The sequence below is a fragment of the Phascolarctos cinereus genome, unplaced genomic scaffold (assembly GCF_003287225.1).
Source record: "Phascolarctos cinereus isolate Bilbo 61053 unplaced genomic scaffold, phaCin_HiC Scaffold_3;HRSCAF=262, whole genome shotgun sequence".
NCBI lineage: Eukaryota > Metazoa > Chordata > Mammalia > Diprotodontia > Phascolarctidae > Phascolarctos > Phascolarctos cinereus.
The window spans coordinates 107,971,980-108,259,742 of NW_027555736.1; the positions used below are offsets into that span (position 1 = coordinate 107,971,980).

General features: G+C 42.8%; 7 protein-coding genes and 2 long non-coding RNA genes across 23 annotated transcripts; 3 read left to right on the forward strand and 6 right to left on the reverse strand.

Moving 5' to 3' along the window:
- Positions 1-8,709: 8,709 nt before the first annotated feature.
- Positions 8,710-17,984, reverse strand: LOC110194880 (uncharacterized). Its single transcript, XR_002320823.2, has 3 exons — positions 17,907-17,984; positions 17,281-17,426; positions 8,710-11,707 (listed from the first exon to the last, which is right to left on the reverse strand). It is a non-coding gene; the product is annotated as an uncharacterized LOC110194880 (long non-coding RNA).
- Positions 17,985-22,707: 4,723 nt separating this feature from the next.
- On the forward strand, positions 22,708-30,270 carry CUEDC2 (CUE domain containing 2). 4 transcript variants are annotated; one of them, XM_020967403.2, is made up of 11 exons: positions 22,708-22,842; positions 24,330-24,452; positions 26,757-26,782; positions 27,306-27,393; positions 27,923-28,066; positions 28,319-28,380; positions 28,496-28,638; positions 29,103-29,282; positions 29,503-29,564; positions 29,761-29,821; positions 29,907-30,270. In XM_020967403.2, the coding sequence occupies exons 2-11, from the start codon at positions 24,448-24,450 to the stop codon at positions 30,051-30,053; spliced, it is 918 nt and encodes a 305-aa protein (XP_020823062.1). In that variant the 5' UTR covers positions 22,708-22,842; positions 24,330-24,447; the 3' UTR covers positions 30,054-30,270. The 4 variants fall into 4 exon arrangements, with proteins under 4 accessions (XP_020823062.1, XP_020823065.1, XP_020823083.1 ...); XM_020967406.2 differs by having other exon boundaries at positions 22,708-22,834; XM_020967414.2 differs by lacking the exon at positions 22,708-22,842 and adding an exon at positions 23,006-23,118.
- On the reverse strand, positions 24,688-29,830 carry LOC110194860 (uncharacterized). Of its 3 annotated transcripts, XR_013485276.1 has the most exons (5): positions 29,742-29,830; positions 27,349-27,486; positions 26,517-26,633; positions 25,619-25,735; positions 24,688-25,098 (listed from the first exon to the last, which is right to left on the reverse strand). It is a non-coding gene; the product is annotated as an uncharacterized LOC110194860 (long non-coding RNA). The 3 variants fall into 3 exon arrangements; XR_002320813.2 differs by lacking the exon at positions 24,688-25,098 and having other exon boundaries at positions 25,205-25,735; XR_013485277.1 differs by lacking the exons at positions 24,688-25,098; positions 29,742-29,830 and adding an exon at positions 28,296-28,384 and having other exon boundaries at positions 25,205-25,735.
- A 411-nt stretch (positions 30,271-30,681) lies between the features above and the next one.
- Positions 30,682-32,958, reverse strand: FBXL15 (F-box and leucine rich repeat protein 15). Its single transcript, XM_020967437.2, is given in 5 exon segments — positions 30,682-31,031; positions 31,605-32,110; positions 32,352-32,505; positions 32,807-32,832; positions 32,835-32,958. Coding segments are annotated over 5 exon segments (891 nt in total). The 5' UTR covers positions 32,850-32,958; the 3' UTR covers positions 30,682-30,841.
- Positions 32,959-36,094: 3,136 nt separating this feature from the next.
- PSD (pleckstrin and Sec7 domain containing) lies at positions 36,095-55,877 on the forward strand. Of its 3 annotated transcripts, XM_020967389.2 has the most exons (18): positions 37,332-37,423; positions 37,638-37,685; positions 38,319-39,081; positions 39,314-39,416; positions 40,443-40,791; positions 41,365-41,808; positions 43,063-43,257; positions 43,574-43,654; positions 43,970-44,082; positions 44,523-44,581; positions 44,719-44,808; positions 48,645-48,688; positions 52,654-52,844; positions 53,029-53,099; positions 53,321-53,478; positions 53,660-53,804; positions 54,129-54,278; positions 54,838-55,877. In XM_020967389.2, the coding sequence occupies exons 3-18, from the start codon at positions 38,416-38,418 to the stop codon at positions 55,069-55,071; spliced, it is 3,093 nt and encodes a 1,030-aa protein (XP_020823048.1). In that variant the 5' UTR covers positions 37,332-37,423; positions 37,638-37,685; positions 38,319-38,415; the 3' UTR covers positions 55,072-55,877. The 3 variants fall into 3 exon arrangements, with proteins under 3 accessions (XP_020823026.1, XP_020823053.1, XP_020823048.1); XM_020967367.2 differs by lacking the exons at positions 37,332-37,423; positions 37,638-37,685 and adding an exon at positions 36,095-36,626; XM_020967394.2 differs by lacking the exon at positions 37,638-37,685 and having other exon boundaries at positions 37,322-37,423.
- Positions 55,878-55,983: 106 nt separating this feature from the next.
- On the reverse strand, positions 55,984-65,251 carry NFKB2 (nuclear factor kappa B subunit 2). Of its 3 annotated transcripts, none has more exons than XM_020967357.2 (23): positions 65,144-65,251; positions 63,641-63,858; positions 63,101-63,179; positions 62,847-62,887; positions 62,598-62,696; positions 62,341-62,492; positions 61,649-61,755; positions 60,999-61,157; positions 60,763-60,867; positions 60,472-60,557; positions 60,251-60,389; positions 60,033-60,158; positions 59,511-59,726; positions 59,193-59,334; positions 58,792-58,906; positions 58,492-58,699; positions 58,055-58,224; positions 57,503-57,605; positions 57,196-57,347; positions 57,035-57,104; positions 56,708-56,880; positions 56,503-56,614; positions 55,984-56,287 (listed from the first exon to the last, which is right to left on the reverse strand). In XM_020967357.2, exons 2-23 carry the CDS (start codon positions 63,659-63,661, stop codon positions 56,166-56,168), a joined length of 2,697 nt encoding a protein of 898 aa, XP_020823016.1. In that variant the 5' UTR covers positions 63,662-63,858; positions 65,144-65,251; the 3' UTR covers positions 55,984-56,165. The 3 variants fall into 3 exon arrangements, with proteins under 3 accessions (XP_020823016.1, XP_078007216.1, XP_078007217.1); XM_078151090.1 differs by having other exon boundaries at positions 62,847-62,980; XM_078151091.1 differs by lacking the exon at positions 65,144-65,251 and having other exon boundaries at positions 62,847-62,980; positions 63,641-64,218.
- A 3,683-nt stretch (positions 65,252-68,934) lies between these two features.
- GBF1 (golgi brefeldin A resistant guanine nucleotide exchange factor 1) lies at positions 68,935-199,327 on the reverse strand. 6 transcript variants are annotated; one of them, XM_078151089.1, is made up of 41 exons: positions 199,058-199,327; positions 176,506-176,611; positions 172,685-172,751; positions 102,528-102,659; positions 99,237-99,355; positions 98,535-98,643; positions 97,862-97,922; positions 95,913-95,967; positions 95,101-95,175; positions 91,196-91,334; positions 89,760-89,983; positions 88,150-88,318; positions 87,420-87,631; positions 86,990-87,088; positions 86,242-86,436; positions 85,734-85,923; positions 84,034-84,162; positions 83,399-83,487; positions 82,196-82,398; positions 81,322-81,445; positions 80,890-81,015; positions 78,269-78,351; positions 77,403-77,639; positions 76,954-77,047; positions 76,313-76,489; positions 75,956-76,020; positions 75,738-75,861; positions 75,529-75,600; positions 75,342-75,436; positions 74,874-75,027; positions 74,218-74,443; positions 73,354-73,514; positions 72,950-73,196; positions 72,641-72,846; positions 72,224-72,374; positions 72,002-72,132; positions 71,695-71,796; positions 71,317-71,430; positions 70,843-71,023; positions 70,543-70,680; positions 68,935-69,874 (listed from the first exon to the last, which is right to left on the reverse strand). In XM_078151089.1, the coding sequence occupies exons 2-41, from the start codon at positions 176,599-176,601 to the stop codon at positions 69,597-69,599; spliced, it is 5,649 nt and encodes a 1,882-aa protein (XP_078007215.1). In that variant the 5' UTR covers positions 176,602-176,611; positions 199,058-199,327; the 3' UTR covers positions 68,935-69,596. The 6 variants fall into 6 exon arrangements, with proteins under 6 accessions (XP_078007215.1, XP_078007213.1, XP_078007214.1 ...); XM_078151087.1 differs by having other exon boundaries at positions 84,022-84,162; XM_078151088.1 differs by having other exon boundaries at positions 72,653-72,846; positions 84,019-84,162.
- A 22,333-nt stretch (positions 199,328-221,660) lies between these two features.
- Positions 221,661-223,211, forward strand: PITX3 (paired like homeodomain 3). Its single transcript, XM_020963174.2, has 3 exons — positions 221,661-221,804; positions 221,978-222,183; positions 222,610-223,211. The coding sequence occupies exons 1-3, from the start codon at positions 221,687-221,689 to the stop codon at positions 223,201-223,203; spliced, it is 918 nt and encodes a 305-aa protein (XP_020818833.1). The 5' UTR covers positions 221,661-221,686; the 3' UTR covers positions 223,204-223,211.
- Positions 223,212-224,738: 1,527 nt separating this feature from the next.
- On the reverse strand, positions 224,739-228,691 carry ELOVL3 (ELOVL fatty acid elongase 3). The gene is made up of 4 exons (XM_020963169.1): positions 228,453-228,691; positions 226,718-226,849; positions 226,044-226,195; positions 224,739-225,461 (listed from the first exon to the last, which is right to left on the reverse strand). Exons 1-4 carry the CDS (start codon positions 228,551-228,553, stop codon positions 225,025-225,027), a joined length of 822 nt encoding a protein of 273 aa, XP_020818828.1. The 5' UTR covers positions 228,554-228,691; the 3' UTR covers positions 224,739-225,024.
- Positions 228,692-287,763: the final 59,072 nt, after the last annotated feature.

Genomic DNA, 287,763 nt, shown 5'->3' on the forward strand with positions numbered 1-287,763 from the left:
TCTGAATACCCCTTCTCCTAATCTGTCCTCCCTTCTATCTAAAAAAAAAAAGAATATTTAATGAAATAGAGGACTTTCCAGCATTCTAGGTGAAAAAACCACAGCTAAATAAAAAATATGACATCGGAACACTGGACTCAAGAAAAGCCCGAGAAGTGAAAAATCATAAGAGACTAAATAAAGTCAAACTGTTTACATTCTTACATGGGAAGAGGATACCTCAGAACTTTATTATCATCAGAAGTATTAGGGGGAATTTAATTGGATAGAGGGCTTGGATATTATTCTCTTCTGTTGGGATGATCTTAAAAAGCATGGAAGGTGGGGAAGAGGGGGAAAGAAAGACTGGGGGAAATTATCTCACATAAATGGGATACTCAAGGAAAAGTTTATATGATGGAAGGGATGGTGTAGGAGAGTAAAGACTTTTTTTTACCTCACTCTTACCTGAACTGGTTCAAGAAAGGAAGAATACATATGTATATACAGGTGGGTATAGAAATTTATCTTACCTAACAGGGAAGTAAAAGGGAAAGGAATTAAGAGAAAGGGAATGGGGAGGGTAGAGTAAGGGAGGCAGTGGTCAGAAGCAAAACAAAATCTTAGGGAGGGAACAGGGTCCTGAGGTGACTGATCCATATATTTATAAGAAAGGCCTTGGTAACCTGTTGAAGAAAGACCCATTCCAGTCTGATTCAGCTCATCACAAAAACTTTGTTTAGATACTCCTTTGGTTCTAGATGTATACCTTGTTACCTATGTTTCTAGAACCAAAATATCCTCTTTGTCATTCCTCAGGGATGAAGGGGATGGAGGGGGGGGTTGGAAATGAAAAAAAAATAAGTACAGGAAAATAAGATGAAGAGAAATATTCAGCAATCATAACTGTGAGTGTGAATGGGATGATCTCACCCATAAAATGGGAAAGAATAGTAGAAATGATTAGAAACCATAATCCAAAAATAAATTGTTTACAAAAAACACACTTGAAATAGAAAGATACACACAGAGTTAAAAATAAGGGGCTTCAGAGGAAATAAAAAAGGCAGAGATGACAATCATGATCTGAGACAATGCAAAAGCAAAAATAGACCTAATTAAATGAGATAAGTAAGAAAACTGCACTTTACTAAAAGGAATTATAGACAATAAATTAATATCAATACTAAACATAATATATGCCTCAAATGGCAAAGCATCCAAATTCTTTTTTTCTTTTGGTTTTGTTTTTGTTTTTTGGCAATTGGGGTTAAGTGACTTGCCCAGGGTCACACAGCTAGTGTCAAGTGTTTGGTCTGAGGCAGGATTTGAACTCATGTCCTCCTGGCTTCCTAGCTGGTGCTCTATCCACTGTACCACCTAGCTGCCCCGAAGCATCCAAATTCTTAAAGGAAAAGTTAAATGAGTTATAGAAGGAAATAGTAAAACTACATTAGAGAGGGACCTCAATTTATACCTCTCAGACCTAGATAAATCTAACAATAAACTAAACAAGAAAGAAGTTAAAGACATAGACTTTTAGAAAGGTTAGATAGGAATAATGAGGAGAATTGTGAATGGAAATAGAAAGGTGTATACCTATTTGTCAACTGTGTGTGGCACCTTTACAAAAAAAAATGACCACATTTTAGGGCATAAAGACCTCACAAACAAATGCAGTAAAGTAGAAATATATTAAATGCATCTTTTTCTGAACATAATACAATAAAAACTGTATTCAGTAAAGGGTCTTTGAAGCATAAATTAACAATTAATTAGAAACTAATCCTAAGAATTGTGAGTCAAAGAATAAATAATAGAAACAATAATTTCATTAAAAACAATGAGAACAATGAGACAATATGCCAAAAGTCGTTGGATGCGGTACTTATGGGGAAAAATTTATATCTCTAGGTGCTTACCTCAACAAAAGAAAAAAAAGAGCAGATCAATGAATTGGGCATACAACTAAAAAAAAATAATAGAAAAACAACAAATTATAAACCCTCAATTGAACAACAAAATAGATATCCTGAAAGTCAAAGTAGAAATTACCAAAATTGAAAATTCTAAAAAAAATTAGCTAATAAATAAAACTAGGAGACAGTTTTAAAAAACACACAATTAAATAGATAAACTTTTGACTAACCTGATATAAAAGAAGAAAACCAAATTACCAGTATCAAAAATGAAAAAGATGAATTTACAACCAATGAAGAGGAAATAAAAGCAATTTTGACCAACTGCAAACCAAGAAGACTGACAATTGAAATGAAAGAAATGAACATTTAGAAAAAATATAAGTGTTTAATTAACAGGAGAGGGAATGGAATACTTAAATAATCTTATTTTAGAAAATGAAATTGAACAAGTCATAAATGAGCTCCCTGAGGTAGCTGGGTAGTGAAGTGAATAGAGCACTGAGCCTGGAGTCAGGAAGACCTGAGTTCAAATGTAGAATCAGATACTAACTACGTGACCTTGGCAAGTCACTTAACCTCTTCTCAGTTTCCTCAACTGTAGCACCTACCTCAAAGTATTGTTGTGAAGATCAAATGAGATAATGTTTGTGAAGCACTCAGCACAGTGCTTGGTATATAATAGGCACTATAGAAATGCCTATATCTTTTCTTCTCTCTTCTTTTCCCATGAATTCCTCATTCTCAAAAAACTCTCACTTGATACATGCTACCATCCTTCTCTCTTCTCCCTAAGAAAAAAAAAAAGCCCAGGACCAGATGATTTACAAGCTAATTCTACAAAGCATTTAAAGAACAATTCTAATACTACATAAACTATTTGAAAAAATAAGTAAAGAAGTTCTACCAAATTCTTTCTAAGACACACAGTTTTAACACCTAAACCAGGGAGAGTCAAAACAGCTCTGCCATGTTCCACCCAGCCCTCCACCCCAATGTCCCCAGATCTCTGTGTCTTTTTAAGCTGCCCTGGGTTGGAAAAATAATTCATCATGACTTTTAATTGGCTTTCTTCTTCAGAATTTGGTTTGGTGTTTTCTGTGGTCATTTTATAGAAGAGGTTTTGGGAGAGATTGGCAGTTGTCACCTTTTACTCCACCATCTTGACTCCACCCTGAATGCAATTACAAAACATTCTTCACACAAATAAATACAGGTCTAAACATTTGCAGAAATACTAATTGCTCGTGGGTAGGCTGAGCCAATATAATAAAAATAACACTACTACCTAAATTAACTTATTTAGTGCCATAGTACTCAAACTACAAACGTATTACTTTATATAGCTAGAAAAATAATAACAAAATTCATCTAGAGAAACAAAAGGTCGAGAATATCAAAGGAATTAATGGTGGGAAATGGGAAGGAAGGGGGCCCAGTAGTACCAGATCTCAAACTATACTACAAAGCTATAATCATCAAAACAATTTGGTACTGGGTAAGAAATAGAGAGGTGAATCAGTGGAACAGATTAGGTACATAATATACAGAAACAAATTAGCACAGTAATTTAGGTTTGATAAACTCAAAGATCTTAGTTACTGGGGCAAGAACTCACTATTTGACAAAAACTGTTGGGAAAACTGAAAAGGAGTCTGGCAGAAACAAGGTGTAGACAAATAGCTCATACCATATACCAGGATAAGTTTAAAATGAGTGCATGATTTTGATACAAAGGTTTTATCATAAGCAAATTAGTGGAGCAGGGAAGAAATTACCCATTAGGTCTATGGATAGGGAAATGGTTCATGACTAAACAAGAAATAAAGAGGTTCAGAGGAGGTAAAATGGTTAATTTTGATTACATAAAATTTAAAAGGTTTTGTACAAACAAAACTGAAATAGCTAAAACTCGAGGAGAAGCAGGAAACTGAGGGGAAAAAATCTTTGCACCATATTTCTCTGGTAAAAGTCTTATTTCTAAAATATATAGGGAACTAAGTTAAATCTACAAAAATAAGTGTCATTCCCCACTTGATAAATGGTCAAAGGATATGAATAGGTAGTTTTCAAAGGAAGAAATCAAAGCAATAGCCATGTGAAAAAAATGCTCTACTTTTATCACTAGTAATTAGAGAAATGCCCATTAAAACAACTCTGAGGTACCACCGCACACAAGTCAGATTGGCTAAAGTAACAAAAATGGAAAATGACAAATGCTGGGAGGATGTGGGAAAACAGGGACACTGTGCACTATGGAACTAGTCTAACCATTCTAGAAAGAAATTTGGAACTATGCCCCCAAAGCTACAAAACTATGCATACTCTTTGAACCAGTAAAACTGTTACTAAGTCTATATCCCAAAGAGATCAAAGAAAGAGGAAAAGTACCCATATGTACAAAAATATTTATAGTATCTCTTTCTATGGTAGCAAAGAATTGGAAACTGAGGGGATGTCCATCAATTGGGGAATGGCTGAACAAGTATATGAATGTGATGGAAAACTATTGGGCCATAAGAAATGATGGAAGGGATGATTTCAGAAAATTTGGGTCAGACTGATATGAACTGATGCAAAATGAAGTGAGCAGAACCAGGAGAACAATCTACACAGTAACAGCAATATTGTAAAGATAATCAATTTTTGAAAGACTTACTAACTCTGATCAACTCAATGACTCCCACCACATTTCCACTCATGATGAAACATGTTATCCACCTCCAAAAAGAAACTGATAGACTCAGAGTGCAGATGGAAGCATATTTTTTCTTTTATTAAAAAAAAAACATGGCTAAGGAAGAAATTTGTTTCGCATACCTATACATATTGATAATGGGTTTTGCTTTTCTTGCCTTCACAATGAGTGGGAGACAGAAGAGGAACTGAAAAAAAAAAAGAATTAAAAAATCTCTATGCTTTAAAAAGGAAAGAAAGAAAGCAAAGAAGACAGAAAAAAAGGAATTCTGCTTGAGGTTGTCATCCGAACAATCCTTTGACAGTCTAATGAAATTTCTCTGAGTCCTATATGGTTCATCCCAAGCTTATGGTACAATTCCAGGAATTAGACTCCCATGGAAGGCAGACACTTTGGGGCTACTGAACAAGCAATTCTTTCCCATCAGGCCTGCACTGTTTGAATAACTCACTGTAAGAGCAGGGGTCTTGGTCTTTTGGGGTCTCCCCTATAATGATGTGCCTTTGACTCTTATTGCTTTTCTAGCTACAAGGGGGGCTCTTTCTCCAAGAAATGGGGTACTCAGGAAGCCAAATCCCCCAACTCAAACTTGATGTTACTTCCAAAGCAATTTCTATTCTTTGGCTAGAAGGCTAGATTCTAGGAACCTGCAGTCTAAGCAACTTCTCTTTTCAGGTGCGAAGACTGGATTCCAGGACTTTGGGAGTCACTCATGAGGCAAACCTGAAAGCCAGTACTGTCCGTGAAATAACCCTTCTTTGGTTAAGCCAGCTGCCTAGGAAATTGAACACTCCATCCCCCAATACCATCCTACACAGGAGGCTCTTGTTCAGGAATGTGGTCTGTTAACTCCCCTCTCAGACCAAGTGGGCAATCACATGTCTGCTTCTTGCTGTTTTTTTTGCAGACACCTGATCATTTTCCCAGCTGCTGCTACCTCCTGGTCTGGGAAAATATATTATCAGTTTTCCAGTCCCTCAACTATATTCAGAAACCTATAGGTGAGCATATAGAACCCCCATTTGCTTCTTAACCCAAGGCTACCCTTCCTCAGAGAAGACTCTATGCATGCCCAGGATTTTCTCCCTGCCCCCCAGAACATAAGTTCTCTCTGCTACTTTCTGGTCTGTCATCTGAACATGGAAAAGGTGGGGGGGGGGGAGGTAAGCAAGTCAGTCAACTCACTTTTAAAAAAAAATTATTTTATTAATTTATTTTGATATATCAACAATCACTTCCATATTCTTTTGAGTTTAAAATTTTTCTCCCCCTTCCTCCTCACCATCCTCCCCCAAGATGGCGCACAATCTGATATAGGCTATACATTTACATTCCTATTAAACATATTTTCACATTAGTAATGTTACAAGTAAAAATTAAAACCAATAGGAGGAACCATCAGAAAGAGGAAACAAAACTCAACAGAAGAGAAAAAAAGGTAGCAATCCAACTTCCATAGTTCTTTCTTTGGATGTGGATAGCATTTTCTATCACGAGGCCTCTGGAGATGTCTTCAATCCTTGTATTGCTGAGAAGGGTTCAGTTTATCAATATTAGTTATCACACAACATGGCTGTTATTGTGTACAACATTCTCTTGGTTCTGCTCATTTCACTCAGCATCAGACCATACAGGTCTTTCCAGGTTTTTCTGAAGTCAGCCTGTTCATCATTTCTTATAGCACAATAGTATTCCATTACATTCATATACCACATACATTCATATGCTCAGCCATTCCCTAATTGATGGGCATCCTCTTAATTTCCAATTCCTTGCCACCACAAAAAGAGCTGCTATGAATATTTTTGTACATGTGGGTCCTTTTCTCATTTGTATGATCTCTTTGGGATATAGCCCTAGGAGTGCTATTGCTGGGTCAAAGGGTATACACATTTTTATAGCCCTTTGGGCATAGCAACTCACTTTTAATATCTACTTTTGAATCCCCACAAGTCATCCTAGGGGCAGCACTGGCCTTCAGCTACCCTAATGGCTCAGTTTTTGTTGTTATTTAGTCATTCAGTCATGTCCAACTCTTCACCTTATCACACCAGGCCCTTCTGTCCTCCACTATCTATCGAAATCTCTCCAAGATCATGTTCATTGCCTCCATGACACTGTCTATCCATCTATCCTTTGCCGCCTCCTTTTCCTTTTGCCTTCAATCCTTCCCAGCATCAGAGTCTTTTCCAATGAATCCTGTCTTCTTATGCAGCCAAAGTGTTTAAGCTTCAGCTTCAGTATTTGACCTTCCAGTGAATAGCCTGAATTAATTTAAGTATTGATTGATTTGACCTCCTTGTTGTCCAAGGGACCCTCAAAAGTCTTGTCCAGTTTCTTGGGGCAACTAGGTGGCGCAGTGGATGGAGCATTGGCCTTGAAGTCAGGAGGACCTGAGTTCAAATCCGGACTCAGACCGAACACTTGACACTTACTAGCTGTGTGACCCTGGGCAAGTTACTTAACCCCAATTGCCTAAAAAAATAAATAAAAATTAAAAAAAGTCTTGTCCAGCTCCACAACCCTCATGAAAAGTTCATCCATCACTTCACTTGAAGACCTCCACTGACGGTGGACATACCATCTCTGAAGGCACTGGATTCCTCTTTTAGATAGCTCTAATTGTTTTCTTATGATAAATTATACCTCTCACTTCTTCCTGGTGTTCCTAGTTCTGCCTTTGGGGCCAAGCAGAACAAGCCTAGCTCCTCTTTCACCTGAGACCCCATCAAAAACTTTATGCCTTCTATCATGCCCCCCAATCCCCAAATCTTCTCTAAATGAAAAATCCTCATTAGATTGCAAATTCCTTGAGGGCAGAATGTCTTTTGCTTCTTTTTGTATCCCTACCACTTAGCACAGCACACAATAGATGCTTAATAAATGTTTATTGATATTAATAGTCTTCCAATTATGTGGCACGAATAATCCCTTTGCTATTCTTATTGCTCTCCTCTGGATACTCTCAAGTTTATTCATGTCATTAAAATGTGGCATCTAAAGTTAAATATATTACCATGGATGTGGTCTGACTCGGGCAGATTACTGTGGGCCTATCAACTCCTTCATTCCAGCTCTCTTAATGCAGCCTAAGATTGCATTAGATTTGAGGGCTACCATATCACAGTGTTGTCTCATGTTGAGCTTGAACCCTAGGGGGTTGCCAAATATTTGGAGCTAGAAATACTAATGAGTAGTTCTTTTTTTTTAATAAAATTTTTATTAGTGTCTTTTTTTAATATCACCAAACTTTCCCCCAGTATCCCTCCTCTTTCCTCTCCCAGAGGGCCATCCCATATGACATATATATTTATTCATTTTATTTTTTCTAATTACATGTAAAATTTCTTTAGCATTCATCTTTTAAATTGTTGAGTTCCAAATTCATCCTCTTCCTCTTTTCCCCCCTCATTAAGAAGGCAAGCAATGTGATATGGATTAGACATGTTCAGTCATGTGTATTCCATATTAGCCATATTGTAATAGAAAAAAAAACCAGACAAAAAAAAGCAAGAAAAGTAAAAAAAAAAAGTATGCTATGATTTGCATTCAGACTCCATCAATTCTTTCTCTGGAGGTGGATAGCATTTTTCATCATGAGTACTTCAGAATTATCTTAGATCATTGTAATACTGAAAATAACTAAGTCTTTCACAATTGATCATCCTTACAATACTGCTGCTACTGCTATGTTCTCCTGGTTCTGCCTACTACCCTTTGCATCAGTCCATACAAGTCTTCTGAAAGCATACTGCTCATCATTTCTTACAGCACAATAGCATTCCATCACAATTATATACCACAACTTGTTCAAATGATAGGCATCCCCTCAATTTCCAGTTCTTTGCCACCACAAAAGTGCTGCTGTAAATATTTTTGTATATACAGGTCCTTTTCCCTTTAAAAAAAAAAAAGAGCTGCTGCTGCTGCAACTATTACTGCTGCTATTACTGTTGCTGCTGCAGCTGCTACTGTTGCTGCTGCTACAACTACTACTGCTGCTATTACTGTTGCTGCTGCTGCAACTACTACTGCTGCTGTTACTGTTGCTGCTGCTGCTACTCTTTATCTCTTCTGGATACAGACCTAGTAATGATATTGCTGGGTCAGTTTAATAGCCTTTTGAGAATAGTTCCAAACTGCTCTCCAGGATGGTTGGATCAGTTCACAACTCCACCAATAGTGCATTAGTGTCCCATTTTGCCACATTCCCTCCAACATTTGTAATTTTCCATTTCTGTCATATTGGCAATCTGATAGGTATGAGGTGGTCTGAGGAAGGGTGGCCTTGGGTGGAATTTTTTTTGATGTTTTCAAGGCAAAAAAATAAAATGGAAAAAAAATCAGTAAACTTGATCAAAACATTAAAAAAGAAGTCTAAAAATACCTGCAATATAACATACTTATAGATCACCCACTTCTGCCAAGGGATGAAATAATGACTTTTTCTCATACTTCTTTCTTCAAGCCATGACAGCTCCAAGAACCACCAGTTTATTCCACCAGGTCCAAAGATGACTTGATCCAACCCCTTTTCTTACCTGCTCCTGCTATAATGGGAGGGGGGAAAGAGAACATGATTGAGCAAGGTTAGAAGTGGGAAGAGAGGCCCCTCTGGAGGTGAGACAAGTCCAAGTGCCTTGCATCCCTTTACCAAGACAGAAAATCTAGAGCTCAGAATCACTTAGGCAGGCATCTGGACATTCCAGCAGCACCATTTTAGCCTTGTTAGTTAGTTTACTAACCCATGAACATGGAGGACACATCTTTGCCCTTGAGATAGGGTTGCTCCTCTTTTTTTTTTCTTTTGTCACAGGCAAACGGTACTGAGAGCAGTGAATCTGCCCCATCTCCTCCTGCCTTTGGAGCTCTTTCGAGATGGAACCTGGGGTGATTTTCACAGCTGCTTTGGAGGAAGAAGAATGAAAGAAAGTCAGAGAAAAGGAGAGCCACTTTGAACTCTAAGATTCAGTGAGAGGTGTGGATGTGAGTAGGAAGATTACTAGGAACTAGGGGAGGGAGGTAGCCAACAGGAGTAGCCACTGCCAAGACAGAGTAGAAAGCAGACTTATCTGTACAGTCCGGTAAAGGACCATACCATCAAAGATACCCAGGTGATGGGAGAGATGGGGAGGTGGGGAAAACAGGTGGCATATAGAACAGCTTTACAAAGTGTGTTAGCATTCTAATCTGGGGTCATGAAAGATGGAATATAGTCTATGTATAGTTTCTTTGATTTCTGTTTTGCTATTAAATTGGATAAATGGGTTTCTTTTATAATTGCCATGTGTATGTTCATTGCGAAGCCAGTATTTGGTGAAAAAAATGGTCAAGCCTTAGATGTAAAGCTTGAGTTTCCCCCCTCCCCCAATTAATGAAATAGTAATCAGGAATTAGATTGAACCTGAAAATCACATCCCCTTGACTAACAATATTTAAGGCAGCAGATAAGTATAGCTCTAACCTAGTACCCCTTCTCTCTGAGAAAAGCAGGGTGACCATCCCTTCGTGGCCCAACTGCCTGCTTTCCTTCCTGGCAGGAATTAAATCCCGCCTTGGAAGAGTGGAGGGCAGGGTGGGAAGAAGAGGCTAGAGAAGTCTATTCTGCTTCCCTTTGAGCCATACGATGACATTCCCATGCTATCTGCGGGGGCTGGCCTCTCACTACACAGAAAGGTAGCTACTGGATTTTTTTCTTTTTTAGTATGTTAGTGAGTCCCTTCTTTATCCTTTGAACTTTGTTTTGATCATTGTAAGTCTTAGTGTTTTTAAGGGTTGTTGTTCAGTCATGTCCAACTCTTTGTGACCCCATTGGGGGTTTTCCTGGCAAAGATCATGGAGTGGTTTGCCATTTCCTTGTCCAGTTCATTGTACAGATGAGGAAACTGAGGCAAACAGGGCTAAGTGACTTGCCCAGGTTCACACAGCTAATAATTGTGTGAAACCACATTTGAACTTGGATCTTCCTGACATCAGGCCCAGCATTCTATCCACTGTGCCAGACAGTCATGTGCTTTTAAGGGAAGCTAGTGGTTCACTTTGGGGAAATGCCATATACTGAAACTTCTAGGTTATAGCTGGGTGGGGACAATAAACTAGAAAATGAGATGTCTCCAAAGTGAAGGAATCTTAGCCAGAAAGATTAAATAAACCTTGCATTTACTTTGTGTGATCATCCTTTCTACTTAATTCTCTAATAAAGTCTTATTTTATCCTCACCTTTCTTGTTTGGTTTAGGAGAAGGGAAGAACTGGGGGAAAGCTGGGTACCATGAGAGCCTAGGAGGGATTTGTGGCAGCTATAATAGTAAGAGATTATTTTTTCCTTTATATTAATAACTAATTATTAAATTAAGATTAAGGTTCCCCTTTACTATTTCCTCATTCAGAAACCAACCCCTGTAGGTTATTCAGCCAGTCTCTGAAGGTCATGGCTGATGGATGATATTACCTTACCCTACCATCATTGTTCATTGTTCATTGACTGGGGAAAGATGGATGCCTTTGTCCACTCAGCAGCTGAGTCTGCAGCAGGAGGAGCTGAAGGCTTTCAGCCCACCTCCTTATTGATTGTTAACCAATCAGAGTTGATTTCCACTCTCAGATACATCCCCTTTTCCAAAGGCTTTTTAAGCATTCAGTGTTCTTAAGGTTCGTCTTAGGTTTCTGAGAGTACCGCTGACCTCATTTTGTTAATTATTTGCTAGCCATAATTAATAAATGGATTATTAATTACCCAGAAACTAGGAACTTTGGACTTTTCATTCATCACAATACAGAAGCTGCCACCCCAGGGAATCTGGGGCTTGAGCTTATTTGAGAGTAAGGAAACCCCCAAAGAGAAGGGTTTGGGGAGTCTGATGGTGATTCCTGGTTGGGCTTATGGTTCTCTTGATTGCCTTTACCTAAGAAAGTGTTAATAATGAAGATTAAACTTAAAGTGTGTGTTTACATTTTACCCCACAGTCATTTAAAAACATACCTCAGCGGGGCAGCTAGGTGGCGTAGTAGATAGAGTACCGGCCCTGGATTCTGGACGATCTGAGTTCAAATCCGATCTCAGACACATAATACTAGCTGTTGACCCTCGGCGAGTCACTTAACGCCATTGCCTAGCCAAAAAAATCCAAAATATTTATTAGCACACTCCTGAGGATAAGACACACATTTTAGGACATGACTAATGCAAGAATTTGTTTTGCTAGGTTGCATATATTTGTTACAAGGGTATGTTTGTTTGGTGGAAAGAGAGAAAATCAAATTTTTTAGGGAAAAAAGTTTAATTAAAAAAACCCAACAGCCTTATGAAGTAGTTGTTATAAATATTCCCATTTTAGGAAACTGAGACTGAGAGAGGTTCAATAATTTGCCTATGGTCGTTGTTTGTCCTTAGTGCTGGAAGAGACCCAAAATAACATCATGATGTAAATGTCAGCAGGATTTGAACTAAGGTCTTCTTTTCGCCATGTCAACTAATCTAGCCATTATTTCACCTTGCTAACTCTTGGAGGTTGGAGTCTGTTTTTTTTTTTAAACTTCAGGTCCAGCAATCTTCCCACTATTCAGTGTCTAATGCTAGGTCCTGACATTTTGGAATTAGTCACTACATCTATATTTCAGCCCCAGGTAATAACAATAACAATAATAATAACTAATAAGTAGCTAGCATTTATATATTACCTACTATGTTCCAGTCACTATGCTAAGTGCTTTACAAATATGCCCTCATTCGATCCTCATAACAATTCTGTGAGGTAGATGCTATTATTATCCCCATTTTACATTTAAGAAAACTGAGGCAAGCAGAGGTTAAGTGGCTTTCCCAACATCCCACAGCTAGTAAGAGTCTGAGGCTGAATTTGAACTCAGGTCTTGCTGACCCTAGACCCAGAACCCTATCTACTGCACTACCTAGCTGCCCAGGTCTAGTTTATAAGATCAACAGGACTATACATTTAAATCACAAGGCTTTAACCTTTTTGGCTTTATGGATCCCTTTGGCAGTCTCTTGAAGCCTATGGACCCCTTCTCAGAATAATGTTTTTAAATGTATAAAGTAAAATATATAGGGTTACAAAGGAACCCAATTATATTGAAATAAAGATGCATTTTTTTGCCCATCTAAGTTCATAGATCCCTCAAAGCTATCTACAGGCTCCTTAGGACAGACCTTTAGGAAGTCATCCAATCTAATCCACTCATTTTACAGACACTTACTAGCTGTGTGACTATGGGCAAGTCACTTAACCCTGTTTGCCTCACTTTCCTCATCTGTAAAATGAGCTGGAGAAGGAAATGGCAAACCATTCCAATATCTTTGCCAAGAAAACCCCCAATGGGGTCATGAAGATTTAGACACAACTGAAATGACTGAACAAACCGGGCAGCTAGGTGGCACAGTAGATAGAGCACTGTGGATTCGGGAGGACCTGAGTTCAAATGTGACCTCAGACATATAATATTTACTAGCTGTGTGACCCTGGGCAAGTCACTTAACCCCAGTGCCTAACCAAAAAAAATATAAAATAAAAATAAATGACTGAACAAACATCAGTGAAGGAGCTTTCCCGTTGGGATTGAGGTAACTCAACTCAACCTAGATTGAAGGGTTTCCTGAAGTTTCTAGAGTAGCAAGCTGGGTTAGGGGCGTGAGGGAGACTGACAGTTTCTCTCATATCATCTTCTTTCCAGAGTCTTTTCCTTCCACAACCTGCAATAGGCTTAGTATTGTCCATCTTCTATCCCAAAGCTGGAAGCCAGAAGTGCCCAAAGTGATTGTGGAGTTAGAAGAGAGTCGACCTCAAGTTCGGCCCTTTTGACGGAATCCAACCGGATTCCTCAAAAGGCCACACTTGAGGACCTAGAAGGCCACGGTAGCTTCAAGGCCACAGATTCCCCACCCCTGTGACCTAGGCTACTTCCATCACCTTCCATTAAACAGTCAAAATACTTAAGCTCTTACATTAAAATCAATGCAGGTACTTCTTGCTAACTATGTGGTGGGAGAAGTGTACATCATTACATTGCTAAGTCCAAATCTAATTCTTTATCTCCTTTGCCTCCCCAGGGATTTCGGATTTTCAGTCAAACTGGTCCTTCATTCCTTCACTGCCCCACCTCCCTAGCCCAGGCCAGTTTGATAATTCTATTCTACTGGAACCTGAGGAAGAAAGCCCCCACTTGCCATATGCTAGGCATTAATGCTAAATGCTAGGAATACAAATACAAGCAGAAAGAAACATAGTCCCTGCCCTCAAGGTGTTTACATTCTAATAGGGGAATACATAAACAGAAGCCAAAAATCTGGGGGTTGGGGGGGAGGGGGAGGAGCAAAGGTACCCAAGGGGGTATGGTAGAGGAGGTCAGGAGTATACCCTTGCGAGGAATGAGGCTGGGCTGGTCTAGGCACTGTCTTTAACTGAGGGCTCTGGGAGGGTTCATCTTATTGGAGGATGGGACTGAAGGGGTTAGGATACTTTCAATGTGTGAATTCCAGGGCTGGAGTGAACTGGATGGAGATCTGGGTCATAGAATACAGAGGAATATGGCACACACTGCAAGAACTAGAGATCCCAGGCCAGATGTGAGCTGGTATAGGACTTCATTCATTCAACAAATATTTATTCAATCCTCTGTGCAGAACACTGTGCCAGGTGACAAAGGAGAAACAAAGCTTAGAAAAGACACATGCCTCTGTGCTGTTTATAATTTCAGACAAGAGATAATATTTGTGCACAGACATGGAAAGGCGGAGTACTATTTAACGAAGAGCAGAGATGGCAAACACGGATCAGGCAGTAACACTCCAGAGTGTTTGAGGCTGAACCAATTAAAATGTAATGAAAAACATTTAACAAAATAAAAATACAGCAAAGCACAGATAATGTTAATATGTGGTTTTCTAAGTCAATATGAGGCCTATAGAGTTTGACACCACTGATGTAGTGGATAGAGATCTGACCTATCCAAGAAGCCAAGAAGACCTAGGCACGTCACTAAGCAATTCTCTAAGAGTTTAATTTTCAGAGAAGGTGCTGACCTCCATTAGAAAATATATTTCAAGGCAGCTAGGTGGCACAGTGGATAGAGCACTGGCTCTGGAGTCAGGAGGACCTAAGTTCAAATCTGACCTCAGATACTTGCTAGCTGTGTGACCGTGGGCAAGTCACTTAACCCCAATATTTATGTTTCCTTACCTGGGAACTCCCAATAGGGATGAAATCACAGCCCCTACTCCCTATACTTATAATATAGTATTAATTAGAATATAAGTACATAAGAAGACTACAAAGTAGTAAGAGCTCATGAGAGAGTTCATTTCCAATTAGGGGGAGTCACAGAAGGCTCCTGAGAATGAGGAGCCCAGAATGAGTTAAGATGATCATGGAAAGCTTCCTGGAGGGAAAGGAAGAATAAGCTTTTATTGAGCACTTACTCTGTACCAAGTATACTTTACAAGTATTAGCTCATTTGATCCTCACAGTGAGGTCGTGTGCTATCATCATCCCTATTTCACAACTGAAGGAACTCAGATAGACAGAGGTTAAGTGACTTGCCCAGGGTCACACAGCTAGTAAGTGTCTAAGGCCAAATTTGAACTCAAGTCTTCCTGACTCCAGGCCTGGAGCTCTATTGACTGGACCACCTACCTGCCTCAGCTGAAAGAGGTAAAAATTGATGGGGCCTTGAAGGATGGAATAGGATATGGAAGGGGAGGATGCTGTACAAAAGGTACAAAAGGATGTGTGTTCAGGTTAGTTGTTGAAACAACCCGGGCTCCAGGAGTTGTAGAGCTGACCCAGAGCTTTCGAAATGGCTGCTAGGAGAGATTCGTGGGTGAATAGTGTACAAATAGATCACGTGTACAGTGCCTTTGCCGCTCTGGGCATCCAGGCTCCACTAGATTGAGGCTACCGGGCTCCAGAACTGATTTCCTAGGGCATCTGCATGAGCTCACAGCCTATGGAATTCAGTTCTCAGAGCCAAATGCCAGGTGTGGGCACAAGCAGGGACATCACATCTGGGCACTAAACACTGGTTAAAAAAAAAGGATGAGGATAGACACAAGCAGGAACAGGTGACACTAATCTTGGGTACTGTGCGTTGTGACAGGGATGTGCTTCCAGGCTGTCTGAAAAGATTGTTGTAACCAAGACATACTTTTAAGTTTAATCTGAACTATGAACATTTTCTTAAGTTTAGACAATCAACAAAAATACTAAAATCAAGCACTGGTTGGTATCCTTTGTGGATTTCTGTAGTGTGAATGTTCACACTGAAAAATTTTGAGCCTAGAGGCATTGGCTCCATCTAGCGTGCCCCTGGGTGTGGGTCTCAGTCCCAGGACAGGTGTGACAGGTCAGAGTCCAGTTCCAGCTTTCCCAGAGACTTGGCTGAACCTGCCACCCCACTCTAACCTTCCACCCCTAGATAAAATCCCTTCAGAGGGAGTCTAGAATGCAGTACCCTTAGGCCTGTGAGGGTGACCTCATAAGGTCATTGCTTCCATTCCTCTGCCTCCAAGCAAGACTGCTCTGAAAAAGTTCTGATTAATTTTTTTATTTTGTAGGGGGATAGTGAGGAGAAGGAGAGGATCTTTATTTGTAAAACAGGAGATTTTACAGACTAATAATAGCTTGTTTCCCTGTCTAGTAGTCAGCAGCGTTTTTGGAGGTTGAACCACTTTCTGTTTTATACCCTTTTGGTTGCTTTACCCCTCTACTCTGGAAAAGCAGAGCGTTTTTACCTGTTCACTAGTCTCTGGCCTGGATGAACTAATTTCCCTCTCCAGAGAAGATATGAGGGTATGACCTATGGTGGAAGTAGGAATATGAAACCCAGAGGGTCCCTGGCTCTGTTCCCATCCCCACTTTCCATGCTTCCCTTGATCTGCGTCTAACATCTTAGGGTTCACTCCCTCTCCTCTTAGGAGAATCTTCATTTTAGTTTAAGTGCTCTAGCTAGGGGTTTGTTTTAGACTAGGAGCTTTTAATATCTATCTATCTATGTATCTATTCATATACGTATATATATGGATTATACATGTGTATATATTATACATATGTATATATATTATATATACATATATTATATATACCTACATACATACGTGTGTGTATACATACATACATACATATATATATATATATTTGTATCATGGACCTCTCTGTAGTCTGGAGAAACCTATGGACCCCTTCTCCCATTTCTATATATTTATTTATTTTTTAGCTCTCAACATTCACTTCCACAAGATTTTGAGTTCCAAATTTTCTCCCTATTTCTCCTGTCCCCACAACCCCATGACAGTCTACATTCTGATTATTTCTTCTTCCAATCTGCCCTCCCTTCTATCAACCCCTTCCCCCTCTTCTCTTATTCCCTTCCCCTCCTACTTTCTTGTAGGGTAAGATAGAATACTATACCCCATTGCCTGTGTATCTTTGGACCCCTTCTCAGAATAATGTTTTTAAATGCATAAAATAAAACTTTAAAAATTGCAAAGAAAACCACTTCTATTGAAATACAGTTATTAAAATATCCTTAAAAACAACCAAATTCATGGACCCCAGGTTAAAAACCTTCTCTCCAGATACTGAGCAGCTGGTGGCACTAAGGAAAGAAGCCTGTAAAGGGAAAGAAATGACCTCCCTCCTGCCCCCAGAAAGATAGAGATAATGGAGTCTACCTCTGAAGTACCATGGAGAGAGCAGGGGTCTTAGGGCCAGTGGAGACTGGATGATGGTGGTGATGGTGGTGGGCAGGTCTTGGCCTGGCCGGAGTCCTAGATCACCAGGGGTTGGACCTCTTCCTCCTCTCTGTCTACTTGTAGCCCTAGAAAGGAGAGGAAGTGAGGGAGACAATGGGAGAGGAAAGAAGAAGAGGATGAGAGAGGAGCAGGGGAAGTGTAAGAGGCAACGGTGACTTGGTTCAATTCCCAGTTAGTCGTGTGACTTCCTAGCTTTGTAAACCACTTATTGTCTCTGGGACTCAGTTTCCTTAGCTATAAAAATAATTGATTGGATTAGATGATGTCTAAGGTTCCTTTCACCTCCAGTATTCTATAATTCTATTAAAAGGGATTTCCCAGAAAGATACTTTCACTTTCCAGGGCTATTTCAGGGGACCAGGCAGGGGAAGGCCCTTCATCTGGGCAAGGAGCCAATGTTGCCCAGCAGGAAATGCTGCAGCTCATTCCCTAAGAAGTTGTGGGGGCAGTGGCCTCTTCTCCCACCCCTCGAGCCCCCCGAAAGCTGAATGCAGCAGGGCATGGGGGGATGGACAAAGCATCCTGCTTCTTCCTGTGGTACTCACCCCGGCCTCCCTTGGCTCTCAGACTTCTCTCGGCCAGGCAGTGAGTCTGTCTCACCCAGAGCTTCTTAAATAGGATCCCTTACCCCACCCCCTGCCCGCCCCAGCCTGCTCTTCTGAGAAAGGAGGAAAGTGTGGGAGGCAAGGGCTTTTTGCTTGTAGAACCCTCTCTGACTGCAGACCAGGGCAAGGATACAGATTCCCACTGGGAATTCCCACCCCATCCCCACCTCCCCTCACTTGCTTGGTCACCCCCTTAGCTGGGGCCCCAGTCAGACGTGGTTCTCCTAGGGCTTAGGGTGTGTGTGTGTGTGTGTGTGTGTGTGTGTGTGTGTCTGATGAATTTTTCCAACTTCCCTCAAAGTTCAGGAAGTCTGACCCACATCTTTCTCCCTGTAATTGAAACCTCAGCTTGAGCTGGAGAGCAACTCCCCCCCTTCCCTAAAGAGGAGTCATCATTCCGTTTGGTGGAAAGCATGCTAGAATAGGGAACAAGGGACCTGGGTTTGAGTCCCAGCTCTGCCACTAACTGCAGGACCCTGGGCAAATCATGGCTCCCCTCTCTGGTCCTGTTTCATTAACTGCAAACTGAGATAATAAAAATAACTCACATACAGACAGTTTTTAGGTAGTTCCTTGCAACAGGCCCATGAAAGTACTCCCTATCTCAGAGTGTGATGCTAAGAATCAAATAAAGAAAAAAGGCTGAGAAAGTGACTACAAATTGCATGCATAGGTGAAGAACAACCATTTGGGGGGGGTTAAGTGACTTGTCCAGGGTCACACAGCTAGTAAGTGTTATGTGTCTGAATCCAGATTTGAACTCAGGTCCTCCTGAATCTATGGCTGGTGCTCTATCCACTGCACCACCTAGTTGCCCCAAGAATAACCATTCTTATCGTAAATGGAAGGTCTAGGTTGGTCCTTGGGGTGGGGTGGAGATAAGGACAGGAGCCTGGGGCTGCCCACCATCAACCAATCCCGATGCTCAGCTGGAGGGTGGGAAGGACTGATGTCCTTGAGTCCTTGCAGGAGAGGGTAAGGATGCTCTTATTCCTGTTCTTTGGAGGGAAAAACTGAGGCTGAGAGTGTTTGCAGTGATGGTCTAAGGAAAGAGTGGTTTATTAGCCAAAAAGGACTAGGATTTAGGAGTCTGGGCCGGGATGTCCGGAAGTCTGTCTTCTTGAAGCCCTTGATACTTGGGAGCAGATGGGGCTCCAGGCTCAGAGATCCCTTCTTATATCTGCGAAATCTACTTCCCCATCTGAAAGGAATAGGACAATACCCTGTTCCATCTCCTAACCCAACCAACCGGAAACTTTACCCCCCAGGGCTTGTTCAAAGAGGGTCCTTAATAAGAGGTTGACTTTAGGGTAGAGAATGGATCAGAAGGCAGGAGAGGTTATCTCTGCATTGGGATTCAAGGTGGGGGGGGGAAGAGCATCATTCCCTCCAACTTTCCTCGTAATCTAGAAGCTGGGGAGTTAATTTTTTTTTTATTATTCCTAACCTCTGTTCTTCTACTTCAGCAGTAGGGGTAGGGGTAAAGAGGTGGAGGACAGGAAGATAAAGTGGGTTGGTGGGGGTGGGAACCCACGGGACCATCTGGAGAGGAAATGGGAAAGTTCTCGGAATGTGAGAGTCCTCGTCATTAGGGATTATGCAATGAGGAGGCCACTTCAGGGACTGTGGGGGTGTGATTGGAGGGCTGGGGTAGACCTTTGGAGTCCAGGCTTTGGGGAGGAGAGGGGTAAAGGCGGTGGGAGCAGATGAAGGCTAAGATGCCTAGTCCATATCCTCTCCTCAGGGTCCTCTTCTTGGCTGCGGTTCAGAGCTGGTAGCCCCTTGTTAACCCTTGCATTGTTATTCATGGGCAGCTTCCCTGGAGCTCCCAGCTGACATAAAGAGCCCAGGAGCCAGGGACATCAACCTGAAGTCTCTAGGTGGAGGGAAGGGGAGAGGTACTAAATAGGATATGCACTAGGCGAAGAGGGGCTTAGTTTGAGGAATACCACTCTTGGGCTCAGTGGCTCCTTTTCCCACCCACGATCCTTTGTGGGACTCAGTTTATTCATCTGCAGGAGATTGGTGCTCTGGCTATCCTACCTGCCTCTGGTTGGCAAGGGATAGGGGACGGCCTCTTTTGCTTGTGGGGAGTTCCAAAAACATACTTGGCCAAGGTCACTTTTCCCCCTCTGTACGCACTACCTTTTGACTCCAACACTCTCTCATCTGTCAGTCAATAAACATTTTGTGCTAAGTATTGGGTTTAAAAAGAAAGGCAAAGCTCATATTCTAATGGACTCCAGGTCACTCTTCTGCTTTTCAGCCTTGCTTCTTAAAGGGTAATAACATCAGGGAACTGGAGTGAGGGGCCACAGGGACTTTGCAGTTCCCAGCTCACAGCCCACCGGAAAGCTGAGCCAACCAGAGGTAAAAGAGGAAACTCCTGCCATCCCCTCCCTGAGTCACTGCATTAGGGCTTCCTGACCCTCTCACTGACATCCACCAGAGTCCCAGACTCCAAATCTTCTCTAGAAAAGCTTGTGTCTATTCTTAGTTCTTGCTCTTTTCTTGGAGAGTTTACCTCCTCAGAGCCTTAGGGGTCCCCACGGCAGATTTATGCCCGGGGGTGGCTTTAAATCCTTACCCCGCCCTAGCTCTGCACAAAAATGCCAGTGCTGGGGAAGCCCCTAATTGGAGCCTAGCCCTTAGTGCCCCAAGGACGAAGAAACCCAGGCATCCCAGAGCCCAGACGTTAGAGGTGGGGAAAGGACTGATGCTTTTCCAGTAGGGGAGAGGGGAAGAGGAAACAAGCATTTTTTCTTCCCCTCCTCTATTTGGCTTTGAAGATGTTAGCCCAAGGGAAGCAAGCCTGGAAGGACTGAAAGAGGGAATGGGAATCTGATCCTGGGCCCCTTGGTAGTAAAGAACAAACCCAAAACCTAAAAATGTTTTTAGGAAGAATTTTATTAAATAGGTTTGGCAGAGAGTTTTTTGTTTATTTGTTCAATTTGTTTCGGTCACAGCGACTCTTTACGACTCTATTTGGAATTTTCTTTGGCAGAGACGCCGGAGTGGTTTGCCTTCTTCTTCTCCAGCTCATTTTACAGATGAGGAAACTGAGGCAAACAGGGTTGAGTGATTTGCCCAGGGTCACACAGAGCCAGAGAAAGGTGTGGCTGACTCCCTCACCCCCAATCTCTATAAGGCTCACATTATATATAATTCAAACAAGGGTACAATTGAGAGACCTGCACATAGGCAGTCTCCCAAAAAGTCAGTTTCCTTACATCTGTACATCAGCAGATAAATATAAACACATAATGAAATCTGAGTAGATGCCAAAACACAAGCTTTGAGTGGAGTCCCAACTATTCCTTGCAGTAATCTCTGGCTCCCCTGGAGGATCTCTGGAGTCAGCATGACCTATACACATTCTGAGTTAAACTATATCTAGCCCACAAGGCTAGATTCAAACAATTTTAATAAATAATAAAGTATAAAGTATTTTCCTTATACCTTCTGGCCTTAGACCCCGGACGCCCCAAGCGACTGCCAAACTATATTGGATAAATTTAGGATTGCAGGGGCAGCTAGGTGGTGCAGTGGACAGAGCACCAGCCCTGGATTCAGGAGGACCTGAGTTCATATTAAGGCCTCAGACACATAACACTTACTAGCTGTGTGACCCTGGGCAAGTCACTTAACCCCATTGCCCAGCCAAAAAAAAAAAAGATTTAGAATTGCAGAATTTGGAAGCTTACTCCAAGAAATAATCTACTGCAAAATGAGGCTCAGAGAGGTCATAGAGGATTACCGACAAGGAAGAGAATTCAAGAGACCATAGAGTTCAACCTTCTTACTCTTCACAGAAAAAGAAACTGAGTCCCAAGGAGATTAAGTGACTTGATCTAGGTCACACAGGTGACATATTAGTAATAAGATTTAGGTTTTAGAAGATAGGATTTGAACCCAGGTTTTCTGGCTCCAAAGCCAGTGCTTTTCCCACTGTACTAAGCAAAACTTACCCAAATTCATAGAGCTAATAAGCAACTGAGTCAGGCTATGGACCTCAGGTTTAGGCTCAGTTTCCTTATTTGTAAAATGAGAGACTGAAAGCACAGTGTTTTGTACAAAACAGAGGCCAGCTAATCAATATTTGTTGAATTGGATTTGATTAGGTGGTCTGTGAAGTGCCTTCAAGGGCAGGGACGTAGGTGGGGCAGTGCACAGAGTGCTGGGCCTGGAGTCATGGAGACTCATCTTCCTAAGTTCAGATCTGGCCTCAAACACTTACTAGCTGGGTGACCCTGGGCAAGTCGCTCAACCCTGTTTGCCTCAGTTTCCTCATCTGTCAAATGAGCTGGAGAAGGAAATGGCAAAGCACTCATAGTATCTTTGCCCAAAAAATCCCCAGTGGGATCACGAAGAGTCAACACGCCGAAAAACAAAAGATGCCTTCAAGCTCTAATGACTCCTTTAGGTAGAAAGAAGGGTAGAGATGGAGGAGAGGAGCACAGGGCCAGGGATAGGGCAGGCTGGACCAACTAAGCAGGCACAGCCCTGGATCTGGAGCCCGAAAACCTGGCTTCTGATCTCCGACCTTCTCTTAACTTCCCGTTTGACCTGGAGTCACTTAACTGCTCCTTGGGTCTCAGTTTCCCTATCTGTAAAATGGGAAGATCGACCTCTGGTAACCCTTCTTGCTCCAGCGGAACCTCAGCTTCCCCATGTTAAAGGGACGGGGTTGCACCAGGTGACCAACTCTGACACCATGACGTCAGACGCAGGGAAGCCCCCACACTCCCCCTTTCCCTTAACAAAGATGGCCGACACGGGGTCGCTCTAGGCCTCGCTACCGTTCTCTCGGTGGTGCGGGCGGGAACTGCGCTAGGACGAGCGGCCGCCTGCGCCAGCGCCAGCGCCGAGTGAGCAGGTGACCCTCCCTCCTCTTTCCCCCCCTTCCCGTCCCCTTCCCTTTCCCCCCTCCTCTTCCCTTCACTCTCTCCCCTTCCCTTTCCTCCCCTCCCCGACCCGTTCCCGCCCCCGCCCCCCGCAAGGCCAAGCCCGGCCCCGCGGGAAGTGGCGAGAGCCCAGCCCTGACCCCGCAGCCCCACCGCCGCGCCTGGGCCCAGGCAGGCCTGAGGCTCGGTGGGCGCTGAGCCCAGGACCCCCATCCGGCCTGGAGCTAGCACGGCCCTGCATCGCCCAGGTCTTTCCTCGTCTGCCCCCCGCAAGGCACCGGGCACCCCCCCTGACCCCCAACCCCCAGCTGCGCCGGTCCCCACCTCTCCTAGCCCCCATCCTCCAGCCTCCCTGTCTCCATTCTCCATTCTCGTCCCTTAATCTCCTTTAGCTTCAGTTACTTCATCTGTAAAATGGGGGTAGATAAAAGCAACAACCTCACAAGGTTGTTGTGAGTCAAATGAGATAACACATAGAAAGCAGTTTGCAAACCTTAAATTGCTATTATTATTATTATCCCGGTCTCCATCACTTAATCTATCAGCCTCAGTTTCCTTATCTGCAAAATAGGGATGATAATAGCACCTACCTCATAAGGTTGTTGTATCAAATGAGATCACTTGTATAAAACAGTCTGCAAACCTTAAAAATGCTATATGAATTCTAGCAATTACATATTATATAAATAGTATCATTCTTGTTTCCATGGTCATCCTCACCCCGTCCCCATTTATCTCCATTGTCTTCCCCGTCTCCATTCCCATCAGCTTGTTGTATCAAATGAGACAACTTGTACAGAGCGATTTGCAAACTTTAAAGTGTTATGTGAATTCTAGCTTATTATATTATATATTCTATGACTATCATTATCTTTATCATTATCCCCATCTCCATCTTCATCCCTATTCCCACTTACCTCCATCCTCATCCCTTTCTCCATTGTCCATCCATCCTTATCCCCATCTCTGTTCCCTTCCCAATCTTCATCTGCATCCCCATCTCCATCTCTCCCCATTAGTCTCCATCCTCATTCCCACCTCTGTGTCCTATCTATCCCTGTCCTATCCATCATCACTGGTCCCCATCCATTCTCATCCAGCCAGCAGACTTGGTGTGCCGGTTTGCTGTGTGGGAAGGCCTGGGGCTTGGCTCTGGGGAATTATCTGGCTGAGGAGATGAGCATCAGCTCCCAGGGTGAATCAGGAAGATCACACAGTGTGTGATCTAGAGCTGGAGTGTGGGGCCCAAAGTCTGCCCTGGGGCATGATGATTATGGACAGGGGAGTCAATAGTGTGGGTTGTCATTATCAGGACAGACTTTCTGGGAGGGTCTGGCTGAGCTGGAGCCTGGATGAGAAAAGGAGAAAGGGGAGAAATTTTGACAGATTTTTGAAGATGTTACCTATTTTATAATAAATTTACATTAAGCAAACTTTTTTCTTTTCTTCTTTTTCCCAGGACGGACTCTTTTTTAGGCCCTCTGCTGGGTAATTTGGGGAAAATCTCCGAGCTGACAAGTTATAAGACAATATTTGACTTCTTATGTGTTTTATATACATTTGATCCTCACAACTCTATGAAGTAAGTATTACAGCTATTATTAGTTCCTTTTTACAGATGATGAAACTGAGGCTTAGAAAGATTTACTTGACTTATTTATAGGCTTACAGCTAATAAATATGGAAGTCAAAGTTTGAGCCTAAGTCTCTCCCTATTTCAAGTCATTCTCTCTTTCCACTACACTGTACTAACATAGTTTCTATAGAGCAGTCTATGGTATACTGGAGTGGTTTCTAACCTTTTGAGGCTACAAGGAGCCATTTTTAATGTGAAAACATTTTGAGGACCCCCACACACATATAAAAATAGTTATATCTATTTCTTGGGAAAGTACATGAAGACGGATGAGAAAATACTACAAATTCAGTAAGAACTTTTTTAGATTAACACTGTATTTTATTATTCCTAACTGCATTGATGTATACTTGAAAAACATATTATTATATATTCAGTATGTAGAATTTTTTGCTTATTTATGTATTCACAGACCACTTGTAATAAATTCCCACAACTTCCAAAGTTCCTTGGCCTATGGGTTGAGAACCAGTGGGTTCTCAATGGGTCTTCCTTCCTTCCTTTCTCTTTCTTTCTTTTTCTTCCTCCTTTCCTCTCTCTGTCTCTGGCCTTTTATCTTCAGCAAGGAGGGTCCTGTCTTCCTATCCTAAACCTATTTTAGAGTTGAAGAAAAGCAGAAAAATGAATAAAAAGAGAGGAGAAGAAAGCCACTTTCTATTCCAATCTCATTTTACAAATGAGGAAACTGAGGCCCAAGGGAAATACATTTCCTTTTATTTTTTTAAAGAAGCAACTTTTCAAAGATCACAATAAATTAGATGCAGTTCTAGAACCCAGGTCTCCTGATCCCTGCCTGCTGCTCTTTCCATTGATAACATGCTATTTTTCAGGGCTTCAGAGGCAGGGAAGAGAAAAACCATTTCCCTCCCCCAAAATGACATCATTTATGCCTATTTATGGTTTTATAGCATAGACAAGAGTTTTTTCCCTAGCAGAGATTCCTAGGCAAATGACAACAATCAGAATTTGGGAGTGATCCTGCCCTAGGGTCATGTGTCATTTCATTCCTAGAAGCTTCCCAGTAAGCAGGCTAAGGGTAGGAGCTTTGAATGCTAGGAAAGAAGCTCCTTTAGCTTTGATGGAGCTGTGTTAAGAGAATCTTCAGACTCTACCTCCAACCAAAAGCCTGGAATCCAGAAGCAGGTGGACCTCTCACTGTTCAGGGGCCTGAGCTCGGTTCCAGGGTGGCACCATAGCCAGCCTTTCTTGCACTGAGCCATTTTCCTGAACTGTAAAACAAGGGGGTGGGACTGAGTGACCTCCATTGTTCTAGTTCTAACATTTATGAGAATCTGTTGTTCTCAGAGCTCCTCTCCTTAACTTCAGGCTCACCCTGATGCCTCATCATTGCATGGCAGTGACCCCAGGTCCTTCAGAGAACACAGAGCCCAAGTTTGGGCAAGTCCTGCCAAGTTAGAAATGCTTTGAGTTTACTTGGGTTGTCTGATAACCGGCTGGAATTCAGAGCCATCATCTGTTGGCCTGGTGATGGGGTTGATGAATTTTTTGACTAGAGCAACTCTTGAAGAAAACCCATTGTCATTCAGCCTGTAGTGGTGGAGGGGGTATATGCTCTGACAAGGCTGCTGATTCTTGGATATGACCTTATGACCACAAGGGGCTTTAGTGCTCATCTGGCCCAACCTTCTCATTTTACAGTTGAGGAAACTGAGGCCCAGGAAGTGATGTGTCCAAGGTCACAGAAGGAATGTCACAGGCAGGATTTGAACCCAGATCCTGATTCCATAGCTAGCATTCTTTCTGCTGTATCACATTGCCTCATGTTTTCATTGCTCTGCAATGTATGTGCAGATTGATTATGTCTCCCCAACCAGACTGTGAGATCTAGAACTGTGATTTTTTTTTCTGTCTCAGAAAACTATAGCTGATCACCTAAAGAGGTGCCTTAGTGAAGGCTTTGTCATTGATAAAACTGTTGTTAATTACCTGCCTCAGAGACCAGGGTAGTAGTGATCGAGTGACCCTAACACTTGACTGTTGGCCACTCACCACAGATTTGTTGAGAATGGACGCCCTGATAATCTTCTCTTAGCTTCTCCTTAGACTAGGACTAGGTCTAGGCAAAGGGTGTTAGGCTTAATCCCAGGCCTCAGTTGAGGGATCCCTCTGGAATAAAGAGAATCCAAAGTCAGAGGCCTGGACTGGTGGGATGGGAGAGGGGTACTATGATGGTGAAGGAGAGAATTTATGAAATAACTTTTCCAACACATCCTATCCTCTCCCTTCCAGAAAAGCCCCTTTGTCTGGATGGACAGGTGGGTGGCTCTGGGATTCTGTTGTGGGTGGGTCTGTGACTCTGAGCCTTTCCCCCACTGAAGGCCAGACAATGGGGACACTTGTGACCAGGCTCTCAGCCAGAGGGGTTTTGAAGGGCTGGGATTCCACCAGCTCAGAAGCATCTGACCCCAGGGGCCTCTAGGATTCTAGCCAGGGGGGGTCCCTCTTGAAGGCTGGTCTGGGGGAGGGGCCCACTGCCCCTCAGACCTCTTTTCCCCCAGAGACTGGGCCTCCTCCATTATTCATCCCTGAGGAAAAGGAGAAAGGTGGGAGAACTTTAGGGATCCTGTACAGAGCTAGGGACCCAGTCTCCAAGGGAGCAGGGACTGGAGGTCTGAGACCCTGGGTAGAGCAAGACTTGGCAAAGTCATCTCGCTGACAGATAGTTTAAAGATAAAGGCTTGGGAAAAGGCTGGCAGTGTCCCCCAATCCCAGTGAGGTTAGTGAGCAGAAGCAAGAATGGAGACCAATGAGGGCTTCCTATCTTCTCTGCCCCTTTAGGAAAGGAAAGAGCAATGGAACTTGAGAGCATCATTCGAGATACCTTAATCAGCTTTGCCCAAACCCATGTCCCAGGCGCTGATCTCAGGTATGTGCTGGCTCCTTGACCACCTCTGGCGGGAGGGTGGCTTCTCCTGTGGTTAGTGCTGCTTCTGCAAGCTCGGCAGTGGCCTCTCTCTCCCTGAAAAGGCATTTGGGGATTGGAGAAAGGGCAAGCTTGACTTGCCCTCTGTAGGGTACCTCCCCAGGTCCTCCTAAGGAGATCTCCTCTGAGGGGAAGGATCACTTTGCTGTGGAATTTTCTACCTGAATGCTTGCCTTCCAGTTCACTGTAAAGATGAATAGACTGAGGCTCCATGTGGATAATCTGCCTAAAATGTCATGAGATGTGTAAGGCAGAATGGGGACTAGAAACTTGGAGTGGAAGGAGAACCCTGTGCTGCTCTGCTCTCCACACTTACTATCTTGGGGTAAATGAGATTCAGCCTCAATCTAACTGCTCCTTCCCTTTTTTAAAAAGAGAATAAGTCTCAGGAGTTAGGGACCAAAGCTGGGGGCAAGTGTGTGGAGCTGTTCTTCCACAAAATGCTCCACCTCTCCCTATCTGTCCCTTCCAGTGGCTTGGATGAAGTTGTCTTCTCCTACATAACTGGGGTCCTGGAGGACCTGGGTTCTCCAGGGGCATCGGATGAGAACTTTGACATGGAAGCATTTGCAGAGATGATGGATGCTTATGTGCCTGGCTTTGCCAAGATCCCCAGGTGTGACTGGGGGTTCTTATATCCTCTCTTCCCAGTCCTTGACCCAGCCCTTTCCGTTCCAATTCCAGATGTCCCCTGGGCATGCTGGGGCTATCATGCCCACTTATCTTGGGATGGGAGTGGGTAGGATTGGGGGAACCAGGCTGGGAAGACAAAAGAGGGAAGTCAGATGACAACTCCAGGGTTCACTGGAGTGGGGTCTGAGTGGAGGACAGAGTGGCTCCCTCACCCCCGTTCCTGATTCCCTCTCAGTGGGACAGTTTGCGACATGATGTTCGACCTCTCAGGCCAGCTGAGTGATGCACGGAACAAGGGTGAGTTCTGGATTGGGACAGAATCAAGGGAATGGGTTTTAGAGCTCTTATCTGGGACTTGGGCCCCCCTCCAGTCCTGTGACTGATTGAAAATCATGTATTCTGTGCCTTTAAGAGAATGTGTGTCCCAAGAACCAGGAAGACAATGCTCCTACATCTCCAGAACATCTCCAGAGTCTGGAGGAAGGTACCCAAGAGATAAGGAAGTCTCGAGCACACACCTCTACCCCACTCCTAGGGGAAGACACAAAGGCTGAGGTATGGGATGGGTGGGAGTGGGGAGAGGGCTGTGGAAATTAGACCTGAATGGTGGGGAAAGGAGAGGGCTTTTGAGAGGGCAGTCAAGGGCAGCCTAAAGAGGGATGTGGATGCAGGAAAGACCTAGATTCAAATCCCACCTGTGACACATACTGATTGTGAGACCTTGGGCAAGGGACTTAACCTTCCTGAGCCTTAGATTCCTCTTCTGTACAACAGATATAATACTTGTAACTCCTTCCACATATTTGAGTTATTGCTCTTATGAGTAGACAGCAACCTATCATATTGGTACTGAGGACCTACTGTGTGTGGTGTTCTCTGCATATTAATGGGGGGGTGTGGGTGGAACAAGTGCCCCCAGTCTTCTGCCTTTTGGAGTCATGTGCTTGTATGTGTATGTGGTATTGAGGAGAGATTATGTGACCAGCTTCTGGGCCTCATCATCTGGTCCTGACTTGCAGGAGGTCTCTGAAACTGATGAGCTCCAGGCTGGGATACAAGTGCTTCTGGAAATGTTCCCTTCTTGCACAGTGGGGAGGGCACAGCGGGCACTGTCCATGGCTCGGGGAGACCTGGAAGAGGCTGTTCACATCATGGTAGAGGAGAAAGTGGAGCCCCAAGCCTTAGGCAGCAGCTCAAAGGTATATGCCACAGACATTCCCCACTCCTGGTTCCCTGGACCACTGATCAGGGCTTCCTTCCTCATGGCCAGAGATGGAAGGGGTACAAGGATGTAGGGTGGAAGGGGAGAGATGGGTATAGACCCAACCCAGGGCTGAGTGTGGGGAACTCCAAAGGGAACCTTTAGGTAAATGGAGAAATGGGCCCAGATCTGCTATCTCATTGTGCCTTTCCTTCTAGGATACATCAAGGTTACAGGGAGCTCCCAGGAAGGAAGAACTGAAATCCTTCATTCTACAAAAGTGAGTTTGGAGGAGAAGGGAGATGGTTTGATTGAGTAAGGTAGCCCTACTGGCTTATCTAAGCAGTCAGTGAGAACCTCATCCCCAGAAGGTCTGTATTGGGGCTCCTGGTTTATCCCAAGTACCTCTGACCTTTCCCCTAGTCTATGGGGAGGATGTCTGAAGAGACATACTAACCAGGGCTCCATCATGGCAGGTACATGATGGTGGACAGTGAAGAAGATCAGAAAACTCATAGGCCTGTGGCTCCAAAGGAGGTGAGTAGGTTGAGGGTGACGGATAACGAGGACTCCCTTTTCTGGGTCAAAGCCTCTTGTTTACCCCGACTTGTATTCTTAACAGGCCCCTAAGAAGCTGATCCGATACATTGACAACCAAGTGGTGAGTACCAAGGGTGAGCGTTACAAGGACATTCGGAAACCAGAACCTGAAGGGATGAAGTCCACTTACATCAGTCTCAAACCAGCCCGGAAGTACAAGTTCCACTGAGTGTCCCCACCCTGGGGGAAGTTGAGGACTGTGGGCCAGAGGAGTCTGAAGGAGTTGGGGATAATGGCCCCAAAGCCAAAATAAGACAGCTGGGCTACTCCTGCCACCAGGGTCTTCTTGGCTAGGCATTTATGAAGCCTGTTTTTCCCAAGCCAAGCTTAGCTTCAAAGTCTCTCCCGAAGCTTCTTTATTTGAGTAAAGTGGCAGGAGTGAGGCATGAGAACTGGTTATTTGTCTCCAAGGAGGTGGGCATGGAATATAGTAGCTTATGAAAGAAGTGGATTTATCTTTCCTTAGCCCAGATCAGGTGTGATTGCTACTACTCTCATGGACCTCTTATTCCTTATCAGTTGAGAAGACCCTTATCTGATTTCCCTCACCCTTCCCAACCCTCCAGGTGTGGGGAGCACATAATGGGACTGTCCTGTTCCTCCATGTCCTCTCTACCCAACAGCAGCAGAATTGCGCCAGGTTCAAGGAGAGTCTTTTATTTCTTTCCCCAGAGAGAGCTGCTTACCCTCCCCCCAGTCTCAGTCCAGCATACACTCTCTCTCTCTCTCTCTCTCTCTCTCTCTCTCTCTCTCTCTCTCTCTCTTCTCTCTCTCTCTCTCTCTCTCTCTCTCCTCTCCCTCTCTCCCCCTTCCTCCCCAAGCTGGTGACACTATCCAGGCTCCATCCCAGTTGGGGGTAAGGAGACAAAGGTGGAGCTCCCCAGCACAGTGGTGTTCCCAGATTCACAGTCCAGCTGTGTTCACCAGTCCCCCAATCCTCCACCCTTCACTGATTGGTCAGATTTGCAGGTTGACAAAGGGAGCAAAGCCCACAACATCCTGTAACAGGACAAGGGCCCGCTGCAGGGGTGGTTCCACGTCAATGTCCACACCACGTTTCCTCAGGGCACTCAGGCTGGACTCAGCCACATCATGACAGTGACGTACCCGAAGTGAGCGCAGCCGTGGGCAATACTCTGCCAGGGTCCTGGGGGGGGAGGGGCAGGTAAAAGAGCGTCTGTGAGGGACAGAAGCTGTGCCCTCTCCCAACAGGCAGGAGGGGGCCTTAGTGGTCCTCAAGCCCAGCCACCTTGTTTAACAGAGACCCAGAGAGGGACAGTGATTTCCCTAAGGTTACAGAGGTCAGTAGCCAGAGTAAGACTAGGGAGCCCCCAAAAGACAGTGGGAACTGTTGCTGAACTGGAACACCAGGACTTTGGTTCTACTTCTGGCACCTAAAACTCACTGTGTGACCATGGTCAAACCATATACCTCTGAACATTAATTTACTCCTCTGTACATATAGAGAACTGACTCGGAATCATAGAATCTCAGATCTAGAGGTGCTCACAGATTGTATGACACTATCACCTTGCCGGGAGGAATCCCCTCTAGAATGCCCCCAGAGAGTCACCCAGCCTCAACTACAACATCCACTGACAAGATCACTCCCAGGAGGTGGCCTGTATCATTTGTGGACAGCTCTAATTGTTAGGAAGGCCTTCCTTTCATGAAGCTCCCTCTCGTGCCCACCTGAAGCCCCAGCCCCTGGGCCCAGCACCTGATGGCGTCACTCCGCACTCGGAGACAGCCAGTGAGGTCCAGATGTTCGAGCTGCGGGCAGCATCGGGCTAGCTCTTGCACAGTGGCATCCCCCACATTCGCATTGACAGCCAGGGAGAGGGATCGCAGCTGTGCCCCTCGGCGCTGGGCCAGGTAAGCCACGGCCGTGTCCCGGAGCTGTCGGCACGCCGTGAGGTCCAGGGCCTCTAGGCAAGGGCAGCGGTCGGCGAGGCCCCGCAGGGCCAGCCCATCCACCCAGTCGCAATGGGCGAGCGAGAGGCAGCGCAGCTGCGCACAGCTCAAGGACAGCGTTACCAGGGCTCGGCGGCTGAGCCGCCCGCAGCCCGCCAGCCCCACGCGCCGCAGCCCGGGGTTCCGGCTCAGCACCGGCTCCAGGTCCTCATCGGACAGCCAGTCACGACACGACTCCAGACACAGCTCCTGGAGCCCCTCTGAGTCACGCAACAGCCGGCCCAGGGCTGCCCTCGGGACCTGGGGGCCCACCTGGGGAGGTGCCCACAGGGCTCACACCTGAGTCCCGGCTGGACACCCGGCCCCCATGGCCAGCCCGCCCACCTACCTTCTCTCCCCATACCCCCCAACACCCCAGCCCAGAGTCTCACTAGGGGAGGTCCTCCTCCAAGGATCCAGGATCCACACCCACCTGGGGCAGGTTCCCTCACGCCCCGCCCCTCCAGACCCCGCCCGAGGCCCCGCCCCGAGGCCTGGGGAGGGGCGGAGTCACCTGTGCCGAGTCGAAGCTGCGCAGGCGCGCCAGGTGCAGTTGCACTAGCGCCTGGAAAGCTTTGCTGACGCGCTGCAGGTGGAGCAGCTGCCGCAGGGGGACGCGGCTGAGGATGTGCGGGAGCAGGACGTCCTCCCACGGCAGGTCCAGGAGCCTGGGGCGGGGTCATGAGGAGTCCATGCCCTGACCACTCCCACCCCACGCAGTCCCCCAGATTTGGGCGGAGTCCCCCAAACCCTCACCCCACGCGTGACCCCATGGGTCTCACCCTCCCCTGTTCATGTCCCCATGAGTGTCCCTCGGTGGTCCCCTCCAGGTTCCTATGGTGCGGGGCTATAAGACTCTCTCCCTGGGAAACCCTTCCTTTCATCATCCCTCCATCCCTTACCCAGCCTGACCCGGTGGTGGGACGGAGGGGGGGTTCCCTTTTCCTGGGCCCCTCCCATCCTCGGTACCTGACGGCCCCCGGCTCTTGCTCTCCCCGCCGGACGGCTCCATCTGTAGCCCCGATGTCGCTGCCAGTCTTCGTTGCGCTTGCGCAATCTTCTCCTCCAGCGGCTACGAAGGCTAAGGAGCGGCCTAGCAGAGCCGCCAGACCTGTTCAATCGATCGCAGCCTCCCAGAGCGTCCTGTACTTAAAGTCTTCCGGCCGAACCCTGAGCCCGAGGTAGAGAGGGCCGGATCCCATGGCTTTAGGAAGGGATCGAGAGTTGCTGTGGTTTTTGAGCTTGGCGGGTGCGAGTACGAGAATGAATGTTCCCCGGCTTGTGGGCCAAAGAGATTCAAAGCTGGAACTATTGTTGGATCTGGGACCCTACTTAGCTCCTGAACTTTCTGTGGGACTAGGAGCACAGCCCTTACAGGGACTGGGCCCCAGTGTCCCCACCCCACGCCCTAGCAGGAGTAATTGGGAGAGGAAGAAGGTCTTAAACACAATCGAATGGGTCTTGTGCACTCCTCATCTCCTTGCCTACTTCTGCTCTCTCTATCTAGCTGACCTTGGACAAGTTATTCCCTTCTTAGAGCCTCAGTTTTCCAGACTATACAGTAGGTGTGAATCGATAAGGACCCTTATAGCTCCAAAATTGTATAGTATGAATTAGTAGTGGCTAAATAGGCAAGTCCAGCTGTAAGCACAGTGAATGGTAGTATACTGCTCCCCCAGCCCCCAATCTCTGTCCCTGTCTATGAGGTAGCAAGCAAGGGAGGAGGTGGCTCATATTGAAATGGTGAGATTATGAATTCCCCTGTACACATTCCCCAAGGCAAAGACTTCTTTTTCCAGTACCTTTCTACCACACAATTTCTGAGTTGGAAGGGAATTTGCTGGTCAAGTAGCTTCTAAGCAGATAAACGAGTTCCAGAGAATCCTACAAATATTGTGTCCCCCAATTGGAATATAAGCTCCTTTAGGTTAAGGACTGCCTTGCTTTTGTATTTGTATTCCTAGCCTTTAACACAATGCCTGAAACTAGTAAGGACTTAATAAATGCTTTTCGTTGGTTTGAAGTGACTCTCAGAATCGTGCAGCAAGTTTGCATCACAGCTGAGATGAGAACTAGGATGTAATGACTCACATTTAGGATCTTTTTGCTACTCCACATTACCTCTCTTCTCCCTGTCTCCATTAGTGTAGCCACAGAACGTATTACTGGGCACACAAGAGGGCACTATTAGGACAGATCAAATGCTCTTGCATCTATCTGCCTTCTCTAAAATATGGAAATCACATTTTAATAACTCTTTTTGTCCTTACGGAACTGCCCCCCCCATGAGATGAGGACATTTCACAAAAGTGTCCACTTTGAATGCATCAGTGGAAAAAAACCAACACAGCTCTCCTAATGCACAGCCCTGGGTCTCTGTCCTCATGGGGTCACACTGCTTTCTCAAGGGGATGTTCCAGTTCTATACCACAGTGCTTTTTACTGTACCACTTTACTTTTAGATAACAATGTTGGGAGGCAGGAGGCATCCATCCACAGTTTTTTCCACTATCACTTGGTGTCCATGCTGAGAAACTTGTGAAATGAGCAGAACCAAAACCTTCTTTTTCATCTTCTGCCTATTCTGATTTCTCCTAGGACTAAAGGGCAACCTGGTCCTATTCTGTCACAGAGTTATGTTAGGAGAGTGATAAGGATGGACAAACTGCAGCAAATCCATCTGGGAGCTGGATGAAGTCTGCAAGTCAGTGTTCCTCCTAACAGATCCCACCCTTTTATATTCTGTTACGCGCGCGCACACACACACACACCCCTTGCTCAAACAGAGCTGATAACCAGGGGCTGATCTAGGGTTTGCAGAGCCTTCCCAACTATCTATAGGTTAGGGAATGCAGTGCAGGAATTCATAATGTGGAATGAACAGCATATTTTGAACTTCATTAGAGTATAGGGCCTTGAAAGTCACCAGATTCTTCTGCCATTAAAATGCAGTGGTGTAAAGAAAAAAGTACATATCATCAGATGGCCATGGTTTGAGACCCAGCTGGGACACATGCCTATGTGTTTCATTGGTTTAGGATGATACTTGTGCCACACAATTCATAGGGCTGTTGTAAAGATAATACATTGAAAAGTGCTAAATAATGATGATTGTGTTAATAGTTTATGGAAATTACTGAGCATTTCCTGGGTTTTTGTAGGACTTTATTCCACTCTTCCCCCATGAGTTCCCTGAGGGGTAGGACCCCATCTCCTCCTGTGTCTTATTTCACATTACTCCCCTTTAGGCACTCATGTTCCAGCTTAACTAACCTACTTCTTTGAATTCAGCATTCCATGCTTTTGCATGGGTTGCCCTGCTTGCCTGGAATATACTCCCTCTATACCTCTGCTTCTTAGAATCCTTAGCTTCCTTTAAGGATCAACTCAAGATGCAGCTCCTATATATTGTATTTCTCACTTTAAATATTGTAGTCCCCCCCTTCCAATTAAAAGTAAGTTTCTTGAGGGGAGTGACTGTTTTTCATTTTGTCTTTCTATTCTGAGTGCCTAGCATAGTGTCTTCCACATAGTAGGTACTTAATAAAGGTTGGTTGAAGAATAAAATAAATGTGTCTCCTCTTCAGGGTCTAGCTTGGAATGAGGCTTTGCAAACATTGATCCCAAAAAGCCATGTGGATTGCAAATACACTTTCACATGTGATCTCATTAGATACAATAGTCCTAAGAAGTTCTCGATGCTGGACTGGTGCTGCCCCCATTGTCCAGATGAGGAAACTTTGAGCCAAAGCAGGTTGATGACTTGGCCAGTTCTCGTGTTCCTCAGTAGAACCTGGCCTTGAACCATAGAATATCAAGACTGGAAGGGATCTGGAAGTAAAACACAGCAGTTTAATTTCATTTTACAGGCAAAGAAACATCTATAAAAGGGAAATGACTTCCAGGATCACACAGCATGCCACGTGGAACTAGAACCCAGGTGTTTCTTTTCCTTGCTTGGTCTGCACGGTGCCTGGCACCTAGTAGGTGCTTAATAAATGCTTGTTGAGTTGGGGTTTTTTTGGGGTTGGAGTCCTGCAGAAGGGCAGAGGAAAGTTAGAGGGGTGAGAGGTTACACCTGACTGGAAGGAGTCTGGGAACCTGGGACTGCAGGGAGGCAAGGGGTTGGCACAAGGATTCCGTCCTTCATGTGGCCCCGCCCCCCGCGCAATCCCCCCTCCTCCCCGCCCCCCTTTTGTTCAGGGCAGTCAAGGCGCCTGCGCAGTGAGGCCCCCGCCGGGCGCTGTCCCCTTCAGCACCACGCGGAACCCGCGCAGCCCCCTCCCCTTCCCGCGGTGAGCCCCGAGCGCCCCCATAGCACCCTTCCCCTCAGCTCACCACCTTGGTCTCCTCTACTACCCTTTGCCCCGTGCTCTGCAGCCCCTGCCCCGGCGCGTTACTATGGCAACCCTGGGCCGCCCGCCCCTAAAATAGACCCCGCCCCTGCCCAGCCAAGGTCACCCCCTGGGGTCACCCTGTCCTGTCCCCTGCCTCCGAGCTTAAGGCCTCGTTTCCTCATTCCACCCTGACACTCCGGATCCCTTTGGGGCCTCTGGGAAGTTCCTCCCGCAGTCTAGTCTCTGCCCCTCTGTGCCTTCAGGGGCTTAGGTGTGGGGGCCGTCCTGTATTCCCTTGTGATCCTGGACTCCTGGGTTCCAGTCTCGGTTCTACAGTTTGGGGAGGGGGTTATCCCAGCCTCAATTGCCCCTTCATTCCCGGAGGGAATTCACCTCCTGCTCATTGGAAAAGTGGCCTCACAGAGCAAATCCAGGGTGCACACATGTGCTGTGTAAGTAGGACATGTATGTGTTGTGTAGATTGACCCAGTGCACAGTATGTAAACATATACGTGTACAGCATGTAGTTCTATGCGTGGACACTGAGGTGTGTGATGGTGCATGTATCGAATGTGTAACGACATGCATGGGACATATAACATGTTGTGTGTGACAAGGCACATGTGTGATGTATGACAGGGATTGGATAGCATATAGCAAAACCCCTGCGTTGTATGTAACAGGACGTCTGTTAACATCTGGCATATGTGGCATGCAATGGAAAATGTGTGGCATATAGCAATGCATGAAGGACTGCAACATGTAATATGCACAACATACATACACATACCACTTTGGGGTGCAGCCTACATGAGTAACATATGAGAACATATGTGACATGTGGTAGGACGTATATGTGTTGTTAGGACCTGTGTAGCATGTAAAAGAATTGTGTGGTGTGTGGTCAGGTCCATATGGGTTGCAGAAGCTTGATCCCCTCTCCTTCCCTAAGAACATGGTCGCAGGCACAGCAGAAGCCACCCCAGACCCTCAGAACTCCCTGTGTGTGGAGGGGGTGGGGTTCAATCTCCTCCTCCTGGGGCTTTGGAGGGTGTGTGTGTGTGTGTGTGTGTGTGTGTGTGTGTGTGTGTGTGTGTGTAGGGGGGATTAGCTGAGCCTGAGGCTGAGCTGGAGGAAGGAGGGAAGGGAGGCGGGACCAGCTCAGGGTGGAGGGAGATGCTGGAGCAGCACGGTTGCAGGAAGCCTCATCCCGCTCCGGTTTGCTCTGGTTGCTTGGCCTGCAGCAGCGGTGAGTGTATGGTGTGGTGTATGTTTGGGGTATGTGTCTGGGTGGGTGGTAGCCTCACCTCAGGGGAATAAAAGATGAGAAGGGGAAGGAGGAGGGGGAGGGGATATGGCAAAGTGGAAGCAGGAGCACATCAGCCCCCACCCCAACACACACACTCACCAGTGAGGAACTCAAGGTCCACCCTGACCTTTGCCCCATTCTCTGGGCCATCTAGATGCCTGGACCAGAATCAGGTGCTCAGCCTAGTCTTGTCTGTGTTAAGGTACATTCAACCCAAAGCTATTCAAGGGGTTGGGGAGGTGGGGAGCAGTGGTGGCAGAGATGTGTGTGCCTGTGTGCTAATCTATATGTATGCTTCTTTATTCAGACCCCTCCTCCCCTTACCACCCAAGTTCTTTTCCTTCTGCCTGTCCTTGGGTAACCTCCTCCCTTCCCACCCCCACTGCCATTACTAGGTATCCTCCTCAGCAGGACACAGAAGGGACTCAGTTCAGGGGACTTAGGCCCTGAATTACTCCCCTTCCTAGACCTTCCCAGTCCCCCCCTACCCCACTGAGTTGCTCCTAGTTGCCATGGGGACACCTAGAGCTCAGGCCCACATGCCTCCTTAAATAGCTTCTACTTCCCCCCCCATCTTACCTCCCCATCCAGACCAATTGTTTATGGGGGGACTTTGCATGGGGCAGAAGACTAGATTGGAGCCCAGGACTCCTTGGGTTTCTCCCAGGCTTGTAGAGCTATTTGGGATGGGTGGGTCCCCATCTTACTTGTGGGGGAAGGTAGAAGGGAGAGATTCAAATGGGTATTTAGTGAACCTTAACCAGAAAAGATTATTGACTATCTTCTCTTAGGTTCCTCCTTTCAACTCACCCTTGTCTTCTCCATCTCCCTCTAGGCCTGTTTGAGGAGCATGCCTTCCCCCAACCCCACTGCTGGCCTCACCCTCCTGGCCTCCCCTGCCTGACCAGTTCAATCCCTGGCCTCCCTCCAGCATGGCCCAGGGAACCATGCGCTTCTGCTCTGAGGGAGACTGTGCCATCTCACCCCCTCGATGCCCTCGAAGATGGCTTCCAGGAGGCCCTATGCCCGAGAGCCCCCCAGGGGGTGGGAGGGCCCAACTGGGCATATATGGCAGTATGGGCTCCCTAGTTCGACGAGTGGTGGGGCCTGGTGGTGGGAGCAGGGAGCTTGGGCGGGTGACAGCACCCTGTACACCGCTGCGGTGTACACCTGCTCCCCAGAGCCCTCCCTCACCTGCTGGGCCACCACAAAGCTCAGTGGTCATCTTCCGCTTTGTGGAAAAGGCCAATGTGAGGACAGTGAATGGGGGCCTCAGTAGAAGCCTAGACCTTGGCTCTCCCTCTCCTGGTACCTCATCCCCACCCCAGCGACTTGCCCCTACCCTAGCCACTGGTTCTGGTTCCAGTTCTGGCTTGGGCCGGAAGCTCCGGCTGGAGGCTTCCACCTCAGACCCACTACCTGCTGGGGGCAATTCAGTTCTCCTCACTGTCCGATGCTGCCCCCTGCCTGGGTCCCCAGCCCAGCCATCCACAGGTGGAGACAGCCTGTATTCCTCCCTCCCGAATGGTCTGGGTGGGCCTCCAGAGGACCTGACCACTCTACTCCGAGGGCCCTCGGCCATTAACTGTCAGAAGCAGGTATGTGACCCCTGCTCCTTCCTTATCCCCACCCCTGAACCCTTACATGAGCAACACTTACATGAGAGTAAGTTTGGACTTACTCTCATGAGCAATCTCATTGTACTTGTGTCCCTGCTGAATCTCTCTTTTCTTTCTGAATCTCTCCATGGGTCTGTCTCTGTATGTTTGATTATCTCTGCCACCACCTTTTGCTCTGTGTGTATACGTCTGTCTCATCTCCTTGTCTCAGGGGGAATGCTGCTCCTCTCCCCGGGAAGTGTCTGCTCATGCCCAGCGGATTGCCCGGGCCAAGTGGGAATTCTTCTTTGGCTCTCTGGACCCCCCCAGCTCAGGTAAGGAAGGGGACTGGGCTGCAACAGAAGGGAAACAGTGAAAAGAGCTGCTCTGAATAGGGTGCTGGGGGCTGATCATAGATTTAGAAGAAGAAAGCATCTTACAGGTCATCTAGTGCAACTTCTTTTTACAGCTGAGGAAACTGAGGCCCAGAGAAGTTTAAATAACTTCCCCAAAGTCCCAGTTTTAGAAGATGGCAGAGCCAGAATCTCTGAATCCAAGTCATAGTTAGTTGGTTAATAAGCATTTATCAGGCACCTACTTTGTTGCCAGGATCATAGTTTTAGAGCTAGAATGAAAACTCTGAGACCATATAGCCTAGACCCTTATTTTATAGTTGAAACTGAGGAAGTTAAGTGACTTGCTCAAGGCCACACCGGTAGTCAGTGACACAGGTAGGAGATGACACAGGAACCCAGGCTCTCTGCCTTCTGAACCGCTATTGTTTCTGCTCTATCATATTGCTTCCAGGACATAGAGGCCTCAGGAGAGACTGTTCTTATCCATTCATAATGGGGGTCCCTGAGCAGTCTGATACTTCTTCAGCCCTCATTCTTCCCATGTGTTATGTCTTAGGGATGAACTCAGCACCTAGAGGACAGGCAGCAGTATAAAGGAGGACCCATGGTCCCTCCGGGAGGCAGGGGGCTGGCAGGAAGAAATACACCCTTCCTCCTTTTGCACCAGCCTGCTCAGTCTAAGGCTGAACAGGTTAAGAGTGTGGAGATCATAAAGCCCAGAGAATGGAAGGCTGGTTCTGTTTGGGTCTCAGAACTGTCTGACTGAGAAGGCTGAGTTGAACTTGGAGCAGAGATGAAATTCAGATGTTGGAAAAAAAAAACCCCAAAACCTCAAACTTCTAGCCCATGATGGTAGTAGGAAGCTGACTCTGACTCCAGTAACCTAAGGTGTTGGCAAGACAAGAGGATGGAGGGGTGAAGGGACGAGTTGCCTTCCTTGGAGGCAGGGAGATAGCCTGAATGACCTTCCCTGACACCCCTCTCTTCCTTTGATCTGTGCTGCAGGTTCCCATCCTCAGAACCGAGAGTGGGAGCAAGCATCAGCTAGAATCCCCAGGGAGGGGCTGGGTCATAGCTCAGAGGTGACCATGGCACGAGTGACTAAATATTCAGAAACCGACCTGGACACAGTGCCCCTTCGGTGCTACCGGGAGACAGACATTGATGAGGTTCTGGCCGAGCGAGAGGAGGCTGACTCAGCTATTGAGAGCCAACCCAGCTCAGAGCCCCTGGGTATGGCCAGGGTCCCCCAACCAGCCTCTCGGCCAGTCCCCAGCCTGGACAGTGCCAGCGAGGAGGAAGAAGCTGAGGAGGAGGTGGACGACGAGGTGTTCGAGGCCTCAGAAGGGGCCCAGTGAGCAGGCCAGGGCTGGTGGCCAAGGGCAGAGGACTGGGTCTGCGGGGTGGGGTGGGGTGGGGCTGAGGGAGAATGCAGTGGTGATTGTCCTGTTGTAGAAGAAAGTCAGAAGAGGCTGGACTGGGGGCTGAGGGAGCCAGGAAAAGATCATGGGAAGGGTAGGATAACAAATGCAGATGGGTGGGGACCCCTTTTCCCTGGCCCCAGGGTCCTTTCTGAAAGCCTCATCTCCTTTCCTAAGATGATGACAAAAATAGAATGGAGAGGGGAGGGGAGAGGATCATGGAGAGTGAGATTAGCAGGGAAGGGAGAAGAGGAGGGGGAGGGGAATGAATATGAGCAGGGCAGGATGAGACTAGGTTGGGAACCTGGTTTGGGAGAAAAGGAGATTTTTTTTTTTTTAGGGATAACCATGGCCTGTGCCTGTGTGACCTGGGCTAATTTAAGAGGAACAATGGGAGAGAAACTTGTCTTTATTCTTTGGGTTGGGGAGGGGGGGGGAGGGCAGAGCCCTGGGGTCACTGGGCCAGCTCTGACTTCTCATTCTCCCTGGATTCATTCACCACCTAGGCCAGTGGCCATGATGAGTCCCCGTGGGCCCCTCAAGTCCCCACTGCCCTTCCTGCCAGGCTCCAGCCCATCTGCAGATGGTCCAGACTCCTTCAGCTGCATCTTTGAAGCCATCCTAGAGTCACATAGGGCCAAAGGCACATCCTACACCAGCCTGGCCTCCCTGGAGGCTCTAGCCTCGCCAGGCCCCACCCAGAGTCCTTTTTTCACCTTTGAACTGCCCCCCAATCATCTGGTTCCCCAGCTTGATCCCCAGCTGCCAGCCCCATTAGCTCCACTGGAAGCTGACTCAGGGACCAACTCAGCTGCTGATGGGCCCTGGACAGAACGTGAGGAAGAGGAGGAGGAGGCTGGAAGGGGGACCAATTCAACTCAAGACAGGGCTCCACCTAGCCCTTGTCATTCTGAAGACAGCTTTGGTTTAGGACCTCTACCTGTGGGCAGGTGAGTGACTACATTGATCCTCAGTCCCTGCCTTAGCCTCAAATGACCCTGAGAAACCACCCTGGGCAGGGGTAGTGGAGAAAAGATGGATGGGGATGGCAGAAAAGGGACATGGAGAAGTTTGGAAAGACTTAGGTTTCTCCATTTTCCCCTCCTCACTTTGGGGTGTAGTGTGTGTTTTGGTTTCTTAGGACAAGAAGTTCTGCTTTTGGGAGTGGGTGTTAACAAAAGCATCTTTATCCTACTTTATCCCCTAACTTTTCCCTCCCCTCCTTAGTTCTCATGGAATCAGCAAAACCCATTACTATACTTGGGTCCCCTGGGAGGATGGAGACTGACTGGAGGAACAGATATAGCCATAGATGTGTGTGTGTGTGTGTGTGTGTATGTGTGTGTGTGTGTGTGTGTGTTTTCTTTAGGAAGCCCTATTCACTAGAATATCATTCCCTAACCAGGATGAAACTGCCACCCAAACCCTTCTGTTTTCATGGTTACATCCTAGCCCCTCATGACCCTTACCACCAGAAGTCTTTCTTCCTGGCTAGTCTAATCCCTACTCTGCTTGTCTAAGAGGGACATTTCTCCTAGGAATTGGGTGTGCAAATCTCTGGTGGCTTCACATATCTTTGTCCCCTTCTCCAAGTGCTTAGTAGATCCTCCTTTTGGTAGGGAGGTGAAGGGAAGGGGGGAAGTTGCTCTCTGCTGAAAAAGACTTCTGCCCCGCCCCCAGCTACCCTTGAAGTGTGGTTTCTATGGCAACAGGAGGGGGTGGCCTGGGAGACAAAGTTGCTTAGCAACCAGGAGTTTCCAGCTTCTGTCTTTGGGGCCAGGTGGCCCAGGGAGGTGGAATGGATGGGAGGGAGGAGGAAGAAGAGGAAGGGAAGGCTAGGAGAGTACCATTTTTCCAAACCCTCTAACCCTAGAACAAGAGAAAGGATAGATAAAATCAAAGGCCTAGAAAAGCACATTTTCTCTTCCTTGCTGTCCTGCCTCTCACAGCCTACCCCAGCCCCAAGACCCCTGAGAGGTTAGAAGATGGAGCCAGCCCTTACACTACAGCAAGAAAGATGTGGGGTAGATTTAAGAAAGGACTCCCAGGGAAGACATTGGATGCCAATGAATAAAATAGACAGCCCCTTCCCTCCCCAGATTTGCAGGCAGGGGGATGGCCATGATGGTTTTTGGAGGACTCAAAGAGACTCAGGACTCCTCCCTCCTCAACCCACTCTGAGCCTCATTGCCACTCCCCTGCAGTGACCCCCCTCTGAGCCAGCTGGTGTCGGATTCTGACTCGGAGTTGGACAGCACCGAGCAGCTGGCCCTGGGTAGCACTGATACCCTGTCCAACGGGCAGAAGGCTGACCTGGAAGCTGCCCAGAGGCTAGCCAAGCGTCTCTACAACCTGGATGGCTTTAAGAAGGCTGATGTGGCCCGGCATTTGGGGAAGAAGTATGGAGATGAGGAGGGAGGGCTGAGCTGTGAGGATGTCCTGGCCCTGGGGGTGTCATGGTTCCTGAGGGTCCATTTACCTTCCCTAGCCCTGAAAAGGTCCCTGCCTTGCAGACTGTCTTGGTTCCAGGGTTGTTCCCAGACCTAACCTCTTCCTGTCTTCTTGGTTGACCAAGCACCTATCCTGCTGACTGAATTTGAGCACTTGGGGAATCTGTTTGGGTGTGGGGCAGCATGAGTGGCTCCGAAGTCCCCCAGGGCCATCTGCTTCTCACCGACCCCCAGCATAACCTCCACTCCTGCCTTGTCCCCCCAGCAATGACTTCAGTAAGCTGGTGGCTGGAGAGTACCTCAAATTCTTTGTCTTCACTGGAATGAGTCTGGATCAGGCACTCAGGTGGGTTCTTTCCCTCTTCAAAGCATCTGCTGGATCCAGGAGAGGATAGCCCATCCTAATACATACATCATGTGCCAGCTGGACCCAGCCCCAAGAAGCCAGACAAAACCAGACTGTGAACAGTGTTTAAGTGCCAGGTCTCAGCTCTACCTCCACCCAGGACAGTGTGTAACACTCTGTCTCCCCCTCCCCAGGGTCTTCCTGTGCCATTCAAGGTAGCATGGGGGCTCAGGTATGGGCTGGAAACCAGAGGGCTGCAGTGAGGTTCCATGCTGGTGATGATGTCCATCTCTTCCTGGGTCTCCTTCTCCCCAGGGTGTTTCTGAAGGAGCTGGCTCTGATGGGGGAAACCCAGGAGCGAGAGAGGGTCCTGGCTCATTTCTCCCAGCGCTACCATCAATGTAACCCTGGGGCCCTGTCTTCTGAGGGTGAGGGGATTGGAGCTTGGGGGTAAGGGAGTGGGGAATGGGCCCTCTTCTCACAGACACACACCCAGAGACTGTTCGGAAGGGTGCAGTCACTTAGGCATCTGGGTATGCCTAAGTGTGAATGGACACATAAGTAGAAACATGAACTTGTGTGCATGAATACAAGTTTTTACGTATCTTTGGGGGTGATGTGGAACTTCATTTGCAAACATTCATGCTTTTGTAATGTTGAAAGCTTATCTGCACATTTAGCCATCTTGCTGTTGTAGTCATTTAGCTGGGTGTTCTTTGAGTCAGGCTTCTGCTCTTCTATATGGACTTTGTGGACAGAGCCCTGGGGTACAGGAGAACCACCACAGGGGGAATAGAAAGCCATAAGTGGGGCTGGGAAGTGGAGGAGACAGAGAGGGGCCTCTACTGACTAGCTCCCCCCTCCCCAGATGGAGCCCACACTCTAACTTGTGCTCTCATGCTGCTGAACACGGATCTTCACGGCCACGTGAGTGGAGAGGCTTGGGGGTTCGGTAGCTGCCAGGCCCAGGGTATTGCAGGCATAGGGAGGGGCAGAGGGAAGAGGACTGGACGGATTTACTCACAAGCTCATGGGCTTCTCTATGTCCCCCATCTATTTTTTAGAACATTGGGAAGCGAATGACATGTGGGGACTTCATTGGGAACCTAGAGGGCCTCAACCAGGGGGGTGATTTCCCGAGGGAGTTGCTCAAGGTAGGGGCAGAGTTGGGCTACCATCTGGAGAGGAAATGGGGCCACACTTTGTGGGAGGAGGCTGGATCACATCTGGGGAGGGAGCTGGTTCACATCTGAAACTAGCCTGAAGACTCTAACCACAACCTCCCCCCCCCACACACACAGGGAGTGGGGTGGGACGAATGACTTTGTTTCTGACTCTACGTGAAGTCTATGCTCTTGTGACTCAGACCCTGAGCTCCTCCCCCTCCCTACTAGTCACGTAAATGCTAAGCCCTACGCCCCAGAGTCTGTTAGAGGTTTGTGCTAATGTGTCCTAACCATGCAGTCTGTGCAAAGCTCTCAAGTCACTAGTGAAGAGGAGGGGGAGGGAAGTGGCATCTTGCAGAAATGCACCCCCTCCCCAAAGCTCTCATATATATTGTCACACACCCCTTCCCACTTTACTGTTTTCCCTTCCCTGGTTTCAATCATTGTATTCCTGGGGAAGGGGGGGAGGGAGTACATACGCATATCATTGGGTCCCTAGAGTGACCCTGTCTGTAGAACCATAGGATGTCAGAACTGGAAAAGGGACCTGAGAAATCACCTAGTGAAATCCCCTTATTTTGCAGGTGAGGAAACTGAGGTCCAGAGAAAGGAAGTGATCTGTCCAAAGGCCATAAAGTGAGACAGTGATAGAGCCAGGACTAAATCCCATTTCTCCTGACTCCCCAGCACTGAGTTTTGTCATCTATATCATATTTTACTTTGAGCAGAACAAGAGGAAATAGCAGCAGGGTTAAATGTGAGAAAGAGCCAAGAGACTCTATATCAGGTCTCCTGTCTTTCAGATTAGTGTTTGTGGTTGTTTTTTTTCACTATGGCACAGTTTTTACAGGCATACAAACCTAGACCAGCATAGGACCCTGGGCAGAGCAGAACAGGGGAGGAGGAGAGAGAGACTGCCTTGAGTAGAGGTTTTTAAGGGAGAGTGGAGCATCCTTCCCACCCCCCATCCCCATCCCCAGGACTCTGCTTTGTACCCTTGGCTTTGGTTGGAGGGGCTAAGTAGGAGCTCAAGGCTGATAGCCTCCAAGTGTGGGAGTAGGGTGGGAAGGCATCTTTATGCCTTAAACTCAGACCCCACATCCTAGATCCTGACACTTGTAGCCTGACCTACATCCTCCTCTCCCACACTGACACACACCGCACACCTGCAACAGGGGCATGATTGTGAGACTGTGTGAGCAGGGGGTGTGTCTGTGAGTTGAGCAAATCTGTCTTCCAGCTCATGTGAGGTGTGAGTTGGGCGTGTCTTGTGTTGTTTATGGTCTGGGTTGAGGTTGGGTATACCTGGGTTCCTTCTAGTCCACTTCTTGGGTGGGATTATTTTGGTCATCAGATCCATTCTCTTCCTTCCCATCATCCTATTTCCAGCTATGGAGCTTAGAATATGGAAGGGTGGGAAAGCCTGACATCAAAATTAGAATAAGGGTTGTGGTTAATATTTGCTGCCCTTCCCATCTCCTGGTAGGATCCCTAGAAATTATCCCCTCTCCAGGCTTTCTCCATTTTCCTCCCCCAGCCCCATCCGGTTCAGGAGCCCCCGCCCAGTTCCCCTCTCCCCTCCCCTCCTCTCACCCTCTTAGCTTTGTCCCTCCCCCACACCCTACCCAAGCCCCTCTTCTCTCACTGTTCTCTCCTATCCCCCATATTTCCTTGTCCTCCTGTCGTAGCCCCCCCCCCCCGCCCTCAGCGCTCCCTGCCTGGGACTCTCCTCCTCTCTCCTTCCCCCCTCCTCCTTCCATTCCCCCTCCCTCTACTCTCCCCCTCCCCGCCGCCTCCCTCTTCGTTTGCTGCAGAGCTGAGAGCACCAGCGCCGCCGCCACCACCGCCGTGGTCCATTCCTTTCTGAGTCTCTCCCCCAACCCTCCGCAGGTCTCCTGCTGTCTCTCCAGCTCCCTTGGGTCCATTTCAGGGCCAGAAGGGTCTGGGGGCGTGCCGGAGAGGGGAGGGGGGGTACTGAACATCTGCGGCCCCGGCCCCAGCCTGGGTCCCTGCGCCGTTCGTACGGTGGGGGTGGAAGGAGGGCTGGGGGCGCAGGGCCCGGGATGGCGGCAGCGACAGGAGGGACTCAGGGTCGCTGAGGGCCGGGGCCGGGGCCGGGCTGGCCGGGGCGCAGCATGATCGGCGTCAACAGCATTCACAGCAGCGCCGGGCGGCTACGCTCCCGCTCGCTCTGTTCCGTGCGCTACGGGCGCAATTACCGCGGAGGCGAGACCTTCTGCTATGGCTGGCCCCAGCGCTCGCGCAGCCTCAAGCCCGTGCTCTACACTGACCTGGTGGTCAGCCGCCTGCAGAGCCGCAAGAAGAAGAAGACGGTAAGGGCGGGTGGGAGCGGGGCGGGGGGGGGGCATGGACCCGTCATCTTGCGCTGCTGGGCACCTCGGCGCCGGCCGCTGCCACCGCTGGACTGAACTGACGCACCCCCGCAGGGACAGAGGGACGGAGCGAGCAGCAGCCAGCCAGGCAGACTTTGAGAATAGAGGAGGCGGCTGGGGACGGCTCAGGGCAAACCACCCCTTCCTAACCTCTGGGATGAGGGAGGGGACCGGGATGATGAATGGGGGTGGGGATAGGGGTATCCAAGAGGGACTCTGCTCGTGGCTGCGTTGGAGGCTGGGGCCCGATTGTGTCTGGAGCTGGGGCTTTTTGGGTGGTGGGGAGGCTGGAATAGTGTCTGTGGAGGGGGATAGCCAGTGATGGAGCTGTGGTTGTGTGGCGGTTTGTTGTGATGAGAGTGTTAGGATTGCCTGTGAGGGTGGCTGTGGGGGTGTCAAGTTGTGAGTATGTATCTAAGATGTGTGTTGTGTGTGTTGGGGATGAGAACTGGGTGTTGCATATATGAGAACTGGGTCCTGTGCTTGAGTGCGTGTTGTGTATATGAAGGTCGTGTGCCTGAGTGCATGTGTAGGAGACATCAGTGTTTGTTTCATCACACAATATGCTCAGACATCAGGGCACCCGAAGCCACCAGGACCCCCCACACCCTTCCCTACATTACCTGTGCACTTGCATCTGTCCGTCACATCTGTACACAACTCACATGTACACAGCATCACACACATAATTCACATGCTCACATTACAAACCACCATTCCTCCACAAGGCAAATTGACAGAAGAAACACCCCCACAGTCACACTAACACAGGCAAGGAAGGCACACACTCATGCAGAGACACCCCCACAGACAGACACATACTCACACCCTCCATTAATGAGTGCAGGGGTCCCAGCTCCAGAGTCTCTTCTTTCCTTCCCTAAGCCTGCAATTCTGGCTGGTGCCATTTCCTTTGGAGGAGGGATGATGGAAATTGGAAGGAGAGGAGAGACTCCCCCTCCTCACCTTCCCAGCCACCAAATATCCTGATCATTTCTCCCCTCAAAAGGTCTGTCCAATTTAGCCAATATTAATTAAACATCTACTGTGTGCAGAATGCTGTTCTAGGCACTGGAGGAGATGCAAAAGTCAATCCCAGGCTTGTGTGTTTTGAGATTCTCTCTTTCTTGACTTTGGTAGCAAAGGGGAGCGACTGGGAAGCAACGCTCTGGAGTTCTTCCCAGGATGTTGTCCCCGAGCCGAGCCTCTATTCAGTTTCTATATCAGTTAATAGGAGTGTCTGGAAATCAGTGAAAGACATAGCTATTCTGTCTAGCTTCCCCCATATCCACCAGTAGCTCTGAGGCCTGGGGTGCTGAAGGTGGTGGTGGTGGGAGGGTCTGGTTGTACTCCTGGGGGAGTAGGCACTGCAGTTAGTAGCCTTGGTCTGTGCCTGTCTCTGAACCATGTCTCTTCCCCTCCTCCCCCTAGGCTCTGTACAGTTCCATCAAGAATGAGAAGCTTCAGTGGGCCATGTGAGTTACTGGGGAGATGGGGTTGGGAAGGACTAGATTGGCCCCTTCACCCTCTTCAGCTCCTTCTTCCTTCTTTGGTGCTAACCAGGCTAGGCTCTGCCTCTCATCTCCAGTCTGTTATGACAGCCTCAGTGGAGGTTTCCTGGAGGAAGGAGGGGGGTACATTCCCAATCCAAGAATGGGAAATCTTAAGGGAGACAGAATAGGGGAAAGTTGAGGTCATGTGAAGGGATTAGAGAGGACAGAGACCCACAAGGGGTGCTGAGATAAGTCCAAGGAGCAGGGTTGGGGCAATTGGGCAATGAATTTAGTGTGCCCTCGCACATATGTAAAGGCTCCCTTCCTCGATCTTGGGAGGAAGGGGGGGTATGACTGAGGAAGGAGATGTGGTCCCCAACATTAGAGAAGGAACTGGATTTGCTCAGTCCTCTCAGTTGGATAACCTGTTAGTCTTTACTGATACCCAGCTCTATGTTACAATGTGGAGAAGGAAGTGTGTTCCCCGACAGCTTAGCTGGGAAAGCAAGGTTCATGCACGAACTCTCTCAACTTCCTTCTTCCACACCTCAAAACTCCAACCTCAGAGGAATAGGATTCCTTCTTTCTCTGCAAGTGCCCTTGATCCCACTCCCCTCATTCCTCTTGGGATTTTGCAACATTATCTATCTTCTTTAGAATCACTGAATCTTAGTTGAAAGGTATCTCAGAGGCCAAGGCCATCTAATCCAAGCTTTGCTTGCACAGGAATTCCCCGCAAACATCCCCAACAAAACAGTCATCCAGCTTTCTTCACTTGAAATCCTCTAAAAGCTTTGGGGGGACAAGCTACTTTCTCTGGAGGCAACCGATTCTGCTTTTGAACAGCTTTAGTCGTTAGGAAATAAACCTGTCTGCCTCTCTGCCACTTTCAATAACTATTGCTCTTTTATCTTCAGTCTTATCAAGTAATAAGCTTCTCAGGGGGCACAGACTGTTTTCGTTTTTGTCTTTGTAATACCCATTGACTAGCACAGTACCTGGAACACAGTAGGTGCTTAATAAATGCTTATTGAATGAATGAATCTCTTCTGCTTTACTTCCTTGCCTTCTGCCTACAATATGTTCAGGTCTCCTCTATTCTAAAACAAAACTAAACATTTCCCCTGACACTACTACATCCTCAATTTATCATCTCCTCCTTCTCTTCTCCTTTTGCTGTCAAATTTCTAAAAGGAATGGTCTGTATTTGCTGATCTCACTTCCTATCCACTCCACAATTTAACACTGCAATTTGTCCTCCATTTCCACTAGTCAACCGAAAGTGCCTTTTCCTACCCCCTCATTGCTTAATCCAATGACTTCTTTTCCCTTGACCTCTATGTGTGTGTGTCTGTGTGTGTTTGTGCCATTGACACTATTGACCATCCTATTGTGTATATTTTCTTTTCCTTTGGCTTCAGTGATCCCATATGGCTTGCTTCTCTCCCTGCCTCTCTGATCATTCCTTTGCTACCTTCACTGGCTGCTGCTCCTCCTCCTCCTCTTCCTCTTCCAGGATCTCAAGACTCTGTCCTCGGTCCTCCCCTCTTCTCTCTCTATACTCTAATCCCTGGTGATCTCATATATTCCTATGGCTTCAGTTTGTTAATTCCCAAATATATATCTCCAGCCTCAACCTCCCAGCTCAGCTTGAGCTTTGCATTTCCGACTGCTGGTAGCTGGGGATTCCAATAATGAAATGAAATATAATTCCTGTCTTCAGCAGTTTACAGTCAAGCAGAGGGCATGATATACAGGTCCCACAAGTAGCTAAAGTTCAGTAGATCCAAAACCAAACTGAACATCTTCCACCCAAAAAAGCAGCTCCTGCTTCTGACCGAACTTCCTTATTTCTGTTATTTCTGTTAATGGCATCACTATTCTCTCAGTCACTCAGGCTCAAAACCTCAGTCATCTTTGACTCCTCCCTCTTCCTTGATACTTTATCCAAACAGATATCAACATCTCTTAGGTCTGTTTGGTCTCTCTTTTAATTTCTACTGCCATCACCCTAGTAATTCACAGATCTCTCACCGAGATTTTTGTAACGTTTGCTGACGCTTCTTCCTGAAATTCAACTCACAGATCCCTGCCAAAGTAATTAATTGTTCTAAAGCATAGCTCATCTGGTCATATGCTCACATTCCTATATTCAAAAACCTTCAATGTTTCCCCACTGGCCATAGGATGAAGCCTAGACTATTTAGCATGGCATTCAAAGCTCTCCCTAATCTGACCCTAATCTGTCTTTCCAATTTTGTCTCCCACCTTCATTGTAGGCAAATTATCTCCCAACACAATCTATGGTTTCTCAGTTCTATACTTATCCTCATGGTCTGGAGTGCTATCCCTCCCATCTCTGCTTGCTTAAAAAAAATTCTACCATCCTTCAAGTTCCACCTAAAATGACACTTCTTCCATGAGGTCTTCCCTGATTTGGCCCAGATGGAAACAATCTCTTTCTTTTTATTGCTTTAAGTACTATATTCTTATTTGCTTGCTATTAATCTTGCTAGGACTGTCCCTTCTACTTCTGTGAACTGCCTTAGCCTCTACATAATTACTACACAGTAAACATTTGTTGAGGGAAAGAATGAACATGGATCCAGTAAAGAATAAACTAGTTGAGCTTGCTCAATTGTGTGATGAAGTCAGTACCTGTGAGCTCAGGGGAATAAAAGCTCACCATAAGCCAGGGTGACCATGAGTTTTCCCAGTGTTCCTAGAGGGGAGTTTCGAGCTTTGTCTTGAAGGATGTTACTTTTGGATACCTGGAGGAGGAGGGCTGGCATTCAGAGAGACAAGAAAAGGGAGAGGCAAGAAAAAGGTGTAAAAAGAGACAAGGAAAGGGACCCAAATGGAAGAATTTTGTACTAATGGGACCAACAAGCAGTTATGGGTCCTTAAATAAGAGGCGTCTAAAGTACATATTCTCATCTAAAGGGGCCAGAGACCACTACTCTCCTTTCTTCTTCCTGTCCCCAACGTCTCTTGCTGGTTGCTCTGGACCCCAGATGGAAATTGCCATATGTCAGATTGTTCCTTCCTTCTTCCTTAACTGCCTCCTTCTCTGATAGGAAGAAAGAGAATAGGAGGAAGAGGAGGAGGAGGAAGCCCTGGCTAGAATCTGTTAGTCTTCCTGTGTTGTCATTGGTTGGCAGAGCTGTAGATTTAATCATTTTAATTGGTGTTGCTGACTGAACTAATGCTCACTGACAGCTTGGCCAGGCAGTCATAGGAGATACAAGGATGCTGCGCCCATCCCTTCTGCTCCTTCATCATTAAAAAAGGTCTCCAGCAGTAGTGATGATGCACAGTATCTGAAAACACTGAACCCTCAGTGGACACAACTGAATCCTTAGACTGTTGCTAAATGTTTCCCTTACCATCTTGGTAAAGGATGAGTAGGAGACTTGGTGGCTGTTCCCAGATTCTTCAGTATGGTTCCCAGGGAGATGGTAATTGATATGGTGGATATGAACTGGGTTGGTCTGCTTGAAGAGGGCTTCAAATGTCAGAGAAGTTTGGACTTGATGTAATAAGCATCAGGGAGCCATTGAACAGTCTTGAGGAGAAGAGTGAAAAACTGTTTTAAGATGACTCAATTTGTGCAGGACCATTTGGAGAGGGGAAGACTGAAGCTAGGGAATCCACAATTAAGCTCTTGTAATAGTCCAGCCGTTGATTTACTCGACAGAGATTCCTTGAGCACAGTTTCTATGTGTGAGGCCTTGTTCTACAAGTAGTAAGGTTTTAAGGTTTCAGGTTTAATGAGGGAGGCTCATCCCCTGCCCTCAGACAGTCTCTGGTTTAAGGGAGAAGCCTTGGCTAAGGATGGTTCTAGGGGGAGAAAGCTCATAGCTGGAGCTGGCAGGAACCCAGGGAGGCTGGAAGGTGGTGGGGTGTTCCAGAGAGATACTTCCCAGACTGAGACAACTGTCCTGCAGTGATGAAGAGGAACTCCGTCGCTCCCTGTCTGAACTGGCTGACCCAAACCCCAAGGTCATCAAGAGGGTCAGTGGTGGTAGTGGTGGTGGCTCCAGCCCTTTCCTGGACCTGTCCCCAGAGCCTGGTGCTGCCATTTACAAACATGGCCCCCTGGTGCGCAAGGTGCACGCGGATCCTGACTGCAGGAAGAGTACGTGGGGAGGGGGGAGAGGAACACTGGGATGAGGGTGGGGATACCCAGGTCCCCCTCAGGGTCCTTTTTCTGGATTTCAGCCAGTCGAGCTGAATGAGGTGGGAACAAGATTGGGGGGGCGTGTCACTCTCCTCTTCCATGGCCGTGTCTGTGAATCTGTTTCTCCTAACCCTCCCCCCAGCACCCCGAGGGAAGCGTGGCTGGAAGGCTTTCCATGGCATTCTGAAGGGGATGATCCTCTACCTACAGAAGGTGCCAGGGAATGGGGTGGAACCAGGGGAGGGGAGGGCAGGGGAAGAGCTGGGCCTGGTTGGGGTTTCTCAGTGTATCCAGATCCCTGACCCTTGCCCTGGAGGATATGTGTGTACTCAAAACATAGAGTGAGAAAGCCAGATCGCTGGGGGATGATGGGGCAGGGCCTGGGGCAGGCCTGAGCTGTGTCTGTGCCTGGGTATGGCTGTCTGCATTGACAGGAGGAGTACCAGCCAGGCACAGCTCTGGTGGAAGAAGAACTGAAAAACGCCATCAGCATCCACCACGCCCTGGCCACTCGCGCCAGTGACTACAGCAAGAGGCCTCACGTGTTCTACTTGCGCACGGCAGACTGGCGGGTTTTCCTTTTCCAGGCACAGTGAGTCACAGCCCTAGACCTAGTCACGTCCAGTCTAGAGCCCCCAGACCCAAGAGACCTGACCCTGGCCAGGCTCAGAGTCCTTCTCGGGGCTGAGTCAGCACAGCCCCCAGCTTGGAAAGAAGTGGTTAGGGGGGGCCTCCTACACGGGCCTTAGAGACCTGTTCCCACCCCACCCTAGGAGCTTGGAGCAGATGCATTCCTGGATCACCCGCATCAATGTGGTGGCGGCCATGTTCTCTGCCCCCCCCTTTCCAGCTGCCATCAGTTCTCAGAAGAAATTCAGTCGTCCTCTTCTGCCCAGTTCTGCCACCCGCCTCTCCCAGGTAATGCCCTCTCCTCCCCTGACTTCCTCCCCTCAGAGAAGAGAGAACTAGATCTGGAGTCCGAGGACCCCAAGGTTTGAAGCCTGCCTGTATCATGACCCGTCCCTTGGGTGGAGGTCTCTTCCTCTCCCCAGGTCTCAGTTCCTAAAACAAGGGGGTTTTGGACTTGACCTCAACACCCCATCTGGCTCTAAATTCTGTAGTCTTCTAGGAAGTACCCCGATCTTTCCATCTAGGAATGCCCTCTCTGCCCTGAGGGATGTGGGACGGTGGGAGGATGTGGAGGCCCCACTGATACCAGTGGTCCTTCCTGTCCCCGGGCAGGAGGAGCAGGTGAGGACGCACGAAGCCAAACTAAGGGCCATGGTGTCCGAGCTTCGGGAGCACAGGGCTCACCAGCAGCAGCCAGACAGGAAAGGGAAGAGCAAGGAGGCCGAAGAGCAGCGGCAGAAGGAAGCCTACCTGGAATTTGAGGTGCGGGGAGACTGGACACCTCAGTGATCCTCATCGCCCCTGAAGGAGCCCCTCAGACCCAGAGTCACACAGGAGCTAACCCTAGCCCACCCCCTCCACCCCAACCCCTCTCAGATCAGTTTGGCGAGGAGTTATTGAGCATTTGCTGCGTGCAGAGAGAGAGCCCTGTGTGCAGGGAACTATGTGAACGCAGGCAGATGTGAACTCTGCGCCTCAGTTTCCTCATGGGCAAGATGAGGGGATTGGGCTTGATGGCTTCTAAGGGACATTCTGTGAGACTGTTAGCCCAGCCCCCAGCTCCCTACAAATGGCTCTTGCCCTTTAGATGTGGCCCTCAACGTGGCCAGTCACTCGGGCTTGAGCCCCTGAGATGGCTGTGAGGTCTCCTGAACGGCCTCAGTTCTGGGCCCTCAGCTACCACCCAGAGCTAGCTTTGGTGAAGTGCCAGAGAACCAGTCATGAGCAGCGATGGGCCCCAGGCTCTGACATCCTCCTGGGGCTGGGGAACTGAGGGGTGGTTCTCACATGCCCATCTCCCCGTTCTCTATCTCTCTCTCAGAAATCTCGCTATGGCACCTACGCGGCACTGCTCCGAGCCAAGCTGAAGGCGGGCAGTGAGGAGATGGAGGCCGTGGAGGCTGTGCTGTGCCAGGCTGTGCCAGGGGTCACTGAAGATGGGCTCCCTGCATCCTGCTCCAGCCCCACTCTGCAGCCCGAGCCACCTCCACACGTCAGGCCACACCGCTCTGGTCCTGAACCCCGGGTAGGGGGCAGTGGGCGGCAGAAACCCTGACCCGTGGGTAGGGGCCAGCGACCGCCAGCCGGCCACCTGCATGACCTCTGACCCTGCCCCAGCCAGGGCCTGACTGCGCCGGACGCGGGGCCCCGAAGGCACCGTGGACGCTGCCCAAGCTAAGCCCCAGGGGCTGGGGCCATCCACCAGGCTCCCCATTTTGTGATACCATTTTGCACTTTTTCTTATTCAGTGGTGGGAGGGTTGAGGGAGGGACCTTTCAATGACATTTTTTTTGGGGGGAGGGCACATGCTGGGGGGCCCCACTTTCCTGCTTTTCTATTTGGGCCCCCTGGACCCCTCTCCCAGACACCAGCAATCCCCCCTGTCTCGGGCCTTGTCCTGGGGGGATGGTGGGCATCCCCAGGGGTATGGGAGGCCTGAATCTCTCAGGCTTTCCTGTCTCTCTGGGCCCTCAGCTGTAGGCCGAGCTGGTTTTCTCTCCTCTTCTCCTCTCTTCCTTTCTTCTCTTCTCTCCTTTCCTCTCTTCTCCTCTCTTTCTCTCTCTGTCTCCTCTCCTCTTCTCTCTCCTCTCCTCTCCTCCCCTTCTCTCTCTCTCTCTCTCTCACCCACAAGGGCTTTCTCTCATCCTGGAGCTGGAATGGGGTGGGGTGGACACAGGGCCCCCAGATGATAATGCAGTTTCTGGCAGGGCCTCAACGCCCCCTGTACATAAGACTTGTGGCAGGGGTGCTGGGGGAGGGGCAGTGACCCCAAAGCCCCTCTTCTGGTACTTTTGCCACTCCCAAGCCCACCTTCTGTATAGTCCCTGACACAATTAAAATCTGCTCTGGAGCCCCCGGCTACGTCCTGCCTCTTTCCTGTGTCCATATGGCAGTGCCTCCATGGAGCTGCTACAGACATGTCATGTGATGCATGGGGTGGGGGATGAGAACAGAGAATTCAAGCCTGTGTCCTAGGGTGGGGCGGTTGGGTCCCCAGCCCTCACATACCTTTATTCATCAGAACCGAAGGACCAATTAGGGCATTAAATAAGGGCGCGGGCACAGGTGGGGGTATCTGTACAGCAGGCGCCTCCAGGGGCAGGCACGGGGCTGGACAAAGCATTGCCCGTGCTGTGGGCGTGGTTGGTATCAGTGCACCTGCTCCTCGGGGTGCCTGTGGGTGAGCTCCCCAGGAGGCGTGGGTACCATGCTCATCTTCTCCTGTTCCTCCTCCACTGACTGGCTGCCGTAGGCACTGTCCTCCTTCACCTCTGGGGAGGGAAAGAGGAAGAAGGTGAGGGTCCAGTGTCTCCCCCAAAGCCAGCCCAGACCACAGAACCTAGAACCCCCCTAAGACCATCACAGTGCTTGCTGCCCTGGGGTCCCATCTGTAAGTAGACCTCACACAAGTGTAGAGCCACTGACCCCCAAGTAACTCCTCGAATCTCCCCCAAAGCTCCCCAGCTTTGACTCCTTTGCTTCTTACCTGTGCTTGGAAGCTTGTCTCTGGGCTCTGTTCCCTGTAGTAGCCGCACACCCTCATCCAGTCCCATGGCGGCCAGAGCATCTAATAAGCCTGCCAAGTCTCCTCCGGCCAGCTATGGATAGAGGAAAAGGGAAAGAGAATTTGGGGTGGGATCACTGAGGGTATGGCAGGGCAGGTGTCGGGGTAGTGGAGCCCAGACTCTGACCTGGTAGCTCCGAATCAGGCTGCCGCTCGGGGAGGCCGTGCTGCGATACGTGTCCACCAGGCTGCGCAGCCCCAGCCTCTCTGCTAGTTCAGCCCAGTCTCCCCCACCACCTGGTCCGTCCAACAGCCGCTCCAGGCCCTGCAAGGTTGTGGTCCCCAGGGACAGTCCAGGGCCTGCGGTAGATAGACACACTTCCAGTGACCCAGTCATGTGGCTGTCAGGGCAGAGGAGGTAGGGAGGGAAGGCCTGGCCTGGGTGGGCCCTTACACCCCTTCCCATCCTTGGGGTGAAGAGAAAGGTCGGGAAGATGGGGAGCATAGGTCTTACCTGTGGGGCTTGGGGGAGTCAGAGGAGGCTCTGTGGTCTCCTGAGCAGCCTTCAGCAGCAGGGTCCTGACCTAGAGTTGGGGGTATCTCAGAAATGCAACTGTGCATCCCAAACCCACCTGCCTGCCCCTCAAACATCCCTGCCCTTGCAGGTTGTTGTACCTTAGCACTGCGGGTCAGGTCTAGGGGTGTGTGACCACGATATTTCCTTCCGTTTCCTTCCTCAGCCCCATCTGACTCTGAGTCGCTGCCCGAGTTTGGAGGTGAGGGAAGTGGGCAGAGGGGCTCTTCATTCTCAGCCTGTACATCGGCTCCTGGCAGAGAGGGCGTAGTCAGAAGGGGCACAGGAGGAGCCCTGTGGCCCCCAAGGCCAGGAAATACATCCGTCCCCACCAGGGGAGGTCAGGATTAAAAAGGGAGCCCAGGGAGAAACTGGCCAGGAGCAGTTTTGGGGGTCAAGGGCACTCACCAGCTTTGAGTAGCAGACGGGTTAGGGTTGGGGAGCCCAGCCCAGCTGCCAGGTGCAAGGGTGTGTTTCCAGCAAAAGTCTGGGCATTCACATTGGCACCAAGCTGGCGAGAGGAAGGACAGTTGAGGCTTACACTATCTACCCCCTTCCTATCTGTCCAGTTTTCTTACGACTTACTGGCCTCTACACACCACTGGTCTGCTTGCCATTCCTCCCTCGAGACACTCTATGTCCCAACTCTGGGCGTTTTGTCTGGCCGTCCCCCATGCCTAGAAAGCTGGCCCTCTTCATCTCTACCTTCTGGCTTCCCTTCCCTGGCTTCCTGCAAATCCCACTTTCTACAGGAAGTCTTCCCCTGGCCCACTTAATGCTGGTGCTGCCCCTCTGAGGTCACCTCCAGTTTGCACGTGGCCACCCCCTCCCCGGTAGAATGGAGCTCCTTGAAGGCAGGGACCTTTCTGTGTGTCTACACACAGAGCACTACACAGTGCTTAGTGAAATGCTGGGCACAAAGTCCTTCATCAATGCTTGGTAACAGACTGACTGACTGACCTTGGTGATGAGGTGGCTAACCAGCCCCAGCTCCTCGGACTCTGTTGCCAGGTGTAAGGCAGTGCGCCCACCTTGCCGTTCCGCCAGCTCCACATCGGCCCCACTGCCCACCAGCAGGTCCAGGCACTCTGGGCTGTGGGCGCGCACTGCCAGGTGCACTGGGTAGAGGCCTGTGGGATGGCCATGACTCAGGATCTGAATCCTGGGATGGACACCAGCCAAGCACAGGGAGCACCTGCTTCTGGCCCCAGGAGGCACAGAGGTCTGTTCCCTTCCAGCCTGGCATGGTGAGCCCTGGCCCCTATCCTCAAATGACATACAGAACCCTTCTCCCCTGTCATGGTTCTCTTTTTCCCACCAGCTGGGGTGAAGGATCCCCTTGATGCCATCCCAACGTTCCAGGGATGCCTCCACAGGGTTAGGGGTGGGGTACTTACCCTCATAATCAGGCATGAGTAGCAATTGGGGAAGGGCGGGCCCTGCATGGCAAAGGAGGGCCTGCAGGAGACCAGGATTGGCTGCCCGCAGTGCCAGGTGGAGGGCGGAATCTCCATGCCGGTCCAGCAGGGTCGGGTCAGCACCCATGTCCAATAAGAAGCTGACCACTTGGCTCTGCCCTGTGATCACAGCCAGGTGAAGAGGTGTCTAGGAGCATAAAAGTAAGTTAGGGCACACCTCCAGTTGTAGGGAGGATTGCCCTCGTCACACCACTCTTCCCTGCCCAGCGCTGGGTATACCTGGTTCAAGTGGTTGGTGAGGTTGACGATGCCAAGGTGGGGGACTCGGAAGATGACATGAGCCATCTGCTCGATGACACTTGTCTGTCCGTGAATGATGGCCAAGTGTAGAGGCCTGGTGGACAGAGCCAGGGAGCTGGAGAATCTGCTTCTGCAGCCCAGGCCAACCACAATCTTGTCCTGAATTAGACTGAGCCACCAACCACCCGCCCGCCTGCCCACCTGACTCCTGCTCAGTCCCAATACCATTCGCAGTCTGCTAACCTCCTGCCTAAAACCCAATCTCCAGCTTCCCAACCTTGTCCTAATCTGTCCCTGCTCCAACCCCACCTCTAACATTTCCCTGGCCCAACATCAACAACGTATGCATTCCCATCCCCCTGGCTGCCCTGGCTTCATACGTGTCTCCATTCTCATCCTGGGCCCTCAGCAGGTGACACTGCCCAGCCAGAAGGGTTCGGGCATCAGCTGTAACCCCATAGTCCAGCAAGGCCCGGGCACTGCGCTGGGCAAGCCCAAACATGCGTAGGTTGTATTGCCGGGCTGGTTGGGAAGGGGAGGAAAGCGGGATAAGGTCATGGAAATGGAGGGTGGGCATCGTGCCCATCCACCCCTCCGCAATGTGCTATCCGACTCCCTGGTCCTCCACACCCCCTCCTCCTCTAATGTGTGTGTGTGTGGGGGCAGGGGGAGGGTGGTGTGGGGAGGGGGAGTCATACCTTCCTGTAGCATCTTTAACGCCTGAGGTCCGTGGGGTGGGGGACGGCCAGGGGAATCCGGGTGTGTCTGTTTTTCCCCCTCACCATCAGTTGTGCCCTCACTCTCTCCAGACATCTGGACTCCTGCCCCCCCAGAATAACTGCCCACTGGGGCAGCCCCAGGAGAGTACAGGCTGTAGTTCAGGGAGGAGGTGGAAAAGAAGCTGAGACCCCCACCTGGAGGGGGAGAAGGCAGATTGTCAGTGTGCGTCAGTGAGGGGGTGATGGGCAATCAGAGGGGATGGACAGTGGAGGGAGAGTCTGGGCAGGGACTTTGAAAGGAATGGTCAACAGGGGAATGGATGGTCTCAGGGATAGTTATTATGAGCCCTGAGAAAATGGCCACAGGATGGTCCCCTCCCCAAACTTCCCTTTCCCACGCCTGATACCAGGAGCCTACCCCTTCTCGGCCCTGTATATGGACTCATCTGCCTCCTCCCTTATAGGACATCCTAGTCCCCAGAATCCTCAGGACCTTCTCACCTCCTCCTCCATTTCCATAGCCTCCAGCTGAACCCCCTCCAGCCCCACCCATGTGGGAGCCATCTCCAAAATGCTGGGAAAAGGCAGGTAGGGCCTTCCTCCGCTTCCGCTGAACCTCCTCTTTGTCTGGGGTGAAGGGGGAGGTCAAGGTCACTGTGACGCTCTTCAACCCTAACCCCAAAGCAGCCTGTGCTCCTTGAGTCCCTCCTGGGTCCTACCTTCTACCATGGGGTAGTAGGTAAATTGTTTGGAGTCAGAAACATCCCCTCCTCGCTTCCTCTTTAGCTGCAAGAAGACGGTCACTGGACGCTCAATCTTCATCTTATGATAAGGCGGTGTCCGGAACACAATAGCATACTGGGGGAGGGAGACGCAGGCTCTCAGCACGGCCTGCAAACCCCCGCCTAGCCAATGCCACCCCCTTTCTAGGTGAAGATACCTGTTTGTGAACATCTGTGGGAGAGAAATCTCCAAAGGCCTGCCAGCCATTCTCATCATCCTCATAGAACCGGACTTCAATGTCATCTGGGGGGGGGAGGGGGAGGGGTGGTGGTGAGAAGGAAGAATCCTGCTCCCTACAAACCAGGCCTTGCTCCCTTTGTCCCTCTTTGCTTACAGCCCTGTCCAAAGCCTCCTGCAAAGAGCAGCCCCCTGGCATCCCTGGGGCCCAGCTGAGGCCCACGGTGTCCTCCTTTTTGCTGGGTGTCCCAGTCCCTGGCTCTGATCTCACCTTTCTGCACCTTGTCACAGAGAAGATAAACTTCATCCCCACCCCGAACAGATCCTGCTGTCTTGTCCATTCGTGAGATCTTCAGGTTTGAGGCCCCAGGGGATTCTATGGGGAAACAAATGATCATCTCAACAGAACGCCCAGCTCAGGCATCATGCCCTCCAAACTCCCCCCTTGGCCCCTGGTCTCTGCTGCCCATCCCCCTTCCCCCCTTTAACTTTGCTCTGGTCACTCACTGCTATCATGGATGGGCTGGGAGATGACAGGTGGGAGGGGGAGGGAGAAGGAGCCATCACTGGCCCTGAGGAAGGCAGAGAAGCGGAGCCGGACGATGCTTAGGTCCATCACTTTTTTCAGTTCTTTGGCTTCTTGCTCTAGCTCCCGGCGTTCGGCCTCTGTGGTGAGCAGAGTTGCACGTGTATTCAGTTGATCCCAACCCTTTATCTGACCCCTCCATCCTCAGGTCACTATATGTGCCCTGCCAGTGCCCTTGATCTTTTTTATCTTCTCTCTTTCTATCTCTCCCTCCCTCTCTCTATCTCCCCCCCTTTCTCTTTCTATCTCTCCCTCTCTCTCTATCTCTTCCCCTCCTCTCTCCCTCTCCCTCTTTCTCTCTCTCTCTCCCCCCTCTCTTTCTCTTTCTATCCCTCCCTTTCTCTATCTCCCCCTCCCCTTCTCTCTCCCCCTCCCTCTCCCCCTCCCTCCCTCTCTCTTTCTCTCTCTTCCTCTCCCCCTCCTTCTCTCTCTCTCTCTCTCTCTCTCTCTCTCTCTCTCTCCTCTCTCTCTCTCTCTTTCTCTCTCTCTTTCCCTGTCTCCTTCTCCCCTCCCCCTCTCTCTACCTTCCTATAGCCCCAGACATACATTCCCCTTTCCATGGTGCTTATACCTGTGAGGCCCTGGGGCCTAGAGCGGAGTCGCTGCCTCTGAAGCTTCTGCATCATGATCTCCATCATGTTCTTTTTCGTCACATGCAGGACCCCCAGGTTGTTAAACCTGCAAGAGGTCAGGGGTGAGAAGTCAGATACAGAGAAGAAAAAGAGTGGAGGGCTCAAGCTGCTCCCTGGGCAGGAAACGTCTTCCCCCTTCTTTTCTACTTGTCCAAATCCTTTGCATCCTTAAATGAAGAGCTCACCACCTACCTCCACCAGGCAGGCTTCCTTGATTCCTCCAACCCACTGGGATCTCTGCCTCTTCTGAAATCCTAGAGCCCTGAGTGCAAGCAGCTTGCTCTAACCCACAGAGCACTCATTGCTCTGTTTCATTATATTCCTAAGGTGAATCTCATCTCTTTGGTTAGGGCCAAGTCTTCCCCTTGTCCCTGCCCCCTCAGACGGTTCTTAGTGTCGGGTTTAAGTGTGCTCCTTCTCTTACTCCTACCAAGGTGCTGATCTCCCTAAATCAAAGCCTGAGTCTACCTTGTTGTTCCCTGATCCCTCACTCCAGTACAGCCAAGCGTGGGAATTAAGCATATGAAGAAGAAGGTTCAATAACCATGGGACTGGAGGTGGGGAGCAGAAGTATTGCCAGTCTCAGAGAAGTTCAGGGGTGGGGAAAAGGATGGGAATGGGGACATCATACTGAGCCGTCATGTCCTTGGGTCCCACAGACACCACGCAAACACCCAACTCTGTGCACTGTTTCCCAACCAGGCTGTGGGCATGGGCACGGGGTGGATCGCTGTGTGTGACAAGGTCCACTTCAATCTTGGCTGGTCCCACGTAGTTACAGATCTGGGGAGGATGAGTGAAGGGATATTTGCCACAGATGGACAGTCACCTCCCTTCCAGGCTCCCTGCCCCTCTTCTCCAGTCCCCCTGGCCTTCTCTTCTGCTTACCTTAACTGTAGGATATGTCTTACGACCCTTTTCACTGGAGGCTCCAGGCAGCCCCCCGTGGGAGGGGCCCTCACAGCCATAGCGAAAGCGGAAGCCACGCTGAGGATCAGAAAATAGCCATGATTATACCCGATCTGCACTGACCCCCCCCCCCAGTGATCACCTCTAGCCACTCCCTAAACACTCCTGCCCCGAAACTGGAGAAAGGCAAAGCCCCTTAGCCATCCTGGTGCCCCTTCCTGCCCTCACCTGCTTGGGCTGCTCCACGATGACCAGATAGGGGCCCTCACCTGGGGATGGAGGGGGGATGTCTGAGCCAGGGGTCTGAAGATCTCTTTTCAGACCCACCCCAACTCTGGCAGAAGGTCCTATATTTCTACTGCCTGGGGAACAAACAACTGGATGGCAGGGGTGGGAACTGGCGTGGTGGGAGATAAAGGGGACTAGGAGTCCTTGGGAAGTTCAGGAGGAAAAGGGGGAGGGACTAGTGGAGACATACAGACCTGTCTCCTCTGGGGGTTCTCTTCGATCCACTACTGGAGAGTTGAATTGGAAATCATCATAATCAATGCCATCCAGACCCTGGATTTGGATAGAAATAGTGGGAGGTGACCACTCCCACAAAATCACCTATTCCCTCCCCCCACTTAGAGTGATCACACAAACTCTGAGAGAGAAACAGAAGTGGTCAGACAAACCAAGAAAGAGAGGCATGGGACTAGCCAGAGCTGGAGACAGGGGGAGTAAGGGACCGCAGCTCACATCAGCAAGAACCTGGAAAGCAACAGGTTTGGGTAGAGAGATGACCAGGAATCCAGCGGGTCGACATGGATAGGGCTTGGCAGGGCTGTTATACAGACAAGACTGAGTGAAGTGGGGATGAAGCGGAGGAGGCCGCGCTGAAAGACCGAGTCTGGGGGATTAGCCAAACAGAGAGGACTCCAGATGGTCAGACGGACAGATAGACAGAGGCCTACAGGGTCAGAAAGAAAGGGTTGGCAATAAGGAAGGTTACAAAGATAGACACTCGGGCTAGCACTCACTGGGCCATAGCAATCGTCCATAGTTTACTGCTGGGCTCTGTCCAGCTTCTGCTGCCGCTGTACCGCCAAGGCTCCTACCTGTGCTTGTGGGTGTGGAGGGGCACCCCTCAGGCCAGGTCTTTAGGTAGTAGCCAGGAGCCTGAGGGTGGGGGGCAGAGGGTCCCTCCTCCTGCCAGGCTGGAATGGGCGACAGCCAGAGAGCTGTGGGCAGGCGGGGGCTGGGAGGGCAGGAAAGTTAGAACAGCTCAGGAAAGTCCCGAAAATACCAGAGAGAGGAGGGGCGAAGGGAGGGGGTGGGCCTGGAAATGACGTGATTTGTCCAGCCCAGAGAGGGAGGGCCCAGTTAGGAGTTCTAGGGGGCCCTTCCTTCTCTCCTTTTTCTTCCCCACTCCCAGAACAGAACCTTGCTCCATGGGGAACTGTGGAGTCGGAATCTCTTGCCCCCTATCAGAGGAACACTTCTTTCCCTGCTCCCAAGTCTGAAGGGCTGATCGCTGGGGATGAAGGGGGGAAAGCATAGAGCAAGAGAAGGCAGAGGTTTTCAGTAGGAGAGAGGGGCATATTAATTGGGGACCTGGGGGCACTGGTCTAGAGCTCACCTTTCAAGGCCAGTGGTGAAATCTGGAAGCACAGAGATTCCCGTCTTCACCCCTACCCCCTCCTAGGTTTCAAACCTGCCCTTCCTTTTACCCCATCTAGCCTTCCTTCTCTTTCTCTCCCCTCCCACGGCCTGGGGCTCCCCTGGGATTTTCCGCAGGTCATCTGTTGGGGCCTGGAAGGGAGGGAGGGAGACTGCTGATTCAGCCTTTGGGACTTTTGGGGGAGATTCCTCTGGTAGGGAGCCCCATCTCCTCTGGGGGACCTCCTGCTCTAAGTCCCTGGGGATATAGTGCCCTTCACTCTTCCCATGGACTCTGGACAGCTAGGGGGAGGGGAGCCTGTGGCTGCATCCACCCAGCTCTAGCTCTGGGCCTAGGAGTCTCCTTCCCTACTCTTCTCTATTTATGGGGATGCTTAAAGGAACAGAGAAAGATGTCTTTCTTCTCTCCAGTTGTCTCTATATAACTATTTGTGTGTGTCAGCACGCATGTGTGTCTACGTAATCGTGCTAAAATTATATGGTTATGTGTATCAGCATACTTGTGTCGGTGTGGGTGGATGTGTATACACAATTGTGTATCCGTGTATCAGTGTATTTTTCTGTGGATCCGCATCTGTGGAAGTGTGTACACGCCACTGTGTCTGTATACTTGAACATGTCCGATGTGCGGTGGACACGTATGTGTGCCTACGACTGTGACTCTTACATTCTGTGACTCTAGTGTGTGTCAATATCTATGTGGAAATGCATATGTGTGTAAGACGTGTGCATGTGATCGCGCCCATGTGTGGATCTGTGTTCTTTTAGTCTGAAGGCTGAGTGTGGGTCCCGCCCCCGCCCCTGCCCCTCTACCCGTGCTCTGAGAACTGAGGGAACCCAGGTGCACGACCCCGGCCACTCACTGCGGCTGCAGCTCCGGCTCCGACTCCGCTACCGGTTAGTTCTGCCTCTGCTAGTCTTCCGACCCCTGTGTTACTCGGGCCACCTGCAGCCCAACCGGGAAAGCCCCTTTTCCGGCCCCCCTCCCGGGGGGGGAATTCCCATAACGTCAGGGCGCATCACGCCCTGGCCTCTTTATCATTGGCTCAAAGTTTTAGTCTGCGGCAGGCCCAGCCAGTGAGGAGTGAGCTTAGAGCACTACCCCCTCTCATTCTATCTCCGCCTCCCAGCCAGGGAAGAGAACCCCACCCCTTCCCCTCGGCGGAATCCGGGAAAGGTGGGCATTAGGTGGTTTGCTTCGCGCCCTCGCGCCTTGTGCTGTCTGGGGGCCTGGGCTGAGGGCCTCCTCTCTGTCCCTGGTGGCCAGCCCCGCGAAGTGGAGATGAAGCTTCTTGGGAACCAAAGGCCCTCTTCTCCCCAGGGGGCCCTGGACCCCGCCCCAGCCCGGGGTCCTGAGCCCTACGGGCTCGGAAGAGCCTGGGAGCGGAGGGGAAGTGAGTTTCGCCGTATTTTGGCTTTAGCACCATCTATCGGGGAGCGGGATCGTGGAGTGCGACCCTAATTTGCTTCGTTTACTGGGCACCGTCCAGATCAGGTCCGCGCTGCCCAGGCTACAGAGCCCATAGCCAGAGCGTCGTCTCCGTGGAGGAGGCGGGGCAAGGCGATCGTCTGAATAAGTGTTGGAACGGAGTTTGTTCTCCATTCTCTTGTTCTCCCCCGCCACTCCCACCTCTCACCACTGTAAACTGGAGGTCAAGGATTATTTCACTTTTGTCTTCGGGGCCCCGATTCTAGCGCGTGTAATAGGCCCTTAAAAGAAATGCTTCATTGTTGGGGGAGGGGGCAAGAGCCCTGCTGGCGGTGGACACCCATCGTCCAAGAGAGGACTCTCATCTCGGTATCTAAGGGCAGCTTCTTCTGGTCGGACGAAGCTATCCAGTTAGTGTGTTGGAGAACTGGACTTGGATTCAGGAAGACCCGAGTTCAAACGCCACCGGACACTGATAGCATGACCCTAATCTTTTAGAATGGGAATAATGCCTGTGGTACTTTTCTCACAGGGTGGTGAGGCTCAAGTTCAATAATGTAAGTAAAACAGAGAGTCTACACATCAGATACCTTCTCTAACTTCTAGGGTTCGATCTTTGCAATCTGCCAGCTAGGGATCAAAAGAGCAGTAGCCACAGAAAGACCCAGCGTATTGGGCTGGAGCAGGAAGTCACCCAGTACAAGGACCACTAATTCAAGTTGCTAGGCCTGGCTAGCAACACAGCTCTGGCCATTCCTTAGTCTCTTTTGCTGGGTATCCCATAAGGCTGCCCTGGGTTTTCTTCTTTCTATGCTATATTGCTTATTAACCTCAGATCCAATGGGTTTAACTATCATCTCTATGCAAATGATTCCCAGATTTATGTGTGCAACCCTAATCTTTCTCCTGAGCTCTAGTTCCACATCATCAACTGATTTTTGGACATCCTGAATTGGATATCCCATAGACATTTCAAACTCATCCAAAAACTCTTGCTCTCAAACCTTCACCTCTCCCCAACTTTCCTACTTTTGAGGGTACCACCACCCTTTCAGTCACTCAGGCTTGAAACCTCAGTGTCATTCCTTGACAACTCACTTGTCTTCACCCAGTATTTCATTTCTCATGTCATTTACTCATAACTACATCCTTCTATAGGTCTATATCACTTCTTGCTTAGACATTACTATAGCCTTATGACTGGTCTACCTGCTTCATCTCTCCTTACTTCAATCCATCTTCCATTAAGCTGCCAAAGTGATTTTCCTAGGGTGGGGGGGAGGAAAAGGGAGAAAAATTTTCAACTCAAAAGCATATGGAAAAAATAAAAAATAAAAAAAATTAAAACCAAAGTGATTTTCCTGAAGTAGGTTTGACCAGGTCCCTTCCTCCCATCCCATGAATTCCAGTGATTACTATTTGCTGGATCAAATATAAAAACCATTTGGCATCAAAAGCCCTTTACAACCTAGCCTTCCTCTTTCTAATCTTTTTATGCTTTACTCCCCTCTATTCACTCTATAATCCAACTACACCCAGTCTGTTTGCTATTCCTCATACATAATAATCCATCTCCTGGGCCTAGACTTTTACACTGGCTGTCCCCTATGGCTGGTGTACTCTCCCTCTTAACTTCCAACTTCTAGTTTCCTTGGCTCCTTTGAAGGGTGAGCTCAAATTGCATCTTTTGCAAGCCTTTTGGGCTCTGCCTCCACCTCATTCCTTGTATATGCAGTTATTTGCATGTTGTTTCGCCCATTAGAATGTGACCTCTTTTAGGTAAGGGACAGAGTTTTTGTCTGTCTTTGTATCCTCAGTGCTTAGCAGTGCCTGGCATATAGTAAGCACTTAATAAATGCTTGTTGATTGAATGCTGGGCAAGAAATCAGCCAGACTCTACAGCTACTCAGTTCCTATTCTTGTAGAACTCCTTAGAATGTGAGTTCTAAGATTCTTATCACCATCTCCTTGAGGCAGCTCCACATTTTCCCCTTGGCAGCCACACAGCCTATGTCCTTGTTTTCTCTCCCTATGGTTGATTAAAGCACGAGTGGTCAGAGGACCCTTAAGGCAAAGGAGGGGCACTGGGCCTAGGATGAGCATAGCTAAAATTTTCGTAGGTGAGACGCTAGCATCTCAAAGTTCTAGCTCTGTCCTGCCACCTATGTTTTGACAGTCACCCTCCCAAAGGAGGATATTCTAGGCATTCAGTGCTGCTGTTTCTTAGAAGTGGCAATCATAGGGAGGCAGTGTCCCCATCACAATACAGCCATAACTGTGGGCATATGGTTTCCCGCACAGGGATGCTGACTTCTGTGCTCCTTGAGGGGGGTGGGCAATAACGAGGGAAAATGGCAGAAAATAGCAAGAATGTGGAAGTACCCAGAGGTACTTGACTGCTCTTTCTTCTCTGGAGGCATTGAGAGGTAAGTATCAGGAATAGACTTTAGCAGTTTAGAAGTGAGTCATTAATCTATGGCAGTGGATATGATGATTTGAAACCCAGGCTCCACAAGCATGAGGCTAGGACTTGAAGGGGTGAGAAAAATCTTCAGGCACCTTTATCTGTATACCATTTTGCCCTCTGCAAGGAGATAAGTCATAGGGTTGGCAAGTCACTGAACCTTTCTGGGCCTCAGTTTTCTGCCCCTGTAGAAGGAGGTGGGATATAGGTCCTAAAGTTTCTTCATACTTGACATCTTATGATGCTATGACTTGGTTCCTAGGCTTAAGCTTTTGGAGCCCTAGTGATGGTAGACTGCAAGGATTAAGGCCTAATTCTGTCTGATAATGCCTGTGCAACACAAGCCCTAGTTTCAGTTCACCCATTGTCTCATTTCTTCTTAGAACAGAGAGACTGTAGAGGAAGGTAACCTGTGGGAGCTGCAATTACTCATGAACGCTGCTCCAGCCTTGTCTCTCATCAGTTTTGGAGTGTACAACTGCCCTTAGTGGTGCTCCTCCCCAGGTAGGAGGGCAGTCAGGCAAAGTGACTGGTGGCTACAGAGTAGCCACAAAAAAGACTTGTCTTTGCATCCAATTCCTTCCCAAACAGGGGTCACAATGCTGCAGCGTCCCCTTTTATTTCCTCTCTCCCCCTCAGCCATCCCTGTGGATCCCATGGGTTAGGACTAGTCCCTTCTCTGTCAAGTCAGGCCACAGGCTCAGAAAAGGAAGTGTTGGGGAGGGGAGGAGGTGAAGTACAAGGGGAAAGGGAGGCTGTGGTGTGGGCTTTATTACATTTATTACACTGTAAAAAGTCAATTGTTAGCTTCTTCATATGTACATGCTCCTGTAGGCAACTCCCCTTGTTACCTCTGTCCCCTGGCCCTAATTAACTCCCCAAATTAACCCAACTCATGGATAAAGGAGGAAGAACTGGAGGAGGTAGCTCAGGGCTGATGGGGAGGGAGGAGAGGTCTGAGGAAAGGGAAGCAAAGTGCAATGTGGTTGGAGTATAGCTCTCAGAGCTAGGACCGAAGGATAAGGGCAAAGAAGGGGACCCTAATGCCAAGAAGCAACATGGACAGGGCTGGTTGGCACTAATGCCCAGAAGTCTCTCCTTTAGGGTTAGCCCAGGACTCGTAAGAGACTAGAGCTAGCCTGGGGTGGGCTCTGGGTGAGCCCCGAGTCTGATTTCTCAGCCGTCAGTGAGGTTTCCCAGAAATGATGACCAGAAGAAGTCCCTTCTCTCTGGATGATGTCTCTAGGAAGTGCTGCCCTCATTCCCTTCAGCAATTTCCCAGTGGCTCCAATGAGAGCAGCAGCAGTGGCTGGGCTGGGCCCAGGGGTGGCATCAACATAGTGTGCAACCAGAAGAGGGAGAGGGTGAGAAGCCCTCAGTGGTGTGACAGGAGGGATAGGCCCAATCTTCCCAACCACCTGTCTTAGTTGACTTCAGAAGTGGGCATAGGGTCAGTGGGGCGAGGAGCAGTTAGCAGAGGCACAGGTGAAGTAGCCTCAATTAGGGCTGGATTTAGAATGATAGGCAATGTCATGGGTGGCACGCCCACCTGCAGTGGGGAAGCCAGGGGCTGCAGGATCAAGGGGGGCTGGGCCAATGGGACAGGCCCGTCTGCGCCAGGACTCAGCTTGCTGGGTGTCAAAACTGTAGAAGAACCAGAACCACTGGCAGCTGCTCCAGAGACCTCAGGCTTCTCTGGGTCTGTGGGGGAAAATGTAGCAATATTCAGATCCCACGTTGGCACATTCCTCAAACTTTCCCCCCCTGCATCTGGACCAGGTTGCTGTGCTTCAGCCTAGACAAGTGAGAATCTACCTTGCTGAAGTGCTGAACCTCCTTCAATCATTTCTTCCTGGGTCTAACCAACCAGGCAGTTCATTTTACATCTAGGCTTAATCCCTACTCTTCCACTCTGAGTTCTATAACCATTAAAAAAGAAAAGCCCAAATTACATAGTCCTCATATTTTGCTGGTGCCTCCCACTCCTCATGGGTAAAGAAGGTCAGCACTACTCTCTGGACAGGGCCTCTTCCCCTCACTAACACTTCATTCTGGATAGCACTACTATACTGTTGGCTGATGCAGTATATAGTTTTCTAATTCCCTGGGGGTAGCTGGGCGGATACTGTGGAAGTGAAGTGGACAGAGTGCTGGGCTTGGAGTCATTAAGACCAGATTTCAAATCTAGCCCCAGACACTAATCCTAGGCAAGTCACTTAACCTCCGTCTCCCTCAGTTTCCTCAAATGTAAAATGGGGAATAATAAAAGCACCTACCTCCCAGGGTTGTTGTGAGGATCAAATAAGAGTAGCACAGCTTAACAAATGCTTGTTCTCTTCCCCTTACTCCCCCAGAAAAAGGGGACTCACCATATGCTCCCAGCTCTGAGGGTATCTCTGGAGTATATGTGTGGCCGGGCATCCTTGTGTCACTGGCAGCAGGAGTCACATGGGCAGAGGTCAAGGATTTCTGGGGATGTGGTTCAGTAGGCACCGGTGGCAGAGGATCTGGGAAAGTTATAATTCAGATGGTATCTCTTAGCTCCCAGTGGCTACCAACCCAGGACACTGGGCCCCCATCCATTTTTAGGCTCTCTGGGAGCTCTAGGGGTCCTCTGTGCTGAAGCCAGGGAGAAGTTGCTCAGTAGGGCCTTCCCCCAAGTTCCATACCAGGGATGACTGTCTGCTTGAAGAGTTCATCTCGTAGGCGGGGCAGGAAACAGTCAATACGCTCCCAGGTGATCTCCCAGAGGGCAGAGGAACCACTTCCCCTTGTGTCTGCATTGTGGAAGATCTCTGCGGTATCCATCACTAGCAGCATGTTCTTCAATGACTCAGGGATGGCTTCAGACTGAGAGGTTGTGGGGAGGGATGAAACAGAACAGATGGGAAAGAGGCAAGAAAGAGCAGCCCTCAGACAAGGAAACTGGATAACACTTCCCAAATGTGTGAGGAAGTCGGGAATTTACAGCCCAGAAGGGTAGGGGCAAAGTGACTAGGCTTGGGGGTGGGGGAGGTGGAAGGAGCACAGATTAAAGAGGCCACACTGAGGATATGCTAGGGATGAGGCTCAGTGGATAGAGGCCAAGTTTAATGGGGAGGGAGCACGGCTTGGGGAGCTTGGGGAGCTGTAGGGGACCATACCAGTAAGTCGCTGGAACCTGCATGCATATACTTGTCCATGAAATCCAGGATAGTCAGCCAGAGTGCAGCAAATGTTGGAAGTGACAGCAGAGGGGACAGGTGCTGCAGGAATACCTGTGGCCCACCAGTGGCTTATCAGATGATCGAAGATACCATCCTCATCCCTGGTTCCAGGGATGGGAAGAATCCATGTCTAGCCTGTTTCCCTTATAGGCCTTTGACTTGGGTAACTCCTGTGAGGCTCAGGATTCTTCTGGGCCCTCAGGTTACATATGGCACTGAGAGATACTGTTTTCCCTGCCTTCCCTATCTGCCAGGGAGTGCTGTTTGAGCAGTGGTTGGAAGTGTGGGGAGAGGGCCTGGTGCAGGTGATCATACCTTGGAGAGCAATGTGGAAGCCCGCATCCGAGTCTCCTCCATTCCACCCACATCTGCTGGGCTGATGTTCTCCAGAAGTTTGGTCAGCAGAGGAAACAGCACCTGGTGGTCAATCAACCCACATCCCACCCCCCCAAGTAAGGTCAGTGGTAAGCTTGGCTCCTAAAGAGCCAGGACAATGGGTAGGGGAAGGGAGTGGGAGGGAAACATGTCATGAGGGTAGGCTGGGGCATATAAGATAAGTATTGGTATAGAAGGCTCTTATCTCTACCTCAAGCTGCCCAGGCTTTCTTCTCCACTCCGTTACCTTATTAAAACAGGACTCCCATTCCAGGGCATCTAGTTTTTGCAGGTCATGTACCAACAGTGCCCTCTGTAGATAGGTGAGCGCCTGCATCCGTACCTGACGCCGGGCATCACAGCAGAGCCAGGCAATACCTGAGCCGGGAGGTACAGGGGGAGCGTTAGGGTCACTGCTGGCATCCCAATCAGCCTCCTCAGCCCCCCCCCCATTTTCCTTGGGGATTACCCTGAAGCAATGGGCACCAGCAATGAGCCCAGAGGGTCCGGGAATCAGCCTCAATCTTCTTGCCCCCTGTCTCCAAGTGACGCTGCTCCTCAGCCCATGAGCTGTAAATACTTGCTGCCCGTGTGTGCAAGGTGTGCATCAAGTCCAGCAGCTGGCATCACAGAGAAAGGAGTTGTGACTAGGATCCAGGAGACCTAGGCTACTTCATCTTCACCGCCCCAGACCTGGTCCCCTCAGGGACAATGTCTACCCCATCAATCATCCTATTCCTAGGACAACTCCAATATCCATTTCTTTTGCTTTAAAGTCTGTCCCTCAGGCTCCCTTCTCAGCCCAAGCTTGCCTACCCTGGCCCCCCGCTGGGTTCCCCAACAGCCAGGCACAGGGAGAAGAGGAGATAAATGGCGCCATACTTACGTCCTGACTGACCTGTAAAGACACCGTGTGGTAGCTAGCAGGCACTCCTTCATCATCTTCGTCATCACTGTGTCCGCTACGAGTTGTGTGCTGGCTAGATGCCCGGGGTCGACGAAGCGCTGAGCCATCCTTAGACTTCTTCTTGAAGCGGTTCCCTTTGCTGTCATATTTGTGGCATTTGCTCCGTTTTTCCTGAGATTTGCATCCTGCGGAGACCCAGGCCATATTTCTATATTCACATAAATCCTCACTCCCCGCCCCCCTCTCCTTTTCAGGCAGCTCCCTTTTCTCCCTCCTCCACCCACTTACCACCATTCAGACTGGCCTCCACAAAAATTCGGATGGTCTTGACACAGAGCTCAAAATTGTCTGGGGTAATATGAGCAGCATCCCGCACAATGAAAGACAGTGACTCCACACATTTGAGGAGGGACTTTGTGTCATGAGGTCCCAGGTCCAACCCCACAGTAAGGCTGTACTGATTCACCAGAGGAGAAGGGCCAAGCCGGTTTGGTCCTGGTCCTGGCTTGGAGCTATCTATGTCATCTTTCCCCACCTGTCCAGAATATGAATGTGGGTAGGAAGTCTGATGATTGCCTGGCATGGAGCCTGATTTGGCTCTACTTATCCCCTTCACTGTGGCCCAAGAAAACCGGGAAGCCACTGAGACCAGGATGGGGAATCCTACAGCCCACAGTCCCTTGTTTTCTTACCATTAGCCAACCACTGTTGACCACGTCAGCATCAGTAGTTGAGCGATGCATCTTGCCTGGTCTACCATGGTCAGTATAGACCTCTGAGTCTGAGGTGTAGCCTCGGTCCAAGCTGGCATCACTGGGGTGGTAGGAGGAGAGTTCACTGTCTGACTGAGCACCTGAGAATGTAGGCAGAGTCAGGTGGGTTATGAGGGTATGGATGGAGATGTTGGAACAAAATACTAAAGGACATCATGGGCTTTTCTCCCATGGGAAAGGATTTTTCTCTGTCTGGGTTAGCTCAGGTAGTCCTGCCACCAGAAGACAAAAGTATAGACTAGACAACCTTTATTCTAGTCATTTTGGGGCCAATGCGACTCAGGCTCCTGTTGACAAGGGTTACCACTGGAGGGATTGAAGAATAGTTGGTCTCCAGAAAGTCTTATCATTCCTGTGGCACATTCTATGTGGCAGCCAAGTGATGTAGTAGGTAGATAACTAGACTTGGAGTCAGGAAAACTTGAGCTCAGATCTTGCTTCAGACAATTACTAGCTATGTGACCATGGGCAAGACCCTTAACCTCTCTGAGCCTCAGTTTCCTCATCTGTAATTCGATGGCCTCCAAGGTTACCCTTCCAGCTCTAAATCTGTGATGATCTTTCCATTATTGTCTGCGACCCCACTGGGGCTTAACCCAAGGGCAGCATTGGGGAGTTGACAGCAGTGTTGGAGGCTAGCAAATGTAAGTATCTAATTTGCTTAATGCAATCTCTGAACTTTCTTTCTTTAGAGTTTTTCTTTCTCTAACCCATGGAAGACTGCAAGAATGGAAAGACAGCTGCTTATCTGGGAGATGTCAGATTTCCTTAGGAAAGGCTCACCAGTGTCAGTGGTATCTGTCCTGGTTGTGGCCTGCAGGGAGGGGGGAGGCTTCACCCCTGAGCCGATGCACTCCAGCAGGGTAAAGAGTGTGGCCCAGTCATCCCCAGAGTGGATGTTAGCTGCATTGGTCTTGAGCAACTCATGGAGCCCATAGGCAACCTGGTGGCTGACACGAGACAGCACACTAGGTTTCATCAGTAGTAGGATACGAAGGGACAGCAGCACCTGGAATGGTAGGAAGTGAGCACAGGGCTCACTACTCACCCTCTACTTTCCTGTTTGCCCTGACTATCCTGGGAATAGAGTATGATAATGGTTTGCCTTTAGGGTACCCTGCTACTTCCTCTGGCCTTTTGTGGTCAGAGAAAGCAAAGACTCTAGGATTCCCAAGGGGCACAGTGGGTGGTTTGGATGCCAGCCCCATGACTGAGGCCATTCCAGACATCTCCTCCTTTCCCCCCACCATTCCTAGCTGGGAATTCTTGCTAGGGGTCTTCTCATAACATTTAGGAAGCAATTTATGCTTCCATCATTTCCAAGCCCCTTGAAGTATAGCACTCGGTGTAGTCTCTGCTACAGACAGTCCCATGGATGACACTTGGCCTTTGGTCCACCTCCTTTAGTCCTGTCTTCCAGATGGCTAAGATCCCTTCACCTGGCTACTGATTTCCTCTCTCCTTAGCAACCGGATGGCCAGGCGCAGCAGCCCCACCACAGCCCGCTCCACCAGGAAGCAGAAATCCAGCGCCTGGACACATAGGTGATAAAGATGATCACGCACTGTCTGCCACACACAGCCCACACGGTCCCTATGTGGCGAGAAGGGAAGAGGGAAGAGAGTTAATAATGCAAGGAGCAGAGGCCAGTTTGGGCACTAGGTATCCCTCCAATGCCCTAGTACCATACTAATCCCTTTAGGGTCCCTTGGTATTGATGTTGAACATAGGGGTGCTGTGAGTCCTGTTGCTCTGGTACAGCTAGGAAAGCAATAGGCCCTCCTACTTGCATAGGCACTGCTATTCTCTCGGTACTAGCTCCAAGCACAGTGGGTTTGTACAAAGGACCTCAGTATGGTGCAGGATCCAGGCCTACAGCCATGATTCAAATCTTCTCCTGGTCTCACCTGTTCTCTAGCACAATCCGCAAAAGCATTTCCAGGCAGAATGCAGCATCTTCCTCGTCATAAGTCTCCTCATCTGGTGTCACTGATATCAGAGCCTAGAGGGGAAGAGACAACATACTGCTACCACCCCACCACCACTGGCCAACCCCTGTCTAGTTCTTCCCACTGTCCGTCTTCTGCTTCATACCTTCATTAACTCTTGTAAGGACTCCAGCTGAAGGAACTTGCTTTCTGTGATCATCTTCTCAGGGTCACATTGCTACAATGGCAGGAGGAGGGAATCAGTGGCCTGAGTTGGAGTGAGGAAAAAAATCCCACAAAGCCAGAGTCCTACCCTGCAGGAAGTTGAGACCTAATCACTGGAGAAAACAGTGAGAAGACAGTTGGGATAGGTACCTTGATACAATCCAGGGCCATGCGCTTGGCTTCTTGGTTCTCAGTGGATGGACCTCGCGTGCTGGATTGCTCAGGACCACTCAGTGTCAACCAGCTCACAAAGCTCAGCACAGTTGATTCTCCTCTGAAGAAGGATGGAGAGATGAGACATATTCAGGTTAATCCCAAATTCTTGGATGTTCCCTTCCCATGGCCCAGAGCTTCTGGCCTACCCTCACCGGTTAGATGGTGTTTCTTCCCGCTGCAGAGAGATCTTGCCATTGGGATCCACAAAGTCTTCCACCTAGGAAAGGCAGCCTTTCTTAACGTGAACCTTACTTATTACCCAGTCCCAACCCTAGTTCTCTAGTTTCATTCCTGACAGCCTCATTCTACTGAACAATTGAGTTCCAATGCCTCTGCCAGTTGTCCTCCTGGGGAATATCATATACTGATGGTCCCCTGATACTGAAGCCAACTAAACAAGCATCAGGCCAATGAAAGGCACTGTCCTAAGCTCTGCCTCCCCCCAGGTTAATTTTCCTCCAAAATTGCAGTTAGTGCTCAACTTCTGTCCCCTAACCCTCTATTGTTACCTCTACCATGGCCTTGGGCAGTAGCTGGGCTCGGAACAGCTGCAGCATGGCCTCCATGATGTTCTTCCAGCCCTCTCGAAGGATGTCACCATGGCGATGGGCCAAATGGAAAACTGTCTTGGCTGCAATGTGAGCTTTAGGATTGCTCCCAAACACACTGGGTAGGTTCTCAATGGACTGAAGAGGTAGAGAAGATGAAGTCTAGGGCCTAGCTAAAGTCTAGGGAGTGTCTTAGGTGCTTACTTGCTAACTTCTCCTTTGGGTCCTCCCATTAGTTCTGAGTTGATCCCTTCTTCCCATAATACCTGGGAGCCCACAGGGTATTCAAAGTCCTCAGATGTACTCCTTTTCTCTTCCTCCAATCTTCATTTAAGCAATAGTGATTCAAACCTCCCTCCCAGAAAATGCTGGACGTGGAGGTCCAGAGCCCCCAGAAGACCTTGCAGTGAACAGTGAAGGACAGGGATACTATGGGGACAATTCTGAGTGAAGTACATAACTACTGGAGAACGTTAAGCCTTCAATAACCCCAGTTATTGTTTGGGTGTCTATGGTGCCTGCCTCCATGGGGCATCAGGTTCAGGTAGTTTCCTGCTTTCCTATGCTGTGCCCCTCAATGTCTTCCTGCTACCCTTACCTACCTCACTACTGAGGGCTGTAAATTTGCACAAAGAGATGATGAGATTGTCAAACACGTCACTCAGGCCATAATGGGCGGAGATCATGGCACATTTCCTGCAAAGCCACATCCCCCACCCCAGGAACAGGGTCACTGGAAGGGCCAAGTGCCTTTCCAAGTACCATGGAAGATCTTTCTCAGGGTTCTCCCCTGATGACACCCTTCCCACATTGGTGCCACCTGCAAGGTGGGTTCCCCCAAGCCTTAACTTCCCCCCAAAGGAAGAAGCTCTGGGAAGATGTAACTGACTTTCTAGTAGAGTAAGACAGGTCAGAGGTTCCCAGGCATGGGCTCAGAAGTAGCTTAAAGTGACCTACCCCAGGGAAACTCAAGGTGAGGACAGTTGGGGAATGGGTGTTATCAAGAGAGTGGGAAGGATTTCAGGGCCAAGACAAAAGACAAGGTGGATACCTGAAGCCTGAAATGGCCTTCTGGATGATTGTTTCTTCCAGGCTCTTGTCAAAGACATAGGAGAGGGCAGCAATGGTAGGACCCCAGGTCATGGTGAAAAGGTCATGATCATAGCTGCCAGCAGGTACCAGCAAGAATATACCTTCAGGGGTTGCACCTCGATGCAGTAGGACATTCCACACATAGTTCTCTCTCACCAGACCAGTCTGTTCTTCAGGCATTACAATCTCATCATTCCTATAATCCAGTGGGGGATGAGTATAATGACAAGGTCAAGATGGCACACCTGCCCAAGGATCCAGCATCTCCAGTTGATTCAAGGGATTCTTCCCCTCCCAGTTCTACCTCACACCAGCACATTCATTATATTGCAGCTTGTCTGATTACTCACTGCTGAGACATTAGATAGGAAGGAAAAGAAGGTCCTCTCCCCCACAATCTCTTTTATTTCATGACTTTGAATCTCTTTCCCCCCTGGGTCTCGGGCCTAATAGTTTCTAGACTTTACCATTATACCAGAAACCTTTCTAGGAAGCCAGAAGAAATCTGACTATTAGAGAAGAGCTCTCTGGATCAAGAGGTCATTAATTAGGCCTAATTCTGACCGGGGTCCCCACGCTGGGCTTGCTGGCTGTCTCTCTGTAGGCCATCTAAGGATTATCAGGAGATCCCTTTAAGAGGAATAGTTACTATCCTTCAGCCTTTGGGGTCCTAGAAGGTTTCACCCAAGAAAGGAAGTATTGGCAGAGAACTAATTCTCATCTGGAAGGTGAGTCACATACTGTACAAGAGACCATTGGGAAGAGATGGGGATGGGTTCTCTCAATTCAAAAGGCTTAACCCCTCACTCCTCATTAAAAACTCACTTGATAGCATGGTACATGTCCTCTAGGATGTCCTGCTCAAAATCTTTTCCTCCATTCACACCCTTCAGGTTTTTTCGGAACTCCTAGGAACAGTTCAATGAGCTTTCTGTCCCCTTGCTCCCAAGAAGAGGGCCTCCTCCTCCCTCTGCCCCAGGTACTTTTAGGCCCTAGCAGGGCTGCTCAGTACAGAAAGAGCTTGGAAAACAGCTCCCTCTTTCCACCCTCCTCACACTCTAAACTTTCTCAACTCCAATGACTTCCTTCTTCATCCCACTTCAGTCACATATCAGCATAGGATTACACAATTTCTTTAGAATTGCAAATCAGAACCTTGGAACTCCACTTTCAGATGAGTCTCCTTTCCTCTCGCCAACCCTTATTGTGACCTCTGGTCCCTTCTTCCTATTCTCCAAGTCCATTTTCTTTATTTTGGCTTCACTTTTTCACCTACATACCCAGCCCTGACACTCCATGGTTAGTCACTTAAATGTGCCATTAACCAGGATCCTAGAATCCCTTACTATGGTGTGACCTTCTACTGTTGCTGACCTATCATCACCATCATTGCCATTGCTAGCACTTATATAGCACTTTAAGGTTTGCAAAACTCTTTACAAATATTTTATTTTATCCTTCTAACAATCCTGAGAAGTAGGTGCAAATATTATCCTCATTTTACAAATGAGGAAACTGAGGCTTAAAGAGGTTAAGTTACTTGCCCAGGGTCACGTAACTAGTAAGTATCTGACTCTGGATTTGAACTTAGACCCAGGGCTCTATCCACTGCACTATCAGCTGCCTGAACTATCATCCCTGGGATAGCACCACCATTTGATTTTCTCTGCTTAAGCTCCAAGGATACTCAATCCTGCTGAAGACAAATCACACATCTGAGCTGTAAAAATCATGAAACTGAGCTCCTTCACTCCCAAATTTGTGTTATATATCTCAGCCGGGCCATCGCTGCTGACTGACAATTTTTCTACTTTACCCATATCAACTTCCTATTATATTCTCCACAGCATTCTCAATCCTAAAAAATATTTCTTGTGACCCTCATAGCCAATTCTGGTACTATCCTATCTCTCTCCTACCACATTTCTACACTACCACATTTCTCAAAGTTATCTAGTTCTGCTCCCACCATTCTACCAGAACTCATTTCTCAAAGACTACCAAGTGACTAATGACTGCTAATTGCAATGGTATTTTTAAAGTTCTCATTCTCCTTGACCTCCCTCTAGCTTCTGATACTGTTGCCATTTTCAACTACCTGCAAACCACCACCACCCCTTCCCCGCTGCTCCCTGGCTTCAGACACATCTCCCTCTCCTAGCTTTACTCCACTTTGATAACTGCTCCTCTCTCTCCTTTACTGGCTCTCTGTCTTTTACCCAACCCCTTTATGTGGATGTTCTTTCAGGGTCTATTCCTGTCTTTCTAGACTCTTCCCTTAACAATCTCGTTCACTAAGGTTCAATCATTACTTTTATGCAGATGACTTCCAACACTACATCTTCAATCCTGACATCTCTTATTAATTCTAGTCCTTTATCTCCAACTACCTACCTTTATCTGGACATCTCATTAGCACTTCAAATTCATCATATAAAAAACTAAGCTTAAACTCTTGCCCTAAATCTGTTCCTCCATCTGACTTCACTGTTTCTGGGCATGACACCACAATTCACTCTGTTTCCCATGTTTGTAGCCTTAAGGCCACATTTGATTCTTTTTTCTCTACTTCTCATATCCCATCATGATCAAATCTTGCTAAATGCATTTCTGAAAACGTCTCCTATCTGTTCCCTAATCTTTATTCTCGCTCCCAAAGGCCCTAATTAACACAAGCCTGGATAACTAATAACTTCCTAATAGAACTTCCTGATCCTACTCTTTCCCACTCCAATCTTTCCTTCCTACTGTCAGAATAATCTTTCTTATTCACAGACCTGGTCATTTCCTATGCTAAGCATCTGGTGCTTACACAGAATTCAAGGTCCTCTATAATCCAGCACCAGCCTACCTTTCTTTATGTCAAGATTCTTCCCAATATATACTCTATGCTCCAGTCAAAAGGGACTATTCTCTGCCTCTTGCATACTATGCCCTCCTATCTCTATGACCATGCTTACATCGTTTCCTATGCCTATAATGTTCTTCTTCCCTACTCTCACTCCTTGAACTGAATTTTACCCATTCTTTAAAACCTAACTTAAACGGTCCATCCTTCTGATCCCTCCAGGTCAGTTATTATGAACCTCACAAAACAATTTGCTAACACACTTATCAAGTATTGTGCATTATACTATTTACATTTGGGTCGCAATCCCCTACTAATAGAATATAAAAGTAAAGACTTTAGCTAAACACAATAACTTTCAGATTCTTGCAGAGTGCTCTGCATATAATACTTAATAAATGCTTGTTGAATGAAAGAAAAGCTAGAGCACTTTTTATCTAACCCATTCAGGGCAGGAATTACTATGTTAGTGACCTCTGATTTAGCTTGACCTCAATAGGCTCTCAGTCACTACCCCTTTCTGGATCAGGACCTCCATGCTTTCCCTCCTGTAATCTAATGCTGGGCTAGTCCTACCTAGGTAAGGATACATACTCACCTCCAGGGTCATGGGTACATTCTGTTTGCGGACATTGTGATTGTGCTGGTCAGTATTGAGCATGATAACAGCATAGGCCAGGGCAAAGCAGGCATCACTATTTGCAAATGGGGAGCCATTACACTTCTGAAAAGTAGAAACCCCACAACTATCAGTGTCAAGTCTCTGCCCTTTCTTCAGTTAACCTCTGTCTAATCCATTGACTGGTACTTACACAGAAGCCAGCAAGTGCCCAGGCAAGACACAAAATCCCTGCCAACCCCTGGGTGAAGCCTATGTCCCCTTTTCCCTGGGGATTGTTAGCCATTGCTACCAGACTCTTAGCTTGTCCAGGAGATAGCAGTGGGGGCCAATGGTTTCTCAGTTACACTTGAAATTACAACTCTGTTTCCCCAAATCTTCCCTCCTCCACCCCCCAATAAACAAACCTACCATCCAGTGCTCAGTAAAGGCCTCCAGTAGCCTCTGAATGACTGGAGCTTCTCCTGGCAAGCGAAAGGCCTCCAGGTAGAGGCGTAGAGCTTCATCTAGTCGTAAGCCCTGGAAACTGAAGGTGCTGAATGGGGGAGGAAAGGTGATGAAGTTAGTAAGCAGCTACTGTAGAGCAAAAAGTCTGCCTTTCCATGTGCCACATGCCTTCTCATCTACTCTCCCCCAAGGGCAGGCAGGGAAACCTTTCAGTTCTCCCCACCGTATTAATAACACTGAATACTTCTAGCCCCCAAATCCTGTTACTTTGCATCCATAGCCTTTCACCTCTAGAGTATAGGTTCTTAACTTGGAGTCAGTACACTTCATCCCCCCACCCCCTCCATATTTTGATAACTGTATTTCAACATAATTGCTCTCCTTTGCAATCCTATGTATTTTATTTTATGCATTCAAAAACACTATTCTGAGGAGTTCAGAGGCTTAACCAGACTGCCAAAGGGGCCCAGACACAAAAAGGTAGAGAATCTCTGATCTACTGCTTTAATACCACTTCTATCAAATTTGAAGCCAAGAAACCCTCATCTTTCCACTTCCAAGTGAGGCCTCAACAGAAATAGCAACTAAGTGTATCTGGCCCATTTTGCAACCTTGAAGGGCCCCACATGACACTGTAAGGAGTGTTAGAAATGCAGAGAACGCTATCTGGACCTCTAACCAAAAAACAAACCACTTCCCCAAATGAAAAAGCTTCAAGTGAGGACCTGACACTCATCTCTGTGAGCTGAAGAGAGAGGTGGGAGAAGTCAGCAACCTGCCTCATCCTAGGCCAGATTACTACTCTCTGCCTAGGAAGCTGTGCCCACTATTCACTCACCCCACAAAGCTCTCCAGCAGGTCAAGGTTCTTTCGGTCACTCACAAACTCGCCAATCATCTTTTTGTCCAGTCGGGGATTCTCTCGAAGCCACTGGGCAACTTCACTGTTGTCCATGGGGATGGTCAGAAGACCCTTTTCCTGTAGGAACTGAATCCCTTTCTTTGGTTTCTGGTTGAACTGTTCTGTGCCTGTGATCAGTAGCTGTGAGAAAAAGCTTAAGGCATTAGATCCCTTCTGCATGCAGACTGGATAGACTTTAAACCTAGGTCAGGCTCTCTTCTTATTTCCACATGGCTTCTGTATCCCCTCAGCTGGGTAGTACCTCATCTTCACAGGACAGAAAGCTCCAAAATCAAAGCCTTAGACATCTTCTAATCTCTAACCTCAGCGACCTTCTCTAAAGGGAGTGGGATGAACATCCCATTTACTAAATAAATGTCCATGATATAGTGGGTGTGACCCTTGACGCAGTTGAAAGAGGGGCCCAAAAAAAATTTCTTCGGCTCTCTATTATCTCTTTTCCTTGGGATTTCTTAGCAGTATGACAGCCTGTAGCCCAGTCTGTTTACATCTCTCCTAACTGGGTGCTGCTTGTATTGTGCCCTCCTGTTGAGGGCCGGGAAGGGATGGCCATGGGGATGAGTCAGTTCTACATTAACCCAAGTATAGGTAGGGACAGACAAATCAAATGTACCCAGTCTGCCACTGGGTACAAGACGGTGATAGAAAGAGGATGGCAGAAGTATTTTAAAAAAAGGTTTCCATTTCATTAAGAAATTCAAAAGCACAAACATCTACATGAACTTTACTAAAGCACCAGAATAAATGTCAATTCCCTGTAGCTCCTACAATCATAGACATGACCTACTGAACCTTCTTTGGGACCAAGATAATACCAGCAACCTTGGTTCCTATTTTTACCAACTCCCATTCTTCCAACTCAGTCTATCCCTTGCCTGAAGACATAGGTGAAGGGCTAGGGTTTGGCAAATAAATCTAGCCCTAGTTCTTGTGCCCACCCACAGGTGTTTCAGGAAATGGGAAGGCCCAAAGGGAACTCAGAGCTCCTGAAGTCCTAACTAACTAATAATCTGAAGGTTTCCTTCAATGATTTGGATGAGCTGCCAAATCCTCTGTGAACTATTAGGGCAAGAGTCACTCAAGGAACAAAGTGGGAACAAAACGTAACTGATTTTTATACCTTTTTCTTGCTTTTAATCTCAATCAGTTCCTGAGGATTTGGAAGGAGGCAGGAAAACCGAGGTGGCTTCCGGGGAATTTTTTTGTCAACTAAGAAGAAAAAGAATATGGGAACACAGTGAGCCATCTCCTTCACTTTCCTTGGGAGAGCTTAAGATGCCTGCAGGACTCCCTGGTTCCCTCCAGTCTTCCTGCTTCAATTTCTTCTATTTCTCTTCTAGGATCCAAATACAACTTTTCATCATCCTACTTACATAAACACCCTTTTCTACAATCCTAAAATTTCCCACTTAACTTCTCTAAAGCACAGCAAACCAATCACTTTTTCCTTCTCCCAGTTCTCACAAGTAGGCTAGACTGCTTTTCTCCCCAGTAATGCCTTCCTTATAGAAAATGTAAAGGAGTCTTACAGCAGCCCTCAGAATCACAGACAGCAACTCTTTACGGTCCTGGGCTCTCTTTCTTCATGAGTCTGAAGGGATAATGAGTAGCCAAGTCCCACTAAGATAATTCCCAAGTTTTCTTTCTTTCAATCAGTGAAAAAACATTTTTTCCCCCCTCTCTCTGCCTTTTCCTGAGAAGTCTTCTACCCAAATAAGCCCTGTGGGACCCAACACCAACCACCTGCATCACCACCTTCCTCCAGGTCACTGCAGCCCAATTTTCCCTGCTCAGCCAGCAACTGCCCTCCCCCAGGTGGATGCAGCCCTGGGTGATCTGGGTTTGTCCCTGGGTGTTTTCCATCATTGGCTGCTTGTTCACTGCCTGTAGGTGAGAGAAAAAGTGTGAAGAATCAGAGTTCTAGGTGAATTTTTGGATGGACTGTTCTCTTTTGGTTGATGGAAAATTGTCTGCATGAATATGAATATAATGTTCCTTTACCTCTTCCCACACGCTGGGTGAAGGAAAGACTGGTAAAGCATGTCTGAGTAAATGCCCAAATGAAGGAAAGCTCAGTTAGTGGTAGTCAATCCATATTTGTTAAAATACTACCAATGGGCAAAATATAAGGAGCCAGAAGTTGGGGTGGGGAGGAGGAAGATAGGGTTGTGGGGAGAGAAACATCAAGCACAGCAATTATTGGGGAGAGCCTTCATCATTCTAGCCCGAGGCTAAAAGAATTCAGTCTTGGGTTGTGACTTTCCTTGAATCCAAGGTAGTGTCACAACTCATGTCAAGTCAACAAGCATTTATTAAGTGCCTACTATGTGCTGAGCAATAATAATAAAAGTGATGATGATAATAATAATAATAACTAACATTTATGTAGTAGAAGCATGGTATAGTGGACAGAGAGTCAGAATGGAAGCCAGGAAGACCTGAATTTAAGTCCCAACTCTGACACATCCTGACTGCATGACCTTGGACAAATCATGTAACCTTTCAGGAAACTACAGAGAAGGTATAGTATAGATAGACTTACAGAAGGAGGGATTTTCCTTGCTTGGGAGTTCTCTATACCAATGAAATCCCAGGTCCAATTCCTATCCCTACTTATACTATAGTTTATGGTTTGCAAAGTGATTTATATATATTATCTCATTCAGCAACTTCAGTTAGAGATGACATATTCTATTTTTGTTTCTATGAGCAAGTTTAATGCCAGCCAACTCAATTCTGGTCAGATCACCTGTTATACAGTTTGATCTGTTATGCCTTTTGTATTATCTTTTAATTATCTATCTTGTAACAAAGAATTTCCGACCCGGAGATTAGGATGAGGGAAGAAAAATGTTGTCTGATGGTCTGCAGGTGTCAGTAGCACACTGGGGTTCAGTAAAGTATACCAGTGATGAGAGAACCAGAGCTCCAATTGGCTGTGTAGCTAAATAATCACAACTAAAGAGAGTTGACCCTGGAACCAGGTTTCTTCCTTGGAATGGACTTAAGTTTGATTTCATACCTTAGGAAAACCATGGGGTATGGCAGAGTCCTTAGGAGTTTTCTTTAAAAGTGGTTAAGAAAAATTCAGCAAAGGGGGAAGGACAGTAGAGCAGAGCTGCAGGAGGAAAGCAAAGAGGAAGGGAGGATTCCACTAGACTCCAATGCCAAGGAGCCTACAATGATCCCTAATGGGGAAGCATCTCAGAGAAGCAGAAACCTAAGTTCACAATAGATACAAATTGCCTCACATCAGCCGAGTCAAAGAATACCAAAGGCACAAAGTCAGAGATCTCTAGGAGAAGGGGAGATGAATACTACAGCACAAACATTCTGCCTGAGGAGGTGACTCAGAGCTTCAAACCCTGAAAATATAATACTAGGTAAAGTAGGATGGGGGCAAGGAGCTCATGCTACTGGGGCCTAGGGCTCTAAGAAAGAAAAAGGCCTCTCACTGCTGCTGACTTCTTTAGTGCCATCCACCATCTCAGGACTGGGTTTAGCTGCCTCTTTCTTCTCCTGCTGGATGAGGTTGTTCAAGACTTTGGCCTGGCAATGGGCCTCAGTACTGTCAATCACTGTCAACAGTGCATCAAGAGAGAGCAGGTGTGTTGTATAAAGCTGCCCAGAGACAGGGAAGGCATTCTGGGAAACAAATAGTGAAAGCTAAGAAACCAATCCAACATACTTTCCAAGGTTCTTACCTTATGTGGAGAAACATCCTCTATATTTTAACCTAAGCTTAATTGCCATTTTGTACACATGAGTGCACACCCACACCCAGCCCAAGAGTACATAAACTTTTCTCTAACCCTGAAATCTACCATATTGCCCTAGCAAACCCTCCTTCCGCCTTTTGTTACCTGTCCCTCCCTATCTGTGCTATTCCCAACAGACAAATTTCCCTTCCTCAATATTTTCCTTCTAGAGGCCCATGCAAGCCACTTCAGAAACCCTTGGCACCTTGGACAGCAGCTTTGTGAGATCCTCAAAGAGGTTGGAGCAGTAGTAGTCACAGTCATAGTTTATGTAGAGCTCAGTAACAAAGCTGGGGATTCGCCAGAGCTGGACGATAGCCTCTAGTGCCATCTCCTTCATTTCATAAGGCATCTTAGGATTCTCCACAGTGATTATCTCCATGAGTTTTTTGATGTACATCTGGCAGCAGTCACAGATTCCCAATAGGATAGAACAAAGGAAAAAGACACAGTAGGACTATGGAAACTCAGCTAAGAGAATCTTACCTCCTGCTTCCAAACCCCAGGCATATACTATGGCCACTCTACTCAGGAATGAAACTTGACTTTCTACCTCTGGTTTTATATAGCCCAAAGCTGCCTGATTTCTTTTCAAATGAGCTAAGTATCTTATCAAATGAGCTGATGATATGATCGAGTCTTGCTTTCAGTTCCTTCCTGCAACCTGCTTGGGCTTGAAAGGGACTACCAGGAAGACAAGCTAGTCCCAAAGTTGGGGGCCCCCCATCCCACCACTGCAGTCCCCATTTTACAATAGCAGTCCCTTGATTCTTTTTTGGAAATGTGTCCTCACCAAAGGAAATGACAGCTCCAAGGGAAATGACAGCTATCCTACAATGAGTTCTTTCTTAGGGGGGTCAATGACTCACCTACAAATTCCTGAATCCCACCCCAGAAGGAGAAAAGCCTCCATGCCTTGTGTTCCTCACCTCCATTTGGACCAGATGACTCACCTCCATTTGGAATTTGAGATGTTCTCGCATGCTCTCAAAGAGCAGGAAGCACACCCGGAGGGAGGCTGCATATAAACTTAGTCGCTCCACACTTAGCAGCTGGAGGAAAAAACAGGAAAAGCTATGAAGTTTCTGGTATTTGCCACTGCTTAGTCAGAATAAGACTTTACTTCAGATTCAGAGCTCTGAGAGTTACCTACACTTGGCAACTCTCATACCTCACTCCTTGTGCCAGCATTACTGACAAAGACTAGGGAACCCTTACTCTGGGTTGGCTGGGCAATGGGCAGGAAGCCTCACTCATCCTTCTCATAGAAAATCCAAACTTTCCTTTCCCAGCGCTCCCTACCTCATCACCACTGTCATGAGGTAGTAAATGTGATAGTAAAACTTCAGTTTCCCACACCCTTTCAATTATTCCCATTTTCACCTGGAATAAATGGCGGCACATCTCATCCTTGATGAGGCCTAGCAAGGTCTGGCACTGGGCCACAGGTGCAGACTCAAGGGCCACAGTCAACAGTTGCAAGCCCATGTGGATCATGACTTCTGAGTTATGTCGGTCATGAGGGTTGGTAAGAGAGATAAGGAAACGGAAGAGCTCACGGATACAGGGGAGGCCATAGGGGACCAATGCTGTACCTGGAGAAAGCAAGGAGAGAAAATTTCTTAAAATAAATAACTAGTCCTTTAGAGAGTTTCTAATAATGCAAGACAAATCCAGTCAAACAATTACCTCCAAAGAACTTATACCTAAGAGTTCCAAAAGTTTCAAAAGAAAAAAAAAGTTCCAAAGAACTTTTTTCTCTTTCTTTTTAAATTTTTGTTTCAAGGGGTAGGGGAAGGGAAAGAATACATGAAGGAATGGATATGACATTAAAAACAAGGCATCAATAAGAAGTATTCTCTCTCTCTCTCTTTTTTTTTAACAGAAAAAAAGCTGCTTTTTCCTTTGATCCCCCCAGTTCTACAGACTGCTAAACAACTCCCTAACAATTTCAAATCCCTGACAATTATAGCAAAGGAAGGCAGAGAATTTAGCTTAGCAAGTAGAAATCCCCTGAAATTCTTGAGCTTCCTGGGCAGCTTCATGGATAAGAGTTTGGGGAGGTGGGAAGAGGAGAAAGAGGAAGAAGAACCACCAGCCTGGCAACACTCACCTTCTTTCTGGGAGGACTGTGTGAAGCGAACACCACGGGGGTTGACATAGTCCATGTCATGGACAGAGGCTGAATCTGAATGGTCAGCTAGAGAAGTACACTCTTCTAACACCTCAGGGATGGACTCCACAGATGCTGACTGGACCTTTTCCACCTGAGATACTTCATGCTATAGCACAGGATTATAGAATTTGTAAGAGTTGGAATGGAAGTGAAAGCTCATCCTGGACAACCCCTTCACTTTACAATAGGCTGAAGAGGTACAGAGGAAGTACGGAGATCCAGTGAAGGCAGAAAGCTTAATCTTGAAAGGCTGAGTTCTAAAAATTTCCCCTTTTGGAACATACATAGGAGGTATTAGACTCTTCTCATTCTTTTCTAATGAAATTGTGTATGAGGGACCCCGATCTTTTGGCTTTAAAACACGAGTAGATAGCAAAAGACAGCACAGGGTAGTAGAAAAGGTACTGGACTAGGAATCAAAAGAGTTCTAGTCCCAGTTCTGCCACTAAGAGGCTGGGTGACCATGGGCAGTTCATTTCACATTTCTGAGCCTGTCTCCTCATTTGTTAAAGAGGTAGATTTGGAGACATGACCTTTTATGTCCCTTAAACCTTCTAGGTTTTTATTGATTTTATAAGTTTATATGACAATATGATTTTTAAACATTTTCAAGTCAACATTTATTGAGTGCTGACTATGCCAAGACCCCATTTTAACTTCTGAGGGATGAAAGGGCAACATAAATTTCTCATGAAGTGTAGTAAACAGTATGCCTGGAAAGATGGAAGTAGTAAGAACTTTCACTGGATCTGGGTTCAGAACCTTCCCTTAAATACTAGGGAAACTGCCAGGGACTTCCCTGGCTCCCTCACTCCCACTACCTTGGAACATACAGTAATTGCTCTACTCCTCTCCTTTACAAGAAAGCCATGCCTTTCAGGAAATATCACTGGAACAGAGAGAAAATAAGAGTGGACATTTATATAGCTCCTAGGGCAGCTAGGTGCGCAGTGCACAGAATGCTGGGGAGTTCTGGAATCCTGGAATCAGGAAGACTCATCTTCCTGGGTTCACATCTAACCTCAGACACTTACTAGCTGTGTGACCCTGGGCAAGTCACTTAATCCTGTTTGCCTCAGTTTCCCCATCTGCAAAATGAGTTGGAGAAGGAAATGGCCAATCACTCAAGTATCTTAGACAAGAAAACCCCAAATGGGGTCACAAAGAGTTGGACATAACTGAAATGACTGAACAACAAATATACCTCTTCTTATGTGCCAGGCACTGTGCTAAACTCTTTACAATTACCATCTCATTTCATCTCATCGACCTTGGGAGATAGGTGTTATAATTATTCCCATTTTGCAGATAAGGAAACAGAGGTTAAGTGACTTGCCCAGGGTCACATAGCTAGTATCTGAGGATGGATTTGAACTTAGATCAGGTCTTCCTGACTCTGGGACTGGTGCTCTATCTACTGTGCCACCAGAAGGGAGACAGCTTCCTGAGTCCTTTTCTACCAGCCATGGTTTAGGAAAGAATGCAAAGAGCCAAAGAAAGCAGCCAGTTCTCAAAGAGAAAACTGGAGACCTCGAGAGATTCTATACCTGGGAATCAGACTGTTCAGGAGAGCCCAATTCGCTGTTTACAGGCACCAAGGCTGCGCTGGGTCCCAGGGAGCCAGCCTGCTCCAGGTCAGTGAGATCTTCCTTGGATGTGGTTTGGGAGGAGAGGTCAAGGCCACTGTCAGTTGAGGGGCTCACAGCTGTGGAGGTGGCTTCAGAACTTGTGGAGGAGATAGGCATGGAGGCATCAATGAAGGGCACAGCACCTGCCAAGAGAGTCCCTTGGAAAATGAGCATATGCTTGAAGGGAAGAAATGCTACAATTCCAGAAGCTGTAAGAAAACCACAGCTTCTTCATATCCCAGTCTGTGTGTTGATCTCAATACTCTTTTTTTTTTAATTTTCATTTGATTATTTTTTTTCCTACTTAACGGTATTTCATTTTTTCCAATTACATGTAAACATAGTTTTCAACATTCACTTTTATAAGATTTTTGAGTTCCAAATTTTTTCATCCCTCCCTTCCTCCCCTCCCCAAGACAGCAAACAATCTGACACAGGTTATACATGTATACTCATATTAAACACATTTCCACATTAGTCATGTTGTGAAAGAAGAATCAGAACAAAAGGGAAAAACCATGAGAAAGAAAAAACAAAAAGAGAAAGAGAAAGAAAATAGTATGCTTTGATTTACATTCAGACTCCATAGTTCTTTCTTTGGATGTGGATAGCATTTTCCATCATGATTCTTTTGGAGCTATCTTAGATTCTTGCATTGCTGAGAAGAGCCAAATCTATTAAAGTCGGTCATTGCACAATGTGCCTGTTACTGTGTACAAAGTTCTCTTGGTTCTGCTCGTTGCACTCTGCATCAGTTCATGCAAGTCTTTCCCAGTTTTTCTGAAGTCTGCCTGCTCATCATTTCTTATAGCACAATATTATTCCATTACATTCATATACCACAACTTGTTTAGCCATTCCCCAATTGATGGGCATCCCCTCAATTTCCAACTCTTAGCCACCACAAAAAGAGCTGCTAGAAATATTTTTGTACATGTAGGCCCTTTTCCATTTTTTATGATCTCTTTGAGATACAGACCTAGTAGTGGCACTGCTGTGATCTCAACATTCTTTGAAAACTTATTGTCTTAGCAGAACAGGTATTCAGGGTTTCTCTTGGAACAAAAAAACTCAAAAGCTACTGTAGAATTGCTGAAGAGTCATAGAATACTAGAGTTCACTGTTCAAACTGTACAGCCTACAAGAGCTCAGAGATTTTACGCCCCATTTGATTAAAATGAAAGCACCTGTTCCCAGCACATACATACATCATAGTTATAATCATGTCTCTAAGCCCCCCGTCCATCAAAGAGAAGAATGTCTTCTTTGTAGGAGCCATCACCCTATGCTATCCTGTTCAAGAGAAATTCAGAAACCTGGGACCAAGGTATAGTTTTAGCCAGAAGGAAACTTACCTGTAAAGTTGGAGGATAGGGTAGCTCCATTAGTAGTGGGTGACTCTGTGACTTTGGTGACATGTCGTGGGGGCCGTGGAGACCTCTTCTGCTTTTTCCACTTGGATGAGTCACTCATGCCTCCTGCTCTCATTTTTAGCTGCAAATATCACACCCCATTGAATTGTCATCTGAGCTAGGATTGAGTTGCTAGAGCCCTCCCTCCCCTCAAAGTTCAGTCAGGAGCAGCCCCATTTGACCACAGGAAGCAGCCTAAAGCATCCTTTCCCCGGTACCATCCACCCATGGCCAAATGAAAACCACTTAACACAATGGATCACACTCTCATCCTTCCAATCTGACTATTCTTCCAAATATATTTACTCACACCCAATAGGCTAGCTTAGCGTTGACTCCTGGAAGGAGGCGGCCTGGTCTCAGCAACCACTCTTAAATCTGAAGAACTCTGGAGTCAGAAGAATAAGGGCCTCCAACTCCCCATCCCAAACATTTTTTGGACCACAGCTTGAGACTATAGAATTAGGTATCAGAAGTTTCATTAGCACCTGGGTATTCCCATGCTCCACTCCCAAACCTCTCTGTCCAGTCAAACAAGTCTACTAGAACCAGTGATGGGCTTTGGTAGAGCAGTGCAGATACTTCTTATGCAGTCTCCTAAGGATGACTAGCTTTGATAACAACAGAACCAAGGTTTTCTAGCAGAAGTTTGTTTCAGGCCATACAATGCATGGAGTGGGCATGCAGAAGGGATCAGGAAATCATTAGCAATGACCACCTTGCCAGGAGTCATTCTCCAGGCCCAATGGCCCAGAACTTCCAAGAACTTTTCCCCTGAATTGTCCTGCTGAATCTAACCCTGGGGAGATTTCTGAGGTGGAAAGTTCTTGTACAAATGATGTGAACTCACTCTTCCCACTTGAGCTTCTTTCAGAGTTTTCTATCTCTGGTCCTAGGCAACTGTTCCTCCTTATTCCCTGGATTTTTGCATGAGATTGGCTAGTGAATCTCCTCTTTGTAAAAAGAGACCAGCAGTTGCCCCATGACTACTCAGCAATTTTCCCAATCCCAATGCAGTTGCTATTTGCTGAATAAATGTACCAGTCCACCATTCCTGTCTTACCCTATCTTGCCTCTTTCAGTGCAGTTTTGCATTCCCCAAAATCAAATCCATCTATTTCCCTACATCTCATTCCATCCTGTTAGCTATCCAGTGTGTTAGACTGCTGTTCTCATAGCTTCTTTTTAGTCACAGTGGACTTCCAATTTTACTGCCTGTTGACTGTCAGGGGGTCCTTAGTATTGAACTGTCTAGATCTAATGATCTTTTCTTTACTATGAACTCATTTATTCCATCTAGGCCCATTTCTTCCCCAACCCAGATGCTTTCATCATTTTAAACTGTACCCACTCTGAAAATGCAGCCCCAAACTGATTTACTCCCTGATTGACCTTTCTCAGATTGGCCCTCCAGTTCCTTTCCCTCAGAGCCTATCAATATGACCCTTAATTTGTTGTGTTTTTTTTTAGGCAATTGGGGTTAAGTGACTTGCCTAGGGTCACACAGCTAGTAAGTGTCAAGTGTTTTGGTCTGAGGCCGGATTTGAACTCAGGTACTCCTGACTTCAGGGCTGGTGCTCTATCCACTGCACCACCTAGCTGCCCCCTATGATCCTTAATTTGGAGAGAAAACTTTTTCCTATTTCCCAAGGACTGAGCATACAGGATGATGCTATCCTTGCCTTGGTCCCTTCCTTACTCTTACCAGATTTCATTTCTCTCCTTTCCCTAAGCCTCTGAACACTTCAGAGGCAGCAGCATGGAAGAGTGGAAAGAACATTAGATTTGGAGTCAGAGTGCGTGTATCATTTGCGTGATCTTAGGTAAATCACTAAACCTCACTGGTACTCAGTTTTCTTATGTATAAAATGAGATGGGTGAATCTGATGATGTCTAAGGTCTCTTTTAGCTTTCAATCTATGATCCTATCACCTGACTTGGGCAAGGCAACTGATCCTTCTCCACAGGTATACATAATTCCTTTTTTTAGGAGGGTTGTGAAGCAGCTGACTAAAGGTTCCTTAATGTGCCTGACCGAGAAACAACAGATTATCCAATTCCCTACCCATAGCTCTCCAAGGTGAGAGGACCTCAGGAAATGGCCCCCAGTTCTCTAGAACATGATAGTGAGACCCCTAAAGCCCCCCTGCCTATATCAGAGACACCTTCAGGGTTTTGAACATCTCAGTAAGGAAGGAAGATTTCTCTCCCAGGAAGTTGTTCACCAGAACTGATATTAATACCCAAATTAGAAGAGACTTCCCCATGGGGGCAAGAGGACCCTATAGAAAAGTCATCAAAACTTCTACAGTAAGGGGTCCAAGGATCATTGGAAGAGTCAAAGTACTGTAAGCTGCATTGACAAGTTGCCAACTATGCAGTTTGCTGAGAGATAACTAATAATCTATTTGTCATTGATCTCTAAAAAGTACCAGGGTCTTGGCCTAATCTTTTTTGGCCTATCTCCTTTCTCTTCAGTAAACTGCCATCTTGCCAGGGGCCCAAGGCAGTTTAATTCCCACTGCACTGACACATTCCCAGTGAGATCAGTTACACTGCACTACCTTCTTCTGGGTTCTCTACGATTACAGCTCCACCTGCTTCTCTAGGCCCATCTGATTTCCAGCTGGGGTAGGTGCTGAGAGGTAGTGTTATAATTACAACATCTAACTGATGAAATAAACACCTGGTCTAAGGGAAGATTCTAGGAATCTAGGAACAAAAGTGTGATAAGGCTCATTCTTAGCAAAGGGAGGTATTCCTCTCACCAGATTGCTTTGGGTCAGGAAAAAAAAGGAAATCCTCTAGTGGCAGAAGGCGAAGGTCCTAAGATAGTGGTGATGATACTATGATGAAGGAGCTGGGGAATCTCAAATCAGCATACCTGCTTATCTCTGTGTTTCCAGAAGTCAGTGTGATATTTGAGAAAAAGGGCAGGGCCCAAGGTTAATAACTATGGCTACATACCAAGTCTGGCCAGTTGAGGGAGATGGAACTCAAGACTGGACAAGCATACCAGTTGGCATTCAAGAGACAACAACATGCTGAGAAAATAGGTTTGTTGCTCAGGCTAACCCCACCAAAGTCACACAGTTCCTCACTGCTTCAAATACCTCACCTCTAGTGGGAAAATTCTTAGTCAAGAGATAGAGACATTATCCCTCTGGCTCAAGGAAACAGGAGAAAAGTAAGGCATGAGACAAGGTTTCTCAAACTTGGACCCTATTCTCCCTGGTTTCATCAAACTCTATGCCTTGAGTGATAGAGTGAATATCCAAAGACATAAGGTATACTAGGTGGCCTGGGGCACTCAGTATACCTTGGCACTACCCTATTACTTCCCAGAAGCCTGCATTTCAGAATAGCTGTTCTTGATGGCACCCCAGGTGCCTCAAAGTCTGATAACTCTCCCACCTCCTCCAAACCCAACCTAATCAATCAGGGAACAATGCCTGGGATTCCTTTGTTAGCTATGACAGTGAACAGGAAAGGCAGAGAGAAAGGGAGGAGAGGAGAGGTTTCTGTCTTGAGGTCTTTCTTACTTCCCTAGTGATGCTGGTGCTTGACTCCTTGGAAGATGAGATGACATGGCAAGGCTAGCTCTCTTTCTCCAGGTCTGTGCATAATTCCACTCCCTTCTCTACTAGCTCTCCTCCTGCCCCAGGCAGAATCCCAACACTGCAAAGCAACAATTGCATGCATCTTCCCCAAGCCGTGCTGTGTTACCAGGGAAAGGGAAGTTTTGCTTCACACAAAAGGGCTGGGACCCAGGTGGTGCTTGCAAAAAAAGAAGAGGAAGGGGATGGAAAGGGAGAGAGAGAGACCTTGAGGTTCTTAAAGAGCAGTACCCTCTCTAACTGGTTCAGGGCTTTGGGCTGTTCCCCACTACTTAGTTCCAGTTTGTTGAGGAGACATGGAGAAATCTGTGAAAGACAGGCAAATGCACGGTTTTAACAAAGTGAAATCAACCCAGAGACACAGCAACAGGACCCAAGGCAGTACTGCGGGCGGGGAGAGGCATGCACCAAACAGATGGGCATTGCTGTCCAGGCCTGACAAGCAGGGCTTCACGAGGCTGAGAGCTGCCATTATTCTTGTGTACCCTTTTGAGACCTGGGATTAAGTTCTGGGAAGTCCAGTGTCTCAGGTCTAAGCAGCAGAAACTCAGATATCTGATGACCTGCCCACTCCTGACAGGCCAGGCACTTCTGAACTTTCCAGAGGGGAGGGCATAAATCCAGCAACATAGCAGGGTCCATCTTCATCCGACATGAAGCACTCAGCCTTATGGAGAACCAGTGATTTTCATTTCTGCCCAAATACCATTCCAGCATGGCCTTTAAAAACCTTCAAAAAGATTCTGAAGGGATCACCTTTATGGAAGGAGAGCTCCAGGTCTTAAGCCTTGCCAGTACTGGGAATAAAAATGGGTCAGAAAGGAAGAGCAGGGAAGGGAGAAGCCTCTGGGGTAGCAAAGTGTTTCCAGTGGCATTCAGAGCCCGAATATGTGTGATGGCTATTCTTAGACTCTAAGCAGATATTCCCAAACAAAAGCATTTCTCTACAGAATAAAGTTGTTCCAAGAAAATACCTGATGCACTGATGAGGGGAAAGGAAAGCTAGGCAGAGGTAAAGGCATGAGTCAAGTCCCAGGCCTTACCTTCTTCATGTTTGTCCCTATATAGTTCTTCGGTTCTTCTTTAAACTGAGGTAACCTGTAAGATAGAAAGCCCCAAGGAATACAAAGATTACTAGGGTGACCTCCTGCAGGCTGGCTTGCACCCAGTGTTGTACTGAGTCATAGCCTGTCCTGCTCCCCAGACAAGAATAAGAGGAAAAGCAGACTGGAGGTTTCACAGGCCTCTGCTCCACTCAACCTAGCCACAAATAGATGTGTGTCTTATTATCATCAATGAAGGTTGTATGGTACAGTGGGAAAAAGACTATACACTGGAAGTTTGAGCTAGAATTTAATCTGGGTCTCTAGTCACTAATTCATTGTATGTCTTCAATCAAGTTATTTCACTTCTCTGGGGCATTTCTTAGTGCCCTCATCTGTAAAATGAGGGGTTGGACTAAATGAACTCACTCCATTTTAAATATCATATGCTTCTACGGTTGTGAGGACAATAACCACCCCCTCTCCCTTCCCACAATGGCACAGCTCAGACCTTCTTAGGGGTTGGGATGTGCTTGTTACAGACACTTCCAGAAAGAAATAATGAAGTCATGCAGTCAAGGAGATTCAATGTTCTGAAAGCTCAGGAGCTCTTCTCTCCCCAAACTAATTTATTCAGTCATTCACTCAATAAGTGTTTATTAAGTGTCTACTATGTGCCTGGCACTGCGCTGGGTACTGGGGCTACAAAGACAAAAACAAAATGGCACCCTGGAGTACGGTAGGGAAACAACACAGACATAAATACTTAAATACAAAATACTATACATACAAAGTAAGTACACAGTGTTCTCTTGGGGTGGAGGGAGGTGTGGTGTCACTAACAACTGTAAGGTAAGGAAAGACCATCAACTGGAGGGATAAGGAAAGGTTTTATGTAGGAAAGGGCACCTGAGCTGAGCCTTGAGGGAAGCTTGGGATTCTAAGAGGCAGAGGTGAGGAGGGAGAACCTTTTGGACATGGGGAACAGGCTTTGAAAAGGCTCCAGAAGCCAGAAATGGAACGCTGTGTGTGGGGAACAACAGAAGGCCATTCTGGCTGAAATGTACAGTGCTTGTGGCATAATGATATGACCCAGTCTAGAAAGATAGGCTGAAGGGCTTTAAAGGCTAAACAGAAGAGTTCAGATTTTATTCGAGAGTAATGGGTGGCCACCGAAGTTTCTTCAGCACAAGAGTGACGCTTTTAGAGCTCAAAAGTCCTTTCCTGACCTAATTTATGCTAGTATCCACCTGGCTGAGGCTGGTATTATGTGGGAGATGACACGAGAGTCATATATCACATCCCAATGAGATGCCAGGGTCCTAAGAACACAATGGGGAGAAAAAGGGGAATACTCAAGTTAGAAATCAATAAATGGTCCTAGGTCAGATATAAGGAGCCTTTTCTTCACAGCAGGTCTAGAGCTATGCCCCATCATTATTACCCACTGAGTCAGGAAAGCCAAGAGTATACTGAACAAGGGCAACCTCCTTAGTTCCCCCAAAGAGCTGTAGGAAGGAGACTGCGCTTTCTACTTCAGCAGGGATTCCTGGGCCACGACCAGGGACCTGGAGAGGCCTGGAGATCAATGTCTTGTCCCTCTCCCTTAGGAAACAGGCCAAAGTCTGGGAGCCCATCTCCTCTCCTGCTCAGTTCCCTAGGTGGACTGCCTTTCCCAGCTGTTACCTGTATAGAAACAGACCTTGGCCTGGGAAGCAGAATCATCGCCATCTGTCCAGATCAAACAAACCCTCCCTTCCCTTGTAAGTCAGGCCAGTTCTTTACTCCCTTTTTTCTGTAACCCCACAATCAGAGAACTGCCCCCACATCGATTCAAGTGGCATCTGATGTGGCTGTAAGGCTAGCTGGGTCCCTTAAGTGGCTGTAGAAAAGCAGGCAGGCTCAGGGGGCCAGGGCAGCCCAGCCGAGGCAAACATGAGCAGGTTTACCTTGTGAAGAGCAGCTGCACCATGTCGACGAGAGTGTGCTCTGCGGATTTTCTCAATAACTCTGCACAGACAAAAACAAATAACACAGGTGTCATTACTTGCTGTGCTATTATCAGGAGGCTTCTCTGAGCAGACTCCCCTCCAAACCTTGTTTACCAAGGATTACGCCAAACTTATTAAAACCAGCTCCAGCGAAGGCCTTGCAGTTATGCCAGCAGTCAGCCACAAGGTGGCAGCACTGAGTCATGGGGAAAAAAAAAAAGGTTGGGAAGACATGGCTAACCTCTACTCCACCTTGAACCATACCCCTCCATTCCACAGCAGACCTGAGGGGCAAGGAACAGCCCAAGAAACCTTGAGGGTGACCAGTGGCCTGGCAAAAGACAGCGTGGGATCCATCCAGACTCCCTTCTCTGTTTACCCAAAAAAACCTGAGGCCTTTAGCCAAGTCTCAGGACAAATGACTAATACAGGAGGCCTCTGACTGACCTCAGCTATACCAAATATGAAATGGGAAAGCCTTGAGTCTTCGTTTGCGTAGACAATCTGACATATGTAAAATACTGTGTAAAAACCATAAAGTGCTACATAAATGTTAGCTATTATTAATTAGTCTCAGTGGAACTGACCAGAGGTCCTAGCCAGATATTAAGGTCAGCTGATGTGCACCTACCACTGAGCCTCATCTCAAAGCAGATCCGGAAGCAAGACTGCATAATCTCACACACAGATTCGTTGGTCAGATGGGCACCCACTGGGGTTAGCAGCAGAGTCCGAAGAACCTGAAAGGAGAACGGATATTCAAAGCAGATAGTAGTAAGCTGTGCTGGGAAGGGCAGGGCCTGATGGCTCAGAAGCTGCTTTCACACAACTTGTCTCTGAGGTCACAGGAATGTATGGCCTAAGAGATTATAGGATCATCGCTCTAGAACTGGAAGGGACCTTAGAGGCATGTAGTCCAACCATCATTTTATGGATGAGGAAAGTGAGGTCTAAAGAGCCCTGGTTTCATTTTGTTAGAATCCCATGGACCTAACACAGGAATAATTTCTCTGTTTTGTGAGCTAATAAATCCATGAGGCAGTCGAGTCTCCTTTGTGGACCTCTCCAGGGCTCAGCAGATGGGCAGCATAGATCTGACTTGTCAGATCTACAATGTATCAAGGATTTCTGGCACCCAAAATCAATTTATTAAAAGCTTTCCTTCCAAAAAGCTTTTACTTTGGGTACCTGAGCTGCCTATTTGAAAATAAAGTGGCTCACTAAGCTCTTACAGAGTCAAAACACAGCCCTCTCCCACCCACAGTCCTGAGTAATTGGATCTGGTAGCACTAGCTCCTGGCCATTAGCCTAATTACTCTCTCCCTCCACTTACCTGAAGGATTTTCATCAGGACAACCTCATCACTGGCAGGGTCTGTGCCCACAAACCGAGCATGAGTGACAGCATCTGCCATGTTCTCCATTCCTTCTGCTGTGCCCTCATGAGTGGGATCTGCTCCACGAACAAAGGAGAGACTGAATGAAGCAGAGGACAAAAGTATGGCCAGCTATGCTAGGGGCTTCATCCCTCTAGGATTCCGACTTTGTTTTTCTTGTCTGGATTCCTCTGGGAATTTCTGCCTATGACTGGCTCCATGAATTAGGTGCCCTGGACGAACAAACTTCAATATGTAGAACTATTCCTTTTAGCCAGGAAAGGCTGAACGAGGAGAAGCTCAGAACTCCGGTTTGGGGTCTCTCCCAGGAAAAGAAATGAGTTAAGGATGCCAAGTCTGTAGCCTTTTCCTTTACATCTTTCAACACAGCTTTTTCTCAGGCTCATTCTGGAGCTTCAAGCCCAGGCACAGCTGAGGCTGGGAAGGTTGGAGGGTGGCCTGGGATGAAAATGCTGCCAGGAATCATATCTGGTGCCACATAGCAGCTCTGAGAACCCTTCCTCTGGCTTTGGCTTCAGCCTCCTTTAGTACAATACTGCACTGACTGTGAGTCCTATCGCCACATTAACTAAACAGGTATCAGAAGGGAACAAGGACAAAACAAGGTTAAGGTGTAGTTAATTAGTGGGATGCTGGAGAGGAGGATCCCTTAGCTCTGTTCAGAGTAAGAAGTTAAAGTAGCTAGACCAAGACCCGGGATAGTTAGTTCTATGACACTTCCTTCAGCTCCTCTTTCATTTACATGCTAAACATAGGGAAATTGCCACTATTAAGGCAAAGTGTTGCCCTGGTGCCAAGTTCCTGCCCTAAGTTCCCTTATGAAGACTTGGCTCTTGGTCCTGAAAGGGGAAAGGAAGGCCTGAGAGAGGTCGGGAGATGATAAGCATTAAGGGGGGGGTGGGGGTAGAGGGGTCAGTGGGAGAAGCGAGGTTGGACATGGTAAGAATGAATAGAGGGCAGGAAAAACTCAGCAATTCAGATCATTATGTTTATGAAGCACCTAGTGTTTGTGCGAGGCCCTGGTCTAAGAAAAACAGTACAGGAGGCCCTAGAGTGCAGAGACTTTGTAGGAAAAGTTGCTTCTCTACTTTTTTGCTACCTAGAACTAAAATGCATACTCTGAACCATGGGAGAGAATGGTTTCTAACAGGCATCTGGGGAAACGACCTTTGTCAGAAATCTTCTTTCCTCTATGCCCTGGGATCCTTCCCAGCAAAACTCTCTGAAGGCTATTTATTCCCTGTACAACAGCCCTCTCCCTAGGCCCGGGGAATGGCCAAGTTACAGGCCAGAAAAGGATGTATCTTTCATGCCAACATGTGGGCTGCTGGAATTATGATCTTCACAGGTCACCTCAACTCTTCATGCCCTAGCCCTGAATTACTACTGAGCATCCTTTTGCCCAACTCCCTTAGAACCTGCAGCCAGATCTCATTCTCCCATTGGGATCTTGGTTTCATTTCAGCTACATATGATACTCAAGATTAATAATAACAATAATAGTGATAGCTAACATTTATATAATGTTTATTTTGTGACAGGTACTGTAGTAAGTGCTTTACAATTATTATCTCATTTGATTTTTACAACAACTACAGGAGGTAGGTGCTATTATTATTCCATTTTATAGATGAAGAAACTGAGGAAACACTAAACGACTTGTCCAAGGTCACACAGCTAGTCTAAGGTAACAGTTGAACTCAAGTCTTCCTGACTCCTAAACTGGTGCTCTTGCTTCCCATCTTCAGATTTCTGAGGGGAGGGAGAGGGGATTGATAAGGGCTGAAGGGGATAGATTTGAGGGGACAATTGATTTCCCTTATAGGTCATCTTGGCAAAACTCCCCTGTTAAGGACTTCTTTAGCTCTGCTTGTCACTCTGAAACATGTGACACCCAAGCCTGAATAAAATATTAATTTTCCCAAAAGCCATGTAAGAGTGAAAAGGCTTCAGCATTACAGCAAGAGGTCCACTAAGCTGGCATACAATCACCAGTATAAATCTTGGCCTGGGGGATATGTGGAGCCAAACACAAGGCTGATCCTGTAACTGGGATCCAGGGCCATTCTAGAAACTGTTATATCAGGGATATCTTACAGAATTGCAGGCCAAATGAAAGTCCTTTTGAGTTCCCACACGAGCAGGTAGAGAGGACTGTTCTGCCATTTGGGGCTTCCCTTAGTCTTCTCAAGTCATTTCTGCATTTTTACTTCACATTGCCCTCAACCCACAAAGGGCTAGAATGGCAGAGGGATGAAATTCAGGTTGGAACCCAAGGAAAATCTGTTGTTTCTTCATGTCTACTGCCATTCTTGTCCTCACTCATCACTCTGTATTCCCACCCACTCTTATCCCCATCATAACCATATTTAGCAAAATCCTTCTTTTGCATAACTAGAAACCACCTCTACGGCCCTAGAGGCTAGATTGGGCTCTCTTTCCTGACAAATCCTTAGATAGCTTGCTGACCAAAGAAGCTTGGAGGGTAGAGAGATCATTAAAAAACAGTGAGAGATGGTCCAAACAGGCAGTCAGAGGCTGTGCTGAAGAATTGCCTGCAGGTGGTGCTGAGGGCAAAGAAGGAGCCGCCTGGGCTCGATTTGCTGTGGAGAAGGGATCCAAGTGTGAGGCAGGGCTAGAGCACTCAGGGGAAGTTAATGCTTCTGGAGCACGCCTTAGGAGGTGCCCAGCAACTTTACTCAGGAAGCTGGGTGTTTGGGGGTAATTTTAGCCTCAGGGAAGGTTCAGAAAGCCAATTTTGGGGGAGCAGGGTCCTTTATCTCAATCTTATTCTCCTCCTCCTTAGAGCATTTTCCTTTCTAGTTGGCTGAGGTACGAGCTGTACCCTTTTCCTGTAGTTTGTCTATATGGAAACAAAGGAAGACATTCTTTTTTTTTTCCTAGATGCTTAATACTCGAGCATGGAATATGACAGAAAGAAGCTGACAACTTGAGAAAAGAGACCCACTAACAAAGGCTTACACAAGTTCAATAAACACGAATAAATGACAGGACCTTGCATTTTTAACTCTTATTGAGGTAAAAGCAAAGGGCCAAGTGTCTGAGTGTTCTAGCCCCTCCACTTCTCCCATTACTCTGTAAGCAATCAGTACTGAACAATGATAACTTAACGTGGGGGGATGGCTGGAGGGGAAGAGGAAGGGAGAGGGCACAGCAGGGTGCTTCTCATGCTAGTCCTTGAGTCATCGAGTTTGGTTAGGATCTTACCTATGAGTGAGTATGACAGAAACTTGTTGACAGAGGTGAGTGCTAGTCCAGTGATGGGACCAGTAGTGTCTTCAGAACGAATAACTTCCAGGAATGGTCGAAGGAACACATTGGGCTCAATCTCAGAAAGATCTGTAAAGAAGTGAGTCCATTTAGAGACACTACTTGATAGGCAGTTCCTTCCCCCACATAAAGAGACCCTTCTTGCTACTGTATATGCCCAAAGACCATAGTTGCTGGGTCAATGAAAGATCAGATCCCTGGCTTCTCTGGTGACCTTGATCTTTCATTTCTTCCCCCACTCCCACATCCCTTACAGATCTTGGCAATCTGGACAAGAGGAGCCAACTGTTGCCTAGTAAAGGAGCCTTAAGGCTGGGATGCTAACCAGAACCATCCCTATAACTGTGTCTTCAGCCTTTCTGGTCAAAGTAGTCTGTCTCTGACCAAAGCATGCCTGTCCTCTGGGACTTGCAGCTCTTTAATGAGGAAGGAAAGAATGGATGGAAAGGGTAGGGCTACTTGCATTTCCTACTTATTATATCTCGGATTATAATCTGTGAAGGCCTTGACTTGAGAATCAAATAATCACAGAATCTCCAAGTTAGAGGGATGACTCTCAGAAGTCATCCAGTTTATCATGTACTCACTCAGCTGAACAAGAATTTCCTGTACAAACAAATGGTTATTCAGCCTTTATTTGAAAACCTCTACTAAGGGGAGACTTACTAACTGCTTTGGTACTCAATTTCACTTTTAGAAACCTCAGTTAGGAAGTTTTTCCTTATGCTGAATCTAAATCTGCCTCTTTGCAGCTTCTACCCACTATTCCTAGTTTCTGGAACCAAGAACAAATCTAATCCTTTTTCTATAAAATAACAATTCAAATGCCTAAAAGTAGTTATGTCTCCTATGTCCTCCCTTTTCCAGGCTAAACAATATTTCTAATTCTTTCAATTAATATTCATATGGTTGGTCTTCAGTTTCCTCACTGTCCTGGGTGCCCTCGTCAATGTTCTCTCCATTGTTAATGCTCCCTCCAAAAATGTGGCCTCTAAAATCGAACACAATATTCCAGATAAGGGCAGAGTATAGTGGGGCTATCACCTCCCTTTTCCTGCACACTGTCTCTTGTATTTTATGTTTGTAAAATGTATTTTTATTGATATTTTTGTTTTTTCATCACCTAGATTTCCCTTTGTATCCTTCTCTATCTTCTTCCCCAGAAAGCCATCCTTTATAACAATTTTTTTAAAAGAATGAGAAAAAAATTCAGCAATATTGATCAATACATCAAAAAAAAATCTGACACATATGCAATGTTCACTATGCTTCTATTAATTCAGCCTATGATCAATTTGGCTTTTTTAACTGTCACACTGTTTAGCTTGTACTCCATTAAAACCTGAGATTTTTTTTAAAAAGTTATCTTATTTTTATTGATTTCTTTTTGTTTTTCTATCACATTTGTTTCCAAATAAATCCCTTGTCCTTACCCTATTCAGTAACAATCTCTTGTAACAAAGATTGAAAAAGAAAATGGGAAGAAAAATTAGTTCAAGAAAATTAACACAACTGACAGTATATACAGTCTTTCATATCCATAGTCTCTACCTCTAACAATGAAAGACCAAGTTTGGTAATTATAATTTCACAGTGTTCAGAGATTTTTTTCCCTAGGAATTACTGTCTAGCCATTGAACTACCCCCAATCTTCTCCATTTTGTACTTGGCACAGTTGATTTTTGAAATCAAAGTGTAGGATTTTACATTTATCCTTATTACATTTTATCTTATTAGATTTGGCTCAAGAGTCTCCAAGATCTTTTTTGATCCTGACTTTGTCTCACAAAGTGACAGTACTATCCTTCTTAGCTTCAAGTCTTCTGCAAAAGACAGGATGAATCATGGGGTTATTTTCTCAGTAGGCCATTGAGAAAAGAAGACTATGCAGTTCTACTTAGTCTCTCTCTTACCTGTAAAAAAGGAAAAGACTTCAAGACTGAAGAGGGTTTTACCACTGACCCAAGGACCTGACTCAACCTGACAGAGCCCTTCCACATCTATGTCCAAGGTGTTAAAACTCTGGCCTGTTTTGATTTTTCAGACCACTTCCCAAACAAGTCTCAAACAAGTCTGAAGATCTGGAAGTTATCTGAAAGGGCAGCTCCACAACTGCTACAGGCCAAAGGAAGCTGGAGTTCTTGGCTATAATTGATCCCATGCAGAAGATCTTTATCTGCTCCCTGATCCCACCCTTTTGCCTCCTTCATTGTATAAACATTCCTGGGTTCTGCTGTTCCTCAGACTAAAGCTTTAGTTAACAGGCAGCTTCCAAAGTATTTCCAAGGTTGACTCTACAGTGATTTCACCAGCTGTCTGAAATTTGTTTCTTTTTCCCATAGCCTCCACTTAAATTTTGAAGCCTTGATGAAAACTCTTTTTGGTGGGGGAAAATGGATTTTTGGAGTGTAACAAATACACAGAATATGATAATTTAAAAACATATTATGTATAACTTAATTTGTTCATAAACATTGAAAACAGAGATAGGAAGGCCAGATGAGGAAAAACCCAGAAAAGTTAGGAGTAAAATGTTACTTATCCTGCTTTGTTATTTTTTTTTCCAGGAAAACTCAAGGAAATCATCAGAAAAAGAAACAAAGAACACTGTCAAAACTTTCAAATTCACATCTCTAATAGAGACCTCTCTTTGCACTTTGATCTATCCTGAAACATTAACACCTATATCTCTACCCAGAGTATTCCCCTCACTGGGAAGGTATAGTTGGAAGGAACAGCTTCAGGCAGATTGACTTCTCTTAAGAAGGGCTAAACTCAAGTGGGAAGTAAGAGACCTTGGAGGGAAAGAGTAAGGCGCTCAACAACGAGCCTAGACAAAGACTGCAGGAAGAGCCCAAGGAGGTTCTAGAAGTGCCAGAATGAGTATTACGTGACATACTTCCAGACTCATTCATTTGGAATCTCTGGGCTTACACTCAGGTAGCTCCTAAATAAAGTCCTAATAAATTATCTGTCAAATGAGGGGGTTGGCCCAGATTACTTCTCTTTTAGCTCTAATAGTCCTACATGACCATAGCATGCCAGGCCCTTTTATCTTCCACTATCTCTCAAAGTCCATCCAAGTTCATGTTTGTTGTTTCTACGATAACTATCTATCCATCTTATCCTCTGCCATCCCCTTCCCTCCTCCTTTTTTTTTTTTATGTGAGGCAATTGGGGTTAAGTGACTTGCCCAGGTCACGCTGCTAATACCTCTTTTCCTTTTGCCTTCAATCTTTCCCAACATCAGGGGCTTTTCCAATGAGTCCTGTCTTCTTGTTACATGACCAAAGTTTTTAAGCTTCAGCTTCACTATTTGACCTTCCAGTGAACAGCCTGAATTAATTTTTTAAGTATTGACCAATCTGACCTTCTTCCTGTCTAAGGAACCCTCAAAAGTCTTCTCCAGCACTACAATTCAAAAGCATTGACTTTGGGGCAACTAGGTGGCGCAATGGATAGAGCTCCGGCCTTGAAGTCAGGAGGACCTGAGTTCAAATCTGGTCTCAGACACACAACACATACTAGCTGTGGGACCCTGGGCAAGTCACTTAACCCCAATTGCCTAGCAAAAAAAGCAAAAACCACAAAAACAAAACCACTGATTTTGGGGCACTCAGCTTTTTCTTATAGTCCACCTCTCACAGCCATACATTGCTACTGGAAAAACCATAGCGTTGACTTTTTCCTTCCCAAATCCAATGGTGGGCAGATTTGAGGAGCTGTTCCCTAGTCTAACTCTTGGTAAAGGTGCTCTGTTTCTACAAACATAAATGAGTTAGAGGAGGTAGATCCTGTACTTGTTAGGTTGTTCAAAAATACACTTATTGAGTGCTTACTAAATGCTACCAAGGAATATAAGACATGGTGGGGTGGGGTGGATTATTTAATAGACCTGTGAAGGAAGGGGCCCCTATGGTACGTGGGAGAGGCAAAATGAAGGAGAGAGGAAATCTCCTTAAAAAGTCTGATTTGAGAGTTTGGTAGTTAAACTTATATTCCTTGTTGGGGTATGGGTTCAGAGTCTGTAAAAAGGGCTACCTAAAACAATTAGCATATAATTCATGGCTGATCATCCACCTCAGAAATATTACATTATAGAATGTTAGAGCTGAAAGAGGCCTTAAGAGATGTTTCTTATACTACAGAGTAAAATGAGGCCAAGAATGACTAAGTACACAAGGTCACAAAGGGAGTTAGTATCAAAGCTAGGATTAGAATTCAAGGTCTACCGACACCCAGTTCAATATTCTCTACCCAATACCAGCCTCACTTCTTTTTTTTTTAATCACCCCCATTTATGAAGATTAGAGTAAACATTAAAAAAATGCAAGGTTAATTCTTGGATCATTGATTATTCAACCGGCAAAGGAATAGATGTCAGAGATGAAGCCCCTGAAAACTATTTCTTATATCTGGGGCAGCTTTAAGTGACCTCCTTGACCTCTAGAGGCCTACTTTCTCCAAAGCGAGCAGAACATGAGTGTTAAAGACAAAGGGTTTTCTTTCTTCTTTTTTTTAAACTAAGGTTGGAAGAATATTTTACTATGTCTGTTTTTAGAAGATATACCCTATAAGGGCAGGATGAGTAGGAATTAGATTGATAATCCTTGGCTTCATCTGTCTAGGAACTATAAGATTCAGTGTCAACGGTGAGGAAGAAGACTGCTTGGGTTCTGTAAGCCAGAAGTACATTGGTGCCTCTCACGTGGACCAGGCAGAGGTATTTTACAACTGAGAAGATATATAATACCCTCAACTAGGAAGACACAAGTCTGTTTTGGAGAGCTGTGAACCTCAGGGCATAAAGAGTCCAGTAAACAGAGCACAGGTTGGTGAAGGGTTGTTCTGCAGGCAACTGGTTCATATTCTTGGGGTGAGAGAAGAAAAGAAAAAGAGCAAAGAAGAAATTTAAACTACTACTAGGGTAGGAATGCACAGGATCTCTTTACTACTGGGTCTCTGCTTCTAGGGCCCACTATAGATTCACCCCTCAGTCAGTGAATAGCTGAGGAGACTGGAGAAGTCCACAATGCAGTACTGCCTATGTAAAAGGCAGTATTGTACTTTAGAATTATTCTCACTCACTAAGCACTGCCCCCTTCCCCTCTTACTAAGGACAGTGAGTGGTATTCAACTTTCCCCATATTATGGGTAAAGATAATGAGGTAGAGAAATTCTAAATCAGGTAGATGGTCACCTTGATAATCACAAATAACATATGAATCCTAAGATAGGTAGAGCCACGTCCAAATGAGGCAGGTAGATGGCACAGTGGACAGCATGCCAGGCTTGGAGTCAGGAAGACATGAGTTCAAATTTGACCTCAAATACAAACTGTGTGACTCTGGGCAAGTCACTTAACCCTATTTCCCTCAGTTTCCTTGTCTGTAAAATGAGCTGGAGAAGGAAATGGCAAACCATTCCAGTATCTATACCAAAAAAAACCCCAAAGTGGTCACAAAGAGTAGGACATGACTGAAAACAGTTAAAGAATAACAATGGCCAAATGGAAATCCTTGGAATATTTCAATCCTTTCCTTGTTCTCTGTAGCTTCCTGCTCCCCCCAACCCCTTTCTGCACATACACCATGTGATGCTTTCTACTATCATGACAGCTTGCAGGTTTCATTGTTCTAGGTCAAGCAAAAGTCTCCTTGCTTATAGAGGAGTAGTTCCCACCTTTCCAGGGGGGGGTTGTGTGCTTTCCTGCCTGCGGTAGCCCCTTCTCTCTTGACCGGCACCCAGCTGGCACATTCCTGAGCCAAAATGCTCACATAAGCTACTTTCCCTGGTAGTAAAAGCTCTTCACTCCTGAGTGACTCTTATCAGGGGCGGTTAGGCGTTCTCAATTGGATTACATAGACTAGGAAAAAGGCGTGTGACATGTTATTTCAACACCATTTTGCCCTAGTAATGCCTACCTCATTCCTTTCACACACCAAGGAACCAAGTATCCTTTCACCTACCCCCATCCCCTCACTGTCCCAAGAAAGGCATACCATCCCTTTTCAAGCCTCTTTTTAGACTCTTCACTCTGAAAATCCAGGCTAAGGTTTGCTGGGGTAAAACTAGGTGTCTATCACTGGCTACCTTACTCTACAAAAATGTAATGTTATCCTTGCTAGCACTAAATCTCAGATCCCTTTCACAAATTCTTTTATTTGATGTTTAGAGTTACCTTGTACAGTCTACTTTCTGTAGAGAAGGAAAGTGAGGTCCAAAGACAGTGACTTGTCCAATGTCCCACAGCTAATATGTGGCAGAGGATGGACTAAAAGTCCTCTGACTTACAGTCCAGCGATAGATGAATCAGTCAGTCAATCAGTAAATATTTATTAATCATCTACTGCATGGAAATCTGAAGGTACTAAGAATTCTGGCTTTACTGACTTTTCCACAAAGTTCTATAAGCATGCCCAATCTTAGTTTTTAAGCAGTATTATACAAGATGAAACTTTTTTTTTTGCTTACTTCAAACACTTTACATTTTATGTGAAAGTATAAGTCCCCACTTCCTGGGTTTTTGAACACTTTATTTCTTGCCCACGAGGAGGTTCACTGCCAAAGAAAAGCACAATCATTCCTTCTGATCAGATTTATGTAGAGTATCCAGGAATCCCTTACCCTGTGGCTATCACAATAACTTCTTTCATATCAGTGTCAGAGAAAAAGACAAGGTCAAAGGGATGAATAAAACTAAGTTTGAGGAAAGTCTGGCCTGGCTAGCTCCACCTGGGGTCACTTGGGGACATCTGTTACACCTGCTATAGGCTCTGTTTCACAGCTTCCAAATCTTCCAGACCTGTGAGTGGTGAGCAAGGAAACTAATTCCAAATAAGGGTCCTGAGATGTGGCTGCGCCCAGGCAGATTCATTCTCTAGTCCAGGTGGAAAGGTTCAGTAACCCTCCCCCAGAAAAGCTACTTCCTCAGGCATTTGCTCCGGTTTTCTGAGGCATTACCACACCCATGAGAAGTGATACAGACTGGATAGAAGTCAGGAGACCCAAGGTATGCTGTCTGCCACTAACTTGGGATAGGACTTTCTGCAAGTTAATTCATTGCATTATAAAATGAAAATTGATGAATTGGATGAACCCAGAGGTTTGCTCCTTAGTCAACCTGCCACTTGGGAGTGAGCCTATTTCAACACAGATGACTGCAAAAGTTAACTTGAAGGGAAACCTCAGGAAAGGCTACTCCTGTACATCTGCCTAAGTCTCTAAAAATAACTCTTCTGTTTTCAGCTATTATCCAGCAGATTCCCCCAACAACTACTTTACTGGCTACAGATCTAAAGAGGTTCTAGGACTCTGGCCCTATTAAAGTCAAGGTTTGTCGGTAGATCAAATACAGTCCACAGCATCTAGGTCTATCTGGAAAAAGCGGTCAAAGATAATTCTGCTATTCACTTACACAAGTAATCTATTTATACAACTAAGCTTTTCAAAATTCTTTGGAGACTTTTAATTTTACTTTTTTTTTTCATTTCACTTCTCCCCCTCAAGAAACAAAAGAACTTGCTTTTCATGAATTGGAACACCAAACCCTGACTACTTACCTATATGACCAAACATAAGATACTCCTGACCTAAAAATGCTTTGCATTTTCTAGAAACCTGAGAACACTAGGAATTAAGAATGACAAACCTCAGAATTTCCTTTAAACTGTCACTGACAAGTAATTATCAAAGGGTCATGCCCAGAAGGGCCCAACTTAGACTGGAGGTAACATGAGAGTCCAACTGCCTAAATAGTTGGTGTGAAAAGGGTCAAAGGTCACCTGGGGAGAGCTTTCCAATGGATTTAGGCATCCAGGTACCCCTGGACTAAAACTCTCACCACTGAGTGAAGCAGGCACTTCTTGGAGAAAGGAAGAAAAGGAGTCTTTTTGCCTGGCTCTCAGAGTACTTGGCAGTAGAATAAGAGAAGCACCTTAACACTGGAAAAAGGCAGGTTTTGTCTCAAATTTTCAAAATAAGGATGAGAACAGAGTTTGCAAAGTATAGGTCAGCAAGTGTAAACTTAATAAAACATCACAGAATTCTGCTAGTGACTGAAGAGGTAGTTAGTGAATATCTAGAAAATGTAGCAATGCTTACCAAAAGCTAGCAGAGCTTCAGCAAGAACAGGTCATGCCAGACTGGGCTTATTTCCTTTTTCGGACAGGGCTATTAAATTGGTAGATCATGGGGACATTACAGATACAACTTATCTAATAACTTATCTATATTTTAGTAAAGACTTTGATTTAAAAAAAAAACCAAACCACATGCTGTTTTGTGGAAAAGATGGAGAGATATGGACTAGACAGAAGTAAAACTAGGTAGATTAAGAACTAGTTGCATGGCCAGACTCAAAGAATAGTCATTAATGGTCTGATGTCAGTCTGGTAGGAGGGATCCAGGAGTCTCCCAGGAATCTGTACTTGGTCCTGTGCTGGGCAACACAACATTTTGATCAATGATGTGGATACAAGAATGGGCTATATATCTTTATCAGGTTTACTGAAGACACAAAGTAGAGGGAACCAATTAATACAGTGGATGAGGGGAAAGATCCAGAAAGAGCTCAACAAAATAGAATCTAACAGAGTAAAATTTAACAGGGATAAATATTAAGTCTTATACTTGGTTTCAAGAAATCAACTTCAAAAATACAAGATGGAGTTAGATAGCATGGTTAGATTATAGTTTATCTGGGGAAAAAAACACTAGGTTTTAGAGGACAGCAAGCTCAATGTCAATACTGAGATATGGCAGCCGAAAAAAAAAATCTAATTTAATCTTGGTATGTATGCATTAAGGGAGGCCTAGTTTCCAGGGAAAGGAAAGTCTTACTCCTCTGTGCTGTGGTTATGCCACTTCTCAAATATTATGTCCAGAAAATAACAGAAATAGAGCCAAAAGGACTTTGAGTCCAATCTGTTCATTTTACAGATGAGGAAACTGAGGCCCAGGAGAGATTAGGTAACTTGGCTAGGCCACACAACTAGGAAGTTATGAGAGGCAGGATTTGAACTCAGGACTTTCAGGTGCAAAGTTCAGCACTCTGTCCACTATGTTACTCACAAATTAAATTGGAAAAAAAAGAGAGAGAAAAGGATGGAAGAACAAAATGGACAAAGGGCTTAGATATAGAAATAAATGGCAAGGACTTTAGCCATCAACAATCTTCTTTGAAAATTAGTAAAGATAATTTTTACTTCATTCAGAGGCATACATAATCAGATAATGTTCACAACCAAAATGGTAAAGGGTTTTAAGATCATGCAACATGAAAATATGTTGAATGAATTGAGGATATTTAGCCTGGAAAAAAGAAGACTGGGCCTGGGGAAGTGTGAAAGAGGAGCATGATAGCTGTCTTCATATATCTGAAAGCTTGTTATGGAAAGGAGAGATTAGACTTGTTCTTTTTGGCCCTGGAGGGCAAAACTAGGGGTATTGGGTGAAAATAGCAAAAATTTGATATCAATAAAATCTAACAATCACAGGCACCCGATAGTGAAATGGCCTGTCTCAGAAGGTAGCAGGCTCCTTTTCTTTGAAGGTCTTCAAGCAAAGGTGGGATGACCACTTGGTTAGGTGTTGTCCTTCATTATTGAAGAGGACCAAAATGACATCACTATGCTTAGAGTCAAGTTACAGCATGTCCACCTGTGGCTGATCAGACTAATACAAGCTCAGAATCTTCTACCACAAGTTAGACACAAATAGTCCATGTGAACATTTGGGGTGGTTTCTCTAAATTTACACATTTTGCATTTCTTTTGAACCATTTCAATTCTGCTTTGCTCACAGAGCACAGCACCTTCTCTGATGTGGGCACCTCATGCTGAGAGGTCCTGTGCCAGTGTCTCCATGTCACACAATCAGTTCCAAAGTTCTTGAGAGACCTTGAGAGTGTCCTTGTATCTCTTCTTCTGATCCCATGTGAACACTTGTCCTATATGAATTCTCCATAAAGTGGCCTTTTCGGCAAGCATATGTTTTTCATTTGAACAATGTGGCAGAATGTTGTAGAGGGAAATATTTTTCAGGTATCAGTTGGATTAGAGGGTGGGGAATCTGTCTTCAAGTGCAGCCCTTTGACTGAATCCAAACTTCACAGAACAAATTCTTGTTCTTGAGGACCTAGAGGGCCATACGTGGCCTCAAGGCCGCAAGTTCCCCACTCCTAGAATAAGGAGGGCTCTTTCGGCCTTGAATTTCTGTGATCTCATGTACAGGGCAAGAAGCAAGCTTCCTTTGGTCAATCTCCTAAAATTCTTATTTCTATGTCATAGATCAAGTTAGACAACATAAAGATAGCATATACAAAAGTGACAGGTTGCTGAATCTGATCTGAAGGATACACCTTGTTTGGAGAAAGGAGTTTCCAATTTGAGGTGTTCCTGCTTTCTATAACAGCTAGGTGGCATAGTGGATAAGGTACAGCAATTAGACTCACCAAGACCTAAGTTCAGATCCTTCCTCAGACACTAGCTGTGTGTTTCTGGGCAAATCACTTAACCTTGCTCAGCTTCAGTTTCCCCATCTGTAAAATGGGGATAATAATAGCACCTATCTTGCAAGGTTGTTGTGTTGATCAAATTGGGTAACATTTAAACTTTAAAGTTTTTCAAATGCTAGATGTTGTTGTTGTAATTATTATTTCTATAACAAGCAAAACAAACAAACAAACAAACAAAATCCAACCCCAAAACCTGTTAGGAGCAGCCTCCCTATCTTCAGCTAGGAAGAGTATATACAGATGGCAATCACTCTGACTTGCCTCAGTGGTCAGTTCCAGGGTCATATAGTTTTCCAAAATTCAGAAGGCAAATTAAATTATTAAGTCCAAATAACCTAGAACAAAACAACCTTAGGCCGATGCCCCAGCCAGGCCCGAGCCTCCTCCCCTTTCACTGAACCCTGACTGATAGTTACTGATTTCAGTGCTACTACAAATTAGAGTCAGTTTTGGGTTTGCCCATGTTCCCTCCTAATCCGAGGTGGGGGAGAAAGGCCTCTCTAACAAGGCCTGCTGGGCTAAATGAAGCCCTTAGGGATTGGTTTAGAAAATATCACAGAGGACTGAGGACAGACTGATCCATCAGTCTTACTGACAACCCATGTTTGATGCATGTCAACTCTAAGCACTAGTTCTCTTCCTTCTAAAGGAAATTGGCACACTGAAGGGAGAGCAATTAGGCTGTAACTTGCTGCCAAAGCTGAGGCGGTTGTGGTCCTCCCTGCACCGCAGCATTTCCTGCATGTCCTGGACAAGGCTGGGTACAAAATGAAGTAGGCAATCTTCAGAAAGCCCGGGAGAAATGAACACTTCAGCTGTTATACTTTTAAGCAAAACTATTCTTTTCAGATTTACATGGCTGCTCTACTTGGAATAGCTTTCTCATAGAAAATTCCTTACGTAGCCTAAAGAAAATCTCCACTTTTAATGCAGCTGTAGAAAAGAGGAATTACAATTTTACAATTAATTACTTCCCTACCTATTTCCCTCTTTGGTCTCCCCACCCCTCTAGGAATCCAAGAAAGCAAGGAAAGTAAAGGAAAAGATGAAACACTGAACAAGATTCTAACTTTGCACTGAAAAAAGGTCCACAAATTACAAAAGACACTCAAAGGGTCAATTCAATGCCAAAGAAACCCCCAAGAATGCCAAGCAGTGATTGAAGATGAGCCTGATATGTGGTGGTCATCAAATATCACCTCCCTTGTCTATAGTGTCCCTTGGTTGGCATCCTGTCAACTCACCTTTATCTGAGAGGTAAAAACAGTACAGAGCAGGAAAAAAAGCTGGTAAGGGCAGAAGCCTAAAAAATATATTGGAGATTTAGAAAGATCCAATTTTTACCCATTCATTTACTAACAGGCTCAGTGTTTTCCACTGGAAGGGAAAGGCAAATAAAATTCTTCAATTTTGTTGCTAGCCAACAGAATGTAAACTTGTTAAGGGCATAGGACTCTTTTTCCTTTTGCCTTTTTGTCCCTAGCCCCTGGCACAGTGATTTGCACATAATAGTTGCTTAACACATTTTTAAAAAATGGAATTATCTAGGGAAACCATGGCACCAAACTTTAGCTAAGAAAGCATGGACACTCTATAATCACTAGACATTTTTGCTCCTAAAGGAGGTTTTCCAAAATAAAGGACAAAAAGAAGAATTCTCCTAGGAACACTATAATGCTCTGAAAAAAAAATTCCACATTTATTTTGAAAGATATGAAGAATCACAGTGAGAGGGGTTGGTCACCAGAGAATTTTTAAGACAGCTGATTCTAACGGTGCTAGATCTAACTAACTCAGGAACAACCTCTCAAGCCCTAGCCCAACCAGCACCTGTTTCCCTGAATAGTCACTCTCCTTTTTCCTCTACTCTCCTGCATACTTTACACAGACAGTACATTATCCTAGTAACTGCATTCCAGCCCAGGGTGCAGGGTTAATGTTTTTCACAGCCCACATGCCTCCTTGTGATGGATGGCCACTTTATAATTAAATACTTTATGCTCAATCAACTTACAAATAATGGGTGTTTCATCACAGGACACTAAAATCTACTCCAAATTCAAAAGACCCAGAGAGGAATAGTGAACAACAGCTATGATCATTCTTGGAAAGAGGGAAGAGCATTAGAAGAAGTGAACTCCCTTAAACTCCTTCACACCCTGACCAGGGCCCCAAAGGATGAATTAGTATCTGAGAAGCCAATCAGTTCCAGCCCCACTCTTACATGATGACTGAATCCACCTGAAACCAGAACTGGAATTTCCAAGGAAAGTGTCTGAAGACATATATAGATTGTGTTTAATAGGAACAACCAGATTGTGAAACTGGACCTACTCTCTGAGATATCCATGCTTTTCACCACTCGAGTGAAACTGCTCAATCCAAAGTTATTAATGATCTTCTCCCCACCCCCAAATTCTCTGCCTTTCTATACATAAAGAACAGAAAAGGATTACATACGAAATCGTGAACTTCCATTACTATACCTTGGTATTTAAAAATAAAGTATTTATTAAATTTACCACAAGGGGCTTATTTTCCTTATTTTTTAATCAGGAGAATTTGGAGTGAGAAGAAATAGATTTTTGTTGATTGAAAAAAATTTAATTTAAAAAAAAGAGGCAGGGGACTACATATGGAATGCTGCATGTACTGGTCAGATATGGTCAATGTGTTCACTCCATTTTGTATCTGCTGCCATGCTTGGTTTCAACTCAACTTCAAGTTTATCATATCTAAACTCACCACACTGCTAACTTAAGCCTTGACTGCTACCAGCTCCCTCAGCCTCCTCTTTTCTGTGATTAGAGGGCCGAGTACCAAATTCCTCCCAATGCCTTCCTTTATAGGGGGCTGAAACTGGACTCAGCTTACTCCACTGAGCACCACTGCACCCCCACCCCCAACCCCATTCCAATGCTTTGTGTGTCTCCCCCTTTAAATTGTAAGCTTCTTGAGGGCAGCGGCTGTCTTCTTCTTCTTCTTCTTCTTCTTCTTCTTCTTATTATTATTATTATTATTATTATTATTATTATCTGCATCCCAAGCAATTAGCACAGTGTCTGGCACATAAGAAGTGCTTAACAAATATTGACTGGATTGGATTGTTCACCAATTTTGCTAAATTTTCTAAAAGTTTTACAAGGGAAGACTCAATGGACAAGGTGGGTGGGAGAAGTATACTGAAAAATCAATATGAGTTAAGAATAAAACTTAAAATTAAATAAAATCTATGATTCTTTAAAAAACAGTATTACCAACACTGACCTGCTTGTCTCTGTGTCCTTCTGAATTTCCTTCTTTTTGTAATTTTAAAATGTGTCTATTCTTTTCTTTTTAATTTTTTTTTGTCTATCATTATCTCCCTACCTTCTTCACAACTCTCCCTCCAAAACCAGTGATCTCTTAATTGCCAAAGGTGATGGCTTTTTCTCAGTCCTAATCCTTTTTGACCTCTCTGCAACATGACACTCTTGGCCTCTCTCTCTTTCAGGGTATTTTCACTTTTCTGGGTTGTTATAACACTGCTCTCTGTTGGTTGTCCTCTTACCTGCCAGCTCCTTCTCTGTCTTCTTTCTTGGATCATCAATATAACAATACCCTCACTGTGGGTGGACCCTACGGCTTGGTAGAAGGCATTCTTTTTGGTCTCCACTCTTTATCTTGGTAACTGCATTAATTCCCAAGGCTTTCATTATCATTCTTTTGGAGATGACTCCCTTATCTATATATCCAGTTTTAGTTGCTCTCCTGAGCAACTAAAGTCTTAGATGTTTTTGAATGTTATGTTGCATAGGCATCCCCATGTTCTAAACAGAACTCATTACCTCTCATCCCATATTTCTTCCATATTTTCCCATCACTGTCATGGCAAACCCATCTTTTAAGGCAGTGAGGTTTGCAACCTGTGTCATCCTTGACTTCATCCCTTACATCCAATTAGTTACCAAATCTTGTTCCTACCTTCATGATATCTCACACCATTTATCCTCTTCTCTCTATTCACAAAGCTACCACCCTAGCTCAGGCACTCATCGCCTCTTGTTTGGGCTATTACAGTGGCCTCCTAATTCACCTCCGTGCCTCACATTTCTCCTCACTCTAATCCACTCTCCATATAGCTGCCAAAGTGAATTTCCTAAAGTACAAGTCTGACCATATCAGTCTCTTAACTCAATAAGCTCCAGTGGCTGCTTATTATTTCTAGGATCAAATATAACTTCTCTACTTGGCATTTAAAGACCTTCACAACCTACACTGCTGCCCTTTGCATACTCTATGGTCTGACCAAACTGGCCTTCTTACTATTCTTCATACCTAACACTCTTTCTCCTATCTCTATGCCTTTGCACTGTCTGTCCCCTAAAATGCTTACCTTTTTTTCTTAGGATTTCTAGTTTCCTTAAAAACTCAGCCTAAGTGCCATCTTTACATGAAGCTTTTCTTGATTCCCCAGCTGCAAGTGCTTCTCCCATTACTTGGTATTTAATTTGTATAATTTTCTGTATTATATTTCTATATGCTGTCTCCTATGGGGGGAAAAATGTAATCTTTAAAGAATGGACTGTTTCACTTTTGTTTTTGTATTCCCAGACCTTAGCACTGTCCAGGGGTGGGGAGTCTTTAGCCTCAAGGGCATATTCGGCCCTCTAGGTCCTCAAGTGCAGACTTTTGACTAAAACCAAACTTCACAGAACAAATCCCCTTAATAAAAAGATTTGTTCTGTAAAACTTGGACTCAGTCAAAAGGTTGTTCCCAAGGGTCTAGAAGGTCACATGTGGCCTCGAGGCCACAGACTCCCCATGCCTAGGAAATAATGAATTCTTACTGATTGATTGACCTCTTGTTCTCATACTTCAGAAATGTGTGCAGAGGCTGGCCTGATTATACAGTAAGCTATCTCTCTTCCATTCTATTTTCCTGCAATTTGGAACTTCAACAGTATATTCTGAGCAACAAAATATTCTCCTGGGAGTACTCTTCTGAAAGTAAAGTTGGGGCTTCTACCACATTCAACTCAATGCCCACAAATCAAGGGGGTGACCAATGCCAATGACAGAGAGGTCAATGACTTGGACTTTTTGGCCATTTGGCTTTACAGAACTAAAGACTTATAATTCAGTCTTTTAATTTAAACTCTTAAAAAACAGAGATTGACTGGCAAGAGATGCAGACAATGGAAGCACGAGGAAGCAGGGGTCACTTTTATCCTCATATCATTCACCACATAGGATTGAAAATCCTGGTTAACCAAAGCCACTAAGCCACTCTTCATTCACCAGGCAAAGGGGGACAACTGGATGCACCTGCCCAAAACTTTAAGGGTTAAAATAGGGTGGAAGGAGGGGAAGCTGTTAGTCTATATAGCCTAATTATACCTTGTTCAAGAAGGTTCAGGGCTACCAAATTCAGCCAATTACACCCTAACAAACTATGCCTAATAAACAATCCATTTCTTTGTTCCAAAGGCAACACATTACCCTATGTACATATTACAATGGGGCAAGCAAGGACTCTGTCTTGAAAACGTCCTGAATCCACCATCCATTAAACTAACCCCAAATCCTGCTGGCCAAGCCTCTCAAGAGTGTTGGCACAAAGAAAGGAGGATGGAGTAGGATTTCCACCACCTGCTCCAGCTTTTCAAGTATGTAACATAGGCCACTACAGTCTGACAGCAGAGAACCTGGTGATGTGGATTTCCTTCCTTGCCAAAGTTTCAGGCTGAAGAACCTAGGCCCACAGAGGATCAAAATGGAGTGGGCTAAGGGAGAAGACTTCATGACTCCATCTATGGGAGCCAACATGGCCTGCATTCCATGGAAGCTTAATTTCCTAATTCATCCTACTGGCAGGCAAGGTTGGCAGACTATTCCATTCCCAGGGCAGTTAAAGTATCAAGCCAAGCTACTTATTATCTTAGGTTGGCTTTTGCCCATGGGACAATTCTCAAGGAGGGAAGGGTCCTTTTTTAGCACACTTAATATATAGTAATAGTGGGTCCTTGTAACTCCCCAAAGGAAAGTCAGTCAGTGGCTGGTAGTCTTTTGCTATTTTCACCTTGGTGGGTATTAAGTCCAGAGCATCAATTAAAGAGAACCATTTATAACTGACATAACATGAGGCTAATTGTGCCCATGAGTTCAACTAGTTCCCTGACATATATGAGGGAAAGCAACCATTGAAACTCCTCCCTCTTCCCCCACCAATACCCATGGAAGTTAATAAAGAACTCACAAATGGTCTATTCATATTAGCACTAAATCCTATACTATCCCTCCTAGATATACAGGTACTGTTAGTTTCAGAGGAAGAAAACCTCAGCAAATTTGAGAAGTGAATGTCTAACCATGTTATAACTCCGGAGAAGCTTAAGGGGAAAAATATTAGCAGTCTCTACAGCAGGCTAGAAATGAAACAAAGAGCTCTTAGCTCCCAAAGTGGGATCAGGGAAATGCCAATATCCATCTCACAACTCATTTCAGACTGCTCAGGCAGTTATGGGAAATTCTATGACAGTTATAGGAGAGGGAAGGCATATGAAAGAAGGGGTTAAGCACACTTTGAGCAGGGGAAGAGTCCTTGAAAAATTATAACACATGCTGTGGCTCTGACTAAATTTCACACCCATTCTGTTGAGCAACATCCAGAGTATAAGTGAAAAGCTTCCCCACCCCCCCCTTCCCACATCCTTTATGTATTCCCATCACCTGCTGCTTTCCTTCATACCCAGGCATCTAGGCTCTAGGGAGAGGGAAGGGAAGAGATGCAGACAATACTTCTTTGCTTGTTGTACACTTGAAGCCAGAGACTAGCAAAAGCTGGTATGGGCATGAACACGTAGAGAGACAGGAAAAAAAAGTAGCAACTTTCCTCTTTACCTTCAGATCTAATGATATAAGTCACTGATTTAGGCAAGTTATGCTAAAAGAACTACTCTGTTTGGACTTCCATCATGAAGCAGAAATGATAATTCTGGGGCAGGAAGAATTAGGATAATGAGACTAGAACCAACTACATATTCTTTTTTTTTGAGGGTCATAAGTCGGCATTTATTATTTAAGTTGAAGAACAGGTTATGAAGGGGGTGGAAAGCATATTCAGAACAGAGAGTCCAAGGTAGAGCCCTAGGGGAAAGGAAAGATGTGAGGAGACAGGGAGACTAGAGACTCTCCTCTGCGTCTGCTCTAGACGAGGTTGAGCCTGCTTTCTGGGCCTTGGTCCATGGCACACAATGAAGCACCTGATAAGATGAGGTTCCAGGGGCTACAGGTTTTAGGAAACATCAAGGAGTAGCCAGAGTTACACGTTCAACCGGAGGCAGGGGCTGGGATTCTCCTTGGATGAGCAGCACTGCTTTCTTTTAGGAATTGAAGCACAGTGATAAGTTCTATCCCACTTATTTCAGCTCTTACGAAACATTTTTGTAGTTAAAGTCGGTGCTAAAGAATTCTTTCAGCACCTCTCTAACATCTTGTATTTTGCTTCCAGTTTCTTTGAATATTCATCCAACGTGTAGGCTGCTTGCTCAAGAGCTGCTACTTGCTCCTCAATTAAAGTGACCTGATCCAGAGAAGGCTGAAGTGCTGCAGATTTCTGGTTTAAGTCCTTTAGGTTTCTACTTATGTTTACTGCAATGTCTTTCATTTCTAGATACTTCAAGCTAGTCAGTTGGTTCACATTTTCTAGAACTTTACAGTCTTCACTGGTGGCTGTCAGCTTGCCTGTCATGTGTGTGGCCATTTTAGAGAACATGTCCTGGCACAGCCCCATGATGTCTGCCTTGGCGGGATCCATGGCCTCCTTGGCCGTCTCTACCATGGCATCGTCTAGGCTGGGAATGGGAGAAAGGAGAAAGGATGGAGGGAAGGATGGGGATGGGGGAAGAGGTGAGGAGGAAGGGTAAGGGAAAGGGAAGAGGAGGAGAGGGAGGGGAGGGGAGAGGGAAGTGTAGAAAAAGGGAAGGGTGAAGAGTCAGAGCCAACTACACATTCTTAAAATCCCTAGCTTCCTTCAAAGCTCAGGTCGAATAATATCTCCTACATGAGGCTTTTGCTTCAGACATTAGTGCCTCCTTCCAAATTACTTCGCATGTATTTTGAATACTTATATATCTACATATTGTTTCCCCACCAGAAACGTAAGCTCCTTGAGGCCAGGGACTATTTCAATTTTGTCTTGGTATCCTTGGTGTTCTAGCTTATTACCCACTACACTGTGGCTGCTATTAATAAATAGTTGCTGACTGACAAACAAGTGAACTCCAAATATTGTTCAAGAGAAGACTAATACTATACTTCAACCAACAGGCAGGTGCTTGGGCAGGATCAAGGGAAGAGGAGAGAAGAATATACAGAGAAAATGAGAAGATGGAAAACTCTCAGAGCTGCTCACCACTGGCTGCTTCTACACCTAGGATCCTTTTTTTAAAATTTTATTAATTAATACTCACTTCCATATGCTTTTGAGTTTAAAATCTTTCCCCTCCTTCCTCCCCACGACCCTCCCCAAGACAGCGCACAATCTGATATAAGCTATTATATTCCTATTAAACATATTTTCACATTAGTGGTATTGTAAGTTAAAATTAAAACCAATAGGAGGAACCATCAGAAAGAGGAAACAAAACTCAACAGAAGAGAAAAAAAATAGCAATTCAACTTTCACAGCTCTTTCTTTGGATGTGGATAACATTTTCCATCATGAGGCCTTTGGAGATGTCTTAGATCCTTGTATTGCTGGGAAGGGTTAAGTTTATCAATATTAGTCATCACACAACATGGCTGTTATTGTGTATAAAGTTCTCTTGGTTCTGCTCACTTCACTCAGCATCAGACCACACAAGTCTTTCCAGGTTTTTCTGAAGTCAGCCTGTTCATCATTTCTTATAGCACAATAGTATTCCACTACATTCACATACCACAACTTGCTCAGCCCTTCCCCAATTGATGGGCATCCTCTCAATTTCCAATTTTTTGCCACCACAAAAAGAGCTGCTATGAATATTTTTGTACATGTGCGTCCTTTTCCCATTTGTATGATCTCTTTGGGATATAGCCCTAGAAGTGCTATTGCTAGGTCAAAGGGTATGCACATTTTTATAGCCCTTTGGGCATAGTTCCAAATTGCTCTCCAAAATAGCTGAATCATTTCACAACTCCACCAACAATGTATTGGTGTTCCAATTTTCCCACATCTTCTCCAACATTTATCATTTTCCTGTTTTGTCATGTTGGCCAATCTGATAGGTGTGATGTGGTACCTCAGAGTTGTTTTGATTTGCATTTCTCTAATCAATAATGATTTAGAGCATTTTTTCATATGACTATAGATGGCTTTAATTTCTTCATCTGAGAACTGTCTGTTCATATCCTTTGACCATTTATCAATTGGGGAATGGCTTGTATTCTTATAAATTTGTTGTAATTCTCTATATATTTTAGAAATGAGGCCTTTATCAGAGAGACTGGTTGTAAAAATTCTTTCCCAATTTTCTACCTTCCTTCCTTAGCATTGGCTTTGTTTGTGCAAAAACTTTTCAATTTAATGTAATCAAAATTATCCATTTTGCTTTTCATAATGTTCTCTATCTCCTGTTTGGTCATGAATTCTTCTGTTCTCCATAGATCTGATAGGTAAACTATTCCTTGTTCTCCCAGTTTACTTATAGTATCAGCCTTTATATCTAAGTCATGAACCCATTTTGACTTTATTTTGGTATATGGTGTGAGATTTGGGTCTATGCCTAGTTTCTGCCATACTCTTTTCCAGTTTTCCAGCAGTTTTTTTCAAAGAGTGGGTTCTTATCCCAGAAGCTGGGGTCTTTGGGTTTATCAAATAATAGATTACTATAGTCATTGACTACTGTGTCTTGCATATTTAACCTATTCCACTGATCCACCTTCCTATTTCTTAGCCAGTACCAAGCAGTTTTGATGATTGCTGCTTTATAATACAATTTAAGATCTGGAATTGCTAGGCCACCTTCCCCTGCATTTCTTTTCATTAGTTCCTTTGATATTCTGGACCTTTTGTTTTCCAAATGAATCTTGTTATTATTTTTTCTAACTCTATAAAATAATTTTTTGGTAGTTTGATTGGTATGGCACTGAATAAGTAAATTAGCTTAGGTAGGATTGTCATTTTTATTATATTAGCTCGGCCTACCCATGAGCAACTGATGTTTTTCCAATTATTTAGATCTGATTTTATTTGTGTGAAAAGTGTTTTGTAATTGTGTTCATAGAGTTCCTGGGTTTGTTTCGGAGGTAGACTCCTAAATATTTTATAATGTCTACAGTAAGTTTAAATGGATTTCTCTTTCTATCTCTTGCTGTTGGGCTTTGTTGGTAATATATAAAATGCTGATGATTTATGTGGGTTTATTTTATAGCCTGCAACTTTGCTAAAGTTGTTTATTATTTCAAGTAGTTTTTTACTTGATTCTCTAGGATTCTCTAAGTATATCATCATGTCATCTGCAAAGAGTGATAGCTTTGTTTCTTCTTTGCCTATTCTAATACCTTCAATTTCTTTTTCTTCTCTTATTGCTAAAGCTAAGTTTCCAGTACAATATTGAATAACAGTGGTGATAATGGACATCCTTGTTTCACCCCTGATCTTATTGGAAATGCTTCTAGCTGTCCCCATTTATAATGCTTGCTGAAGGTTTTAGATAGATGCTATTTATTATTTTAAGGAAGACTCCATTTATACCTATGCTTTCTAGTGTTTTTAATAGGAATGGGTGTTGTATTTTCAAAAGCTTTTTCTGCATCTATTGAGATGATCATGTGGTTTCTGTCGGTTTTGGTGTTGATATGCTGAATTACACTGATAGTTTTCCTAATATTGAACCAGCCCTGCATTCCTGGTATAAATCCTACCTGGTCATAGTGTATTATTCTCGTGATAAGTTGCTGTAATCTATTTTGTTTAAAATTTTTGCATCTACATTCATTAGAGAAATTGGTCTACAATTTTCTTTCTCTGTTTTGACTCTTCCTGGTTTAGGTATCAGCACCATATTTGTATCATAAAAAGAATTTGGTAAGACTCCTTCTTCATGTCTTTTCCTAAATGGTCTGTATAGTATTGGAATTAATTGTTCTTTAAATGTTTGATAGAATTCGCATGTAAATCCATATGGCCCTGGAGATTTTTTCTTAGAGAGTTCATCAACGGCTTGTTCAATTTCTTTTTCTGAGATGGGGTTATTTAAGTATTTTACTTCCTCTTCTGTTAATCTGGGCAATATATATTTTTGTCACACCTAGAATCTTTCACTATGGTTGTTTAATACTAGAGGAAAAAATGTTTTTAGGAGGACTGGTAACATCAGAGTGAAAAGGAGTGTGAGATACACATATATACATACATATATATACATATATGTGTACATACACACATACAATGAATCTAGAAAGATAAGTTAAAGTCAGATTCTAAACTAGAGCGCTTCAAATGACAAGCTGGAGGAGCTTGTATTTAACTTCGTGAGGGAAAGACAGTCACCAAAGATTTTTCAGGAGGGGAGTGAATGGAGAGACTTAGGAAATTTATTCTCAAGAAACTTATTCTATACAGAGGATGGATAGGGAGAGACTGGAAACAGGGAGACCAATTAGAGGCTACTCCAATAGTCCATGTGAGGGGAAATGAGGGCCTGAACTAGGGAAGTGGTCATTTGAGTGGAGTGAAAAGGATGGATGTAAGAGATGTTGTGAAATTAGAACTGATAAGACTTGGAAACTCACTGGATGTAGGGAAGGGGTGGCTCAGGAGGGAAGATAATGAATTCTGTTTCGGACATATTGTGTTTGAGACGGCTGATAAATAATCAGGTAAAGTCCAAAAAATAGCTGGTGACACAGGACTGGAGTTCAGAAGACAAATTAAGGCTGGATATAGAGACCTTGAAATCACCTAGACAAAGATGATAATTGAACTCAGCTGATAAGCTGATGAATCACAAGAGTGAGAATGCAGAGAGGGAAGAAAAAAGGCTGCAGGACAGAGTCTTGCGGAAAACATACTCTTACAGGTAAGCAATTAATGATGATCCAGTAAGAGAGAATGAGAATGTTTTTGACTAAATAGGAGAATTAGAAGAGTACAAATTTATTAAAAGCTAAAGGAGAAAAGAGAAGAAAATGGGTAGCTGATGGTGTCAAAAGCTTCAAGAAGGACAAAGGCTAAGAAAAAGGTATTGATTCTTGCAGGTAAGAAATCATTGCTACCCCATATTTCATAAACTATCCTAAAAAACTGAGAAAGCACCATACCAGATTCTTTTTATGAGATCAATATAATCCTAATACCTAAGCCAGGGAAGGATAAATCACAGAAAAACCATAGACCAATATGATTTAAGAATATCAATTTGAAATTTTTAAATAAAAATCCTGTCAAACAGACTTGGATACAGATGTATCCAAGAAATAATTCATTATGGCCAAGTTGGATTTATTTGAGGGATACAAGGATAGTTCAACATTAGGAAAATAATTGACATAACCATATTAAAAACAAAAACCTCTAAAATTAAATGATTATATTGATTATATAAATAGAGGTGGAAAAAGCCTTTGACAATGTACAACACTCATTTATGCTTAAAAACCTGTCAAAGCATAGGCTAAAGGAATCTTCTAAAAACTATCATAAAAAGCAATGCAACAAGGATACACTAGAACCTTTTCTCAATAAAAATGGAAGTAAAGCAAGGAAGCTCACTCTTTCCATATCTGATACAGTTCTGGGTTGCTAGTAATAAGAATAAAACAAGAGAAAGAAATTAAAGGTTTAAAGACAGGAAAAGAAGACATAAAACAATCCCTGTTTGCTGATGTTATGAGGGTTTACTTGGAAAATCCTAGGGAATCAGCAAAGGCATTAATCAAATCAACAGCTTCAGCAAAGTTTCAGCCTACAAAATAAACTCTCAAAAATCAACTGTATTTCTATATAATAATAACAAAATCTAAAATGCAATAATAGAGAAATTCCATTCTAAATAACTACAAAGTGCATAAAGTATCTAAGGATCAATCTACCAAAGCACATAAAGGACCTGTACAGATTCAATTACGAAGTCCTTCTTAAAGAAATAAAGAACAGGGGTGGACAGGTGGAGGAGAGAGAATTTGATACTCAAAATTTTAAAAAAAAGAATACTAAAAATCTTTTACATGTAATTGGGAAATATTTAATGAAATAAATAAAAACCTATTTTTTTAAAATAAAGAACAGTGCTCATGGCTGCTTGTGCCAATGTAATAATAATGACAAAGTTAATTTATGCTTTTAATGCTATACCAATCAAACTATCAAAGGAATATTTTATAGAACTTGAAAAAATTATAAAATTCTTTTGGGAAAACAAAAGAACTAGAATATCAAGGTAAATTATTAAAAGAGGTGGAAGATGAGGGACAAATAGCACTTCCAGACCTTAAACTTAAAGTAGCAGTCATCAAAAACCATTTGGTACTAGTTAAAAAAAAGAAAGTTACATTAAAGGAACAGACCAGATAAGGGAGAATCAAAAACAATGGAGTACAATGACCCAGGGGTTGAAAAACTGAAAAACAAAAATTACTTAAGAAGAAATTCCCAATTTGATAAAAACTACAGGGAAAACAGGAAAGCAATTTGGCAGAAATTAGGATTAGACTAATACCTTATACCAGGGGCTGACAAACTATAGCCTGTGGACCAAATCCATCAGGTGCTTGTTTTTGTACTGCCTGTAAGTCAAGAATGGTTTTTACATTTTTAAGTAAAGTTTTATTGAATTTAAAAATATAAAAACCATTTGTTGTTCTTGTTCAGTCATTGCAGTAGCATCCAACTCATTGTGACCCCATTTGGAGTTTTCCTGGCAAAGATACTAGAATGGTTTGCCATTTCCTTCTCCAGCTCATTCTACAGATGAGAAAATAGAAACAAACAAATTGCCCAGGGTCACACAGCTAGTAAGTGTCTGAGACCAGATCTGAACTCACGAAAATGAGTCTTTCTGACTCCAGGCCTGGCACTCTATTCACTGTGCCACCTAGCTGCCCTTACCACTGGGCTGTACAAAAATAAAAGGTAAGCCATATTTGGCCCTTGGCCTATACTGTGCCAAACCCTGTCTTATACCATAGTCACAATACATTCTAAGTTGACATTAACATTAAAGATCATACTATAAAGTAATTAAAAGACAAGCATACTGTATACTTCTTATAGCTATGGGTAAGAAATGTATTCTTAACTGAATAAGAGATAGAAGCAATTACAAAAAACAAAACAGATAAATTTGATTATACAAAGCTGAAAACCTGACAGACAAAATTAATAATGCATCTAAGATAGGAAGGGAAATGGTCAAATGGGAAAAAATCTTAGTTTCAATTAATCTGACAAGGGTTTAATATTCAAGATATATAAACAATGAACAGACATATAAGACCTCAATAATAAAGTGGTCAAAAGATATGGACAAACAGTTCTCAAAAGAACTGCAAACAATTAACAACCACAAGAAAGAATGCTCCAAATAAATTCTTTTTGTTTGTTTTGTTTTTGGGTTGGTTTTTTTTTTTTGGTTGGGCAAGGGGGGGTTAAGTGACTTGTCCAGGGTCACACAGCTAGTAAGTGTTATGTGTCTGAGGCAGGATTTGAATTCAGGTCCTCCTGAATCCAGGGCCGGTGCTGTATACACTGCGCCACCTAGCTGCCCCCCACATAATTAATAAGATAAATGCAAATCAAAACAGTTGTGAGAGTTTATCTCACATCTAGCAACTGGGCAAAGATGATAAAAAATGGAAATACTCAATTTTAGAAAGGCAGAATATAACAGGCATATGAATATTCCACAGTTGGTGGAAATATAAGTGATCCAATTCTGAAAAGCAATTTGGAATTCTGCTAAAAAATCATTAAAATGTCTATACCATTTGATCTAGGATCCCATTGCTAGGTATATATATACAACCCAAGTAAATCAAAGACAGAAAGAGAGGTTGCATATATACCAACATATTCATAGCAGTTTTTTGTGGTATCAAGGAACTAGAAACAAAGTAGCTGCCCACTGACTGAGGAATGGCTAAACAAATTGTGGTGCATGAATGTAATGGAATATCACTATGACATAAGAAATGACAAATATGAAGCATTCAGAAAAACATGAGAAGACTTATATGAACTGATCCAGAATGAATCCAGGAAAACAATATCTATAATGACTATAACAATCAATACTGAAAAAACAACAAAACCCAACAAAATTGAAGACTGTGTAATTATAATGACCAAGCTTACTTAGAAGAGTTGAGAAAATGTAGCTCCCTCCCTCCCTCCACTGCAAAGGTGAAGGTCTATAGTGTGCAGTATTGCACATACTACCAGACATAATGGATGGGTTGATTGGTTATGCTTAACTGTTTTTAAAAAATCTTTGCTACAAAAGATGGCTTTATGGGCAAGCAGTGTGACTAGGGAATAGGATGACTCTAGAAAGAAAATTGACATTCTCCTCAATTCCACATATTCAATAGTTGTTGGCCAGAACTGGCCATTAAGAAAGAAACAGCATCTCTAAGAATAATGCCAGCTTACCAAAGGTGAGGAGAAGTGGTATAAACCTTGAGTTAGCTGTTCTCAGGAAAAAAAGCAGAGGCTCCAATGTGTGTTGGGGGAAAATATTGATTGAGGTTTCCCAAATGTCACCCAGTTAATTAAATTACTTCAATATGGTTGAAGTTTTTCATATTAATGCCATCCCTCTTTTGCTGAAAGAGTAGACTGAGGGAAGTGGTGGAGAGTTTGAAGAGGAAAGAATGAGAAAGAAAATTTGGTATTTATGAATGACAGCAAGTCTACTAGTTGGGGGTAGGATATTAGTAAAAGAAAGCTATTACCATTCCATCTAAGTCTCCAGCAGGCCTAGCTATGGCTATTTCCCTTCTCTCTCCACAGAAAACAAGATCCCCATGATTAGGGGGGAATAAGGGCATGTATTAACTAATTCTACCTCTTAGTCTGACAGATTGGGGGAAGGGATTTCCAGATAAAGAACTTTAAGTAGCCTGCCGAAGTTAGGTTCTTAAAAATATATATACTGTTTGGGGGGCAGTGGAGTAGTTTTTCTTAGAGAAGTAAAACTACCAAAGGATAACTACATTTGAAAGACTATCTTCCTTCTTACTTTGAATCAAATATTTCTGAATCCAGAGTACCCAAATACTCATGCAACTTCAATACCACTTACTCGAAGGATTTTAAAAAATAAAAACATAAGCCTCTTTTCACCCCTATTTCTCCCCAATTCAGCCTGCAATTGTTTCCCAATCGACCAGCATTAACACAGATACACAGAGGTATTTATTTGCCGCTGATTCTGTCTGGCTGCATTCAGACTCAATCCTCCATGTGTATTTAATAAATCACACTAGTTAGGTGGGCAGGATTAGTTCCAAGTCACCTAATGACTATATCATGAGCTACAGTATTAAAGGGATTAATATTAATCTAGGCTGTTGCAGTTCAGTGGGAAAGGCCAGTGTCTGTTCCAACAGGAGCCAAAGCCAGTGAGAAATCCTAAGTAAGAACAAGAAGATTAATGAGGACTTCCACATTCTGCTTGCACATCTTCACCTAGCATGGGCCAGGGAAGTGAATCCCAGACAGACTCATAAATAACCTACAATATTACAAGCATTTGGGGCAGCTGAGCCTCAGTAAGAGCAAGTTTGCCCTTCTTATTTTCTTTAACACATACCACCACCAAGATGGCACAGGAATTTTACAGGTCTCCATTATCAACTGGTTTTGTTTCCTTTCACATAAGGGCACACATCTCATAAATCATTTTCTTACTTCAATAAGAGGGGAGTATTAACTGCCATGTTGATAGTGTGTGTTCAAAGCAGTACAGGACTCCTTGATTCAATATAAGGGCAGTGGACTCACTACTTTAAAGTTAGAAAGATGGTCAAGCTGCACCAACTTATACTCAAAACAGGAAACTTTCCTTCACTCATTAGTTCAATACTTAATTCCTATTCAACTGGCAACCAGAGCATGCTAGATCTCTACAGAATACAGATATTCAGGTGTTACTCTCCAGAGTTCATTCCTCTATGAGTATACACTGGGAAGGATTGGTGGTTATAACTAAATAAAGAGATGGAGGGACAAACATTTCCCATGGCCTCTGAGCCCCAATTTTCCAAGTAAAGTGTCCAGTTGAACATAGCCTTCCTTCGCTGAGATTTTTAGCAGACAGAGAACACAGCTTTGGTTCTTTAGAGCCGTATCCAGAAAAAAGATCACAACCAGAATTTCTTGGGAAGAAATGGTTTTGCTAGAGAGACTTCTGTGAAGAAATGAGTATCAGACTTAAAGCAGCCCTTTCCACTTGACAAGATCACAGAGTTTTTGAGAATGTAAAATATAAGTTTGTCCTAACTAATAAATAAGCAAACATTAAGTGTTCTTGATAACTATCCTTAAGAAAAAGTCATAATCAGGAAGATCAAATGCCTAGAACCTTTGCCAAAGGACAAGGTTCCTCAACTAAAAAAACCAAAGCAATGATCAAATGCTTCAAGTTAATGGCCACTGCATAAAAAGCTAAATTTCAAGAACCAGAAAATTTAAGTAAGCTGAGGGCTTGGTGCTATGTTAGCTGAAGTACATAAGCTAAGATTCAGTGAGTATTTTGAGTGTGGAGCAGCAGCCTGAGTGTGGAGTTACCATGGCCGTAATGCAGCAGGTGGGAAGAGATCTATCAGTTAATAAGTATTTTTATGCCAGGTACTGTACTAGGCACCAAGGATACAAAGACAAAAGGGAAACACTTCATGCCCTCAAGCCACTCACATTCTCTCAGGAGAGAACAACTTCACACATTGAGACATATACAAAATGCATAGAAGGTAATTGGTGGAGGGAGTTGAGGGGAAAGCAACCTCAGCTGAGGGAGAGATGTCAGGAAAGATTTTATGCAGAAGGTGATGCTTGAGTGAGTCTTGTTTGGTTGGTTTTTGGCTAGGCAATGGGGTTAAGTGACTTGCCCAGGGTCACACAGCTAGTAACTGTTATGTGTCTGAGGCCGGATTTGAACTCAGGTCCTCCTGAAACCAGGGCCTGTGCTCTATCCACTGTGCCACCTAGCTGCCCCTTTGAGTGAGTCTTGAAAGAGATTAGGGATTCTAAGAAGCAGAGGTGAAAAGGAAGTGCATTTCAGCAATGAGAAATACCAGTGCAAAAGCACAGAGACAGGAGATGAAGTTGCATATGAGGAATGTATGAATGAAAAAGCCATTATTAAGTCCCTACTAGGTGCCAGGTACCTTCCGAAGTGCTAAGATACAAATTCAAGCAAGCAAGACAGCCTTAGACCTCAAGAAGCTCACATTCTAATAGGGAAAAACAAACCAGAAAGGAAAGCTGGAAAATGGGAGGGGTACATATACAGTGGCATACTTTGGAAAAGGCAGATAAGAGATATAAAGCCCTGGTTCTGAGAATGACAAGGTGAAAGTTTATCCATGGGAGCCCAGCGTCCCAGGGCAAAATTCAGTTTCCACAAAGAGGACAGAAGAAGAAGCTAGCCAGAATTTGGGTAGTATGGTCTGGAACAGTAAGAAGGCCAATTCTGCTAGATTGCAGAGTGTGTGAAGGGGAGTAATGTATAAGGCTGGAAAGGTAGGTTAGGAGGAAATTGTGAAAGGCTTAAATGCCAAATGGAATAGTTTATATTTGGTTCTAGAGGTCATAGGAAGTCACTGGTCTTTATTGAATAGGGGAATGACACAGTCAGATTTGTGCTTTAGGAAAATCACTTTGACATCTGTGTAGAAAAAGACTTGAAGATATGAGACAAGTTTTCCCTTTGGAAAAAAAAATTTCAAACAAACAGACAAAACCATTCATTTTGAGGCACACAGTCACAACTTCAGGAGGTTGCCAGCACCCAGAAATGATTCTGATCCCAGGAGGTTCTGAAGTCAACTTCCACTTAAGTGTCAATGGAGGAACTCACAATCAGACTGTAAGCTAGTTGGCAAAGCAAAGGAAAATTCTCAGTTGAAGGCAGTTGTGTGGTCTTTGGAGTGAGTAGTAGCCAATGAGTAGTCTATGGATCAACAGGAAGAAAAGAAGCACATTTCCCCAACCATTAGACTAACTTAAATGGAAAATCCAGGGAATCAAAGCCAAATCAGCTATTTAAGATCGGTAAGGTATTTTTAGTTTTGTTTTCTAATGTTCCATAGCCTTTTTAGTCATTCTTGACAACTAAGCCCCCAAGTTGGGCACTCCCCTCTGTTTTCTCACTGGACACACCTAAGGACAACAGAATGAGATTATCTTGGCCAGAAAAGGGAATGTGGAGCTCTACATCTGACACAGTTCCAAAAGTCTTCAAACTCTCTGGAATCCTTTAGTACAAAGGATGTTAGTCATCTCCTGAACGTAGCATCCAAAGCTTTCTCTATAAAAATGTAAATACACTAATTTGAATCACAAGTGACAAACAGTAGCATGGCTGCAGGCATTAATCAATGATCAGATTATATGTATATACAAGAGTCTACTTAAAGCTTCAGCTCCAGTGTAGATTGAGTGGGAGTATTTTTAGTACTTAGGAGGTAGGCTGTTACTTGCCAGACATTCTTGTATTACAAACTACTAATAGTCTACAAACTAACGGAAGAAAGATGCTCTCTGAACATGGAGAACTAATGTCACATAGATCTGTGGGAAGGGGCTTTTGTTAAAGGGAACACATTTTTCTTCCCCTTAAAGTGCTCTCTAAAGGAAAAAATCCTGCACACTGTTGTATCCCCAGGCCATCAAACACACTAGGCCAGGCCCATCTAGTGGGATGCATCAGGCTCCTGGAATGCTGAAGTCCACATATTTGCCATTCAACACCAAAATGGCTTTTCAAGTTCAATCAGCTATAAATGTTGCTTTGTTTTAATTTTCCACTGAACTTCCTGGAACCTATTATCCAACTGTCAGGGATGTATATTTAGCAATAGCAACACAGCCTCTTTGCCGATGCCCCACTGCTCATGTCACCTCTAATAAATAGAAAACAATCAACCCCCTGTCCACCCCCTGCAGCAATTGGGAAACTCCACCCCCACCCCCCAATACACACACAGACACATACACACTCTTTAATGGAGGATTGAGACTGGCAAGTCAAAAGGAAGCATGGAAGGGAAGACATCAGAGTGCACCCCCATCAATTAATTACCCAAGGCTCCTGTAATCCCTCAGTCACCTTCCAATTGGTGCTACAGCCAGCTCTTTGGATAGACGCAAAAAAATAAGCATCAGCAACCACCCTGCATGGCACCATCTCTGTACTATGGGACACAGATTACAGAAACTACCCAATTTAGTCCAGAAATCCAATATAGAACAGCAAGAGAGTACCTCAACAAAAACAAGTGTGGTAGATGGAGTCTGAAATGTTTAATTTGGTACATATTTAGAATGGGAAATTTTGAAAAATCAAGGTCAAGGCTAAGAAAAATCCCCAGAAGGGCAGGAGTATGACATTAATTTTTTTTAGAAAACTATCTAAGCAGGGTTATTTCATTTTTGTGTTTATATCACCAGCACTTGGTATGGTGCCTGCTTAATGTTTGCTGAATTGAAAATAAAGTCCACGCTTAGCCATCAGGATGCATTGGGTACAAGTTTTCTCACCCTCATTGAATTCTCTTGCCTTTTACTGGTCACAGAGACACTGCAATCTGACATCAAACAGATTAGGTTAAAGTAGAATCAGGTTTCTCAATTCATCACTTTCATCACTATGAATCAACCCAAATACCACTATGGTCTAAGCAGTCTTCTTGCTGCTCCACTATACCCTCTAGGCCAAGAGGTCAATTTACAACTGAAGTCCAGTTGGTCAAATTCTCCTTCGATTGTTGCAGCCTAAAATCAGAAACTAAACACAATTCAATTAAGCTGTGTGGAGAATTTTCATATAAAAGCCCAATGAGTTTCTCAACATTGCAGGATCCTAAACTAATAATAACCCAATGAGAAGTAGTAGGCCTGATCAAAGCTAGGGCTGGGTCACAATGTACCGTCCACTCAGTCTCACTTATCTCTCCAGGATGACTACTACAGCACAATTGGCTTTGACTTTGACATCAAGAAGGAGCAAAGTGGGTCTCTGGAAGGAAAGCAGCAAACTGTACTTTGTAAAATCTGAATTTGAGATGACTCAAGTAATCAAATAGACACGTTCCACATACAAAATATCACCATTAGTAAGAGAAGAAAAAAATTCTTCTTCCCATCATCCTTTCTGTTGCTCCATCCTTCATACTCCCCAAGGTCTTAATTACTAACTGGTACTGAGGATTAAAGTATCTTCATCTCTTCTCTACTGCTCCTCTTGATAAAACTCACCACCAAGTGAGCTCTTCTACCAAGCAGTTCCAGACTCCTTTTAGGGTCCTCAGCTATACTGTCTTTAAAAATAATAGGGTAAGGGGCAACTAGGTGGTGCAGTGGATAGAGCACTGGCCCTGGAGTCAGGAGGACCTGAGTTCAAATCTGGCCTCAGACACTTGACACATACTAGCTGTGTGACCCTGGGCAAGTCACTTAACCCCACTGCCTAGCCAAAAAAAAAAAAGAAAATTTGGGGGCAGCTAGGTGGTGCAGTGGATAGAGCACCGGCCCTGAAGTCAGGAGGACCTGAGTTCAAATTCGGCCTCAGACCAAACACTTGATACTTACTAGCTGTGTGACCCTGGGCAAGTCACTTAACCCCAATTGCCTAAAAAGCAAAAATAATAATAATAATAATAATAATAATAATAATAATTATAGGGTAGTCTGTATCCCAAAGAGATCAAAGAAAAAGGAAAAGGACTTATACGTACAAAAAATATTTATAGCACTTCTTTTTGTGGCGGCAAAGAATGGGAAATTGAGGGGTTGTCCATCAATTGGGGAATGGCTGAACAAGTTGTGGTATATGATTGTGATGGAATACTATTATGCTATAAGAAATGGATGAGGAAGATGGTTAAAAAGAAACAAGCCTGAGAAGACTTATATGAGCTGATGCAAACTGAGCAAAACTAGGAGAATATCGTGCACGGTAACAGTAATGTTGTAACAACGATCAACTACAAAAGATTTAGCTACTCTGATCAATATAATGATCCACAATTCCAAATGGCTCATGATGAAAAACGATATCTTCCTCCACAGACAGAAATGGAAAACTATAAGGGCAGAATGAAGTATATTTTTTCACTTTATTTTTTCTTGCTTTTTTTTTCCCTGAGCAACATGGCTAATGTGAAAATATGTTATGCATAACTTCATATGTATGGTGAGGGAGGCAGTAGATGAAGGGAGAAAATTTGGAACTGAAAATTAAAATTAAAACCAAAACCTAAAAAATAAGTAAACATAAGAATAGCAAGATGCATTAAAATGTTGGGCTCCCCATAAAATATGAAAATCAGAGACAAAAAGGAAGACAAAGGAAAGGAAAGGTGGTAATAAGATTCTAGGGCACATAGGTCTCTACAACACAAGTAGTTAGATGCTTCATTTGTAAATGGAAATTCTAGGTGAACTTTGAATATTCTCTACCGTTCAAATAATCAACTAAGCTTGGTATTCCCATTTGTCCATGGCAAGGAGACTCTTGGCTGGCCCTCCATCATAATTACTGGCATTCTTGTCAATCTCAGAAATGTGGCACAGTCAATCAAAATATCAGCACTTACCTGCTGACCATATCCTATACACGTGGCCCAGGACATTAATCAGTGACTGATAAAGTGCAGAAATGAAAGGGAGTCCTTTAATTCCTATATTTGACTTGAGTGCAAGCTGAGGATCCGGCAGGTACCATGGTTTCAAAAAGATATCCTACCGTTAGCAAAGGGTGGCCTCATAATTTGGCCATAGGAAAAACTGCAACAATCTCTCTCTGAACAGCAGCATGAGACTAGAAGAGTCAGGCTTGCACTTAAGCTAATATCTAACATTCATTTCTCAACTTCAATTTAGTCATCTACAAAATGGGAGTAATGGTACTACGACTTCACAGAGTTTTTGTAAGGGAAGTACTTTGTAAACATCAAAGTGCTATATAAATGTGAGTTATTATTACTAGAAATAATAATAATAGTAGTAATATCTTAAACAATAGCCTTCATCCTGGCTAGAAGAAATTATCTCTCAAGGTTTGGTGGCTATATCACTGTGACTCCCAACTATAAAGTACTGCCTAGGAAATCTTGACAAAGTTGGTAATTCACTGTCATCTTATACATGAAAAAGGCATTTGGTGGGGCAAACATTTTTAGTCATAGTTGGGTAATGTTCTGTCAAAGACTAGAAAAACACTTTCCCATTCCATCCGGTAAGGCCTGAGACCCTGATCTAAATCACATGAAAACAAACAAATTAAACGACGGATGGGGTAAGATAAGACTAGATCTGTGAATTAATTGGTAGAGGGAATTTCTGGATGAGGAAACTTTTGTGATTTGTCGATTCGGGTTGGCACCTTCTCTGTAATTTATAATCTTAGAGAGATGCCTAAATCACTAAGAGGTTAAGTACCCTGGGTCACATAGCCAGATGTATCTGAGGTAAGACATGAACTCAGATCTTCTTGGCTTTGGGGTTGGCTGTCTATCCACTATAGCACACTACTCTGAAAATAAAGCATGAAAATGTGAAAAATAGAAAATGTTCAGGGTATGGAAGTACTGCTTTTAAAGTAACTCCCAATTCAACTTTAATTTCCCTATTGGATAAGTGTTTCACTGGAGGTTTGCTACAGTTTTGTCCATGTTCTATGTCCATCTATGTGATTGACTATTTTAGATCAATAAGAAACAGTGAACATAAATATAAAAACAAAACAATTGCCATTGTAAATCAGCAATTGGACCCATCCAATTCAGGATTCTGTTTATGTGAGTGGCACCCACAGGACGGTTTGAGACATCTTTGTTGTCCTCTATAACATCGACTTAAAAATCGATCCCAAATATCTTTGCTTTTGTTTAATAACCTATTATAAATCTATCACCTGTGAATATTTTAAGCCTTCTTAAACCCACTAATATTTTGAGTTTGTTCTACTCATTTGTTATATTGAGTTTCATAAGGTTACTAGTCAGGTCAGCAAGCATTTATTGAGTGCCTACTATGTGTCAGGCACTGGGTTAATAACTGAGGATACAAAAAAAGGGTAAAAACACTCCCTGCTTTCAAGGAGCTCACAACCTAATGCGGAAAGACAATATACAGACTACAGACAATTATGTACAAAAAAGACACATACAGGATGAACTGGAGATGATCTCAGAGGGAAGACACTAACATTAAGGAGGACTGGGACAAGATTCTTACAGGTGAGGTTCTAGGTACTTGAAGGAAGCCAGAAGCCAGGAGGTGGAAGTAAGGACTTCCTTTTATTACAACTTTGAATTCTTTAGGTTATTTTGGGCTAATCAGGCTTAGAATATTTGTAGTATATGCAACTGTTTCTCATGTAAATTCTGCTTCGAAAGCATTCTTTATTTCAGCTTGATTTCTGCACAACACAATATGTACTAACAAATATTACTCTGATTTATACTGTATAGCTTTAGTAATAGCATATATCATGTAAGTTAGCCAAATTACCCTAAATTACTGAAAACAAGAAGACTTCCTAGATTTTACTGTTGATACCTAGAAACCTTTTTTTTTCTTTTGGCTAGGCAATGAGGTTAAGTGACTTGTCCAGGGTCACACAGCTAGTAAGTGTTATGTGTCTGAGGCCACATTTGAACTCAGGTCCTCCTGACTCCAGGGCCAGTGCTCTATCCACTGCGCCACCTAGCTGCCCAAAACTTCTTACTATATCAATAAACAAACTTCGAGATTGTGTGCCGTCTTGGGGAGGGTGGTGGGGAGGAAGGGGGAGAAAAATTTTAAACTCAAAAGTATATGGAAGTGATTGTTGATAAATCAAAATAAATTAATAAAATTTTTAAAAATTAAAAAAAAATAAACTCTTCGAGAACCATAAGGATGAATGCTAAGTGTCTGCTGAATATATGACTGGATTCAGGTACTCTAAAACCATTAAAGATGTTTTCTCATCCTGTCGGCCAAGATGCCAAAAGAGAAAAAGGCTAAGGAGAAGAAGGTAGTCCAAACTCCTGCTGTTGTGAAGTAAAAGGAAGCAATAAAAGTGGTCAATCTTTTGTCTAAGTAATTGCCCAAGAACATTGGCATCAGTCTTAATATCAGTTCTGGTATCAAACCTAAAAAGCACCCCACCTACTTTGCCAAATGGCTCCAATACATAAAGACTTCAGGTCAAAGATCTATCCTTTATCAATATTTAAAGGTGCCAATAGCAATTTACCAGTTCATTCAAGCTTTATCATAAGACAACTATACAAGAAAATGGACTGGCCTACAAGTACTAACCTGAAACAAAGCAAGAGAAGGAATAAAAGTTGCTTTGCTTAGGCTGAGCAGAAAGCTTCAGGCAAAGCATCTATTGCTGCTAGCCCTTTGAAAACTTTGATGTACTATATAAATGTTAGCTATTCTTATTCTTCCTAAGAGACTACCTGTCTACAGAGCAGGTTTTAACACTATACTGGTAGAAAACAAAGAAAATTCAGTTACTGAAACTTACTCAAAGTGGGACTCCACGGCATATGATGTGGATCCTATTTATCTAGGAGTCTTCCTACCTGTCTTGTGTTAAAGAATGGAAATTTCCTATTACATTATCAAGATAAATCCAGGATAGCGTCACTTGATCCATAGAAATACATGAATAAACAATGCCTTTACAAAAATTAACTGATGACAGATATGATGAACTCTGTCATTAATGTAGTTGGCACAGTCATCAAGATCAAACAAACAACAAGCATTTACTAAGTGCTATTCTAAATAATGTAAAGATAAATGCAAAAAGGAAATAGTTCCTGCCATCAAGGAGCTTACATTCTAATGAGAGAACACATACATATATATACACAAAATATATACTGAATGAAAAAATGTAGTTTGGGGAGGGTAGGGACTAGCAGCTGGGGGGAGGAATTAAGGAAAAGTATGGATCAGGAAAGACTACATATAGATATTGACACTTGAGCTGGTTCTTGAAGGAAACCAAAAATTCCAAGGCTACTTTTATGCCATGGTGAGGCAGCAAAGTAGGACTTTAGTGAAGGAGATATATTAATAAGGAATGAAAAAGAAATTAAAGTTCAAAAAATGGAAATAAAAAGTTAAAATGCATTAAATGTTTGGGCATTAACTAACCAAGACGCACAAGCTCTACATCAGAGATGTCAAATTTGCAGGGCCAGTGCTACCCAAACTAGATTAAAATGTAATAGGGAGGTGTAGCTAGATGGCGCAGTGTACAGAGCCCTGGACCTGGATTAAGGAAGACCTGAATTTAAATCTGACCTCAGACACTTGACACTTACTAGCTATGTGACCCTGGGCAAGTCACTTAAACCCACTGCCTTGCCCAAAAAAAAAAAAGTAAAAGGGAAATGTTTAACAAAATAAATAAAAATACAATAAAAAGAGAGATAATGTTTATTTGTGGTTTTCTAAGTCAATATGTAGCCTGCATTCTTTTCTATTTGAGTCTGACACCACTGCTCAACATCAAGATAACTTTAAAATAATATTGATGGAAATAAAATAAGAACTTCAGCAGAGAGATATCTCTTGAATTGGTCAAGCTAATGCAATAAAATGTTAATATTTTCCAAATTAAAACACAGATTTAATCCTATACAGTTCACACTACAAATGAGTCACTTAAAATTTTTTTCCAATTAATATGTTTTACTTATTCCTTTTTAAACATTGTTTCTCAATCTATTCACTTCCTTTCCGTCCTGAACGTTCCCTTGTCACAAAGAAAAATATGACCAAAAGCCGATCAAAAAAGCAACTATGCCTGGAAGTCAAGATTTCACTCCTGCACCTCCTATTTTCTATCAAGATGAGGGAAGTATATGTTTCTTCCTTTTTCTCTGGGATCTATTATTGATTCAACTAGTCTGAATTTAACAGCATTTTAGAGATGTTTTCATTTATATCACTGTAGTCATCATGTGTGTTGTCATCTTGGTTCTTCTCTCCTTACTTTTCATCAATGCATGTAAGTCTTTTCATGTTTCTCTTAATTCCTCATATTTTCCATTTCTTACATTTCTATCATATTTGATTTGTTTAGTCATTTCCATATCTATAGGTACCCACTTTGTTTTCAGGTTTTTCATTACCACAAAAAGTACCACTGTGACTATTTTATTATCAATCAATCAGTCAACGAACATTTAACCTCTATGCCAGGCAACAGAAATACAAAGAAAAATATGAAGCAGTCCTTATTGTCAAGGAACTTACACTCTAATGATGGAGACAATAGGCACATAAAGCAAGGTATACAAAAGAGAGACAAGGTAACTTTGGTGAAGAAGGCACTAGCAACTAGTGGTCCAGGCAAGACCTCATGCAGAATATGTCACTTAATTGAGTCTTGAAGGAAACTAAGGATTCTAAGACACAGAAGTGGGGAGGAAGCACATTCTAAGCATGGAGGACAGCTAGGACAAAAGTAAAGAGATGGAGTATTGTTTGTAAGGAATGTCAAAAGAATTAGTTTGACTGACCGGCAGAGTATGGAAGGGAGGAGTGTGTTATCAGGCTAAGCTCTAAGAGTACAAATGTAAGCAAACAAGACAGTTTCCGCCCTCAAGGAGCTTACATTCTAATGAGAGAAGAACACAGAAAGGGTAGTTAGAAAGCTGGGGATGGATGGGAGGAGGGATTACATTACTGGTGGAAATGGCTGAGAAGTGACATGGTTCTTTACAAGGTAAGTTGAAAGCTCTACTATCAAAAGCCCAAGGGGCAGCTAGATGGTGCAGTGGATAGAGCACCAGCCCTGGATTCAGGAGGACCTCAGTTCAAATCTGGCCTCAGACACTAACACTTACTAGCTGTGTGACCCTGGGCAAGTCACTTAACCCCACTGCCTAACCAAAAAAGAAAAAAAAGTCCAGATGGTTCCAGTGGCAGAAGATTGAGGAGGCAATAGTCTAGGAAAGAGGAGGTGTGGACCTGACCCAAGGTAGTGGTTGTGTGAATGAAAAGCAAGGAAAGTACGTAATATGGAAGAACAAGATCTGAGAACTGACTGAATATGTAGGGTTGTACTGAAAAGTCTCTCACCAGAAACAGAAAAGTTCAGAAGAGGTTTTGGACAAAAGATAACAAATTCTGTTTTGAACAGTTCTAATTTCATGCCTACACAATCAACTGGAAATGTCCAAAAGGCAACTGGAGATGTGGGACTGGAGCTCAGGGTAAAAAACTAAGACTGATTGTACAGAAATGGCAATCATCTACATAGAGATCACAATTAAACCTATAGTAGCACAGGAGGCCAACCAAGTTAGAGAATATAAAGAAAAGGAGCAAAGACAGAGACACTGATGCACCCGGAGCATGACAAAGCCAATGTTCCAGCAAAGGAGACTAAGAAATAGTGGGAATGAATGGTCAAAAAGAAGAATTTCAAGTAGAAAAGAGTAAGCTGATTGGCCAGCTTAGCTTCCCTCTTACCATTAGGTTTCCATCAGACTGGGACCTCCACAAGGGCAGACACTATCTTTTGCCTCTCTATGAAACCTCCATACTTAGCCTAGCATATAGTATATGCTTAATAAATGTTTATTAGCTGACTATTTGACAAAAACTGTCAGGAAAACTAGAAAGCAGTCTGGCAAAAGTTAGGTATAGAATAACATCTCATCATGTACCAAGATAAACTCTAAATGAATATATGATTTAGTTATAAAAGGTCACATCATAAACAAATTAGAGGAGCAAAAAAGAAAGATCTTTCATATCTTTGAACAGAGGAGGAGTTCATAACCAAATGGGAAGAGAAATGATCAGAAAAGATAAAATGAACAGCTTTTATTACATAAAAATAAAAACATTTTGCACAAATAAAACAAATACAGCTAAAATTAGAAGGTAAACAGTTAACTGGGGGGGAATTGATTCCAATTTATGAAAATAAGAGTGAATCCATAATCAACAAATGGTCAAAGAATATGAATAGACAACATTTTTTTATATCTAAGCTATGTTTTATTAGTCAGTCAGTCAACAAGCATTCATTAAGAATGGCACATATTACTATGGATACAAATAAAGTCAAAAACTACTCCTTGTTCTCAAAGAGCTCACAGTCTAATGAGAGAGACAACACAAAACAACTCTACACAAACAAGCTATTGAATAGGCAATTTTCAAAAGAAGAAATCTACGCAATCAACAAGCACATGAAAAAAATGCTCCAGATCACTAATTATCAGAGAAATGAAAATTAAAATAACTCTGAGGTTACCTCATACTCATCTGAATGGCATTAGCTATAATCTATCATTATGGGGCAGCTAGGTGGCGCAGTGAATAGAACTCCAGCCTTGGAATCAGGAGGACCCGAGTTCAAATCTGGCCTCAGACACTTGACATTTACTGGCTGTGTGACCCTGGGCAAGTCACTTAACCCCGATTGCCTTACCAAAAAAAGAGGCCAAAAAAAAGGCAAAAAAAAATTTATACACACACACACATATAAATAAATAAATATATATATATATAAAATCTATCATTATTCTGAGAAGGGGTTCATAGGTACGACTATACAGCCAAAGGGATCCATGACACAAAAATGGTTATGGACTTCTGGTGTAGATATTTAAAGACAATAAAATCCAACACTGACTACAACTATATAAAAACAGGAAACAAAATAAGTATACAGTAAATACATTCATGGTAAGCAACTGGAAGCAAGTATCAAATAAAAAAGTATTATTTTGCCTTTGGATTGGACTTGTGTTTCCATCTTTCCCACAAGAACAGAATGAAATACTTTATCAAAAGGCTTGCTAAAATCTAGGTAAACTATATCCACAGCATTCACCTCATCAATAAGTTAAGTAATTCTGTCAGAAGGAAAATAAATTTAGTCTAGCATGACCTGTTTTTAACAAAGTTATGCTGAAATGGATAACTTTCATTACATTAAATTGAAAAGTTTTTGCACAAACAAAGCCAACACAACTAAGATTAGAAGGAAGGTAGAAAATTGGGAAAGAACTTTTACAACCAGTCTCTCTGATAAAGGCCTCATTTCTAAAATATATAGAGAATTAAGTCAAATTTATAAGAATACAAGTCATTTTCCAATTGATGAATGGTCAAAGGATAGGAATACACAGTTCTCAGATGAAGAAATTAAAGCCATCTATAGTCATATGAAAAAATGCTCTGAATCACTATTGATTAGAGAAATGCAAAGCAAAACAACTCTGAGGTACCACATCACATCTATCAGATTGGCCAACATGACAAAACAAGAAAATGATAAATGTTGGAGAAGATGTGGGAAAATTGGAACACTAATGCATTGTTGGTGGAGTTGTGAAATGATCCAACCATTTTGGAGAGCAATTTGGAACTATGTCCAAAGGGCTATGAAAATGTGCATACCCTTTGACCCAGCAACAGCACTTCTAGGGCTATATCCAAAGAGATCATACAAATGGGAAAAAGACTCATACGTACAAAAATATTTATAGCAGTTCTTTCTGTGGTGGCAAAGAATTGGAAATTGAGAGGATACCCATCAATTGGGGAATGGCTGAACAAGTTGTGGTATATGATTGTAATGGAATATTATTGTGCTATAAAAAATGATGAACAGGCTTACTTCAGAAAAACCTGGAAAGACTTATATGGTCTGATGCTGAGTGAAGTGAGCAGAAGCAAGACAACATTGTACACAATAACAACCATGTTGTGTGATGACTAATATTGATAAACTTAACCCCTCCCAGCAATACAAGGATCTAAGATACCTCCAAAGGCTTCACGATGGAAAACGCTATGAAAGAACTATGGAGTTTGAATGCAGATTGAAGCATACTATTTGCTATTTTTTTTTCTTCTGTTGAGTTTTGTTTCCTCTTCCTAGTGGTTCCTCCTATTGGTTCTAATTCTTACTCACAACATCACTAATGTGAAAATATGTTTAATAGGAATGTACATGTATAGCCTATATCAGATTGTGCGCCATCTTGAAGAGGGTGGTGGGGAGGAAGGGGGAGAAAAATTTTAAACTCAAAAGAATATGGAAGTGATTGTTGATAAATCAAAATAAATTAATAAAAAAAAGTTATGCTGGATCTCTGTAATTACTGCTATTCTTATAGATGTTCACCAACCACCTTTTAATGATCTGTTCTAGAATTTCCAAGGAATTAAAATCAATCTCATAGGTCTATAATTTTCAGACTTTCTCCTTTTTTTGGAAAATTAGAACATTTGCCCTTCTCCAATCTTGCGAAACTTCTCCTATTTTCCATGATCTTTCAAATATCATGACAGTTGTTCAGCAATCACACTAGCCAGTTCTTCCTGGACCTAAAGAAGTAGTTCATCTGGGCTAAGTGACTTGGATTCATCAAGAAAAGTTACATGCTCTCTTACTTATCTTAGGTATCAATCCTATTTATCATTTTTTGTTCTATCATTTCCAGTGGAAAGGTCATTCTTCAAGGCAGACAAAACAGCAACATAGGAACTGAATAGCCCTGTGTTCTCCCTGTTGCCTGCTGAATAAAAGATGGTGCCCACCATCATGGAGTTTAACTATGGTAAAATAAAGTAGGAAAGACAAGTACAGCCACAACTACAATATAAATGGCCTATTTCAAAGTACAATTAAACCTTGGGTTATTTATAAGTTTAGTGTCACCCTTGTCTGCATATCCCCTCCTTATGCCTTGGTTTACCTATTCTCCAAACAGTGGCCTATTTCAAAACACAATTAAACCTTGGGTTATTTATAAGTCTGTTGTCAATCATGTCTGCATATCCCCCTCCTTATACCTTGGCTTACCTATTCTCCAAATAGAGTGCATGCACACACACACACACACACACACACACACACACACACACAGAGTCAAGGGCTCACTGCAGCTCTCATTTCCAAAAGCCTCCCTTTTATAAACAAACTCTCTATGTAAAAATCAAAGCGTAACCTGTTGTTCTTTTCCAACCTCTTGCCTTAAAATGGATGTTCTGGGAAGGAATAGGTTAGGAAATGAATGTGATATAAAAACAAATAAATACAACAATAAAAATAAAAATAATAAAATGATACCTTCAGCACAAACTTACACCCAAAACATAGCAAGTGAATTTACCGCGGTGACTTCTAGCTCAGTCAAGGATGCCAGCAACTAGAAGACAGAGTTCTCATCACAACTTCAGCCTATTCCCCAAGTGATGGGAAAAGTCATGGCGTTTTGAGAGTAGTCTATGCCTATCATTTTAACCCTGAATGCTCAACACATTTAAGTCCATAACAAAAACGTCTCCTATTTTGAATAGGAGTAGGGAGACATGAGGTCTCTGTATAGCACAACCAGGATGGTCATTAAGCATTGAGATGGAACAGGATGAGATAGGATAGACTCATTAGCTGCCACTCTAGGGTCCATTTGTCCTTGGCTAGTTAGGACAGTTAGCGCCTTCCTACTTATATTAGGAAGGTGATGATTAACAAATTAGTCCAAATGACTCTTGGTTCAGTGTATCCCACCACTTATCCTGGGCCTTCATCTGGCTAGTACAAAAAGAACAGTTTCAATCTGTAAATTGGAATCAGTTCAATTCATCAAGCATTACCTATTTTAGATAATAATTTCTACTTCAGAACCCTAAGATGGAAAGAAGAGAAACATGTTGGCATCCAAGGAGTAAGAAACTCACATCTACTATTTACAGAATATCCAAAGTAGCTTCATGACTCTCACCATTGAATCACTTAAAAGGCTAATTCCGTAGCTGAAGAAAGAAATACATTGCCTGAATCCAGAAGAGAGAAAATTGTGAGGAATCAATGTGGCCAGTCCCAGCGGAAGCCAGAGCCAAAAAGAAGGTATTACTCTATTTTTTTTTAAATGTAGAGCAACCACTATATTTTCCATTGAAGTATTCAAGGGTTTTGATAGACAGATAGGTAGAAGTGTTTGGTCTTTTTGTGCTTCATAGTATCGATTCCTCATTTGTTCAGTCGTTTAGTTGTGTCCAACTTTTCAAGACCTCATGGATCACATCACACCAATACTGTTCACTGGGTTTTCTTGGCAAAGATGCTGAAGTGGTTTGCCATTTTCTTCTGTAGTGGATTAAGGCAAACAGAAGTTAAGTGACTCGTCCAGGTTCACACAACTAATCAATATCTGAGGCTGGATTTGAACTCAAGTCCTCCTGACTCCAGGCCCAGCACTCTATCCACTGAGCCACCTAGCTGCCTCTGATTCCTCACTACCTTGCTGTGATAGTTCACACAGCTCACACAGCAATGTAATTTTACATACAGCTTGGGCAGTATATACGAGTCAAAGATGCTGACTTCAGAGTTGTCCCTGAGGCCCAAGCTTCCACAATGTTAGGGATGACAAACTTCTTGATGACTTTGTCCTTGGGTAAGAAGCATGAGTAGTTGGTATAGGAGAGGGGTTGTATTTGGCTGGGGTCCTCCTTGGTTTGCTTACTGTTTTTCTTTTTGGTCATCTCATGAGCAAGGAGCCAAAAGAGGGTTCAGAAACACTTCAGTATGCTTTAGAAACAAGAGGGACTTAAAGAAGTGCTTCGAGCTTAGGTGAGAGTCAAAGTAGGTTAGGTAGTACCTGATACTGCTAGCTAAAAGTATATTCTCTATATCACAAAAAAAATGAATAAATCTCCACACAGACTGACGTAGTGTTAGACTTGTAGTCAGAAAGACCTGGGTAAAAATCGAGTCTCAGACATTCAATAAATGTGTAACCCAAGACAGTTCACTTAACACCTCTAGGTCTTAATTTCTTTAACTGTAAAATAGAGATAATAATAGCACCAAACTCACAGAGTTATTATTAGGGTCAAATGAAATAACATATGTAAACCACTTTGTAATCATTAAAGTGTAACACAGATGTGAATTATTGTTATTATCCCTCTGGAAAACTTCAGAGACACAAAAGTCAGTGGGAGAGGGAAGAAAACAGATAAGTGCTTCAGATAAGTGAACATCTAAAATGTTTTGTTTTGTTTCTTCAGACGCAAGAAACAAACATCATGCGTGATGAAATAATATCCAATTTAACAAGTATCTTCAGGGATCTGTGCCATATAGTACATATTTCCATTTACTAGGGTAAGGAAATAATTACTTTTAGAAGTAGAATGATCAATAGACTAAGATAATGTCCTGAGGTTAAAGCAGCTCTTTTAGAAAGGATGAACCATAAAACGTTTCTGACTCTAATCTTAGTATTTTTTTCATCCAGAGACCCCAATGCAAGAACTTAACACCATGACAACTGCCCCCCCCATTATCCAGTATTAAGCCATCAGACCAGGAAATGTGTATATGAATATTGGGGCTGGACTGCACGATAGGACAGATGCATTGGGCACGTTCCCCAAACCAGGAAAGACAAGGGTTAAAGTTGGGTTAGCAAACTTAACTCCAGGGATATGCGTGGGGCACTAAGCTGAGATTCACAAGGCTCTCCCTGAGTTCTCTTTGCCTCTCAGTGCTGGGACAACCAATGTTCACTGAATGCCGATATTTGTATGAATAAAAATGAAGGGATTTAGCAAATCTTGTTCTTGCACACAGTTGTCAAAAAAAATCTGACCTTTACAACAGGAAAAAGAAGGGGGATTTAAAGCTTTAAAGAAGAGGCAGTCACTGTCTGATGTATAACAAACCTTTGAAAAATTATGGAGCAGTGAAAATCCCCTACAGGTCTGAGCAAAATGGGTCCAATTTGCATTTGAGCAAAGCTTTCCAGACATACTCCTCGGCTCCTCTGTGTACTGCCACGCAAATAAATCCTGAAGAATAATCCACTGGGGACCTGAGCCTGATCTCCCATATATTACTGCTGTACAGCTCGAGCACAGGCTCCACGAACTGCCTTTTGGGGTCCAGATAACTAAATCAGAGCAGTCCTGATAAGCTTCTGAAAACAGGGAATGTGAGGAGTAGTTTAATGAATGTTACAACTCAACCTGTTACAAACTGTACAGTGTTATTGAAGGAAAGAAGAAAAAGAGAAAACCTGTATGGTTTTATTGTACATGCAGAAGTATCTCGCAGTCAAATCCAGATGTACCCTTCATCTCTCCCTTCTGGCTATAAAGTTATCCAAAGCCTAACACTGAGCATTTGAAAGGCCAGTTCTAGTTCAAGAAGTACAGAAGAGATTACTAATAACTCTGTATTCACTTAGAGCTCTGGTTCAAATTTGGGTAAGAAAGGACGACCAAATGCCAACACAGTGAGAAATAGCAGGGATAAGTCCTAAGATGGAAATCCTCAGAGAGAAATTAAAAATGCTTCCCTAATTTTCAAAGAAATTCTGATGAAATAGCCTTGAATTTCAGTCTTATCTCTGTTATTTGCTCACTTACCCATTCACTTAAAAAAAGAGGAGGTGGGAAAAATCAGATAAATTGCTTAGGTAATATTAAGTACAAACCTTGTCAATTATTACTACAAAGAACTAATTAGAACAATGATAACACAAGAAGATTCAGCTCTAAATACTGAAAACTGATGAAACAAGGAAGAGAAAAAAGACAAGGAAAAAACTCTTAAAAAGTCAACAGTGGTGAGAATATATTAAAGAAGTGAATAATGCCAGATTTCAAAGGGATAGGAATGGTAACCTACGAATAATTAAAGTAGTTAAAGGAGTTTTATTTTTAACATCTGTATATAAGGTCATTTTCTACAGGTAGGAGGCTAATCTGGCAATCTGGAATCAAAATAAGACTTCTGATTCAAGATATAGGTTATTGGTTGGTTTGATATTTTGCTAGCATATTAAAAGAGACTTCCCAATCTACACCCAAATCCAAACTGAAGTGAGTTCTTTTCTATAATCAGAATAGATTTCAACCCTGACTAGGAAATCTGGGTCTGTTGTGATTATTGTAGATTGTGAAAGGAAGTCATTCTCTAGCATGAGCTTACTCCCCAATAACTTAGTTGGTACAGAAAAACTCTAAAAATATGTCAGGGCAAAGAAAAGAATGAAGTTTTATCATCAAAGCCCTGCCCTTCTTCAAAAGCCTTAAACAATGAAAGTGAAGGGAGATTCTCTTATCTTCAATTTTATTTAATATTTTTCAAGTTCTCTAACAGGATGTGATTTTCCCTTCTAAGAAATCATAACAAAGCTAACAAGTCAAGCTTTAGCTGTGTCTATCTAGCCTCTTCTATGGTTTCTGCAGAGATCCTCATCTCTGCAGTTTCTTCATTTCAGTTTTCTAGGAGAGTGCCTTGGATTCCTACAAACTAGCTAGCTCTCCGGAACCAGCTGATGTTAAAAGGACACAAAACAGATGTCAAGCAACTATTTTTATTTGGCTTCTTGCCTTCTTCCCCAATCTAGGCCTGAACAGCCTGAGCTCTTCAGAGGTGTTATAACCTTCTCCTTTCACATATAAGCCTTTGTTGAGATGACATGAAAATTTTCCATTATGTGTCCCCAAAAAAGGAATGTCCCTCTTTGTCATCTTCTGAAAACAAAACCGCTTCAAGACACACATATTTCATTTTTCTACTCTTGGAGAGAAATCTTGAAGTTCCCTCCCATTTATCTCTCAGGAGAGTCCTGATCTTTCAGTTACACAAACTTATTTTGACCAGGGGAAAGGATAAGGATTTGTTTGTATTAGCATATTGGATTACTATCATTCCTCTATCACTAACTCTGTCCTTCTGAGGCTAACCAATGGGCCTCAAAAGCATCTGTGAGTTAGAGGGATGTCTACCCTAAGAATGTGAAGACTTCCCTTGGCAGGATGGGTGGATGAGAACACTTTGTTCCAATGGCCATGAAGATGGCTGAAGCATGCGCTGTGGAGTGTTTAGAGCTTAGTCAGACATTGAAGATACCAAGGTCAACCACTGAATCCAGGCCATCACCAATCATCCTAACTTTTGTCTTGCCAGTAGACTTCAAAGACTGTGAAAGAGAGTGTGAGGCTGATAACTGTGCAACTCTACCTTACTTAAATCCAACTCACACACAAGTCAAGGTATCACCTCATGATGTCATTGCTTCTCTTTGAAAATGAAGGACAAACAACTCCGTCTTTTACATAAAAAAACTGTTTTTCCTTTTACTGACATGTTTGAATTACTGAGGCAGAACTGACATTTTGAGTTAACTTTTTTCAGTTAACACTTTCTCCCTCCAGCCCAGGAAAAGCCATCAACATTTCTCACTCCTTTTTCTTAGCGAGCTTCTTGTGGTTTATGGCTTGTAATTTCTTCCTCCTTCTCTCCCCAACCCATTAATAAGCTGCATGAAACTCTTTGTGATTCTAAAGCCTAAGTAGTGACCATTCCCTGCTTCAGTGTTGCTTTCTGGAGAACTAGCTTTCCTCACTCTCAGAGTTAAAGGAAGGGGGCAACAAGCATCATATGCCAAGAGCCCCCACAATGGCCTTAGGAACATTGCCATGTTATCATAAGAATCTGAGTTTAAAACTATCTTCTCCCAAAAGAATTTATATTTTAGCTTAAAGGGAATAGAAAGCCACTAGAGTTAATTGAGAAATGATAAACAGAGGGGACAACAGTAGTTATGTCAATAGAGTAGAGGAGGCCTGAACATCTAGCTCCCAGAGACAACCCAGCTGTTCTCTGCCAGCTGATGCTTCAGGTTGGACTTTCAACAGAGTTGAATTTTCTTCAAAAAATAATTTTTCCCTCTTGTCCTGTCTGTCCCACTCTATGAGAGAGCAGTTACTTTTAAAAATAAGCTTAAATAAGTATGTGCTGTAATTTAAGACATTGGAGAGTGGGCTGCAAGACACGGAAAGGGTTATCTATCAGCTCTCTTTCTAACAGGCTGAAACAGATCTGATTTCTGCTTCCAACCCCAAATGCAAGATCAGGCAGACCCAGAGAGATAGAACACAGCAAGTGTACCCAGTTGCTGCCAACTCCTGTACTGCTCTGAAAAAAAAGAAGAAAGCAAGAGTCCCAGAAGTGCAGGAAATTGTTTCTCAGACGAAAGACAACACTTCCTTTCCCAGAACAATCCATCTCCCACTCTGACATCCTGCTCCTGCTATATTTACCCAACCCAAATTTGCCAATGATATACTTCCAGCTGCACTCCTGCCACATGGCCCTGTCACTCAGCTCAGGCACATAAGGAGGAACCCAACCAGAGAGCAGAGCCTAGAAATCACTACAAATTAATACATGCTCCCTCTATTGCTTACCTGCAGAGGTAAAATGAGACAAAATGAGGGAATATTTATTCCCTGTTTATTCTGCAAGTGGCTGGGGCAATAAGAGGTATTTTATAACACAGACACTAATTTCAACTTTGATCATGGTGGCCATCACTGGGGACACCTAAACAATGAAGGATTTGAAATAGACAGTTAAAAATAACTCTGTCAATGATAGCTGACCAAAAGCAACTTGCAAACCCAGTCTGCTAGGATCAGACCATTAAATCACCCTATCCCAGGGTAACCCTTTTCTCCAAAGGAGAAAGAAATCTGATGAGCCAGGGATAGAGCCTTTTACTGGCATGTTTGAATTTACCCCCATTTAGCCCCAACTCAACCTCTCCAGCAGCACATTTGAGGGAAAGATAAAAAGCACAAGTATTGCCAATAAGTACAAGATCTGTTGGATGTAATGCCCATCTTTCCCATCCTCAAAAGTTAACTACTTTTGGTTCCTTCCCATTCACACCTCCTACTCTGCTTTCTCTATATATATGTACTCCTCCCAAGTGGCCTCACACTCCTTTTCTTTTCTAGTTTTTACCCATTTCTTATAAGTAGTGTGGCTCAACTACCTAGAAGTTACATCTAATAAAGTAATTGGCAATAGCTGCATCATTTAGCTTCTTCACCATAGCAAAAGGCTCAAGACTCAGAAAGCAAGAGTGGTCTCACTCTCTCCTTTTGTTTGCAAAGACCTTTGGCCATACATAGCAGGATACTGCAAAAGAAGGAAAAGAAAGCTAAGGCAAAAGAATGATATAGGAAAATAAGGAGAGGAAAAATAAACAAAAAATAGACCAAAACACAAGGAATGAAGATGCTCTTTTTTTTAAAATAAATTTTTACTGATTATCTTTTACTTTTATATTACCTATACTTTCCATTGTATTTTCTCACACCACCTCCCAGACAGCTACCCCTATTTAAAAAAAAGTAGGAAGGAAGAAGAAAAAAAGTTCTGCAAAATTAAACAAACAAACAAAAAAGCCTGATGTTGTATGTAGGATCCCTCACCCATAGTATACTGATCTTGCAAAGAAAGAAGGAGAAGTGTTTCCTCATATCTCTTTTTGGGGCCAAGCTAAATCATTGTAATTTCATAGCACGCAGTCTTGACTGTTTTGTTGCTCTATTCATTCACACTGTTGCAGTCATTGTGTATGTATGGGTATATAAATATTACCAGCCTCAATGTGAAATCATTCGAAAAGTGTGTGCTGACCTAATTAAAGGAGCCAAAGGAAAGAACATGAAAGTGAAGGGACCTGTTTGAATGCCCACTAAGACACTTCAAATCACAACTAGAAAACGCCTTGTGGTGAAGGTTCAAAGACTTGGGCTAGGTTCCAGATGAGAATCTACAAATCCCTCACTGATTTACACAGTCCTTCTGAAACTGTTAAACAGATCACTTCTATCATCATTGAACCAGGTATAGAAGTTGAAGTCAAATCAATCATCTCTTTTAATATATTGATTGCAACTATTTTTAAAAATGTATATATACATATGTATGTGTATATACACATTTCTAAATCATACATATGCACACATGTATACATAGGTATATATGTTTCATGTGTATGTACAGATAAGTATATCACACGTGTGTGTGTGTGTGTGTGTGTGTGTGTGTGTGTGTGTATATGGAGAGAGAGAAAGATTTCCTGGTTTTGCTGGCTTCATACTTTATATCATCAGTTCATATGTATCTTTACATGTTTTTCTGTTTTTATCATGTTCATTGCTTCTTACAGCACAGTAATATTACATTACATTCATGAACCATAATTTGTTCAGCCATTCTCCAGTCAATGGGCATCAACTTTGTTGCCAGTTTTTTGCTACCACAAAATTGTTGCTACAAATATTTCCTTATATTTTTCATATGGCACACATAAGAACTTTCTTTTTGTCACTGACCTAAGTGTATATGCCTAGCAGTGGAATCTCTGACTCAAAGGGTATTTCACTTTCTTTGCATAATTCCAAATTGTTTTCCAAAATGGTTGTACCAGTGCATAACTCTACTAACAATGCATTAGTGTTCCCTGTTTTTCCACAACTCCTCCAATACTTATTATTGCCATCCTCAGAAGATGTTTTTCAAAAAAAAGTTCTTGATATCCTTTGATGCCACTCGTCAATGTGTACTTTCAATCCTTTCAGATTTTATTTAAGATATCTAAGTGAAAACTCTCAAAGTATACAGCTATTTTTTAAATACACATTTGAATAAATATGATTACAAATTCATAGTAAATTCCACCTCATTAAGATCAAGCAAAAAGAAAACCGGACTTCAGTTGGCTGTCAGGCCCAGGTCAGACAGAAAGCATTTCTGCTACCAGTTCCCTGAGTGAAGGGCAAACACCACTGCTCAAAAATTTTCAGCAGCTCCCTACTTAATAAAATCCAAAACCCTTTCCTGGTATTAAAGGCTTTCCACAGTCTGGCCCCAAGCTATCTCTGCAGCCTCATCACATACTACATTTCAACCAAACAAAACTATCTGCTTTTACCAAACCATGCCCTGCCCTTGAGACAGTACTGAAAGAGCAATGGATTTGGGGTAGGAGGACCTGTACTCCAGGGCCAGCTCAGCCACTTCCACTAGCTGGGGGCCTCAGGTGAGTCACTTAGCCTTTGTGACCCTCAGGATTCTAATCTTCTAAATGGGAGTGATAATACTTCTACCACTTATTTCACTGCGCTAGTGTGAAGGTCAAATGTATATAAAGTGAGGGGGTTATACTGAATGATCTCTGAGGTCCCTTTTAGCTGTAACTTTTAAGACATCATGTTAAGTACTATGTAAACCACAAAATACTATATAAATATGAACTATTATAATTATTATTATCTCCCAAGTCCATATCTGCTTACTGTTAGCCACACCCAGAGGTCATTTGCTGATCTCTACTTATTGAAATCATACCCCATTTTCTAAGTTCAGCTCAAATGCCACAAAGTCAGGGGAGCCTAATTTCCCTCACCAGAAGTGGTTTCTTCCTACCCTGAGAATCTTGTTTATGCTTTTCTTAAACTCAAACATATCTGTGATCTCATTAATGTGGGTATGCACTCTAATACTGACTGCAATCTAGCTAACATCACTATGTATTACAGTTATTTATGTACACATTTTGTTATTTCTCCTACTAGATTATAAATTCTGTGATAGCAGGGATTATATGTGACATTATTATCTCTCCTTCAGAATTCAACATTGTATTAAACATATAGCAGGTAATTAATAAACATTGTTTTTTTCTAATAATGTCACCTTCTAGAAAACTGGAAAGCCCTCAGATAAAGCTTGAAACTAAACTTTTTTCAATCATAAGACACTTTGTAGCAAGCCACATTCTTAAAGTCTCTAGAACACAGACCCTCACAACTTGTAACTAGTTCAAAAGCAAGTCTCATTCTACTGTTGAAGCATACTATGAAGATAGTTTGTATTTATATCTGAGGACAGAGGTATTAAACAACCTTACAAAATTCACCATCTATTGATTTGATTAAATGGACAGCACACGAATTAGATATAGTGAGAATAAGAACAGCAGGCATTTATAGCTCTTTAGGGTTTGCAAAGCACTTAAATATTACCTCATTTGATAAATATTATCTCATTTGATCCTTACAACAACATGGTAAAGTAGGTGCTATTATTATTCCCATTTTACAGATGAGGAAACTAAGACGGAGAGGGTAAGTGATTTGCCCTGGGACATCATACAACTAGTAAAGATCTGAGAAGTCTTCCTGACACAAAGGCAAAGTGCTCTAACTACAATGCCACCTACCAGCAACCTGCACTCCACAGGGAATGGAGGTGATATTCTAGTTGTCAGTAAGAGACTATTTTAGAAGGATCAGCTTTCTCTTTCCCTTCAAAACTTTATAAAGACAATTATAGATACTATACAAACATTACTCAAAGCCTGGTTATGTCTCCATTAGTGAGGAAGCCCAGTTTGGATAGCTGCTAAGTATTTTAGCTTATTTAAGATAGGAGAAACTCCTTCAGATCTCTATATACCAGTAGTTCTACTGAAAGTGTTTTTTTTTTCACTGAACCTAGAGAGAACAACAGAACAAGTCTTTAAAGCCCCTTAAATTAGGCTAATTAAGATGCTAATCTCAGGCCAACTCTGGAAGACTAATGAGCCATATTTAGATTCTGACAATATAAATTCATTTTCCCCTCTATTACTTTTCCCAAAATGCTTCTGTTCACATGAGTTAAAAACCAACTTATCCCTTCTCAGCCCAGAGAGGTACCAGGGTTCTCTGCCAGAGTCATCCAGGTTTCATAGTGAAACATAATTACATGCTATGAGAGCAATGCTGTGACTTTAATACAGAATCTTACTAGAGAAAAGCAAGAAAGGAAGAACTTTAATTCATCTTTAATTCAGAACACAATAAGCCATAAAGCAAATGACAGTTCACTGTATAACTTGTTCTCCTGGTTCTACTCACTTCACTCTGCAGCAATTTATACAAGTCTTCCCAGGTTTCTCTGAAATTGCCCTTTTATCATTTCTTATAGCACAACAGTATTCCATTACATTTATATACCGTAATTCATTCAGCCATTCCCCAGGTGATTGATATTCTCTTCATGTCCACTTCTTTGCCACTAGAAAAAGAGCTACTATAAATATTTTTGGTACATATGGATCCTTTTCCTTTTTCTTTGGAGGTCATAAGGCTTAGTAATGGTATTGCTGGCAAACGACAGGCCATGGATCTTTTTAAAAGTAAATATTTATTCATATCAATTCCAAGTTCCAATCTGGAAAGCTCTTACCTACTGCCCTAGTTCAAGAGTTCTTAACTTTTTTGTGTCATATATACCTCTGGCAGCCTAGTGAAGCCTATTGATATCTTCTTAGAATAATGTTTTTAAATATATAAAACACATAGGGATTACAAGGGAAATCAATAATACTAAAATAGTTATCAAAATTTTTTTTAAAAAAAGTAATCAACTCCAAGTAAAGAACTACTGTCTCCAGTTCTCTCTTACCTCAAAATTCTCCCAATATCTTTCCACGTGGTAGGTAACCCTCACATCTAGTCCCATACTTTTGCCACATTTATTTCCACAGATTAAATGTATGAATTTGAAGCTGTCTTTCTTGGGGCAAACTCCTGATTATCAAACTAAATTGCTTAACATCCATGGTTTTAACTATTAGATCTTGGATTAAAAGGAAGTTGCTCCTGATTGTTGCAGGCAACTGACAACAGGTACAGAAAATTTCCTGTGTAACCCTAGCCTTAAAAATCCTAACAACTATGTCAAAGAATTAAACAAACAGAAACTAAACCATAATACTAGGAGGACTCAAATGTAAGGCTAAATATAATTGAAAATGACAATTAGCCAGTCATGTTTTCTCCTATGGTACCTTTCAACCAGTTCAGTTCTGATAGGTTGAGGAAGTAATAAATCAGAGGCCAATACAAACTGACTAATCTAACTCTAAAGAATTTCCAAATTCCTAAGTAGTACTTAGGAAGCTGCTATGTAAATGATGTTTTCAAAATTGTTGCCTGGCAGCCAACATAAAAAGAAACCAAAGATCAATTAATAAGTATTTATTAAAAACCTACTATGCATCACTCTGAGAGGCACAGGCACTATGCTAAGCACTGGAGATACAAAGAAAGGCAAAAGACAATCTCTATCCTTCAGAAGCTCACAATCTAATGGGGAAGACAATGTGCAATTAACTACGTACAAAAAAGCTTTGTACAGGAGAAGTAAGAAATAATCAACAGAAGGAAGACACTAGAATTAAGATGGATTGTGAAAGGCTTTCTATAGAAGAATTTTAGGTGTGACTTGAAGGAAGTCAAGGAAGCCTGGAGGTAAAGATGAGGAAGGAGCAATCCATACATGATGAGGGACAGTCCTCAACAGCATCCATTTTGCCTGTCCTTCTGTTCTTCAAAAGGTCAGTTCTAGGATCCTGGAGGACAGTAACCCTGTTTCTTTGCAACTTTAGCCCTTATCACAATGCTTGGCACAAAATAAACACTTAATAAATGTTTGATGATGGACTGAATTAGAATGAATACATTTTTAAAAAATCATTTAAGTTATATGTGAGGCACTATGCTAAGCAATGAAGATACAAACTGAAAAAGCCGGACAGTCCTTGCTCTCAAAGGTATCACACTCTAACTGGGGATCATAGCACATTGGTCAGAATGTATTATGGAATACTGTGTTCTGTTTTTGGTATCACATTTTAGGAAGGATACTGATAAACTGGATAATGTCCCAATAAGTACAACAAGCACGTTGAAAGGCTTTTGAGTTCATATCATTTGAGGAATGGTTGAAAAACTAGGAAATTTAGCCTACAGAAGGGAAGACAATAGAAAATATAGGTTATCTTCAAAGTATTTGAAGGTACTACTAACAAAACCCACTAGGAAGAGAGAGAAAGAACTTCTATTTAAATAAAAACAGAATGTATAAAATACTTGGGAGTCTATCTGCCAAGACACAACAGGAATTATATGGATACAACTATGAAACTTTTTATGGAGATAAAGACAGAATAATAATTGGAGAAAAATAATTGTTTATGGGTAGGCCAAGCCAATACAATAAAGAAGACCATACTACCTAAACTGATTGAATTATTCAGGCCAATCAGACTACCAAAGAGATACTTTATAAAGAGCTAGAAAAAAAAATAATGAAATTCATTTGGAGCAACAAAAAAAGAATCTCAAGGGAAATAATGAAAAAAGTAAAGGAAATAGGGGCCTGACAGTACCAGATATATTAGTAGTTAAACTCTACTACAAAATAGCAATCATCAAAACTATTTGGTAATGGTTAAAAAATAGAAGATGATTGGTGGTTCAAATAAATTAAGTACATACAGAAGAAAACATATCAGGCCTAGTGTTTAATTCAAAGACCTCAGTTCCTGGGATAAAGACTCACTATTCATCTTAATCTGTTGGGAAAACTGGAAAACAGTCTGACAGACATTAGGTTCACACCAACACTTTACACCATGCCCCATATACAACCAAGATAAGCTCTAAACAGATATATAATTTAGATATAAAAGGTCACATCATAAACAAACTAAGAATAAGGAAGAAATTACTTTTCAGATCTATGGATAAGAGAAGAATTCATGACCAAAAAAGGGATAAAAATCACAGAAGATAAAAGGAGCAATTTTGATTACATAAAATGAAAAAGGTTTTGCACAGACAAAACCAATACAGCTATAATTAGAGGGGAAACTGTAAACTGGGAAAAAAATTATGCAGGCAGTTTCTCTGATAAAGGACTTATTTCTAAGATATATAAGGAACTGACTGATAAATGATACAAGGATATGAAGAGGCAATTTTCTTTTCTTTTTTCTTTAAATAATGTTTATTTTTAGTTTTCAACATTCACTTTCATAAGATTTTGAGTTTTAAATTTTCTCTCCCTCTTCTCTTCCCTCCCCAAGACGGTGTGTAATCTGATATAGGCTCTACTTATACATTCATATTAAGCATATTTTTCACATTAGTCATGATGTATAAAAGAATTAGAACGAATAGGAGGAACCACAAGAAAGAAGAAACAAAACAAAACAGCAAAAGAAAAGGAGAGTAAATAGTATGCTTTCATCTGCACTCAGACTCCACAGTTCTTTTTCTGGATGTGGACAGCATTTTCCATCATGAGTCTTTTGGAGCTGTCTTAGATACTTGCATTGCTGAGAAGAGTTAAGTCTATCAAAGTCAGTTATCACACAACGTGGCTGTTACTGTGCACAATGTTCTCCTGGTTCTGCTCATTTCACTCAGCATCAGTTCATATAAGTCTTTCCAGGTTTTTCTAAGTCCACCTGCTCATCATTTCTTATACTACAATAGTATTCCACTACATTCATACACCACAACTTGTTCAGCCATTCCCTAATTGATAGGCATCCCAAGAGGCAATTTTCAAAGGCATAATTCCATGCTATCAACAAGCATATGAAAAATATGCCAAAACACTGAGAGGGAAATTAAAATGAAAGCAACCCTGAGGTTCTACCTCATACCCCAGATTGTCAACGTTGACAAAAAAAAGAGAAAAATTACAATTGCTGAAGGAGCTACAGGAAAACGAGCATATTAATGAAGTGCTGGTAGAGCTATGGGTTCTAAAAAAACAATCTGAAGCTATAATTATAATGAGCATTATTTCTGACCCAATAATACCACTATTAGATCTCTATCTCAGAAATTAAAAGAGGGAAAAGGCCCAAATGTTCAAAATATTTACAGTAGCAATTTTTATTATGGCAAAAAACTAGAATTAACAAGGTGCACATCAATAGTCAAACGGGTGAATAAATTATAGTATATGAAAATTGTAACTGTGCCATAAGAAATAACAAAAGAGATAGTTTCAAAAAAATCTGGGAAGACTTATCTGAAGTGAAGTGAGAAGAACCAGGAGAACAGTTTATAGGATAACACCAACAATACTAAAAGACAAACATCTTTGAAAGGCTTAAGAATTTTGATCAATGCAATGACCAATCAAAGAACTGACATGAAGCACACTATCCACTTCCTGACAGAAAGGTGATGAAGGCACAGAAAAAGATAAATTTTCAGACAAGGCTAATGTGGGAGTCTGTACTGCTTGACTATGCATATTTTTATAAGGGATTTGTTAGTGGTTTTTTGTTTGTTTTTGTTTTGTTTTGTTTTCAAGGGAAGAAGAACTGGAAGGACAGAAAAGATTAGGGTGCAAGTTGCAGAAAAAAAAAAGATTCATTCCAGTATTTTTTAAATGCACAGAAGAGGGGCAGTTAGGTGGCAAAGTGGATAGAGCACTAGCCCTGAAGTCAGGAGGACCTGAGTTCAAATCCGGCCTCAGACCAAATACTTGCCACTTACTAGCTATGTGACCCTGGGCAAGTCACTTAACCCCAACTGCCTAAAAATTTAAAAAATTAAATGCACAGAAGAGAATATAAAGGAGGTAAGAAAGAATCACAGATGAGCTGAACAGCTTTCAAAATTACATGTTGAATTGATTGTATATTTAAAAAGAAAAGCAAGCCATACATAAAAGTGATACACTGTATCATACAGAATCTTTTTTGTTCTAGTATGCATGTGGAAATATTCATTTTATTTAAATTCAGAATAAAAAATATTTTAATGAACACATTATACAAAGGGGGTGGGGAAGAAGCAACAACAGTGGGAAGAGACATTTAAACAGGAACTAAAGCACTACCTATTAAAAATGGACAGAAGCCAGTAATGACCTTTTGAGCCCTATGTATGACAACTACACCTAAATATCTAAATTCTCAGATATAATCAATTTGCTTTTTTCAATTATGCATTTATGAAATAACTATTATGTGTAAGGCTTATGCTGGGCACTGAAGATATAAAGATGAAAAACAACCCAGTCTCTGCTCCTCAATAACATTACATAGCTACATATCTACTAGTAGTAACAGAACACCTACCCAAACAAGTATGATACTATGCTAAGGATAATAGAATGTAAAGATGGAATAGGTAGCAAAAATTATTTTGTCCAATCCTCTAATTTTACATAAGGAAACAGATAGTAAAATCAAAATCCAATGACTTGTCCAGTCATTACCAGTCACTAGACAGGTAATAATAGAACTAGAACTCAAACCTAGATTTTCTGACCTTTTGCCTTAGTCCAGTGCTGAGAATGGAGGTAACACAAAAACAAAAGATATCAATATTTTTTTCTTAAATTAAAATAAAATTAAGATGCACTGTTTGTACAAAGAGGAGAATGTTTTGAGGTTGGGTTTGTTCTGGGGTTTGTTTTTTTTTTGAGAAAGTTTAGAATGTACTCTACATGAGTAAGATTTTCCTACTCTACACATGACCTCCCCCTTAGGAAACCCCTCATTTTTATCTTCCTAACATCTAAGATGTACTCAGTGGAAAATATCCTCCGGAGTAATTTGTATTATATCTCTTCTTTCACAGGTATAAGTTTTGGACCCAGTCCAGATAATAGAGACAGCTAAGGTGGTGTACTAGATATCATGGTAGACTGGGAGATAGACCCAAGTCACATTCCTGTTTCAGATACTGTATGGCTCTAGACAAGTCACTTAACCTTTCCCCTCCTCAGTTTTTCTATCTGAAAAATGGGGATAATAGCATCTCCCTCACAGTATTGTTGTGAAATTCAAATAAGATAACATATTGTAAAGCATTCTGAAAATCTTAACGTAGTATATAAAAGTTGTTGTTGTTGTTATCATCTCTTTGATGTTCTTTCTCTCCATTACCCACTCAACCATAAGTATCCCATCTAACCTCCAGTTCCCAAGCTGAAATCAGCACACAAACACCTGGGAGCAAGCTGCTATGACTGACTACAGAAGAACCTTTGCTCCCACAGTGCATCTGGCTCTGCCTTTCCACCAAATCAAATGCCAATTTACTGCCGTCTGATGTACAGTCCATCAGGCCCCACTTCACACAGGCAGAAATCCAAGGAAATAATGGTATACCCCACAAGTGGGCAAGTAATTGCTAAACAAGCATGGAACAAGAGAGGGTCAGTTGTGATCTCTGCACATGTGGCAGCTCTTCACAGCCCAACCCTCAAGTAGTAACAGAGGGCTGGTGTTACAGTACAAGTATGCAGTGGGAACCTAGCCAACAAAGAGCCAGGAGTGCTTGTCCATCTAAATCTTTGGGATCCCCAAGGAATAGAAAGCAGGAAACAAAAGCCCCACAACTGGTGCCACAAAATCTTCTCCCCACCTCCCTGGAGCATTGCATAGCACCAAAAGTAGTCATTCCTTTCTCTCTGCCCTTATTTAATAAGGTGACCTAAGCCCAGATCATCATTCCCCATTTGTGATCTAACTCTAGTTCTACTTTCTGGTTATAAAGACTGTATATAGAAGATAAAGGGTAAAATCCAGAGAATGTACTCTTTCTCATAAAAACATCAAAAGTCATTCCAGAAATTAAGGAGAACTGGTAAGCAACTATGTGCCAAGAGGAGGTCACAGGATGGTGGATATGGAACCAAGACATCCTTATCATTCACTGTCTCTCCCAGCCCTTCATTCCCAACCCCAATTTCACATGGAATTTGCAACAGTTGGTTTCTTCTGAGACCCTCTTGGCACATCCCCCCCCAGGCTTAAGTGGGTGGAACAGGAGAAAGGGATCCTCCGCCCTGCCTAGCCTTTTTGTTGAAAACAAAGCAGCAGCTGGCTTTTCCCCCTCCTTACTCATTTGACTGCTGCCACTGCAAGTTTGGCACACTCCCAAAGACAGAAGTTTCAGGTCTCAGGAGATTTCCCTGCCAAAGAGGGCACTGAAAATGCCAAAAGGAGGCAGTCACTTCTGTGCCTTCCACAAATGGCACTGTCATATACTCCCCTGACTTTGCTTCTACGGACAAAATTAGTCAGTAGTCCTTCAAACAAAAAAAATCACCTCACATTAAACTTTTAGATATCTATGGATCTGGTATCTAAAGATATATAGTGTTGAAGAAAAAGCAGAAAGAACTAGGTCCAGGAGAAAACAAATTGTTCTGTGCTCCCTCTTCTCAGGAGAGCTTTCATTTGGCACTCTCAAGGAAAAATACATGGCAAAAAAGCCTTTCCCCTTAGAAACTGTCAAGTCAAGAAAAATCAGTGAATCATCTGAGAGGAAAGGCCAATGGAAAGTGACAAAGTCATCAAATGCAAATTTCTGGAAGCCATGTAGCAAATAAAAGTTTTCCTGGAGGAAAATCATTCTACTCTCACTTTTTCTAAAATTACTGAGTTTCTCCCATTGCTGCTAAGAATCCTGGTAGAAAGAATGACTACTTGCCTCAAACACTACAAAATAATTTCCAAAAAATTTTTTTAATAAGAAAGCTTTAAAGTTTTAAAACAAGAAGCAAGAGTAGACACGTGATTTAGTTTGTCTTTCCTCACACCTCTCAATACTCAAATACTCAACACTCAAGGAACTCTCTTAATTTTTACATTACTTAGGTTTCCATTGTTTATTTATGCTGTTAGAACAGCTTATCTTCTACTGAAAAAGCTACCTCCTCTCTTAATGTCTCTCTCCTCTGGTTCATAATGGCATAGCAAATGTTGTACTAGCCCCTGTTTTATACCTACACTGATCAAAAGTGAAAACATCTATATGATTCCTATTTAGGCTGAGGGCAATACCACTAGTCAGCCTGCATTGAAGTACAAACAAAAGTAAAAGAAAGCCCCTTCTCTGAAGAAGCTTATATTCTAATGGGGGAGACAATGTGAAAACAGCTATGTGCAAACAAGATACATATATATATATATATGTGTGTGTGTGTGTGTGTGTGTTGTGTGTATATATACATATATATATATATATGTGTGTGTGTGTGTGTGTGTGTGTGTGTATATATATACATATATATATATGTATATATACATATATATGACAAAAATCAACAGTGGAAAAACTAGTATTAAGAGAGAACATGAAATGCTTCTTGCAGAAGGTGGGATTTTGAGACTTGAAGGGTGCCAGAAGGCAGAAATGAAAAGGGAGAGAGTTTCAGGCACAGGAAACAGCCAGTGAAAATGCTCATCAAAGAGTTCAAAGAACAGCAAGAAGGTCAATGTTACTGGATTACTGAGTATGTGACAGTGGAGGTAGGGAGAGGGTAAAGTGTAACACTGGAAAGGTAGGAAGGGGTCACGTTATGGAGGACTTTATAAGCCAAATAGAGGATTTTGTATTTGATCCTAGAGGCAATGGAGAGCCATTAGAAATGCCTGAATGGGGAGGTGGGGGGGAGGGGTGACAGTCAGATTTGCACTTCAGGAAGATTAATTTGATAGCTCAGTGGAGGATTGACTCCAGTCAACTTGAGGCAAGGAGACCAAGAGAAAGGCTATTTTAACAGTCCAGGCATGAGGTGATGAAGGCTTTTACCAGGTTGGTGGTAGTAGGAGTGTCAGAGAAGAAAAAAATATATGAGAGATGTTACAAAGGTAGAAACAACAGGACTTGACAACTGATTGGATATGGGGTGTGAGGAAGAGTAAGAAGTTGAGGATGACACCTAGGTGGTGAGGCTAGTGATCTGAAGGATAGGGGTACCCTTCCACAGTAATAAAGAAGGAAGAGGAGAGGTTTGGGGGTGGAAATTAAGTGCAGTTTTAAGTAGTCTACGCAAGATGGCCAATAGGCAGTTGGAAACTGGTGATCAAGTGAAAGGTTAGAGCTGGACCAATAAAACTGAGAATCATCTTCACAGGATGATAGTTGAATCCACAGGAGCTAATGAGATCACCAAGTGAAATAGTGAAGGTCCAGGACAGAGACTTGGGGGATATGTTAGTCCAGGTATGACTTGAATTAAGATCCACCAAAGAAATCTTAGAGGGAATGGTCAGACAGGTAGGAAGAGAACAGTTTCATTAAAACCTAGAGAGAAGAGAGAAAATCAAAGAGAAGATGATGAATGACAACTTCAAAGGTTGCAAAGAGTTCAAGAGAAAAGGTCATTAGACTTGAAAATTAAGACATCATTGATAACTTTGGAAAGAGTATTTTCAATTAAATTATGACAAAAGAAGCTAGATTGCAGAGAGATAAGGAGAGAGTGAGAAGAAAGGAAGTAGAGCAATTATATACAGCCTTCTTGAGGAATTTAACCACAAAAGGGAGGGGAGATGAAGGACAACAGCTAGTGAGAATAGATGGATCAAATGAAGATTTTTTTTGAGGATGGTGGACACATGTTTGTAGACAAGAGGAAAATAGTCAGTAAACAAGGAGTAATTGAAGATTAATGAGAAAGTAGGAATGACAGAGGAGGCAATTTGCTGGAGAAAAAGTGGTATGGAATGAGGTCACTTGTGTATGTAGCAATGTTTGTCTTGACAAGAAGGGCCACCTCTTCGTGTGAGACAAGGGTGAAGGAGGAGAAAGTGGGAGAAGGCATTTTAGTGATGTGAGAGGAGGAGGAGAAGAGAGGCAGCTCTCAGTGAATGGCTTCAGTTTTTTCAGTGAAATAAATTGGAGGCAAGGTTTTCACCTGAGATGGTAGAGGCAGGGGAGCCATGAAAGGCTTGAAGAAGGATGAAAACATTTGGAAAATAGCTATAAGCAGCTGGTTAATGGGATAATGAGTCAGTTAAGAAGGTATAAAGTATTGGCTTGCATTGGTGAGGGCCTGGTTGAGATTATATAACATGAATTTATAGTGGACTCGATCCACACAGATTTGCAACTTTTCCAACTTCTTTCAGCAACAAGAAAGTAAAATTGAAGGCAGCAGATGATGGGTATGATCCAAGGCTGAAGCATGACAGGCCAAGATCTTCACTGTGACAAGGGAGTAAGAAATTTAGGAGAAGAAAAGAGTATAAAATGGAACTAGTTCACCAAGAAGTCAAGATGGGGAAGGGAAGAGACAGTTGCCAGTGGAGGGGCAATGGCCTGTGAAAGAACTGATGAGTGGAGGGATTGAAGAGCATGATCAGGGTAACAAAAACGTTTTAAAGCTTTGTGGCAGAGTGGGAAGTAGAATGACAACAGACTGTGATTAGATAAAGGAATTTCAGAGTTTATAAACATAGAAGTGGTGCATTTGTAGGTGATCACAAGATCAAAGGTATGACCATTTCCATATGCAGATGGAGTGGGGTGGAAGAGTAGATCATGCAAGATGGTCTACTTCTACACCATTCAAATAAATACACAAAGTCTCTTGACAATGACCATTGAAATCTCTTTTTTCCAATTCCTTGCCTCCCAGGAGGAACAAAACAAACATCAGATAGGATATATACTCCCAAAGTTTCATTTCAACCCTGAAGCTTGAATTTAAGAGGCTTAGGCCAGGTGCTAAATTATATAAATTACATAATCCTCCCCAACCTGATTTTCAGATTCTATTTAAACACATTCTACTAACCTCTAGAGGTTAGACAGACTTAAACCTCCTGGTTCTGCATCCACAAACTCAGAATTGACACTGACACACAGGTGTGTTTGCCCAGGATAAATCATATTTAAATAAACTACTGACACATATACGTTCTTGAGGCACCTGTTTTTCCCGCCTGCACTAAAATACAGAGTCCTGCTATGCAGGTGACTTGGGTAAGAAAATTGCTTATTTCCTCAAATTATTCTGCACACCATCAAATGGCTTTAGGAAAAACTGAGTTCTGGTCAGAGCTGCTTTGCTTGGAAAAGTCAAAACAAATAATCTGTATAAATACGAGGAGGAAGCAGATCTCTGTCATTCATGGACTATCTTCTATAACGTGATGTCCTGGGAAAAAGGGTCCCACTCCCTGAAAGGTGGGCCTGAATGCATTTTGGGGTGACTCCAGACTATATCTCTGAAGTGGGAAGAACCCTAGGAATCAGAGTGACCCAGGCAAACCTCTTGAAAAGTGAATACACTCAAGCATTAGATTAGTTCCAGGATTGAAATAGGGATTTGATCAGGGATCCAAACAATAATTTTATTCAGAAGCAGGCACAAGATCCACAATAGGCCTTCAAACCACCCTAGTCTCCCATAAATCATCTGGGGTAACAGGAGAACAGGTGACCCTAGGTCATACTACATTCCTGGAGCTGAGCCAACACCAAGTAAAGGGTAGAAGGGTGAAAGAGAAAGAAAAAACATCCATGCAGTTCCCCTTCTGTGGGTCTTTCCTCCCTAGATATTGCTTTGAAGGGCCAGAACACCCTATTCTCAATTGCAATCTATGCCCTGTTATACTCCAAAAGTATCATCATGGAGGCTCTTGCCTCAGCCCTGGGACTACAGCCTTATATACATCGGCACCAATGACAACCAGGAGGCACATAGAATATCATGCTTCCCTATTCTTTAGACCAGAAAACATCTGAGCTTCTAACTCCAAAAGCAGACTGACTAGCTCGCTAACAAAAGAATCCCTGTTTAGTGATCTAGGTCAAAGGTCAGTGAAAGAGTTCTTCCAGAGGGCAGAATCAAAGTATCAGGAATCAAATACTAGCAGGTATATTGAACATATTCAAATACCAGAAATCACAGCTGCCCTCCCCATGCCCATGGATTCTGAGCCCTACACAGATTCAGAAAGCCTGGGAATTAAAAAAAATTATAATAATCAAAGACCACAGATCATATAGATTGGCAGTTTCCCTTCTAGTCTGTCTACATGTGCCAGACAGGTCTGAAACCCAGGAAAGGATCAGACATCCTACTTTCTCCAAACCACAGATTCTATGCATGGCCTCGACGTGACAGGGGGCAACTTCAACAAGAGGAGCTCGAAAGGACACAATAGGCCACCTAGTGGGATGAGAATAACTTCTTGAAATTTGTACCCATGACTGGACTTAAGGGGAAGGAAGCTGGAAGCAGTGACCCTTCTCCTTCCCAAGCCCCACCCCAGTTAGGGCACCCTAGCACTGCAGGCACAACAGAGTTAATGGTCCACCCGCCCTGAGGAGCCCAAAGGTACTTCACTGCAACATGCCTAACATTTACATTGCCTCTCTCTGCTCATTAAACAGGTTTTGGTTAAATAATGAACAAACTGTATTACAGACTCCGATGAGAATTCCAAAATTATAAATCAACTGGGAAAGCCCAAAGGGCCAGGCAGACAGGGAGGGGGGGAGAAGGATAATATTGACTAATATAAAGGGCGCAGCTTGACAGTGGATATTCCTGCCACACCTGATCAAACATACTCTGTAGGGGGAGGGGAAGGAGAGCAGAAGAGGGGAGACAGGACAAGACGGCATAAAATTTGCATCCGGAAAAGATTAAAACAGATTCTTTGGGGATGGAGAAAATACATAATATATATTACTATAAATGCAAAACTGTACTAAAAGCTAACTCAAATGTCAAAGATTACAGCTTGAATAAATTTAAATATAAAAGCCATGTGCTTCCTTGTGTTAATGAGAGAGACATAAAAAGACAAACTGGGCCAAGAGGCTAAGCTGAGCCTCATGCTGCCTGAAACAGGCAATGGGTTCAGAGTACAGTGGGAAAATCCAGCCAGAGGTTACCCACTATAGCCCCAGGATCTGCAGACAAACATCATGAATTCATTCCAGCTTCTGGCCCACAACATTAATTTCTTCAGGACAACTATCTGACAAGGCTAATGGGAAGATGATGTGGATGAAGAGAGACTTTTAAGGACAAGTCATGAATAAGAACTCAGCCAGTCCCTTTGCTTGTGCATGAATTAAGGCACCATCTAGGCCAGGAGTACTCAGATAGGGTTCCCAGATCATATATGGCTTCTTTCATGTTAAACCTTCAGTAGTCAAAGCCTTCTAACTTCTGCATTACAATATTCTAATTTATTAGACTCCGCAGGTTATACAATAACCAAACAGTTCTTTTCATTAATAGTGACTGCTAAAGTCACTTTAACAATACTTTAACAATCGGTTCTTCCCTTTCCATAAGACTGGGGAAGCAAAAGATGCCAATGTACCCCAAACTCTCTCCCATTCAACTACTCTGAACATTTATAAGGGAAAAAAAAAGCAGTAACTTGCTTTGGTTTATTGATAATATAGGATGAATTAATTGATTCTTATGATAAATGTCTTACTCTCTTGCTCAACTTTGCTCAACTTCAGAAAGCAAGAGAACAAGCGTTTATAGCCCAGAACCAGATCCAGACATTCAGGGATTTTGTATTGAAGGCTGAAGTACAGGTTATCTTAGTGTGCTAAACTTTGGAATGAAAGTACTAGAATTGCCCTTATTGCCTCAAACTAAGCAGAACACTTTTCCTGGATGTGTAAAAAGTCTTGAGTCCCTTTAATTGCCTTTCTCCAAGTTCAGAGCTCTCTCCCAGACCCTTTTATTAGCAAGCTTCCAGGGAGGCAACCCTCCTGACACTGCCAGTCAGAAAAAATCGGTTTGTTTCAGCGGAAGAAACAAAAAATTTGTCATGGCTTGAAGAATCCAAGACCACAGGGGCAGCTGACCCATAAACCTGCTTCTGTGAGCCAGCAGTGTGTGGGGTCACCAACAGAACCAATTCTACTTTCTAAAAGACCACGTAAATGAACTATTTTGGCTGCAATCTATCATTCATTCAAGCAGGTAACATATTCTAGAAGCCCCAAACAACAAGGAAGCCTTGGCATAAATCAGAGTCAACAACTGTCACATCTGCTAGCCACTGGAAGATGCTGCTACCTCCTTCCCCACTGTAATAGCCTGGCAACTCCAGCAGTATTCTTATCACCATCTGACAGAGCTGGCTCCCCAAAACATTTTGGTTTTCATTAGTTTCTAGTAGCAGGTAAATAGCTCTCTAATTCAAGGATGAAAAAGAAATTAGGCAGCAGACTTACAAGCTCTACATCAGACATATTAAACCACCGAGTTATACCATGTAGTGTGTGATGGTCCATGACCTGAAGCTCAAGTAAGAAAGAGAAGAAATATGAACAAGATCTGGAACATATGTTGGTAATCAGACTACAAGTAGGTAGACCAAAGTAGGGAGTATTGCTACAGGTGGACAAGATTCTCAAAATACCAAAAAGATAAACAGTGTTGGTTCCCTAGCTTGATCATTCTGCTGCTAGAGTACTCCATCCAAATATGTACAAGCTTGGCCCCATTCATGTAGACGTAGTCTTTGTTCATGGCACATTCATGTTCATTCTAAGAATGAAATTTGTTCTTTTTTCCTAGGATTATGCCCATAATTCAACTCCAACTTTCTAAAACAGCTGGATTACATACGTATGGTATTATCTATTAGACAGAAGTACAATATAGTTTATGCATTGACATTGCAAATTAATTATTGTCAGGACTGTCTTTACTTGATCCTTTTTGGCTAAAATTTTCCAATAACTATAGGTCCAAAGGAACTTCTTCTGGAAAAAATGCTAAGACAGAGCTGCCTTCAGATAGCTTCTGTCCGTCTACAACCCCTTATCAGCTGGTAACAAAATACAGATCAGAACCCTTCTCCTTTAGACTACAGGCAGGAGTGGGTATGTCAGGTGAATGTACTTGGGCTAAATGGACAAAAATAATATATTCTAGTGAAAAGCGAATTTCAAAAGGGGTCAGAAGACTTGAGTTTTAGTCCTGCTTCTGTCATTCACTGGCTATGTAATGTTGGGAAAGTCACTGAAACTTAGCTTTAGCTTCTTCATCTGTGAAATAGGGATAATATTTGCCCTAATGACAGAATTCAAGAGTTGGAAGGGATCTCAGATCTGACCAAGAATACCTTTTTTCCCCAAACAAACCATTTTAACAACTAAAAAGTATAACGTACGTAAGTGTAGGTATATAAATAAGACTGTAATAAATTTATATAAACATGTTCCACAGAACCATCCAACCCTAAAGTTGGAAAGGACCTCAGAAGCTGTTTTGTACAACTCTCCTGCATGAAGCCCTTCTATATGATCCACAACACTTGTTCATCTAGCCTTCAGTTGAACACCTACTGGGACAGGAATGGATAACTTCAAAAGGCAGCCCATCCAATTGTTAATCAGCCCCAATTGCTAAAAATGTCTCTTTTTAATTTAAAAGTCTAATTTCTCTTTTGTGTGACAAACCTTCAAATATTTGAAGACAGTATTGCAAATCCCTCTCCAAATCTCTCTTTTCCAGGCTAAACAATTCTAGTTCCTTCTATCAGTCTTCATAAGGTTCCCCATGGTCTTCAGGTCATTAATCATACTGAACAATCTCTTCTGGATGCTTTCCAGCTAATCAATATTCTTCCTAAAATAAAGTATCTGAACTGCACATGGTAATCCAGACATGACCTGATCAGGGCAGAGTATGTCAGAATTACTACTTTCTTCAACCTGGATACTATGCCTTTCTTACTGCAGCCTAAAAGAGCTTTAGCTTTTATTGGCTACCATGAATGACTCAGGATCATAGATCTAGAGTTAAAAGGGACCTTAGGGGTCATTTAGTCCAACCTCCTCATTACAGATGAGGAAACTGAAGCCCAAAGATGCTAAATGATTTGCTAAGGTGATATGGGTAGTGAATGGAGCCAGAATCAACTTTGGGTCCTGTGACTTTATGCTCAGAGCTCTTTCTCTTGTAGAGTTCCTTCCCTTAGAATCTCCTCAAGATCATATTCATGACTCATATTGAGTTTGCAAAACATTTAAAACCCAGATCTTTTTCACATCCTATACTTGGATTAAAATAATTAACTTCACAAGCATAGAAATTTAATTTATCTTTGTTAAATTTCATCTTATTCAATCAGGCCCACGATTCTAGCCCACCCCAATGTTTTTGAATCCTGACTCCATAATCCAACATGTTAGTTAGTCCTCTCACTTTTTCATTATCTGAAAATTAAATAAGCCTTCATCCAAATTACTGGTAAAAACACTGAGCAGCATAGTCATAGACAAATGAAACTGCATTACAAATAGTTAAGACTTTACCTTCAATAAGACTTGACAGTAGTTTGTCTAGGGCAGGGGTTCTGAACCTTTTTGTGTGTGTCTCTTTCTGTGCCCCTTTGGCAGGCTGGTGAAGCCCATGGACCCTTTCTCAGAATCATGTCTTCAAATTTATAAAATAAAACATAGGATTTCAAAGGAAACCAACTATTTTATCAAAATATATTTTTTAAAAAGTTCAAAGAACCCAAATTTTAAAAAATCCTGCTCTAGGAGGAAAAAAATGGCAGAGTTTCCAAAAAAAGATACATACTGCATAGGTGTCCATCCAAAGCCTATTTGTGTTTGTATCAAACAATAAGTACCCAACTTCTACTGGCAATTTCTGGTCTTTGGTGCATGCTAACATGTAGATGGGAGAAAGGGGTGTGTGTGTGTGTGTTTGCTGTTATTGTTGTTGTTGTTTTTTAAACAGTACAAGTAAACATATCAAAGCAGGGAAAAGAATGGAATGAATGAACAATCAATGTTCATTAGGAGTGTGGTACTATAGTCAATGCTTTAGGAGAGATATTACACATTAGGAAGTAAATCATATACACCAAAGTGTACATATGTATTTTCTGTCTCAGGTAAGTAGTTCTCTTTATATAATGGGAAGCTTACCTGTTATATTATTTAATACCTCCTTTAGTTGACTGAAACTATGTAGCAAGGGATCTCGTTCTTCATCCTGTAGATCACATGGAAACAGAAGTTATTATTGGGCCAAAAGGGAATTACGATGAAAAATTCATCAAGAAGGACAAGAACTAGATCTCTTTTTCTGATACCAACTAGAATTCCTAGTTGGAGGTTTGCTTCTTTTCATAAAAGGGAAGTTAGTCACCTTTTACAGCACCTCACTTGTCCTGAATAAAGAGATAGCCAACAGATGTGTGAGAGCAGGAAGGAAAAGGCTGCAAGATAGTTCTAAGAAACAGGACATTGGGTTAAGGCCAACTAAGGAATTTTACACTGCCTTCTCTATTAATAACTCTTCCATTTTTAGTAAATATTTTATGAAAAGATAAATGGTTCCTGAACCCCAAAACCCAATATAATTTCTCTCCTAGCTAAACTTCTAAAGAATTGTTAAAAGGAATTAAAGAGCTATTAATAATGGCTAAGTACTTTATTTTTAACTTCAAAACTAGGGTTATTCACAGTTCTTCAATTGCTCTTACCAGGCCTTCAGAGGGGGCTCTTACTGCTTCTGATATGGAGTTATATGGGGAAAACATATATTTTTCTTCAAAATCAAGACTGAGAAACTATGTAAGTCAACGGAAAGAGCAAAGAGAGAGTCAAGTTCTATGATTTCATTCATGTAAATAACTACCAGTAGGGAAACTGTCTTTGATGATGCAGATCAACATCTCCTCTGCAAGTCTTAGAGTTGCCTGAGGGGACTACAACACTTAATAACATTGTCAGACAGTTGGTCCATGTCAGCAGTAGGACATACACCCAGGTATTCCTGACTCCAAAGCTAACTCTCTATTTACTACATTGTGCTGCCTCTCATATAGTGAAAGTCAATATGGTATTTATTGGTTGAAGTTTTCTCCTCACAGACACTATGCTATCAGGTCTTAGAACATCCAGACATATGTTTTAACAAAAATAAAACAACAAAAATAATTGAGCAGTGCAATTATAGAACTCCTGGCTCAAATCTACATAAATGAGTAAAACATCCTGGGCTATATGCTGGATATTAAGCATGAGGAACTAAGTCTTTCAAGTCAAAAAGAAGCCATTTAAGGCCTTAAAAACTTAATTAGAATGCTGGCACAGTACTTCTTAACCAACAAATGAAGACACATCAGTATTTTCTTTTTTTTCTTTTTAAATTCTTTTTAATTTTTAGGCAATTGGGGTTAAGTGACTTGCCCAGGGTCACACAGCTAGTAAGTATGAAATGTTTGGTCTGAGACCACATCTGAACTCAGGTCCTCCTGAAACAAGGGCGGTGCTCTATCCACTGCGCCACCTAGCTGCCCCCAGTATTTTCTTAATAATTATGACTGTCATCCCTTACCTTTGAGTGTGCTTTATAGCTTACACAACAATTTCACTTATTATTATCTCATTTGAATCTCACAATAGCACTGTGAGATAGGTAGAGCAGGTATCCTCATTTCACACATGAGGAAACTGAGGCTCAAAGATTTTAAGTGACTTCTCTAGGGTGACAAATCTAGTAAGTGCAAGAGCCAAGATTGAAATACAAGTCTTCTCACTCCAAGTCCAGTACTCCTTTCACTATATAACACATTACGTCTTCTAAAACAAAATGTGACTATTACCAATCACCATGACTCAGATGCAAACCAAGGCTTCTGAGGTCATGATGCATAATACCAACCAAACTACTACAGGATCACCATGCATGACAATGGCTCTTTCTGCACCACAGAAATCTGGATTACAGCTCAAACTCTTTTCCTTTATAATCTATAGGGTTGCTATTGCCCATTATGTCTTATGCCTCTTGACCCTCTCCTCTTCAATATATGTGCCTATTCCCATCCTCCTAACCTGGAACCCAGTGCAGTACTTGACCAAGGTATAATAAATCTGTGGCTCTTAATCTGAGCTCTGCTCTTGGCAAAAGAGTCATTACCGTTACTGATTCCTATATATTTGTCCTATTCTATCTGCTTTCTTTTTTCTCTTTCATTACAGTGGGTCGAGTATATTCATTACAATAATTTCTGTGCATGCAAGCACCGTCCTTTTTTGCCACTATGGTCTCTGAGGGATGCTACAGCAAGTTTAGAAACCTCCAAATGTGCCATGGAATGAAAATAGTTTCTCTGAATAAATGAATGCCATAAGAAGGTCCACTTTCAACTCAAGCAAAAGCTTATTCATCAGTGACTGGAACTGGCCTATTTTCTTTGTAGGGTCGAATTACAGATGGTCAAGATTTTATCTTTAATGGGGCTTGACAGTGGGTTTCAATAGAGGAAAAAATCTGCAAACAAAAGGTTTCACAGCAAAGACACACACTACATAAATAAGCATTTATAAACTATTTTCTTTTCCAGACATATCACCAGGCACTTACTCAGAGTCAAGCTCATTTAGGTGAATTTGGCATCTAGATACAGTTAACAGGAATAACAAAATAAGTCAGGTCTTCCTTGACTTCTCATGAGTGCCACAAACAGCTCCCAAGTAACAGTCTGATCTGTGCCTAAATACAAAACTTTTTGAAGCATGTGAAAAAATATGCTTTGGGAAAGTAAGGTCTGTAAGAAGAAAAAACACCTTCCATAGCTTGGCAGGGTTCTGACTAATGTTGTGAAAAGCACAAGTAATATAGGTATGTTTTACTTTATGTAACACATGTATATTTGGAAAAGTTTGTGCAATTCAAATTTGCATTAGGTCAACCTATTTAAAGGAATCCTATGACAAATCCGTATCACAAAATGAAAAATTTTTCCATGATGTAAATATTCACCCCCTAGTTTATCCATTTTGTAATATTTTTACACTAACAGGTATTCTTAAAACAATGTATATACCACTCCTCAAAGAAAATTAATTGTTCAGTAAGCCTTGTCTCTTAAATAAAACTTTCCAAAATGATTCCAGTGTAAAGTAGAGAGTCAAAAGGAGTCTTTCCCAGGCTCTGGCCTACATAATCCAGAGCACTGGGATGACCTACTCAGAAAGCATTTGAAACTAACAGGTCAAATCTAAAGGTAGACTCTACTAAAGCTATCCACAAAATTCAAGGAAGAGTTCAGAATGCTTTCTTGGGCTTGCCACCTACAGATCTGTCAGAGACAATAAGGTTAGAGACCACAGAAAAGTAGAAAGAGTGTAGATTTAAAGTGAGAGAGTCTGAGTTGAAATCCTTATTCAGCACCACTTACTAGTACATATACCTGGTAGAAGTGTGATTATCTGAATGTTGAAAAACAACCAGAAAAAGCAATAGAATGAGGAAATCTTTTATACCATGAGTTAAAGAAGAACATGTGTTATTGGTTAACGTGAAACTGAAAGATTCCTGAGGCAATGCTAAAGGAAATCCCGAATTCTGGAAAGAGCATTTGGTTAGAAACCAAGAGGCCTAAATTCTAATGCTGGCTCTGCCACATACTAACCAACTTGGACAATACACTTAAACTCTCTAAGCCTGAATCTCTTCACCTGCAGAATGTTGAAATAATGCTTGCCTACTTCATGTGGCTGTTGAGAGGAACAAATGAGATAAGAATATGAAAGTACCTTGAAAAATGTACACTATACAAATATAATGGAGTATTATTTTCTCTATTATTGGAAATCCTACTAGAAGAAACTTGTAACCCTAATTCAATTCATCAAACATTTATTTAGTGACAGAAAATGCCTGATGAATCCCCTAAGGCAAATCAGCAGTTAAACCATCAGAGTCTAGAATTCTACCCATTCCCCTAACTTACCACAGGGGTGTGAGTGCTCCATCTGGCATTCCGTTTGATGGCCCCTACCACAATGTTAATCTCTCCTTGGATGATGTAAATACTCTTATCCACCATCCTGGCAAACCTACCAAAAAAGTGAAGAGGGAAATCTGATTAATGCATGGCCACCCATAGCCTGTCCGTTGAGCAACCTATCATGTGAGGAAAGTATCAATTGATGCCCATGGGGGGAAACAGGGATTAATATTATTAAAATTGGGATAAATATTCATTCCATTCACCAAATATTTATTTAACATCTTATTAAATGCCTTTTAAAATTGAAATCAATTGCTTCTAATGACCACAATCATTTTGTTTCCTTCCTGAAAATCCCAGAAGCTGAGATTAAGCCAATAGATTTTTCTGTTGTTTTTTGAAATTGGGTCTCAATATCTTGCCAGGCTAGAAGTGTAGCAGTGGCCCCTCACAGGCTGGATCACCCTCCTGATCAGCACAGGGAAAAGCATGGATGTGCTCCATTTTCTTACCTGGGCTAGTTTACCCCCTCTTTAGGCAGCTCCCAAAGGCTTTTCATATTGGTACTAGACTTAGAGCAGGCACCAGATCATCTTTAGCCCTATTGCAGCTCAGAACTCCCCAGCTCAAGTGATTCACCATAAGCCAACAGGTATTAACAGAAAATGTTTCCCATAGGGCATCTATATATCTAAAGCCAATTTCCAGTAGATATATTTGTTTCTGGAATTAAAGTAAGGAGTCTCAACAAACAACCTGGTGAAGCCTTTGTGTTTGTGGGTAGACAGGTAATGTTGGTTTGTTAAAAACAATGGTAATGCTGGTTAAAGACAATGTTCCAACCTTCTCACTATGCCTCTTTGTCCACTCCTCGAGTAATAATAGGTCAAATAAGTCCAGTGAGACTATTCGAAGAGTGAGTAGTCTACATGATAAAACTGCATTTATTATTTCCATTTTTTTAAAAGTATCTATACTGCCATGACATGTAGTAGAAAGAACACTTACCTTAGAGCCAAGAGACCTGAGTCCTAGTCCCAGCTCTGCTACTAACCACCTGGCCTTGAGGTAAGTAGCTTAACCTGCCTGGCCCTTTGTTTACTCGTCTGTCCAATGGAGAGGTTGAACTACAACACGATCTCTAAGATACCTCCTAGCTCTAATATACTGGTATTCTGTGATTACAGGTATTTAGTAACACAGCTGTCTTAAAATTCTAAAATCTACTATGCCTACAGCAAGGAGAAAGGAACTGAGGGCTGCCCTGAATGAACTGAAAGGAAGCCTCATTTGCAAGCTGTATTAGCAAGTACCTCCAGAGCTAAATCTGTACTTGGATAGAAAACTTTGGGATCACATGGTAACCAATTTTAAGACATTTAATTTTTTTTTAATGAGGCAATTGAGATTAAGTGACTTGCCTTGGGTCACACAGCTAGTAAGTGTCAATTGTCTGGTCTGAGACTGGATTTGAACTCGGGTCCCTGACTCCAGGGTTAGTGCTCCATCCACTAAGCCACCTAGCTGCCCCCATTTAAATTTCTATTAAAAAATAATAATAGCATTTAACACTTGTATACTTAAGGTTTGCAAAGCACTTCCTATATATCATTTGATCCTCACAACAACCTTGAGGGGTAAATGCTAAAACTACTATGATCCCCATCTTATAAAGGAGAAACTGAGGCTGAGAGAAGTGATGTCCCTAATTGGACACTAAGGAAACCCAGGTCTTCTTACAGCCTGATTTATATATGGTATTCTCAATGGTATGGAAGTATTCTACATGCCATCATGCTTGCACCCTTAGCTCAGGTACCAGTTCCTATTCAAAACCTTTCCTGATCCTCAATAATTGTGTTTTCTCTGTTCTTAAATTATATTGGACTGACTTACCTATTGATTCCCTCTCTCCCAGTAAAATAGAAATCCCTTGAGGGCAAAATGGTTTTTATTTTGATTTCCTCTTGGTATCCCCAGCACCTTGAACAATGACTTCCATGTAACAAGGATTTAACAAATTTTTTTTAATTGGACTAAAAATAAAATACACATTCCTTAGTCTGGCCATTTAAGACCTACCATAATCTGGTTCTAAACTACCTTTCCAGCCTTATTTAATATTACTCTCCACTTCATATAAACTATGGTAATCTTTCATAGGTTTTGTTAATAGTTTGCAATTCTTTTGAGAATTATTTGTTCATATCCTTTGACCACTCCACTGGGGCATGGTTTTTAGTGTTATATACTTATGCTAATTCTCTGTTAATCTTACATATAATGCTATTATCAAAAATATTTGGGAACAGGTACCAGCAGGCCTGCTAGCCCCCTGGGGGCTACCCCTTCTTTTTTTCTAATCTCCACCAAGCCCTCAGCTAGCACGGTCTTAGCAAAACCCATTCAAGGACCTGGGGAGGGAAATGAATGTGGAGGCCTGAGGAGCAGCTACCTACCTGAAGTGTGTCATTTGTGACAATGGGCCCCTCTGGCAACAGAAGGGCTAGTGGAAGAAGCCACACTCTCTGGGCCAGAAGCAGCGTACAGTCACCTTCTCAACTAGAATTGATGGAGTTGCCAAATGCCCATAAAGGTCAATGGCTGCTCCTACCTAGACGCTGACATCTCCACTGATGACCCTATGCCTCAGAGTACATAATACTAGACTATACCGCATTCCTCCTTAATGCTAGGAATCTGAAATGACTGCTGGAAGCCCAGAGATGAGTAAGGGGATCAGTATCCTTGGACTTCAACCTGTTGAATCCAAGAACAGAGACTTTGACCAGGGCCTTCCCTGATTAGCCTTCACCAGATCCCTGCAATCCTCACGTCTGTTTGAAAGTAGTTGGTGTTTAGAGTCTTATCTAACCTCCTCTCTGCTAGGTGAGGACAGATAAAACCCGTCTCCTGTATTACACACACACACACACACACACATATACACAACTCTCTCTCTCTCTCTCTCTCTCTCTCTCTCTCTCAATAAAGAACAGAGACACTTCCTGATCAGCCCTCACCAGATCCCCGAAATCTCTATGATGTCTGAAAGTAATGAGCATCTGGACTCTTGCTCAAACTCCTTTCCTCTACCAGGTGAGAACAGAGGGAACCCAGTATCTTGGATCCTTCCCCTCTTTTCAATGAAGGACAAAGACTCTAACTTGTCCCTAGCCTTGACTGCCACTGTCAAATGTCTGCTGTCCTCATACTGTCTCATTCCAAGGAGGAAAGGTGTGAACAGCTGCAAGGAGAATGATTCCTTCAATGCCTGCCCCTTTTAAGAAAGAAAATAGGATTTGGGTCTTCCCTTGGCAGCCACCACTATATCTTTGCCTTCTTCCCATTTCCATGCCTACTACACTCTCACTTCGGGACTAAGAGACTAACTTAATAGATTGCTCCTCCTGTTGACAGGAGCAGGTCCAGAGACTCCTGGATCTTCTTGAGAAGCCTTTGGAAGGGTGCCAAAAGAATTAACCTGATGATGAGAGGCAAGGTTCCCTCCAACACAGCCAAAGCCTATGTTTCCTTCTAGGGAGATGATGCTAGACTGCCCCTCCCCTCTCCATCCCCTACACATTGACCATGGCCTGGACCCCAGAACCCACGAAGAGGATATAGCTCTTGACTTTTAATGACAAGTATGAGAGGTTTGCCTCCTCTCCTTTGCTGTTCTCACAGCACAGACACCATGATGTTGAGCTTTGAGGGACGTTTCAAGGGAGGCTACTGCTGAACTCCTGGGCTCTGGGGATTAAGGACATCTTGGCCCTCTGAGGGGAAGACTAAAGAAAGACTAAAATCTCCAGTCCCTCCCTCTCCAAGCCTATTCCTACCACCTCTTTGGATAGATTGCTTCTCAGAAGCACAAATCAGGCTTTCTTACAGCGCCCACTGAACCCAGGTCAGGGCAAGTGGGCTCCAGTGAAAGACAGGAGGCCTCTGGATAGTCTACCATCAGGCTCCAACACCAGGCGAAGATGCCCGAGGCTCATGTGGGTAGCAGGATGCCCTTGGAAACACTCGTGTCAGGGGAATCCTTATAAGGAATGCCTCTTATGAAGAATGTATTAAAATGAACCATTTAAATAAAGAATTCTTCTCTTAAGAAAAGAGAGGAAGGAAGGAAGGAAGGACGGGAGGGAGGGGGGGAGGGAGGAAGGAAGGAATACTTGGAAATTCAACTCAACACCACTACCACCAATACCAGTAATACAGTCCTTCCTCATTTCTTTCTAAAGTAAGAGGGTTAGTTAGACCAGTCCTTTCCTGTTCTAAATCTATGATCCTATAAGTACTTATCTCCATTCAAGGTCTAGCTCAGGTACCACCTCCTTTGTAAAGCTTCTCCGACTTTCCCAAAATGAAAATGTTTTCCTGCATCAACTTTTACTAGATCACTTTGCTTTTATCACTCCTACCTTTTATTAAGTTTGTTTGTGTATTTGTTACATCTCTATTTCCACCTATAGAATATAAGCTCCATAAGGGCAGAGCATTTTTATGTCTTTTTATCTTCAGCTCCTTACATACAATAGGTATTTAATAAATCTTTGAAGTGAATTGAATATAACCAGCAACAGAGTGTGAGTGTGAGTGTGTGTGTATTACCCAAGGACCAGCCTAACTAATTTTGTAGAGGCTAAACACTCCATGATTGAACACTAGATAATAACTTTGGGGGAGTAAAATATGTGCTAATGGAAGGATTACACATATTTATGAAATTATGAATCTTTAAAATAATGGATCCCTCCCAAAGATGAATCAAATCAATTAATCAATAAGCATTTATTAAGTGCCTATTATTAAACAGGAACTAGAAATACAAAAACAAAAATAAAACGGTCTATGCCCTCAAGGAGCTTACATTCTATTGGGGCAGACAACTTGTACCTATAAAAGCATACATAAAATAAATACAAGTAATTTTGTTGGAGAGGGCAATGTTAGCTGGTGGGGCAGGGATGAGGAAGGTGGAGATCAGGAAAGGCTTCATGTAAAAGGTAGCTTGAGTTGAGTTTTGAGAAAAACAAAGACTTCTAAGAGGTGAAGGTGAGGAAGGAGTATGTGTCAGACACTGAGGACAGTCTGTGCAAAAGCACAGAGATGACAGACAGAGTATCTTATGTGAGAAACAGTAAGAAAGATTCCCTTGCTGGGCATACATACCCCAAGGAAGTCAAAGACAAAAAGAAGTGTTTATAGCAGAACTTTTTTGGTAGTAAAGCAGTGGAAACAAAGTGGATATGCATTAATTAAGAACAAATTGGCACAGGAATGTAATGGAATATTATTGCACCAAAAGTAATGATTGAATATGAAGAATAAGAATTGGATGATTAAGATCTATGGGCTGATGCAAAAATAAGTAGAACTTGGAAAACAATATACATGATGGCTACAACCATGTAAATGAAAGAACACAAAGAACAACAATTAAAGCCTCCATGAAGCTGAACACTATTTAATTATAATGGCCATGCGTGGTCCCCAAAGAAGAGGTGAGAAGATGCACCACTTCCCTTCAACGGAGGACTGCAGATACTCTCAGACTAAGTTGATGTGTTGGTTAGTTTTGCTAAATTGCTTCTTTTTTTTCTTCCTGTGCTATTAAAAGGGATTGCTCAATTGGTAGGATAGTTATTCAGAAATGAAAGTAATATAAAAACAAATCAATAAAAATTCAAACTTAAAGAAATAAAAATTATAATAGTTCTCTGAATCCCAGTGATTATTTTGTATAAGGACAGAAAGTATGTCCTGTTACCCAACAGAAAAGAAGAGGAAAAAAGAGACCAAATAGGAGCAAGAAAATTTATGCCTTTCTCCACCTCACCAAGCCATGCTTTGTATTTGAGATCTGTTTAAAAAGAAATTTTTCAGAGAAAATCTTCACTAACAAATCTTTATAGACCAATCATTCTCATACCTCTACTGCATTTTATGCATACTGTTCTTCTCACCTAAGAAGTAGGCACAAATCTTAGTTACAATAACTGAAAAATTGTCCCTCCACCTTCTCTTTGATCAGCTAATCTCTAGTCACCTATCTTTCCTCACTCACTTTATATAGCATTTCCATGTTCTACAGAGTATTTCTTCTATAGATGATTTTCTTCTTCCATAGGTTATTTCTTCAAGCACTTAGCACAGTCCTTGGCACACAGGAAATGCTTAACAAAATCTTGTTGACTGATTTCATGTCATCAATTTTCAATTATTTATTTGTGCCTGTATCTTCTTCCCCCATGGTTGTATATTGTTTTTTTGGTCATTTCTTGTAAAATGTTTATTTTGTATGTACTTCCCCACTAGAGTCTAATTATTTGAAAACAGTGTCATCACTTCCTTTTGTATCTCTCCCCAATTCTTTGTACAAAGCTGGTCTCAAAGATACAGCTCAAGCTGGAGTTTTGACTGATGAAATGGTGGTACAAAGCAAGATGGTTTTTTGTTCTGGAAAAGTGTACTCACTTTGAGAGTACTAAAGCTCACAGGTCCCCAGCCTGAGCTATCCTTGAGATCACAGAATAACAAGACATTCAATACACCAAAAAAGACACACAAGAACCCATAAGGGGGAAAAAACTTAGCTGTGTACTTCACAGAAGTACACAGAGCCTGGCACCAACATAAAGTCCAAAGTCAGGAAATATGCTGAGCAAACAAAAAAAGGTTCTCTCCATAAAGAACTATTAGGGTAACAGAAGCACTCAAGACACAAGCCCAAAAGAGGAGAATGATTCCAAAATATCTATAAGCAAAACCTCAAAGAAAAATATAGCTTGGGCAAAAGTCCAACCAGAATTCCTAGAAGAGATAGAGAGGTTTTTTTTTTAAAAAAGCAGCTAAAAATGATCTTAAAAACCAAGTAAAAGATGTGAGAACATCAGGAAGAAGTATAGCAATCTCCCTCTCCCTCAAAAGTCCTCCAAAGAGATCTAGAAAACATACCAGATTGAATCTTTATGGGAAAATCCAAAACAAAGTCATAGAGAGTCAATTTTCTAACCCAGGTTGGCCTGGGGAAAGAGAGGTCTATGGACAATCAGAGATACAGTCTAGCCAGAAGCATACCATGTGTGGAACATTCCAGTAACAATGGAGAATTTGTGTATCAGAGCAAGAGGAGGCTCCGGACCCACACTGGGGCACCCTCAAACCCATACCAAGGTACCGTGACCAGAACCAGTGCCAACTGAAAGCTTTATCACCTACTACCAAGTTCCAGGTCATTGTTCCAGATGAACAAAGAAAGATGCCTGCACCTAGGGGTGGCATTTTATAGTCCCTAATAGGTACACAGAGAAAAAGGAAGATTCAGAAGCAAGCAACAAAAGTGTGGCTTAGATCCTAGAAGCAGAGCAGGGTCTCAGTTCCAGCTTCTAGCCCAGTCTGAATCCTACAGAGGAATAACCAGGGCAGGAATCCCAGACCAAAGGGGAACCTACAATTGTGTCATTCTGTGTCTTCTTTATCAAGCTGTTGACTCGTTTTTCATGATTTTTTTTTTGCATCACTCTCATTTCTCTTCCCAATTTTTCCTCTACCTCTCTTACTTGATTTTCAAAATCCTTTTTGAGCTCTTCCATGGTCTGAGACTAACTCATATTTTTCTTGGAGGCTTTGGACATAGGAGCTTTGACTTTGTTATCTTCTTCTGAGTTTGTGTTTTGATCTTCCTTGTCACCATAGTAATTTTCAATAGTTTTTTTTCCCGTTGTTTGCTCATTTCCCCAGCCTATTAAGTGACTTTTAACTCTTTGTTAAAGTAGGGATCTGCTTCCAGGGTGGAGGGCACACTGTCCCAAGCTTCAGAGGTTTTGTGTACCTGTTTTCAGAGATACTTCTAGAGACTTATAAATTTTCAGTTCTTCCAAGGTGGTATTATCTAAGGACAGGTGCATTTACTACTCCTCTGGCTTTTGCTCTGGTCTGTGAGTGACCACAAGCACTCTTTTCTGCCCTGGAACTGTGAGGAGGGTCCCCTCTGCACTACTGCCATAAGCTCTACTATGCTAGTGCTCTTCCTCACCCTGGGACTGCAACCCAGGACTGCGACTAGGATCGAAGTATAGGAAAAGCAACAGAGTCCTGCCTCACTGCTAGCAAACAGACCCCTGTTATCTCTTTCTGACCAGCTGTTCAACCCCCTTACCATCTGTGGGCTGAGAGCTCCAAAAGCAACTGCTGCCACTGCTGCCACTGCTGCTGTTAATTCAGTCACTCCTAAAGCCTGCTCCTGGTTTGCTGGGATGCTAGACTATGCTCCACTCTCACCCAAGTGCAACAGACCTTTTCTGCTTACCTTCTAAGCTGTCTTTGGCACCTATAAGCTGAGAGGTCTGGAAACTACCACTGCTGCCAGTGATTCATTGGCCCTGAGGCCTATTCAGGGTTTGTTGAGGCCCAGTTTGCACTGGCACAGCCTGAATTGGAATGCACTCCTCTCTCACCCTGGTGCAACAGACCTTTCCTATCAACCTTCCAAGTTGTTTTGGTCTATGGACCAAGTGAAACTTGTTTCACTCAGTCTTTTTACAGGTTCTGCTACTCTATAATTTGTTTTTGTTTTGTTTTGTTTTTTGTTTTATAGAATTTGTTTAGAGTCATTTTAAAAGGTGTTTGGAGGGGTTTGGGGGAAAGCTCAGGTGAGTCCCTACCTTTACTCTGCCATCTTGGCTCTGCCTCCTCAACTGTGTCATTCTGAAGCAGCAATATTTTCCAGCTGGTTGATAATGACTGAATCCAGCAGTAGTCTACTTCGTGGGAATTAATGAAAAGAAATGCAAGGGAAGGCATTCCAGGGTGTAAAACTGTATTATAAAGCAAGAATCATCAAAACTATTTGGTACTGGCTAAGAAATAAAGTGGTGTATCAGGTTAGGTCCACAAGACAAAGTAGTCAATGACTACAGTAATCTACTGTTTGATAAATCCAAAGACTTCAGCTTCTGGGATAAGAACTCAATATCTGACAAAAACTGCTGGGAAAAGTGGAAAAGAGTATGGCAGAAACTAGGCATAGACCAACATCTTACATTGTATACCAAGATAAGATCCAAATGGGTACATAATTTAAACATAAAGGGTGATACCATAAGCAAATTTGGAGAGAAAGGAATAGTTTACCTGTCAGATCTATGGAGAAGGGAAGAATTTATGACCAAACAAGAGATAGAGAACATTATGAAATGCAAAATGGATAATTTTGATTACATTTAATTTAAAAGTTTTTGCACAAACAAGGCCAATGCAACCAAGATTGGAAGGGAAGCAGAAAGCTGGGAAACAATTTTTACAGCCAGTATCTCTGATAAAGGCCTCATTTCTAAAATATAGAGAGAGCTGAGTCAAATTTATGAGAAATTTAAGTCATTCCCCAATTGATGAATGGCCAAAGGATATGAACAGGCAGTTTTCAGATGAAGAAATTAAAGCCATCTATAATCATATGAAAAAAATGTTCCAAATCACTACTGATTAGAAAAATGCAAATTAAAACAACTCTGAGGTACCACTTCATACCTATCAAATTGGCTAATGTGACAAAACAGGAAAATGATAAATGTTGGAGATGTGGGAAAATTGGAACACTAATGCATTGTTGGTGGAGTCGTGAAATGATTCAACCATTCTGGAGAGCAATTTGGAACTATGCCCAAAGGGCTATAAAAATGTGCATACCCTTTGACCCAGCACTACCACTACTAGGTCTGTATCCCAAAGAGATCATAAAAAGGGAAAAGGACCCACATGTATGAAAATATTTATAGCAGCTCTTTTTGCGGTGGCAAAGAATTAGAAATTGAGGGGATGCCCATTAATTGGGGAATGGCTGAACAAGTTGTGGTATATGAATGTAATGGAATACTATTGTGCTTTAGGAAATGATGAGCAGACAGATTTCAGAAAAACCTGGAAAGACTTGTATGGTCTAATGCTGAGTGAAGTAAGCAGAAGCAAGAGAACATTGTACACAATAACAGCCACGTTGTGCGATGACTAATATTGATAAACTTAACCCTTCCCAGCAATACAAGGATCTAAGACATCTCCAAAGGCCTCATGATGGAAAATGCTATCCACATCCAAAGAAAGAACTATGGAGTTTGAATGCAGATCGAAGCATACTATTTGCTATTTTTTTCCTTCTCTTGTGTTTTGTTTCCTCTTTCCTCCTATTGGTTCTAATTCTTACTTACAACATCACTAATGTGAAATATGTTTAATAGGAATGTATATGTATAGCCTATATCAGATTGTGCACCATTTTGGGGAAGGAGGTGAGGAGGGAGGGGGAGAAAAATTTAAAATTCAAAAGCTTATGGAAGTGATTGTTGATAAACCAAAATAAATTAATTTTAAAAAAATAAGAAATGATGAGCAGGCAGATTTCAGAAAAACCTGGAAAGACTTACATGAATTGATGCTGAGTGAAGTGAGCAGAGCCAGAAGAACACTGTACACAGTAACAGCAACACTGTACAACGACCAACTTTGATAGACTTAGCTCTTCCCAGCAATACAATGATCTAAGACAATTCCAAAAGATGCATGATGGAAAATGCTATCCACATCCAAAGAAAAAACTATATAGCCTGAAGGCAGACTGAAGTATATTACTGAAGCTTACTTTTTTGTTTTTTTCTTTCTCACAGATTTTCCCTTTTATTCTGATTCTTCTTTCACAACATGACTAATATGGAAATACGGTTTTTCAAAAAATAGTCTACTGTTGTTCAGATCCAAACCCAGGTCAGGAACCTGCAGAAGTCAGATCAGGGTACAACAATCAGACTTTGCCCTGGAAAAGAGCACTTGGAGAGCACTGAAAATTTGTGGATTGCCAGTCTGTGCTGTAAGTGAAATCTTGGAATAACACAACATTCAATAGCCCAAGAAAGTAGCAACATGACCAGCCCAGACTTTCCATCTAGAAGTACAGGGTCCAGCCCTAACAATGAGTCCAAAGTCAGGAAGTAGGCTGGAAGAATGAATAAATGAAAAAGAAACCCACATTAAAAGGCATTATTGTGACAGGGAAGTTTAAGACATAAACCCAGAAAAAGAGGAAGGCTCCAAAATATTTACAACAAAGTCTGAAAGAAAAACATAGCTTACCCTAGAATTCCTAGAAGCGACGAAACAAGAGTTTTAGAATGTTTTTTTTGTGGATGTAATGATCGAGTATGGGAGGGAAAATCTGAGAAAAAAATGAGAGTTATGGAAGAAAGAATTAGAAAGGGAATTTACAGCTTGCAGAAGAGGTACAAAACCTTGCCCAAGTAACAAACTCCCTGAAAATTGGGCTGAACCACATAGAAGTCAATGACTATATGAGACAACAAGAAATATTAAAACAAAGTCAAAAGACTGAAGAAAGAAAAAAAAAAGGAAAACATAGGATATCTCTTAGCCAAAACAACTAACCTAGAAAACAGATCTAAGAGATAATTTAGGAATCAATAGACTACCTGAAAGCCATGACCAAAAAAAAAATAGCCTAGAAATCATATTTCAGGAAATCTTAAAAGAAAATTGTTTAGATCCCTTAGAACCAGAAGGCAAACTGGAAATAGAAAGAATCCACTGGTCATTTCCAAAAAGAAACCCCAAAATGAAAACTCCTAGGAATATTGTAGCCAAAATCCAGAGTGTCCATGTCAAAGGGAAAATATTGCAAGCAGCCAGAAAGAAAGAACTAAATGCTGAAGAACCAAAGTCAGTATTATACAAGATTATACAAGGAATGAAGAGTTGAGAATATGATATTCCAGAAGGCAAAAAAATATATAGGTTTACAACCAAGAATGACTTATCCAGGAAACTGAGTACAATCTTACAGGAGAAAAAAAAGGGTGTGGGGGGGAAACTTTAATTAAATAAATGACTTTTAAGCATTCTTTATTGAAAAAAACCCAACAGAACTGAAAAGAAACTCTTTAAGTACAAACATGGGAGTCAAGAGAAAAATTAAAAAGGTAAACATGAATGAACAATCATCACAACAGAATAAACAAAACTAATATGCTGACATTCTAATACGGTCAGATGATACATGTGTCCCCTCTGAACCCTATTATCATTGAGAGAGATGGAGGGAATCTATTAGAACTGAGACTAATTCTGTTGTCTTGATGATTTTAAAAGATGAGTGGAAAGGGAAGAGAAGAGGAAGAAAGAGAGAGTAAGGCTGGGGAAAATTATCACCTATAATTGGGGTGCAGAAGTAGAAGTCTTCTTCTAAAACAAGGGAATGAGTGGGCAACACTTAAATCTCACTTTAATCTGAACTGGTCAAAGGAAGGAAGAATACATACAGCTGGGTACAGAAATATATTTAACTCAACAGGGAAACAGGAGGGAAAAGGGAAAAGGGGAAATAAGGGGGAGGCTAGATTAAGAGAGGGTTTAATACTAAACAAAACAAACTCTCTCTAGGGTGGATTTTGAAGAGGCATTTAAAAGAAAAGAATAAAGAACCTGTTATTAGGCTCTGGATGAGGGAAAGAGAAGAGAGGCAGGGGAACATAAGCAGATTATACCAAACCTAGGGAACTAGTGCTATACTCACTCCTCTCACATGACCCATTTCTTTAGAAGTAGGAAATGGGAAAGAAAAAGAAGGAAAAGAATAAGAGAATACAGTGAAGACAAATACGCAGTTAGCAATCATAACTATAGAGGTGAATGGGATGAACTCACCCACAAAAAAAAGAAGACAGCAGAATGGATTAGAAAGCAGAAACAGACAATATGCTGCTCACAAGAAACACAGTTGAAATAGAAAGATACTCTAGAACAAGAGCTCTATCTACCTCACCACCAGAAAATAAAACAAAAAAGAAGTGAAGGACCTGAATAAAATTTTAGAAAAGTTAGATATGATACTTCTAGAGATTACTGAAAAAGAACAAATAAAAAGGGGCATCCATATTTCTCAGCTATATGTGACACCTTAACAAAAACTGACCATGTATTAGGGAATAAAAAAACTTACAAATGCAAAAAAGTAGAAATATTAAGTTCAACTTTTACAGACCACAATAAAAAGCATATTCAACAAAAGGCCACTGAAGAACCAATTAAAAACTAACTGGTGAGAAATAAAAATTCTAAAGAATGGGTGGATCAAAGAACAAATCATAGAACCAATCCATAATTTTATTAAAGAAAATATGAACAATGGGACAACACACCAAAATTTTGGATATGCTGCTAAAGCAGTCTTTATATGAAAACATATATCTTTAAACACTTTCATCAATAAAAGAGAAAAAGAGCAGATAAAAAAAGCTGGAAAGCCAACAAATTAAAAACCTCTAATTAAGCATCAAACACAAATCCTGAAAATCAAAGAAGAGATGAAAAGAATTAAAAAAAAAAACCCAATAAATTCATAAGTAAAACTTGGGGCTGGTATTTAGAAAACAAAAAAATAGAAAAGATCAACCATTAGCTAACTTGATTTTTTAAAAAAATCAAATCAAATTACCAGTATCAAAAATGAAAAAGGTGAATTCACAATCAATGAAGGAGAAATAAAAGAAGTTATTAGAAATTATTTTGCCCAATTATATCCCAATAAACCAGTGACCTAAATTAAATAGATATTTACAAAAATATAAAATGCCCAAATTAAATGACTGACAGACTGGCAAGAGGGAAAGTGGCTAGTACTAGAGAACTGAATAGACAGGATGTGGCTCAGTAGCTTTTCCTTTCTCTAGACTGCCCAAGCTCTGAAGACCCAAGACTTAAAAAGTTCCCAGATTTTACCATATATCACAGTAAGTTTAAAATGGATAAGTAACCTAAATATTAAAAATATGCCATAAAAAAATATTAGAAGAAAACCAGATAAGGTACTTTTTACAACTATGTCTAAGGGGAAATATTAACCAAACACTAGATGGAGGCTATCATATGTGTATGTGTATTATTTCTCCTTCACTGATTGTGAATTCACCTTTTTCATTTTTTATACTGGTAATTTGATTTGATTTTTTTAAAAAATCAAGTTAGCTAATGGTTGATCTTTTTTCTATTTTTTTGTTTTCTAAATACCAGCTCCCAGTTTTACTTATGAATTTATTGGGGGGTTTTTGTTTTTAATTCTTTTCATCTCTTCTTTGATTTTCAGGAGTTGTGTTTTGATGCTTAATTAGAGATTTTTAATTTGTTGGCTTTCCAGTTTTTTTATCTGCTCTTTTTCTCTTTTATTGACAAAAGTGTTTAAAGATATGTTTTCAGCTGTGTGACCCTGGGCAAGTCACTTAACCCCAATTGCCTAAAAAACAAAAACAAAAACAAGATATATGTTTTCATATAATACATATATGATAATATTTGTATTTTTGATTACAAAAAAATTTAAAAGCTTCTGCACAGACAAATTCAATGCAACTAGAACGGGAAAGGCAACACTTTGGAAAAATCTTTATAAATATCTCCAATAGTGATTTGTACTTATACAAAATAAATAAGGCACTAACACAAATATATACGATGTTCCAAAAGTTTTAGTGAGGTTTTAAGTGCCCCAATGAATGGATAAGTGGTTAAAGGATATGAACAAACAATTATAAGAATTGCAAACTATGCCAGTTTCTAGTTGGGTCCTGCCCCAGGACCATGGATATGGGGAAAAGATGGTCTAGTCTTTGTCACCTCCCTAACTTCAGTGGGATACTGCCCCAAGACCATCTCTAGTACTAAGCTGCCCTCTAGGGACAAGACCTCTTCTATTTCATGCCCCATAGGACCTTCTACCATGAAAGAAAGGCAAATCCATCTTCCTGACCAGGCTCTCATATGTCTGCCTGCTCAGATCTTCTGTGAGAAAGGTCTCCTGGGGCCTCACAAGACATAACATTACTACCTGCCAAGAGCTTAAACCTCAAGGAAGGACCTCAAATAGTCTAATCATATGTTTCTCCTCGGTGGACCTATATCTAGTGACTGATACTCTGCCTGGACTCACTCCTCAGTGGTTAGTATATTACCATGTTGTAATACTCCCTGCTCCGTATTTCTACTTCCAGACACTCCCTCTCCCACTTTCAATAAACAACCTCTCTTCCTTTGAGTTTTACAACATCCAAATATATTACCCAATCTACATTCTGATAGTTATTATCTATCAACCCCCAAAACATTCCATTTCCTAAAACAATGAATTCTGTGCTTGGCTCACAATCTCTCTCTCTCTCTCTCTCTCTCTCTCTCTCTCTCTCTCTCTCTCTTTCTCTCTCTCCCTTCCTCCCTAATTTTAGCCTTAATAAAAATGACTTCCACATACATATCAATGTTCTTTCAAATACTCTAAATTCCTAGTTCCTCAATCTACTCAATTCCCATGACCTACTCTTCCATTCCACCTTAGAAACACAGAGATGGTCATACCCTTGATGTTGCACATTCCCCACAAATATTCTATTCCTAGCTCATGAACTCCAAAATTCCTCTATCTGATCATAATCTTTTATCAGCTTTGCAACTCCGAACCCTGATCTTGATTATCACTCCATTCTCTCCACTCCCCAGTTCTTTCCCAGGCCATAATCTTGTACTTACAACACTGTCCTTCCTTCATTATCTTAATCCCTTGGTTGAGCTAACCAACTCAACTCTACACTAGAATTTCTGGCCTCCTGGACCTATTGTCTATTATGTCTTGCCAATACCCAACCTTGAATTACTCCCACCATCCACCACCTAGGCAGCTAGGTGGCCCAGTGGATAGAGCGCTGCACTTGGGGGTCAGAAAGATCTAAATGCAAATCCTGCCTCACTAGCTGTGTGACCAAGGGCATGTCACTTAACCCTCTCAGCCACAGTTTCCTCATCTCTAAAATGAAGGTAATAATAGCACCTATCTAAAAGGTTTATTGTGAGGATCAAATGATCCTCACAATAAGTACTTTGCAAATCTTAAGACTCTGCATAAATGCTAGCTACTATTATTACTGCTCCCATTCATGTGCTACAGAGCAAAGTTGGAGGAAATCACAAAACTATGATAACTAAGTCCAATATTATCTAATCTCAAGTGGGACCTCAATGTAAATGTTCTATTCATCTTAATTGGTTCACTATACCACTTTCCACAAAGACTATTCTAAAACTCATATCTCCTCAAACCTCCTGTGGTAATTCTTTCTGCCACTCTCTCAACTGAGGCCCTCTCCTCACATTTCACTGAAAAAAAAAAAGAGACCATTTGCCTAAAGCTTCCCTATATTCCCTCCTCATTGCACATCACTGATGCACCTTTCCCCATTCTCTCCTTCTTCACTCTGTCTAAAATTAAGAGAATGCCCCTCTGGGCCAAAGCCAATTCCTCTACATATATCCCTGATCTTATCCCCTCCCAACTTCTCCAGCAAACTGTCCCCATTATCATCCCCAAGCCCTTTCTTACATCCAATCTCTCCCCAACTACTGGCTCCTTCTGCCTATAAACAAGCCTATGTTCCCCTTATGCTTAAAAAAAAAAAAAACCTTACTTACTTTTCACTCCTGCTGGCTATCCTATAATTCTTCTCCCCTTCATAGCTATGCTCCTTGAGAGAGTGGCTCCACTTCCTCTCCTCCCATTCATTTCTAAACTCTCTGCAATATAGACACAACTCTCTTCAAAGTTACCAATGTCCTCTTAATTGCCAAATCTAGTGGCCTCAGTCTTCATACTTTTTGACTTCTCTGCAACATGTAACATTGCCAGTCATCTCCTACTAGATACTCTCTCCTCTCTAGGTTGTTCTGACAGTGATCTCTCCTGGTTCTCTTCCTATTTGTCCAGCCACTCCTTCCCAGTCTTCTTTGCAGCTCTTCATCTACCTTATGCCCACTTGGGTGTCCCCTAAGATTCCATTATGGGCCTTCCACTGTGTCCCACTATTCAAAGGTAAATCTGTCTACAAGCTGGGCATTTAAGAACATCAACTTCAACCTAGAACTGAACACACTATCTATCCTCAGCCAACATTTCAAAGGTCTTAGAGGAGAGTCAAGCTTTCTGTTTTAAAGGACAGAACCTTTCTCATTTGAACCTTTTCCACAAAGAAAAGGAAAACCTTCTATAGCTTCAACGGATGCTGCCCAGGCCCAGCTGGCATGCTATTATCCAAAAGTTACATTTATTAGCCTTGCCCATTCAATAATCTAGATAGCCTACTATGAAATAGATGCCAATTTAACCAAGTCAATATCCTACAGAAGTGAGGAAAACTCATTAAACTAATGGACTAAATAGACTGCTATTTCATTTTCCAGTTTAGTTAAATACCTCTCTAGAAAACAGCCAAACTCAGGCCGATCAATTAGAATCTAAGTATTTGTTCCTACAACCATTTTCCTCCCACTTATTTTAAATTAATAGATTTTATGCTCCCTATTTTAGAATAACTAGCTGGGCTTAGTTGCTGGGCATTGCTGGACAAGATGATGATGATTATATAGATTTCTGGACCACAACTTAAAATACAGAACTCTAAGGAGGTACAAAAATATTTATAGCTCCTTTTTAGCAGTGGCAAAGAATTAGAAATTGAAGAGGTACCCATCAGTTAGGGAACGGTTGAACAAGTTATAATACATAAATATAATGAATACTATTTTGCTGTAAGAAATGATGGAGACAATTTCAGGGAAACCTGGAAAGACTTGTATGAACTGATTAAAAGTGATATGAGCAATAACAGAACAATTTATACAATGGCAACAATATGATAAAGATAAACAACTTGGAAAGAATCAGGAACTCTGATAAGCATGATGACCAATTGTAATTTCAGAGGACTCAATGATGAAACATACTCCCAACCTCCTAACAGAGAGGTGAAAGACTCAAAGTATAAAACGAAACAATTTTTTTTGACATGGCCAAATGTTAATTTGTTTTGCTTGGATATACATGTTTGTAATAGTTTTGTTTTTCTTTCTTCTCATTTGGAGTTTGGGGAAATGACATGGTAGGGAGAGAAGGCAGATTTTTGCTGAATGAAAAAAATTTTAATTAAAAAAACCAATGGAGGTCTCATACAGAGTGAAGTAAGCAGAGCCAAGAAAACAATATACACAATGACTACAACAGTGTAAATAAAGAACCATAAAAAAATCAAAAGTGAATGTTGCAAAATTACAAAGAACAAGCATGACTCAAAAGAAGAGATATGAGAAGAAACCCTTATTCTATCCCTTTGCAGAGATGGGAGGTCTGCATATAGCACGTATTTTCACTTTTTTTTGAAAATATGGATCAGCTATGCTGATTTATTCTTTTTCTTTTGTTTTAAAAAAATACTGCTTGTTCTAAGAGGGCAAGAGGGAGAGATATTAGGGGAAATTATGGTGATAAAAAGACATGAATAAAAATTTATTTTAAAAAAATTATTGGAGGTAGAAACAGAATGGATATTGTTCTCAGAATGTATAGAGCACCTGGTCAGAAAGAAACAGACAAGCTCAGGAAACAGATTACAGGCTTGGCATTAAGAAATGATGCACTGTTGAAGGGGCCTTCAGTTTTATAGGCTAGTGGTGTTGAACTCCAATAGAAACAGATCCCTACAGGCTACATATTGACTTGGAAAACCATAAATTAACATTATATTTTATTTTTATTTTTTCAAACATTTTCCAATTATATTTTAATTTGGTTCCAACCATACTAGGGAGTTTCATGGGCCATTCAGAGGCCAAGAATTTGACACTTCTGGTACCAGAAGCAAAGCAGCTAATAATTTTTTGGCTTGACTTAATGATTTTGTCTTTCAAAATGTAGAAAAACCAAAAACGGGAAATGTTATATTGAACTTAATATTCAATGACACAAAAACTGACTACTGGGGTAGAAATGATAGGAACTTTTTTGGTGAAGTAACTGCTCTATTTTCAAACTGATTTGATAATGAGAGTAAAAACAAATGCACCCTGGATTTTGAGAGAGAGATTTCAAAATGTTCAGAGAAAGGATACCTAAGATCCCATAAACTAAAATTCTACAGATGAAGTCTGCCCAGGAAAGATGGGAGGATCATAGGGATTAAGTTTTAAAGATACAAAGAGAAAGAATTCCAATGGCAGGGGAAAGGAAGGAGAGTTTAAAAAAAAAAGACACGGAAACCTAGGGAACATACTTAAATTTTTTTTAAAAGACATATATAAAAGATGAAAGATAAGGTAAGTAAAGGAAAATGAGTTCAAAAGTATATAATAAGAGTATGAGGAGTGCTAAAAGTCAAAATGAGCTGATACTGGTGAGGAAAGCTGGACTGCTGCTCAGGGTAGATGGAATGATGACAACAGATGACAGAAAGGAGAACTCTTCAACTTTTAATTTATTTTTGTTTTCTCTACCAAGCATAATGATCTTCAAACTGGAAAGGACAGGACAAAAATTACTACTAGGGAGTTGAAATTCAAGATCAGTAGGACAGTGAGAGCCTAGTTGTTCTTGATAAGTTCAATTCACCTGGCCCAGATAAACTGCAACGCAGGGTTGTCCTGAAAAAATTTATGAGACTGTGATTTCTGAGCCACTCTCTGTGATCTCTGAAAAATCAGAGAAGACTTTTTGGCAAAGAGGTGCCAAAAGAGACATACATTTTCAGACATGGCCAATGGCTTATTTGACTATAGTTATTTGTTACAAGGGAGGGCTTTGGAGTTGGGGTGAGGTGTAGAATTAGTGGATAGTGGCAGAATTAGTGAATAGTGACATAAAAGAGCACAGAAAAGCATTTAAAACACACTGTAAACAAAAGTTTAGAAAGTGACACAAATAGGGCAATTTTGTTAATAATAGGTTACATGTAATGTATACTTTAAAACGAGAAAGATCAATGGAGAACAGAAAAGGTGCCAAACATGATGTTCCAATTTTCAAAAAGAAAACAGTGGCATCTGCAAACCATAGACTGGTGACCTTGACTTCAATTCCTAGCAAAGTTCTAAAACACATAAGGGATGGGGAGTAAACATCTAGAAAAAGAAGTGGTAATTACAGTGAACCAGCACACCTTCATCAAGAACAGGTCATGCCAGACTAACCTCATTTCCTGCACTGATAGGGTTGCCATGCAGGTAGATCAAACACTATATAGTTCATCTACATTTTAGCAAAGCATTTTTCAAAGTCTCTCATTCTACTCTTGTGGACAACATGTAGAGATACGGAATTGATAATAGTACAGTATGAGAGAGTCTACACTAGTTGAATGGATAAACAAAAAAATTAGTCATCAATGGTTTGATGTCACCTTGGAAGGAGCTAGCTAGTGATGTACCACAGGAATCTATGCTTTGCCCTGTGCTGTTTAATACTCTTCTTCTTCTTCTTCTTCTTCTTCTTTTAATCAATAATGACTTAGAGAAAGGCATACTAAAGGTATGTCATTATCAAATATGAAGATGACACAAAACTCAGGATAGAGAACATGAAGGATGGACATGATGAACAGAATTAGAATCCAAAAAGAATATGATAGGCTATAACATGAAACTGTTTAATAAAATGAAATTAAATGTAGATTCATTTGGGTTCAAAAATCAACTTCACAAATACAAGATGAGGGAGGTATGGCTAGATAGTTTTTCCTTAGAAAGATTCAACAGTTTTAGCAGTGTGAGTGCAATAACTTAAAATGGCATCCAAAAAAGGTAACAACCTTTGGCTACAATATAATAAGTATGGTGGCTAGGTCCAAGAAAGTGATAGCTCCATTCTATCTTGCCATAATTGGTCCATAAGTTGAATATTATGTTCAGTAGTGTATGCCACATTTTAGGAAGGCCATTGATAAACAAGGATAATGAAGAGTCTCAAGGTTCTCCTATTTGAAGGGCTGCTGAAGAAGCTAAGAATGTTTAATTTGGAGAAGAGAAGATTTGTGGTGGGAGTAGGTGGATATGCTAGATGTCTTCAAGCATTTAAAGAGCTGTCCCATGTAAGTGGGATGAAGTTTGCTCTGTTTGGCCCCAGACGGCAGAAATAGGAGCAAAAGATAGAAGCTACAGAAAAGCAAATAAAAACTTTCTAATAGGCCTATCCAAAGTGGAATGGGCTTTCTAAGGATCAAGTGGGTCTTTGAGGTTTTCAAGCATATGTTGTCAGGTAATATGCAGAGCTTCTTGTTTAGGTTAACAGTTGGACTAGATGGTTTCTAAGGCACTTGCCAATTATGTGATCCTGTCATTCTATGAATGCAATCACTTCAAAACCTCAAGCACCATTCCCTTTAGCCTTCAGTATATAGTCTATCTTCATTACAGTGCAGTGCTTCTAATGGCCAAAGCTGCAATTCTTAATCACACCCAAATCCTGCTATATTACTTCAGGCTTTCCAAGTTTTGTACTGCTCTTATAAAGAAGAACTATAAACTGATCACAATGACAACCAAGAAAGAGAAATACTGAAATATCTGTAATTCCCACAGAAACTAGCTCACTACCTTCCAGTTTCTGAATAAATGCAAATTTCTGCATGACCTGTTCAAAGATTTCTGTAGAATACTAGACTACTGAATCCACATTTTCAAGATCAGCTATAAATTCTATAGCTTCTAAATAAACCTCAACCCATCAGTCTAAAATATTACCACAACCTGAACTGTATCTGTCCTCAGTGCCTGGTACAAAGCTTTAGGCCCAGTTCTATCAATTGCCCTGTGCCCTGGCCCCAACATTGGTGAACTCTCTAAATCTTGCTTTCACTCACTAAAAAAAAGAGATTCAGCAGCTACAAACACCAGAATTCAAAGCCTTCTCTCTCTCTTTCTCAGACATGCTACTACTCTTGAGGCTGTCTTAAGTTAAAACTTCTTCACTACCTAGACAACCATGTGGCAAGAAGGAATGTGGTGAATTATTGTAAGGAAACTAAAAAAAACAAAGGAAATTATCCACATAGAAGAAGGAAAAGCAAAATAATCTTCTCTAAGTCCATTTAAAAACAAAATCTAGGCCCATGGTTTACATTCTATACCTGGTGGCAGGGGGGGCAATATAAACGATCATCTCCCTAGCCCAAACCCCTTGCCTGGCAAGGCTCTATCCTCCCTTGCTTCTTCTGGAGAAGTCACACCAGGATGGGTAGTGCACAGACTCTACCCTCTGAATGCTGAAGCCTTGTCAGAAGAAACCCCTCTCTGAGGATTTGGGTTCAGTTTGTTTTAAGTTGGTGAGGAGCCAGGGGACTGGTAGGCCCTAACTCGGCCTCTCTTTCTGGAGACAAAGCTTTAGCGAAGAGCGGACAGCATCTGGGACTGAGTGGAAATACTGAGGGGGGATTTAAGCACCTTTCAGGGGGTCTGGGCAAGTGGCCAGGGGGCTCAGAAAGCAGAGTTGAAATAGGCCCTCCCGGGGCGGTCTGGCTAACCTTTGCCCCCAAGATCGCCTTCCAAATTCCTTCCCACAATTCCCCCTCTTTCCCCCCCTATCACCCAAACAGAGGTTCCTGCCTCCCTCGCTCTCAGGCGCAACAGAGCCCCGGCCCTGAAGACCCTGGGGCTTTTCCCGGGAAAAGCTCTCGCTGACCTGTCACCGGATCCAAAATGGCGAGGCCTAGTCCCAGGGCCGGCGGCCACAATTCATGTCCGGCCCGGGAGCCGGCGGAGGCCCCGAACAGTTCCCCAGACCCTGCGACGGGGAGGGAAAAGGAATGGGAATCGGTGCCCAGAGATAAGACTCAGTGAGCCCAGGATGGGATGGAGCCAGCAACAGGAGCAGCAGTGACGACTCAGGCCCTGAGACGGGCGGAGGAACCGGCTCCCTTCCCTGTCACTTCACTGACGTGGTAACCAGGCGCAACCTACGTCGCTGCCTGGTAACTGCGCGAGCCCAGTGGCACATGCAACCAATCCCCGCTAGGTCCGGCGCCGATCGTCCAATCGAATTGGCCTCAGGAACGGAAACCTTTCCGGGAAAGGCGGGATTAGAAGGACTGGAAAAGGATAGGTAAGAGACACCCAATGGGAATGATAGGCTACGAAGTAGCAGGGAGAAACACCAATAGAAAATGAGAAATTGTGCTTGGGAGGTTGGTACGGAGGAGGAGTTAGCTCACGTTCGGTTGCAGTGCGCCGGGACGGCTGCGACCGCGGGGTATTGTGGGGAGAGGGACCTAGGCTAGAACTAGTGGCACGGATTGAGGGGGGTGGTGTTCCGCCCGCGACCCGAATTTCTGGATGTACAATCCTTCCCGTCTCAGCACCACACCCAATCAGAGGTACCTGAGCCAGGACCACGCCCCCACGGGGTACACCTAATCGAGATTGAGAAAGCCATTCCTCCTGCAGCTGCGGGTCCTGCTTCGGACTTGCGTACAGCGAGGCTGTCAGCCAGCGTGTCCATTCAATTCAACGATCACGTGCAACGTACTGTCCTGGCTGCTGGGGATACATAAATAAAACAAGATAGCCTCGGATCCCTCATGGAGTTTATAGTCTAGTAGGCTGACAAAGATGGCTTCACAAAGAACTACGTTAGAACGTAATTGCACGGGGAAGGTCAAACAGTGGCATGTCCTGCTGTCCAGGTGTGTCTGTACACCTGTCTGTGTTTACCTGTCTGGACGTTATTTCCACTATCTATTTGTGTATCTGGCCATAAGTATCCAGCTTGGACTAGTGGATAGATAATAGTCATAGGTATATAATTTGTAATAATGTAAGTCTACAATAAAATTAAAATATAGTAAATGCTTACTGTTTGATGGATAGAGGTCCAGATAGACCCTGGGTTCGTGACTTAATAGTTGTGTAACCATGGGCAAATTCGCTGATTCTCAGTGTCCTCATCTATAAAACAGAGATAAGGATGACTGTACTTCCTACGTCACAACCTTGTGAGGTTTAAATGAGTTAACATATGTAAAGTGTTTTACAAACTTTAAAGGGCTGTATTAATGTCAGCTTATCTTATTGTCTCAAGGCAGAAAGACTAGGGCCCTAAAGTCTGCATGCCTGTGTATCTACTCTCATATCTGCCTGCCTGTCCCTAGGTCTGTATGCCCATATATCTACTGTTTTTATATGCACTGTGTTTGCCTGGGCCTGTCTAACCATTACACATATGTGTGTGTGTGTGTGTGTGTGTGTGTATGTACACTATAAATAGAGAGGCATCATGGCTTTGAAACCAGAAGACCTATGTTCTGACATATGGTTTAAATATTAGTTTTTCATATTTAAATGTTTCACTTCTTTTCTAGTTGTTTAGATGTGGACATGTCTCTCAAATTCTCTTAGCTTCAGTTTCCTCACCTGCAAAGGGGATGTTACCTGCAGTGACTACTTCAAAGTGCTAAAGTGTAGGGAACTCTAAGACTTAACAGAGAAGGTACCACCCTGCATTGGTAAAGAGGGTTTCCTTATCTGGGATTTCTCTTTGCTAGTGAAATCACAGGTTTAATCCCTATCCCCTAGTCACTAAATAATTATAAAATTCTGAGCAGGTCACTTAATTGTCTTAGTGCCCCAGGCAGCTATTTTAGACTATAAATTGCATATTCTACAATGAGCAGCTGTGAATGACTTAGCTATTCTCAGCTATGCAATGATCCCACAATTCCAAAAGACTTATGATTAAAGGTTCTATCCATCTCCAGAGAAAAAACTGTTTTGAGTCTGAATGTAGTTTGAAGCACATTTTTTTTAAACTCACTTTATTTTTCTTGGACTTTTTTGGTTGTTTTATTTCAAAACACGACTAATATAGAAATTTGTTTTCCATGATTGCACCTGTATAGCCTCTATCAAATTGCTGTCCTCCTAAATGAGACAAGAGGGGAGGGAGAGAATTTGGAATTCACATGTTTTAAAAAATGAATTACAAATTGTTTTTACATGTAATTGGGGGGAAATATTAAATAGATTTTTTTGAAAAGACTATAAATTGCAAGAAAGATATCAATCTTCATTCAAAAAGGAAGTCTCACTGGAAGCTCCCAACACCTATAAAACACCTATATAACAGGCTGGTTAACAACTGTTGACCATCTCCTCCTAGATACTTTCTCCTCTCTGGGTTTTTGTGACTCTGCTCTCTCTAGGTTGTTGTCCTGTCTGTCTGACTGCCCTTCAGTCTCCTTTGCTGGATCCTTATTCATGTCATGACCACTAACTATGAATGTATCCCAAGGTTCTGTCTTGGGCTGTCTTCTGTTTTCCCTACACCTTTTCTCTGTTGAACTCATCAACTCCCATGGGTTCACTTATCTTCCCTTTTTTAGAAGATTCCCAGATCTATATATCCAACACCAGTCTCTCTCCTGAGCTCCAGTTCCTTAACTACCTATTGGATATTTCAAGCTGGATTTCACATAGAAATCTCAAACTTAGCATGTCCAACATAGAATTCTCTTTCTCCCAAAACACTTCTCTCTTTCCAACTTCCTGTTACTGTTGAGGGATCACCACCCTCCCAGACACTCAGGCTTACTTACAACTTCAATGTCATTCTCAGTTCCTTACTCTCAACCCATTTTTCCACTAAGTCAACCTTGTGTCACTTTTATCTCTAAAACATCTCTCATATGTGTGTCCTTCTCTCACAAAACCACCACTCTCATTCAAGCCCTCATCACCTCTTACCTGAACTATTAAAATAATCTTCTAATTGGCTATTCTGCTGCAAGTCTCTTCTCACTTCAATCTAGCCTCTCAGGGGTAAGGAACCTACAGCCTTGAGGCCACATGTGGCCCTCTAGGTCCTCAAGTGCAGCCCTTTGACTGAATCCAAACTTCACAGAACAAATCCTCTTAATAAAAGGATTTGTTCTATAAAACTTGGACTCAGTCAAAAGGCCACCTCCGAGGACCTAGAAGGCCACATGCGTCCTCAAGGGCGCAAGTTCCCCACCCCTGCTCCATACAGACCCAAAGGAATTTTCCTAAAACATAGATTTGAATGTATCAGCCCCCTGCTCTGTGAATGAATGAGTGAATGTAAAAGCATTTATTAGGCACTTACCAAATGCCAGGCACTATGCTAACCTTAGGAGATATAAATAAAGGTAAGCAAAATAACCACTGCCCTCAAGGAGCATCTACTCTATTAAGTCAAAATATGTAGCAGATTGGTGGCCAGGGTAGAATAGCTTCCCATTAACCTCTAAAATCAAATCAAACCTCTGTTTGGCATTAAAGACTCTTCATATCTTTCCCTTCCTATCCTTCCAGTCTTCTTACACATTACTCCCCTCCACACACATTCCATTCCACCTTCTGTCTTTATCCTTCAAAATGAATGTTCCCCCCCACTCCCCTCATATCTGGAATTCTCTTCTTTCTTACCTCTTCCTCTAAGAATCCTTAGCTTCCTTTGAGACAGCTCAAATACCTTCGCTGTAGGTAGGCCTTTCCTAGTTCCTCCCCCATCCCTATCCCCAGCTGCTAGTTCCTTCCCCTCTAAAGTTATCTTTCATGTACTCTGTATTTATTTTGTATGTATCTATTTATGTACATTAGAATGTAATCACCTTGGGGTAAGGGCTGGTCTTGTTTTATCTTTATGTCCCGGCACAAAGTAAGTACTAATAAATGCTATTGATTGATTGATCTCATTTCTAACTTACAGATTTCTCTCCTAACTTGTAGATCATAATCCATCCATGCCTGCCCATTCTCTGGAACTTTTTTTTTTGCTTTTTGGTGAGGGAACTTTTTTCTTTTTTGTGTGTTTTTTGGTGAGGCAAGCAGGGTTAAGTGACTTGCCCAGGGTCACACAGCTACTAAGTGTCAAGTGTCTGAGGACAGATTTGAACTCAGGTTCTCCTGACTCCAAGGCCAGAGCTCTATCCACTGTGCTACCTAGCTTCCCCTCCTGTGGAACTTTTGTCCATATCCTCCCAAAAGTTCAACACAAGGGGTACATCCAACCAAGTGACCTCCCTTAATGTCCTTCTCCTTGATAAAGTCCGTTCTTCAGAGCTCCTTGCTGGTTATAGATCATAAGTAGCTCACATCTACCATGTGGCTTTCCATTGCCTTCTGTGTGAAACTCAATTTTAGTTTTTAAGAGGCAGTTTTGTTCTACTGTTTCCCTGCCATACGGCAACACTGGTGGAATGTTAGAATTGAAAAGATGGGCCCTTCTAATATGGACATTTGTTTTTGTTTGACTGTGCTTTTTTGTTACAAGGATTATGTTTTTGTTTCTCTTTTTGGGGGGGAGGGGGAAAGTTATAAGGGAAAAAAATAAATGCTTGATAACTGAAAAAGTAAACTTTAATTAACAAAAGAAAGGTTGGGTGTTTGCTTTGATTGGAAGCTTGGAAAGTGTGTGGAAGTATACATATGATTGGACACAAATATATTCACATATATAATGATTCTTAGATCAGGGACTACATTTATTCTATAGTTGTTCCTGGAAGAGAGCTTCCTCCACTAGACATTGTTGTTGTTTTAATCATTTTCATTCGTGTCTGATTCTTTGTGACCCCTTTTGGGGTTTTCTTGGCAAAGATACTGGCTAGAGTGGTTTGCCATTTCCTTCTTTGGCTCATTTTACAGATGAGGCAACTGAAGGAAACAGGGTTAAATGACTTGCCCAAGGTCACACAGCTGGTAAGTATTTGAGGTCAGATTTGAACTCAGGTCGTCCTGAATCCAGGCCTGGCCCTCTATTCACTGTGCCACCTAGCTGCCCTCCCTCTACCAATGCAGGTGGGCAATTTATAGTCTTGAAGATACTTACCCAGAGTCACACAGCCAGTGTATATGATGTGTCATAGGCAGGTCTTGAACCTAGACTTTTTTAACTTCACAGCCAGCAGCATTCTACTTACTACACTAGGCTGTCTCATATATAAGTGTGTGTGCATATATGTACACAAGTATGTACATATATGTATAAGCATATGCATATTATGCATACATGAATGTACACTGTGTACATGTGTTTTATTTGTGTGTGTATATTGGTGTGTCTTTCTGTGTGTTTGTCCTTTACATTTGCCTAAGCTGGTGTAGTAGATAAAGTGCTGAACTTGGGACCAGGTAGACCTGGTTGAAATATCATCATTGACACTTGCTATTTGAGTGTCTATGGGAAAGTCACTTAATTTCTCTGAGTCTCAGTTTTCTCATCTCTGTCTATCTCAGGTGGTACAGTAGGTAGCTAGATGACACAGTGAAGCTCCTAGGGGCAGAAAGAGCTGAGTTCAAATCCAGCCTTAGACTCCTGAAGTACCTAACTCCTGGTACTTACTCCTTTTACAAATGTATATTAGCATATACATGTGTGTGTTCTGACTTCTCTGTATGCCTATCCATCAGTGTATATATCTTCATGTTTCTTTTATATGATGATTCATCTCTATATTTATCTATTTGTGTATCTCTCCACTCACAGCTACATATGCCTATCTGTAATTCACAGAGTCATCTGTTCCCTTTCTGGAAGGCATCATCTGTCATGGCCACCTGACAGGGAGACACCTAAAACAATGGAATTTTGGTGTTGGAAAGTTCTTTAGTTTCAGCTAGTCCAATCCTCTCTTTTTACAGATGAGGAAACCGAAGCCCAGGTCACACATCAAATTAGTAGTAAGGTCAGGATTAGAACCCAGCTCTGACTCCCAAACCAGTGCTCTTTTGAGCACTGCACTATTTGGTGGAAAGGAATAAGAGCCCATCAAAGTGCACTAGTATCCCTCTCACTCAGGACTGCCCACCTCTCCTGCTGCCAAGCTAGTGCCCAGACTAGAAGTATGCAAGGCAAGCAGCTACCCAGGATGTAACCCACAGGGCAGAGGTGTGCTAGTAAGCGTTTAACTAATGGCTTGGGGTGGGAGTAGAGAAGAAATGTATGCATGACACCTTTTCAATTTGAATGTGCATCATTTATATTTTCTCCATCACTTTCTTAAGACTAGACAATTAACCAAACAATAAATCAAACCCTGATCTGTAGTATTTACCTATTTCTCAGGTGCTCACACTGAAGATCTGGTCCCAACATACCCCTGTCACAAAGATGTGCAATGAAAAGTACTTTTGACTGTAATGTTTTTTATAACACATTTTTAATATTTGGAAATTCTATTCTCCATGGCATGTATTTATTTTGTAGTAAATCATTGCATGTATTCTGTTACAGTAAAATCTGAAACACCAAGCTTTCCTTGCTCATGGGAAGCAGGTCTAAATAAATGCTTGTTGATTGGAATTGAATTATATCCCAAAGCCTCCCACAGACACATGGAAAGCAGTGTTCAAGCCTTCCTTAGGATGCACCTATGGCTGTGCTCTAAGAGGGAGGGAAGGGGTATCCTGGACCTTCCTTCCCAAGACAATCCAAAGGGCATTAACCTCTGGCCCTAGCCCTGGCTGGAATTCCAAGGGTTAATGGGAATTGCAGACACCAGGCTGAGTCTGAACCCAGCCACAGAGGGCAGCTGCCTGTTTTCTGTCTGGCTAAGTTGGGTGGGGGCCTGAACTTATTTCTTTTGCAATCTATCTTAGCCCATTCCCCTTGCAAGAGGAGAACAGAGCAGTGTTGGGCTTCTTAATACCTTAAAGTGAGTGGGGAATGAAATGAGAAGAGTGGGGAAGCCAGAGTCTGACCAGAGTAACTACCAAAAAGGGACAACAACAGGGAGAAATAGCTAACCTTTCTCCATGTCTTCTTACCGCTATACCCAGGGATATCGGGAGGAGCCTCCCGTCTTGAAAAAGAGCCCTTCCACTCAGTTCTACCTGGACTCCAGCCTGGCCTTCTGAGTTCTCAGACCTGCTGGGAAATCCTGTGGCTTTTGCTAGAAGACATTGAGGTCAAAGAAAGAGAACACAGTGTAATGAGGGACTAAGAGTAGCTCTGGATAGTGTGACCCCTCTCCCGATTGTCCGTATGTACTCTTCCTTCTCCTTCAGGCCTATGCTGCTCCCCAAACCCAGTAAACTGAGTGAGCTTCATCAGTTACTTAATGTTCAGAGCTCTCTTCGGTTTGCCCCAAAAAGACAGGGTGGCTAAGATCCTGGAAGAAACTAGTCTACACCAAGTGGACATAATAATCGCTGAAATTTACACAGCAAATTAAAGTTTGCAAAACACTTTCATTCATTATCTCATTTGAGCCTGGAAAGAATTCTGTGGAAGAATTATTATATTTGTTCCCATTTTACAGATGAGGAAAACAGGGCCTATGGAAACTGTGACATGCCTGTGGCCACATGGTAAGTATGAGGTGAAGGAATCTAATTCTTAATACTTAGATCCTATGGTCCAGGTTAGTAAAGTAGAAAGAGTATTTGGATATGAAATTAGAGGTCCTAGGTTCAAATCCTGGCTCTGCTTGTGTGACCTTAGGCTAGTCATTTAACATTTCTTGGCCTAGATGTCTTTATTTGTAAAATGTGATCCCTTCTAGCTTTTAAGCTCTGTATGTTCTTGTGACTTGAGAGCTATGGCCAGCCTTGGAGCAAAAAGCCAAAGTCTTTGCTGATCCTGGCTCCAGAACTCCCAATTTCTGAAGCTGTGGAATCATAAGATTATAGCTTTAGAGCTGGAAGAGACCTTCGAGGCCACTCAGTCCAATCCCCTCATTTTATAGATAAAAAATTACAGACCAAAAAGGTTAAATTACTTTCTCATCACTTAGAGCAAAGTGCTCCACTCCCAGCAGGGAAAGCTCAAACTCTGAGTTCAGGGTCCACCTCCTGGTTTCTCCTTTAATCCTTAATTAGGCACAGTGGAGAGGGTTGGGCCTGGGGCCCCGGGAACTTGAGTTCAATCACACCTCAGACACAGTTAGTAAACTGTGTCACTTAGCCCGTTTGCCTAAAAATGGGGATAATAATAGCACCTACCTCCAACGAATCATATGAGAGTGCCTGGCCCAGAGTGAACGCTATATAAATGTTAGCGATTGTTATTAATCCCACTCCCCATTCCAGCGGTTCCACTAATCTTTGAAGATAGACCATTGAATGGTGATGGGGTTATTCTAAGAAAGAAGGAGAGAGGGGAAAAGTGGAGTTGTAGAGAGAAAAAAAGGAAAGAAGAAAGAGGAGAGAAAAGGGAAAGAGGAAAAGAGATAAAGAAGAGAAAGAAGAAAAAAACTCAGGGAAGGGAGGAGGAGTTGGCTAGGGAAGAATGAGAGAAAAGAGAAAGAAAGGAGACAAAATGGCCAAGAGAGAAGAGATTAGAAGAGAAACAAACGAAGGCAATCTGAAAAATGTGAGAACCGAAGAAAAATTGGAGGCCTGTGCTACTCCGTTTGCCCAATTCCATCTGGAATCAGTATCTTCCCAGTTGCCTATCCCTCGTGCTCTCCCGGCTCCTACCAAAGGGCCCCGTATCTTTGTCCCCGACCCCTGAATCCCCACTGCCTCTATCTAGCCCTGGCTTCTCTTCACTTCTTTTTCTCTGAAAGCCCCCCACGCCCTTCACTCTCCAGACCTGCTCCTCAGTCCGCCAGACCTTCCTGTTCCTCCACCCAACTGCAGTGTCATCCCCAGGCTCTCCTCTTCTCTCCGCTTGTACCCCTAGACCCCCAGAACCCCGGTCTCCCAATCTCCAGCCTGCAACGCCACCCACAGCTCCTTCAAAGTGAGCCGTAGCTCTTTTCTCCATCAGGTTTGGGCAGGGCCACGTGGGCAGAAGGCAAGGCTAAGTGGCTCAGGGCTGCCTTCCATTGGTCAGGGGGTGGTGCTCTATGTCACCCAGGAACTGTCAGGGGAAGGCTGACCCCACCCCAAGAGGGCGGGACCCGAAGAATCACAGCTGGAAGGGGGCAGGACCTTGGGTGCGCAGCTGGAAGGGGGCGTGGCGGCAAGGCGCTTCTGCTGCGGGCGGGCTGGGGGCGCCCCGGACTTGCCATAAAGTGAATGGGCGTGGGCGGGGGGGAGTCAGTCGGCTCTGGGTCTCTCTAACTCCCTGCGCGAGTCCCAGACCGCTCCAGAGGAGCTGTGGCCCTGACGCTGGGGGGAGCCCCCCCACTCCGTTGCCTGTCCCCCGGGACAGCCGGGAATCCGCTCGCCGCTGGACACGCTGTGAGTGCCCGCGCTGCTTTGCTGCTGCCGGGGCTGAGAGACAAGGCATGGGGGCCAGGGCTGGGCAGAGGGGAACCGGGGACTGGAAGAGGAGCAAACGGGCCCCGGGATGTGGGAGAGTGGGGAGCTGAGATAGGAGCGAGCACCCGGGCCGCAGTGGAGTGACAGATGTATCTGGGGTAAAGTGACCGTGGCTTAAGAGAAAGGAACGGAAGGGGTCATCGGGAGTGGAGAAACGGGCAGATGAGAAGGGGAAACTGTGGAGAGAGTTAGAGGAAGAGTTAGGAGTGGAGGAGCTGGGCAATACGGTCGTCCCCCGTGGGGCGGGCGGCGCTGGTTGCCCTAGGGGTAGGTAGCCTCAGATTCCCTTGACATGTTTCCTCCTGGGCTTACTCCCCCAGGTGTCCAGGTCTGCTTATCGCTGTAACCGCGTCAGCAGATATCCCAGGAGGGCAAAATCTCCAGAGCAATGTCTCCGGGACTGGTGGGTAGAGGTTCAGGGACAAGGGGTGTCCAGAACTCTGGGCTGTAAATGGGATTGTATATCCAGGGAGGTGTGTCCCGAGCTTAGTAGACTGTGAGTTGTGTGACGGGGCCCGGAGTTCCGGGGGGCCAGGCTGGTCAGGTCGCTTGGTATCGGGAGCTCGGAAAAAGAACAGGGCGCTGTATTTAGAATTAGGACTGTGAACACCGTTCCCCAGGTCCCGGGCCAGGCTTTAGGTCTTGGATGGTGGGCTCTAGGTTGAGATCCGGCTGCGTGCCCGGGGCTCTTCGTCCTGGGCCGGGCTGTGCATCCTGGTTGGTGTAGTGCGTTTGTAGCAGACGCGGTAAGGCATCCAGGACAGGATCGAACTTAACACTTCCGTACACTGAGCACTTTGCACGGGTTTCGGAGAGGATAGAACTTCATTCAAGGGCAAAGAGAGAGGCTCACTAGCTGAGGACTGGCGGGGTCCTGAGAACCTAGACAATCAGGCACACTTGCTTCTGCGGGGTCCTGAGAACCTAGACAATCAGGCACACTTGCTTCTGCTTTTCTGAGCTTTCCCTTGTCCAACTTCCACTCAGTAAGAGGATCCCTACCCCAACCCCTCACCTAGAGATGCTAACATTTTCTGCCATGGGGAAAATGAAGATAATCCTTAACCCATCTCCAAATAACAGTCATCCAGAGATAGGGTGAGAAGAGAAGCAGAAAGAGAACATTTAACGGGAGACTGGAGAAAGGACTGCCAAAAAGCTGGAAGGAAGGAAGGAAGGAAAGAAAGAAGGAAGGAAGGAAGGAAGGGAGGAAGGAAGGAAGGAAGAAAGGAAGGAAGGAAGGAAGGAAGGCAGGAAGGAAGGAAGGAAGGAAGGAAAGGAAGGAAGGAAGGAAGGAAGGAAGGAAGGAAGGAAGGAAAGGAGGGAGGGAGGGAGGGAAGGAAGGAGGGAGGGAAGGAAGGATAGAGGAAGAGAGAGTGGGATTCTAGCTGTTGAAGACACTCAATTGGCCCTGACCTTGAGAGAGACTCCCATTTTCCTGATGTCTACACACACACTCACTCCACAGCACAACTGGCCTAGAGACTCCTGAGCCCTCTTGCTTCTCATTTTTATACTTATTTAGGGGAAAAGGAACTGAATTTTAGAAGAGACAAGGACCCACATAGATAGTTGACCAGGTAAGAGGGTTTACTCCCTCCCTGAAAAATGGACAGAGCATAGGAATCCTGAATTTTTCTTGACTCCTGAGCCCACTCCTACTCCCAGCCCCCTGAACCTGAGTGTTAGAAGGAAGGAGAATAATCTTTGGGTTCAAATATCTGTTTGGGTATATGTGAGGCTCAGGCTCTTAGCTCTGAAGCAGCTGTCTGTAGGATATAAGATTCTATTTTACCTCCTACATTCTCATTACTTACCCCTGCCCTACCTTCCCCAGAATTGCAGAAATGTCCTGGAGCTCCAAACCCACTGTGTATTCTCTGATTCCCCTGCCCTGCTCTTTCTTCACTCTCCTGGACACAGGCTCTGTAAGGACTCACATGCTGGGGAGAGAAGAGTAAGACTCAAGTAGAGAGAGAGGTGATTGAAAAGGTCTGTGGGCAAAGTGGAAAAGTAGTAGGTAAGTGATATAGGGTCATAGATATAGCATCTTCATGTGGTCAAGAACAAACTAGGAGTCCATTTAGGGGATTAAAAATTCCAAACTCTAAATGCAGGTCTCAGAACTCTCAGCTACACTCAGGAATCACTCATTGAAAATCGTAAAGAATGGACAGTACATCAGCCCCAGGCTCTGCTTTGGCCATAAAGACCAACATAGGAATTCTCTTTGCCTATCTACAGACAGTAGTGTTTTCTGTGTGCAGTTCTGGCCTCTGCTCCTCAAGAAAGATGAAATGGAACTAGTAAAGGCCCAGAGATGGCAACTAGGATTATTTGAGGAATAGGGGACAGGCAAGGACTGCTTGCTGTCTAAGGATAAATTGAAAAAGACTAGAAACCTTCAGTCTGGAAAAACAGACTGAGAGAGGATAGAATCAAAGTTTATAACAGCAGGATTATTATGGATAAGAGGAACACTTTCACCAAATCCTAAAACTAGTTAAGATTCCCTTGAAGCTTAAGTGATTTAAATTTAAGGCAAATTAAAGAAAGCCCTATAATTACACAGGTAAAAATTTTAAGGAGCTCATGTTTCCCTACCACAAGAGGTGGCCTCAGGAAGGAAATATAAGTGGAATGAAATGGGTTGGAAGAAACTGATGAATGGCAGGGCCAATGGATGACCATTAAGAGAAGTGGAATATGCCTGAACTTGAAGGCTTATGTCAGTGAAGACATACCTGTACTCCATGACATGTTGTTCAGAGCTGCAGTTGACAGCAGAATTTTGATCTAAATGGATCACGGGCCTAACCCTGGGGGGAAGTCATACGTATCTTTGCTTGCTATTGTTTGTGTTTTCCCAGAACCTAGCCCGATGCTTGGCACATTAATAAATGCTTAATTGATTGTTCCTCAGCAAGATGTCACAGACACCCTTGAATAGACCCCCATCCTATGTTCCCTTGTCTTCCCCTAGGAGAGATTTGGGTTGGTTATCCCAAAGTGTACAGCCCCCTCTCTCACACTAAAAAACCTCTCCTGGTCAGTCTTTTTCTCTCCCCTCTAACCCACCTCCAGCCCTGACCCCTGTGGAATAAAAGCAAGGGCAGCAGGCCAAAAGCTCAGAGGAAAATAGAGGTGGGGGAGGGGGTCAGGAGCTGGGTTTGTTTGTTTGTTTTTAATTTTACCACCATTACTTGCCCTCCCCTTCACACTAGGTGGCATCTTCTGTGCCATAGCTGACAATGTAGGCTAGGCAGGGACTAAGATTAAGCCCAGGATTAACCTGTGAGGAACTCCTAGTAATCTGAAGATGACACAGTTCCCATAGCCAAGGTTAGAGCCCTTGAACTCATGACACCTTCTTTCTCCTAGTCCTTCTTGGCATTGCACCCATTCAGTCCTAGGATAGTAAGGGTAGGTGGTAGAAAATGAGCTAAAAGACAGCAGGGAAAATGGCGAAGGCCAGAGAATGTGTCTTTCACATCTGTCCCACTTTGCCATTGCTATGCCCCTGCCCTAATTCTCATCACTTCACACCTGGACTATTTCAACATACTACTACCTTTCTTGGGGGAGAGAGGGAATGGCAATTGGGGTTAAGTGACTTGCCCAGGGTCACAGAGGTAGTAAGCATATGAGGCCAGATTTGAAGTCAGGTTCTCCTGACTCCAGGGCTGGTACTTTATCCACTGTGCCACCTACCTTGCCCCACTCCTTTTTTTGAGAAATGATCAATTTCACTTTTTTATTCACAAGTCTTGCCTACCTTTGTTCTTATTATCTACCATGGTCTTTATTACCATTCAAAACATCCCAAACATGCTTACGGGAAGTCTAAAACATTTATTTCAAGCATTTTGGTGAAATTAACATTTTTAGCTAACAAAAGATTAAAAATCAATATATTACAAATGTGTAGAAGTTTTAATATCATATACCCTCTAAGACTATCATGGGATGTTTTTGTGAGCTAAAATTTCCTCACCAAATCTACAGATTTAGTTTTCAGAATCCCACTTATTTCAGAGAAACATCGAAAGAGTACAGCCAACTGAGAATTGGCTCAAAGCTTTTTAATTAAGTTGAATAAATTTCAAATGAAGTATGACTATTGTTACTGAAATAGTATTATTAAAAATAATTGGCCAGTAAATTTGATTTTCTCCCCTCAAGAAGTTTACAAAACCAAACTTTTTACTCAACAGAAAAAAAAATCCCTCAAGAGTTTGCAAAGGTTTTTGTTTATATATATGAGGTAGGGTGGTCTTCTCTGGAAGTGTGGTTGTTGAAAGCTGAGTTTCACCAAACAGCATTCTGAAGAATAAAGATTTTTTTCTTTACTCTTTTCCCCCTGAAAGTCACAGTTCAGTCTCTCATGCCATTCTGACTTCCCATTTTAATCCAATTGCAGCAGTTCTTTGGGGGAGCCATCAGCAACATCATGAAGAAAAGGGAACAAAACAAAGTGAGAACAAAGATATCATCTAGTTTTTCCTTAAAAATGCTTAATATACATTGAGAGTTAACCTGAAAGAACAGGGAGCAATACAATCATCCACACATTCAACTTCTAATAACCTTCCTAGAAAGGGCCACACACTGGAATGAGGAGTCAGGTCTATTTAGTCAACCCACAATTCCCATTAAGATGGATGCCTTAAACCCCTCTCCTTTTGCTCACAATCCCATATAGCTGAGCTTCAATTTTCGTTACCATTCTGCATATTAGCAGCGTCTGGATGAGTTCTGCACGGCAAAGGGAAGCCAAATAATCTGGGAGCTCAGTCACTATAAGTTAAGTTAGATGTTTGATCCTAAAAAGTGTTGCTTTTCTTACTTTCTTAGATTTCCCACTATCTGCCAAATTACAACACTCTGCATCTCCCCCAAGCACTGCTGACCACATTCTTTCTCTGAGACAAAAGCAATGAATCGCTATCAATAAAAAGTAACAACAGAACCACGGCTAAGTTAGGTTATCATTACTACAGAATTCACCTGTCACTCATCCTGAGGCAGCCCTAGCTTCCTGAGCAAGACCTTGGTATGCTGAGGTTCTTTCCAACCTCTGATCTCTCTCTCTCTCTCTCTCTCTCTCTCTCTCTCTCTCTCTCTCTCTCTCTCTCTCTCTCTCTCTCTCTCTTCTCTCTCTCTCTCTCTCTCTTTCCCTTTCTCTTTCTCTCTCCCTCTCTTCTCTTTCTTCTCCCTCTCCTTCTTTCCCTCCTCCACTCCTCTCTCCTCCTCCCAGATGCCAATCTCTCTCTGACTCTGTCTCTTCTCTCTCTCTCTCTCTCTCTCTCTCTCTCTCTCTCTCTCTCTCTCTCTCTCTCTCTCTCTCTCTCTCTCTCTCTCTCTCTCTTTCCTTCTCTCTCTCTCCATTTCATTGTATTTAGGTTGCCAGATTAATCTTCCTCTATCATTATTCTCCTGCTCATAAATCTTTAATGGCTCCCCCATTTCCTATAAAATAAGGTTCAACATCTTAGCCTGGACTGGTCCCCAGTCACCCTGCCAGTTCACACACATCTCTTTATCATGTATACTGTACCTCAGCCAGGTTAGTACCCTCCCTATCTTTCAGACAGGCCATGTTCATTCCCAACTTTACATCTTCATTCACTCTGCTTTCTTTTTTTGGAAGGCTCTCCACTTTTCTCTCAGTCTATATCTAAATCCTGGGCAGTTAGTATGGTACAATCAATAGAGCCCTGGATTTGGAGCCAGGAAGGTGTTAAGTTCAAATTGGGCCTCAGACACTTACTAGGTGTGTGACCCTGGGCAAGTCACTTAATCCCTATTTGCCTTAGTACCTCACCTGTAAAATGGGGACACAATGGAAAAGAAAATGGCAAGCCACTCTAGTAAATTTGCCGAGAAAACCCAATAGACAAAAGTCCATGAGGTCACATAGAGCTGGACACAACTGAATGACTCAGTAACAACAAAACTAAATCCCATGTGGCCTTTTTGGGCTCAGTTCAGGTCTTACCTCTTCCATCAAGTTTCAAACCACATCAGATAGCAGCAGACCATAGCAAGTTTTTCAGTTTTTGGACTCTATAGTACTAGATGCAGGAGTGGGGAACCTTCAGCCTCGAGGTCACATATGGCCCTCTAGGTCCTCAGGTGCAGCCCTTTGACTGAATCCAAATTTGTTAGAGTCTTATGTGGCTCATTCAGGAATTTAATTACATGATGTCTTTTATCGTGATTGACCTAAATCTTGTCTTTTCAGCTATGCTAGAATCGCCTAGAAGTCAGGGCAGGAATTATCTTACTTTCTTGTTTCCTCCTCAGCAGCTAGTACAGAGCTGGGCACATAGGATGTTTAAGTAAGGGCACCTGTCATAAATGTTATTATACATAAAAGATGTGATGAAATAGTGGACCTAATTACCTGCCACTTTTTATTCTCACTCTTTTGTAAGTGAAGTTCCCCAGTTTCATGCTGCTACCACCTAAGGACATGGGGTTCTTGTCTGAGCTCAGACTTTCAGGTCCACCCTCTTCTCTGATAACTCCTACCTGGGTCAGTTCAGTCCAGATGGTTTCAGGACGCAGCAGGTCATGGATTTCAAATGTTTTTGTAGCCTCTGGGATGAAAGACACTGTATCAGTCCTGCCTCCCGGGATAGTAGAGCTTCAATCTCACAGTACTGACCAGGTCTTTTCTGAGCCCCTTGCTTTAATGTCCTTCTCAGTACTTCTTTGCCATGCTGTGCAACAGAACAGTATGAATCAAGTACCTCTTCCCTTCTTCCTTTGTACCTGCCTACAGGCCCAGCTTGAGCTCCTCCCATTTGGTTTCTGAAAGAGGAAGTCTCCCTACAATCTAGACTTCAGGATTTGAGTCAAAATGACAATGGCTTTGTACCTCTATAATTGGCCTTCTTTATGATCACTCTGTTTGAGGCTTCAGGGAAAGAAAGGTTATTTTCTTTTGGAAATAAGCCCAGGTTCAAATCTTCTCTGTCCTACCAGCTTGGGAGCAAAACTTCACTGACCTTAGACCTACTGCTTTGACAGGATCGAGCAGCGACCTCATTATGCCCCCCAGATATTTTGTCTTCTTTCTCTTCTCTCTCGATGACTAGTAGCACAGTCTGGATCAGGAGTGGGGAACCTGGGGCCTCAAGGCCACCAAAAGATTCAGTCAAAGGGCTGAATTTGAGGACCTAGAGGTTCACAGGCCTCCCCACCCCTGGTCTGGATCCTCTCCTTAAAGAGTCTTATTTTGATCTTCCCTCTCTGTTCAGAACTTTCCTGCAATCCTAGCTCCAGGCAGGATCTCTACCCCCTACAGGCCTCCAACTACTTCTGGCTCTGGTTTCCTCCTGTACAGACCCATAGAACTCGAAAATACCCACACCAACCAAAAGTATAAAAAGGAAAGAGTAAAGACCCTGTTCTAGGCTTGAGTTTGTGGTGGTATCTTGAGTCACATCAAGACTTGTTTGTTGTGTCTTACCCCTACTAACTCACAAACATCAAGATTTTATTTTCTCTGCTAAATTCTGCTTGCTCCCTGATTTCTGTCCTCTGTGCCTCACTGCCCAGAATCCTGGTGTGTCCTGACTTCTGTCAAATGCAGGGTCTTTCACATTCAGCCTGTGTCTAGCCCAGACCAATGTTAAACTGTCCCCCTCCCTACCCCCCCCAATTGATCAGTTCTGCCTAATTACACCTGCCTCCCTGCTCTCCTTGCTTTTTGATGGTGTGGCCTGTTCTAGGGAGCCCTGGTTTCTACCCTGTCCTCTAGCTTGGGAGCTGTTCTTTCCTTTACAAGGTGCCCACTTTCTAGGATTCTCTGTCCTTTTTCATAGCTTCACTTTTATTCCAAACATAAGGATCTTCTCTGTCTTTTCCTGTTGTTATCCTCCTTCTGCATGATAAGATCACAGGTGACTGTCTTCCTCAGGGCTCCACTTCTGACCCATCCTTGGTTCAAGAGGTAGTTCTCAGCTCACTTCTTATCTCCAGGTTCAACTGTTTGCTACAATTCACATATTCACTGCTGATCTCAGACTAAGTGTATCCTCCCAAAACCCATAATTGTCCTCATTAAAGGAGTAAGAGGCTGTGCCTCCACAGGAAACTATGGGGACAGAGATGTAGCTGTAATATCTAAGAGAACAGGGGACATGAGGGGAAATGGGTCTTGAGAAGTGGAGTCACTTCCCATCTTCTTTCCACTTGCCAAAAGTACTCTGCCTTCATGGGGTTCCTTGGTGAGGCCTGAGTCCTGTCTCTTCTCCCAAACCGCCTATCGGGCTTTCTCGAGATCAGCAGCCAAACCATCCATGTTCCCCTTTCCCTCAGGGAGAGTCGTTAGCTCCTGGAGCCTGCCTGCTGAAGGGTTGGGGGATGGGGTGGAAAGGGGCCCAAGTGGGGAGAGCCATAGACTCCAAAACATGCAAAGCAGCTGTCACTGTCACAGAGCAAGGGTGAGAAGGCTGTGTCTCCATGTGGGTATGTCTGTCTGAGTTCGAGTGTCTGAGTGAGTATTTCTGTGCATGAATGATAGCATGTAATAGTAGATGTGTATGACATTGTTTCTGTGTGTGAGCACCTTTTTCTTTGAGTTGTGTGTATTTATATCCATGAAGAAGATTGTGTATAAGCAGTTGTGTGTACAAATGTCGCTATGTCTGTCTCCATGTAAGTATATGAATAGCTACTGTAGTGAACATGAACCCTGTGAGTTCTATGAGAGTTAGCCTCTGTATCCCTTGTCTTCTTTTTTTTTTTCTCCTCTGGTTGCTAGTTTCCTACATGTTCACCACTTCCACCCCAAATATAGGAAGAAACTAAGGCACAGAGATTGCAAGATTGTTTGGGGGGTAGAGGTGGGTATTTTCCAAGACAAACAAAATGCTAGGATTCCAGGCCCAAAGACCTATGGTAATATGTGAGATCCAGAAGTGTGAAGACCCATTTAATAATAATAGCTAGCATTTAGAAAGTACTTTAAGCTATATGAGCTTTTTAAAAACTTTTTAAAATTTTTAAATTAATTAATTTATTTCTAGTTTTCAACATTCACTTCCATAAGCTTTTGAGTTTTAAATTTTCTCCACCTCCCTACCCCCTCCCCAAGACAGCATGCAATCTGTTATAGGCCCTACACATACATTCTTATTAAACATATTTTCACATTAGTTATGTTGTAAAGAAGAATTAGAACAAATGGGAGGAACCACAAGAAAGAAGAAACGAAGCAAAAAGAGAGAGAGAGAAAGAGAGAGAGAGAGAGAGAGAGAGAGAGAGAGAGAGAGAGAGAGAGAGAAAGAGAGAGAGAGAGAGAGCGAGAGCAAATAGTATGCTTCAATCTGCATTCAGACTCCATTGTTCTTTATCTGGATGTGGATAGCATTTTCTATCATGAGTCTTTTGGAATTGTCTTAGATCCTTGTACTGCTGAGAAGAGCTAAGTCCATCAAAGTCATCACACAATGTAGCTCTTACTGTGTACAATGTTCTGGTTCTGCTCACTTTGCTCTATATGAGCTTTTAAAATGTTAACTCATTTGATTCTCATAACAATCCTGTGGGATATGATGCTATTATTATCCCCATTTTACTGATGGGAAACTAAGGCACAGAGAGGTTGAGTGACTTACCCAGGGTCATACAGCTAGTAAAGGTCCGAGGAAGGATTCAAATTCAAGTCCTGTACTCTATCCACTATGCCATCTAAGTGCCTACTATACTACCTGAGATGAGACTTGGGCATCCCTGGACCCCTCTCCCTTGCTCTTTTTGGGTACAGCAGTACCCTGAGGGGGGTTACTAACCACTCATAGCACCCAGGGAAGAAAGGTCTAGATTCTAGGATATATCAAGAAGTCAAGGAGTAGGGAAGAAACAGATGGACTCCTAGGTTTTGTCTATTTTACTCTTTTCTCCTCATACTAAGGTAATAAATGGGCAGGGGGAAAGGATTCTAAGTTGGTAGGGAAATAAGGGATGTATGATCCTTCTGCCCTACACATCCTCACCCTCAGAGAACTAAACAGTACCCAGGCAAGAAAACTTTCAACCTATTCTAAAGAATGAGGTTCTTTTTGCTGGCTAACATTCAAACCTAGAGATTTGGGAGAGATGGGTGAGTATGTAGGAATTGCCAGGAAAGTTGAAATGATAGGGAAAGTGTAAAAGATGGTGAATCTGCTTCTTGAAGGCTCATCTCTGGTTTCTCTTTACTATCTAAAGGTTTCTCTTTATACTTTCTGGGTGACCTGACCTGCCTAGAAGAGGGTCTTGAGGGCCATCATGCTGCCTGACCTCTCCCCTTCCCTGACCTCCACAGCTCTCCCATGTTTTCTCTCTTTCCTTCTAGTCTCAAAGACTCACTTCTCTAGACACAGAAAAAGATATTTTGAAGGTGAGGATGGAGTGAAGTCAACTTTTTTTAGCTTCTTTTTTTAAAATTTTATTAATTTATTTTGATTTATTAACAATCACTTCCATATGCTTTGGAGTTGAAAATTTTTCTCCCCCTTCCTCCCCCCCCCAAGACAGAGCACAATCTGATATTGGCTTTACATTTACATACCCATTAAACATATTTTCACATTAGTGAAGTTGTAAGTAAAAATTAAAACCAATAGGAGGAACCATCAGAAAGATGAAACAAAACTCAACAGAAGATAAAAATAAGTGATAGCGATTCGACTTCCATAGTTCTTTCTTTGGATATGGACAGCATTTTCCATCCCAAGGCCTCTGGAGATGTCTTAGATCCTTGTAATGCTGAGAAGGGTTCAGTTTAACAATATTAGTCATTGCATAATGTGGCTGTTATTGTGTACAAAGTCCTCTTGGTTTTGCTCACTTCACTCAGCATCAGACCATATAAGTCTTGGTGAAGTCAAGTTTTCTCTGGCTACAGGAAAAACTGGGAGCCATTCCTGGTTTTGGCTCTGGCCCCCAATTCCTGTCTTGGAGGGATGAGTTAAATGGATAGACAAGGGAGAGATTTTTGATGAAATAAGATAGGTAATGATTGGAGAGAGTGATTGGTAGCTGGCACTAGGGGCTGAAAGGATTGTTGGGCAGGCATGCCCAGAGAATGATGGGAGGAGGAGGTAACTGTGTTGGGGACAGGGGCAGCTGGGATCTTTTACAGTTGGGTAGGGAAAGGGGGGGATTACTATCTGCACATAAGTATCCATCTGTTCCTTCCCAGGAAAGACTTAGAACAAATTCAGAGGAAGCAAAGTGAGGTATGACTCAATTGGGGCTTGTCTATTATATTAATGCTATGATATAGAGTTTTGCATAGAACTCCACCCAACTACTACTTTGGGCTGACATGGCAGGTTGACACTTCCCCACTGCCTGCCAGGACAGTATCATCTCAGAATGCCCTACTCCTTTCCCCATAAAGAGATGTTGTAATCCCTATACCCTTTTGGGGATCCCCTCCTCCCACCAGAGTAAGTTCTTCAAGGCCCTTAAGAAGTCAGAGTTTAAGGGGTCACCTTCCGGGACAGTATAAAATAGGGGAGCTCAATATGGATGTGGGGGTCTGTCCTGGGGTTAGAAATACCTTAGGAGCTGAATTCCTAGGGCCTTCCCATCTGATAAAATGTAAGTTCCTTGAGGGCAGGATATTTTCTTTTTATGTTTTTCATGTCTTCCAGTCTCTAGGGTAGCAATGTATGTAATCAATACTTATAAATGTTTGTTAAATTAAATTGAATGGAGCTAGGCTGAACCCAACAATGGTTTCTCCAAGAAAGCCTATAGGAGACAGAAAGGGGTCATACATGGAGGGGTTGTGTATAGACTATATATGTGAATGTTTGTGGTAGCTTGTGTACCTATGATATGTATTTATGAGATCACTGGGGAGAGAGTGCAGTATGTTACTTACAGGGTACTTTGTTCTGTATTAGATGTAAAATCAGACCAGGGTATCCAGACAACAGGGGGTGAGAGTTGTGTGTGGTAGGGTTCTAAGTGTGGATATAGGAGGGAGACCATTTGTGTAGTGTCTATATGTGCATCTAGTTATTTATATAGGGAGAAGAGAACGTCAACAGATGTCTGTCTGACTGTGTGTGTGTGTGTTCAAATAGAGCCCTCTGAGATTAAACGTTTCTTTCTAGGATTTAGATACTGGTATAGATGGAATTAACTATAGCCACTGCCTCCCAAGGCCATCAGTTTTTATCTCACTTGACCAGTAAGGAATACTGATGCATCCCACTTTGGAACAACCCATAAATTAGCAGGCATTTATTAAAGTGCTCACTAAGTATGATGCTCAGCATCAGATACAAAAATGAGACAGTTCCTGCCCTCAAGCAGTTTACGTTCCATAGAGTATCTGTGTGAATACAACCATGTTCTCAGAGAAGTAAATACAAGATCTATATAGAATAAATACACAGCAATTTGGAGGAAGCTGATAACAACTGGGGGAATCTGAAAGAGCCCTTGAAGGATATAGTACTTGAGCTGAGCTCTAAAGGGAACTAGAAATTCCAAGAGATAGAGATGAGAAGGAAGAGCATTCCAGTCATTGCTGGGGGGGGGGGCTATTCAAAGGCACAGAGGCAGAAGATGGCACAATTTGGCTGTAGCATAGAGTGTGTGAGTGGAGGGAAGACGTAATCAGCCCAGAAAGATAGTTTGGAGTGAGATTATATTTTATCCTAATGGTAGTAGGGAGTAACTAAAGTCTCTCAAGCAGAGGAGTGACATGGTCAGACCTATGCTTTAGGAATATCAATTTGGCAGTTGCATGGAGGATGTTGGACAGGGAAGAGTCTAAAGGGCCAATATGTTGACTATTGCAATAGTGGAGGTGAGAAGTGATGAGGGCTTGAACTAGAGTGATTATGATAAGAGTAGAGAGAAGGGAACAGATGCATGAGATATTGTAAAGGTGGAATCAATAAGATTTAGCAACTGTTTCCATATGGGACTGAGAATGAAGAGTCAAGCATGATTCCTAGGTTGTAGAGCCTAGGTACTGGTGGGGGTGGGGGTAGGGCCTAGGTTGCCAATTTAAGGTTTCCTGCTGACCACCCTTCCTCCTTGCCTCCAGAGCCACCCTGCTCTGGGCCCCATGGAGTTTGCCCTGCTGAGTGAGGCTGAGGCCAGGAGCCCTGCACTGTCTCTGTCTGATGCCGGCACTCCCCACCCCCCTCACCCGGAGCACAGCTGCAAGGGCCAGGAACATAGCGGTGAGTGAGAGGGTCTTGGCTCAGAGGCCTAGAATAGAAGGTGGGCCCTGGTGAGGGGCTAGCTGGGGCCTAGGGTGATCCTTGCAGTGATTGGAGGAGCACACAGTGGCCTAGACATAGTGAAGGACCTGGGTCCAGCCAGGGTGACTCTGCTTTTCCTCACTCCCATCTAGATACTGAGAAGGCACCACCTCAATTGCCCGGAGGGTCCCCAACTGAGGATGGTTCCCTAAAGAAGAAGCAGCGACGGCAGCGAACGCATTTCACCAGCCAGCAACTGCAGGAGCTGGAAGCGACCTTCCAGAGAAACCGCTACCCGGACATGAGCACCCGAGAAGAGATTGCAGTGTGGACAAACCTCACCGAGGCTCGAGTTCGGGTACGGGGGCTACCTCTTCCCATCCTCAGCAATTCCCTTCCCCCCTATCCTACACTACCCTATCTAACCCTCTCCTGCCCTCCCCGACCCTCCTCCTATTCGTCCTTACCAATAAATACTTCCCTACACTCATACCTGGACCCACCTAGCCTCGGATGGCCAGCTTCGCCCCGCCTCCCGTGGCTCCACCCTACCTGGTCCAGCCAATCGTCTTCCTGCTCCCTAACCCTGCCCCACCTTCAGCTAGCTCCTCGCCTCACCTGAGCCAGATCCAGTGCCTCCTTCCATCCTTTTGTCTGCCCTTAGAAACAATGCCCAGCTCATTTTCCATATCCCCTCGACCCTGAATTCCTTTGACCCCTCCTGTTTCTCGGTAGCCCCGTGCTACCTGACCTTTATGACCCCCGGGTCCCCTCATGTCCTCAGGTATGGTTCAAGAATCGCCGGGCCAAGTGGCGGAAGCGGGAGAGGAGCCAGCAAGCCGAGCTGTGCAAAGGCGGCTTCGGGGCGTCGCTGGGCGGGCTGGTGCCTCCCTACGAGGAGCTGTACCCCGGGTACTCCTACGGGAACTGGCCGCCCAAGGCGTTGGCCCCGCCGCTTGCAGCCAAGACCTTTCCATTCGCCTTCAACTCGGTCAATGTGGGCCCGCTGGCCTCGCAGCCTGTGTTCTCTCCTCCCGGTTCTATCGCCACCGCTGCCTCCATGGTCCCCACAGCTGCTGCGGGCGCTGCGGGCGCCGTGGCTGGCCCAGGAGGCCTGCAGGGATTGGGCGGGGGGCCTGCGGGGCTGGCCCCGGCTGCCGTGTCTTCGGGGGCAGTGTCTTGCCCCTACGCTTCAGCAGCTGCTGCAGCCGCCGCTGCCTCCTCCCCTTACGTATATCGGGACCCGTGCAACTCAAGCCTGGCCAGTCTGCGGCTCAAAGCCAAACAGCACGCCTCCTTCAGTTATCCCGCAGTGCCCGGACCGGCCCCTGCCGCCAACCTCAGCCCGTGCCAATACGCCGTGGAGCGGCCAGTATGAGCAGCCGGTCACCCCTCCCCCCAGCCAATCCCACCCGCCCACCAGGAGCAGGGCAGGGGACAGATCAGCCCGGCCTTAGACTGCAATTCCCCAGGGCTTGTTCAGCCTCACCTCCTCAGCCCTTCCAGAGCCTGGACTAGAGCCCCACTTCTTCTCTGGGAAGAACTGGGGCGGGGGGCAGTCCCCATTCCACCCCCTGGTCTCTACGGTACCCTGAGTGACAAACCGTAGGTACAGAAACATTGGCTCCAAGCCTGAGACCGGGGAGGGTGGCTAGGTTACTGTGAGCCTCCCTGGGGGATATATGTAGGGGACAAACGTTCCGCGTTCACCTGCCAGCTCGTCTTGGACCCTTCCAGGTATCTCCGACTCCCTCTCCCTCTCGGTTTAAAAAGAAAAGAAAAGAAATCAAATAAACCGGAGACTCCCCTGCCACCTGCTGATTCAGTCTGGGATTCAGCCTCCTTGGGAATAATCTAATCCTCTCATCTTCCCTCCCCCAAATAGGACTCCTAATCCTACCTCGATAGGTGGAGGTATTCAACCCCCACTCCCCTGTCCCAGCTTCCAAGCCTCAGTTTGCCCTTATGTAGAATGGGAAGAGAAACCTATGGCTTAGCGGAAGAAAAGACCAAGGCCAGGGAGTGTTAGCGCAGAGGTGAAGAGATGCGAGGACCAGCCTACTCCGCCTGCCACAATCAATGCGGACGCGGCTCCACCTCGTGGCCGCAAGGGGAACTGCCACCTGATCTGGCCCGATCACTTCAGAGATTGAGACAAGGGGATGGCGGAAATAAGAAGATAGAGGGTGTGTGCATTTGTGTGACGATGGGAGTATGTGTGTCACCTCATCATAAACCGAAGGAGTGTGGTGCAGTGGAAAGAGGCTGAAGGACCAGGAAGCAGAAGATCTAGGTCCCCAGTTCTGGATTGGTCACTAATTTGATGAATTACTTTATCCAAGGGTCACTCCCTTCTCTGGACTCATTTTCTCATCTAGAACCGCTCTCTCATTTTACCTTCTACTCCTAATATTCTATGAGTCTATAAAGAACATTTCTTAAGTGACTGTTATCTATTTCTGTTCTCTGTGTGTGTATGTCCCTAGCAGTGTTTATGTTTGCCTGTATATATGTACATGTGGGCTCCCTGTTCTTACCGCCAGTGCTTTCTCTGATAGGTTCCATCTCAGCCACTGCGTCTATGTTGTCCACAGTCATCGTTGGTGCTAAGGGCCATCTGTGTCTGTAGATTTGTCTGTGTTTCTATGTATATTATTGTTCATACAATTGCGTGTGGATATTTCCACATCTCCTAGGCTGACTTGCACATATCTCTCTTACCCCCAACCATTGATGCCAAACTCTCATGCCAAATTTTTCCATATGGGCAAAACAGATCCCACTCCAAGGAGCACTTCTAGTAGAGGAGAGAAGGCACATTTTAAAAATGTTTAATTTTTTAAAATATAGCAAGAAGAATTAAGATTTCTCAATAGAAATATAAATAACCTCAGAAGGCCATGGATACTTCTCTATGACAGGACCAGCTCTAGCCTCCATCTTACCCAAGGGCCTTCACATTAAAAACATAAATATCAAATTATGGGGCTTTTTTCTGTGTGTATGCGTAGGAGGGAGCACATCTTGGTAAAATTTCCCTTACCTCCCCAGGAACACAGTGGAGTAGCAGGGGATCACACAATTATCCCCAGAGCCTGACCCTGTTCTTCATTCCCTCCCTCAGGACTTTCCCCTCACTGAAAGGTCCCCTTCCAAAGGAGAGGGGTAATTGGCTCTCTTACTCCTTAAATCTCTGACTTCACTGGCTCTTGGCCTTGACCTTAGCCTTGGCTTGAACAGTTCTGAAGTAGGCCTGGTAAAAGAAGTTCAGGAAAAGGGCAAAGTAGGTTATGTACATTGCAAAAGTCCAGAAGAAGTATTGCTTAAAGTTGTAGCTGCCACAATCCTTCTCCCAGAGGAAGCTCAGGATGCTAATAGAAGCCCCAACAAACATCTGTGTGATCTGCAGAGTAGTGATGATCATGGGCAAAATGCGGGGTGGTTTCAGACCCAGGGCCTTCACTGTATAGTAAGAATACATGAGAGCATGTATGCCATAGTTCATGGTCATGAACCAGAAACCACCTGCCCCACCATTCTTGTAGGCAAACCATGTGTACACTAGCACCGTGCTATGGTGGAACCAATGTAAGAATAGGAGCTGCTGCTTCCGAAGTATGATGAATGCCGTGTCCCCTAGGGGATGGGAAGAGAGGGAGGGTGAGAGTCATGACTGGGAAGCCTCTTCTGCACTGAACATTAGGAACACCTCCCCACTTCCCCACATAGCACTGGGTTCCATTTGTTCCTGCACAACACCTGAGAAGTGGGAACAGCAGGAAAGGGTAAGTCCCAGAATGAGAAAAGTGGTTTGGGGGCAAGGATCCCAAGGTAAGAAGAATGTCTATTATTATTATTACTTCTACTCTTAATAATAACACTGATGTAGCACTTCATTTACAAAGCACTTTCCTCACAACAGCCATGTGAGATAGGTAATACAGGTACTATTATCCCCATTTTGTAGATGGATTACCTGGAGCTTACAGAGATTAAGTTCAGGGACATGTAGCTTCTGTGTAACACAACTGAACTTGAACCCAGATCTTCTTGAAAGCGAGACCAATGTTCTTTTCACTACAGTAAACTGTATCTCAGGGTAGGGGCTTCCTGAGAGTGCAGAGAACATTTCTGGAAAGTGGGCAAGGGATTCCTAGGGGACTCCTAGGTGGGAAGGTGGCTTCTTCAGGAATTTGGCTGGAGGAAATTGTAACTTACCGAACTCCACAATTTTGCTGAGTACAAAAAGCATGGCCCAGAAGCGCACAGTGCTGTTAGTGATGCAGCCAGGGTGGCACAAGGAACTCTTCAGCCCCCCCCACATCAATAGAGCTCCTAGATATTTCCATGTCCTCACAGATCCCAGGATGCTGAAATAGCCCAAAGCCAATAAGCCCTTTTTCCTTGACTGTCCCTGACCCCACCTCCCACTTAAAAGGGGTTGTCCATTTACAGGGGTGAAAGATCTTATAGGCCAGGGGATTCAGAGGCCTGAAAGGTATGAGAGCCCCAAGGGATTCTGAGAGTGTCAGGGACCATGAGAATATAGATGTAGGGATTCCAGGGGTGGCAAACTCCTCAGAAAGCATTGAAGGCCTAGGAAATTAGGGACTTAAAGGGTGGGGAGGGTTGGAGGTAAGTGGGAAATGGATTGTGGGATACTGGGGGAGAGGACAAAGAATCCTGATAAGGAAGGTGGTGGGCATTGGTGGCCCAGAAAGTGGGAGAATTTGAGATTTGTTGTGATCTGAGAAATGGGGGGAAATGGTTAGGGGCCACTAGTGATGAAAGGAAATTGGGGGTCCAAGGGATAAAGGTGGTGAACCTTAGGTAAGTCTAGAACCCTTGGGATATGGAAGAATGTTAGGAAGAATGAGACTGGAAGTCAATACCTGAAAATGGCAAGGGTGAATGACCAAATCGCCAGGGGCAATCGTAGATTGAAGCCTTTTCGGTCCTTCATATATCTCTGCCCCATAAAAATGAACATTAGGTAGATAAGGGTCAAGAGGAAGGATATTGTCCTGGAAGGGTAAGAGAGATGGATTACTAAGGGACTGTGGGAAATCTTTTTGGGGTTGGAAAGGACATGTCCCCAAAAAATGCCATACAAGGTTTGGGAAACATGGACAATTAAATATCCTGGTCCTGGTAGCACAGTGATTTGGCAGGGAAGGCAGTTGATGCTAAAGGAGTCGAGGTTTATTTATACCTTTCCGAATGTTGAGGGTACCTTCCTCAGCTGTCCCCTTCCTCATTAACACACTCACTAATATCCTGCTGTTTGTCTCCAGCAAGCTTCTTGTTTACCTCCCCCACTCTATGTTGGGGCAAGAAAACCACCCCATATGCATAGTTTGACTCCTTCCCTTCCCTCCTTGCCAGGGCCAGGACCAGCCTCCCATCTGCATCAGAGATTTTGATCGGTAATGGCATGTCTCTCCTGCTGCCCAGTCTAGGCACTGATGTGTATGGGTGGAGATCAATGGGAACAGGAAAGCTGAGGGAAAACTAGTGAGCAGAGCAGACATCTCCTCCTTTCCCAGTTCCCCAGACAATGGGGTATTCAGGGTACAAAAATGCCAATTGTGAAGGGTGGCTGCTCACTCAGAGGGACCAACCCCACCCTGAGCCCCTGGTTTCTAGCAGCCCCATGTTCATCTCCACACAGAGAGATTCACAGACAGTTGTATATACATATATGCTGACATATACAGATACACCTGCATTTATACAGACAGAAAAACATACACAAACTCATACAGTAACTCCTAGTCCTCCAGGATAAAGTTCTGGAAAGCCAAGGAGAGACGTATACATAGAGGGAAGAAAAGGTACCCTCATCAGGACTGGTACTGAGCCTGGCTCATAATCATCGCCTGAGAGCCAGAGACACCTACAATCCTCATTGGACACATCTACTATATGGCTTTCCCAGGACATAAGGTGAGAGGAAGAGAGTATGGAGTGGGATAGAGTATGGGAATAGAGGAAGAGCTAGCCCAGGTGGGAGATGTGGGAAGGGAAAGCAGGTCAATACAATCTGACTCCCCACTGGCTCTTGCTGTCCCTGTCTTCTCTCTCTCTCTCTCTCTCTCTCTCTCTCTCTCTCTCTCTCTCTCTCTCTCTCTCTCTCTCTCTCTCTCTCTCTCTCTCTCCTCTTCATCTTTCATCCCATTTAAGTGTCAGATAGTCTTTTCACCTGGACCTCTCTACTCTTTTGAGGGTAGGTAGGATTTCTGCCCAGTCAGCCCTTGGAGGAGAGCTGCAAGAGAACTTGAGAACTTCCCTCTCTCCCCACACACTCTGTGGAACTTGGCCTCCCAAGTAGGTTATAAAGTCTTTTTCCACTTCTACTTACTACCTTCCACCTTTCCTTTCTGTTCGTCCTCTCTCTCTGACTCTTCTCCCCTGCCCCTGCCCTTCTGAGTAGGGAATCGCTTCTGAGTGGGGAAGAGAAGCAGGAGAGCAGTTCGTTTGGAAAGGAGTCCCATTCCCCAGCCTTCTCTCCTAAGCCCCATGATCTGTCTCCCCAGCATCCACGCAAAACCTAAGAGTGTAAGTCCTGGCTCGGTTTTGGCTGTCCAAAGAGTGTCCCCATGGCAGGGGCAAGGGGATTTTACTCACCAATATTCACACAGCAAGGGTCGAAAGTCCGCTAGCTTTTCGAATTCGTAGGTATGGATAAGCATCTCTTCTAAGGAGTCGTTGTTTTCTATTTGCTGCATGACCTGAGGGAGCAAAGAAAGGCAGTAGATACGCAGAGAGGATAGAAATCTCTACAATGCTTAATGTGCCCTAGACGGAATGACGCCGGGAACTGTGGGGCGATGTTAGCACGAGACCCGCAACAGCTAAGCACTTAAAAGCAGCAAAAACCCCGCCACAGGCGCCTCTTCACTGAGGTATATATGCCCACATTGCCAAGAAACTGGACAGCGGCCCCGAGGCCGGCTTCCCACCCTGCCTCCGGCTGTTGCCCAATCCCGGAGCGTGGGCCGGAGTCCTGCCCCGGCCCCGGTCCTGCCTCCAGCTCTTCGATTGGCTGCCCCCAGTAGGGTATCACTTGGACTCCGCCCCCCTTGGCGCAGTCGGAGGCCCCAGCCTCTTACTTCGCCCCGCCTCACCCTGCCTCTCCCAGAAGTTCCCAGGCCCTGTTCCTGAATACTGACCGCGTCTGTGTCCTGGTCTTCACAGTCTACGCGTGCGTTCTCCTCCCACCCCCATACCTCCTGGCCAAGCCTGCCCCTTTCATCCAAACCCCTGACGTTAATTACTGCCTCTCTGGCCCCTTTAGTGTGTTTGAGGAATTAACCCTTTCCTGTCTGACAAGAAGTGAGAGTGGAGGCAATGCGTTCGCTCTGTGGCTGGACCAGATTGCTTTCCGGCGATGGGGAGGACTATGCTTGGGAAGGATAAGAGGTGGGAAGTGAAAAGCAGAATGAGCAAAATCTCTAATTAGGACTGGCTGGGCCCACCCACAGAATGAGAGTATGTGCCTGAAATTTGGAGAGTCTATTAGAAAACCCCCCAAAAATCCTTGGGATTTTAGGATTTAGATTTGGAAGAGACCTTACAGATCATTTAGCCCAACCCCCTCATCATACTTACTTCACCTCTCCCTTTGTACCTGCTGCTGGCCACTGAGGATATTTTTCTTTTGAGGGATTCAAGGAGGGTTAGGAAGAAGCATCTAATAGCCGGGTTGTTGTCAGTGTTGTTGTTTGGGCAGTTGTTGATGAAGCTTCCATATTTATTTGATCATTTCTGAAGCTTCCTCTTCTCCTTGGAGGGAGACAGTGGAGAGGAAGATAATCAGAGTCACTTGTTGGCCTCCCTCCTTACCTCCTGTCCTTGCCAGCCTAGTCCCACAGAGAACCGGGTGTCCCTACCTCACCTCTCCTAGGCTCAGTGAGCTCATAACCAGCAAATCCAATTCAATCTAATCTAATCCCCATGGTAGTTCTGAACTAGGTTTTGGGTCCTGAAGAAGGTGCTAAGGAAGCAGGTGAAAAGTTACACGACTTTACTACTTAACTTTTCTATCTAGCTTAGCTCATATCTATTATTTTAAGTGCGTAATCACAATGGCCCTGTGAGGGAGGAAGGGCAGAGTTTATTATCCTCATTTTACAGAGGAAAAAGCTAAAGAGGGAAAATGAAATACCCAAGGTCACACAACTAACTAATCAGTCAATATTTCAAACTGAAGCTCAGTCTAGATATTCTACCTCCTAGTTCAGGGTTTCTTCTACCATAAGATGGGGCCTCTTGACTTGGTGATATTTAAATAATAATTCATGATAACGCAGAAGATAGATAGTGGAGTAGCAGAGGGTAGTATAGTGGAAAGGATGATAAACTAGGAATTGGTAGCCTCAAGTTCTAGCCTAGACTCTACCTTTTCAGGACCTCTAGCCTAGTTCTCTGTTACCAACCTGCAGTGTAGCTCTTGATAAATGACTTCTCTGTTTGTTTTATGGTTGTTGTTTTTGTGAGGCAATTGGGGATTAAATGATTTGCCCAGAGTCACACAGCTAGCGAGTGTTATGTGTCAGAGGCCAAATTTGAACTTGGGTCCTCCTGACTCCAAGGCCGGTGCTCTAGCCACTGTGCCCCCTAGCTGCCCCTGTTACTTCCCTTTTAGGAACCTCAGTTATTTCCATTGGTAAAATGGGAGGATTGAACTAGACAATCTACTCAATTCCCTGGCTGTCTTAAGAAACTTAATCAGATGAATAAGGAATCAGATGTCCCAAGACTTGTAGTGATTAATTGCCAAATAGATAATCCTGTCCCACCCCAGCAGAGCTTGGGCACTGGGGCAAAAAGAGATTTATTGTGTACACTGACTGTCCCACCACAGAGAATATTGTACCCTTCTCTTCTTCCTAGAGGGAAATTCCAGGGTAATGTTGAATCAATCAATGAACAAACATTTAGGAAGCACATATGTGCTAAACTCTAGGGATACAGTGAAAAAACAAAAATAGCCCCTTCTCTCAAAGAGTTTCCTTTTAATAGGAGAGACAACATACTTATAAACAGGTACATGCAAGATACATAATGATACTAATAGCTAGTCTTTATAGAGTCCCTTTGGGTTTACGTAGTGTTTTTACAATTATCTCATTTTATGCTCTCAACAGCCTTGGGAAGTACATGCTATTATTATCCTCATTTCACAGATGAGGAAACCGAGACAGATGAAGTGACTTGTTCAGGGTCATAGAACTAGTAAATGTAAGATGTGAACTTAGTTCTTGCTGATTTGAGGTCTGGCGTCCTATCTACTGCACCACCTAGCTGCCTGTACATATAGAATAGATGGAAGTAACCTTGGCACCAGCAATTGGGGGAAGCTGGGGCGGGGGAGGGGGGAAGAGAGGGAAAGACCCCTTGAAGAAGGTGGACTTTGGAGAGAATTCCAGATATTGGAGATACTGAGATAGGAGATGGAGGTTGTATGTGAAGAGCAACAGATAAAAGAGTATGGTTGGATCATAGCATTTGTAGAGGTGAGTAATGTATGAGAAGACTGAAAAGGTAGGAAGAAGCCAGCTTTAAATCACAAAGCAGTTGATATTTCATTCTAGAGGGAATTGGGAGCCACTGGAGTTTATTGCCTGAGGTAGAGGAGTTGAGATGGTCAGACCTATACTTAAGGAAAATCACCTTGGCAGATGTGTGTAGCAAGGATTGGAGTGGAGAAAAGCTTGAGGCAGGCTAGTTAATTAGAAGGCTATTGCAGGGGCACCTAGGTGGCGCAGTGGATAGAGCACTGGCCCTGGAGTCAGGAGGACCTGAGTTCAAATTCAATCTCAGACACATGATACTTACTAGCTGTGTGACCCTAGTCAAGTCACTTAACCCCGATTGCCGCGCGCCCCCCCCCACACATATAAGAAGGCTATTGCAATAATCCAGGTGAGAGGTGGTGAGCACCTGACCTAGGGTGGTGGCAGTGAGAATAAAAAGAAGAGAACATATGGAAAGAAGTTACATAGGTAAACAGGACACTATTTGGATAGATGACAAAAATCCATTTAGATAATGGATGTGAAAGGAATGAAAAGAAAGATACCAAGGCTATGAACTTGGGTGACTATGAGGCTGGTGGTGCCCTTGACAGTAATAGAGAAAGTTAAGTTTTGGGGAAAATATTATAAGTTCTATTTTAGACTCACTGAAGGTGTTTCAGATGTGACAATGGCCATGGGCTAAGTTCAGGAGTGATTTAAGCCTGACCCCATAGATGGGGGCTTTTAAAATATGTACAGATATGTATAACCTATGTTAAATTGTTTACTGGGGCAGGGAGGAGGGAGGGAGAAAATTTGGAACTCATTTTTTATAAAAAGAATGTCAAAAATTGTTTTTACATGTAATTGGGAAAAATAAAATATTCAAAAAATATGGGCAGAATATTTAGAGTCTTCAACTATTCTTAACTGAAAGCATTTTTAAACATATATTTTTAACATTCTTTTCTTTTTAAATTTTGAGTTCCAAATTCTTTCCCTCCCTTCCACCCCTCCCCTACCCACTGAGAATACAAGCAATATATCAATTATACGTGTGAAATCATGCAAAACATATTTCTATATTAGCAATATTTCAAAAAAGGCAAGGAAAATCAAGAAAGTAAGAAAATTCTATTTCCATTTGCACTCAAGAGTTCATCAGCTCTCTCTCTGGAGGTAGATAGTATTTTTTCACCATGAATCCTTTGGAATTTTCTTAGATCATTGCATTAATCAGAGTAGACAATCTTTCACAGTTGATCATTATTGAAACATTGCTGTTATTGTGTACAATGATCTCCTAGTTCTTCTCACTTCACTTTGTATCAGTTCATATCGGTCTTGCCATGTTTTTCTGAAACCACACCCCTTGTCATTTCTTACAGCACAATAGTACTCCATCACAATAATATACCACAATTTGTTCAGTCATTCCTCAATTGATGAGCTTTTCCTTGATTTCCAATTCTTTGCCACCGCAAAAGGAGCTGCTATAAATATTTTTGTACATATAGGCCATTTTCCTTTTTCTTTAATGTCTTTGGGATATAAATCTAAGTGGTATTGCTGAGTCAAAAGGTATGCATATTTTTATAAACCTTTTATAGAACTTTGCATAGTTACAAATAGTTTTCTAGAATGGTTAGACCAATTCACTAAGCTACCTGGTGAGCAATTCATTAGAGTACCTATTTTTCCCGCATCCCCTCCAGCATTTGTCATTTCTGATAGGTGTGAGAGCTTTGTTGTTTTTTTTTCTGATTTTTTTCCAATTTTTTCAGAATTGTTTTAATTTACATTTCTCTAATTAATAGTAATTTAGAGCATTTATTCATATGACTACAGATAACTTTGACTTCTTCTAGAAACTGCCTGCTTGTATCCTTTGACCATTTATCAATTGGGGAACAACTTTTATTTTTATGAATTTGACTCACTTCTATACTCAGTATAGATTTGAGAAATGAGGTCTTTATTAGATAAACTTGTAAAAAAAATTTGTATTACTTCATTGTCTATGGTATCTTTTAGCATAATGTAGTTTCCCTGATTATCTCTTCATTGGGTCTATTTTTACTTTTGCTTTGTCTGAAATCATGATTGCTACCCCTTCCTTTTTTACTTCAGCTGAAACATAATATATTCTGCACCATTTTAAGTCTGTGTGTATGTTTTGTTTCAAGTGTAAACAACATATTGTCGGATTCTGGTTTCTAATCCATTCCGCTGCTTCTGTTTTATGGGTGAGCTCATCCAATTCACATTCACAGTTATGATTACTAACTGTGTATTTTCCTCCATCTCATTTTCTTCTGTTTCTTCTTTTTTCTCTCTTTTTATCCTATCCCTCCTCAAAAGTCTATTATGCTTCTAACCACTGCCTCCCTTAATCTACCCTCCTTTTATCATTCCGCCCTTCTCTTATCTATTCTCTTCCCCTCATATTTACCTATTGAGTAAATTGCTTTTTTTTTTTTGGTGAGGCAATTGGGATTAAGTGACTTGCCTAGAGTCTCACAGCTAGTGAGTGTTATGTGTGTGAGATCAGATTTGAACTCAGGTCCTCCTGACTCCAGGGCCAGTGCTCCATCCACTGCACCATCTAGCTGCCCCATAAGTGGCATTTCTATATGCAACTGAGTCTATATAGTCTTCCCTCTTTGAACCAATTCCTGTGAGAGTGAGATTCAAGCTTTGCCCATTCCCCCTTTTCCCCTCCACTGCGACAGTTCTTTCTTGCACACATCTTTTATGTCAGAAAATTTTCCCCATTCTACCTCTCCCTTCCCCCTTCTCCCAGTGCATCCTTCTTTCTCATCCCTCCATTCTTTTTTAGATCATTTCAACATAATCAGCTCACGTTCATGCTCTCTGTCCATGTAAAACCCTTTTAACTTGCCCTGATAATAATAAAGGTCTTAGGAGTTACATATATCATCTTCTCATAGGAATGTAAATGATTTAATTTTTTAAGTCCCTTTTGATCACTCTTTCATGTTTGCCTTTTATGTTTCTCTTGAGTCTTTTTTTTAAATGTCAGATTTTCAATTCAGCTCTGCTCTTTTCATCAGGAATGCTGGAAAGTCCTCTATTTCATTGAATGACCATTTTTTTCTCCTAAAGGATTATATTTAGTTTTGCTTGATAGGTTGTTCTTGGTTATAATCCTACCTCCTTTGCATTCCAGAATATCATATACCAAGCCCTCCTCTCCTTTAATATGGAAGCTTCTAAATCTTATGTGATCATGACTGTGGCTCCACAATATTTGAATTGTTTCTTTCTGGTTGCTTGAAGTATTTTCTCTTTGACTTGGGAGCTCTGGAATTTGGCTATAATATTCCTAGGAATTTTCATTTGGGGATTTCTTTCAGGAAGTGATAAGTGAGTTCTTTCAATTTCTATTTTACCCTATGGATCTAGGATATCAGGGCAATTTTCCTTGATAATTTCTTGAAGTATCATGTGTAGGCTTTTTTTCATCATGACTTTCAAGTAGTTCAATAATTCTCAAATTATTTCTCCTTGATTTATTTTGCAGATCTGATGAGATAGTTCACATTTTCTTCTATTTTTCATGCTTTTGACTTTGTTTTATTGTTTCTTGATATCTCATAAAGTCATTAGCTTCCACTCACCCAATTCTAATTCTTAAGGAATTATTTTATTCAATGAGATATTTTCTGTCCTTTTCCACTTGGCCAATTTTGCTTTTTAAGAAGTACTTCTCTTCAGCGGATTTTTGTGCCTCTTTTATCATTTGGTCAATTCTTTTTTTTTTTAAGACTTTATTTTCTTCAGTATTTTTGGTACCTCTTTTTACCAAGCTGTTGACTCTGTTTTCATAATTTTCTTGTATCATTCTCATTTGTTTTCCCAATTTTTCTTCTATGACTCTTATCTCTTTCCTTAATTCTCCCAGGAATTCTTGTTGGGTTTGGGTCCAATTAGCATTTTCCTTTGTGGCTTTTTTGTAGCCATGTTCACATTGTTGTCTTCTTCTGATTTTATGTCTTGGTCTTCTCTACCACCGTTGTTGTTTTTCATGGTCAAATTCTTTTTTGGTTGTTGGCTGATCTTTTCAGCCTATTTCTTGACTTTGAACTTCATGTTAAAGTTGGGATTTGTTTACCTAGGGATGGGGAGGCACTGTTCCAAGCTTCAAGCTTTTTTGTGTTGTTGTTTTCAGAGCTAGCCCTATGGATCTGTGAGTTTTAGGTGTTTCTAAGGTGATGTGATCCTGGAAGAGGTGTGGTCACTGCTCTTCTGGTCTGTACTCTGGTCTTTACTCAGAAAGGGTCCCTGGTCCCCTGTAGCCACATGCCCCAGCACTCCGACTGTGACCAGAGTCCCTGCTCCCTTGTGACTGACCACCAATGCTCCCCTTTGCTCTAGAACTTTGACCCAGAACTGTGTACGGGCAATAAAGTTGTCAATCAATGTCAGCTGTACCCAGAGCTAGTGAAGGATCCACTGTATTCTCTTTCTGAGCAGTTGTCTGACCAATTTACATTCTCTGGACTGAGAGCTCTTAAAGCTGCTGCTGCTACTGTGGCTGCTGTAGCTGCTGCCACCTGTGTGGGCTCTGGACAGGCCTCCACCTTGGTACCACAGACTTCTGCCAACCTCTTAAATTTTCATAGGCTGGAAGAAATTTGACCCCAAACTTTTGTTGGCTCTGCCACTGCAAAATTTGATTTGAGGCATTATTTTAAGGTTGTTTGGAGAGTAATGTTAGGAGAATTCAGTGGGGCAGTTGCCTCTAGTCCACCATCTAGAACACCTTCTCTCCCAACTGGAAGTTTTTTAAATGATCACTATGTAGGGATTAAGTGTTATGTATGAGATAGCAGAAGGTGTCTGAATAAGGTCAGACCCTCTATCTTCCAAGGATAAAGGTACCCTCCTGCTACTCTCACTGCATAACCAGCTCACCTTCCTTTCTATTCATGCATGTCCTTAACACCACTTTTTTTTAAAGTTCATTTTGGCCTGGACCTGTGATTTCCTTCATTTAGACCAACTTCACCTCATTTTAGACATCTTGCTTTCATGTTTCCCCCATCTTCTGACTCTCACAGAAATCTGGCTACTCTTAGATGATATAATATCCCAGGTCTTTCTTTCCAGTAGGAAAGTATCCTCTGACTCATTGGTCCCAGAGGGGGAGTCAGAATACTCCTTTCTCTCCATGCTGCTTACCTTTCTGCCTACTTAGAGAACAGGCTCTCCCACTACTGCCATCACTCAACAACTTCCCCTTCAAGGTTCTCTATCCAAATTTATCACCCAGTAATGATCCTGGTGACTGTTATCTACTAGCCTCCTAGGTATAGTCCTCCTTTTTCAATGGATTCAGTACCTGGCTCACAACCCCCCATTAAAATCTGAACTCCTACCTTCCTTCTAGGAGAATTCAGCATACATATTCATATTTTCTCAAATGCCTTAGCTTCCAAGTTCTTCAGTCTGCTCAATTCCCATGACCTACTTCCATACTCCATTTCATCTACACCCTGAGAGTGTCACATCCTTCATCTTACCTTCACCTATAAGTGTTCTACTTTCATATCAAGATTTCTTAAATCCCTTCCTCTTACTCCTTCCAAACCTATTCTTTGACTTTACCATGATGTACAATCTTTCCACTCTTTACTACTTTGCCAAGTCATCATCCTTGCTATGGCTATACTCTCTTCCGTTTTCATTCTCAACCCTTCATCAAACCGGTTCAACTTTATGCTGTGTACTTCAAAATTTCTTGTTTCCTTGTTCTATCACCACTAAAAACTCCAACCCTGGGTTACTCCCATCATTCACCTCTTCCCCTCCTATTCATGTGCCATTGCATGGACCTGGAAGTCAAACAGCAGTGCTGATGGCATTCACTACTGATTTTGTCCTATATCAACTGGGCTCTTACTACAGCAAGACAATCCTTTTACTTTTCCCTAATAGATTCTCTATCACACTCTCGATAATAGCTTCTCCAAATCTTTCTTATTTCCTCAGGCCTCCCACACCCTTTTCAGCTGACATCCTTGCTTCATACTTTACCTAAAAACTCCCCTTTTCCCCATCTTTATCTGACAACTTCTAGACCTCAGCCCCCATCATTTCCTCTTTTATTTTAGTCACTGAGGAGTAGGAGGGTCTTATCTTCACCAAGATCAACTGCTCTATATGCATCTTTGATCCCATCTTCTACAGGGGATATCCCAACTATCATCCCCTATGGTAGGAACAATATCCCAACTCCTTGTCACATGAAAGAGCCTAGTTTTTCCTTAAAACATATTAAGACCATCCTCCAGACTTAGCTCAAGAGACTAAAAGTTCAGACTGTTGACATTATTTCCTTGCTACCTGAGTAGCAAACAGCCACAAGGAGCTCCAAGCTGGCTCTCTTATGCTTGACTGGTGGATCACATTGAGTAACTCAAGTTGAATCAACTCAAGGTGTCCTCAATGCCTATTCTTCTTGAATGACCACTCAATATGGCTAAGAAAATCCCTTTGTTAGCTGTCCAATGACTTATAATTGTGCTCCAATTACTTGAGTTATAAACTCTCTGTTAAGGTAGGGGACCGTTTCCAGTGTGGAGAATGTACCGTCCCAAGCTTCAGGGGTTTTGTGCAGCTCTTTTCAGAGATACTTCTAGGGACCTGTAAATTTTCAGCTCTTCCAAGGTGCTATGATCAAGCGCAAGGTGTTTATTCTTTTCCTGGCTTGTGCTCTGGTCCTGAGCAAACACAAGCACTCTCTTCTGTCTTGGTTCTGTGAGGAGGATTTTCTCCTCTACTGCCACTACAAGCTCCTCCTTGCCCCGGGACTGCCACCCAGAACTGTGACCCAGATTCAAGCACAGGCAAAGCAAGAGAATCCTGCACCAGCAAAGAGATCCCTGCGATCCCCCTCTGATCAGCCACTCAATTCCGCCTCAGTCTGTGGGCCAGAAGCTCAGGAGGCAGCCACTCCCCAGGGCTGTGCTCGGGGACTGGGGTTGGAACCCCACCAAGCTTCTCTCTCACCACCGCAGAAACAGACTTTTCCCACTGACCTTCTAAGTTGTCTTTGGCAGTTGTGGGATGAGAGTTCTGGAAACAGCCCATGATTCAGTCCTCTGAGGCCTGCTCCAGGTTTGCTGTGGCCTGCGCACCCACGCCAAACTGTGTTCCTCTCCCAGCCTGGCATGATATACCTTTCCAATCAACCATCCAGGTTGTCTTGGGCTGCAAATTTGTTTCACTTTGTGTTTTTGTAGGTTCTGCTGCTTTAGAATTTGTTTAGAGCCATTTTTTTATAGGTATTTGGAGGGGTTTGGGGGAGAGCTCAAGCAAGTCACTGCTTTTACTCTGCCATCTTGTAAAATTTTAAGATCTTTATAAAACTGCTAAGAACAAAACAAAAAACAACTGTTGGAGTCTTGTATGTTTGCTTTTAAATTTGGAATATGAGAGGTCAACTGGAATTTTACTTCATGGATTTTATTGTACTTCTCTGTCATAAGCCAGAAGTATCAAATAGGAGCAATTCTCCCTAATAAAGCCTGAAGCAAATTAAAATTTAATTGGGAAATATTTAACAAAATAAGTAAAAATACAGTAGAACATAGATAATGTTAATATGTGATTTTCTAAGTCAACATGTGACTCATAGGGATCCTCATAGGCAGTCTATTGTTGTTTCTATTTGAGTTTGACACCACTAGTGTAAGCCGTTGGTAGAGTCACTTGAAAGGACAGATCTAAATTCTCTCCAGGAATCGAGGGAGGTTTCTAGAATTGGGGATATGGACAGGTGTGCCAATTACATCCCATTTCATTAATTAAGACAAGCAGAGATGCTGCATCAACTTATAAAATTTCTATCCAAACTGTAAACTATGAGAATTGTAACTCTCGCTTTTGAATTTCCAGTTAATGAGTCCCTGAAGAATAAAGAACTCAGGCCCCAGCTACATTTTCCCAATCCTAGCAGAAATGGCTACTGCATGTACATGGCAGATTGACTGCATATTCTGGCCTTGAGCTATCTCTGGCTTTGTTGCTTTATGCCCTTTACCCAGCACAGGAAGACCGGAGTGTTCCTGACAAATATAGATGGGTGGTGACAGTGCACGCCTGCTGCAACCTGCTGCATGGGGGGACAGAGTCATGCCTACCATGGAGGTGGGGGAAGTCAAACCCTAGCAGGATCAGCACAGTAGCTCTCAGGCCTACAGCACTACTCAGGACCAGCATGGGACAGAAGAGCTCAGGCACTGGTAGTGGCAGCTTTATTGCCCCAGCACAGTGCCTGGTATATAGTAGGCACTTAATAAATGTTTATTGGATTGGATTATTGGAACCTGGTAGAATGGGAAGGAGGCATAGATTATGGTACCAGAAGTGCCTTCCAGAGGACAATGAGCACAGATGTGGGCCCTAAAAGGAAAAGGAATGGGCCTAAGCAGTAGTGGACAGTGGATCAATTCCCATCAGCAATACAGTGACAGAAGAGTGCTCCTGGACATATGCAGTGACAAAAAGTAGGTTTACTCTAGCTCATTGCCTACTGAAATAATAGCCAGAATTTATACAGCAGCTTGAAGTTTGCAAATATAAATGGGTTATGTGTTATATCATTTGATCCTCATAATAACTCTGGGAGGTAGGTGCTATTATTATTCTGTTTTACAGATAAGGAAACTGAGGCAAATGGAGGTTAAATGACTTGCCCAGGGTCAAACAGCTAGAAAGTGTGTGAAATAGGATTTGAACTCAGGTCTTCCTGATTCCAAGTCTGGCCCTCTATCTACCCAGCTGTATTCAGCAGCTAATGTTTACATCAGATAATGTAAAATTGATTGACCCCTCCACAGTGATGCCAGCGTAATATCCAGTGATCTTTGTACAACTCCTTCCCAGTGAGGGCTTAGAGAAACAAGCAGTGACTGTTGTTGGGAAGAGATTTGTATTCTAGCAACAAGGGAAAGGTGAAAATATTTAACACAGAGAAGAAAGGGGCCGTCCCTCAAAGGCTTCTTATAGGGCAAAGATTTTATATTTTCCTCGAAGGGGGTGAAATGAATGAAAAATCCTAGAGACAGAGTTTCTGGGTAATTAAAAATCAATTTATTAATTAGGCTAGCTGGCAATCAATAAGTTGATGGTCAGTGGTTTTTCTCAGTAACCAAAGACCCCCAGTGGAGACCCTGAGAACTTTAAATACCTTTCTAAAAGGGAATGCCCTTGACAAGTGAAAATCAACCTTGATTGGTGGACATTTAATGAGGAGGTGGGCTAGCAATCTTCAGTCCTTCCTGCTGAGAATGTGGCTTATGAATCATGAGACTCAGCAGTGTGGACAGGGGAATCCATCTCCATCCAGACCTCTCTGGCTGATTTTCTCCTTCATGAGCTGGGTCACCTTAAACTTTAATGGAAGGGTGCAAGGACAGGGGTTCCTCTTCCCAGGGTAAGGAATTCCTTAAACTGGATTTTATTTGTAGTCTAAACAGAAGTCAGGTTTCCTAGTTGGGTGGGGTCCCACCCAAGATTGACAAGCCTGTTCCTTGAAGGCTAGGGGTAAACTCACCAATCACTCACATCCTTCAGAGATTGACTTTAACAAGAGCTTGGCTGTAATGAGAAAATAAAAGTAGAAAATCCTTACAATAGTATAATAATAATTTCTCTCAGGAGTTCCCAGGATAGGGTGAAGTCCTGACTGGTGGGTCAGGAAACTCTATGATGAAGACTAATGATTATGCAGAAAGTGTCATCATTTTTACTATATCCCTGATATTCCTATTGCAAACGGTCACATTTTTATACTGAAAGACCCACTGTCAATTGCTAAGATTTGATGTCCATTCATCACATAGAATCACCACTGATTGCTTAGACCTGGCACTCAGTCATTCCTGGAACTCTTCCAGATTCAGTCATTCCTTCAAGAAACTGGTGTTCTGTTTTATTTTATTTTTTGCTCTATTTCTGCTTTAGATTTTTTTTCTTCCCCTTTACTTCAGCCTGGATTAGATGTCTTTAATACTGGAGGTCAGGACTAGCCAGTAACAATTCTAAAATCATTTAAGTGGTGGAAGATTCTCTAGAACAGAGGTATCAAACTCATGGCCTGTTGGCCAGCAAAATTCTAGAGTGAAGTCAAAATAGAATGTTATTGAGAAATACTTAACAAAATAAATAAATATACAGTACAACATAATTTTAATTAGTGGTTTTCTAAGTCAACATGCAGGTGTAGGGATTGTTTCTATTTCAGTATGACACCCATAAGCTAGAAGACTTTAAGGACCTTACCACTAATGGATGGAGAGTGGTGGTGATGGGGTGCTTGGGTGCTTGTACTCGGACCTCACTTCCACGATCATGTTTCTCCCTAGCCTCAAGGCACTATCCCTGACAGTTTCCCTACAGCCCAAGGACCCTATCTCAGGCAGTAACTCATGAGTGGGCCCTATCACTCCCTGTTACAAGAACAAGCTGATCCCTAGAATATCCCTTGTATGAACAGGACTATCTTGTACCAGCAGAATTAGCAAGTATTGATGCCTACAGTTACCGTATAAAATCCAGACGTCAAGCTATAGACATCAATTCCTGAAACTATCTTGTTACAGACACAACAGACCAAAAATACACCCTTTAGGAACCCTCTCCCCCACCTCCCCATTTCCAGCAGGGAATGTTGCCTGTGACTAAGGTTGTATGTTATCTCCTAATTAGCATACTTGGCATATAATCTTCTGCTTTTCCTGTATAAGCTTTAGTATCATTCCTGTTAGGTTGCAGAATTCCCTAAGAAGCTTTGCCCACCATGGCAGGTTCCTTGAGAATCCTTGCCTACTGTGTAGCATAACAATAAATCTTTGTCACCCTGACTTAAGGAATGCTTGAGTCTGTGAATTCATTCCAGATGATCCTGTCCTGTACTCTGGTCTTTGAGGGGTCTCTGAACCTCTCAGACTGCAGCAGTGGGAGCAAAATCTTAACCCCTTCACCATGCAAATTAGGCTAATTTTGTTCTTAAAAAAGCATTGAGGGGGCAGCCAGGTGGCATAGTGGAAAGAGCATCAGCCCTGAAGTTAGGAGGACCTGAGTTCAAATCTGGCCTCAAACCAAACACTTGACACTTACTAGTTGTGTGACCCTGGGCAAGTCACTTATGCAATTCCTTTAAAAAAAAGTCACAATTAAAATTTTTTTTTAAAAAAAGCATTGATACCTAAACTTGGTTGGCTCAGGGGAATAAAAACTCAGACATCATTTGCTAGTTGCCTGAATATAAAATAGCCAAGAGGATCTCCAGGCTAGCTCTTTGATATTTGGCTTGGAGATTGCAATTCAAACAAGGGAGCATGACTTCACTTGATCTTTACTTGATCTGATCATCTCTGTTAAAATAGCTATTTATTTTTCTTCCCCTTCTTAGCCAAACTTCTTGAAAAAGCTATCTACACTCAGCACTTCCTCTCATTCTCTCTCTCTTTTTTTTTTTGGGCAATGGGGGTTAAGTGACTTGCCCAGGGTCACACAGCTAGTAAGTGTTATGTGTCTGAGGCTGGATTTGAACTCAGGTCCTCCTGACTCCAGGGCCAATGTTCTATTCACTGCACCACGTAGCTGCCCCCTAGGACTTATTTGTCTTCTAAATTTTTTTAATTGAATGTTCTTTAAATCTAAGGTCGTGTGTTCATTTAAAATATATTGTGGAATATGGTGTAAGGTGTTAGTCTAAGCCTACTTTTTCCCAGAAGTTTTTTTAATCAAATAAGAAATTTTTTTCCTAGGAAATTTATATTTCTCACTTTATCAAATAGTAGATTATTGAGTTTGACTGTTCCCACATCTCTTTTGTCTAGTCTGTTCCATTGATCTATCTCTCCATTCTTTAATGGATAACAGTTTGATGACTGCTGCTTCAAAATATAGCTTGAGATCTGGAAGTACTATTTCCCCTTCATCCCTACTTTTCTAATCATTTCCTTGATATCCCAAGTCTTTTGTTGTTCCAAAAGAATTTTGTTATTATTTCATCAGGTTCTATAAAATATGCTTTTGGTAATTTGGTTGGTATAGCATTAATTTTTTTAAAGTATTAATTAACTTTGGAAGTATTGTCATTTTTATTATATTGGAACAGCCAAGCCATGAGCACTGAATATTCCTCCAACTACTTAAATGGTTCCTTATTTCTTTAAAATTGTAATTTAATTGGATTTATACAAGTTTTTTTATGCATTGGGTGGTCAATCCCCAGATATTTTACATATTTTGTAGTTATTTGGAATGGGATTTTCCTTTCTATTATTGCTTCTTGTGTTTTGTTATTATTATATAGAAATGCTGTTTGGTTTTGATGATTTATTTTGTAGCTTGCAACTTTGCTGAAGCTATTAATTGCTTCAATTAGTATCTTACTGATTGCCTAGGAGTTTCCAAGTAAATCATCATATAATTAGCAGAGATAGTTTTATCTCCTCTTTACCTCTCTTTATTCCTTTAATTTACTTCTCTTGTCTTATTGTTGTTGTTAGCTTTTCCAGAATCATATAAATAATAGGGAGGAGAGTGGGCATCCTTGCTTTATTCCTGTATTTACTGGAAAAGTTTCTAGTATATCCTCATTGTGTCGTTGCTTTTGGTTATAGACAGATGCTTTTTATGATATTAAAAAAGTCCCTCTCTGCCTATATTTTGTAGGCTTTTTTTTAAGCAAAAAAAGTGTTATACTTTATCAAAGGCTTTTTCTGTATCTATTGAGATGATCAAGTGGTTTTGGATACTTTGGTTTTCAATATGACTAATTATGTTGATTATTTTCCAACTGTTGAACCATCCTTGCTGAGCTTCTTCTAGGAGAGTCATGATGACAATAATGGAAATGCCTTGGAGAGACTTTAGAGCATGTATAGACATTCTGTATTTGATTCTGGCCTGTTAGTAAACACTAGTCTATTTGAGCTTCAGTTGCAGAACTCAAACAGGAGATTCCTTCAAAAGGCCTTGGTTGACCTTAGGCTTTCTGTTATCTTGGTGAATCTCTAATCTTAGTTTGACTCTTTCACTGTTGCTGTCTGTTGAAAGATGGTCCTGTAAAAGGAGAGGCCTTAGAACTTCTCCCTTCTGGGTTGATAAGTAGCCCAGTGAAAATGGGCCTTGATCCTTTGCTTCAGAATTTGTTCTTTTGTTTTAAGTGGAGGACTTGGAGGCTACAATTTAGTGATTTTCAAAAGGTGAGGAGAGAAAGACATACATGTGTTTTGTGTGGCCATGCATATATATACACATATCTATGTTGGTACCACATGCATACATACATACATATACACTTCTACACATGCATACATATCCATATCCATATTTTGCACTTCTAGGCTACTTTCACAACTTGTATTTACACTGATAAATTTAATTCCCAGAGGGTAATAGTAGGGAGCCAATATACACAATTCAAAGCAGAGGCATTAACTAATATAGCACAATAAGAATAGTAGCTACAAAATATTCCTCCATTAATATGAGGCATCCTTCCCCACAAATGGAAAAAGTGGGCACAAACTTAGAGTACGATGGGTAATGAAGGAATACGTGTGGCCAACATAGCTCACACCTCCAATACTGCAAGACCTACATTGTCCTATCTTACCTTGTGTTCCTGCCCACAGTATCTCTGCTGGGCTCTGCTGGTCACTTAAATGGGCTCCCAGGATCCACCACTACTAGATTTTTGATGACCAATCACTAGTTCTCTCTTGAGTTTGGCTAGCTCTTTCTTGCTGCTAAAAATACTGATCTTTGATGAAGCTAGTTTCTGCCTTGAGTGATACTCCTCTCTGTGTCTCCATGGAGAATATGTCCCCATTCCCCAATGGATGCTCCTCAATTGTGCCTTAAACTCTCTTAATATATTCACTATATGGTTATTTCAGAAAAACCTGGAAAGACTTACAGGAACTGATGCAAAGTGAAGTGAGTAGAACCAGGAAAACATTGTACGCAGTAACAGTAGTATTGTATGTTGATCAACTGTGAATGACATAGCTGTTCTCCCCAATGCAATGATCCAAGATAGTTTCAAAGAACACAAGGTGAAAAATGCTATCCATCTCCAGAGAAAGAACTGATATAGTTTGAATGAAGATCAAAGCATACTATTTTTCACTTTATTTTTTTCCATAGCTTTTTTTAAAATCTGTGTCTTCTTTTACAACATGACTAATATGGAAAGCTGTTTTATATGATTGCACATGTAAAACCTATATCAAATTGCTTATGTGAGAGATGATCTCTCAGAAGTGAAGCCTCCTCAAAGGGTCAATAGTTCTTGATTGTTGCTTTCAAAACCCTCCCCCACTCAGATCCTGTTTTTAAGTACTTAGCAGAAAGAATAGCCCCACCCCCAACCTGAACTGCTTGCCCTTGAAAAACTTCCCACCTTTTCATGTCTGTGGGCAAACTTGTGTCTCCATGAATAGATTGTACCCCCTGAAAGCCCAGCCAATGGGATAAAGGAAAGGGGGTTAGGGAGGAGGGGTTCACGTTAGGGTATAAATAAGCTTTGATTTCTGTAATAAACTCGCACTCTCCTGGCCAGCAATGGAGACCAGGGGTGGTACCCTTTCTCATGAGAAAGCAATAAACTCCTTTCTACTTTCAAGGTATCTAAGTCTTGTTTTTATTTTTGAGTAAGTGGTCTCTGTCCCACACACTTACCATCTCAGGGAGGAGGGAGAGGAAAGAAGGAAGAAGAGAATTTCAAACTAAAAATTTTTTAAAACAAATGTTAAAAATTGTTTTTTACATGTAATTGGGGAAAACAATTTTTAATTCACTATATGAAATGAGAATTAAAAAGATAAAGCATTAAAACTACCAGACTTTGGTGACTACACTTCTAACTAGGTCTGAACTAAACTCAATTTACAATTTTACTTTCTCCAAGGGGAAAAAAATGCACCCCAAAGTTGTTTACAAAGAAGAACAATTTGGCATTATTGCCCAATATTGCAGTATCCTAAGGTGGGAACATAGTACAGTGTCCCTGAATGGTGAATGTCAACCCCAGTCCAACTCCTGTAGATACAGTCATCATTATCACCAGGAGATGAACTCTGGAGCCTGAAGATCATGGAGGTTCCCTTTGGGGGTTTCCCACATAATGTAATGCTATAAGCTCACCATCCATGGCTGTCTCTGGAAGGGTTTTCCCTGTGTCTTAGCTACTATACTCTCTCAGGTAACCTGAACACTGCCAGCCCTAAACTCTAGATACCCCAAGAAATGAGAATTCATCTACTTTTCTGTCATAGGCAGAATGACCTCTATCTTAAATCTCTGCATGACTGGCTTACTGATAGTTTCTAGTATGCCACTCTGTTGCATTGCTCAAGTGTGATGCCCCAGTATCCCATTCTGGTCTAATAATTTGGTGTGATGCTTTAAAGTCTCTTGGCTCTAAATATTACTTTTTGTCAATGATTAATGACCTTATAATAATCTGACTTAGTCCTTTATGATAGCCAAGACATTCCTTCTGTGATACCTTAACAGAATTGGAGGAGAAAATGTTTGGACTGTCTATAGCCAATATTTACATCTGTAAAAGGAGACTGACCCAGGAAGTCCCTCATCAATTTGACGAATTCTCTCCTGCCCCCAACACACAGACACACACACACACCTCCCCCAACTTGATGTATTTACAGGAAGTGGACCTTGCAGCTGTTATCTAAAAGACCTCTCCCAAGAAGTGGACTTGATGCCATATAGACTGAGCTCCGGAGATTAGGGCTGCCTCTTGATTATTTGACTTAAGAGAAGCCATTCCTTCTGTGGTCTATAAAAGTGAGTTGTGAAATATCTCATCACTGTTTTTTTCCTGCCCTTGGTCTTCTAGACCAAAGTACAGCAGTGGGAGTAAGGACTGGAGTGGGTGGAAAGAATTATCTCTTTGTCCCTGCAGGAGAAGAAAATGTAAATTCTCAGGAGAATTTCACGGTGAACAGCCTGGCCTTGCCTGTGGAAATATGAAAGGGAAGTTTCTAGACTTTCAATCACTGGTTGCCTTCTGTTATTCTTTCATTAAACAAATAAATGGGCAAATAAATGAATAGATAGATAACTTAATAATTAATGGTTGCTAGATTTAGGAAGGGCTGAGACAATCTCTCCCTCTTTCCTGGATCCACAACGTGGTGACCAGACCTGAGGAACCTAGACTCTTAATGAGAGGAGTTAGGTTCCCTTTTCTCACTCACTCGTAGGCTTATTGCACTTCCACTATGATTCCCTAAGGAAGATTTGCTTAAACCTTAAATTTTGGCACATATTTAGGGTCTTCCCAAAGTAGGAAGTAGAAAGAAATTCACTGTATATAAATCAAGTATAGGACAAATATTTATTTCCTGCATGTCTAAGCACATGCAAACACACACACACACACACACACACACACAATGTTTAATACGGAAGATTCAAAAGCACTCATTTGACAAAAACAAACTGAAACATGTGGCAAAATAGTAGCTACAAAATATCTCTCCTCTATTGTAGCAGGTTGTCAGAGAAGACTTATACATCACTGACTGGGTTTTCACCTTGACTACACTATTCCCCCTTAACACAGATGTCTTCCGGAAAGTTGGGTCAGGGTTTGTGTTCCTTGTCTTATTGTTCCAAGAGTGCTGGAGTGGTTGCCTATGGTTGCTCCCCTTGCCATCAGTTAGCTCCACCCAAAGGATCCAAGAGTAACGGAGCTATGAATTCTCAAGTGGTCTTCTAAGCCTGAGCACGTCCATCTCAATTCCGATGAGATTCAGTCACCAGGTCTCAACTTTCGCTCTCTTCTTTGTGTTTTTTATTTTAAGTAGCACATTGATATTCCTCTCTAAACAACCCGCTTTCCGCCCCCCACCCCACAACTGTACCCACCCATTGTACCAGTAGAAGCTTTTTCTTGTAACAAATACACTTTTTGTTTCCTTTTCTGAGATAATGATAATGAGGACAGATGCTTCCAGACATACCTTGTGGATCTGAGAATTTCCAGGTTTTAGAGCTCCCAAGAGATCGTGAATTCCTGAGTTCAAGTCAGGCACCCGCCTTCTAGGAAGAGATTTCATCAACAGGGTGCTTGTTGCTGAAGGCAGCTGGAGGACTGAAGCCACATCACCCAGGACCAAAAGTTCTGAACCTTGCCAACAGTTCTCCCTAATATGCCGGTGAGCTGTTCTGCTGCTGAAGGTAGAAGATGAATAGAGTGTTTCTTAAGCACCCCCAAACTCTCTTTATGTTGGAGTGAGGGAATAGTCTGCAATGCTTCTCAAACTGTGGGTTGTAAACTCCATATGGGGCCAGGTAACTGAATGTGGAAGTCACAAAATATATGGCAACAGTAAAAGGTTTCTGAATACACAATAACCAAAAATTTTAAATCAAAAGTGTAATGAATCAGAGGTGTTTCTGGTAGCACTTGGCTCGTGTTGTATCATGCAGCTTCACTGCAGCCTTGGTTCTGAACACACAACATGCACACTTTGCACTGCACGTGCCATCATGCCATGCAAAGCCAAAGAATGCTGGCAGAAACACCTCAGCTCAGATTCAAAACTATTGTATGTTATGAATTACAGTGTTTTTACTGTACATACAAAGTTTTCTGCTCTTACAGAAACATCATTGTTTAATTACAGGAAATACTTTTAATATTTTCCTACCATCATTCCTCAGCATGTAAGTATCAAATAAGTATGAAATCTCTTTGAATTGTATTGTGTTACAATGTTTGATTTTGAAAATCACTGTCATCTCCTTCTTTACAGAAACATAAGTGTTTAATTGTAGCAAGTAAAGACAAAAGCCCTTTAATAATATTTCTCCACCATCATCACTGTATGTGTATTAAGTGTGGATATCAATTTTTTAAATTAAGCACAAACAAATGTAATTTCATAAACTAACACTAGTATTTATTTGAGAAATTATTAGCAATATTTATTTACATTTTAGGACAAAAATATTTTTTGGCCATGGATAAATGGCCAAATTGAGACAAAAGAGGTAAAGATACTGATGGCAATGAGGCAGTCTTCACTACCAGGTTGTAGAACATCTAAATTGACACAAAAAGAAAATTTGTCAAATCATGTGGCTTTCAAGAGGGCAAAGTTTAAACAGATTATTGAAATTGAAAGATGAGGTTATTATATTTTTGACTGAGCAGAAATTCAATTTTGTTCATTTTTTTCATAATGACTTATGGCTTTCAAAACTGTGTTATTTGTCAGATTAAAAAAAAAAACCCTCAGTGATTTAAACATATTGATCCAAGCAAAAAATTGTAACACATTTACATTAAAAGATAAAATTCAAAGTTTTACTTAAAAAGTTAACACGGAAGAACAGGGTGGAAAATGGTTCTTTAGAAATGTTTACAGCTACAGGTGATTTTATAATTGAAAATAACCTTGCCAAACATTTAATCATAAGAGTTATAATTCATCATCTGAAGTGCCTGGAGACACAGTTTCAGAAATACTTCCCTTCAAATTTTGATTGTAAAAAACTAAGTTGGATTCATAAACCATACTCAATTGAAATAAAAAATGTCAGTCATCTGCCATTAAAAATTCAAGAAGAATTTGCCAAGTTATCAAGCAACACAGGTTTGAAACTTGAGTTTCCTTAAAAAAAATCATTAAATTCATTTTGGCTTGGGATTAGGACAGAATTTCCAACAATTTCTGAAATGGCCCTAAACATATTTTTGCTATTTTGTACTACGTATTTATGCAAAGCTGCATTCTCGGCATTGATGATTATAAAATCAAAATATCAATCAACTCTGAAAAATGCTGAAGATGTTCTGTGTCCTGCAGTATCTTTATGTAAAAATAAACAAGCAATCCATCTCATTAGTACGCAAATTTGCTTTTGTCTTTAATAAATGGTAAAATTATATGTATACCAAAGAATCGTTTTAAAATAAATTTCTTTATGCTTTATTATCAGCAAATGTTGACTTGTATATTTATTTTATACATCTATATACCCAGGGTCAAGTAAAAATTTCTCAGGGGGAAAAAGGTTTGTGGGTGGAAAAAGTTTAAGAAACATTGGTATAGGGAATATAATGAGCTATTTCAGTCTTTTGTGTTTCTGTATTTTGTTTACAGGCCCTGGTGAGTCCTTTGCAGGAAATACAGGACCATTCCGTACCTGATACCCATATTGTACCTTGAATATCTGTCAGGGAATGAGAATTGTATTACCTACCTTTGGGAAGCCATAGACATGAGTTCTGCCAAAGATTTATTGAGCTTTTTTCCAGAGTAAAACACCAGCAAAGGACAACCAGCCAAAGGGAGACTCTTTGGAGTCAGGCCCCCAGCATCTGACCAGGATCAGAGTTTTCGGGTCATAGAGGGGACAGGAACTATAACAGATAACTACCAAATATCTAGCCCTAACATCTCTCCTTAGCTGAAGATCCTCCTGGCACTTCAAACTCAGTATGTCTCATCTCAATACCTTCACTCGAAAATCTGGTTCTTCTTCCAAAATATCTATTTCCACTGAGAGTTCTATATTCTTAATTATCCAGGCTAGAATTCTCAAAGTCAACTTTGACACTTTTCTCTCACTTCACATTGAGGTCATGAAGTTTCTTCAAATCTTCCTTGAGAGTTTTTCTTGAATTCACCCTTTCTCTTCCATTCTCCTTACCTCTGCCCTAGTTTAGACCTTTATCTACTCATACTCAGTCTTTTGAAATAGCCTCCAAATTTGTGTTCCTCATTCCAATCTCTTCTCCAATATGTTCTTTTTTTTTTTTTTGGTGAGGCAATCAGAGTTAAATGACTTGCCCAGGGTCACACAGCTAGTAATGTCAAGTATCTGAGGCTGATTTGAACTGAGGTCCTCCTGACTCCAAGGCCAGAGCTCTATCCACTGTACCAGCTAGCTGATTGCCATGTCTTCTTAACCCACTGCTCAAGAATCTTGAGTGGCAAATGAGTGGCTCTCATTGACTAGGGATGAAGTCTGAAATCCTTATCATGATATTCAAACTTTCTACAATCTAGTCCTATCCTATTCATCTTTCCAACCATATCCATAACTGCTTCCCAATATGCACTTTCTGTACCATTAAAGCCAATCTTCTGTCTCCAAAGGAACATTTGCATTCCTGCAGAAGCCTTCAATATGGGTATCAGGTATGGAATGGCCCTGTATTTCCTGCAAAGGAACTCACCAGGGCCTGTAAACAATACAGCCTACTACTGATAAAATAAAATCTAAATGCTCATGTTTCCTCTATTTGGAATCCTTTCTTCCTACTTTCTGCCTATCCAAATACTGTAAGCCCTTCAAGGCCTAGCTCAAATCCTATGCCTTCTACAAAACCTCCAGCACTCATTTATTTCTCTCTTCTTCCAGTTCCTAAAGTACATTAAGTCTTAGAATCCTAAATCATTAGAACCAGAGAGATTATAATCCATTTAGCGTTTGTACCACAGAGTTGTTCTTTGTTTCATAATGAATCTGGTCTCACCTTGTGGACTGTAAGCTCCCAGAAGACAGGAACAAGGTCTTCCCTCTTCTTTTCTATATTATTCTTCAACATAATTTCAACAGATGTTTGTTGACTTATTGTTAAACACAGATTTTGGGGAAGAAGGGGAGTTGAAGAAGGAAGGAGAATGGAAATGGACCCAAGGAAGGGACCACACAAGGAAGTCCTACTTGTTGATGTTGCAGTCTTAGGTGTTATGAGTCTGGCTGTTACAATCTCTTCATCATTCAAGGTTACCTAATTTCTTTCCTGCTATGTCAAAACCTCTTTTTCTTTCATGGTTGTTCTTGCTCCAACAAAACTACCCTCCAGATACTGCCCACATTCACCTGTCCTCCCACTGGGCCCTTATCTGAGAGACTCTGTGGAGCCAGCCTTATTTTATGAATTAAAGCCAAGGCCTCTGGGATAGGGTTAGTACCAAGGACTTCCTCATGTCTTTATGTCCTCCTCCCCAGACTGCTCTCTCAATGACAGCTTGATTAATGCTACTTTCATGCCTCCTTCTACCATGGAACATTTTTCAACATGATCTCTGGCCCTGCCCCCTTGTTAGTTAATAATTGTAATGTCTCCTGTGTATATGATAATTTATGGTGTATAAAGTACAGGGCACAAGAAACTGTGCCTTTATTTAAAAGCTTTGAGACATCCCCACCCCAATCACAACCTCTCCACCTCCTTTAGGAAAACATATGTAGAGTGACTATGAGAGAGGTGGTAATTTTCTTCAAACACACAATTCTGGCATCCTGTGTAATTTCCCCAGACAATTTTCAATCCCTGAGAGGCAAGACTTGTTAACCTACTTACCTGGCTGATTATTTTATTTACTATTGGCCCATAAATCTCTGGGATCCTTGAGGGCAAAGGAAGGTTAAGGCAGGTCAGTAGAAAGAGCCCTGGACTGGCAGTCAGAAGATCTAGTCTTTAGCTACTGAATGGTGATTTTTGTCAAGTTATTCACCTTTCTTGTCATAGGTTCCTTCATTTATAAAATGAGGGGATGGATGAGATGACTCTAAGTTCCACCATCTGGTATGAACTGAAGGAAAATTGTTTATTGAGCCTGTTTACTTTGATAGATTAATCTCCCTAAGGTAGGCAATTCCTTCTTCCCATCCCCATTCTTTTTTTTCCCCCCATCCCTATTCTTTCTTTTGCCCTTTGGTTTCCCAGATATTTAAGAAAAGATTGGGGCCATCCAGAAGAATAGGACTGAGTGACACAAAAATTTAAGGTTGGGAAAAAGTAGACTTGGAGTCACTTGCCTTTGGGGAAAGCAAACAAATCACTGGGTCAGGAGGTGAGTGGGAGATGGAAGAGAGTCTAAATATGCCTGAAAAAAATGCTAGGGGAGTAGAGAAACCAAACTCAAGGACAGGCTACCTTCAACCAAAGCCCTTAACAAGAAGATGATAAGGTTTCCATGGAAATTTAATGCTGAGTACTTTAAAAAGTTGATGGAAATTATTCTGGGCCAGGTCTCATTCAAGTTAGCCCAGTAGTTCAGGCTCCGATTTGACATGAAATTATACACACATAGACCACATAGAATTTACCAATACGAGGTTTGACCCAACAATAACATGGAAGGGCTATTCATCAAAGATATAATGTTGGTTCAGTTGGGTACACATCCCCTGGTCTTAGCATTTGCAGCAATGGCACATCTGGTAAGGAGGATGTGTTGATACACATGACACTAGGAAGTTTATCAAGCCTAGGGAGACCTAACTGCTCTAGTGTTAAACTTCATGCCTTTGGCAACAAGGACGCTATGTTAATGGTAGTCCCCTGGACCAATTAAATCTGGAAGATGGTTTAACTGCTTTTTTAGAGAAAAACTAGCTTACATGGCAGGGGCTTTTCAGTCTTCTTAGACTATGCATGGTGAAATTCTAGCTGTGTACTAGGTCCTACCACAATGGGTGCTAACCCAAATAGAAAGCAAAGAGGTTTTGTGATTCCCTGAATAGAATTGTCCTGTAAGAACAGTGTCAATAGTTCTAAAGTTCAAAATGAACTGAGACAAGGAGTAGATGCCAAGGATAACAAAAAAGTTGTAATTTTTCTTTTTGGATATATTGTGAAAAAGAAGAGGATCAAAGAAAAGACAAAATTGCTGCTTGAGGTTAGATGGGCTGATGACAGTGGATGATGAAGAGAAGACAGAACTATTCAACACTTATTTTGCTTCTAATTTCTATGCCAAGGAAAATGATCTTTGGATTGGAAAAGAGAGAACAAAGATAGTTTATAGAGAATTGAAACCCTAAATAAGTAAGAAGATAAACAGAGAGCACCTGGCTTCCCTCTTTGACAAAATCATTAGGCCCCAAAAACTAGATCCCAGGGTAATAAAGGAAATATTGGGTGTGATTGTTCAGTCCCTGTCAATGATCTCAGAGAGGTCATAGAGAACAGGAAAACACCTCAGGACTAGAGGAGGGAAAATATTGTCCTGATTTTCAAAGAAAGGAAGTAAATGGTATCTACAGATCATAAGCTCAGGAGCTTCACTTCATTTTCCAGCAAAATTCTAAAATTTTAATATTTATTTAATATGTTTATAAAAATTTATACATATATAAAGCATATGGATGATATCTAAATCATTTAACATGTGTTATATAATATATATATCTTATATAATTTATACTTTATACTAATAAAAGAATGGTTTATGAATATCAAGAAAGGTATGTAGTGATTTCTAAAAACTAGCATGGCTTTATCAAAAACAGATTATCCAAAAATAGCCTTATTTTTCCTTCTTTTTTTTTAAAACAGGGCGACTATAGTGGCCTGCCACTAGACCAGGGGAACACTACAGATATAAATTATCTGGTTTTCAACAAAACATTTGCCAGAGTCTCTCATGCAGGCTGGACAAGGTGAAGAGATATGAGCTAGATAAAAAAAATTAGTAGATATGGACCTGATTGAACTGCTGGACCAATCAGTAGTCATTAAAAAAACAATGTCAGCTTGGAGAGAGTCCTCTAATGGAATATCTCAGGAATTTGTCTTTGGCCTTAGTCCCTGTAACGTTTTTATCAATTACTTGAAAGAAAGTAAAGAAGGCAAACTTTTAAGACTTGTAGATTATATAAAGCTAGGAAGGACAGTTAACACATCGAATGATAAAGTTAGGATCCAAAATGATCTTTACAAATTAGAATAACGGTCTGAATCTAATAACACAACCTTAGAGATGACTATAAAGTCCTACACTTGGGTTAAAAAAAATCAATTTCACAAGTAGAAGATAGAAGAGGTATAGCTAGACAACAGTTCATGTGAAAAAAATATCTAGGCATTTTAATGGACAAAAAGTTCAATATGAGTAAATAGAATGAAAAGGCTAGATAAAAAGTTAATGCAATCATATACTGCATCCAAAAGCCAGGAGCCTATAACTTCACTATACACTTTGTCCTACACAAGCTGGATCTGGAAAATTAAGTTCAGTTTTCAGCATCACACTTTAGGAAGGACATGGATAAGTTGAGGAGCATCCAGAAGGCAGCAACCAAGATGGCAAAAGGACTAAACACTGTCACACAAAGATCAGTTAAGGGACCTGAAGTTGTTTGACTTCGAGAAAAGATGGCTTAGAAATAACATGATTTGATCAACTATCTTGTAAAAGGGAGATTAGACTTTTGCTGGCCACAAAATGGTTTGCTAGGACTAATGGGTGAAAATTGCATAGGGGTAAACAGGTTTGACAAGCAAAAACTTCCCAACAATTAGGAAGTTGTACAAAGTGGAATCAGCTGGTCCAAAAGATCTTTGATTCCCCTTCACTAAAGGTCTTCAGGAAGAGGCTATTTGACTACCACTTGGGGATATTATAGAGAAAATTCTTACTATGGGATGGTTTGTACTAGATGGCCACTGAGGATCTTTCAAATTCAAATATTTTGAGATTCAAAAATGGTGCTGGGTGCATGCTGCATAGATTTTGGCTGAATGTAAGCAGCACTCCAACAATTTCAAATGTAAGAGGTTGTGGGGGTTGGTACAAATAGAATCACAGAATCACAGATTTTGAGCTGGAAGGAACCTTAGTGGCTGCTGTATCCAACAGCTTCATTCTAGAGAGAAGGAATCCTCCAGTTTAATTCATGTTTTCCTTGGAGGAAGAAAGAGGGATAGGGGAGCCTTAATGTCCACGTGCCTTTCAAGGATGTGGTCTAGAATAGCTATTTAGAAACCTCTGTTTTTGTCACCAATTGGACCTTTGTGCTCAAGCCATCGGGCCCCTTGCAGATGAGAAAAAGTAGGCTGACTTCCTAGAACTCTGTTCATATGCTAGGAAGCACTCTAAAGATCTTTGTGAGAGGCAGAGCCAAGAGGGTGGAGGAAAGGCAGGGACTCGCCCAAGCTCTCCCCTAAACCCCTCCAAACACCTTTAAAAATGATTCTTAACAAATTCTAGAGCAGCAGAACCCACAAAAAGATGGAGTGAAACAAATTTCCAGCCCAAGACAACTTGTAAGGTTGGTAGCAAAGGTCTGTTGCATGAGGGTGAGAGAGGAGCACAATCCAGTGCAGGTCACACCAGCAAATAGGGCACCAACAAACCCAGAACAGGCTTTGAGGTGACTGAATTATTAGCAGCAGTGGTAGTTTCCAGACCTCTCAGCCCATAGATACCTAGCACAGCAGAGCTTGTGGTGGCAGTGGAGGAGGTCCATCCTCATAGCTTCAGGGCACATAAGAATGCTTGTGGTCACTCACAGACCAGAACAGACCAGGAGAGTAGTAAACACCTCTTCTTAGATCATGTTACCTTGAAAGAACTGAAAACCTACAGGTCCCTGGAAGTATCTCTGAAAACAGCTGCACCAAATCCCTGAAGCTAGGGACAGGGCACCCTCCACTCTGGAAGCAGAGCCCTATTTTTAAAAAGAGTTAAAAATCAAGTAATAGACTGGGAAAATGAACAAACGATAGAAAAAATTCTGACTATAGAAAGTTACAATGGTGACAAGGAAGAGCAAAGCATACACTCAGAAGAAAACAGCAAAGTCCATCCAAAGCCTCCAAGAAAAATGTGAATTTGTCTCAGGCCATGGAAGAGCTCAAAAAGATTTTGAAAATCAAGTAAAGACATAGAGAAGAAATTAGGAAGAGAAATGAGAGTGATGCAAGAAAATCATGAAAAATGAGTCAACAACTTGGTAAAGGAGACACAAAAAAATACTGAAGAAAATAACATCTTAAAAAACAGAGTAGGCCAAATGGCAAAAAAAGGTCCAAAAAGATAATGAGGAGAAGAATGCCTTAGAATGGAAAAGGAGGTCCAAAAGCTCACTGAAGAAAATAATGCCTTAAAAGTTAGAAGGAAGCAAATGGAAGCTAATGACTTTATGAGAAATCAAGAAACAACAAAACAAAACCAAAGAATTTTAAAAATAGAAGACAATGTAAAATGTCTTATTGGAAAAACAACTGACCTAGAAAACAGATCCAGGAGAGATAATCAAAAAATTATTGGACTACCTGAAAGCCATGATTTTAAAAAAAAGAGTCGAGGGGCAGCTAGGTGGCACAGTGGATAGAGAACTGGCCCTGGATTCTGGAGGACTTGAGTTCAAATTCAACCTTAGATATGTAACACTTACTAGCTGTGTGACCCTGGGCAAGTCACTTAACCCCATTGCCTAACCCAAAATAAAATGAAATAAAATAAAAAGAAAGAGATAAAAAAAATTTTTTAAGAGTCAAGAAATTATCTTTCAAAAAATTATCAAGGAAAAACTGCCCTAATATTTGAGAACCAGAGGGTAAAACAGAAATTGAAAGAATCCACTAATCACCTCCTGAAAGAGATCCCAAAATATTATAGCCAAATTTCAGAATTCCAAGGTCAAAGAGAAAATATTGCCAGCAATGCTGAGTGAAGAGAGCAGAACCAGGAGAGCATTGTACACAGTAACATCCATGTTGTATAATAACTAACTTTGATAGAGTTAGCTCTTCTTAGCAATGCAAGGATCTAAAACATCTCCAAAAGTGTCATGATGGAGAATGCTATCCACATCCAGAGAAAGAACTATGGAGTTTGAATGCAGATCAAAGCATACTATTCACTCTTTTGTTTTGTTTTGTTTTGTTTTGCTTCCTCTTTCTTATGGTTCCTCCTATTGGTTCTAATTCTTCCTTACAACATGACTAATGTGAAAATATGTTTAATAGGAATATATATGTAGAGCTTATATCAGATTGCATGCCATCTTAGGGAGGGAAGCAGAGAAGGAGGGGGAGAAAATTGAAAACTCAAAAGCTTATGGAAGTGATTGTTGAAAACTAAAAATAAATTAATAATTTTTTTTTAAAAAAGAAAAATATTTCAAGCAGCCAGAAAGAAACAATTTAAGTACTGTGGAGTCACAGTCAAGATGACACAAGATTTAGCAGCTTCTACATTAAAGGATTAAAGGCTTGGAAAATGACATTCTGGAGAGCAGGGTAGTTAGGATTGCAACTAAGGATCACCTACCCAACAAAACTGAGTAAAATCTTTCAGGGTGAAAAATGGACATTCAGTGAGATAGAGGACTTTCAAACATTCTTGATGGAAAGACCAGAGCTCAATGGAAAATTTGACTTTCAAATAAGCATGAAAAGGTATACAGGAGGGACAGTGTGAAAAGTGAGAGAGAAATAGAATAAATGGGGGGGGTGATAGTATGGAGGGAAATACAGTTAGCAATAGTAACCATGGCAAAAATTTTGAAGCAAGGTTCTCTTATAAAGACCTCATTTCTCAAACATATACAGAACTTAGTCAATTTTATAAAAATAAGAACCATTCCCCAATTGATAAATGATCAAAAGATATGATCAGTTTTCAGATGAATATAATCAAAGTTATCTATAGCCATATGAAAAAATACTCTATTAAGTAGAGAAATGCCCTTCTGGAAATGACAATGCAGCTGAACCAACATTTCTCAGTCCTACAATCATATATGAACATAGGCAGCCATTGAGTGATAGCATGAGAGACCCTAATAGTGAGACAATGCCAACCAAGGAAGATCTATGGAATTTTAGGATTGTTTAACAACTATGATGATAAAAACTATTTGATTATTGCTTGTTTGTTTCTTCATTTGGAATTTGAGACACCTACCACAATTTTGCAACATGTCAGATGTTATTTAAGCCTGTAAATGACTTCAGCTAGCTCTCAGTATTTTCAAATACAATGCTTTTTCTTTTTCTGTTCCTTAGGGATTTCCATAACTGAACCATTAGGCAGAAAAGGAGCTACCTCAGTCTTCATCCTTTTCAGTCACACACACACTTTTTAACCAAGATTACCTCAGGCTGAGGCAGAGGCAGAGGCAGAGTCTGAATCCATGCTTGTTTTCTTTGACCAAGAGTGTATGTTGAACTCATAGTTAGCTAGTGCTGCTATCCAATCCACCTTTGGCAGGCAGCAACCAACTTGGCATGAATCAAAATAGAAGTCAAATGTTGTTGGTCAACTCTTGAAATTTAGTCCCTGGGATAGGACTAGCATTTCCCTGATGGAGCTTCTTTCCTCCTACCCACAATATGGAGAGACTTTACCTAAAAGAAGACAAAGCTGTCCTCAGGGAACTGACTGGTCCTGGCTCAGCATCCTGGTTACTTAAAACCATAAAAATCCCCATACACATGGAATCTAGGCTTCCCAGACTTAGTGAATGTCTGAAGACCATATTGAGTCACCATATGTTGTCCTAATGACCAGACGAATTTCCATATGAAAAAAAGGGGACCATGGAACCTTAACTAAGAGAATGGTGGCATTAGAGCTGCTTCCAAGAGCTTCATATGCATAGTCTTTAAACTTCTCAGGGGCAAGCTGCTTCAAGGCCAAGAATGCCAGTTTGTACGTGGAATAGTGACTCTCACTCTGTAATTCCTCCCCTAGTAAATGCAATCAGCTTCTGATGACCATCACTCTTAGTACAGGAACATCTCAAGGTTTCTAGGATAGCATCCCTATGCAAGAAGAAAGGTTTGCTCAGTTCTGCACAGGCCAACACTAGTGCATGCATGAGGCAATTGACTAAGTTTTTAAAACTTATTTATAATTGTCTCCAAATGGCATCGGAGGTTCAAGGTAAATTGACCTTCCTTGTCTTTCTGCTTCCAGTTGCTCTCAACCATATATCCAGAGATCAATTCATTCACAGGTTTAGCAATAGCAAGCAAGTTCTTCTACAATAACAGACACCAAATCCCAAAAAAAGCCTTTAAGTCTTAAAGGCTTTTTGGCTGTGGAGAATTGAGGAGTGCCTCTAGCACCACTGGGTCAGTGTTTTCTCCTTGATTACACGCTATGTGACCTGTACTTAAAAGAAACTCTATCATCAGCCAGTAAACATTGATTAAGTGCTTGTGCCAGGCATAGTGCTAAGCACTGGGGATACAAAAAGAGGAAAAAGATAGTTCTTTCCTTCGAGGAGCTCACAGTTTAATTGGGGAGACAAGAAGCAAACAGATAAGTACAATCAAGCTATATACAAGATAAATAGGAAATAATTAAGAAATAGAAGGTACTAGAATTAAGAGAAATTGTAGAAGATGGGATTTTAGTTGTGATTTAAAATTAAGGGAGGAGAAAGAGGGATGCACGGGAGCTATTGGAGGTAGCTCTAATGCCAGCATTAGGATACCAGAGAAAGTGAGAGGTAGAATGGGGCAAATTACCTCACATGAAAGAGGTGCAAAAGAGTTTTACAGGGGAGGGGGAAATAAGGAGGGTGGTAGATAACATTCGAACATTACTTACATTGTAACTGGGTCAAAGAGAGAATAATATACAAACTCAGTTGGGTATAGAAATCTATCTTACCCTACAGGGAATTAGAGGGGAAAGAGGATGAGATAAGGAGGGACACAGAGAAAGAACTGATGGTGTCTGAATAGAGATTGAAGCATGCTTTTTCACTTTATTTTTCTTGAGGGGTTTTTTTTTTGGTCTCTGTGTTCTTCCTCAACATGATTATTATGGATATGTTTTGCAGTACTACACATGTGTAACCTATATCAAACTTCTTGCTTTCTCAATGAGGTCGGGGGAAGGGAGGAAGGGAGAGAATTTGGAGCTCAAAGCTTTCAAAATGAATGCTAAAATTGCTTTTACATGTAACTGGGAAAATAAAAATAAAGTACTTTTAAAAAAAGAAAGAAAAGGGAGTTGCTGATAGAAGGGAGGGTGGATTAGAGGAAGTAGCTGTAAGAAGCAAAATGATTTTGAAGAAGGACAAGGTGAAAGGAGAAAGAGAAAAGGATGAATAAGAAGAAAATAGGGTGGAGAGAAATACAGTAATAACTGTAAAAATATTTACAATACGTTTCTCTGATAAAGGATCCATTTCTCAAATATATAGAGAACTGAGTCAACTTCATAAGAATTTATAAAAATATAAGCCATTCTTCAATTGATAAACAGTCAAAGGATATGGACAGGCAGTTTTTAGATGAAGAAATCAAAGCTATCTATAGTCATATAAAAATGCTCTAAATCACCATTTATAAGAAAAATACAGATCAAAACAACTCTGAGCTATTACCCCATACCTGTCAAATTAACTACTATGACAGAAAAGGAAAATGATGAATAAAAAAAGTTCTAAAGCATTGTTGGTGGAGTTGTGAACCGATCCAACCTTTCTAGAGAGCAATTTGGAACTATGCCCAAAGGGCTATAAAACTGTGCATATGCTTTGACCCATCCATACTACTACTAGGTCTGTATCCCAAAGAGATTTTTTTTTAATGAAAAGGACCTATGTGTTAAAAAAAAATATGTCAATTCTTTTTGTGGTGACAAAGAATTGGAAATCAAAGGTATGCTCATCAATTAGGGAATGGCTAAACAAGTTGTGGTATATAATTGTAATGGAATACTGTTGTTCTATAAGAAATGATGGGCAGGCAGATTTCAGAAAAACTTGGAAAGACTTACATGAACTAATGCAAAGTGAAGTGAGCAGAAACGAGAGAACATTTTAAACAGTGGCAGCCACTTTTTGCAATGATCAACTATTATTGATTTAATTCTTCTCAGCAATATAATGTTAAAAGATAATATCAAAAGACTCATGATGGAAAATTCTATCCACATCCAGAGAAAGAACTGATGGAGTCTGAATGCAGATCGAAGCATACTATTTTCATTTTATTTTTTTTCACAGTTTTTTCCTAGGGTTAGGCACTCAAACCAGCACAAGAAGCCCAGCAAGATAAGTACCTTGTCTTTAGAGATATTACATGGTCCTGTAACTGGCACAACAGGGATTCACTACCCCAATGTTTATAGCAGCACCAGACCCACTACCTAACATCTGCTGTTGAAATGGCTCCAATCTGATCTTTTCTGAGGGGTGCTGACATGCTTTGTGAAAAACTTCATACATTGGGAAGCATCAGCAAAATTCTTTCACTGGTCCTGACACCAAAGGGGAAAATGTTTTGATTGCCTAGCCCTATGTTCTCCAGACCCCAGAACACTTAGCTAGATCCATAACCACTGCCCAGGAATTAGGGTGGATGAAGATGAAGATATCTTCTGTCTTCCATCTTGCAAAGTTCTCTCACATGCCATCCATGCAGCCTGGAGCTCAGCCTACTAGAAAGACTTGCCAGAGTATCCCCTTCTACTGGATCAGTGGCTGTTGAAACTCAGTTGCATATTCCTCAATCATAGTTGTCATCAAAGAAAAATGACATTCTTTAAGGAAAGAAGTTCTTATTATGTGGGAGACCATTAGAACATCAGAGAAGTCAGGGTTCCAGGGTCTAGAATGGAAATCTTGGTCTCTAATTTAGTCACCACCACCCTCCATCTGTGAAGAGCACTAACACCAGAAGGGCGTAGGCAAGCATGATTTTTTTTGGACACTTTATACAATATTCATATCATCATAGGATCATTGATCAGAGCTGGAAGAGTCTTCAGAGGCCATCTAATTTTTGTTTATCTAATGAGGTATTTTTACATTTTCTTCTATTTTTTCATTTTTAAAATTTTTTTTTTGGACTAATTCTTGATGTCTCATAAGGTCATTAGCTTCCACTTGCCCAATTCTAATTTTTAAGGAATTATTTTCTTCAGTTAGCTCTTGTACCTCCTTTTCCATTTGGCCAATTCTACATTTTAAGGAGTTGTTTTCTTCAGTGGATTTTTTTTTCCATTTGGCCAATTGTATTTTTTAAGGAATTGTTTTCTTCAGTCAATTTTTGCCTTTCCTTTTCCAATATATTGACTCACTCTTACACATCTCTCATTTCTTTTCCCAATTTTTCTTCTACCTCTCTTATTTGATTTTTAAAATCCTTTTTGAGCTCTTCCAAGAAAGCTTTTTGGACTTGAGACCAATTCATAATCCCCTTTGAGATTTTGCATGTAGATATTTTGACATTGTTGTCCTCTTCTGAGTTTGTATTTTGATCTGCCCTGTCTCCATAGTAGCTTCCTATGGTCAGGGCTCTTTTCTGTTTCTTGCTCATTTGTTAGCCTATTTCATGGCTTTTAAAATTGAACTCTGCTCCTGGGACACTGGGGGTACTTTCCCAAGCTTCTTGTGCTGGGGGCCCGAGGCCTACTCACTGGCTTTCCACATCAGGGCCTCAGGTGCTGATGGCTTGCCCACTGCTCTGGGGTGGCCTGGACTACTCCAGCTTGGCTTCCAGGGCTGGCAGTTTGTGTCTGTGCTGGGGTTGGAGGCCTCACAGCTAGTCTGCTGTGCCACTGGCCTGATGTGCCAGAACCACGGCCTCTGTTGCTGATCTGTGCTCTGGCTAAGAGCCTCCCACTAGCTTGCTCAGACACCATCTGTGTTGGGCTGACGTCCCCTTCTAACCAATTGAAACAGACCTTTCCTGAAGTACCTCCAAGTTATTTAAAGCTGTAAAATTGTGTCACTCTGTCTTTTTGTAGGTTCTATTGCCCTAGAATCCTTTTAGAGGCTTGATTTAATGTTTCTGAGGGAAACTGGGGAGAGCTCAGGCAACTTCCTGGCTTCTCTCCGCCATCTTGGCTCTGCCCTGAGATGAAAGTTTCTAAGGCTGAGGTTGCCTCCCAACCTCAGCTGCCCCCAGGACTTATTGTTTGTTTATTCCACAGAATAGGGCAGAACTTCTGCACCTAGAGGTCAGGTCTTTCCTAGGGTCTTCTTAGGTTATTGTGGAACAAAACCTGCTTTTTGTTTATTTCTGCTGCTCTAAGTTCCCCAACAGTAATAGATTAAGGTCCAAGTTCACAAGCTCATTTCTCCTTGAGCAACTGGAATAGCCAGAGGCAATGTTCTGTCTTTTAATGTGGAGAAAATCTGGAGAGCTGAAAGTTTTCTGACCTACTCCACCATCTTCCCAGAATCCTCTCCCCCAAGCATGATTTTTAATGTACCATTTTTATTTAGCAACAGAAGCTTCTTATGGTCAACTTATCTTGTATTACCCAATCCATAATAGATAACTCTGAACAAAAGTTGATTATGTGACTTTGTGTCACCTATTTAGTAGCAACTAGGACCCAATAGTAGGTAAATAAATGCGTTTCAAAGGTAGCAAAGCAAATGGCTGCTCTGAAGAATTTGGAGTTCCAGAAACCTAACAGTGGTTTTCTCTGGTCACCTCTTTGATGTCTTCCAAAGGCTCCACTCAGTCTGGTCATTCTGAAAAGAGACCTCCAGAAACATGGGTCTTGAAGGGTCATGAGAATCCAAGGGGAGACACTATTGGACAACCTACTTTATGTCTTCTAGGTCTGTAGCCAATACTTGGCCCTACTTGAAATAGGCAGACTTGCAGGTAACTCAGTAACTAAGGAGCATCTGGATTACCCAGGTGGGAAATACGGATTCTCTAAAACCTAGAGTCTTATAAATCTTAGATTGTGGGAAAGCAAGTGGCAGTAGCTTATTCCGTACTGTGTCTGGAATCTTGTAGGTTTTCCCTACCCACTGTATTCCCCAACTCTTGACTGAGTGGGCCAAACTCTGGATTTTTTTTAGGATTTCCTGCCCTTTGTCCCTGATATCAGCTGCCATCTGATCTAGAACCTCTGCCACTATAGTTTTATCTGGCCCAGTCAACTTAATGTCATTAGTGCATATATCAGGCAGTTCTCAAGGGAAGAAAACTAGACTGTTAACAGCTATATGAATAAATACTCCAAATCATTAATAATTTGAGAAATGCAAATGAAAGTTAACTACCTCTCACACCCATCAGGTTGGCAAAGATGCCAGGAAAGGAAAATGACAAATATTGGAGAGGTTGTGGGAAAACAGACTCATTGTTATATGGTTGGTAAAGCCTGAATTGGTCCAGTCAGTCTGGAAAGCAAATTGGAACAACGCCCCCGAAGTTATTAAACTGTGTACCCTATGATCTAAGAATACCAGGTATAACAATCTTAAAGTGATCTAGTAATTCACAAAAAAAAGACTGAATTCTCCAGATCTGACCCCATTATTAATCACTATACATATTTCCAAATCTTTTGTAGCTCTTTTCAACAATCTTATAATGTCCTTATTCATAAATACTCAGGGTCTACTAGGTTTAGAAGACCTCTTTGTGTCTCTAAACCCAATGCATTACAAAACTTTCCCAAAATTACATACAACTTATGCTTTGTTCAAATATTATTGAAAATTATATTTAGCAAATTAATAATGCCAAATCAAAAACCATACAGTAACAAAATAATAATAATAAAAGTGATAGACAAATGCAGGTGATGTGTGTGTATGTGTGAGCAACAGAAAACAACGTACTATAACCAAACAAATGCAAATATCAAGAATTTCCCAACCTATACTAACAATTACCAAACACTATTCAGGCAGTACCATATGCAAATGAACAAACTTCCAACAATTAACATATGAATAAGCAAAAAATATTCATTAAGTCAGCAAAGTATTCAAATCAGAACTTAAAAGAATATTAAAACTTTGAGCAGCTGATGATCTGCCATTTCTGGAGAAGACTACACTCCCAACTCCTCAACAGTAACACATTAAGATCAAAGTTCACAACCTCATTTTTCCCTGAGCAACTGGCATACCCAGAGGTTATTTGTAGAGGAGAGCCATCAGGCATTTCTCTTCAGTATTACAGTCACAAATTGTGACAAGGGATGGTTTCACTCCCATGCTGATTGGCAATCCCACTTCTATTCCTGCAGAAGCAAGATAATTGCCAGCAGAATTCATAGACACTCTCTCTCTCTCTCTCTCTCTCTCTCTCTCTCTCTCTCTCTTTCTCTCTCTCTCTCTGCCTCTCTGTCTTGCTGCCCCTCTGTCTCTATCTCTCTGTCTCTGTCTCTCCCCCTCTTTGCCTTTTCCCTTGCACCTTTTTTTTTCTTTTTGAACAGTAAAGTTTACTACAGACCTACAAAAAAAGGAGAGAATTTTACATACATATGAATATGTATGTGTAACTCTATTTTCTTTTACAAAACAGCATCAGAGGAGAAAATGTGGCAAGTAGGTCAGGCATAGGGTCATAAAGCCTCTGTGATAAAGCACAGGGACCAGAGGACAAGGATAAAAATTTCACAGTCAAAACAGGGCAACCCCACTATTAAGCAGTCCTGCTGAAACAGGTGCCTCTCCAATCTCCTCTGGAGATAGCCCCAACTGGGGCCTAGGTTAGGGTGGGCTTGGCAGTGGGAATGGGAGGAGGGGGGTTCCTTGCACCTTTTTCCAAAATTCAGCAAGGGATGGGAATTTGGAGTGGAAGAGAGAGAGGGAAGGGAGTGGAGGGAAGGATTTCTTCCTCTCTCTATCTTAGGAACCATTACTTGCAATTTGCTGCATGTGTTTACCCAATTGGCCTGATAGAAATGTTCACTAGACTTCTGTTTACTTTTTTTGGGGGGAGAGACTAACAGAATACTTGAGTAGTTTATGTTTTTCTATCTGTTCATAGGTTATCTTTATCTCTTTTGTTTCTTATTTTATGCATTTTTGTAGAATTTAAACAAAGTCTGTCCCATATCCTATATGCATGTAATACCTGATGTGTCTGTGTGGAAATAGGGGCCCTGTTACCCACATTCAGGGAAACCTAGACATAAGCTATAGTATATTTAGAGATTTTTCCTTGAGTACTTCAGTGCAGACAAAGAATAATAATAATAGCTAATATTTACATGGCACCTCCTACATACTAGGCCCTGGACTTTACAAATATCTCATTTTGCCAAGAGGAAATCAAAATTATGCCATATCATTTAATAATTGATTCTATCCTGTAATTGACCCTATTTTCCATTTTGTCAAGCCCCATTTCTCAGCTAAGCTCAAGAACACCGTCTCTAGTCTCTCTGAAGGCTGAATGAGCTTAATGGAGTGGTTGAAAGGAAATGATATTTTTACACATAGAGCTAGCCTGTGGGGCATCTGCTTGCTAACCAGTTTAACCTGGGATCTCTGTATTGTCTGTAAACAAAAATCAGCTTAGGTTGGGATCCCCTCCCCAAAAGATGATTCTTCTGTCCTTGCCTCTCCTCATGTAATTAAAGGTAATTTTATCTCCTAACAAGCAAACAACTAATTGGATAGTCCTAATTTAGGTAGTTCTGGTCTCCTAGCCAAGATTACAAGGGGCAGGTGAATCCCATAAAACCATTAACATTCTTCAATTGCCAGAGAGGGGTGTGATCATCCTTATTTGAAAGCCAATTCACCTTTCCCTGCAGTAGCCAATTGTGACATTCTCCAACCAAGATTTTTCTTTCTCATCAAGGTCCCTGACCAGTCTAATCCATTTTAGGTGTCACTGTTAATAAACTGTGTATCTTGCTAGGAGAAAACTACCTCAGTTTGCCTCAGTTTCATTTTCCTAGCCACAGTTTTGAAGGTCCCACTGAGATCAGGGGAAGGAGTCTAATCCTCCAGACTCCCTTAGCAGAACCTCCCCCTTTTCTTTTGGGCCCCTGGCAGAATTTTCCATCAGAAGGGAGGATTTCTTCTAGGGACCTTCGCTGTGAACTGACTTTTAAAATTTGTCTCTTTTCCCTTAAGGAAGACCCTCCCAAATCAGGGAGTAATCAAAAGCATGAACACCATTTTCTCAACATTCTTCAGAGCCTGAGGAATTTGGGTAGTCCTATATTCTCAGCTGGAGAAGGGGACACAATGTGCCACCATCAATGTTCTTCAGAGCCTGGAGAACTGAGGGAGATTTGTCTCCCCTTTATCAGGTGAGGAATAACTAAAATATGGAGCAAATTAATTTATATCCCACTTTTGGCTTGAGAAGTCATTTTTTTAATGTAAATAAGGTAAAACTCCCTCCCTCACTGTCTGATCAGCCTGGGATTGTTGTATAACATGGTCTCTGGAGACAACTAGTGACCAAATTGAGAATAGCAACACCCTTAGTTTTTGTTTTTGTTTTTTTAGATGTAAGCAGTGTTAATCCTTTTAATTCGTTTAGGGAGAGAGACAATCTTCAGGTTTGTCCCTAATATTGCCCTCTATTAATTCATGAAATGAGTCCCCACACAAAGGACTGAACCTATTGACAACCATAGCTATGCTGGGGTAGTATGGCGCTATGAACCCACTTATAAGAAGCAAGACTAAACAGAGATTAGTTCTCTGTCTATCCAACAGGTTTCACTCGCACCAAAAGCACCAACATTTCTAAAGAACCCACGGGTTTTTCCTTATCCATTAACTGACCACCAGTTCTGGTACTAAAAACTGGCCTCTAGTTTTTAACACCTTGAACAATCAGAAAGGATTCCTGCTAGGAAGCCGTGGACCTCTATGAGATTCATAAAATAAATACCAGGTCTGTAGCAAGGCTGTTCAGCTAAACCACATGATCCCTCAGGGGGGATTTCTGAAAAAGGATTAAAGCCTTAGAAAGGTACTCTCAAAGACCATAACTCTGTTAAGTCACCCAACTGGAAACTGGGCCAGTAAAATATCTTTTTAGCTTCTCCAAACGGAGGAGATATTTTACCTGACAAGGAGAAGTAAAATTCAGAAAGCTGCTATTGAAGCCTCAAAATAAAACCAGTGGGGAGACCTCATATTCATTATCCTATGGCTCTTGTGTTTATCTGTGTGTGTGTGTGTGTGTGTGTGTGTGTGTGTGTGTGTGTGTGTGATGTATGTATGTGATGAATTTTCCTTGGTCACATTTGAGAATTTCTTTTTCTTTTATAATGAAAGCTAAAATTAGCAAAAATGGTATGCCAAAAGGTACTCTTTTAGAAAGACTCCTTGAAGCATGTGCTAAGGGAGAACTCCCAACCAAGCCAGGAATGACTGAAAACAAGCAATTAGCTTAGCTTGTGATATCTTCTTTAAAACAGAAAGGCACAGCTAGGTGGCACAGTGGATAGAGCACTGGCCCTGGATTCAGGAGGACCTGAGTTCAGATCTGGCCTCAGACACATAACACTTACTAGCTGTGTGACCCTGGGCAAGTCACTTAACCCTATTGCCTAGCCAAAAAAAAAAAACAGGAGAAGGAAAAACAGGAGAAAGAGAAGAAACAAGCTATCATCGCCCTAGTGCAGGCAGCTTCAGTTTGAATCTTTCTCGCTCCCTTACAGGCTATTTCAGAGGCCCTCCCAAAGGCAGTGTCGAGGGCAATCTCAAAACCTCAGAATTCACAGGCATGTTCTTACTGTAGCAGGAAGGGCTATATTGACAAAGCCTGGGAAAAAAAGAAAGACCATAGGACTCTAGAAATAAAACCAGAAATAGTCATGGAGGTTCTCAGGGAAACTTCCTACAACTGAATGTCTGGGCCCTGTTATCCCAGTCCATTCCTCCCCCCCACCAAACAGTGAACCTCATGCCATCCTTAAGGTTGGGGACACATTCTGTGGTTCTTTGCTAGATACTACTGACTAAATCTGTCCTAATAAGTAGTCTTTTAGGCAAATGTACATTTGGCATTCAAACAACGTGGCCAGCCCATAAGAGTTGCACTCTGTACAGTAGAGCTTAATGTCTGACAGTTCAGCTCAAGAAAAGACCTCAAGGTGCAGTACCTTGTCTTGCAAGGTAATCTTCAGAATCTGGCTAAGATAATTGAAATGGAAGTGGTTCAATTTTCTTGCATGGCACTGGTCCAGGTTTCACAGGCATACAACAATGAGGTCAGCACAATGTCCCTGTAGACCTTCAGGTTTGGTAGCCAGCCTAATGCCTCTTCTCTCCCACACATCCTTTCAGAGTCTCCAAGGTGCTGAGCTAAACTGACAATGCCTGTGTCAACCTCATCATCTATGTTTAAATCCCAGGAAAGTATACTGCCAAGGTAGGTAAACTTACAACATTCAAAATTTCTCCATTTGCTGTAATCGATGGTTCCACATATGGATGGTGTGGTGCTGTCTGGTAGAGAACCTGTTTTTTTGGTTTTCATTGTCAGGCCAAAATTAGCATAAGCAGCAGAGAATCGATGCATACTGTATTGCATCTTGGCCTCACAAATTGCATTGAGTACACAATCACCTGTGAAGAAAAAAATCCTGCACCAACTCTCCCTCCACTTTAGTCTTGGCTTGTAGCCTTTTCAAGTTAAATAATCTACCATCAGTGCAGTAGCTGACCTTGATGTCATTTTCACGCTCATTGAAGGTATCTGACAACAATGTTGAAAACGTCATGCTAAAAAGCATGGGAGCAAGTACATAGCCCAGCTTTACTCCATTGGTGACTGGGAAAGAGGTTCCAACCACAAGACAGACCAGTGAATCATGTCTTCTGCCATAAGCAGGTCCCTGGTATCTCCAAATGGGTGTCTCCACTTTAGGTGGTCTGAGCATGTACCAAACACCCATTACACATACTTTAGTAGGGGACTGAAATACATGGTCCTTTCCAGCTATGGAATTCTATGAAGGAAGTGGAGCCAAATGGCCAGATTATGTAATAATAGCTGAATTATGCAATGGTAAAGGGACTTAGGAGACTTTTTATGTCAAAAGCTGAGGCTGGGGACAACCAGGAAGCAGACACTGTATTAGAGGTTAAAGAGAAGAAACAAAGACAATAGGGTTCTCTGGTCAGTGGTGGAGGCACTGACCCAGATAGGAAGCTCAATTTTGACCAGAAGTCATTGAGAGTGAACCTGGGGCTCAAACTGTAAGGAACCTTAGTCCTCATAGACCAAAGAGGACTGAAAGTAACACTCAAGGTAAAGAGGAGACAGGCTACTAGGCTAACCAGAAGGACGATCACTCTACAGGCTAAACCTGAACCCTGAAGGTGATTGATCAAGAATCAAAGAGAACCTTAGCTTCAGGTTTAAACCTCAGTCAGTGCCTGGAAAAGACAAAATGTGGACTCCAATGTCCTTCCAATTCTTAAATTACATGATTGTAACCTTTCTCATTTCTATCACCCTCAGAAGAGACAATAAGAATCCACTTTTGTAAAGCACTTTGTAAAAACTTATATAGAGCACTTGGCTGGAAACTCAGGAAAGGAGGTAGTATAAGTTGTTGCTGTTGTTTGATTTACAGATGAAGAAATTGAAAACCAGAGGTCACATACTTACACCATAAGTGTCAAAGCCAAGAGTTAACTACAAGTCTTCTGTAGCTTCTGTATAGCTAGGTCCTGATTATTTGGAATAATGAATCCTGTGAAATAGTCCCAATTTCTTAATTTCACACTGCCATGTTTCACATAATTATAAGTTCAACTGTGTGAATTTCAATACATGTACCCACTGATTCATTATTTGCACTAATTAGGACCTGGCTATACAAGGACAGTTCTTTTCATCGCACCATTCCACTATTCATTCAAGTCTATTTACTAAGCACCTACTATGTATTAGGCACTGGAGATACAAAAACGACACAATTCTTGCCCTCAATGCGCTTATATTCTACCATAGGACTACATTCTACATTCAACATGTACATTCAACACTGCAAGAAGGGAGGGAGCACTAGCGACCAGAGGATAACGGAGGATCTGGACAGCCTTCACAGAGGAAGTGGTGCTGGAATTGAACTTTGAAAGGCAAACTTTCTGGGAAGTAGAAATGGGAACAGATTATACTACAAGTATGGAGAATGCCTTCTCCAAATGTACAGAGCTGGGAGGTGGAACGTTGAATTCAGGTAACAATCAGTGGTCAAATCTTGCTAGAATATTCGTGGAAGAGAATAATGTGGAATAAAGCCAGTTAGCAGTGGTATGCTGGAGCCATCTCTAACTAACCACTACTAAATTTTCAGTGTGAGCATTTATACCTCAGAAATAAGCAATTGCTACAAATCAGCTTGATTTATTGTTTTACTGATGGTCTAGACTTGATAAAATGCTAATAGAGCAGATTAAATTTAAAAGTGTGGTTGCCTACTTCCCCCCACCCCCCAGAGATCCCAGTTGTTAAACATTGGCCAGCACACCCCTATATTATTCTATTTTAAAAATTGCTTGAGGGGCAGCTAGGTGGCACAATGGATAGAGCACTGGCCCTAGAGTCAGGAGGACCTGAATTCAAATCCGGTCTCAGACACTTGACACTTACTAGCTGTGTGACCCTGGGCAAGTCACTTAACCCCACTGCATAGCCAAAAAAAAAAATTGCTTGAGCTCAGCAGGAGTTCAGTAGAAGGCGCAGGGAATGAAGTCATCACCAGACGTGAAGCCAGGTAACTCTAGGCTAACAATAATAATAATAATAATAATAATAATAATAATAGGCATTTATATTATGTTTTAAGGTTTACAAAGTGCTTTACATCTATTATCTCATTTGATCCTGACAATACCCCTGCTAGAAAGGTAAACTTAAACCAGATTACAGAAGGCTAATTTAAATGTTATCCTATACCCAATGGGAAAACTCTTTGAGAAGGGGGCTGACAATGACATAGTTCCTCTCCCTCCCAAATGTTGACTGAGAGAAATAGATCAGCAAGGCCATGTTGTTCAGTCATTTCATTCATGTCCAGCTCTATGTGACCCCATTTGGGGTTTTCTTGGTAAAGATATTGAAGTGGTTTGCCATTTCCTTCTCCTGCTCATTTTACTGATGAGGAAACTGAGACAAACAGGATTAAATGCCTTGCCCACACAATTAGTAAGTGTCTGAGGTCAGATTTGAACTCAGGAAGATGAGTCTTCATGATTCCAGGCCTATCACTCTATCCATTGCTATACCTAGCTGCCCACAAGGACATGAGGAAGGCATATATTTCCTTACATCCTTGGAATTTGAGAATCTCTTCCCTCTGCCTTTGAATAGACTTCCAGTCTTATCATTCCATTAGACAGTAGAAAAGAGGAGAGAGATGATGGGGGTAGGGGGATGGAGGTGAAAATCTGTGATTCAGAAATTTTGCCCCTTTAAACTACATGGCAGTTGGGAATCCAGATCTGCTTGGGAAGAGGATAGGGTGGATCTGACACTGGTAGTTTTTCCCTTTTTTTCCCACAGGGCCCTGGTGGCCCAAGTTTCTGTACCAGTCACTAGTCACCTCTGATCCTAGGGTCTTGAGATATTTTAGGCATAGGTCTTTAGCATTCTCTTTCAACTGATCAGACCTATCCTCTCAGCATCACCTCCTATTAGCCTATTAGAGCTTTTTAACCTTCCTTCTTCAGGGACAACCTAAGGCCACTGATGCCCCTTGAAGGAATCCCAATTCCTACCCATGAGGACCCAGTCAGCCATTCTATCTGCCTGTGGGTCCTGAGACAGTGGCCCCTTCTCACAAGAGACTGGAAATGTAAAGGCTAATTTTCAGGGCCTCAGCTACACTCTGACCGTAGCTATAATTAAGTACTTTTTTCAGTGTGTCCTTGTGCCTAAAAGAAATTAACCTAGTTCTGGATCTCAAAGAAAACAAGCACAGTCACACCCACCTTTATGCTAACTACAGGATATTTTTTTTTCAAGTAAGGATAAAAAACTTTTATTCATTTATAGTTAGGGAAAGAACAATTTCAAATCAATTAGTCACCTAATCATAAAATTGTAGACCTACTCTCCTAAATACACTGCACCTATTACCTTTTGACACAAATCCAAATCATCTTCCTCAAGTTTCCCATGGTTGCAAGTGAACAACAATAGGGAAACAATTCCTTGTTTCCAATTTTAGCACTTGGCTTATACAGAAGGTCAATTTAGCAAGAGCAACATAGGGATAAACCAAAGCCATAACTGTGGGATTTGGTGTTAGCATACAAACAACCAGTGGGACTCTTATTCACACGCAAAAAGATACAAGGAACCATGTGTTTCTGCCTTACCACCACCCTTGGGTCTCAATCCAGGTCTAGGTTTGGAAAATGAAGTTGTACACACAGCCACAACTCAAACAAATCAACTCTATCTGCATACAAATTAGGGTCTGAGGGGTTTGGTTTTTTTGTTTTGTTTTGTTTTTGCTGAAGTAGACAAAAGCAAGTTTACAAATGCACCAATCTAAAGTAAGATACCAGGCAGCGTTGAGGGCACCAATCAGGAATAGATTGGATAAAGGCAAAAATAAAAGGATTGGTATTATTCCTTTTGTCAAAGCCTGGGCTCATGGGTGGGGAGGGAGGAAGGGAGAAAATTTAGAACCCAAAGTTTTAAAAACAAATGTTAAAAAAAAATCATTTTCACATGCAACTGAGAAATAAGATATACAGGAAATGGGATATAGAAATCTATCCTGCCCTACAGGAAAATTGAATGAGAAGGGGATAAGAGAAGGGGATAACAGAAGGGGAGGAGAGATAGAAGAGAGGGCAGATTAAGGGAAGGAGTATTCAGAATGCATGTCATCTTGGGGTGGGGGAGGGATGAGATAGGGAGAAAATCTGGAACTCAAAATCTTGTGGAAGTGAATGTTGAAAACTAAAATAAATTAATTAAAAATTTTTAAAAAGATTGGGCTCATAAGTTTATCAGTCACTGTAACTGACAAGGCTTTAAAGTTTGAAAAGCATTTTACATACATTATCCCACTTGAGGCTTATAACCCTGTGAGGTACAAATAGTATCAGTATTATTATCCTTGTTTTACAGATGAGAACTGAGGTACAGAGCAGTTATGTGACTTGCCCATGGTGAAACAGATAGCAAGTACCAGATTCTTGATCATAAGTTCAAAACTAATCATTATACCATGCTTCATATGTGGATATCTTCCAGTTGCTAGCAGGGGCTCAGCCTGTTAGAAACAGGCTTGACACCAAAAATTTAGTATCAAGAAAATTTATCATAAAGTCCAGAGGATTTAGACGTTTCTGGCCAGAAGCAGGCTCCACCCCTCTTCAGGAGGGGTGGGCCCTGAGTGCAAGGGAAAGTGTGCTTTTATGCAGTTGAATTCGGTGCGAAACCTCCCAGGCCAGGATTGGTCCAACCCTTCCCAGGTTACACCTTTCCTTACATGTTTCCCCTTGATATGCTCAAGTATGTCCCCCCTCCCTTGGTCATACGTCCCATGACTCATTAATGAGGCTCTAATTTTATGCGGGCTGTGTCAGATAATAGTAATGAAGTTCATTAAGCAGGCACACTAACATTTTTCAGGTATCCTCAGGTTGACCCTAACTGGTCTGAGCTGGCTCGACCCCTATCTTGATTTTGGGGTCTTCTTGGAACAATCCACTTACTTCCTATTGGTCAAGCCCAGCCCACCTACAGTGTACCACCTCCTGGGACCTTTGTTCTTTAAATCTCCGCATTATTCTACCTGTGGAAACTTAAGCCCTTCTAACTCTAACAGCCTAATCAGGTTCCATCTCTCTATCCTTTGACTGATGAAACATACCCAGGTGCGGTCCCTCACACTTCTTTAAGGTGCATTGCATCGTATCTTATATAATCTACTCTTCCCCTAAGCACAAAATTCCTAGAAAACTCCAAAATGAAAATACTGATTGGAGACATTGTTTTAGTGAAATTTCCACCATGAGCAAGAAAGATCTCTATACCGCTGTTTAGTCCAGTCTTTGCTGTCTATTCTCATTGGTTATACTTTTTCTGCCACGGGCTATGCAGAGGTTCCCAAACTTATTTGGCCCACCGCCTCCTTTAAAAAAAGATTACTCAGTGGCTCCCCCTCCCCCATTAGATTAGGTTAACCCTTATTTTTATTTAACAGCCCCCAATTGCATCTGAGGTTACTCCCACCCCCTTGGATCATTCCTGTCCCCCCCAGCAGTCAGTATCATCTACTCTAGGAACTATGGAGAGCAACTGTCCCACACTGTCTGTAAGCAGATGGTGATGCAACCTGGGGGCAGGGAAGGGGTGCATCCTAAAGGTGATCTCCTCAGAGAAGAGCTGATGGGTGTCCAATTACTAGTCTGTTTTTCCACACTCTGGAAGGGGTGGGGGACGGGGTTGATTCTTGGGTTCCTCATCTCCAAGCATGTTTGCTTGCCGCAGCTAAGTAACACAGGGGATAGAGTGGGAGGCCTAGAGCCGGGAAGACCTGAGTCCAATTACAGCTGCAGGTACTCACTGCAAGCACTTGTTACATTTTGTTGTTGCTCAGTTGTGTATGACTCTGTAGTGGCGCTAGTTAAATTCCAGCTACTAGTTATTATTATAATTAAGTATCGATCATGTATCAAGCACTAGGCTGAGCGCTGGCAATACAAAGACAAAAATGAAAGTTCATGTCCTTCCTGGAGAGACAATATGTACATAAAGCATATACAAAATAAACACAAGGTAGTTTGAGGGAGGGGGAAGAGAAGGGAACAAACCTTTATTAAGTGCCTATTATGTGCTAAGTGCTTTACCAATATTGGCTCATTTGGTCTTTGCAACAACCCTGTGAGGTAGGGGGTGATTATTATTCCCATTTTACAGATGAGGAAACTGAAGCAGACAAAGGTTAGATGACTTATCCACAGTCACACAGCTAGTCACTGGAAAGGCTTCATGTAGCAGGTGCTGCTTGATCTGAGCTTTAAAGGAAACTAGAAATCCTATCATGCAGAGGCAAGGAGAAAGCACATCCTAGGCATGAGGGTATCTCCTGCAAAGGCATGAAGATGGTAGGAATAGTGGGAAGGCCAAGTTCGTTACTCCATTCATACGTAATTATCATTCAGAGTAAGAGACATCATTTCAAAATGGAGCCAAGATAGCAGGGTAGCGAGAAGAATTGCACCAGACAGAGGCCTGATTAACAAATGCAAGGGGATAAAAATCACAGTGAGCCCAGCCCAGGGCCACAAAGAAGAAAGAGTAATCTGTGGACACTGGGGACACTGGGATATAGCCAGGAGTGGCTATTCAGAGCATTCCCATCCAGGAAGAGATCTCAAAGTTAGTGCGAGAGAAGCCTGACCTTGTGGCAGATGCAGGGATAGGTACCAACTGGCAGCTCAATCACTCATTATCTGGGTTACAGATGCAGGGTGGATTGAGGAGGAGACCCTCAGACAGGGGTGGCGTTTCAGAGTGAGGAGAAGTCATGCAGCCTAGGCTGTGCACTGAGCAGGAAGCCAGTTCAGAAGCGAGCAGCTGTGTAACTCTGACCCCAGGAATAAAGCAGGGTATTAGCACTCACTCCTAGCTCAGTCTGAAGCCTGCAGGGAAACAACCAGGCTAGGAATCCCACATCGAAAGGGAGACTGCAGTTCTGTCACTCTGGACCGGCAGAATTTTCTAGATGGCTAAATACAGTTGAGCCCAGCTATTACTGTTGTTGTTTATCCTTCATTTTCAAAGAGGACCAATGTCATCACAGGGTGATGTCTTGACTTGCCCGTGAATTGGATTTAAGTAATGCAGCGTTGTGCAAAGTCATCAGCCTCATTCTCTCTTCTAGAGTTATCCAAGCCCAATGGCAAGACAAATGTCCTCTAGCAATGGCCCAGCATACAGTGGATGATGTTGGAGTCTTTGATTTCTGGCCAAGCTCTAAGAGCTCCACAGTACCTGCTTCAGTCACCTTTGTGACCATTGGAACAAAATGTTCCCATCTACCCACTCTTCTAGAGGAAGTCTTCACATGCTTGGGGTAGACATCTCCCCACCTCACTTACAGGTTTAAGGCCTATTGGTTACCCTCAACCTGGGTTAGCCCATCTGCCAAGATGGTTTTATTAGAGTGTGGCTACTGGAGCCACAGGTGAGAGTTGAGTGAAAGACACCAAAGTTGGATGAGCAGCCCTGAAAAGGGCTCAGCAAGCCCTCACATAAGAGGTTCTAGTCCTCCCTGAACACCCCATACACCCCAGCAGCAATCTATTGGAACTTTAACCAGGAAGAGGCTCATAGGACTGTTACTGAAACACAACAGGAACACAGGAACTTGTAGAGCTGAGACCAAGAGAGCAGTGATCAGACTGTGCCCTGTACCAGACCACTTTAGGACTATTGACAGCTTACAGGCCACTAGTCTGAGCTCACCCTGAGATAATGGAATAGCATATAGCACTCAATCCCCCCAGAGAGTAGGGCCAATCCAGCCATTCTCTCCAGAAGTACATAGATCCGTAGGATGGCATCTGTAGGATGCCAGTCTTGGCAGCTTGAAGAGAAAATTTAAGCATTAATGTACTATCTGAAAGCAATGACCCAAAAAAAGAGCCTAGATCTCTTAGAATCAAATGACAAAATGGAAATAGAAAGAATTCATTGGTCACTTCTTGAAAGAAACCCCAAAATGAAAACTCCTAAGAACATTATAGAGGAAATATAGAGATTCCAGGTCAAAGAAAAAAATAATGCAAGCAGCCAGACAAGAAAGAATGCAAATACCAATGAACTATATTCAGAATTACATAAGATTTAGCAGCTACCACTTTAAAGAAGCAGAGAACTTGGAATATCTTTCAGAAGGCAAAAGATATAGGCTTACAACCAAGAATAACTTACCCAGCAAAACTTTCTTAAAATAGAGGATATTCAAGAGTACCTGATGAAAAGACTACAGCTGAGCAGAAACTTTGAAATACAAACACAATAGTCCAGAGAAACATAAAAAAAAAGCCCCACAAGCAAGCAATCATAAGGGACTAAAAGGATGTAGAGATATAATATATGTGTGTGTGATATATATATGTGCGTGTGTGTGTGTACACACACACACACATATCCTCTTAGAACTCTATTATCAACAAGCACACACACATATCCTTTTAGAACTCTATCATCAACAAGGTTCATAGAGGGAGCCTAATTAAAAAGATGGCCAGAGAGTGGTTTTATTATGCTTTGATTATCTTGAAAGAAGAATGGAAAGGAAAGGGAAGAAGAATATGCTGAGGAGGGAGAGGAAGTGTTAGGATAGGAGAAATTATCTCACTTAACTGCAGTACACAGGTAGAAGCATATAGAAACAAGAAGGAAAGGGTAAAGAGGTAAACAGGTAATGCTTGAATCTCACTCTCTTGTAACCTGGTCAAGGGAAGGAAGAATACACACAAATAATTGATTATAGAAATACATTTTATTCAACAGGGAAAGAATTGGAAAAAGAGAGAAGGGAAATGGGGGAATAAGGAAAACTGATGATCTAAATGAAATGGATGACTATTTACAGAAATATAAGATACCCAGATAAACAGAACAAGAAATACAGGCTTAAATAATGCAATTTTAGAAAAAAAGATTGAACAAGCCATAATGAACTTCCAAAGGAAAAAAACCTAGGACCAGATGGATTTGTAAGTAAATTCTACCAAACATTTAAAAAAAAAACAATTCCAATGAACTATTTGAAAAAAATATGAAAAGGCATTCTACAAAAGAGATTCAAAACTGAGAAAGAAAACTATATATCAATATCCCTATTAAATGTAAATGCAAAAAATTTTAAATGAAACATCAGCAAGGAGACTATAGCAACATATCACAAAGATTATACTCCATGACCAAGATGTAGTTATGACAGAAATGCAGGGAAAACTATAATTATAATTGACTATATTAATGGTCTTCTGATTACATCAATAGATGAAGAAAAAGCTTTTGCCAAACTATAATGCCTCTTCTTGTTTTTAAAACAAAACACTAGAAAGCATAGGAATTAAATGATCTTTGATACGATATATAATCTCTACCTGAAACAAAGATCTACCATCATCTGTAATGAAGATAAACTAGAGGTATTTCCCAAAAGATCAGGGGTAAAGCAATGATGTCCAATGTCACCATTCAACATGTACTAGAAATGCTAACTAACAATAATACAAGAAAAAGAAATTGAATAAATAAATATAAGAAAAGAAGAAACAATTATCACTTTTTTTTTTGCTGGTGCAATGATGGTTTACTTGCTTGCTTACTTGCTGTTTGTCCTTTGTTCTCACCAGGCAGTTTACTTAGAGAATCCTAGAAAGTCAACAAACAAACTAATTGAAAGCAGTTAACTGCGGCAAAGTAGCAAAATAATAAATCTACATAAATCATCTATCATTAATAAAATCCAGATAGAAGAGATATAAAGAAAAATTCAATAAAAGATCAGGGCTCTCAAGAGAATTTTTTTTTAAAAAAAAACAGGAAGGAAGAAGGTCTAGTAGTACCAGATCTCAAAGTGTACTACAAAGTAGTGATCATGAGAACAGTTTTGTACTAGGTAAGAAATAGGTTGATCAGTGAAACATATTGGGTACATAATATACAGAAGCAAAGGAATAGAGCAATCTAATGTTCTAAAGACCCCAGCTATTGGGGCAAGAACTCACTATTTGACAAAAACAGTTGGGAAAACTGAAAAACTCTAACAGAAACCAGATATTTATTTTCATCTCACACAGTATACCAAGATAAGATCCAAATGAGTACGTGATTTAACCTAAAGGTGACATCACAAACACCTTAGAGAAGGAAGAAATTACCTGTGGATTGGGGAAGAGTTCAGGACCAAACAAAGAGTTAGAGACAACCATAGAAAGTACAATGGATGATTTGATTACACAAAATTCAAAAAGTTTTGCACAAACAAAACCAATATAGCTGAAATTAGGAAAGAAGCAGTCAAATGAAAAAAAAATCTTTGCAGTAAGTTTCTCTCACAAAGATCTCATTTCTAAGACATATAGGGAACTAATTCAAATGTATAAAAATAAGAGCCATTCCCCAAATGATGAATGGGGAATATAAGAATATGAGCAAGTAGTTTTCAAAAAAAAAGAAATCCAAACTATCAATGGCCATATAAAAATGTTCTAAATAATAATTAGAGAAATGCAAATTAAAGCAACTCTGAAGTTTCACCTCTGATTGATTCACACTCATTAGATTGGCAAAGATAACAAAAAAAAAGGAAAATGAGAAATGTAGTAGGGACTGTTGGAAAATAGGTATATTGACACTCTATTGGTGGAGTTGTGAACGGGTCGAGCAATTTAGAATGAAATTGTACATACTCTTTGACCCATCAACAACTACTAGGTCTGTGCACAAAAATATTTATAGAGCTCTTTTTGTGGTGGCAAAAAAATTGGTAATTGAGAAGTTGCCCATCAGCTGGGGAATGGTTGAACAAGTTATGCAATGGAATACTACTTTGCTGTAAGAAATGATGAAGGGGATAGTTTCAGAGGATTATGGTAAGGGAAGGGAACAAGCATTTATTAAATGCCTACTATGTGTCAGGCATTATGCTAAGCACTTTACAAATATTATATCATTCTTATCCTCACCTACCTATGAGGTAGGTGCTGTTATTATCCCCATCTTACAGTTGAGGAAATTAAGGCAGACAGAAGTTAAAATGCCTTGCCCGGAGTTACACAACTATTAGGTATCTAAGGCTAGATTTGAGATTTATGTGAAGTGAGCAGAATCAGGAGAATGACTTTGAAAATCTTAGTAACTCTGATCACAATTGACCAATCACAATTCAAGAGGACTTATGATGAAACATGCTACCCACTTCTCATAGAAAAGTGATGGACTCAAAGTATAGATTGAGACATACTTTTTTTGGTCATGGCTAGTGAAAGAATTAGTTTTTCTTGGCTACATATATATGGGTTTTTTGTTTTTGTTTTCTTTCTTTCTCAATGGGGAAAAGAACAAGAGGGAGGGTGAGAAAACAGATTTTGTTGATTGACAAAAACTAAAATTTAAAAAATTATAGGAATCTCAAAACAAAACAAAACAAAGCAAAAAATAGACACAGGCAAGTTAGGAAAAGAAGCAGGCTTTGGATTCCAAAGGAGGAAATGATGATGAAACTATGGAATGTGTGAAATCTTTACATGAGCTCTACAAGGTGGCATCTCTTTCCCTCTGATGGGGGTGGATCTTTCTTTATATGCCCTGGTTACTCCTCAGCTTCCAGTGCCAAACTCATCGAGTGTCTGCCTAGTTAGGCTAGTTTTGGCTTCCTCTCTTCTATGAGTCTCCCTGGGGCCTGGGATCTGGTGTGGGTGGGTGGCATGGTCCCAGTCAGAGGCACCCTTGGTTGACCTACTTCTGAGGCTAAGGTGGAAGCTGAAAGAAAGGGAGAGGTGGAGTCTATGGAGGGAGAGGGGAAAGTGAAGAAAGAAGTGTGGAAGAGAGAGTAACATAACCTGCTCATACAGGAGGAAAATGGAGAGGAATGTATCCCCTCCCTTCCTGGCTTACCTGGGGGAGAAGTGTAGGCCAAAGCAATGAGGCTGTTTTTAGTGACAGTGTAAAGTATGAGAAGCTTGCCTTTTGTCTGTCTGCTGCACCCCAAACACCTCACCCCAGTACCTCTGGCAGGGTCTTTCCTGGAAGAAGAGGGGGAAAAAAAGCTTCTGATTATTTTACTCACAGTGAAAGCTTTATTAATCATTTAATGCATTCACTGCCACCCATGTACCCAGGCCTCAGCTTAGTGTTGATGGAGAAAACAGACTTTAGCTCTTAACCTCCCTTAAATGCAGTTTTCTCATTTGTAAAATGAGAACAACAATAACACCTACTTCAAAAGGTTGTTGTGAGAATCAAATGGTGCAATATACCAAGTAAAGAGCTTTGCTGCCTTGAAAGGCTACATAAAGGCTGCTATGTGAAGACAGTCCTAGCCCACAGGGAGTTCAGAAGCTGCAAGGGAGATAAAATATCTCTACAAATGCCTGGAATATAAGCTACAAGGGGGCAAGTGTGAAAGAAACTCTTATGGGATTCATCAGAGAAAGAGATTCCTTCTGGCTAAGGCTACCACAAAGGTGTTCATGAAGATGGCACCAGGGCCTTGAAGAATGAGTAGAATTGTCACCCAAGAGAGATTTACATCCTTTAAAAGCAAATTCTAAAGAGTGTAATATGTGTGCCCCCTGCAGAATAAATTGTGCCCAGCCTAAGGAAAATATATAACTCCTCTCTCTCTCTCTCTCTCTCTTCTTTCTCTCTCTGTCAAATCTCTCCCCACTTCAATCTATCATACACAGTATTTCCAAAGTATTTTTCCTTAAGGGCAAATCTGGCCATACAATTCTCCAATCAACTTTTGCAAACCTTAAAGGGTTATATAAAAGCTAGATAGAGTTATGCACACTTACATGTGTGTGCTTATTAACTTTACATTTATGTGGCATATGACTTTAAATGTTTTGTTTCCCCCATTAAAATGTGAGCTCACTGTGAGTAGGAATCATTTCATGCTTTGTACCCTGGAGTTGTGAGTTCAAATCTGGCCTTAGACACTTACTAGCTATGTGACCCTTGGCAAGTCACTTCACCCTGTTTGCCTCAGTTTCCTCATCTGTAAAATGAGCTGGAGAAGGAAATGACAAACCATTCCAGTATCTTTGCCAAGAAAACCCCAAATGAGGTCACAGAGAATAGGACATGACTGAAAAATGACTGAAAACATTAGTATCTAACACAATGCATGGCACACAGTGCTCAATAAATACTTGTTTGACTGATTGATTGATTACAGATAAGATTGGTTAGAGTGAGATATTCAATATTAGGCTGAGGAGTTTAGACATTCAGCCACTGAGTGATCCTGATCAAAGAGTGACACAATCTGAACTGAGTTAGGAAGGTAACTCTGTTAGCATGCCTAAAATTGATTAGAGTAAGGAGAGCAGAGGCAGGAAGACCAATTAATCAGGGATTCTTAACCTTTTGCGTCATGGATCCCTTTGGCAGTCTAGTGAAGTCGATGGACCCCTTCTCAGAATAATGTTTTAAAATGTATAATAAAATACATAGTATTACAAAAGATCATATAGGATTACAACGTTAAAATACATAAGATTACCAAGTAAACTAATTATATTGAAATACAATCTATATACAGGAAGATGGTGATCGTGTGCAATCCAGGTCTAATAACTGTAATCATTTTAAAGTAGTGATGACCATAAATGATATTTTGAGATATCTGCTACAACTGTAATGTAATATGAAAATAGCTGTGATTACTGTTAGTAACAAAGTCCCAGGCTGTTAATTCTACTGTGGTTTGTTGCCTAGATTCATAATTAAGGAAACTAAATTTCAGTTAGAGGTGAATAAAAATAAAGATGCCTTTTTTCTCATCTCATTTCACAGATCTCTTGAAATCTACCTGTGGTTAAGAAACCTGTGAGTTGGAGGGATGTCTAGGTATAGGCTCATGGGGCCTGAACAAGGATTGTGAAAATAGAAACAGAAAGAAGGCCACAGATGTAAGCAAAATATCAGGCATTTAGAATTATCAGTATATGGCAACTAATTGGATGGGGAGGGGAGGATGAGAGGAGAGTCAAGAATGACACCAAGTCATATTAGCGATCTTATCATAGATTTAGAACATGAAGGGACCTGGGAGATCATCTAGTTCAACCCTCTCATTTTATAGATGAGAAAACTGAGACCTAGATAAGTTAAGTAATTTACCCAAGGTAACACACGTAAGTTGCGACTAGGTTAGTGGGATTGTCGAAAGAAATAGAGAAATGAAGAGAATGAGCTGGTTTGGGGTAAAGACCCCAGGTCTTTACCTATAGCTGGTGTTTCTTCTGCATGGCCTAATTATATCTACAGAGACACTGGAATTTTCAGAGAAACTTTGTAAGAAACATCACTAGAAGTGAGACTGTCCCAATTCTTTCTATGACAGAGAAAGGACATCAAGGAGTAGTGGGTAGAAGGCTAGACTTGTAGTTAGGAAGATCTGGATTCACATCCCATCTTGCATACCTACTAGTTGTGTGACCTATGCAAATAACTTAACTTCTCTGTGGTTCAGTTTCTGTCTTTCTTTTATGGAGGCAATCAGGGTTAAGTGACCTGCTCATGTTGTACAGAGAAATCAGCGAGCAAGACCCAGACACAATTTGAAATGTGGATTTATTAGCGCGAGGCTGCAAGGGGTATGCACACCCAAATCAAGCAGCCCCGATCAGGGGCAGAGCTTGAGTTTATAAAGGCAAAGGCCGCAGAGGAAACGGTCAGGGGTTTCGTAAGCAGGAAGTTACAGAAGCCAAACAAGAGACTGGTTAATCCTGGCTTTGGGATCATATGAGGATCATGGAATAAGATTGGGGTGGGTATCTTTCTTGGAGGGAACTCCTAAGGCAGGAACTCCTACTTCCATGAAGAAGGGCATACAAGGTGAAGGTCAGAAAACAAAATGGAGTTCAGCACATGGAGTTCAGTACTTCACTCAGGGTCACACAGCTAGTGTCTGAGGCCAAATTTAAACTCAGGTCCTCCTGGCATGAAGGCCAGTGCTCTATCCACTGCACCACCTAGCTAGCTGCCCTGGTTCAGTTTCTTCATCTATAAGACAAGGGTTGGACTTGATGGTCTCTAAGGCCCCTTCTAGCAAAATCTATGATTTGTGTTGGTAGAAGCTGCCTTGCTAAATATATTCTGGGACAGGAAGCCACATTATAGGAGAGTTAGCTATGATCTGGAAGCTGCAGCATCCTTCCTTCCATCCTGCAGTAGGTACCTTCTGTTTACTGCAGGATTCCATGAGAGAGGGACTGAATATGTTTGCAGTAGCTACTTCAGCTGCCAGAGATAAAAATGGTCAGTGATCTGGACCATGAGCAGCACTACCCTGAAGGTGTGGATTCCTGGGTGTGAGAAGACCAGAGATGAGTGCAGTAGCTGAGAGGTTCCTTTCCTAGAGTAGAACACAGGAGACACGGGTACAGAGTTGCTGAGATTGAGCCAGCTATTATGAATCCCATTGGGCAGGTATGCTAGGAGGGAGGCAGATTTCCCTCATAATTTTCCTTGGTTTCTAATCCCAAATCCTAAAATGGGTCTACGGACACCTTTTTCTCTTATTCTTTTCTCACAAATTGTTGGTACATATGGTTAGAATTCTTCTAGCCACACCTAAAGATCTGAGAAGGCAATCAGGATGAGGTTTGGGAGATGGCTTATAGTAGTGCCTCTATACAACAGTGCTCATCTAATTCCTTTCTTTTTAGCTGCTTTTTATGTGTTGTCTTCCCTCATTAGATCGCTCTTTGAGGGTAGGGACTGTCTTTTGTCTTTCTTTATATCCCCAGCACTTATCACAGTGTCTGGCACGTAGTACGTGCTTAATAAACTCTATTACTGTAGGGAACAGGAGGACTTTTATAAGTGATTCTCACTCAGCAATAGAACACATTCTTTACCATTTTACAATTGCTTGAAATTTATGAAAAATGCAAGATTTCACTATGCTTATTATTTGTCAATTATGGAAAAACGTTTGATTCAGTAGAGCAAAGCTCTCTAACAAGACATCTCTTATTTAGATGTCAAAATCATTCAAGATTACTTGAAAGACATAACATAAATAAGCCTGTTCAACAACACTCTAGATCAGGGATTCCTAACCTGAGGGCTATGGACGCTTTGGGGTGGTAGATTTGGAGGGGGGGTTTCCTATAAACTTGGACAGGAAAAAAGTACTTGTTTTTTAAACAATATTTCTATAATTGCATTTCTATATAATTAGTTTCCTTTGTAATCTTGATGCAGTTTGGGGTTTCTGGGAACCCTGAAATGTCAAGGTTACAGGACAGTGACTGCCTGGAATGAATTCACACACTCAAACCTTCTTCCAGTCAAATGACAAGGTTTATTGCAATGCTAATAGAAGCAGGCAAGTTTCCTAGTGAACCTGCGAGTTAATAGGGGTGAGACTGATGCTTATATACAAAAAGGACAGTGAAAGGATCTGGACAGTGAAAGGAATATCAGGTAGGCTAAATAGGTGATCTAGATGACATTAAGGAGTGGTCAGTATATGCAAGTAGTCTGGGGTGGGCCAAGAAGGACTGTGAAAGGAATGTCAAGTAAGCTAATTAGTTGATCTAGGTGGATTTCGTGGGCCAAGTGCCTTGGGGGGAGGTGCCAGTGATCTGGGCTGCTGAAATGTATGCAAGAATTCAGGGACTGGGTTGCTTTAAAGACATGGTCTTTTCCTTTTAGGGGTACAGGTCCCATCATATTTTATTTTATTTATGAATCTCAAAATATTTCACAGGGAGGTCCATAGGCTGCAGTGGACTAACAAAGGTGTCCATAACACAAAAAAGGTTAAGAACTCCTGCTTTGGGTCATAAATATTAGGCAAGGTATAAGACAGAAAGATGTGCAGCAGTGCGACAGGGAAGATCCACACAAAATACTAGTTAAAGAGAGATTCTTTGTGGATAGTGAGATCCTCAAGACATTTCTATTTCTAGATGACATTGTAATCAAGCCTCAGAACACTGCAGAGCTTCTTGGAAGAGATCCATAGTCACTCAAAAGAGTCTGGCTTAATTATCCACACAGGAAATACCAACAAATAAAGAACATTTTATTACCCAAATTGTGACAAGCAGTTGTTAGAAAACCTATAGATCTGGTCCATCAATATATGTATCTAAGGTAGATGATGCAAATGGACAGAGTTAGGCATAAACTTAAATAAGAGGAT

Excerpts from the sequence above, each read along its gene's own strand:
- PITX3 (XM_020963174.2), top strand. The coding sequence starts at position 221,687 with ATGGAGTTTGCCCTGCTGAGTGAGGCTGAGGCCAGGAGCCCTGCACTG. Across the intron at positions 221,805-221,977 it reads CAAGGGCCAGGAACATAGCG|ATACTGAGAAGGCACCACCT; the intron begins GTGAGTGAGAGG and ends ACTCCCATCTAG. Across the intron at positions 222,184-222,609 it reads TCACCGAGGCTCGAGTTCGG|GTATGGTTCAAGAATCGCCG; the intron begins GTACGGGGGCTA and ends TCATGTCCTCAG.
- NFKB2 (XM_078151090.1), bottom strand. The coding sequence starts at position 63,661 with ATGGACGATTGCTATGGCCCA. Across the intron at positions 62,981-63,100 it reads AGAACCCCCAGAGGAGACAG|GCAGTAGAAATATAGGACCT; the intron begins GTCTGTATGTCT and ends TTTGTTCCCCAG. Across the intron at positions 58,700-58,791 it reads TCACCAACCACTTGAACCAG|ACACCTCTTCACCTGGCTGT; the intron begins GTATACCCAGCG and ends TTATGCTCCTAG.
- GBF1 (XM_078151086.1), bottom strand. The coding sequence starts at position 176,601 with ATGGTGGATAAGAGTATTTACATCATCCAAGGAGAGATTAACATTGTG. Across the intron at positions 102,660-172,684 it reads GGTATTAAATAATATAACAG|ATCTTTCTGAGATTGAGCCC; the intron begins GTAAGCTTCCCA and ends ACTTCTTTACAG. Across the intron at positions 71,024-71,316 it reads CAGGTTCCAGCGACTTACTG|TCTGAAGCCATCCCTGAGTC; the intron begins GTATGGTCCCCT and ends ACAACCTCTCAG.
- CUEDC2 (XM_020967403.2), top strand. Across the intron at positions 29,283-29,502 it reads CCTTAGGCAGCAGCTCAAAG|GATACATCAAGGTTACAGGG; the intron begins GTATATGCCACA and ends CTTTCCTTCTAG. Across the intron at positions 29,565-29,760 it reads AAATCCTTCATTCTACAAAA|GTACATGATGGTGGACAGTG; the intron begins GTGAGTTTGGAG and ends CCATCATGGCAG.
- ELOVL3 (XM_020963169.1), bottom strand. The coding sequence starts at position 228,553 with ATGCAGCAAATAGAAAACAACGACTCCTTAGAAGAGATGCTTATCCAT. Across the intron at positions 226,850-228,452 it reads CCCTTGCTGTGTGAATATTG|GACAATATCCTTCCTCTTGA; the intron begins GTGAGTAAAATC and ends TTACCCTTCCAG. Across the intron at positions 226,196-226,717 it reads TTCACCCTTGCCATTTTCAG|CATCCTGGGATCTGTGAGGA; the intron begins GTATTGACTTCC and ends GGGCTATTTCAG.
- PSD (XM_020967367.2), top strand. The coding sequence starts at position 38,416 with ATGGCCCAGGGAACCATGCGCTTCTGCTCTGAGGGAGACTGTGCCATC. Across the intron at positions 41,809-43,062 it reads GGACCTCTACCTGTGGGCAG|TGACCCCCCTCTGAGCCAGC; the intron begins GTGAGTGACTAC and ends ACTCCCCTGCAG. Across the intron at positions 44,582-44,718 it reads ACACGGATCTTCACGGCCAC|AACATTGGGAAGCGAATGAC; the intron begins GTGAGTGGAGAG and ends TCTATTTTTTAG.